Genomic DNA, 288,358 nt, shown 5'->3' with positions numbered 1-288,358 from the left:
CTCACGGGTTCTAGAGCACAGGCTCAGTAGTTGTGGCGCACGGGCTCAGTTGCTCCACGGCATGTGGTATCTTCCCGGGCCAGGGCTCGAACCCGTGTCCCCTGCATTGGCAGGAGGATTCTTAACCACTGTGCTACCAGGGAAGCTCCCCACTCCCCATTTTAAAATACAAACTTTCCGTGATAAAATAATGTCTTCCACTTATATGACACTTCTTTTTTTTTTTTGCGGTACATGGGCCTCTCACTGTTGTGGCCTCTCCCGTTGCAGAGCACAGGCTCTGGACGCGCAGGCTCAGCGGCCATGGCTCACGGGCCTAGCTGCTCCGCGGCATGTGGGATCCTCCCAGACCGGGGCACGAACCCGCATCCCCTGCATCGGCAGGCGGACTCTCAAACACTGTGCCACCAGGGAAGCCCTATGACACTTCTTTATAGAGCTTTCATAGACATTTCATTTGACCAGAAGAACAAACGTAATCAATAAAGTCAATTAAGACTATGCATTCACAAATGTGTTAAATTCAGTTAACATTTAATTATCCTTGTTAATGGGAAATGGACCCAGTATGTGTGTGCAAAATCCACACACAACTAAAAACTTAATTAGAACAAGTAGTTTCTAACTTCTCGCTCATTAAACTTTGGTGGAGGCCCTAAAAAGTATCCACAATGGGGGAAAAATGCAATGTATGTGGGTTTCCTTTCCTGCCTCATCGTGCAAGAGAGTGGTGGTGAAGAAGTGATATAAGAATCTTGGGAAAGTAGACTTTTTTAACCCCCCCACCAAAAAAATGACTTTCCAAAAACCAATTGCCAAAATTTCACATGATAAAAGCACATTTTGAAAAAGTGACTTAAAAGTCTTCCAATGGGCAAATATTAAAACATCAGCAACAGCATAGCTTAAATTTGGGCTATTACTGAGACCAAGAGGAGAGGCAGGCCACAGCTATAAGCAGAGTGGCAATTGGTCCCAGTTTGCCTGGACAGTTACAGTTAACAACTGTTGTCCTGGCATAATCGTGAATAGCTCCCTCTTTCACTTTCACAAGTGTCCTGATTTGGATGATAAACTATATGGTTATCCTAGCTATAAGGAAACAGCATGAAAGCACAAATGACCAAAATGGGAAAATTTCCTACCTTTTTTCCATTTTTCCTTCTCCCGAAGATGCTCAAACTGACATCTTGCAGAATCTAAACTGTACATATAATGAGACTTCCATTCTCTTCTATTCATTTTGACCAGTGCTTTGCAACCCTGTGTGCTCATTAGAATCACTGAAAAGCCTAAAAATACTGATGCCTGAGAAACACTTTGGAACAATTAAATCAGTGTCTCGGGAAGTGGTGCCTAGTCATCGGTACTGTCTCAAAGCCTCCAGGGTAGTTCTAATGCGTAGTCAGGGTTGAGAATCACTGATTCTGACAGTAATCAAGTAATTATTTCTATTATAAGGCACATGATATTCTGAGTGATACATGAAACTTAAAATCTCCTTGGGGAAGAATGATACCCCTGCTCCCCACCCTGAACCAAGGACCATGGCAGTATCCCTTTTGCTCCATCCTCTGGGTGGTCAAAGGTCCTGTTCATTCTTGTTATACTCTGTTCACACAAGGATAAATCATTCTACTCTTTCCTCTGAAAACTTCAATGCCTGCAGTGATAATATAACAAAGCTTGAACTATAATGTCCAAATGAAGAGCTCCTTTGTCTTGGGATAAAGGCACTTGAAGTGATAAGTGATAAAGGCATTTGAAGGGAACTTCAAGTTGGCCGCTCATTATCTGATGGAAGCTCTGACATTCTGAAAGCTTAGCAACTGAAGCTAGGTGGCAGTCCTGCTTAGGCAATTACAGGAGACACCAGAAAGACAATTATAAAGAAGATCCACACAGAAGAAAACCAAAAAGAAATTACCATTGATTTAACACCAGCATGGGATCAACAGGGGCAAAACTAACTTGTTAATGTCATGCCTTTAAATACAGTCTTCCTTATCAAAGTTGGGGAATTTCTCTAAAATTATGGGCAACTCCTGAATTTTGGGGTGCTTCTCAATATTTTCTATAGCTTCTTCGCATTCCAGGCTTCTGGAGATTGCCCCTATTACCACCCTTCAGGAGTGTCTATAAATGGACACTGGCTAGTCATTTATCTTACTTCTATAAAATGAAAGAATGTCCAGAGGTTATGGAGACTACTGAGAAGCATCTGAAACAGTAATGTGTGTTATAGTTACCCAAAACACTGACAATGTGATTCCTTCAAAAGACAAGCATCTATAAGTCTATAAGGTTGTTTATCAAAATATTAATAGCGTCTATCTCTAAGTCAGGGGATTTGTAGAGATTTTTATCTCTTCTGTTTTATTTAACTTGTTTTACAATAAGGATATGTCCTTTTATTTTAAAATTCCACTGTTTTTATGAGAGTCATAATGTCCTTCAATTCACTAATGTCCATTAGTGATTAGACAATTAGCAGATCATGCCTGTTTTCTGTCATGTTTATTCTCAGCCCAAGGCCTGCTTTACTTTAATTGATGGCTCCCATAATTAGAGCTGTTAATGGACGATGCCAGTGTGTGTTCATCCCAGACAATCAATAGACTGTGCTTGTACATACTCTAATTTGGAAAGCTAAACCAGAAGTTCATGTTTCGGTTTGCTATTGTTTGGGGGGAAAACCCAAGATGAGGCTAGGGTGTACTGAACTGTGTAAACTTCATGCATTCTGAAGTGTTTGACAAACTATTCCTTAGAGCAGATGCAATTTTAGAAATTACAAGTAAATTACTATATCAAAACTAAGAGTGCAGAAAGATACTGTGATTCTTCTAAACACATATTCATTTAGTTATCTGAGTTAAATACAGTAAATTAAGAAGTACAGTTGGGAATACAACTGACAGTTAACAGTTGAGTAGCCTAATGATTGATTAACCTTTCTCAACAACAATGCTTTGATGTATAACCAGATATTGAGTGGGTTTTTCTGTTGCCCTGGAGTTACAGTAAGGCCCAAAGTTGATAACAAAAGACTAATTACTCTAAATCTAAGTTCATCAAGGATTTAGAGTTGGGGCTAGCCAACCCCCTGCAAGGAGTATGAAGTGGAGAGCAAAAAAACAGACACTACCACATCCACCCTACGCCATCTTCTCCTAGTTAATATAAAGGGAGAACTAAGGGAGAGCCCACCGCCCTTTAGTATCTGTAAAGTGAGCAGTTTTAACCCGTCACCATTACCATACATCCTTTCTCTGATTGGGTTGAGGGAGGATGCTCCCCTTCTTCAAAGCCAAGATGGAGGTTTCAAGAGAATTACTCATAAAGTTATGGATGCCTACTAGAAAAAGTGACTGGAATTCCACTCTCTCATTGGCTGTCTCCTTAGCCAGAGACTTCCTGGAGTGTCCCTGTACTACTGGAGGAGGAGAACAAAAATTGGGAACAAATGGCAAGGTGAGGGACTACCAACTAGAGACGGTTCCAGGAACAAACCCCAATTAAGTTCGTTTCCTGAGAGGGGCAGAAGATGAATCCCACGTAAATAGAGAGAAGATGCAACTGGGAGTTCCAGTCCTGCTGCACCACTGCAGCATGGGAGGAAACAGGCTTAGCCATCAGAAGAATGTGTTGTAGCAGCAACAAGCGGGAGACCGAAAGGAACTCCCTAGAATGTAGCCCAGAAACAGGAGATAAAAACTATAAAAGAAAGATTAAATGACATGGAGGAAAGGAACTATTTAAAGAGATCACAGATGAGATTTTTCCAGAATAGGTGACAGACACTAAATCTCATTATGAAGTCTTAATGAATCCCAAACAAGATAACTAAAAAGAAATCCACACCTTCATATATCCTAGGGAAACTGTGGATTAACAAAGAGAAAATATCAAAATTAGCCACAGAGAAAAGACTAATAGTCACTTATAAGGAACGGCTATTAGATCAATGGCCACAATTGGAGCCAGAAAGCAGTGGAATAATACCTTTAATATTCTGAGATTCAGTGACTGTCAGATTAGAATTCTGTACCCACAGAAACTACATTTCCAGAATGAAAATGAAATTAAAAACTTTTTCAGAAAAACAAAAATTAAAACATCTGGATCAACAGATCCTCAGTAAAGTCAAGTCTAAAGGATTGTCATTCAAGTAGGAGAAAATAATCTCAGATGTAAGATCTGAAATGCAAGAAGGAAAGACAATGGATAAAATCAAAATTGGGTATATAAAACAGTAAAACAAGTGAATATATAGAGAGTAATTTCTAATATTTAAAATGAAAAATAAGATAGAACTAAAGTACTGGACAGGGACTTCCCTGGTGGCACAGTGGTTAAGAATCTGCCTGCCAGAAGACCTAAATAGACATTTCTCCAAAGAAGATATACAGATTGCCAACAAACACATGAAAAGATGCTCAACATCACTAATCATTAGACAAATACAAATCAAAACTACAATGAGGTATCACCTCACACTGGTCAGAATGGCCATCATGAAAAAGTCTACAAACAGTAAATGCTGGAGAGGGTGTGGAGAAAAGTGAACCCTCTTGCACTGCTGGTGGGAATGTAAATTGATACAGCCACTATGGAGGACAGTATAGAGGTTCTTTAAAAAACTAAAAGTAGAACTACCATATGACCCAGCAATCCCACTGGGCATATACCCTGAGAAAACCATAATTCAAAAAGAGTCATGTACCACTATGTTCACTGCAGCTCTATTTACAATAGCCAGGACATGGAAGCAACCTAAGTGTCCATCGACACATGAATGGATAAAGAAGATGTGGTACATGTATACAATGAAGTATTACTCAGCCATAGAAAGAAATGAAATTGAGTTATTTGTAGTGAGGTGGATGGACCCACAGTCTGTCATATAGAGTGAAGTAAGTCAGAAAGAGAAAAACAAATACTGTATGCTAACACATATATATGGAATCTAAAAAAGAAAAAATGGTTCTGATGAACCTAGGGGCAGGACAGGAATAAAGATGCAGATGTAGAGAATGGACTTGAGGACATGGGGAGGGGGAAGGGTAAGCTGTGATGAAGTGAGAGAGTAGCGTTGACATATATACACTACCATATGTAAAACAGATAGCTAGTGGGAAGCAGCCGCATAGCACAGGGAGATCAGCTCGGTGCCTTATGTCCACTTAGAGGGGCGAGATAGGGAGGGTGGGAGGGAGACACAAGAGGGAGGAGATATGGAGACATATGTATACATATAGCTGATTCACTTTCTTAAACAGTAGAAACTAACACAACACTGTAAAGCAAGTATACTCCAATAAAGATGTTAAAAAAAAAAAAAGAATCCACCTGCCAATGCAGGGGACATGGGTTCGAGCCCTGGTCCAGGAAGATCCCACATGCCATGGAGCAACTAAGCTCATGTGCCACAACTACTGAGCCTGTGCTCTAGAGCCTGCAAGCCACAACTACTGAAGCCCACACACCTAGATCCTGTGCTCCACAACAAGAGAAGCCACCGCAATGAGAAGCCCGCACACTGCAATGAAGAGTAGCCCTCCCTCGCTGCAACTAGAGAAAGCCTGTGCACAGCAACGAAGACCCAATGCAGCCAAAAATAAATTAAAAAAATACTGGACAAACATGTAAGCATGAAGAGTGGCAATCAGAGATAATATTAGGGTCCTTGTGTTGTTCAGGAGGAGGGTATCATCAAGATAGTATAAACCTTCTAAATTTATATGTGCCTAATATATGTAAGAATATGAAACAAGGTGAAGTAAAGAAATCCACTACATTGATGGGGAAATTTTAACACATCTTTCTCAGGAATTGACAAATTAAGCAGAAAAATCAGTAATGATATGGAAGATTTTAATGTGACCATCAGAAAGCTTGGTCCAGTGGACATTCATGGAACACTGCAGGCTGAAACTGGAGAAAGCACATTTTTTTCATGCACATAGAGAACACTTATAAAAACTTATTATATGGTAGACCATAAGATAAGCAGAGAAAGAGAGGATGCACCTCAACTCGTTTGATGAAGCTAGCACAACCTTAACTCCAAACACAAATCAAGGATAGTACAAGAAAGGAAAATTACAGGCTGTTTTTAGTGAAGAATATAGATATAGGAACTCCAAACACTATATTAACAGACTGAATTTAGTAAGGTTTAAAAAGATGACCATGTTTAGTTTACTCCATAAATGCAAGATTAATTTAATATTAGAAATTGATCAATGTAATTCACCACATTGACAATTTAAAGGTGAAAAACCACATGGATACAGAAAATCGGTCTGAAAATAGTTAATACATACTCATGATCATAACAGTCAGCAAATTAGAAATAAAAGGGACCTTCTCTTACCTGATAAAAGACATCTATCAATATTGATAGCAATTATTGCACTTAATGGTGACAAAAGGAAAGATTACCATTAAGATCCAAAAAAAAAAAAAAGGACAAAGGGGCCTTCTATCACCACTTCTATTCAATTGTACTGGACATCCTAGCCAGTGCAACCAAACAAGAAAAAATTTTTAACGTATAAGTATTGAAAAAAGAAAAAGCTGTCATTTTAGGAGATGATGTGATTATGTAGAAAATCTGACAAAATTTATCATTTACAAGAGTTAAAAGCTTGGAAGGTCTCCTGAATTTAAAAAAATGTATAAAAGTCTACCGCATTTCTACAAACAGTTGACAATTTGTTAGAAAATGTATCTCCTCTACTTCTTGAGTTTTGTTAGTAAATTTTTGGCTTATTGCCATATTTTACATTTGCAGTCTACATATATATATTTTTAACATGTTTATTGGAGTAAAATTGCTTTACAATGGTGTTTTAGTTTCTGAGGGATATATTTAAGAGAAGTTAATGCCTGTTGCCAGTTCATTTGTCATAGACTCTCCATCTTTTGTTTGAGAAAATTCCTTATTTTAGTTTCATCAAGAATATTTTAAAGGAATATATTTCCTGAATTCTCGCATGTCTGAAAATACTTATCTGTTGGCTCTACACTTGAACAACATTTTAATTTTTTTTGTGTGTGTGTGATACGCGGGCCTCTCACTGTTGTGTCCCCTCCCACTGCGGAGCACAGGCTCCGGATGCACAGGCTCAGCGGCCATGGCTCACGGGCCTAGTCGCTCCGCAGCATGTGGGATCTTCCCAGACCGGGGCACGAACCCGTGTCCCCTGCATCGGCAGGCGGATTCTCAACCACTGCGCCACCAGGGAAGCCCTTGAACAACATTTTAGATGGTTATAATCTTCTTAGGGCTCTTTTTTCCGTTAGAAGCTCATAGGCATTGTTGTATTTACTATCTTCTAGGGTTGAATATTACTGAGCAGAAGTCAAAAGTCAACCTTGTGGGTTTTTTTTTCCCTTGTAGGTGGTTTTATCTTTATGCTTTACTGCCCACAGGACACTTTGTTTTTGAAGTCTAGGAAATTTCCTGGGATATGATTTGTTCTTGCTCATTCTATCAGTCAGGGTCCAGTCATTAAAACAGACACCACGCTAGGTATTTCAACAGAGGGTATTTAATATAGGGAACCTTGCATGGGTGTAAGAATGCTGAAAGAACAAAAGAAGAACACTGAGGGAACCCAGAGGTTATACCCGTGGAAAACAGTGATCACTTCTAAGACTGGGAAAATAAAGGGAGGAGGTGATCAGAACCCAGAAGCTTGGAGGAGGGGACTCCAGTCCCCAAGAATGGGGTGCTGCCTGGCTGGTTGGCTGGTGTTGTTACTTCAGGAGCTTGAAGAGGCCCTGCAGAGTTGAACCTCAGACCTCTGAAGAGTGTACACTTCTGGCTGCTGCTGTTATTTCAAAGGGGCAAGACCAGTCAGTAATAGAAATACCAAAAGAAGCTGGAGACAGGAACCAATAAAGTACCTTTGCTGGTTCTATGCTGATGGGGAGTATCATACAAAGAGAAGGAAGGATGCTCCCTCCTCCTGCCTTCCAACATTGGTAGAGCCTAAGAAGAAACCATCTAGCAAATGAAAAATGTAATTTCCAGAGTCTCAGCCACAGCATCACCAAGTGGAATATAAAAGAAGGGTATATTTGGAGCTGAGAGATTAATAACTAGCATGCTCATTCAGTATCAAATTTTCCTGGGATATATCATGCCATTCCCATTTGTATATTCAAAGGCTTTTTAATTTCTGCAATGTTTTCTCAGTTTATGTGTGTGAATTTTTTTCCTGTTGCATTGTTTAGTCCTTAGGTTTTTTTCCTTATAGGCTACAGATTGGTGAAAAGAAACGACCTCATGCACATACGATATGGCTAAATTAATTCCAAGTTTTTAACCATGGCACATATAAATTTAGCAGCAGGAAAGTGACTACACAGTGCAGCATGGCTCTGCACAGCTTTCAGAGGTCACTATCACCACCACCACTACTAATCCCTTAATAGGGGAAGACAGCTGCCACTGTCACTGTATGCATGAGGCAGAGCCTTGCTTCATCTAAGAAGCTTAATTTCATGTTTGTAATTCAGGATGATACTCTGGGAAAACTGTAATAATGTCACAGAGGTAGCTTTACTTTCTTCATTCCCAGGCTCACTTTAGAACCCCAAATCCCTTCTCCTAGTATCTGAGAAAAGAAACACAAACAACAACAACAAAAATATATTGAAGATCATATAGTGACTACTTTTAAGATTCTTTCAGTTTTGATTCTATTTAGAGCCTTTGACTAATAAACGTGTCCCCAGATCTTTACCTTTAGAGTTATCTCGAGTGACTGGGCATATGAAGTTCAACTGAAGGATATTTTATCTGTGTGCTGGTGTAACCTTTAGTTAACACAGAATCCAAAAATTAGACGTGGAAATTGCATTTTGTTCTAGGGTAATTGCTCTCCTCCATAACGATGAGTGTGGTAGGTGGATTTGTGAGCTTTCACTGCTAGTCACGCATCCGCTATTCCTCACCCTGCTATAGTCATCTTTTGCAAATTACTCTCTCAAATGGCAAACTTCATCTGAAATTAGACACTTTACTAGAGACACTATATGAGTAAAAATTTGAAAGATTCGAAGTGTAAAGAGAATGAGATGGGGGCGGGGGATGACAACTATGTCAGCCACAGGAGGGTGTAATGGGTTATTTACCTGACCAGTGCTGGCAAGGCCAGCAAGAATACATATATTCTCTTGGCCTCAGTCTCTTCTGGTGATACTTTAGATCTGGCTCCATCAATCTATATTTTAATTACTCCTGTTTTGTTGTCCCTTCCCCCTTGCTTACATTTTTAGGTTTATCCTGTATGAAAAATAATTACACTTTACCTCTCACAAGCTGCCAAACTCACTGCAATTAGACTTCCTGAAAAAATTCTCATAACCTGCTCATTGCTTATCCCTTTGAAGTGTGGATTCCAAATTTGCCGCCCCACTGAAACCACTCACCAAATGTCACAGATGAACTGCTAAATGTCAATGCCACTGCTGTCTCCTTCTCCCTATTCCTCTCCATCTCTCCATTTTTTTCATGTTGTTCTCTTTGAGCCTCTCTCTTCTGACTTTTACGACACTGAAGCCTCTTCATTCTACTTCTGCATGCTCCTTCTCTGTGTTCTACACTGATTTTCTTCCTCCCCTTGCTCCTAAATGCTTTCCAAGACTGCCACTGGTCGTTATTTTTTTCTCACTTTTGAACCTTGAGTTCATCAATGTCCATGCTTTCATCTGCCAAGCCTCTATCTCTTAATTCAATTATTTCCTCAAGCTCTATCCCTATGTTCACAGCTTCCTGATGGACATCACTCCCTGCATAATCCAACAACATCTCGAACTCAACAGGCCCCAAGATAAATTCATTACGTTCTCCCACAAATTATCTCCTTTCCCAAAGGCTGGAAGCCTGTTCTTTGTTCCTCACTTTATCCAGTCAATTGCCAAATCTGTAAGCTCTCTGCCTTTGTAACATCTGCGTCTGCCCCGTTTCCATTCTCACTACCCTACTCCCAATCCTCACAATCACTCATATTGCTTTTGTAATAAGCTTCTAATTTCTCTCCCCCTATCTTTCCTTTCTTACTCTAAGCCATCACATTCAGCAAAGTCAAATTAATTTCCTAAAGTAGAGCAACGATAGCTTCCTTGTTCAAAAACCTTTAATGGCTCCTCTGTTCCTTGTCAGTTAAGTGCAAATTTATCATCCCCACATTCAAGCTTCTTTGTGATCTATCCCCAACCCATTTATGCTTGGCTTTTCCTCCCTACTCCCCCTCTATACCCTACAAGAAAACTGAATTACTCGTTCCCTAAATCTGTTCCCATATTCCCTATCTCCATGCCTTTGTTCATACCACTACCCTCATCTCTGCTTGTTAAAATTTTGATCAATATTCAATATCATTTTGGATGCCTTCTCTCCTATCTTCTCTTGTAAAAATCTGGCTGAAACTTCTGCCAAGACCCCATCTGACACTTCAATTACAGCAATGATTACATTTTGCATCTAATTACAGTTTTCTGTGAACTTGTTTTATCCCCCTGCTCAGCCTGGAACCTCCTTTTTAAAATTGGGTAACATATTGGACAATATCAGTGCTCCACCCAGATCCCTTTTTGCCATTTTCCTATTCTGTGGCCTCCCTCCACCAATGTCAGAGTTCTTTGAATTGCCAGGCCAGCACCTGTGGCAGCTCTTCTTCAGAGAGCTGCCCTCAGGCTACTGCAGCTGCTTTGCCAGTAGAGGGTCAGAGGGCTAGTGTTGGGAGTTTTCATCCCCCCACACTACCTTGGGGTGGGTGGTTGTTGACCAGTTGTTGATAACGAGCATGGGAGTATGAAAGCACAACCGCCTGACCTCAAGATGATACAACACGGAGGGCTAACTCATACTTAGAGTTCCTCTGCAGGATCAGGCTGAAGTTAACCCTTGCAGGATTTTTGCTGAGGTATCACCCTGGCTTGACTTCCTCTTCTGCCCTGCTCCCTAACCCATCGGCCTGTCTCTCAGGGTGCTGCTAGGAAACTCTGGCTGAGACAAGGAACATTTCTGAGTACATACCGCATGCCAGGCACCATGCTAAACGTGTACATAAGTAATTTCATTTAAATTTAACCCTCACAACCACTCTGAGAGCTAAGTACTGTTATTATTCTGAATTAACAGATGGGGAAACTGAAGCTTTGAGAGGTTAAGTAACTTTTTCAAGGCCAGACAGCCATGAGGTTGCAATGCCAGGAATCCAAACAAGGCTTCAGAGGCAGTTCAGTCAACCACTTTGCTATGCTGCTTCCAAAATTGCTAAATGGAAGCAACTACATCTAAGATGCCCCTCACCCCATGATCACTGTTTCTTAGTATTCACACCCGAATGTAATCCTCTCTCCTTGAGTGTGAACTGGACCTAGTGACTTGCCTCTAACAAACAGAAAATGGTGATGAGATGATATTTCCATGATAGTTCCAAGACTGTGAATTCCTTCTTGCTAGCAGACCCTCTTGCTAGCTTTGATGAAGCAAGCCGCCATGGTGGGGAGGCCGATGTGACAAGAAATTCCTGGTGGCCTCCAGTCAAGAGCCAGCAAACAACTGAGGCCCTCAGTCCAAACACTTGCAAGAAACTGAATCCTGCCAACAACCACCTGAGTGAGCTTGGAAGTGAATCCTTCCCCAGTGAGACTATAGCCACAGTCCACATCTTGACTGCAGCCTATGACAGTTCCTGGGCCAGAGGGCTCAGTTAACCTGTGCCTGAATTCCTGACTCACAGAAACTGGGAGATAATAAATGTGTGGTATTTAAAAAAAAAACCTAAACCCAACCTAACCCAAACCAAAACAACAACAAAAAACAATTGCTACCTGGAAAGCAGAGGCAGGCTTGTTATTCTGTGTAACACTTAACTACTTCTGGCTCAGTGACTTACCAATAAAAATTCTAACCAATAATCTATCACCTCTGGTGCTTTTACAGTCCAATAAACTTAGCTAGGATGGTGGCAATAAACCGCTAGAAGAGCATTAACTTTCCAGTGTGACTGGTACTTGGTGCCCTTAGAACCAAGTAAACAACAAATAAATTAGGAGTGAGGGTTGGGTAAAGAATTTTTTTAATGCATCCAAAATAAGCTTTTGGCTTTCTGCTTGTTTCAATCAATTAATCAACCAATAAAGGACAATGCAAATTGGGTACCAGCTGGCTTATTGCGTAGTGATAAGTAAAGTTATGTTTGGTGACTCCCAGTCAACATCATGTTTTCCAATGTGTGCCTCTCCCTGCCCCTGCATCCCCATCCACATATAGCACAGTTGTCATGTAAATGGACATCAGCCAAGCATGCCTTCTCCAGCTCTCTATGCCTCTTGTTGCCATGGGACGACAGATTAAAACTCAGAGAAGATAGAAGTAAAACTGAAAAACATGCAGCCCTTCAACTCCCACAGCAAGAAGTAATAATGGAATGAATGACATTGAGCCACAGTCAGCCACTATAATGGTAGGAGTAGAAAAAGTCCAGAAGACAAAAGCAAGTGCGTAATGAACCACAGGGAAAAGTGCACACCTTCTCCACCCTTTTCAAACAGCAGTTGGCAACAACTGTCCTGATTTGTCTGAGATTGTTCTTGTTTTAGCACTGAAAGTCCTGCATCCAGGGAAACAGCTCGGTCCCTGGCAACAACCATTAATTCCCAAAGGCCTCTGCTCCCATTGATGTTCGCTTTTTAATTGGAGGGGTCAATAAAAAGCTACTTTCTTAAACTTTTCTTTTTGAAAGCTATAAACATCCTATTGGCAGAGTTTATTTTTCAAGGTAGTGCCATAAATGCTATTTCTTCCACTAAAAAGTGAGAAAGACATTAGAAAGACTTTTCTAATCTTACTCGGATGATATATTTAAGCTGAAAGGTAGGGGATGAAATAGGGGAGTAAGTTTGGAAGACACTTGCTATCAAAAGCTATCAAAAATATGGACTAAAAGTACATCTAAATTCATCAGTATATTATTGATTGGGGGAATCATTTGGCTGAATATAAAGGTACAAGTTAATTATGTTGGTAGTTACTTTTCACCCCTAGAGATCTGGGCCTTATAATTTGCAAATTTTATAGCTAGAAGATACCTTGGAGGTAATCTAATCCAAGCTCCTACTGTTTACATAGCATTCAAGGAAGCTTGAGCTTGTGTTTTACTGCCTGTTACAGACCACTGGTTTGGAGAGATCTTAATAAGTGTTATACGATAAAAGGGTTCCTTGGTAACATAAGTTTTGGCAATATCAAGGTAAGTAATATCAAACAAGTTTCTTGACTGCAGGAATCTTCTAGGGATTTTATATGCTCACAGTGACTCCCACTCAAATATGTACATTCGAGTCACCTGGGGAACTTTAAAAAACTACAGATGACTGGGCCCTACCCAGATCTACGGAATAAGAGAAAAAAAATATCACTCTCTGGATAGTTCTGATATTCACCTGATTAAGAAGCACTGGCTAATGTGCACTGTGAATCTGTAAGAGTTAGAAAATATCGGAAGTATATTCCAGCCTTACTTGATCATATAAATGTTTTTTCTTCCCTCTCTCCCTCCCTCCTCCTCTTCATCCCTTCCTTCCTTCTTTACTCCTCCTTCCTTCCTTACCTTTCCTTCCTTTCCTTCCCTTTCTTTCCTTTTTGTTTCCTTTCCTTTCCTTTTGGTTTTGGGAAGTACTGATTTATATTTTTCAGGTTTTGTTTGTCTGGTCAACCACTATAAGGAGGGAAAATAGAAAATTATGATGATATCTGTAAATAGAATTTGATATATTTAAAAACAGACTACTTACACTTTTTTTATCTAACTATTTGACGTGAAAATGGTCATCTTGTTTCATCTATACCTTCAACCACTTCTCCCCTCTCCCCACCGCTAGAGTTTTTTAAAGCAAAACCCAGACAATCATATTATTTTATTCATAAATATTTCAAAATGTATTTCTAAAAGATAAGGATTCTTTTGCAATACCATTATCACATCCAAAAATTAACAATAATTCTTCAATACGATTAAATATTCAGTTAGTATGTGAACTAAGAAATTAACCTAAGGTGAATTGACATCTTAGTGATATACATTTTCCTAACCAGAATATGGTACGTCTTTTTATTTCTTCCTGTGTATTTTTGTGTATTTCAGAAGTGTGTTATAGTTTTTCTCATATAGGTTTTGGAGTTTTTAAAAATAAGTTTCCAACTAGGTATTATATTTTATTTATTTTGGTTTATTATTTGCTGTTTTAAATGGGGTCTTCTCTTCCATTATATTTTCTAACTTGTTATTGTTTCTATATATAAAGTATATTAATTTTAATCAACTTTATGAAGGTATAATTTACATGCAACAAATGCACAGATTTTATGTGTACAGTTCAATGAGTTTTGATAAAAGTATATACCCACTTAACCACCATCCCCATTATTGATTTTTATATTTATATATTGATTTTATAAATAAATAAATGGAATTGAGTAAATTCCATTTTTAATACATACTTTCACAATTCTTATTAGCTCTTGGCTAGTCACTTGAAAAGGGATCACTTTCCAATTTCTTGTTTTGATCTTAGTTCTCACTCTATCTGACCATGCCAAAAAGATTTTCCAGTCAATGCTGTTATAGAAATAGATTCAATGTCAAGGTCTGACTGCTCCTGGAGATTTAAATTGTTGTTACAGGCATAAAGAAACATGATCCTCTTTGCAACAGGTGTCATGCTAAATACAAGTTTACTGATGCAAGCCGCTAATAATAATTGGAATGTGAGCTGACTCAAGAATAGACATCCGGCTCATTAATATTTGCTTCAGAGAAATAGGCTCAAATGTTCTTCTTGAGTCTCAGCGGGTCCATGACCTTGATGTTTAGATGAATAAATTTATAGCTGATTTCAGTACTAAGGTTGTCATTACTCAGAGAATTCCGAACGACCACTGTCTGGAAAAATGTGTTTACCAAGCCCCAGCTGTTATACTTATGAATATTTAGGAAGCTACAGTGACTGGCAATGGTCTCAGTGCCCCCAAAATGTGACGATTTTATCTGAAAGTTGAAAGGCAGCCAAATCACTCGCCTAGCAGATACCCAGAATAAAAGCAGCTTTGCATGGGAGTGGGAGCTTTTCAGGCTGAGTCTCCCCAGGACCATCAACACTGTGAAGATAGACTGTTACCTACCTAGGGGCAAAGTCATGAGCAATGTATGGCACAAGGTTGTGGGGGCAGAAGGGTGAGGCACACTGTTTGGAGGATAAAGGGAGGACAGAATGGGTTCTTCCAGAAGTTCCTAGAGTCAATAGAGACTGTAACACAAAATTACTTCATCTTTGTCTTAGTTTGGGGTTTTGAAAAAGTGGACTCTCAGCAAGGATTTGGGCACAAGTAGTTTATTGGGCGAGGAGGTATGATCTCCAGAAACATGCTGAAGGAGGGAGGGAAGGAAGGAAGGAAAACCGATAAAGTGTGTATAAATGAGTGTTAACAGCTGTGGGAAACCCAGGGCTCCATCTCATTGGGCACTTTCTGAGACATTGAGTAAAACATGTCTCAGAATTGTCCTACTGACAGCTGAGGACACTGAGATATTTATACACTAATTCCCACCCCTTATCTGTTCAAGGTCACTATGAGGAAAGGGCGAAAGTTAACACGGCACTTTTGAAATCTCCCACATGCAGATCAAGCAAGCTCCTCTGCCCAGAGAGTGCCCTCTGGATAAGAGTTATATGGGAACTATTTACAAGCAATTTCCAGGGTAGAGGAAGAGGATGCGGGTGCTATAATTCTATATTGCTTGTGTTACTCTCTGGTTGTTTTTTTATGTGTGAGTTTCATTTCACCAACAGGAATGTAAACTTGTTGAATGCATGGGCCACAGCTTATAGTATTTGTAATGCTTCCCCCATAAATTCTGGCGATCTCCTCGCTACTGGGAGATTAAATCCACTAAGCCCACCATGACCTGGGCCTTCCCCAGACTCCCTCTCCAGACCTCTCTTTGCGGTCCACTCTCTCATTCCAAGCGTTCCAGTCACTCGAGTTACCTCACGTGCCTCCTCTCTGTCTAGAATACCTCTTCTTCCCCTGTCCAATTGGTCAACACTGATCGTCTTTGGAGATCAGCTAAATAACTTTTCTTTCATAAAAGTGTTTCATGTTCCACCCAAGCAGAGTAATCCTGCCTTTTTTTGCAAACCACTACCTGGCTCTTCCACCACACAATTTACATACTGTACTGAAGTTTACGTTTTTCTGTGTTAGTCTTGCCTACCAGACTGTGAGCTCATTGAGAAAGTAACCTATGTCTTAAATATTTATTTATCTGCAGCACTTAGCTCAGTGCCTGGTATAGAGTAAATGCTTAATAAATATTTTTGAATGAACAAATGAACATGACCAATAAATACTTCCTGATTAGATGAAACAAGAGGCTGAACATACCTGCTTTGGGCACTTCTAATACAACTATCAAGTATTTGTAGATTGAATGGAGAATATTCCCCAGAACAGCACGTCCTTGCCCTTCAGTCAAAGACAACCAAGAACATACCCATAGTTTAAAAAGTTGGAATTTTACTCATTGCAGACAAAGAACACACATCATAAGGGACTGTGGGGTGTCTCAGTAAGAGTATGGAGAAAGAAACTATTATAGGATTTGGGCTTTGGATAGATGATTTGGGGGAGGGACCAAGGAAGCAGAGATCTGCTCTAGATTAGATGCTGTCAGAAAGTGGGGGCAATCCTATGATTGGGTATTTTGTAAGAGGCACAGTGACTTTGATTTTGTCTGTGCTTAGACAATATTAGGAAGTAATCTGTTTTGTTTCATTTTATTATGGTCTCAGAGTAACTTTATCTGAGTTTGGTATTCTGTGAGATTGTTTATGTCCAACAGAACAAAATGGCCTGGCTGTGAATGTCTGAGCAGCTTGTAATAATACCGAGGTCTAGTTGTGAACATCAGGTCCGTTTTGAACATCAGGGAATGCATTTTTTGAGATGATGAGCAAAGAGAAAGGCCCAAAAGAAAGGTTATAGTATGTATATGTGCTGATAGCGTTCACAAGTGTGGAATGAGAGCGGAAAAGAAGGGGAATAAAAGTGAAAATCCTGCTCTATAACCTTTTCAGGTTGACAGGAGTTTTAAATTCTGAAGTGCTGCATAGTATTAAAGGCATATAATGGCTGAAAGAATTTTTTCCACCAGAAAAGCAAGTAGCACAGATTCTTCTTTGAAGATATAAAACCATACGGTCTGGAAAATTAGAATACTTAATCCAGCAGCAATATCACTTGCATAGTGATAAAGTAATAGGATTTCCTTTTTCTTCCCTCCCTGTTCTGGCTGCTCTCTTTTTTTTTTTGAAGATGTTGTTAGTAGGAGTTTATTAATTAATTAATTTTTGCTGTGTTGGGTCTTCGTTTCTGTGCGAGGGCTTTCTCTAGTTGTGGCAAGCGGCGGCCACTCTTCATCGCGGTGCACAGGCCTCTCACTATCACAGCCTCTCTTGTTGCGGAGCACAGGTTCCAGACGCGCAGGCTCTGTAGTTGTGGCTCACGGGCCTAGCTGCTCCGTGGCATGTGGGATCCTCCCAGACCAGGGCTCGAACCTGTGTCCTCTGCATTAGCAGGCAGATTCTCAACCACTGCACCACAAGGGAAGCCCCAGCTACTCTCTTTTTGAAAAAAAATTGTTGATATCCTTTATGGGGGTGAGGGTTAGATAAGAAATCTGAAAGTATATAATTTATGTTCAGGAAGAAAGAAAGAATTTGGAATTTTCTGGTAGTTAAATTGGTTATGAAGTCCTGTGACTAGAAAGCTAGGTGCACAGGGCCGTTTGAAAGCCATTACAATATTCATTCAATAAATTATTTTTGAGCACTTAGTAAAACTTAGGTACTATGCTAAATGTAGTAATTACAGGTCTAAATTATCTGGATTGACTTTTAGGGAAAACTTTTTATTTAGATATAAATTCAAACTTACAGGAAAGTTGAGGCAATAGTTTACCCTTCTTACAGATTCACCAATTGTTTTTCCTAACCATTTTTGAATAAGTTAGAGAAATTGTGCTCAGCTAAATACTTTGGTGTATGTTTTCTGAAAGCATGGACATTCTCCTACCGAACTATCATGAAATTATCCAAATCAGGAAATTTAACATTGATACAATATCATTATCTAATCCATGCTCTATATTAAAATTTTATAAATTGTCTCCATGTTCTTTATAGATTTTTACCCTTACACAGGTCCCATCCGAGATCATGAATTTAGTTGTCATGCTTTTTAGTCTTCTTTAACCTGGGACAATTCCTTAGTCTTTCTCTGCTTTTCTTTCTTTTTTTTATTAAAGCATAGTTGATTTATAATGTTGTGTTAGTTTCAGGTATACATCAAAGTGGTTCAGTGATATATATTCTTTTTCCAAAACTTTTCCATTATAGATTATTACAAGGTTATTACAAGATGTTGAACATAGATCCCTGTGCTATACAGTAGGTCCTTGTTGTTTCTTATTATCTGTTTTATATACAGTAGTGTGTATCTGTTAATCCCAAACTCCTAATTTCTTGACCTTCACACTTTTGAGAATTATAGGCTAGATATTTTGTAGCATGCCATTCAATTTGGCTCTGATGTTTTCTCATTATTAGATTCAGGGTGTGAATTTTTAGCAGGGATATGTACTTGATTTTAAATCCCAGAATAGCTGCCTCTACCCACATCTCCCATACTTTGACTTGATACCTCGTGCAGGAGAGGGCCCTTTGAGGTCTCCTGATGAAATCCAGACTTTTCTCTGCTTCCTCTTATGATCCCTAATTTAGCCATCAGAACTGAGAAAATCCTGAAGAGTATATAGGCTTCTTGGGGACTTTATACTCAGCTGAAAACTTATATTAATTCAAAACTGTTTCCTAATGTGTGCCTCCTCCCACTCCCATGAATTAGTGCCTGCTTCATTATTATTATGAAGAATAAATTATTCATCAAGGTGGATAAATGGCTTATGGGGATAAATAACATGACATAAATGCAGTAAAAATGTGGTCTTTTTCTAAATAAGTAGCATTTTTAACCTAACCCTCTAAGACTGCATATCTCTTTGGAGAGAGTCAACAACACAGTACTCCAAAAGTAAGAGCTTTAAACAGGCCCGACGGGAAGGAAGTTCAAGGCCTCAGTGACACCTGGAGTTTTGACTGTGCCTATTCAGTCCCTGCTCCCTCAAGCTAACATATCCAAGGCTACCACGAAGTGTAAGGAGGAGGATGTGTGGGTGAAAAGAGTGGGCAGAGAAGACTCCCAAGAATTGGAAACTATGCAAAGAGTAGCAGCCGGCAGCAGCTAATTAGTTTCTGAAATGACCCCTTTGTGTGGCTTGTCCTTCCTGAGAGAGAGGTTAAGATGCTGTCATGCCTGCTTTTAGCAGGATGGTAATTAACACATTTAATCCCAGGTCCTAAATAAGGTGGCTCCACTTATTTGGCTAAAGAGAGAGTGGTCCTTCTTCATTTTTTTTCCCCTCCTGCATACTGAATGTCACATCCAAGAAATGAGCAAATTCCTACGTTTCACTTCTACACATAGGGCCTGTTTAGAGGGAGGAATGATCATTAAGGAGGATTCTAGAATCTAAAGGTATCTATTTTCCTGAAACTGAGAAGCAAGCTTATTTTGAGATGTTACTATCATAGCTCTTTACTAAGCTCTACTGGGATATAAAATCAGCTGATAAAAAAAGCTAACAATTATTGTGCATTTAGCATGTGCTGGGCCATGACTTAGGTATCTTACATGGCTCACCCCTTTTAATCCTCCCGAAAAGCTAGAAGTTGGATAGTATTGCCTTTATTATGATCATGTCCACTTTTTCAGAGGAGGAAGCTGGGACCAAGAAAGGTGAAGAGACTAGACCAAATGAGTTAGAGGCAGGATCTGAACACAAGGAGCCTGGCCCAGAGCCCAGTGCTCAACCACTATGCGTTCTGCCTTTCAGACTCCAACTAAGAGAAGGAGATGAATCCATGTCAGATGACTGGTTTGGGTTGGTCAGGGAAGATTTCACAGAAGGAGGCAGATTGGAACTAGGCTGAAAAGTAGACTGAGTTTGATTTGGTGAAGAGTATGAAGGGCTTTCCAGGTGAAGGGAACCCCATGAAAATTGCTGGTACTGGGACAGCAAACTGAGCACTTTGGCTATGGCAGAGAGCTGCTGCAGTTGTTGCAGGATTCCTAGGCCTCGCACTTCTATAAAAGAGAGGAAACTTCCACTCTGGTCCCTAACAGGGGGTTACTGGAGTGAATGTGGAGAACTGTGAGAGCCTGATGGGTTTTGTTTTTTTTTTTTGGTGCACACTAGCCACAGTGCAGGGTCACTGTAATAACAAAGCAGTGGGGCCTGCCATGCCCTCCCCACTTCCCTTGGGCCACCAGCATTGTTCTAGATTCCAGTCTCCATGGGGTTAGCAGTCCAGCCAGGCTGGACTGGCTTCTGCTGTTTCAACTTCTGTTCCTGAAACTGGGTGGTTGAGTTTAATTCAGAATGTGGCAACAGGAAGCCCTAAGACATTCTCCAATTTGGTTTTACCACCAATAAAGCTATCTTGATTTCCATCTGGTTTCCTGTGTCCATTCTAATTGATCTGAACTTGGATGAAAGGAAAGCAATGGGTATTCCCCAAACTTCCACCAATAGGGAAGTAGTGGAAAATTCGATTTAAAAAGTAGATTAGACATGGCAGACCAAGGAGAGCCTTCAAGGCTGGTATAAGGAATTCAGTCATAGCCTAAAGGAATCAGTTATTATAATTCTGTGTGAGTGCACTAACACACACACACACACACACACACTCACATATATGTACAGTGGTTAGCAACAGAGAAAATCACTGTGGTATTTGTTTCCAAATTAATCTCTAGAAGTTTAATGTCATCAAATCCCCATTTTCCACAAATATAGTTGCCAAGAAACTTAGTCATTTTTAAAAGCTAAACTAATATTTTATCCATGTCTTTGAATCGTTTATTGTCTGCCCAGCCAGTTGCTGTTTTTCAGTATCTAATTGCCAAAGAATATTTTAGCCTATTTGGGAGACTTTAATAAAGCTTTCTCCTACAGCCCCATTCTTGATATTAAAAGACACCCGTAAGTAAATATGAGTAACATTACTCATAAGTAAATATGGTCTGATAAATATGTCATTGTTTGGAAACAAATGTTTGTATCCTTCTTCCCCAATAAACTACCAAATATAGTCTTTCAATTAGTCTCATAGTTATTAGGTGTTTTTTTTTCTCATTCAGATTTATGTGTCTATATGAGTGCTAATTTGAAAATAATTTTGGTTTTAAGTTTTAATCCAAAGCTGAAAATTGTTTACTGCTTCCTTATATCTCTTACTGCCAACTATCAGCAAATGGGCAAAACTCTTCTGTAGGAGTAATTTTTCCAGTATATTCTTTTTTATTATCAAAGGACTTTGCATGAAAACAGGAAGATAAGGTTTTCTCCTTAACTGAGCAAAACAGGTGTCACAATCTCTGTAAAACATTCTTCTATGCCTCTGACCCTGGTAAGATAAAAGAAATGACAGTATGCCTTTGGTCTTCCTGCTCTGGGAAGGAAAGTTGCTGTAGGAAAAGAATTGATTTTTTTCCACTTCTGTGGTTTGAGAACAAGTTATAACTCCAGCTTTTCCAAGTGCAAGGAAAATAATGCACAACTGTTAGATTGCTATTTGTGAGACACAAATACACGGATTTAGCAGGAAAACAACTCACCAGAAAAATGAAACACATTTTTTAAAAAGAATGCTATAGTTTATTGCTGCTTCTCTTTCTCTTGGTTTCTGGAATGTAACCTCCATCTGACCTACCTCCATTCTAATCATTTTGGCTCTCTTAGTGCTTCCTTAAAGTTATCTTCTCTTTCCTCTAAAATGAATACAGAGGAATTTTTAAATCTGCATTTTAAAAGTTTATTTATCTGTTTATACACAACCTTGTTCCAGAAGGGGTTTAAGGTGGCTTGAAAGAATCCATAAAGTACACTAAGCACTTAGAAGAACCAGGAACGAAGCGTATGCAAAATGCTTATACAATCTTACTCGTTTACTCTGGGTGGACCACAAATTTGGCTCTAAACTTTTCTTTTTTAAAAATTTTTATTTATTTATTAATTAATTTATTATTTTTGGCTGTGTTGGGTCTTCGTTTCTGTGCGAGGGCTTTCTCTAGTTGCGGCGAGTGGGGACCACTCTTCATCGCGGTGCGCGGGCCTCTCACTGTCGCGGCCTCTCTTGTTGTGGAGCACAGGCTCCAGACGCGCAGGCTCTGTAGTTGTGGCTCACGGGCCTAGCTGCTCCGTGGCATGTGGGATCCTCCCAGACCAGGGCTCGAACCCGTGTCCACTGCACTGGCAGGCAGATTCTCAACCACTGTGCCACCAGAGAAGCCCGGCTCTAAGCTTTTTAGCAGGCAGTCAAATGAGGAAACTTAATTAGTTACATCATTTACAGTACCCATAAAACAAAAACAAACCAAAGACCTAAGCGAAGCACCGTTATTCCTAATATTAAGACCAGAAAGAAATTGCTCTTGAGAGGCTTCATAAAGAGGTCAGTGTATGATGTTAATAAAGTGTTCTCAGTAGCAACCTAACGGGAGACACAAAGATGAATTTCACTGGGCTCTCTCTTCAATACAGGCAGATGGCATCATGCCAACATGAAAATCAGGAAAAGCAAGTTTATCACGAGTTCGGGGGGTTGAGGGGGGAACACAATGTGATACGGTCAAGGTACTTAGCTCTCTGCTCTGCTTGGAGAAACCAAAGATACATTTTAGAACAACAGAGTTGAATCCAGTACCCAGAATGACTCCAGAGAAGTCATGAACCCCCTAAAATTCTATGCAACATTTCCTGAACAGGTGTGTTTCTTCTTCTTGACAGAGAAAACATAACTTACCAGATACTCAACGTAACCAGGTGATACGCAAAAGTTAGGAACCGTTTATTTATAAACAATCTAGAGAATTAAACAGACTACAAATCTTTCATGCTATTCAGATACTTTTTTTTTTCTCACAACCTAGCTTTTTTTTTTTCCCCTCTGCAAAAAGAGTTTTTGTTTCTATCTGGTGCCTCGGCTCGGGTGAAGGTTCCAGGGTGGTTAAAGCGTTGCCTCCTGGTGGAAGAAGAGGCTGAGGCGGAGATCTCGCCGAGGGAGGCAGCGGGGTCCAGCCGAGGCCGCCGCGAGGCTCCTAGTCGCGCTGGCAGGGGAGCCTTTCGAAGAGATACTCGCCCTGCCCGGCCAGGGACCCGGCCTGGGGCCTGGCCAGCTTGCGCAGGTTCGTCAGGTGGTCGCCCATCTTCTTGAGGATCTTCATCTCCATCTCCAGGAAGTGGCTCTCCAGGAACTTGCAGAGCTGGGCGTCCGCGCTCGCAGAACCCAGGGCATGCAGATCCAAGAGGGCCTGGTTCAGGCTCTTCTCCAGGGCCATGGCAGCCTCCACGGCGTCCACGCTGGTGCTCCACTCGTCCGGTGACAGATTCTGCCCGTCCGGGACCGGGGCGCGGCCACCCCACTGCTTCTGCATCTTCAAGAGGAGCTGGGAGCCCTCGCGCTTCTCCTCAGCCAGCTCCCGGAAGAAGTGGCCCATGCCCTTCAGAGCCACCTTGTCACCTTCGAAGTAATAGCTCAGGGAGAGGCCTGCAAGTGCAGGGTGATCAGGCGGCTGATGGCAGCCTCCACCTCGGCGGAAGAACTCTGCTGGATCTGGGCATTCATGGTTAGTCAGCAGTGAAGAGGACTTCTCCACAAAGTGTCCGTTAGGCTGGTCCCAGAAGTGGAGGATAAGCCTGAGGATTCTGCCGGAAGTTGTGACTAAAGGGGCGGGGCTAGAGGGTGGTGAGAAGCATGAGGAGGGGGAGGGAGAGGGGGAGGGAGAGGGGGAGGGAGAGGGGGAGGGAGAGGGGGAGGCAAGGCAGGGGTGGGCACACCCCATTTGTTCCATCCAAATGCTGGTGAAGCAAGAGAGAGACCTGGGGGGCTGCTGGGCACACTGTCCCTCAGTCTAGCTTTTGGTAAGAGTTTAATTCTTTCTTTCCTAATTATTAGAAGGGAGTCTTTATCATTTTGCCCCATTTCTTACCATAATTCCAAGATGAGATAAGAATGTCCAAGGTAAGAAAGACAGAAGTATTGATAGTGAACCTCCTCCAATCTTCAATTGTGACTTAACACCTCGTTGTTCCTTATTTTAGAGCCTGTATGAATAGATTTTTCCCCTGCTCCTGAGCCCTTATGGAGAGGGTGACTATTGGTTCCACTTTGCCCAGAGCAGTCTTGTCCTGGTACAATTATTAATAGTGTCCCCTAGGGCTTCCCTGGTGGCGCAGTGGTTGAGAGTCTGCCTGCCGATGCAGGGGACACGGGTTCGTGCCCGGGTCTGGGAGGATCCCGCATGCCGCAGAGCGGCTGGGCTGAGCCTGCGCGTCCGGAGCCTGTGCTCCGCAACGGGAGAGGCCGCAGCAGTGAGAGGCCCGCGTACCGCAAAAAGAAAAAAAAAAAAAAAAAAAGTGTCCCCTAAATTAATTAATTAATTTAAAAAATGACACCCCCTTTCACACCCAAAAGGGTTCTTGTTTGTAATATACATTACATAGTCACCTTACTGATTGAGAAGGATAAAATCCACACTATGTAATGTGAAATGGTAGAGTTTGCAAGACACTGAACTTGGGCATAATTCCTTTCTATTTTATTAATTAATTAATCAGACCAATAAGAGTCCCATCGTAAATTTTCTACTGTTCAGCCTTCATTTTTTTCATTTGTTGATGAATTTATTCCTTCTACTAAAAGTTCTCCTAAATACTGTTTATGTGCCAGGTGTTTTCTTAGGTGGCTTCCTGTGATTACCCAGATATTCCACCATTAACTGAAACACGTCATGTGAATGGGCACTAAAGATGACAACGTACATTTATAAATCCTACCAAAATAGAAAAAACCCATACAGGATGAGTTAGTCATTCTCAGTTAGAAGATGAGGGCAGAACTAGATGTTCTCATAGGGGTTTTTCCAGCTTAGTGATTCCATGCTTAGCATTTTATTTTCCTAAATACCACTTGCCTGGGGCTGTTTCACAATTAGAATGCTTTCATGTGTTTTCTATCAAACAGGAAGGCATATTCTATTCAGGGTAAACAATATTTGAACCCCAGAGAAGAGAATTTTGCTCTAAACTTTGGATCTAGTTCTAAATAAAAATAAAGACCCACTGTTTTGCAACCACTTTCAAATTTTACTTTCTATGTTGTTGAAAACTGACACCTTAAAATTTCAAAAAGAGCTGCAGTCGCCCTTCACTGCTTAAGCTAAAATATGAACACATATCCTGTATCTAAATACAGGATATATTGTTCATTTTTTTTTTCCCATTAAAGGCTGTCATCCCAAAGTGTTCTCATATTGCATTTGAGGTTTGCAAAAACTGTTAGAATTCAGGAATAGCACCTTTTTCAGTCCTGGAGGGAATTAACTGGGTAAAACAGGAGAGTTCTGCAGCCTTTCTGGCCTTGGTTCTAGGGCCAAAAAGAGGCTGGGAGTGGAGAGGAGGGGGAAAAACAAAAGTTCAAATCCAATGACGATCCTAGCACGGCCCCAAATAGGAGAGAAATTATACCAGAGGCAATACCCTCCAAATAACTGCAAAGAAAATAATCATTTTCTACCTTGTGCATAAACCATTAATCATCATATTGACCTTGTAACAAGAAAATGCAAAGCTTAGAGAAAACCTCACCATATAACATACTCTCTGTATTGCAGCATGTCAGGCTCATTTAATATATTTCAATTTCCTATCCATTTACTTATTCTTGGAAAAGAAAACTGTCTATATAAACTTTCTCAGATGAGATAGTTTTCTGCCTTGTGCAAATGTTGATAAATCTTTCCATGATCACTTTAGAGAGAAGAGAGCCAGTGTGGGACCTGCACTCTGGTGGGTGGTTAAGCACATAGTCGTCAGAATCAGAATAACATGGCTCAAATCCCAGCTTTGCCACTTGTTACAAGTGTAACCCTTAGGCAAGGAGCATAACCTCTCTGAGCCTCCGCTTTCTTGCCTGTAAAAATGGCAATGTTAATATCTCACAAGCAGACCACAAGGATTCAATGATGTAATACATGAGAAAACACTGCCAAACAAGTAGAAAGCACTCAAAAAAATAGTGCTGTATCATCAATCAGTTTTGCAGTAAAATTGTAGAGACCCTGTCAAACCCTATTAAGTATCAGAAGCATACCCCAATATATTTTTGATCCATGTTTCCTCACTGCAGACCTGTTTTGCTGAATCACTATCTTCTGTGGCAATGTCCTTTCAGGTATGAAAGCACAGAGATACAGCTTTGGGTGTCCAAGATCTAATTCATTTAAAGCATGAGCAAAGCCAGCTTCTCTTACTTCCCTCGGCTGAGTGAGATTCATCAACACCTCCTAAGGTCCTCTGTGGCCCTGTCAGCTGTGGAGGGAGGGGAGCACTGCATAGGTGGCAGAGGTCTGTTTCTTTTCTCAGTTCTCCAGCTTGAGATCATCACTACAGCAAGAAGCATCTAATGAACGCCTACCTTATAGGAGAGGATAAGATTACAGAACGTCTCATGTGAATGGTAGAATTCACCTCCTCTCCCACTCAAATGTAGACTTTGGAATGCTTCTGTCTTGGGTCAGATTCCCCAGAAACAGACCTTGAGATGAGGATTCCTATGCAAGTGATTAATTGGGAAAGTGCTCCCAGAGAGACCAAAAGAGAGTGGTGAAAGCAGGACAGAGAAAGAAAGGAAGTCAAGAAGCAAGGTTGCAATTTTAGGAAGTCTCAGCTTCATAATCATCCCAGGGTGTAGCTTTGGAGTGTAAATTACACCTAAAGTTTACTTCAACATGAGGCAAGGGAACTGGACTTTTATATTACTGTCCATTGGCTATGGGCGTCTCTGGGTGGATATAGATTCCCAGGGTCTGTGTACAGGTTAGGCAACTCCAGTAGCCCAAAGGAAAGCTGCAAAAGGTCACAGATGCTGGTCATTAAGAGAAAAGCACACTGAAGCTGGGTGCGGAGCACATCCAATAGGATTTGGGCAAGGCACATACAGTCTCTATCATCAGCTTGCTTCCCTATTTGACCTTGGAAGGTACCAGAGTACAGTGGAAATGAGAAACCCCAATTAGTACCTTTAACCAGGAATCCAGTGGATAAAATGAAGACTTTATCATAGTTTTTAACCTATATTTATACCTCTTTGCTACTGCTGTTTACAGGGAATATAGGGGTTTGGGAACCTATATCTGCAATCTCCTTTTACCAGATCTGAAAATCTGTAACTCTCTTCAGGGGTCTCATTTGCACATATACCAGGCCAAGTCAGACCCAAAGCTCCAACTATGAAAGCATTTGCATTTTTACTGAGCCCTCTACTCTCATTGACGTCATTCTCCATGTTGGAACTGCACATTGCTTTTTTTAATAGCTGCATAAAAGTACTTAAAAGTCAAAACATTCCTAGCAACCCAGACACTGCCAGGCTGTGAAACGGCTGCTTAAGGACCTGTCATCCAAACTGAACTCACCTGAAAACTGATGGCACACAGACAGCAAAATTGTCTCCGCGTGCTTGTCATTTTTCTAAAAGGAACTGTGAAGGGCTACAACTTAGTTCTGAGCAGTTCATCTACTTTGGACAAGGGACACCCGGCACCAGGCACAGTCATGAAACAGAAAGATTTAGTTCATCATTTTCCTCTTCTAAAACACACACACAAACACACACACATGCACGCACACACGCACACACATGCACACACCCCCTATTCATCCCACCTGTACTGTCCACTAAACTCCAGGGCTCACCAAGAAGCCTATCCAACAGCGCAGCCTCACAGCTCTGCCTTGCACAGACTCCCCTCCTTGTGCTTCCTGTGGGCGCCTCGGACAAGCAGCAGTTCCCAACTGGACCTGAGTTGGTCCCCCAGATGACATCTGGCAATGTCTGGTGACATTTTTGGTTGTCATAGGTAGGGGGAGGACACTACCGGCATTTAGTGGGTGAAGGCCAAGGACGTCGCTGAACATGCCACAGTGCACAGGAAGTGCCACTCTTCTCCGCAACAAAGAATTTTCTAGCCCAAAATGTCAACAGTGCTGAGGTTGAGAAACCCCGTGCTAATGGGTAAGTAACGTTGGTATCTTCGTTTGGGTTTCCTCAAAAGCAGACCCTGAGATAAGGATTTGAGTACAACTAGTTCATTTGAGACTTGATTCCCGAAAGCACCAGTAAGCGAGAGGGTAAATGAGACAAGAAGGGGAAGAAAATCAATCAAGAGTGTGTTAAAGAGCAGGTCACTCCTATGGTCAACTGGGACTCAATCCTACTGGGGAACTCTGGGAGACTCTATGAGGCATGCCTTGGAGTTATCTCAGACAAGAACAAGGAAACGAGAATATTTCTCTTCCAAATCCCGTCTGTTATTAGCTGAAGACTACTCCCAAGGATGTTAACTGTCTGGCACTTCTGGCCTACCCTTAAAGAACCAAAAGAAAGCCCCCTCAGGTAGAGAGTTTTGGGTGCTTGTTGCATGGGTATGCATGGGAATGGTGAGTGCTGAGCAGAAATGGGTAGGGTAACAATAATGTGTGCTGGAGTTTGTCCTCCAAGCAAACATTCGTGGGACTATATCTTCAGGTACTTTCTCTGAGGATGATACCTTAGCCAAAAAAAGTAATTCTAATCATGACCACAGTAGATGTCCTAGAAGCCAAGCAACAGTGACACGTTTTAGTTAGAGAGACCTTGTTAGAACACGCAACTGGAAAGATTCTTAGAAACCACGTGCTCCAGTTCTGTACCAATGCATGAATCGCTTCTTAAGAATGTCTCTGACAAATGATCATCTAGTCTTTGCTTAAATCCACCCAGGTTACCAGGAACACATTAGCTCATGAGAGATACCCATTCCACTTTCAGAGAGTCTGATGTGGGAAAATAGAGCCCACATCTTGGAGCCTCGCAGATATGAGTTTGAACCTGACTCACTTTGCAACTTTAGGCAAATAACTTAACCTTTCTGAGTCTTACTCTCTTTAGCTCTAAAATACCAGTAGTAGTATTATCTACCTCTTAAGATTACTGTGAAGATTAAATAAGCTAATACAAGGAATTCACCACAACTTCTGACAGGTGCTTAATTAATATCAACTGCCTTCACTCCTTTTTCTTTTCCATCCTCTCAAATCTCATGTGTCAGCTCCCTGCCTCACAAAAAGTTTGGTCCTCCCATTCTGATTCCAACTTCCAGAAGAAGATAAAATAAGTGCAGCCCACCTTCCCACAGATCTAAGACTTCCCTTTCTCCACCCAAACAGGCCTGGCTGGCTTCCTTCACCACCCCTCTCCCACAGGCCTGGCTCTGTGGGCCTCTATTCTCTAGTCACTCTCCAGAAGGGAGTCAAGTTCCCCCAGGGAGACAGCTTCAACCACATCCTTACCTGGAACAAAATACAGTTGGAGATGACATCCTTTTAATTTTAATGCATGTGGATCAAAATGGGCTCTGTGTGGAATACTGTTCTCTTTTAACATAAAGGGAAAAAATGTGCAATCAGGAAATGAAGGCATAAAATGAATTTTTCTTTCCTTACCATGCTCCATTTTAACTCTTGCAAACTGGTTTCTTCCAACCTGCACTTGCCCCTTAGCCCTCCATGATGAAAAGTGCTTTCGGTTACTTTTTATAGGGAAAAAATGTAATGCTTCTTAGAAAGAAACACGATTCACGTTCTGAATAGAGGTGGCCTCACATTTCAGAAGGGCTGGCAAGTCAGCCCTTGGTGGTTGCCAAGAGGTGGGTTGGAAAGAAACAGCTTGAGCTGGAAGGAACATCCAGCCTTGAAATTTGAAGTGGCAACTTTTGCAATGCCACTCTCCCTTTCCCTGATTGAGTTCCCTGAATGTTCCTTCTGGTCATGCTGACATCTGGCTGGAGAAGAGAATCACCCAGCAAGAGACTGTGCTTTTCATTATCTATAACATGATCCCATTTGTGTGTGTGTGTGTGTGTGTGTGAAGACATAAAGGCATATCCCAAAATGTTAACAGTGGTTCTGTATCTGTCTGTGACCAACTTGTTACTTTCTACTTTTCTAGATTATCTGAATTATTTTGGCAATGGGCATGTATTTAAAATTGCTGCTGACATGAAAAGATGCTCAACATCACTAATGATTAGAGAAATGCAAATCAAAACTACAATGAGGTATCACCTCACACCAGTCAGAATGGCCATCATTAAAAAGTCTACAAATTACAAATGCTGGAGAGGGTGTGGAGAAAAGGGAACCTTCCTACACTGTTGGTGGGAGTGTAAAATTGGTGCAGCGACTATGGAAAACAGTATGGAGGTTCCTCAAAAAACTAAAAATAGAGTTGCCATATGATCCTGCAATCCCACTCCTGGGCATATAACCAGACAAAACTATAATTTGAAAAGATACATGCACCCCTATGTTCATAGCAGCACTATTTACAATAGCCAAGACATGGAAAAGACCTAAAAGTCCATCAAGAGACGAATGGATAAAGAAGATGTGGTGTATACACATACACACACACACACACACACACACACACACACACACACACACAGGAATATTACTCAGCCATAAAAAAGAGTGAAATAATGCCATTTGCAGCAACATGGATGGACCTAGAGATTATCATACTAAGTGAAGTAAGTCAGAAAAAGAAAGACAAATACCATGTGATATCATTTATACATGGAATCTAAAATACAAATCAACATATCTATGAAACAAAAACAGACTCACAGATATAGAGAACAGACTTGTGGTTGCCAAGGGGGAGGGGCATAGGGAAGGGAAGGAGTAGGAATTTGGAATTAGCAGAGGCAAACTATTATATATAGTATGGATAAACAAGGTCCTACCGTATCGCACAGGGAACTATATTCAATATTCTGTGACAAACCATAATGGAAAAGAATACGAAAAAGAATGTATATATACATATAACTGAGTCACTTGGCTGTACAGAAAAAATTAATACATTGTAAATCAACCATACTTCAATAAAATTTTTAAAAAATAAAAAAAGTAAAAAGTAAACAAAATTACTTCTGAAAACTCAGGAAAAAAAAGACCTGTTTCTATTTTCAAAGAAACGGGGAAAACTTACTCCTCCTCTTTCAAGTAGGTCATGTGATCCTGGTCCACAAAGCAATGAACAGGGCTCAGTATTTGTCTCCTGAAGCCTGAGCTGGCTTCCTCAAGCCTTGTGGGTACCAAGGTACCTTGCATTTGAGAAATTAAAATTCAGGAAAATGAGGGAGGTCTCTCTCCATGCCCCCTCTCCTACTCCCTTGGGACTTCACTGGCAGTCCTTTTACCCCCACTAGCCACCAATAACCTGAGGTTCAGTCTGGGGACTGGGAAGAAAGGAGAATCCCTCCTGGGACTGAGGTGACTTGTAGGGCAGGGGTGCTGCCTTATACTTCTTCCTTATTCCCTGCCGGGCCTGGCACTGTGATTGACACAAAGAGTCACAGATTCTCAAGGGTGATGAAAACTCAAATGTCAGCTGATCCCAGTCCTTATCCCCATTGTCAGTGCTTAGTAATTACTTCATGAACAGATTAAATGTGGCTGCTGGTCACTTTAGCTGCTCAAGGGGTTTGAGCCACGGTCAGATGCCCCAGTTCACCCAGACACCATCCCCAGCCAGTCCCTTTTGCCAATGTCCAGGAATTCAAACACGTGACTCAGCATTTATGTCTCTATGACTGGAGGCAGAAGAAGAGGCCACTGACCCATGATGGGACCAGCACCAACAAGAGGTCCCATTTACAGCTTCGGGGGCTGGGGATGACTGCACGTCTGGCATCAGTACCCCTCCCCTCCCACAGTCCCCCCGCCCCCTCCTCGGGGTGCCTGGATGTGGCTGCAGGCCAAGGCGCGGCACTGTTCCCCAGTTCAAGATAAGGAAATATCTGGGCCTGATGCTCTGTATAAGCACCAGATGGTAATGATTAAAATTAAATTAAATTAATGTTTGACAGTCCGTGAAGGGCATAAATTGCATGGTGTTTGCTTGTCCAATCTGTCATCTTGTTTCCCTTGGCTCAGGTCAACAAACAACAGCCGAAAGCTCCCTCTCCGGGTCAAACAGTAGCTTATTTCTCTGCTATGGAAATGGCTGTTCAGTTTACTCAGCTGAAGGCTCCTATGCTGCCCAAATCGTGATTAAGATGCCTTAAAAGGCAGAGAATTCTATCTTCTTGCCACAATCTCCAGCAGCCATCTCCCCAACACACTATAACAGCAATTACTAGTTAGAATTCAGAAACTGGGAAATCTGAATCTGGCCTAGGAGCAAACCATTGCTAAAATCACAAAGCAATTTCCAGCTCTAATGACAGCCTTCTTCATTCACATGGTTTCTAGAGCATGTGGGCAGTGCTGATGTGTTATCGAGTTGCAAGTACTCCCTTCCAGAGAACTTTCAGATTTAGACGTTTGCTCTTTCCCCCTGTGTTAGTCAGAGATCAGTGTTCCAATATTTACATTGTCCTTCTAGCTACTTACATCCGAAGTAACATTTCAACCTTGGTACTTCTGCACAAGAACTTCGATGAAATGTTCACAATGTTTAGCGTATATTTTTGGTGACAGAGATTCATTTTTCCAGGAGTGAGCCAAACAGTAGGACAAGCAGCTGAAGCATGAACAGGGTAATGGAGGCTGGGATGTGCCACCCAGATGGCCCTTAAGGAACGAGACACTCCCCCTGCTGCTGGGCATGCTGCTGGAAGGCGGCCTTCAGCTGTCGGCCCGCTTTGGGGGGTCACCTCCGCTGAAGACAACGGCTTTGCCCCAGATCTCATCTCCTTCTGAGGGCAGCCTAGCTCTCCCAACTCAGGACAGCTCTGAGGGGCCTGCTCCTCTCACTATTTTCTCTGCCTGGGCTTGTCTTCCAGATTACTGCCTGACTCCTTCCCTGACTCATTTGGGTCTCTGCTCAAATGTCACTTCGTCAGAAAGGCTTACCCTTTCCCCAGAGCCCCACCTCCATAGCTTCCCGTGCCTTATCCTGCTTTCATTTTCTTCATAACTCTTACCACTACCTGACACTATTTAGATATTTGTCTATCACTTAGTTTATTACCTGTCTCCCCACTAGAATATGAGCTATATGATAGCTGGGACTTTAGCTGTTTTGTTCATTGCTTTATCTCCTCTACCTAGAAAAATGCCTAGCACATATATAGAGGTACTCAGTAAATATCTGTGAATAAGTGAATGAATGAATGAATGAATGATTAATTGCCTAATATCTTAGCTACTTCCTAGTACTTAGGCTGCCTTGGTCTCTCGCTCCATATCCTGAGAATCCGAGTCCTGCCAGGGTAGCATAATAGTCAAGAGCATGGGCATGCGAGGTAGGCTGACTTATTCACTTAGTTCACACACAATTACATAGCTCTTGTTAACGCATTTGATGCTCAGAACAGCTGTAAGAGATAAGTATTATTATTATTCCCATTTTAAAGATGAAGATACCGAGCAACAGAGAGGTTAAGTAATTTGCCCCAGGCCACATATCTAGTAGGAGCCAGAATTCGAACCTAGGCAATCCGTCTCCAGAATTTCTGCCACTTACCAGCCATGTAATTTTGAGTAAGTGCCTCTCTGAACTGGTTTCTTTGCCCATAAAAATGGAAATGGAGATAATAATGCTTACCATACAGAGTTGTAAGCCGGAAGTGAGATGATGTGTGAAAGTGCTTAGCAGGGTCCCTGAGCCACAGAAGCACTTAATAAAGTAGTTGTTACCATTTCTGTCCCAGTGTCTTGCCTTCCCCTACACCCTAACGGTCTACACGGCCTTCCAAGTATTACCCCCACCTGACTTTTGTTTCATTTTGGATGTCCTATATTGACGGCTTGACCCTTGCTGAAGGCCCTGGATGATATACCCACTCACCATTCTGATGCTCCATGGGCAGCCCCTGCATGTGTCACCTCCACCCTTGACTGCACTCTACCTTGCCTCACCCCTGTGACAGACCTAGGGCCAGGCCCAGAACCCTTCCCTTCTGCCCTTCCCCGTCAAATCTCAAAAGAAAAATCATTCTTAGAGGCAGAAGCAACAAAATTCAGGCAGCATGACTTGTCTTTGACAACTGGCCTTGCAGTTCTTTGGGGTTGCCATTACCTGGTATAATCACTCAGATAAGCCACAGCCCCAATTTGACCGGGTGTGGTGGCCACGTTCATGCACTGTCCAGTTCCTCCTTCAAAGAAATCCTTGTTGTCCTAGCTGCTAGGGGTCCTGATGGTGACCACCCTCAGCTCTCAGCCTCTTCAGGGACTGCCTCAGCTGCAGAGAGCCAACTTGACCCAAAGGTGGTTTCCCTGGTACTTTCTGAGGTTGTCCATATCCAATGCTCAAGGCGGAAATATAAACTCCCAGCCATTTTGGCCCGACTGAGGACAACTCTGAAGGACCATTCTAGCTCCCGAGCTCCTTGTGGGTCGGCTGAAGCTACTGTTTGGCCTGCACCACAGCTCGGCTTCTCCTTCTGCCTATTTCTCCTTCCTTTCCCTCCTTTTCCCAAGAAGGGGATCCCAAGGGTACACCCTAATAAGCATCCTACCCTCTATGCTCTCTCTCTGAGTCAGCTTCCCAGAAAGTCCAGCCTACAATACAAGGTCTAGCCCAATTCACCCACGCTCACTGTCACGATCTCTGGATTCCTCCAGAAACTATTAAACCCAAGAGACAAAATGGCCTTCCAGAATTACAGCTCCCCGGACAACTTCCCAACTCATCCCCAATCAGTTTTTACTTTTTCTCAGAGGCATGACTAGTGTAGCTTGCCTGCTTACACAAGCACATAAATGAAGTCAGAGAAATGATCTTTCCTGATGCCTATTAATCAATTTCTTGCCTACTATACATCGCCTCAGCTCAGAGCTTCTCTTTCCTCAAGGAAGTCAGACAGATGATCACGGGTTGCCACACAACACTGGTTCTTTACTTTGACCTATTGAGTCCTAGGAGAATTTATCAGCAAACAAGAAGCTAGTCTGACTATATGTCAGAAGCAGACAAAGAGTCAGTCATTAAAGGAATATAAACAACTAGGTGCTTCATCCATTTTCTAAAGCTGATATATTTATAAACATGCCCTTGGGCAAGGGTCAGCCTCAATGATACCTCCTTTGGGAATAACAGATCCCAAACTACTTACTTGTTATGACCATACATGACATTTTGACCTGAGTAATCATTAAAATATCTGTACTTTTAATGGGCCATAAAAATCTTAACATGTTTCCTTACATGTCAGATTTTCTAAACTACAACTGGATGAACCTTCCCATTTGGTCTTCAAGAATAGAAAAAGTAACTCCCCTATTTAAGTGTGTAGTACTGTGTGTTTGATAAGCTAATAAAATCATAAAGGATGAAAGTACAGTAGAGTATAACTGCTTGTTTTTTAAGATTTTCTGTGGGAAGATACTTTATCTTATTAAGCAGATCTTCCTAAGTAAATCCTTTGCTCTCACGGTGTGCAGCCTAATTCTTACAAAGGAATTAAAGGACTACTTGATAGTCTATTGGTTTCTCATATTAGCTTTTATTTTATTATGTCCCTTTGGAAATACTGTTTCATTTTTGATCTGAGAGTCTGTCTAGATATCCAAAATGGAGCTGATATTGTTAGGCAGGCTTAGGTACTGATCAATATTCTGTCCTTTGTGTGAAAAATGCTATGACTGATGCTGACCCAAATCTTTAGGGACAATTACAACTGTAAAAACAGATGTTCTTCTCCCAGGCCCACCCCAGCCATATGTTTTAGATTCCTGGTGCTGGGCACTTGGCAGAGATGGGCATTTTGTGTCAGTCAGCCTCTGATACTCCTGGACTGTCTGAAGATTAGTTTTTAAAAGTTACGGTTCACCACTGATGAGGCTACTTGCCTTTATTGCCTTCGAGATTCTGTAACTCCTACGAGTCATGCTCTGAGATTTTGTTTTTGTGCCCCAGATACTTATAACCACTTTAGTTCAGGCTCCCATAAAGTGGTTACTTGGATCACTGGAACAGTGAGTGGAAAGGACTTTTAAAAAACATTCAGTATTAAACAAAAATATATGGGGGTTTCCCCGGTGGCGCAGCGCTTGGGAGTCCGCCTGCCGATGCAGGGGATGCGGGTTCGTGCCCCGGTCCGGGAAGATCCCATATGCTGCGGAGCGGCTGGGCCCGTGAGCCATGGCCGCTGCACCTGCGCGTCCGGAGCCTGTGCTCCACAACGGGAGAGGCCCACGTACCACAAAAAAAATTATATATATATATATATATATATATATATATATATATATATATATATATATATATGGTTGGTTGTGAACATCACTATAGGAAAAACTACTGAAGTTTAACATCTGCCCTTAGAAGCTTCAGATTTACTGGGGGAGACAAAATTAAGACAGAGTGATGTTTGCCGTCACTGAAATAGGTTGGGTTGTATGATCACTCACATGATCCCATAGTGAATCACGGAGTTCCTTGTTAAAATGTAGTTCACGCAGACCTACTGAATACAAATCTCAGCACTGGCGTTGGAATCTGCATTTTTAACAAGCTCCCCAAGTGATTCTCATGCACACTAAATGTTGACACCCATTGCCCTAGAGGCTGATTATTTCAGCCTGAGCATGGTTCCCCAATGCCACCACTAGTTAGTGGTCCTCGGTGTTTTGGAAGGAAATGGGGCATTTAGCGACTATCACCACTGAAACATATGATTAATCATTGTAATGATGGTGCTGACGCCCCACCCAGAGCTCCTTTACCACTCTAGTGCACCCGCCCCCCAGCTCCTGACTCCACCTCTCCCAGAACCAAGATCGGCTCTGTTTATTTGATATTTAGCAGCTGTGACTGTTGGCTGCTAACAGCTCACAGCTGCACTCTTCTCTGGAGAAGCGTTCTCTGCTGACAGAACCCACCTCACTGAGAGATGCCTAAGAGGTCATACACCCGTCAACATAGCCAATGACTGACTGGCAGTAAGGAGCAAAAGACCAGCCCATTTGCCTCAAGGGAGACAACTGTGTGATGCCATCTTTGCCCTGGAGTTCTCTGTGGAATCAAGGCTGATGGCTAGACCTCTGCTGAAACCACTTCTTTGCGTATTAGCTTCTTCTCCTGCTTCTTTCCTTTCCTTCCTTAGAGGTTTCTCCCAAGAACACTCCCTCAGTAAGAATCCCTGTCTCCTTCTCTGCTTCTACATTGCCTATGGCAAAATTGTTATTCAGCAGTCGAGGAAGATTTTCCAAAGAGAAAAAGTTGTAAAAATTACAAGAGAGATTCTGTGAATAAATAGAGACATATTTGTAACAAGATATTAAAGAAATAGGAGGTCGGGTTCCAAGTAAAATGGGGTAACTATACCCTGTTTATCTCACTCAATGCAGCTATAAAACCTGGACCGCATAGGGCAGCTATTTGAAGATTCTGAAAAGTAAACAGCATGCAGATTGGGAAAGAAGACACACCTGAATCTGAAGTATGACCAAACTGGTGGTGAGTTTATCATTTATTTTTCCTCTGCTATCCCTGGCCTAGAATAAAGGCAGCCCCAAGCCTAGAAGTAGATACTGGACAGGGACAGAGAGAGAGCTCCAAGGGAAGCCCTCTAGTTCTGTCTGGAAGGGCAGGAAAGAGATCTCCTGATGCTCAAAGAGAATGGGGGAAATCTCCAGGGTTTTTCCCCCTTTTCTGTTTTCTTGCACTCCAGGAAATCCTGCAGTAGCAGCAGAGACAGCAAGCAGCAACAGGGGCCTATAGGTGCCTAGAACTGAAGAAGGGGAACCGTTATGTTTTGATCAGAAGAGCTGTGTCCCAAGAGGATGTGGTGAACTCCCATAGCTATTTTTCTCTTTTCCCTCCTGCTGCTTGATCCCAGACATGGGTACAGCTGTGGGAAGTACACAGCACAGCACAATAGCTAAAGCCCCATCTTTCTGAGGTCGGAGACTAAAAGGTGAGCCCCAGGGAAGAACTGGTAATGGGGAAATTTGGGGAGAGAGTATAGCTTGGGAAAACCACCCCATAAGATTGTCTCTGAACTCCTAGGCTCACTCCCTAGCTGTACATATGTGGATCTGACCCTAAATAATATACCAAAGATTCTGAGAGCTGAATTATGGGATAGAACGCTGTCCAGGTCCCAGACTGGCCACTGCGAGGCACACACATGAGACAGATCTGAATAGCACTGCAGGGGTTTTAAAACTGAACTGAGCCCGGAGCCAAAACCCACAGAAGGCTGGCTGCAATGTGCAGCCTGAACCCAAACAAGTTGATGGCTCATTAAAAATAGCTACGTTCCCCATAGACTTTAAACAAGACCCAGAATCTCATAACTCGGAGTCTCCCAAAACATCCAAGATAGAATCTAAAATTAATCAGCATACAGAGAACCAGGAAAAAACCTTCAACTCACATCGGAAAAGACAACCAACGGACACCAATGCCATGATGACAGGTGCTGGGATTATTGAAGACTTTAAAGTAACTATTATTAAAATGTTCCAAGAAGTAAAGGAGAACACTTTGGAAATGAAGGGAAAGATAGAAAGTCTCAGCAGAGAAACAGAATATATAAAGAGGAATCAAGTTGGAAATTTTGAACGGAAAAAATGCAATAACCAAAGTAAAAAACTCACAAGATGGGCTCAAAAGGAAAATGAACATAATAAATAGTGAATTTATTGGTAGATCAATAGAAATTATTCAATCCAAACAAAAGGGTGAAAAATATTGAAAAATTAATGAACATAGTCCTGGAAGCTGTAGGAAAATACTAAAGGTTTAACATTTGTGTCATTGGAGGCCCAAAAGGAGATGAGAACGGTTATGCTGTAGAAAAGATATTTGAGGAAATAATGGCAAAAAAAAAAATCACAAATTTGGCGAAAGACATAAACTTACAGGTTTAAGGAGCTCAATGGATCTCAAATAGTATAGTATAAACCCAAAGAAATCCATGCCTAGACACATCACAATCAAACTGCTAAAAACTAAATACAAAGAAAAAATCTTGCGAGTAGCCAGAGAAAATATCACATTACTTATAGGAGAATTACAATTTGAATGTCAGCAAATTCTCTTCAGAAACTGTGGAAGCTCCTATGTTATCTTCTAGGCCATTTACAGTTTTGTGTTTTACATGTAGGTCTGTGATCAACTGATTTCTGTGATGAGTGTAATATCTGTGTCTAGATTATTATTATCATTATTTTTGCAGGTGGATGTCCAGTTTTCCAGTACCATTTGTTAAACAGACCATCTTTGCTCCATTGTGCTGCCTCTGTTCCTTTTTCAAAGATCAGTTGACTATATTTATGGGGTTCTATTTCTGAACTCCATATTCTCTTCCATCGATCTATTTGCCTATTCTTTCACCAATACACTGTCTTGATAACTGTAGCTCTATAGCAAGTCTTGAAGTCAGATACCATGAGTCCTCCAACTTTGCTCTCCTTTAATATTATGTTGGCTATTCTGGGTCTTTTGCCTCTTCATATAAACTTTAGATTCATATTGTCAATATCCATGCAATATACTTGCTGGGATTTTGAATGGCATTGCATTGAATCTAGAGATCAAATTGGGAAGAACTGATATATAGTGACAATTTTGAGTTTTCCTATCCATGAAGATGGACTAGCTGTCCATTTATTTAGTTTTCTTTGATTTTTGTTCATCAGAGTTTTGTAGTTTTCCTCATATATACCTTATACATATTTTGTTAGATTTATACATATTTCATTTTGGGGATACTACTGTAAATGGTATTGTGTTTTTTATTTCAAATTCTACTTGTTCATTGCTGGTATATAAGAAAGTGACTGACTTTTTAATATTAACCTTGTATCCTGCAACCTTGCTATGATTGCTTATTAGTTACAGGAGTTTTTTTGGTTGATTCTTTTGGATTTTCTACATAGACAATCATGTCTTCTGTGAACAAAGACAGTTTTTTCTTTCTCAATCTATATACCTTTTATTTCACTTTTTATTGCATTAGCTCAAACTTCCAGTATGATGTTGAAAACAAATGGTACAGTAGGGAGACATCCTTGCCTGGTACTTGATCTTAGTTAGAAAGCTTCGAGTTTCTTGCCATTAAGTTTGATGTTAGCTGTAGAATTTTTTGTATATGGTCAATTACAATGCAGGTTTCCCTACCCTCGCACTGGTTTCCTGCAATGTTTTCTGCTATTGAGTCTCTGCTCTGGTAAGCTACAAATCCCTTTATTTGCCTTTCTGTCTCTCCAGTATTGGGGGCAGTGGTTTGCCCTATGTTTTCTCTGTTATGGATCCAAGAAAAGTTGTTGATTTTTCAGTCTGCTCAGCTTTTTACTTGTTCGGATGGAGTGGCAGTTTCCAAGCTCCTTATATGCAGAACTGGAAACTGAAAGTCCCTCACCAGCAAACCTTTCCTGAAAGAATCGTTAAAAGAAGTGCTTCAAATAAAAAGGAAATGTTACCAGAAAGAAACCTGGAACATTAGGAATGGAAGAAGAGCAAAAAAAATGGTAAACATCTGGGTAAATAGAACAGCCTCTCCTGTTGAGTTCTTTAAAATATGTTTGATGATTAAAAGTAAAATTTATCACATTTTCTGATGAAGTTTTTGATGTATGTAGATAGACTATATAAAAAGCAACTACAATATAAAGGAGGGAGGGTAAAGGGACCTATATGATGGTAATATTTTTCCACTTAAAGTAGTAAAATATTGATTCTGAGTGGACTGTGAAAAATTGAATATGTATATTATAATCCCTAGAACCAACACTAAAAATACTATATAAAGAGAGAGTAAAAAACACAAGAGAAAAATTTAAATGTAATATTAAAACATGTCTAAATAATCCGAAAAGAGGCAGAAAAAGGGAAACAGAAATGAAAAATAGAAGGAACTAATAAAACAAATAATGAAATAGTAGGCTTAAATTAAAACATCAATAATTAAATGTAAAAGTCAGAGATTGTCAGAATAAATTAAAAAGAAATAAGACCCAATTATATGTTCTTCACAAGAGACTCACTTCAAATATAATGATATAGGTATATTAAAAGTAAAAATATATATCTTTAGGCAACTACTATCAATAATAAAAGGAGGACTTCCCTGGTGGCGTAGTGGTTAAGAATCTGCCTGCCAATGCAAGGGACACGGGTTCGAGCCCTGGTCTGGGAAGATCCCACATGCCACGGAGCAACTAAGCTCGTGCACCACAACTACTGAGCCTGCACTCTAGAGCCTGCAAACCACAACTACTGAGCCCGCGTGCCACAACTACTGAACCCCATGTGCCTGAGCCCATGCTCCACAACAAGAGAAGCCACCACAATGAGAAGCCTGCACACTGCAACAGAGAGCAGCCCCCGCTCGACGCAACTAGAGAAAGCCCGTGCGCAGCAACAAAGACCCAACGCAGCCAAAAATTTAAAGACAAATAAAAATTTATTAAAAAATAAAAGGAAAGCTGGAGTGATTATAGTTTTAAAAAAGAGAAGAATACACTATGGCAAAGTGGCACGATGCTGAATCTAAGCTACTTGTCACCATTAATTCCTTAATAAACTATTTACATTCTTAGGAAAGTTTTACTGTCTTACCTTTCACGCATCCAGATACTAAAAAGCTGCTAGCACTAGCTGGACAGCTTTTGTGAATGTTCACAGGTTTGGAATTAGAATCTTATAGACTGCTGCACTCTAATGATTTACCATAAGAACACAGGACATAACACCTAACTTTCCCAGTTATTTTCATTTTACCCCCTCCATAGTACAAAGCCTTATGCTTCAAAACTACAAGAAAACAAGGTGGCCATATAACATCACTTGCCTTGAGTCTCATTTGTCTGTTAAGAAAGTTATATGTAGCCACCACAAGTAAGGGGATACTACTCTGAAACCCTTCTTTATAAGAATAGTTCTTTAAGTAAGGAGGTCCCTTTAAAAACTAAAAATAGAACTACCACATGAACCAGCAATCCCGCTCCTGGGCATATATCCAGAGAAAACTAAAATTTGAAAAGATACATGCACCCCAATGTTCACTGCAGCACTATTTACAATAGCCAGGACATGGAAGCAACCTAAAAGTCCATTGAAATAGGAGTGGATAAAGAAGATGTGGTGTATATACATATATATATATATATATATATATATATATATATATATATATATACACACAATGGAATACTACTCAGCCACTAAAAAGAATGAACTAATGCCATTTACAGCAACATGAATGGACCTAGAGATCATACTGAGTGAAGTAAGTCAGACAAAGAGAAATATTATATGATATCCCTTATATGCAGAATCGAAAAAGAAACGATACAAGTGAACTTATTTATAAAACAGAAGTAGACTTACAGACTTAGAGAATGAACTTATGGTTACCAGGGGGAAGGATGGGGGGAAGGGATAGTCAGGGAGTTTGGGATCGACATGTACACACTGCTATATTTAAAATGGATAACCAACAGGACCTACTGTATAGCACAGGGAACTCTGCTCAGTGTTATGTGGCAGCCTGGATGGGAGGGGAGTTTGGGGGAGAATGGATACATGTATATGTACGGCTGAGTCCCTTTGCTATAACCTGAAACTATTACAACATTGTTAATCGGCTATACTCCAATACAAAATAAAAAGTTAAAAAAATTTAAAGTAAAAGTGAACATTATATACAGGGGTTTCCTCACACATAAAAAATATCAGTACAAAGCTATGTATTCTAACTTCCCATGGGAATGATAGGCAGAGAAATGACAGGGATTTGGGACCCGGTTTCCTAAAATTTGGAAATTTACAGATCCTTTATGACTTCAGTTTTCCATTATATAATGAAGATAATAACACCTATGTGATATGGTTGTTGTGATTAAGATACCTTATGAAGATGCAAACTAGTATATATAGGATGGATGAAAAACAAGGTCCTACTGTATAGCACAGGGAACTATATTCAATATCCTGTGGTAAACCATAATGGAAAAGAATATGAAAAAGAATATATGTATAACTGAATTACTTTACAGCAGAAATTAACACAACATTGTAAATCAACTACACTTCAATTAAATTTTAAAAAAAGATACCTTATGAGATGTCTTAGCATAGTGCCTGGCACACAGTGGGTACTCAATGAACATAGTTTGCTTCTTCTTCGTTTTCATTCCCTAGAGTTATTTTTGCTAAAGAAATTGAAAGTAAGAAGATATCATGTCAGCTTTGAAGCTCCAGAGTAGGCTTTATGGAGGGTATGTAATGATCTTGGCTTTGAGAGAAAGCTGAGATTTGATGGACAGTGAAAAAGAAGAAAGGCCTCCCAGGGCCTGGTAATAAGATGGGAAGAAGATAATCTTTGAAGTCTCAGGCAGCCAAAGGTAGGATTAACGAATAAAGAACACTGGATAAGTAGGAGAGATATTGACTTGGAACCTAGCCTTAAGTAAACACAATGAGAAAGTCTTGTGTGGGTATGAGAGTTGACTTCAGGTTAGCCCATGACTACATGGTGAAGTAGGCAGAACTTTCCTTTGGTGCTTTTCCAACATGACTTTTCTGCCTTTCCTTCCCTTTCAGCATCACTTCTTCCAAAGACTCCATTACACTACTTATGCTCAACTATCACCTATTTGGGAAGAGAGTGGGCTAAAAAAATATCCAATTCATACTAAAGGGGTTTTGACCTAATGGGTTAATCCTCCTAGGTCGTCGGTATTTTAAAAGAGAATCTTGGATTGTCTTATGATTAATCAAGAGAAAAGCTCTCCAGAGACTGAATTTCCACCACTTCTCCTGAGTCGGGAAGATAGTTTTGATTATAGAGGCTACCCACTCAAATCATACCACAAAGATAACGTCCCACTCCATCTATGGGTGATAAGGACCCTAATTAATAGACCTGGGCATGCACAGTCTAGACATAATCATGCTTTAATGTCAACATTCTAAATGAGGCTCTAGAAGAATCTGTCTGAATTACTCCTATGTGAATGTCAGGGTTGAATAATATATTATTATATATAGCCCTGGGGACAAAGAAATAGCCCTGGGGACAAAGAAATAGCTCTGGGGACAAAGAAATGGAGGAGCAAGCAAGGGAAAAGAGGCCAAGCCTCAAAGTAACAGTATTAAATCCAGAGGGCCAGATGTATGATTGCCAATTATCCTCCAAGCTTTGGGAGTTAGGGAGGTGGGATGCAAAATGGGAACTGGTCAGGAACAAATGTTAACTCCAAGAGGATTGCGGTGATCAGTCCATCCGTAACATCCATGGCTCATGTTTCTTATTCAGTGGCAGCGAGCTGTGACTGCCCACTGGATTAGCTTAAAAGGTTAAAGGCAGGGTGAGTATAGAAGATGCAGCGATGGACTTGTGGGGAAATTTTAAATAAATATTAGAGGAGAATTGGTAGTTATTAAAATACAGAAGCTAAGAAGCTATTAGAATACAGAGTTATGGCACACGTGTCCAGAGGAGGTAGTAAAATCACTATTTAAAGACCCATTAGACACCCATTTATTTTTAAGACAGGATTTAAGAAAAATAATGAGATCTATCTTCTGGTAGTGCTGAGATATGAGCTAAATGACCCAAAAGAGGTCTCTTCAAACCCAAGAGATTCTGTTTAAACGTTCGAATCCATCTGCCAGAATGGAAATTAAATCCGATAAGCATTCTTCTCAGAAAAACATTGCTTTATATGAGCAATGCTCTATTTGCTCTTCTCTTTCTTTCTTTTCATCCCTTCCAAATTAAAAACTGGCTCAAACCTGTCTCAAAAGTAATTTTCTTGACATTAACCCCTAAGAACAGGATTCATAACTTAATATACCAAGAATGGCAAACAGACTTCACCTTGATAAAGGTTTCCTGAACTTTGTGTTGAGAAATATTCTGAAGCTGCATTCAGAGGGCTATGTCTGATTAGCAATGCCTGTGCAGGAAGCAGGGATCAGAGCATGCTCACTGGGTGTTTGCTACTCCTGCTATATAACAACCCAAGGAATATTTATAATTAAAAGCAATAAAATGGTAATCTAATATTTTAATATTCTGAGGCATATATGATCTCACAGGTATCAATGAGATTTGGTGCATGATATAATGGACTCCTTCCAAGAATATGGAAATAAGAGGCTAGTTATTGTTCAAAAGAAAAAGATCCGGCAGAAGAGGAAAAGACATAATACTGGTGCACTAAGAATAGGTAGGCTTTTTTTCAAATCCACTGGTCTAAAGTTAGAACCCTAAGGAAAATATTTAGGTGTTATTTAAAGGAGAGAGGAAACAGAACTGATACTGTTAGGACCATATACCACATGGATTGGCCTAATGAAGGCCCAGATAATATTCTTCTAATATTGATAACAAAACCGATTTTACAAGCAGAGAGCTGAACTGCAATTGTCATCCACTTCCAGAGCCATCTTGTTAACCACAAAGCTATACTGCCTAAATCTTAGCTGGAACTCTGATCCCTCGCTGTGCTTAGTAACTTTTATTTCTTTTGATAGCCAAACTACTCAGCTGCCTAACAGCCTTTAGGGTCCAGCTCTTTCAAGGGATTCAACCCAGAATTTCACGAGCCTTGGAGTCAATTCCCACTCTACCATCTAAAGTCGTGGCGATCTGTCACATGGTCTGGTTGCTGGGGTGATGTCGAAGACCCTAGCATAGTGCATACATTCCTCCAGCCTCCTATCAGCATTCCCTGAGATGAGCCAAAGGGGTACGTGTGTGGTAGTTGGGGGTGATGTGGCAGGGGGATTTGAGGGGATATTGCCTGATATATTGTTGGAACTCAAAGATTTAACAAATGAATAAATAGTTCAACGAATGTGTGGAATTCTGGGGGCTACCTTAAACAGTGGGAGGAAAAGTGTCTTCTGGCCTTGGAAAAACAAATATAGCAAGCCAGAAAAAGAGAAGCAGGCCACTGTATATAAGGCCGTTGCTTTCCTATCCTGCTATCACCAAACATCCTCCTCCTACGACAGGAAACCTAGGATAGCTTTGCACAGAAGGCTTGTCTGTCAGTGGGAGAATCCCAAGACAGGAGGTTAAACTTCCAATTAGCAGGGGGAAGTTTATGCAGGCATGTTGACATCTGGCGGCACTTAATCTGGGAGTTCTCTAGCATGTACAGTATGAAGTAAAAGGGTCATGCACAGGATCATTAAAGTGTACAGTTTGTTCTAGTTTCAAATCTGGGCATGGACAAATAGACTTTTTCCTCTTTAACAATATACTGGTATGTTGGGAGATAAACAACATCTAAATCTCTGCAGCCTTTAAAAACTTTAATGGAGGAAACAACTATGTTTAGTTTTAGTAACCAGAGATGAACTTGAAATAGTTTCTGAATAAAAAATTGATTTTTGTTTTCAATTTAATCTTTTCTGAATTGTTCATTTTGGATGTTAAGCTGTGCTGCTATCGTCACTTTTAAAGAGGGAGAGTTTGGTGAAGTTTGATCATCAAAGAAAATTAGTGCATAAGGCTGTATGAAATTGGCTATGTTTGGACTCCATTTTAAAAGCACCTTTGCGGGCTTCCCTGGTGGCGCAGTGGTTGAGAATCCGCCTGCCGATGCAGGAGACACGGGTTCGTGCCCTGGTCCGGGAAGATCCCACATGCCGCGGAGCAACTAAGCCCGTGAGCCATGGCCGCTGAGCCTGTGCGTCCGGAGCCTGTGCTCCGCAACGGGAGAGGCCACAGCAGTGAGAGGCCCGCATACAGCAAAAAAAAAAAAGCACCTTTGCAGAGGATATACAGTCTTGGGAAACAGTAGTACCTAGAATCCAGTAGCAGAACAAGTTTTGCCTTGGCAAGAGCAAATTTTGCTTTACAGTAAATTACTTGGACAATGCTTCTGCCTTTTATGTTTCATCAATTTCAGTTATTCTATAAGCAAAATATTATTAATTATGGAATGAAATATGTAACTTAATCTCCATTTAGGTCTGGATATAATTCTAACTAAAATAACTATCTACTTGGTGAAGGTGTACAGAAGAAAAACACATTCTCAGCTCCAACTTACCCATTATCATGGATTGCTGTTGACGGAGAAAACTACTTCATACCACCAGCTCTGCTCCACAGAGGCAACATATTTTGAACCTAATGCTCGTCTATATAATTTTGACTATACAGACTGCTTAATTCAATCCATTATTGGAACATAGGTAGAAACATTTAATTTATCCTGTGCTTTTGGGCTCAAAATCGAACTGAGTTTTCTCAGGAATATAGAAAACTAGGAATTTATAAAATTAGGGAAGTACGAAATTATGGCATTTGGACTTGAGAATGAACTTTCACAGAATTCAGAATACCTAGATATTCTGCAGGGCAGGCTATAAGTGCTGGGAAATGAAAGCCCTCCAGGACCAGCCCTTGCACACTGATAGCTGGGGCTTGGTGGATAAGGATGCCAGGTCTCAAGCCTCTTGGATGGGATACCTCTGAGGTGCCCGTCTACATCATGGATAGCAAACCATTTCTGTAAAGGGCCAGAGAGTAAAGTTTTAGACTTTGACACCACATGGTTTCTACTGCAACTATTCAACTCTGCTTTTGTAGAGTGAAAGCAGCCATAAACAATTCGTAAATGAATGAGCATGGCTATGTTCCATTAAAACTTTATTTATGGACACAGAAATTTGAATTTCACATCATTTTTATGTGTCACGAAATATTTGTCTTCTTTTGATGTTTGTAACCATTAAAAAAAACCCGTAGGGGTTTCCTTGGTGGCGCAGTGTTTGAGAGTGTGCCTGCCGATGCAGGGGACACAGGTTCGTGCCCCAGTCCGGGAAGATCCCACATACGCCATGCTCGCTGAGCCTGTGCATCCGGAGCCTGTGCTCCGCAACGGGAGAGGCCACAACAGTGAGAGGCCCACGTACCGCAAAAAAAACAACAACAACAAACAAACAAACAAACAAACAAACAAAAACCCTGTAAAATCCATTCATAGCTCATGGGCTGTATAAAACCAGGTTGGATTTGGCCCACATGGGCTGTGTGTGCTAATCCGTGTTCTAACGTTATCTCTTGAAGTTTCCCTTGGGGATTCCACAGTGGTATCTTACTGGAAAATTCACCCTTTATTGCTTTCCTTATCTTCCCTGTCTCATTTCCCCATTCACTTAACAGTGTTCCCAGGAATAACCTCCAAATAAGCTACTTGCACTTGGATACTGGTCTTGAGGTCTGCTTCTTGGGGGGAAGCAAAACTAAGATAACCAGCTTGGCTGATTAATCACTGAATTGAACATTCGTTGCTTTGACTTCATGAAGATCCTGTTGAAAGACTCATGGGATCCTAAGAGTAGATTCAATAAAAGGCTCTTTTCATTATATTCGCAGACTGACAGTGCAGTAGGTTAAATGTGTAAACTTTACCATTCCAGTCTTTTGATTTGCACCCAAGGTAAAACTGAGAGTGTTAACACCGGCAATGAGCCCAAGGCAGCCACTCTGTCTCAGATCCATCGCTCTCAAACCCTCATGCTTCTTGTATCCTCAGTGAGGACATCAAGATGCTTCGCAGCAGTATGTGTGTGAGTCAGAGTCAACCGAGCCATGTAACAGCCCACAGGAACCCAGAGGCACTCGGTGTGATGATAACCACTGCAGAAATCTCTGTAGCCATGTGCATTTATGAAATGGGTTTCCTTCCCAAAGCTCCCTGACAATAACCAAAGGACTGAACGATTTCTAGATCAAGAACAGTAGGTGGGTAGATGGGGCGTTCATTTTTTTGGTCCCATCTTGTTCATTTTATGTAGTAATTTCTTTCTTTGCAAATTGAAAAAGCTTTCCTCACCCTGTTCTATGCTGTTCCAGATGGCTGTACCCTCTCAACCTGGCAGGTGCCTGCCTATTGGCAGTAAGGTTGTGAAGTTATTAAGTACAGCAATTTCTGATCTTAAGACACAAATGAAGCACAGTAGATTATTTTATTAATGACAGGCTTTTCTAATAAAAGGATAGGCCATGGCATGTGGACTACAAGGAAATTATGTAGCCGTATCTGGCTCTGAAGTGCTAGGGACTTGTGCATTGTCTAAAAGTTGATTAATAGACACTGGTTTTCCCTAGTCCTACTTGGTATGCAACATACAACAAAAATATAATTATAAACTTAAAAGGAAAAACAGCTGACATTCCAGAACTAGCGCTGGAGTGTTTACAAGTTCTAACAAAATCCTTCAAAAAATGTGTTTTAATTCGGTTTCTATTAGCAAGTCTAATCCATTGGGACTCCCTAATTACTAAGGTAAGTCTTAACTCACTTTCATCATTATTTTCTCTCTTTCAGTCCAAAGTAGAAAGGAAGAAGTTCTCTTTATTAACATGTGAATTTTAAACTGAACTTGAGTCCAGCAATGTTAGCTATCACTGGTTCTTTCTGAGCCTAACCCTCTGGAGGGCTTCATTTTAAAATTCAAATACAGGGAGATTATTTATCACTGTGGTTTTGGCAGTGACATAATTGCCCCTTGAAGAAAACAAATTGGCAGCCTTGCAAAAGAGGAAGTGATTTTTATTTATTTATTTATTTTGTATGGGAATTAAGTTCTGCAAACAAATACCTCTGACTACTGGGGCTTTAAAACATGCTATATGGTGTTCAAATGAAAAAGCAACATGAAGCCAGTAAATGCCGATGGTCATAGGGTGTGGGAAGTGTAGCCATACTAATAATAACCAAAGTGCCGGGGAGTAGTAAACCAATGCCTGGACCTATAAGCTGGCTGAAATTTCTACCCTAGGCTCCACATTCCTGCTTGAAAAACACCTTCCTCTTTTTTGAAAAAAAAATCTTATCTCAAGTTTTAGGATTACATTAAAAGGACTCAAGTAATTATTCAGATATTTGAATATATCCAGACTTAGAAATATCCAAGAAGAATTAGCAGCATTTCTTCTGATATTCCTTACCGTGTAAACATGTCCTGAGAGGTTACCTTTACAGTAAATTAACAAATTAAACAAATTAAAGGAGCACAGATATTCAAGGCATTACAATTTTAAATGGTGGTAGTAGCTAGATAGTAATGATTACTTTAAAGGTTCGCCATCAGAAATCTATCCTAAAAGATTTCAATTAAAATAAATTAATGTATCTAAAACACTGAGCATCACACCTTCTTGATGGGACACATGAAGGCCTGTGTTTCTGTGGTGTAGCAGGATGCAGCCAGGGTAGAGTAGAGAGAGAACTGGCTTCTTCCTGCCCATAGCAGCCTCTGGGTACATATGCTGCAGGCTGAGGCGGAGGAGAGAAAGGAGCTATTTCTTACCATCAACCAGCTTCCCAGCTCTGGAATTTTTTCATCAATTTGCATAACCGGGAACAGCAGGTGTATTTCAGACACATATGGACCACTGTCCCACTTCCCCATCACACACATACCTTCTCCTAGGTCTCCCTCCAGGCCCACTCTATCATATACATTGCCATCTGCTTTTTAATGCTGAAAAGTTCACATCTAGGGATCTATTCCTTGGATGTAAGGCCTGGTTTCTTAGTAACATGCACATAATCCTGGGATGTATAACACCTTTATCCCTTAGCTTTTGAATTTAAACAAACCCACAATGTTCAGTGAAATTAATTAGTTTAAAATAATCACAAAATTAAAATGAATAAGGTCTATTAATCACTTACATGCTACTGAATACAGGTAGGGGAGGATTAGGCAAAGAAGGATACAAAAAGGGGAGACTGTGTGATCTCCATAATGATCAGGTCAATGGAAATGAAAACTGCCATTATTCAACACAACCTCTCATTGCCATAAGAAAAGAAGATTCGACACAGGTGTTCATTTATTATACTTTCTAAGGTATACTCTTTTCTATGAATGAAATATCAATATATAATAAAATACATTTAAAAAATAAGATTCAGCTTAAATACCCTGTTTGGGACCTAGAAATGAAATTCATCAGAAAACTCTTCATGATTTTATCCCATTTGGCCAGTAGAGATATCATTATATGGCATTTCTCCAAGTCCCCAAGCTTATTTATATCACTTTGCTATCCTCATAACATCTGTGCTCTTAGGAGAGTAGGAATATACTTCATTGAATACTTTTCTGTGTAACCAGGAGAAGAAGCAATAAAAACGCAGAAACCTAAGAACTGTCATATTAATCAACTATATTTCAATTAAAAAATAAATTTAAAAAAGAATTGTCAGGACTTCCCTGGTGGCGCAGTGGTTAAGAATCCGCCTGCCAATGCAGGGGACATGGGTTCGAGCCCTGGTCCGGGAAGATCTCACATGCCACGGAGCAACTAAGCCCGTGCACCACAACTACTGAGCCTGCGCTCTAGAGCCCATGCGCTGCTACTGAGTCAATGCACTGCAACTACTGAAGCCCACACGCCTAGAGCCCGTGCTCTGCAACAAGAGAAGCCACCGCAATAAGAGGCCCATGCACCGCAACAAAGAGTAGCTCCCGCTTGCCGCAACTAGAGAAAGCCCACACACAGCAAAAAAGACCCAACGCAACCAAAAAAAAAATAAAGAACTGTCATACTGTGATTATGTAGGGAATGTGAAACGCTCATAAACAGTTGGTTAGAGCATAACTTGAAGGACAAATTTGACCATTCTGTCAAACTATCATGTGATATAATTTAAAGTAGTGGTATTTTTTCCAGAAAGTTATTGTATAGAAGCACCCTAACAAACAAGTGAATCAAGGTATAAAATATATGTGAGAATAAAAAATATTCATTGTAGGGCTTCCCTGGTGGTGCAGTGGTTGAGAGTCCGCCTGCCGATGCAGGGGACACGGGTTCGTGCCCCGGTCCGGGAAGATCCCACATGCCGCGGAGCGGCTGGGCCCGTGAGCCATGGCCGCTGAGCCTGCACATCCAGAGCCTGTGCTCCGCAACAGGAGAGGCCACAACAGGGAGAGGCCCATGTACCACACACACACACAAAAGTATTCATTGTAACATTGTAAATGGGGCAAATGCTGGAAACATCCTAAATGTTTGTTAGTAGGTTAAATAAACTATGGCTTATTCACACAATGGAATATTATGCAGCCACTAAAAAATTAAGTTTATATGTACTGATAGAGAAAGGTATCCAAGATATTTTAAGTAAACTGTATGTATACTATCACTTTATATATGTGTATATATATATATATATATATATATATATATATATATATTACAAGGAGAAATGGACAGGCACCTATTCATGTGGTTCCCTCTGAGGAGAAGGATGTTGGCAGGAGAAATTTTTACTTTACATTTCATAGTCTTCTGAACTGTTTGAATTTCCTTTTTGGAAGTGCCCATTCATTACTTCTCTAAAATAATAACAACAAAATAATGAAAAATTAAAAAGGGAAAAAAGGTAAAAGTGAATTATCCTTCTGGAAGCATACCTAGGTGTCATTTGGGCCTACAGTCTCTCTTTGACAGTGGCTGTAGTACTGGGTTAGAAGAGGTCAGAACTGCCTTCCCAGATGTGGCCCGAGTATTAGTGTTCCTGCATAGGTTATAGATTTGTCACCATGAAATAATATCTATCATATTTGAATCAGTATAAATTGCTCATAGCACTGCTTGGGGGTAACAATTTTCATAAACTCATCACTCCCACTTCATATTCCTATCAGAGATGCAGAAGGGAGAGGCCTCTAAATTTAGTTCTTTCAATCTTCAAGAGCTGCTTATAAGGTTTGATGAACAATTTGGTGTTCATTGCTCCATGTCTTTCAAAAGTATAGAGTTTTTGACTCTATCTCCCACTCAACCTTGCCTTTCCAGGCAGAAGAGTAAGAAATCTTTTTGTCTGCCTTCAAATAGAGAGACCTCCTGTTTTTCCAGTCATTTCAGCTGCCCTTTTCTGGGTCCTTTCCAGCTCCAATACGAATTTTTTTTTAAACATCTTTATTGGAGTATAATTGCTTTACAATGGTGTGTTAGTTTCTGCTTTACAACAAAGTGAATCAGCTATACATATACATATGTTCCCATATCTCTTCCCTCTTGCGTCACCCCCTCTCCCACCCTCCCTATCCCACCCCTCTAGGTGGTCACAAAGCACCGAGCTAATCTCCCTGTGCCATGCGGCTGCTTCCCACTAGCTATCCACTCTATGTTTGGTAGTGTATATATGTCCATGCCACTCTCTCACTTCGTCACAGCTTACCCTTCCCCCTCCCCATATCCTCAAGTGAATTTTTGAGAGGTTTCAGAATCAGAATTGCAAATGGTTTCCTCAGCATGGCTGCGCAGGGATTCTATCCAGTGTTCCCTGTATTATTCCCACTGCTTGACCAGCCTTTTGGAACAAGCTATCCAACTCCCTTTAGCCATTCTTCTCCCTCTGCAAGACACCAGACCTCTAAAATGAAAATGGAAAACATTCAGATGTTTCTAAATCATAGAATCCCAGAATAGAACTGAAACGGTCATTAGCTATAGTCTTGTCCAAACCTCCCATTTCATAAATGGGGGGAACTGAGGCCCAGAGAGGTTAAGCAAAGACTCCAACTTAAATCTCCCAACTTCCATGCCAGTCCCCTCTCCATTCCATCTGTGTGCAGGAGAAATATTAAAAAGATTTAATAGCTGTAAATACCTCAGGCACCAGACTGAAAACCCACCCAAGTGTTGGGGTATGGTCCTGAAGGCACCCTGCTGTGGTGGATGATAACTCTTTATTTGCTGGGTCAAGGAGTGGTGTGTGGGGTTCCAGAGGGTGGACAGAGGTGACAGGGGTGGCAGGTAGGGGGAGCCTGTGGAGCTCAGAGCAGCATCTCTTCACCAACCAATATGGAAGTTTTTTAATATGTTAACAACTGGGACAGTCATCCAAGTGTGTTCCACTTGCGTAGCACTTGCGTTTATATAGTTCTTTGGTCTAATTTAGATAAGACATACGTATAGTTTCTTTCTTTACTGGAATGCTTTGATGTGTGAAGACTCAGTCGCTGGCAAAGTGATATGCTTTAAATCTTTTAAAATTTAGACATCATGAAATGACTTCCAGGTATTCTGAACATTACACATAATTAACCAAATTCTAGAGGTCTCACACCTCCGGTGGCATTACAGTACTGCAGCCTTTTAATATCAGTCATAAAAATGAAATATTTAAATTGCAAAATAGATGTATCTACACAGAAATATGAGCTCTCTAAAAATGCATGAGCTGATGCTTATCTGTCTTCAAGCAAAATGAGTCACAGTAATGTTTCCCTCTGTGCAACAGATTTTAAACTGTGATTTATGCAGTTTAAAAGCAGCTAAGTATACCTTGTCAGTAACACTCTCACGAGATTGTTTGATGGAGACCACTTTGTACAAATTACCTAATCAACTCAATTCCCCTTCCTCAGAGCAGAAGAGTAAGGAATACCCAACCCCAGAAATGGGTGGGTCTCTGTGTGTGTGTGTGTGTGTGTGTGTGTGTGTGTGTGTGTGTGTGTGTGTGTAAAGAGGCTCTTCTCTTATTCTGGTTTTCTCCCTCCAGCTCCTCAGGAGGTACTGCATGAGACACAGCATACGTGAAAGCTAAACAATACGATGTACAGAAATGCTCCTCCCCTACCCCCTAACACCAAAACATCTCTCCCACAGCTTGAAATCCCAACATGCCATTTTGTCTTTAAGAGTCCCCAAATAAACAAAATTATTCCTGATGAGCCATAAATACTTCTATCTCTGGTAACCTTTTCCCCCACAAACAAATGGGATCTGGGTTCTCACAAGAATTTATTTTCTCATCTATTTATTTAACAGGTCTTTCCAAAATGTCAAAAGTCAAATTATACTTATTCATACTTTTAAAGAAATAATCTTTGTTGAATAGAAAAAGATGAGATGAATAGAGATATAGAAGAGGCTCAACAGAATATCTGTTGAATGTTGGATGAGCGAAAGTTTAATCAATATGTTTGTCAATTACACCTCAATATACTATTTAAAAGATCAATTCATAGGAACTTGCATATCTGGGGAACTTCTGATGTCAAATTCTGTATTATATAGGGTTCAATCAGAGAAGCAAAACCACTACACACACAAAAGGGATTTGTTACAGGGATTTGACCCTACACAATTGTGGAAGCTAGTTAAGCAGTCTCTGTAAGGTTGTTGTCTTTGCTTCTGATGCTGGAGTTTAAAGTCCGCAGAGCAGGCAGTGGGGGGGGGGGGGGCGGGGCGCGGTGGCAGAAGGGAAGATGGATATGAAATGAGGAAAAGCAAGAATGAGCTGGAACGCAGAAGCACCAGCCGAAGACCACAGGACAGGCTTAAACCCGTGTCAGTTCCTGTTGCCTCTGATCTTAGTAGAATGGTTGCCCTGTAGAAGCTGGGGACCCTTCATCCCAGAGCTAAACCCACACATCTAGCCCAGGAGTAGAAGCAGCTGCTGTCTCACTCCCACGAGGTAAGTGAGCAGATCGGTGACAATGTGTGTGAGCTACAAAATGGCTGCTGTTCTCTTCTCCCTCCAAATCTCAAATAAGAATCTCTCTTGTGGCCTACCATAATCAGAGACATATAGGAAAGGGATTCCTGGAATATGTAGCTCAGCCTAGTCAAGCTGACACACTGCAAAGCCACCACACTAGTCACTATACTCAGGGAGAAAAGAGAAGTGTTAACAGATTTCTGAGAACAGATTTCTGAGTGTAAAAAAAATCGGACTGAAGGTCTTTGCCTAGTAGGGCAGAGAAGAGGGCAAGGATGCTGCAAGGAGAGATAAGAAGGTATATATTTGGCTAGTTGCCCTCCTTCGTTTCATTCATTAAAAACATGTGTTGAGCATTTACCGTGTGTCAGGCCCTGTGTTCAATTTTATTTTTCTAAGATGGCCACACCAATATAACCCTTCCAGCATGTTCATCTTACACTGTGATCTTGAAACTCCTATATCAAGAGATGTGGTCTATGTTCACTCACTTTAATTCTGGGCAGGACTGTGACTATGGCTGAAGTGACACTGCATGACTTCTGAGGCTAAGTCACAAAGGTTATTGAATTTCTGGAGACTCTCATCACTGACTTAGTCCCCATGTTACAAAGAAGCTCAGCCCTCATGGAGAGGTCATGTGTAGGTGTTCCAGTTGACATTTCCAGCTAAGATCTCAGCATCAACCAGCTAGCATCAGTCACTAAATATGTGAATGAGTTTTCCAATGATTCCTGCCCCCAGTCTTCAAGTATCACCCCCCCCCCCAAATTGATGCCAAAATGGAGCAGAGAGATGAGTCTCACTCAAATTACAGATTTGAGAGCAAAATAAATGCTGTCATTATTTCAAGCCACCCAAGTCAGGGGGTAATTTGTTACACAGCCATAGTAACTGAAACAGGCTCTGTGCCAGACTGATAGGGGATAGATATAATGATTGTTATATGTTGTTATATCCTAAATCCTTCTGCTATAATATTAGATCCATTGGCTTGAAGCTAAGTTTTTAATCAGTACTTTTGTATAAATAATGGTATGTTTTATACTTTTTATCCTGAAGTAATTGTAGATTTGCATGCAATTTTAAGAAATAATACAGAGAGATCACATATACTTTTCATCTAGTTTCTCCCCATGGTGGTAACATCTTGCCTAACTAGAGTACAATATCACAACCAGGAAATTGAGATTGATGCAACTGACTGATTTTATTCAGGTTTCACCAGTTATACGTAATCATTTGTGTGTGTATATATATTTAGTTCTATGCAATATTATCACATGTGTAGTTTCATTTGACAATGGTTAGAGTCAAGATACAGAACAACTCCATCACAAGGATCTCTTATGCACCCTTTAAAGCAACAGCCACCTCCCTCCCAATACCACCACCACCCCCAATCCCTGGCAACCATTAATCTGTTCTCCATTTCTATGATTTTGTCATTTCAAGAATGTTATATAAATGAAATCATATAGTATGTAAACTTTTGAGATTATCTTTTTTCACTCAGCATAATTCCCTGGAAATCCATCCAACTTGTTATGCATATCATTAGCTTGTTCCTTTTTGTAGCTGAGTTGTATTTCATGGTATGGATGTCACATAGTTCTTTAAGCATTCGCTCATTAAAGAACAACTGGGTTGTTTCCTGTTTGGGGATATTATGAATAAAGCTCTATGAACATTTGCATACAGTTTTTTGTGTGAACGTACATTTTCATTTCTCTGGGATGAACGTACAAGAGTGAAACTGGTGGGTTGTATGGTAAGCATATGTTTAGTTTTGTAAGAGACTGTCATACTATTTTCTAGAGTGACTCTACCATACATTCCCATCAGCAATGTATGAGTCATCTAGTCTTTTGCATCCTCACTAGAATCTGGTGTTATCACTATTTTGAATTTTAGCCATTCTGATAGGTGTGATATAATAACATATTTTGTAATATGATTTGGCCACATGTCCATGAACCCTTGTCCTTTCTTGTTTTAAATAAAAATTTAAAATTTATTTAAATATTTAAATTTATTTAAATTTTAATTTAAATTTTTTAAAAAATAAATAAATTTTCTACAACAAAACGTTTTAAGTAAATGAGGAGTTAAAGAAAGATAAGCTTGGGAAAAGAGTAAATCTGGAATAAGGTTAAATATATAAAGTGCATAAGGCCTCTTGCAATTGAGTCACAGATTTGTCTGCACGTTTGTAGAGTTAAGAGGGAGATATAGGAAGTTATCTAGTTCAAAACACTCATAAATAATTAATAAACTGGTAACTCAGAAAAGGCCAGCCTGATTCTGAGACCAGAATGAAAATTCCCCCATGTTTATAGAGGCCATGTAGGTAATGTAAATGAGTGAAACAAACTGGGACTAACATGACAAGGGAGGATGGTGCTAGGGCTGTGCTAAACTGAAAAGCACAGGCACAGTCTAAGAGGGCAGCCACTACTCAGTTTTAGCTGATATTGCCAAGAGGGTAAAGTAGGCCCAATGTATCCAGCTTTTCCAGTTTCTTAAGAGAGGCTATAAAGTCAGATTTGTAGGGGTTACCTTCTGATAATATATTAACAACTATATCAGTTAAAATACTAGCTGAACAAACACTTCTGCAGTCCAGAGTTGGCCTACCACTGCCAGTTGAAAACCTCTGGCCTTGATAAGTAGACAGGAATGTCTAATGCAAGACAATCCTTATAAACATGACCTTTCTCTTTATCAAAGCTCAGCTTTGGGTAAATCGTGAATGTCACTGAGTTGGTGGTTATGCTCTCTGACATGCATACAGAATGCAGATTGTCTGTGTGGTTGGTCAAGTATGGTGTCATAGATTTTCACAGTCAGCCAACAACAATAAAGTGAACAAAAGACCTGAATAGGCCCTTCACAAAAGGTATCCAAATTGTCAACAAGCATATGAAAAGGTGCTCAACATCATTAATCACTGGGGAAATACAAATCAAAACCACAATGAGATAAAACTATATACCCACCAGAATGGAAAATATCAAAAATACCAAGTGTGGGTGAAGATGTAGAACAACTGGAACTCTCAAACATTACTGACAGAATGTACAATTGTACACCCTTGTTTCTAATAAAATTGAATATATTCCTTCCTCATGACCCAGCCATTCCACTTCCAAATATATACTAAACATAAGAAAGGAAGGCATACAAAATCCATAGAAAGACTTGTACAAGAATGTTCAGAGCAGCTTTATGCAGACTAGCCATTAACGAAGTATCCCAACAGGAAAATGAATAAGCAAAAAACTTTGTGGTATATTCATACAATTAATGAGCAATAAAAGAACTAATTAGGATGGATCCAGTAACATGGATTAATCTCAAAAACACTAGACTGCGTGAAAGGAGCCTTAAACAAATAGCATAGATTCAAATTCTGGCTCCCCCAGATACTACCTCGGTGAACTTAAATTCTTTTACTGTTCTAAGCCTTTTATTTCACATCTGTAAAATGGACATAATAACACCTTCTTGGAGGTGTTGTCATGGGGATTGTTTATAAGGGGCTTACCTAGCACAATGACACATACATAGCAAAGTATTCAATAAATGGTAGCATTTCACTCTATAGACTTATGGAAACCAAATGCCTGAACATCTACCCTTCAAGGCTTGTCTACTGCCTTCTCCCTAAAGATCCTTTCACCATTCTAAGATGACTAGGAGGAGGAACACACTAAGTCCTTAACACCTTGGTGCAAATTACCTTTAGCAAGAAATGTCTTCCTCAGAGACAAGCAGGATGGGCAGGTTACAGAGTAATTTACTTGGGGTAGATATAAGGAAAAGCACTGCTAAAGGAGGATGTGTCAGTTAGGGTCCTCTGCTGACAAGTAACCCAAACAAGCTCTGCTTAACTGAAGATAGAAGGTTGGAAAGTCAGGTTTGAGAGTCTGTAGAAACCAGGGTCACTCTATAGACCTAGGCTACCCATTCCCTAGCCACCATCTCAAAGCAAGAAGTGACTAATTAGTGCATGACCTCCAATTGTTTTTGTGTATCATTTGCTCAAGATTCAGTCTTAAGAGACAGCATCATATTAGCCAACCTCAGGTCACCTTCTCCATCCTGGCTCTTAAGGTAGGCAAGGCAAGGAAGGACTGAATGCCTTTGGCTTCCAAAGGGTGAGGCAGGAACCCCAAATTATATCACACCAAGACCTTAATTAGGGAGAGATATTCCCCAAAAGAAAATTGGGGAACTCTTGGGAAGTGGCAGTGGATGCTGGGCAGTTGAAAACAGCAAATGTCTACCAGAGAGAACACAGGGCAGAGTAGCAGAAGGCCAGAAGAGACCCCCTTTTCCATTCTTGGCAGGTTCTTAATTGACTGTATTTGGAGCTTAATGACCTTTTCAGCGATCCTGTTGTTAAATTCATCTTAACAACAGCTCTGAGCAGCAGAAAAGGACCATTAATTTATCTTCTTATTAGTGACCTGTTCAGTATCTCACTGTATTTCTTAAGAGTCCAAGTATCTTTCTGTGGAGGTTAGCAAGAAGCCTAGAACAAATGTTGAAGACTGTCATTTTGTGGTACATATCTTACACATATGAAAGTTTAAAAAATTAGGGTGACTTCTTGTAAAAATCATAGGAAAGCAACTGTACTAGTAAGATACACATTGCAGTCATCAGTAGACAGAAATACAGAGAAATTTAATTTTCAGTTCATGTACATGTAGCCAGAAAGAATATTTTACTTTCACAGAAATATCACTTTGGCGTTGCCCACTATGGCCTTCTAGGGAAGGAGGCTAAAATATAAATTTGAAAACTGTAATGCATCTAAAGTTTATTTTAATTCAAAAAAAATTCCTAGGCTTTCCTCTAAGAATTTTCCTCAGCTTGAGAGAAACCATGTACTGCCATGCTAAAATATTTTTTGTATCCAATATGAACTTAATTGCAATAGTTTTTTTTTTCCTTCGGTACGCGGGCCTCTCACTGCTGTGGCCTCTCCCGTTGCGGAGCACAGGCTCCGGACCCGCAGGCTCAGTGGCCATGGCTCACGGGCCCAGCCGCTCTGCGGTATGCGGGATCCTCCTGGACCGGGGCATGAATCCGCGTCCCCTGCATCGGCAGGCGGACTCTCAACCAATGCGCCACCAGGGAAGCCCTGCAATACTTTTTTAGTTCAGTTAATGTGTGCCTGTATAAAGTCTTTGTGAATTTTGACAACTGCCTTTAAAATTTTGATTGTTATAATATCACAGCTTTTTAGACTCAGTTTTGTATCATTTGTGCATGTCAACCAATTCCAAGTATACTTCTGCTCCCTAGGCATCTTCACTTTGTAAAAACCTTTTTATCATAACACTGAGCTTCACATAGTATTGTTTTCATATTGTATCACAAAAGAGAGCTGTATCTTCAATGCTGAACTTTTAAACTGAATTTTCAGTTGAATTAGTAATAATGCCATACTTTTCCCTTTGACAGAATGAACTTCTAAAAACTTCACTTTGATTCCATGAATTGGGTAAAAATAAGATTAAACCATCATCGAGATTAACAGATTTTCCATTTGAAACTTCCAATATTACTGATATAAAACTGACCTGACTTAATTCTTTTTTGCAGTTCTTCGAGTTAACACAATAGCATCTATCACTTCATTTTTAATATGTGCACATGAAAACCTGGAATAAAAATGAATGGCATTAATTTAGTAAAATGATTGTTTGATGTAAATGAAAAGTCATGCTTCACAGCGTGATATATAAATACACCTTCTGACGATGCACATGTTAAACTGTTGATCTCAGGCTCAGGCTTCTTAAATAAATTACCAAATTTCAGGGGCTTCCCTGGTAGCACAGTGGTCGAGAGTCCGCCTGCCGATGCAGAGTGCACGGGTTCGTGCCCCGGTCCGGGAGGATCCCACGTGCCGCGAAGCGGCTGGGCCCGTGGGCCATGGCCGCTGGGCCTGCGCGTCCAGAGCCTGTGCTCCGCAGTGGGAGAGGCCGCAGCAGTGAGAGGCCCGCGTACCGCAAATAAATAAATAAATAAATAAATTACCAAATTACAAAACAGATGTTTATGTATTCCTCACAGATTTATGTCCCAGGATCTTATACAGTCAATTATATTATTTTGGCTCCCAGGGTGGATGGTAAATGTCTCCAAAAATTTTGTGCAATTTACATGCCATGATCAACTTTCTTGAGAAGTGGAAATTCAGTAGTCCATTTGTCATTAATAATCACATACTTCATTTTCTTAGCTCATTGGAAATGAAAGGGTTTGTTGCAAAATAAAAAAGCATTGCTAAACAATAAAATAGTTGTTGATCAGCATCATAAAATAAATGACAGAACAACTGTAGTAAGAATGTTCAGGCTATTCCTCTATATCTGTGGACCAAATCCAGCCCATGACCTGTTTGTGAAATAAAGCTGTATTGGAACACAGACTTTCTTTTCCATTTATGAATATTGTCTATGGTTGAAACAGATTTTGTGATCCACAAAGCCTAAAATATTTACTACTTGGCCCATTAAAGAAAATGTTTGCCAATCTCTGCTCCATATGCAACACAGCAGGGCTGGTCAGTCTCTATTTCCTGCACATATTTTATGTATACCTAACCCAGAGTTTCTCAACCTAGGGACTATGCTATTTGTGGCTGGAAAATTCTTTGTTGGGGAAGTGGGGGTTGTCCTGTGCATTGTGGGATATTTAGCAGCATCTCTGATCTTTACTCCCTGGATGCCAGTAGCACCCTCCCATTTGCAGCAACCAAAAATGTCTACAGACATTGCCAAATATCCCCTAGTGGGCAAAATCACCTCCAACTGAGAATCACTGACCTCACCTATAATTTCCCACTGATTTCACCGATTGGGACCTGCCAGTTTCACGCATCTTGCAGGCTGCGCCTTAATACATACCACAACTTGCTGGTACTCCAAGTGGCCAGTGGGGGCAAAGCAGTGTCAAATATTTTTCCCACCACCTTCCAAGACCAGTGGGCAATAGCCATCTAGTCACTGATGAAGCACACTTCTTCAGAGTGCCCTGCAGTCTGTTCTTGGAAAGGGTGTGCTAGTTACTTTGTGTCTGGAAAGGGTCAGAAAATGAGTGCTGAGTTATTGCTAATCATTTTCCAGATTTAACTGAATGTTAAACTGAGAATATGGTTCACTTCCTATGTATCTCACACACTACTAGAGGAGAATATGGCAGAAGTTCTAAAGTACCAAACCATGTGAGCTGAATGAGTGAATAGGCAATATACAATGAATCCACTACAAAATTTCTACCTTCTTGTCTTTGGATTCCTTCATCTGTGTCATATTTAGAAACTTTTAGCATCTCAACTTCCTTTACTCTGGGCCCCCTTACTGAGTCCAACTGAACAAACCATTGGATTACCTTCCAGCATCTTAAGCTGGCACAATGAAATCAGAATTTCCTCATAAGTGCTTCCTAAATACTGAATTCAGTCTGATCTAGTGTTTTGTTCTGCTTTCCTTGGTATAGCACTCAGTGAACCTATTCTAATTTTTGCCAATACACATTAGTAAATTCACAATTTGCCAACGGGAGCCTGCCATGACTTGATTCTAGTTTAGATGTGGCAATAGTTAGAAGTAGTGGGCTAAGAAGCCAGAAGAAATTTTCTCTCCTTTTCAAGGTAACACTCTCAGCAAGGTTGTTACAGGAGTCTTCAAGGAATGAACAGCCTCATCAGCCAGGAGAGGAAGGAACGCTCTATGGGGTTGCGGGTACTGTCACCTGAGTCTTACATGTTTCCATTCCAATTCTTAGGATCCCATTCTCTCCCAATCCAAATATAACTTTTGTGTAGAATATCTGGGAAACCAATGTTTTTACACAACAGCCTAAGAATCAAAATTTGAGTTTTGTTTTAGCTATCTCAGCCCAGTGGCTGCAAGTGATATGAGATTCTTTGAATAAAATCATAGAAATTCTATAAACTTCTGCTCTTGCTTTGATACAAGCACTCATCTTTTTTTAAACTGTGAAGTTCAGCTGGAAGCAACCAGCTTACACCACAAAAATTACATTTCTTAAGCTTTTCATATTATTCTATTACAACTGCCCCTACATACCTTAGAACCTTTCCCAAAATGAGTATGCTATTCCTAGTGAGCACAGGTAATAATTAAATTAGCTATTTGATTGATGCATGTCTTGGACTGATTCAGTGCCAGTCAGGTTTTCACAGACATCAGCAACAACTGAAAGAGATAACTGACCTGAGATTTCACCCCACTTTCCTGAGGATCCACTGGCTGCAACCATTTCTGTTACCATTTTCTTGATCAAGTTGATTATTAAGCAGAAAAGTCACTCATTCATAGTTCTCACAACTGCTCAGAGGTCTGCAGAACTGGGCTGGAAACTAAACTTCCAGGAAGAGAACTTGAAACCATACCTCAAAACAGACTTGATAAACCACTGCCACTGATCACTAGAGGAAGCCCTCATTGCTGCAATCCTGATGCCAGACGTGGGGCAGGAACTCAATTTTGCAACCACAGAGAAACTACTGACATTGCCACTGCTAGAGGACAGACACATCTCCAGAAGAAATGGAAGCATCACTGACTGCTCACTTCTAAACTGGTGTCTCACATGGGTGCATCTGATTGACAGGGTCTAGGTCTCGTCTCTATACACCAGATGCAAATAGGGCTGTAAATTTGAGTTTTTTGTTTTTAACCTTTTTATTGGAGTATAATTGCTTCACAAGGGTGTGTTAGTTTCTGCTTTACAACAAAGTGAATCAGCTATACATATACATATATCCCCATATCTCTTCCTTCTTGCGTCTCCCTCCCTCCCAACCTCCCTATCCCACTCCTCTAGGTGGTCACAAAGCACCGAGCTGATCTCCCTGTGCTATGCGGCTGCTTCCCACTAGCTATCTATTTTATATTTGGTAGTGTATATATGTCCATATATACACTACAACTCTCTCACTTTGCCCCAGCTTACCCTTCCTGCTCGCTGTGTCCTCAAGTCCATTCTCTAGTAGGTGTGTGTCTTTATTCCCGTCTTGCCCCTAGGTTCTTCATGAACATTTTTTTTTAGATTCCATATATATGTGTTAGCATACGGTATTTGTTTTTCTCTTTCTGACTTACTTCACTCTGTATGACAGACTCTAGGTCCATCCACCTCACTACAAATAGCTCAATTTCGTTTCTTTTCATGGCTGAGTAATATTCCATTGTATATATGTACCACATCTTTATCCATTCATCTGTCAGTGGACATCTAGGTTACTTCCATGTCCTAGTTATTGTAAATAGAGCTGCAATGAACACTGTGGTACATGACTCTTTTTGAATTATGGTTTTCTCAGGGTATCTGCCCAGTAGTGGGACTGCGGGGTCGTATGGTAGTTCTATTTTTATTTTTTAAGGAACCTGCATACTGTTCTCCACAGTGGCTGTATCTATTTACATTCCCACTAACAGTGTATGAGGGTTCCCTTTTCTCCACACCCTCTCCAGCATTTATTGTTTGTACATTTTTTCATAATGACCATTCTGACCGGTGTGAGATGATATTGCACTGTAGTTTTGATTTGTATTTCTCTAATGATTAATGATGTTGAGCATCCTTTCACGTGTTTGTTGGCAATCTGTATATCTGCTTTGGAGTAATGTCTATTTAGGTCTTCTGCCCATTTTTGGATTGGGTTGTTTGTTTCTTTTGTTATTGAGCTGCATGAGCTCCTTGTATATTTTGGAGATGAATCCTTTGTCAGTTGCTTCATTTGCAAATATTTTCTCCCATTCTGAAGATTGTCTTTTGGTCTTGTTTATGGTTTCCTTTGCTGTGCAAAAGCTTTTAAGTTTCATTAGGTTCCATTTGTTTATTTTTGTTTTTATTTCCATTTCTCTAGGAGGTGGGTCAAAAAGGATTTTGCTGTGATTTATGTCAAAGAGTGTTCTTCCTATGTTTTCCTCTAAGAGTTTGATAGTGTCTGGCCTTACATGTAGGTCTTTAATCCATTTGGAGTTTATTTTTGTGTATGGTGTTATGCAGTGTTCCAATTGCATTCTTTTACATGTAGCTCTCCAGTTTTCCCAGCACCACTTACTGAAGAGGCTGTCTTTTCTCCATTGTATATTCTTGCCTCCTTTATCAAAAATAAGGTGACCGTATGTGCGTGGGTTTACCTCTGGGCTTTCTATCCTGTTCCATTGATCTATATTTCTGTTTTTGTACCAGTACCATACTGTCTTGATGACTGTAGCTTTGTAGTATAGTCTGAAGTCTGGGAGCCTGATTCCTCCAGCTCCATTTTTCGTTCTCAAGATTGCTTTGGCTATTTGGAGTCTTTTGTGTTTCCATACAAATTGTGAAATTTTTTGTTCTAGTGCCTGATATTTGCCATGTGGATGACAGGCTCTTGGTGCTCCAGCCAGGCGTCAGGGCTGTGCCTCTGAGGTGGGAGAGCCAAGTTCAGGACATTGGTCCACCAGAGACCTCTCAGCTCCATGTAATGTCAAATGGCGAAAAACTCCCAGAGATCTCCATCTCAACACCTAGACCCAGCTTCACTCAACAACCAGCAAGCTACAGTGCTGCACACCCTATGCAAAACAACTAGCAAGACAGGAACACAACCCCATCCATTAGCAGAGAGGCTGCCTAAAATCATAATAAGGTCACAGACACCCCAAAACACCAGACGTGGACCTGCCCACCAGAAAGACAAGATCCAGCCTCATCCACCAGAACACAGGCACGAGTCCCCTCCACCAGGAAGCCTATACAACCCACTGAACCAACCTTAGCCACTGGGGGCAGACAGCAAAAACAATGGGAACTACGAATCTGCAGCCAGCGAAAAGTAGACCCCAAATACAGAAAGTTAAGCAAAATGAGAAGACATAGAAACACACAGAAGATGAAGGAGCAAGGTAAAAACCCACCAGACCTAACAAATGAAGAGGAAATAGGCAGTCTACCTGGAAAAGAATTCAGAATAATGATAGTAAAGATGATCCAAAATCTTGGAAACAGAATGGAGAAATTACCAAGAAACTTTAACAAGGACCTAGAAGAACTAAAGAGCAAACAAACAATCATGAACAACACAATAAATGAAATTAAAAATTCTCTAGAAGTGATCAATAGCAGAATAACTGAGGTAGAAGAACGGATAACTGACCTGGAAGATAAAATAGTGGAAATAACTACCACAGAGTAGAATAGAGAAAAAAGAATGAAAAGAATTGAGGACAGTCTCAGAGACCTCTGGGATAATATTAAACGCATCAACATTCGATTATAGGGGTCTCAGAAGAAGAGAAAAAGAAAGGGACTGAGAAAGGGAAAAGATTATAGGTGAAAACTTCCCTAATATGGGTAAGGAAATAGTTAATCAAGTCCAGGAAGCACAGAGAGTCCCATACAGGATAAATCCAAGGTGAAACATGCCAAGACACATATTAATCAAAATACCAAAAATTAAATACAAAGAACAAATAGTAAAAGCAGCAAGGGAAAAACAACAAATAACATACAAGGGAATCCCCATAAGGTTAACAGTTGATCTTTCAGCAGAAACTCTGCAAGCCAGAAGGGAGTGGCAGGACATATTTAAAGCGATGAAAGGGAAAAACCTACAACCAAGATGACTCTATGCAGCAAGGATCTCATTCAGATTTGACAGTGAAATTAAAACCTTTACAGGCAAGCAAAAGCTCAGAGCATTCAGCACAACCAAACCAGCTGTACAACAAATGCTAAAGGAACTTCTCTAGACAGGAAACACAAGAGAAAGAAAAGACCTACAATAACAAACCCAGAACAATTAAGAAAATGGGAATAGGAACACACATATCGATAATTACCTTAAATGTAAATGGATTAAATGCTCCCACCAAAAGACATAGACTGGCTGAATGGATCCAAAAACAAGACCCGTATATATGCTGTCTACAAGAGACCCACTTCAGACCTAGGGACACATACAGACTGAAAGTGAGGGGATGGAAAAAGATATTCCATGCAAATGGAAATCAAAAGAAAGCTGGAGTAGCAATTCTCATATCAGACAAAATAGACTTTAAAACAAAGACTATTACAAGAGACAGAGAAGGACACTGCGTAATGATCAAGGGATCAATCCAAGAAGAAGATATAACAATTGTAAATGTTTATGCACCCAACATAGGAGCACCTCAATACATAAGGCAAATACTAGCAGCCATAAAAGGGGAAATTGACAGTAACACAATCATAGTAGGGGACTTTAACACCCCACTTTCACCAGTGGACAGATCATCCAAAATGAAAATAAATAAGGAAACACAAGCTTTAAATGATACATTAAACAAGATGGACTTAATTGATATTTATAGGACATTCCATCCAAAAGCAGCAGAATACACTTTCTTCTCAAGTGCTCATGGAACATTCTTCAGGATAGATCATATCTTGGGTCACAAGTCAAGCCTTGGTAAATTTAAGAAAATTGAAATCTTATCAAGTACATTTTGTGACCACAACGCTATGGGACTAGATATCAATTACAGGAGAAAATCTGTCAAAAATACAAACACATGGAGGCTAAACAATACAGTACTTAATAAACGAGAGATCCCTGGAGAAATCAAAGAGGAAATGAAAAAATACCTAGAAACAAATGACAGTGAAAATATGACGACCCAAAACTGATGGGATGCAGCAAAAGCAGTTCTAAGAGGGAAGTTTATAGCAATACAATCCTACCTCAAGAAACAAGAAACACCTCAAATAAACAACCTAACCTTAAACCTAAAGCAATTAGAGAAAGAAGAACAAAAAAAACCCCAAAGTTAGCAGGAGGACAGAAATCATAAAGATCATATCAGAAAAAAATGAAGGAAACAGTAGCAAAGATCAGTAAAACTAAAAACTGGTTCTTTGAGAATATAAACAAAACTGATAAACCATTAGCCAGACTCATCAAGAAAAAAAGGGAGAGGACTCAAATCAATAGAATTAGAAATGAAAAAGGGGAAGTAACAACTGACACTGCAGAAATACAAAGGATCATGAGAGATTACTACAAGCAACTCTATGCCAATCAAATGGACAACCTGGAAGAAATGGACAAATTCTTAGAAATGTACAACCTTCCAAGACTGAACCAGGAAGAAATAGAAAATATGAACAGACCAATCACAAGCACTGAAATTGAAACTGTGATTAAAAATCTTCCAACACACAAAAGCCCAGGACCAAATGGCTTCACAGGCGAATTCTGTCAAACATTTAGGGAAGAGCTAACACCTATCCTTCTCAAACTCTTCCAAAATATAGCAGAGGGAAGAACACTCCCAAACTCATTCTACGAGGCCACCATCACCCTGATACCAAAACCAGACAAAGATGTCACAAAAAAAGAAAACTACAGACCAGTGTCACTGATGAACATATATGCAAAAATGCTCAACAAAATACTAGCAAACAGAATCAAACAGCACATTAAAAGGGTCATACACCATGATCAAGTGGGGTTTATCCCAGGAATGCAAGGATTCTTCAATATCCGCAAATCAGTCAATGTGATACACCATATTAACAAATTGAAGGAGAAAAACCATATGTTCATCTCAATAGATGCAGAGAAAGCTTTTGACAAAATTCAACACCCATTTATGATAAAAACCCTCCAGATAGTAGGCATAGAGGGAACTTACCTCAACATAATAAAGCCCATATATGACAAAGCCACAGCCAACATCGTCCTCAATGGTGAAAAACTGAAACCATTTCCACTAAGATCAGGAACAAGACAAGGATGTCCACTCTCACCACTCTTATTCAACATAGTTCTGGAAGTTTTAGCCACAGCATTCAGAGAAGAAAAAGAAATAAAAGGAATCCAAATCGGAAAAGAAAAAGTAAAGCTGTCACTGTTTGCAGATGACATGATACTATGCATAGATAATCCTAAAGATGCTACCAGAAAACCACTAGAGCTAATCAATGAATTTGGTAAAGTAGCAGGATACAAAATTAATGCACAGAAATCTCTGGCGTTCCTATACACTAAGGATGAAAAATCTGACAGTGAAATTAAGAAAACACTCCCATTTACCATTGCAACAAAAAGAATAAAATAACTAGGAATAAACCTACCTAAGGAGACAAAAGACTTGTATGCAGAAAATTATAAGACACTGATGAAAGAAATTAAAGATGATACAAATAGATGGAGAGATACAGCATGTTCTTGGATTGGGAGGATCAACATTGTGAAAATGACTCTACTACCCAAAGCAATCTACAGATTCAGTGCAATCCCTATCAAACTACCAATGGCATTTCTTTTTATAGGCATGTTCAGGAAACACAGAAGTGATAAACACAGATGAATATACACTCTCTTGAGCTTTCGCACTGCCCTAGTCTCAAAGCTCCTGCCCCTGCTCCTCAGTAAATTTGAGTTTTTACTCCCATGTTGGAAAATCTGGACTCAGATATGGAAATTTCCTCATTCTGGTTATGTTATTGGTGTGTAATAAACCATCCAAAAAATTCAGCCGTTTAAAGCAACAACATTAATATTGCTCACAAATCCACAATTTGTGCAAGGTTTGGAGGGGACAGTTAGCCTGTTTGACTCAGTGTAACTGCAGGCTAGAATCCTCTGATAGCTCGCTCACTCACATGTCTAGTGACTGATCATGGTTTTCAGGCTGTGACTTTACCTGGGGCTATCGGCCAGATACCTACATGTGTCCTCTCCATAAAGAGTCATACTATTTACCGCTACACAGCTTACTTTCTACATTCATCTGAGTTTACTATTCCATTGTAATTGTTAGCATAACTTTAGTATTCCAGTAGACTGCTGCCCAGAAAGATAAAAGTTGCAAATAAAATTATTGTTCTTTATAGGAACTTCCTGAAAGACCTATCACTCTTCAACAGAAGAATTTACATACCAAGAATCTTTGAGCCTCTAACCTCAAAATACTCAGCTTATGGCCACCAAACCTAAGATTCTTACCCAAACAGAATGGATCCCCTATATTGAAAAACTCACTTTAATCCAACCTCCCAACTCTCCATATAGCACCAGATATATTGTCTTCCGTCTCTGAGACTCTCTCAGACTCCATGAGGTAGTGCTTTAAGCAATATACTCAGCTTTCTCATATCAATGTGCCATTCTGGTGATACTTGGGAAGCCAATATTTGATATCATGGGGCCTGGGCTTCTTTATAACATGATGATTAGGTTTCAAGGGTGAGCATCCCCAAAGAGGGAGCTATGTAGAAGTGGCATAGCCTTTTATAACCTAAGGTCCAAAGTCACACAGTATCATTTCTGCCACATTCTAGTCACTGAGATAATCACAAATGCTCACCTAGGTTCAAGAAAAAGGGGACTAGACTCTGTCTTTTTTTTGTGTGTGTGGTACGCGGCCCTCTCACTGTTGTGGCCTCTCCCGTTGCGGAGCACAGGCTCCAGACGCGCAGGCCCAGCGGCCATGGCCCACGGGCCCAGCCGCTCTGCGGCATGTGGGATCCTCCCGGACCGGGGCACGAACCCGTGTCCCCTGCATCGGCAGGCGGACTCTCAACCACTGTGCCACCAGGGAAGACCGACTGTCTTTTGATAGGAGGGAGGAATCAAAAATTTTCAGATGGGTTTTAAAACCATCACAGTGTCCGACTATAGAAAGACTATCCAACATGCACCCCCATGTTCACAGCACCACTATTTACAATAGCCAAGACATGGAAACAACCTAAATGTCCACTGACAGATGAATGGCTAAAGAAGATATGGTACATATATACAATGGAATACTACTCAGCCATAAAAAGAATGAAACAGGGCTTCCCTGGTGGCGCAGTGGTTAAGAATCTGCCTGCCAATGCAGGGAACACGGTTTTGAGCCCTGGTCCGGTAAGATCCCACATGCCCCGGAGCAACTAAGCCTGTGCACCACAACTACTGAGTCCGCACTCTAGAGCCCGAGAGCCACAACTACTGAGCCTGCGTGCCACAGCTACTGAAGCCTGCGCGCCTAGAGCCCGTGCTCCACAAGAGAAGCCACGCCCGCGCACCACAACGAAGACCCAACACAGCCAAAAATAAAAACATATAAATAAATAAATTTATTTTTAAAAAAAGAATGAAATAATGCCATTTGCAGCAACATGGACTAACCTAGAGATTATCATACTAAGTGAAGTCAAAAAGAGAAAGACAAATACCATATGAGATCACTTATATGTGGAATCCAAAACATGACACAAAAGAACTCATCTACAACAGAAACAGACTCACAGACATAGAAAACAAACTTTTGGTTACCAAAGGGTAAGGGGGTGTCGGAGAGGGATGGACTGGGAGTTTGGGGTTAGCAGATGCAAACTATTATATATAGAATGGATAAACAACAAGGTCCTATTGTATAGCACAGGGAACTATATTCATTATCCTCTGATAAACCATAATGGAAGTTAATATGAAAAAGAATGTGTGTGTGTTTGTGTGTGTGTGTGTGTGTGTGTATATATATATATATATATATATATATATACACACACATATATATAACTAAATCACTTTGCTGTATAGCAGAAGTTAACACATTGTAAATCAACTATATGTCAATTTAAAAAAAGAAAGACTATCCCAAAATAATGGGCAATCATGAACAGGAGGACTATGATGTATGCCCTCTACAAAAGGTATACACCCAAATATTGACAGTGTTTAGATTAAGGTGTAGAATTATAGAAGGGTTTTTCTTGTATATAGTTTCTGAATTTTCTTCAATGAACACATATTCCTTAATTAAAAATAGATATGCAAACACATCCTCAAATCTAAGTTTGATAATTAAGTAAGAAAAAAATTCAGGATAAAATGTCAAACAGAATACCTTGTAAACCAAATTAAAAATATTTTAATAGCTTTATTGAGATGTAATTTTATATCATAAAATTTAATTGTTTTAACTGTACAATTAAATACTTTTTAGTAACTTTATAGTTTGTAACCATCACCAAAATCCAATTTTAGGACATTTCTATCACCCCAAAAAGATTCCTCCTACACATTTTTAGTCAATCTCGATTCTCACTTCCAGCTCCAGGCAACCATTATGTAATTTCCATGTTTATAGATTTGCCAGTTCTCATACAACGTGTAGTCTGTGTCTGGTTTCTTTCCCTTAGCAAAGAGTTCTTGAGGGTCATCCATGTTGTAGCATGTATCAGTCCTTTGTTCCTTTTTACTGCTGAATAAAATTCCATTGTATAGATATGCCATAATTTGTTTATTTACTCTTTAAGTTGATGGGTATTTGGATTGTTTCAGTTTTTGACTGCTATAAATAATGCTGCTATAAACATCCACATATAAGAAGTTCTTTAGTGAACACTGCTTTCATTTTTCTTGGCTACATACTCAGGAGTAGAATTGCTGGGTCATGTGGTAAATGCATGTTTGCCTTTTCAAGAGACTGCCAAACTTTTTCCAAAGGTGCTGTACCATTTTACATATCTGCTAGTTCCCATTTCTCCATATCTTCCCTAACACTTTTCAATGTCTGTCTTTCTGATTGTAGCCATTCTTGTGGATGTAAGGTGGCATTTCATTTTATTTTTTATTTGAATTTCCCTAATGACTCATGATATTGAGCATCTTTTCATGTACTTCTTAGCCAGTTGTATGTCTTCTTTGGTGAAATATTTATTAAAATATTTTCCTCATTTTTAAGTTTATTATTTGCCTGGTTATTGAGCTGTAAGACTTCTTTATATATTCTGTATATAAGATTTTATCAGATATATAATTTGCAAATATTTTTTTCTAGTCTATAACCTTTCTCCCAGTCTGGAATCTAGATTTTATGCATTCAACAGTATAATTATCACCAATTGTATGATTTTGTCCATGGAATGCACCAAATTTGAAGCAAATTGAATTAATGAGAAGGTGTGCTTTGGTAGAGCTCTGTTTCTAAGGTTTGAAATTGAAAAGGCAATTGCAGTTGTCCAAGAGCTGGCAATAATTTAGTTACTTTAGAAACCTTTGTAAATTAATCTTGACCACCAACTTGGACCAGGAGAAAAAATAAAGAAACAATATACAAGAGGACTAAATATATCCTGAAAAAACAAATCAGTACATTTAATACATGTCTCTACCACTGGTTTAAATTTCAGAAGCACTGATAATCGTTTTGCCTCAATTATCTAGGGATTGGAAATCAAAGTATAAGACCATATTTTCCAAAATGATAAACTAAGGATTTTCTGAGATAAGCATTTCTTATTTCAAAAGGAAAGCCATAGTTCTGGATTTTAATTTCACAACTGAAACGTAAGTCATTTTAACATTTTATCTGCATCTGGATGATTTTATCAATGTAAAATAAAGCAGGTGGCTCAATTCAGCAAATATTTACTGAGCATCTGTTAAATAAGACCCGGTGCTAGGTGAGGCAGGGAATATTAGGACAAGAATAACTGTTCAATTGTGGTTTACTAAACAAGGTAACAGATAACCTAAGTGGTGAGATGTGCAGAATAATTTTATGAGTTGCTACTGATAAGCTCAATTCTGTATTCTGCTAGTGAAGAGTAAAACTTTATAAGAGGATATAAAAATGAAACTCTTTCTCCCTCAGTTTTGTCTGAGTCCCCAAAGGGAGAGAAAAACCAGTACATTACAAATACATCCATGTGCCCGAAGACTTGCAAAAGTAATGTTTTTCAATCTTTAGCACATCATCTCCTCATCTTTTTTGAAGACATATATATGGTTTCAAGGGGCCCACTCAGCTTCACACCTACCTCTGGGTTTGGGAGATTGATGCCTGACCATCTCGGAGACAAGTTCAAACGCTGAGAACAATTTTTTTCAATTATTAGTACATTTTCTTATGCAGAGGGAAGGACTGAACATGTGCATTTTATTATTTTATCTCTACTTTTGAGAAAGTGGGTATTTTATTTGCTTATCCTACCAGTGTTTGAACATAAATATTAATATTTCCTCCCCTTTAACATAAAAGTTAGCATATGCACTGTATTACATCTTGACATTTTTACTTAATAATATATTTTAGAGTTTGTAGCACATCAGCACAGAAAAAGCAGCCTCAATCTTTTCATAATTGCAGAGCATTTTACTGTGTGGATGTATCATAATTTCTTAAACCAATCCTAAATTGATGGACATTGGGTGGCTTCCAAATTTTTATCTATTATCAAAGTTTTAAAAAAAACTACAATGAACAACCTTGCATATACATTTTCATATATATGTGTGTGCACACATTTGGTAGATAAATGTTCATTTTGATGCCTGTAAAAGTTTTCCAAGTCTCCTTAGGTCTGCTTAGAGACCCTGTATTTATATAATCCATTCAGCTACAAAAGAAACACTTGACAGAATAAGTGACATGTACGTGCACACATGTACATGTCCAGAAGAATTCCCGGGTCCAAACTGATGTGTAATTTTGATGAATACTGCCAAATTGCCTTTCATAAGAGATATATTTACTATTTTCCACCAGAAATGTACACGGGTGCTTGTTTCTTCACAGGGAAGGCTGTAGTTTTCAATGAACTCAGTTGTTTTTTAACTAAACAACAAACAAAAAAAACCCCCAACACCAAAAACTAGTTTTACAGACCCTCAGCCAGAATCAGGCTTTATTTTTTCCCTGTGCAGGCAAATTCATTCTTCTAATTTGCAGACAGGCGAACCCAAGTGCAAATAGGTTCTTTTCTAAATATAGGCCTCAAGTTATTACATTTTAAAACATCTTTTCTTCTGGTTTCTGCTAAAATTTCTGTTTATATGATCCATTCAACTGTTTCTCCTTAAAATTTTAAAATATCTGATCCATCAGGACAGAGTTGTGGTAGCTCCAAATGGAGATATAAGCTCATGTTAATACACACTGTAAAATCACTCCACTTCTTTACTCAAAGAAGTGTCCCTGGAAGCTAAAAATTCTCAAATTCTCCCTTACTGTCAGAAATATTACCAGAGATACAAAGAACTAAAACACCTCACATATTTACAATTTATCTTTCGTATGCTTTTCCACATAACTAAAAATTACTTAAAATACAAAATCACTCATTTAGAAAAAGATTTTTCAGATAATTTTCCCATAAAGAAAAATTGATTTTTTTTCCAGAGGAAAACAAGCTTGGTGATACTATTAACGTAGTTTGTTTTAAAATAATGACGAGGTTGATCAAAAATTTATAATGCTTTGATATATAACCCTATATGAATAAGCAGAATTTGGGGTCCTATTAATGTGTAGTGTTGTAACAATTACCACAATGACTCACATATTTATGGTGCTTTATAGTTTACAAAGCACTTCCATGTACATGATAATAATTCCAGCTGCCGTTGGTTATAAAAACCAGGTATTTTGATAAACTGCACACTAGAAAGTATTAGTCTTTTTTCATCCAAGATGAGGGGAATGAAAACGCATTGTTTGCTTAAGGACAAAAAGCCAGTGAGCAGTAAATCATAGAGATGGGAAGTAGAATGGTGGTTCCCAGGGGCTACGGTGAGGGGGGATGGGGAATTATTGTTTAATGGCTATAGAGTTTTAGTTTTGCAAGATGAAGAGTTCTGTAGATGGATGGTGGTGATAGTTGCACAACAATAGGAATGTGCCTAATACCACTGAATTGTACTTAAATGGTTAAGGTGGTACATTTTCTGTTATGTGTATTTTATCACAACAAAACAAACTGGGGGTGGGGCGGGGAAAGCTAGTGAGTGGTGAAGCCTGAATTTGATTTCATTTTGATCCAACCTTTTCCTTCTACTCAGAGCAGTTATTATCCTCATGTTACAGATCAGGGGACTAAAGCCCAGAAGGACTGAATTGACTTTAGTCACACAATTATCAAGTGGCAGAGTTGAAGTTCAATCCAATGGAAGTGATTTTATAAGCAGAGGCTAAGCACAGGAAATCAAAATAAAACCAAGGACTCATCTAACCACTAAGGGTTGGGTAATATTGCGTTAATCACTTTACCTGCCTGGGCTGCAGTTTACTAAGTTGTAAAATGAAGGAATGGATATAGAGCAAACTATTTTTTAAGAAAATTCAACATTTTTAACCATGACTTACAGTAAGAAATGTTTTATATCGATCCAGTACACACACACACACACACACACACACCACCTTGCCCTAGGTTGGGTTTCCCAGAAGCAGACCTTGAGATAAGGATTTGATTGCAAATGATTTATCAAGGATGTTTTCGGGAGAAAGTGGTATGGGAATAGAGGTGGCAGAGCAGGAAAGGTGCAGAAATCAACTAAGGATCAAATTTCAGGTGAAGTCTCAGCCTCAGCCTGATCCCATGGGAAGCTCTGGAGCATAAAATACACCAGAGACTGACTCGCTTTGAGACAAGAAAGCTGGGCTTTCATATTTAATCCCTAGTCAATCACTGGTTACAGGCCACCCCAGCAGGATGTAACCTCCCAGGCGTTTAAGTTCATGGTACCTGTGGAAGCCAGTCCCCAAAGGTGGCCTCCAATGATCCCGGCCTTGTAGTACTCACACCTTCCTGCCTATGCTGTTCCATGATTGGTCACTATAACAAATGAAATACAGCAGAAGTAATGGTATGTCACTTCTGAGATTAAGATATGAAAGACTGTGGCTTCCATCTTGGAGTCTCTCTTTCTTCACTGCCTCTGTGGGAAGCAAGGTGTCATTTTATGAGCAGTCCTATAAAGAGGTCCATGACATGGACTCTCATAACAAGGACCTGAGGCGTCCAGCCAACAGCCAGCAAGGAACTGAGGCCTGCCAACAACCACAGGAGTGAGTCTGAAGGCAGATCCTCCAGCCCCAGTCAAACCTTGAGATGACTGCAGCCCCAGCTATTAGCTTTACTGAAATCTCATGATACTCTCTAAGCTAGAACCACCCAGCTAAGTTACTTCTGGATTCCTGACCCTCAGAAATTGTGTAAGATAATAAATGTTGTCATTTTAAGTCACGAGGTTTTTGAAAAATTTATTATGCGACAACAGATAAATAATACAAATACATTGGGCTACCATGTCTCCAGTAGCTGAAGGGAGGTTTTCTGAAAAACTACAGGGAAGATTCTTTAGGAAAGAAGCACAAAGACACTGAGGGATGGGCAGAACCAGCAAAAGAGACCTGAGGTGATGTGAGCAGAGCATCAATCATGTCTGCTATCTCTCCAAAACAAATGTTTCACGAAACAACACTTACCCTTATTACATGCAATGCACTTTGATAATTTCTATTTGATTATACTCTTACTTGGTTTATTAAGTGCTGGGAGTGAGCCCTTATATTGATTTCACAGTTCACTAACAAGTTGTGACCTGCAGTTGAAAAATAGTGAACTTAAACATCTTTGAGGTTCCTTTTGGATCTAAGCTTTTGTAATTAGGAGTTGGCACACTGCTATTACATTAACGACTAATATTTATTGAACACCCACTATGCCATAACTATTCCAAGCACTTCACATATATTGCTTCATGTGAAGACAATAAGGTAGTAACTACTGATATCCCCATGTTACAGATGTGAAGACTGGTAAGTGGCAGAGGCCAGGAGGAAACCCAGTCAGTCTGCCTTCAAAACCCATTGTCAAGAGTGCAGGCACCTACATGCGACTGTGTGGGTTCAAATCCTGATGCCAACAGTCGATCAATAAATGTTTCTAATTATGATCATGATATAACCCAATTATTGGCAGCCATCAGCTCATCGATGGGGATAGTTCTAACAAAAAGAAGTTTAGGATCAGGGTCATGCATATGGAGTGAATTTAGAGGTTAATTCATTGATAATCAGCTCAATGTTCCACTCTGCTTCAGCCATGCTGGCCCAGTCTTCACCTTAAATATAGCCACTTATACATTTAAATAAGATGGGGCTCTGGTCTGGGTTATTTAACATCTGCATGGTTGACTATCTAAAGTACATTTCACTGTAAATAGAAGGAATTTCAACATTCTCATTTTTATGTATTGTTTTATTAAAGTACAAAGACTCTTCTCTAATAAATGAATCTAACTAAAATACATTAGTCACCATTATGTAGATAATATTCCTACTGAAGTCAGTGAACACTAATCAATCTTTAGGTTTGAAAAATAGGGTCAATAAACATTACGATATAAATGGTTAAAGCTAAAATGGTTAAAAAACGGACTTCCCTGGTGGCGCAGTGGTTAAGAATCCACCTGCCAATGCAGGGGACATGGGTTCGAGCCCTGGTCCGGGAAGATCCCACATGCCGCGGAGCAACTAAACCCGTGTGCCACAACTACTGAGCCTGCGCTCTAGAGCCACAACTACTGAGCCCGAGTGCCCTAGAGCCCGTGCTCCACAACAAGAGAAGCCACTGCACCGCAACGTGTAGCCCCTGCTCGCCACAACTAGAGAAAACCCGTGCAGAGCAAGGAAGACCCAATGCAGCCAAAAATAAACAAATTAATTAACTAATTAAAAAAAACCTGCACAGAAACTATTACGTTGTGGCTGAATTCTTCTGAGTCACGTTTCCATCAATTATATCTTTTATGTCACAGGACAAATACAGCATTTACACAGGTAGTGAAGTCAGTATAAAAGCATAACATCCTTTTAATAGAAGATTATGAGTAATCAAAGATTTATACACCTGCTAAGTGAATTATCTAGAGCTGGACACATGTAGGGGATACATGTCAGGAAGATATTTCGGCAGCTTTGTTGTCAGGTGACTTGAAGGATTTAGAAAGTAGAAAGAAAAATAAGGTTTATGTCCCACTTCATATGCTACTGTGTGATTATGGATTACAGGGCAACAAGGGTGACTGCAACCTAGCTTGGGACACTGTTAGCAGATGCAAGACACTCTTCCTCTGTCACCTATTTTTTTAAAAAAACACAAGAAATAAAACCCACTCATTTTGTATACATTGCTAAAGAGGGAGTTACAGAAAGCATCATGGCTCCCCAAAACCAAATATCAATCTAGATATCCTGAAAAATTAACAATTTAAAATAAAATTTTTTTCTGGGCAGAAGACCTAAATTGACATGTTTCCAAAGAAGACATACAGATGGTCAACAGGCACATGAAAAGATGCTCAACATTGCTAATTATTAGAGAAATGCAAATCAAAACTACAATGAGGTAGCACCTCACACCAGTCAGAATGGCCATCATTAAAAAAAAAATCTACAAATAACAAATGCTGGAGAGGGTATGGAGAAAAGAGAACCCTCCTACACTGTTGGTGGGAATGTAAATTGGTGCAGCCACTACGGAAAACAGTATGCAGGTTCCCCAGAAAACTAAAAGTAGAGTTGCCATATGATCTAGCAATCCCACTCCTGGGCATATATCCAGACAAAACTATAATTCAAAAAGATATATGCACTCTTATGTTCACAGCAGCACTATTCACAATAGTCAAGACATGGAAACAACCTAAATATATATTTACAGACGAATGGATAAAGATGTGGTACATATATACAATGGAATATTACTCTGCCATAAAGAAGAATGAAATAATGCCATTTGCAGTAACATGGACTGACCTAGAGATTATCATACTAAATGAAGTAAGTCAGAAAGAGAAGGACAAATACCATATGACATCACTTATATGTGGAATTTAAAACATGACACAAATGAACTTATCTACAAAACAGAAACAGACTCAGAGACATAGGGAACAGACTGTGGTTGCCAAGGTTGGGGGGGTGGAGGAGGGATGGAGTGGGAGTTTGAGGTTAGCAGATGCAAACTATTATATATAGAATGGATAAACAACAACGGCCTACTGTACAGCACAGGGAACTATATTCAATATCCTGTGATAAACCATAATAGAAAAGAATATAAAAAAGAATGTGTGTGTGTGTATATATATATATATATATATATATATATATATTTTTTTTAACTGAATCACTCTGCTGTACAGCAGAAATTGACACAACATTGTAAATCAACTATACTTCAATCAAATTAAAATAAAATAAATAAATTTTTTTCTAACGATAAAGGAAATACATGTTTTCACAAAGCATTTAGTAAACGCAGAAAATGTAAAGAGTAAAGGAAAAAAATCACAAAGTTATTGGATATCAGGTCATGAGGTAATAATTATCACTATTTATGTGTGTGTGTGTATATATATCTCCAAATTGGCATACTATATGTACTTTTTATAATTTCATTTTTCACTTAAAAACATACTATGGGAATTTCCCTATGTCAAAGTTCTCTACTTGAACATTAATCTGATAGAATTCCATTCTATGGACATAGCATTTGCAACAGTCAGTATCCAGCAGGCAAACAGAAACCACTCTATACATTTAATGCAGGAACAGACTTAATGCTAGTAACTTGCTACAAAGTTATAAAACATGCTAAAAAAATAGAGAGAAAGGTATATATTAGTTAGCTATCACTATGTAACAAACCACTTCAAACTTACTTGTGTAAAACCAGAATTTACTTAACAAAAATTCTGTGGTTAACAATTTAGGCTGGATTCATCTAGGTATTTCTCTGGTCTCAGTTGAGGGCCCTCATGCATCTACAGTTGGTTGTGGGTTGGCTTTGCTGATCTTGGCTGGGCTCCTTTACATGTTTGGGGACCTCAGCTGGGACAAGAGGACTGGCTAGACTCAGACCCACACGGTTTCTCACCCTCTAGCAGGCCAGTGTGGGCTTATTCCATGGCAGTCACATGGCTCCAAGAGAATGAGCAGAAGCCCAAGAGTCCTCTTGGGACCTAGGCTTGGGCCTATCACAGTGCCATTTTCTCTACCTTCTAGTGTTCAAAGTAAGGAACAAGGCCAGCCCAGATTCCAAGAGTAGAGAAACAGATTCCACTTTTTATGTGAAAAACTGCAAAGTCACATTGCAAAAGGGCATGGAAACAGGGAGAGAAAGAATTCTTTCCAGTTCTGCAAACAATTGATCACAGTGTGTCTTACCTAGAAACCTGAAAGCTGCCACCACTCCTGGGGCTGGAGCCCATATGTGGGCCATTGCACTTGTGATATTCAATGCTGATCTGTGAGAGGTACTACTGCTGCCTCTACTACCACTGAGTAGAAACCCAGGAGTCCATAGCCTTACTAATCTCTTAAAACTGCCACAGATGTTTTGGGAACAAAAAGTTGCCTGTAGTCATTGTTGCCGCCTCTATTGCTATTGGAAGGACCCCTAGAGACAAACAAAAAGGCTACTCTCTTTTCCACCTTATAGTCTCCCCACCAGTGCCTCCCAGTAGCAAACCTCATGCAATGCAAGCTGAAAGGGAATATGGAAAATATAGTATACTGGTTTCTAACCACCTGTGATACAGAGAAGAGCATCTAAAGTATAGCTGAGAGTCAAGTGAAAAGTGACTGCACAATAACATCATTTATTTAACTAACTCCCTGTTGCTGGATATTTAGATTATTTCTCTGGAAATACAACATAAATGTAGAAAGCAAAGCCATCAATGGGATAGTTTCTGAACCCAATGGACAATGATATTTAATTGCTAAGAAAGGCATTTAAAAAGGGATGCGTCCTTGAGCTCAGCAGTAAACAAATGATACGTAAAACAGAACAGCTCTAAATAGCTCTGCTCTGTCCCTCCAAAAGTTGATGTGTGTCATCATGATGGGAACAACACTGTTCTATCCATGTGGAGCTTTAATGACATAGTTTACCTCAAAAATTATTTTCTTCACATTGCATTCCCATTTGGTTGAGGTCAAAAGGAATTAGTCTGAAGTCATAATTATAATTTTTGTACCCCCATATATACAAAAGTTTTACCTGAATTTCCCTATGTTCAACAGCCACAGGATAAATATAAAATCCCAATAACAATTTTTCAAAAAGCATTTCTAGGGTTTAGCCTCTATAGTGTTTCTTTTTAATAACTTATTTTTATTATAAATGTAATACTGCTTGTAAAAAAAAAATCAAATGAGCATTTTCAGAGGTGAAATTCCATCATTCAAAGCTTGTCATGTATCTTTCATCCTGATGTTTTCCTATGAATGATCTAATACATTTTATTATTATAGTCACAGAAGAATATTATAATTCTCTTCTGTAACTTGTTTTTATAAGTAAAAATTATATATTATATATGTATATATATATCTTGATAGACCTTGTTTTAATTCAGTATAAATATATCTAACATATACATAACATATAAATATACCTAACATATAACATATACCTACATCATAGCATTCTATAGTATGGGTACACTAAAATTTATTTTATTGTTTGTCTTCCCCAGAAGAGTGCAAGCTCCCTGAGGATAGGGACCTGGTTTGGTTTGGTCACAGCTGTATCTCCAATGCTTAGACAAGCACCTGGCAAATAGCAGGTGTTGAAAAATTTCGTAGAATGAATGACTAAATGGCAAAACACTTTTGATGAATATTTGTATTGTTTCCATCTTTCACTATTCCAATAATGAATTTTGCAATTAGTAATCTTATAAATACATGTTATACATTTATTTATTTTTGTAAGGAAAAGTCATAGAGGAGGAATTGCTGGGTCAAAAAAAAAAATTGAAGAACTTCAATCCCTCTCAAATTCCTCCCAACATGTTCAGAAAGTCCCCAGTGGGAAGGGAGGAAGCACTTGTATTTAAAAGTCTGGTCTTCCTAGCTATCACTTAGACCTGCCACTATAGTCTCACAAGTGTAGTCCTGTTACAGAGTGGCATTGGCCTTTTCCTTCTTTTTAATTTGTGCTGTCTGGGGAAGTTGTCTGAGACGCTTATGTTTCCACTCCATGTTCTGAGACATTCAGCTGTCATTCTGTTGAAATGAGAACAGTACCCTTTGTCCCTGCAATTTTTTGTTAAGCAGGCTATATTGGCTGTAAAACTGTATGCTCCCAATATCTCTATGAAATTTTTTTTTCTAATCTAGCTTTTATTTTAAACATCTGCTTTCCCCCAAGGCTCAGGGATAAATCCCTAATGAGGAAACACGAGGGCCTGCATCATTCATTCCATGTATAATATATATCAAGCTGTCCTCAGAACAACCCTAATTCTCTGATACTTATACCAAGGCTCCTTAGACCAAATCTGCAAACCTTAGTTCTCTCGTTTCTTTGGTTGAGTGCTTTCCTGAGTGGCTTTTGCAAACATACCTTTAGCGGGTCCAGTCTCAGTCCTGTAGACATTTCTGAATCCCAGGGTAAGTCACTTGCAGTGTTCAAGTAGGGATCCCTGGAAACACACAGATATATTAATAAATACAGAAATTTAGATGAATGGACATATGCTCAAAGTTCACTTAAACAAATTCTCAAAACAGTTCAAGGTTTTCCCCCTTAAGCCCTAAAAACTTTAAAACTTTAATATTTTAATCTTTTGTGTAGAGGGCTTCCTTTATAAAATACCCTCTTTTATTATAAATGTTATATATGATCATTTAGAAATTTGAGAAAATAGAGTAATATAAAAAATGGGAAATAAAATCACCTATAACCCTATCCCCACCCTTGAACTACCAGTGTGAACATTTTATACACATTTTCTTCCAATTTCTTTTCTATATGTTCTTACATAGTTCAGGTCATAGTGCATATAAAATTTTCTATTGTTTTATTTTTCCTTAATGTTATAACAAAAATGTCCTTTTGTGACTAAAAAAGTTCTTCATATACATACCCACTAATAACTGTAAACTAGTCCCTTGTTTAGATGTACCATATATTGAGATTATGCATTTTAAAAGCTGTCCTCCAAGTTTACTCAGACTAGAAGTAAGTCATATTCAATTCCTCCTTTTCCTTTATTACCCAAATCCACTTAGTCCTGAAGGCTGTCTATTCTATTTCTGAACAACTTCTTTTACCTGTCCCAGGGATTTCAATCCCAGCTAGAGCATATAGCGAGCTTTTAAAAATACTGATTGCTGGGGCCCCACCAGAGACCAAGTTAACCGGAATCTCTGGGGGATGGAGCCCAGGCATCCACAAGTCTAAATGCTCCCCAGTAGATTTTAATGCAGCCAGAGTTGAGATGCATTGCCTCAGCCCCTCCTCCAGCCCCACTTCTACTTCCCAAGGCCCAGCCCTCATCAACTCCCAATTAGGTTATTGCAGTTACCTCCTAACTCTTTTCCTGTTTCTAGTCTCTCTCTTCTGCAACCTCTAATCCTGCACACTGCTTCCCAAATTACTTTGGTAAAAACATGGGTCAGATCACATCACTCCCCTACTAAACAAGAGAGTCAAACTTGGCCTGAGTAAGGCCCTCCTCCAACCTACATTTCTGCATCCTTTCCTACTCTGGGTCTTCTAGTGCACCTCACCATTCATCTGAGTTAGCTTTCTGCTTTTGTTCATGCTGTTCCATAGTCCATAATGATCTCCTTCTCCATTGCTCAAACACCACCATTATCTTATACATATTTCAAAGTCCATTTCAAATACCACATCCTTCTTCAATCAGGCAACAATCATCTATTGAATGACTACTATGTACCATCCATCTGTTCAACATTTTTTGAGTTGCTATTGTATCTAGGTACTGGGGATACAACAGTGAACAAGACAGACAAAACTACCTGCCTGTGTGGAGAGGAGGACAACAAAAGAAGCACACAAATAAGAAAATGTTAGGTAAGTGTGATGCAGAGAATTAGAATATATAGTGACTAGGTGGCTATTTTCGACTGGGTAGCTATTTTCACCTGAAATGGCCTTTCTGAGGAGGTGACATCTATACTGAGATCTAAATGACAGGAAGTGAGGGACCAGCCATTCACAGTTTAAGGGGCAAAGCATTCTAAAGATAGGACCAGCTAATATGAAGGCTTTCAGGCAAAATGAAGTCTGATTGAAGAGCTGAAAGAAGGCCAGAGCAGCTGAAGCACAGGCATACAGGGGGAGTCATGGGAGAGGAAGTTGGAGTCAGCTCATGTATGCTTTCTAAGTCAGGGAAAAGAGTCAAAATCTGATTCTTTGGGCAATGATGGGAAGCCACTGGAGGGGTTTAAGTGAGAGGGTGACATGATATGGTTTGTGTTTGAACAAGATCACTCTGGTGATCTTGCTGTGGGAACAACAGATTGAGGGGGTGACAGTAGGAGCACGGACCACGTAGGTGCTTGGTGTCAGTCTGTACACCATCTTTGCTCCTGCTATTGAGCCTTGCTGACCTTTTGTCAGCTCCTCAAATATATCATTCCTTCAGGCCACAGGGCCTTTGGACTTGCTGTGGTCATATGTTATTTGTGTATGTGATAAAATATACATAAAATTTACTATTTTAACCATTTAGAAGTGTACAATTCAGAGGCATTAAGTGCATTCACAGTGTGGTACAACCATCATCACTCTCTAGCTGCAGAACTTTTTCATCACCTCAACAGGAAACACTGGACCTATTAAGCAGTCACTTCCCATTCCCTCCTCCCCCAGTCCCAGGCGACCATTAATCTGCTTTCTGTCTCTATGGATTTGCCTGTTCTGGATAGTTCACAAAAAGGGAATAATACAATATGTGGTATTTGTATGGCTTCTTTCATTCAGTATAAAGTTTCCAAGGTTCATCCATATGGCTTCTCCAGTGGCGCAGTGGTTAAGAATCCGCCTGCCAATGTGGGGGACACGGGTTCGAGCCCTGTTCTGGGAAGATCCCACATGCCGCAGAGCAACTCAAGCCTGTGTGCCACAACTACTGAGCCTGCACTCCAGAGCCCGGGAGCCACAACTCCTGAAGCCCAGGCACCTAGAGCCCATGCTCTGCAACAAGAGAAGCCACCACAATGAGAAGCCTGCGCACCACAACAAAGAGTAGCCCCCACTCACTGCAACTGGAGAAAGCCCACACGCAGCAACAAAGACCCAATGCAGCCAAAAATAAATTTAAAAAAAGAAAAAAAAGATTCATCCATATGGTAACATGTGTTAGTACTTCATTCCTTTTTATGACTGAATAATATTCCATTGTATGGATTTACCATAGTTTGTTTATCCATTCCTTAGTCGATAGACATTTGTTTAAGTTGTTTCCACCCTTCAGCTGTTGTGATTAGTGCTACTATGAACACTCATGTACACGTTTTTGTTAGAACACCTGCTTTCAATTTTGTCACACCTAACAGTGCTAGGTGATATGGTAGCTGTGGTCATATTTTGAGCAACTGGAGATCAGTGAATCTTAGACATGTATTAGTTTACTGTGGCTGCTGTAACAAAACACCCCCAAATGGGTGGCTTAAAATAACTGTAAAAATTTATTTTCTCACAGTTCTGAAGGTCAGAAGTCTGAAATCAAATTGTCAGTAGGGCCATGCTTCCTCTGAGACTAGGTAGAATTCTTGCTTGCCTCTTCCTAACTTCTAGTGGTGACAGTCAATCCTTGGCACTTTTGGCTTGCAGCTGCATCATTTCAATCAGTCACACGGCATTTACCCTGTTTGTCTCTGTGTCTTCACATGGCCCTCTCTGGGTCTCTTCTTCTTTTAAGGATACCAGTTATATTGGATTAAGGGCTTACCTATTCCAGGATGACCTTTTCTTAACTTAAATAATTACATCTGCAACAACACTATTTCCAAATAAGGTCACATTCTGAAGCAATGGGATTAGGACTTCAACATCTCATTTTGGAGGACACAATTCAATCCATGACAAACTGACAGACATTACTGTGCATCTGAATCCCCTGGGGATCTTAACACGGGTTTGTGGTGAGGCCTGAGGTTCTGCATTTTCAATAAACTCTCCCAGCTGATATCAGTGCTGCTAGTTCACTGATAGGGTGGCTGACTGGTTTTGGTTTTAGCAATAAAAATCCAGAGTTAAAGGAAACCCCTCAGTCCTGGGAAAACTGGCATGGTTTGTCACCCTATTATATCACAGACCACAATTTGAGTAGCAAGGATCCAGCTATGAACTATGGTAATTTACCCATTAATTACATTGCTGACTATTCATATTTATCTTTACATTTAAATAACTTATTTTTGCTAGAACAGTCCAAGTTTTCAAGAATCTGGACCCCAAGAAGCTCCAAACTGTGAAACGGTGAGTTAGTTGAGCTGATGGGCACCATCTGTGAATATCATATATTAACTCATGAAATTATCTATGATGCTCAGCAGTGTCCCTGTTGGGTTGAAAATGGAGATTTCTGACTCCTTTACAGAGTAATTATGCATGGGCAAGAACTTATTTTTGGCTAAGAGTACTCACTGGGTTTGAAATCTTCAGTACCCTTTTTTTGCTGCTGCCCAGGGACTGTAAAAATGAAGGAGAAAGCTCCTTTCTGAAGTTGGGTTTGAGCTCACTGCAGTAGGGACACCGTCCCTCCACTCTTGATTCCTATTAGGACCACCTGAAAAACTTTAAAAACTGCTGAGCCCTCACTCCAGACCAAATGACTCAGGCTACCTGGGATTGGGCACAGGCAGTCATAGTCTTGTTGTTGTTTTAAGTTTTCCAGGTGATGCAAATGAGCAACCAGAGTAGAGAATCATTGTGCAAGGTCTTCCTTTATAAGAGAAACCTTGCCAATCTGTTCCCTAATCTTCTTTTTCACCTGCAACCATATTCTTCTCTACTACTCTCTATGCCCACATACCTCTTTGTTATGGTTGATCATTATCTTAAGCAAGTTCTCCTCTTCCTCATATTTGTGTCCTGTTTATACAATGACCTCACTGACCTGGCACCATGTACAACCCATTGGCGGTAATAATTACTCCTGCAACTGACCTTGGCAGGCTTTCCTCAAGCTTTATTGACTGTTTTTCACTCTTTCACAAAAGGTATCCTTAACATCATCCACAACTGAGTTAGCCTGTGATAGTGTTCCTGTTTTGACTGCAGACTCTCTCAGAAGTCAAGTGAAATCTCCCACAGAATCTGTACCGTGTGTTCCTCTACAAACCATCCACAGGAAATCTGGGTGGAGTGTACATTACCTTTTTATTGGGATATAATTCACGTGCCATAAAATTCACCCTTTAAAAGTGTCCAATTCAGTGGTTTTTAGTACATTCACAAAATTGTGCAACCGTCACCACACTCTAATTCTACAACACTTTTGTCACTCCCCAAAGAAACCCCCTACTCACTAACAGTCACTCCTCATTCCTGCCGCCCCCTGCAACCACAAATCTATTTGTCTCTATGGATCTGTCTATTCTGGACGTTGCCTATAAATGGACAGTTCAACATGTGGTCTTTTGTGTCTGGTTTCTTTCACTTAGCATATTTTCAAGGTTCATACATGTTAAAGCATGTACCAGTACTTTATTCCTTTTTGTGGCCAAATAATCTTCCACTGTATGGATGTACTACATTATGTTCATCCATTCATAATTGATGGTCATTGGGGTTGTTTCTGCTTTCTGGCTATGGTAAATGGTGCTATGAACATTCATGGACAGGCTTTTGTGTGGACAAGTTGTTATTGCTTTTGGGTCTATACCTAGGAGTGGAATCGCTGGGTCATATGGTAACTTTATGTTTAGCTTTTTGAGCAACTTCTGAATTGTTTTTGAACTGTATTTTTTGACCTTGAAACAGTTCTCTTTTAGTGTGAGGTGGTCTGTACTTGTTAGGGTGGGAAAAATGAGTCTTGGGGACTTTAAACATTTTTTTTTCTGTTATACATTTTATGTGCAGGAAGAATGGTACCTTCATATAGAAACTTCTTGTCACTCGGCTTCATCATTTCAAAACGTGAGGAAATCTAAAACATGGAGCTCCCGCATTGGCAAGGATTGGGGGTGTCCGTCTGAGTTCCCGGGTTCCTGACCATCCCTCCAGCTGTATCTCTGGCCACCTGTCACAGTCTGTTACTGGCACTGACAAGGCCTGCTTGTTCCAAGGACATGACTACTGGGCTACTTCCATCTGAGAAGGCCTGGTGGGGCGACCAAATGCAGAAACCTGATTGCTTTCCGGGGATAGCAATAAACCAGGTGCAGACAACCCTGCAAATGTAAAGCCCCATTGTGTACAAAGCAGAAACTCACGTGCCACGGCGGCCACGAAAAGGCCCTGACCTTCGACCCAGCCTCCATCCACGCTCTCCTACTCCCTCCTGGCTGCCCTGCCCCGCTCCTCGGCTCGGGGTCTGAGCCTGCGCGGGCTCGCGGAGGCGGGCAGCCTTCTCCGCATGCGCAGTCTCTGCCGGCCTGTTCTTTCAGCGGGGGCTCTACCGAGTGCGCGCTCACGCACACGCAACGCCTCGTCTGCGCGCTCTCGGGACCTCTCGCTGCACGCGCCTCCGCCCCGCCCGGCCCCGCCCCGCCTCCTCCCCCCTCCCGCGCTCCGGCCCGCCGCACGCCGCCGCCGCCGCCGCCGCCGCCGCCGCCGGAGCTCTGTAGTATGGCATCGAGGAGAATGGAGACCAAACCTGTGATAACCTGTCTCAAAACCCTCCTCATCATCTACTCCTTCGTCTTCTGGGTGAGTGGCCACGCCTGACCGGCTGTTGGGCCGCCGTCCTTCGGTCAGTGTAGTGATGCTCCGGGAAGGGAAGGGGGAGGAAAAAACCCAAAGCAAAAATCAAATCTCGGTCCCCTCCTTCAGGAGACAGGCGCAAGGCTGGGGCTGCAGGATGGCGGGGTGCAGGCTTGGGGCTGCTCAGACCCTGGACCCCGCCCGCTGCAGGGTGTAGGGGGCTGCGTGGTGGCGGTGACTGCAGGTTGCCGACCTTTCCAAAATATTTTAATGCATTGACTTATTTTTTTAACTCGCGGGTTAGGGTCAGCCTCTGGGGAAAGTTGCGGGTTTATTCGTCTGTTTTCCACTCTGGACCCCCCTCCCCACCCTCCCTTAGCAGCCCGTTCGCGGTGTCTCTTGGAGTTAACCTGTGGCCGGCTGGGAGCAGGCGCGAGAGCGCAGGGTTTGATCCCAGATTCCCGGTTATTCCCGACCCCGCGGGGCTGCGAGAGGCAGGCGCTGGGAGCCCTGAGCTGCCTGGCTGGGCAAGGGAGACCAAAGGCCTCCAAACGCAGTGATGCGGGGCGGGCGCCGTTGCCGCGCGGAGACGCACAGAGGGGAGAGGGTCTTACATAACCCAGGGGCTTCTTTGCGCTTTCTCGGCGACCCAGGAGATGGGTCTTAGGACCCTTTTCCCACGCCCTTGCACCCTTACACTTATCTTTCTGTCATTGCGTAAACCCAATCCGCAGAGCCCTGGGGAAGGACCCCAGCCACTTGGTGACAGCAATAACGCCTCAACTCTGCTCCCCATCTAACTGGTGCTGCTACCGGTCCTTGAAGCTCAATGCAGAAGGATGACGTCAGCCCCTCAGCAGAAGCCTTGGGGGGCTGCGTCGTGCACTTCGCGGAGCTATGCGCGCTTTTGCTCGCGGGAGGAGGAGGAGCGGGGCGGGCGGTGGGGTGCGGGGGGTGCTCCAGGCTTGTGCCTTACCTCATCCTGTTTGGCAATTCGTGGAATCAGTGCAGGGCTGACACTGCAGTGATTCATTTGAAGTAGGTGGTACCTAAAGATCATTCCCCATTATTTCTCTTAACGTGTCGACGACTCCCTTCTCCCCAAGTTCTCCTTTCCTACACCAAGCCACAGCCACCCTGCAGGAGAATGAACGTCTATCACCACCCCCACCCCCAACACACACACACAAATAATCTGGGTCATTTTAGCTTTCAAGGCAGTCATTTTGAAACCTGAGGCTCTGCAGAAAAAGCCAATCCTGCCTTTGGTTGTTTTTCTCTTTGCCAATTAGCCCTAATTGGCCCTAATTTTGGTTTGAAACTGGGGCAGAGTGCTTTATGAGGTACCCAGACTCGGCTTGATGGTGAAACAGGTTGTTTGTAATGACCAGGGTAGGAAATGAGATTTATTAAGGATTTGAAAAAAAATCCCTAATGCGCCCCCGCCCCCGCGGACATTCCTTGTCACTGGCATTGGTGATTCTTCAGGTCGGGAAATTGTGGACTCTGGAGACCAGGCATACCAAGAACTCTGAAGTGAGATAAGATAGAATAACAGATATATCACACAAGGCAATCACATAAAAGTACTTTATTTGGACTGAAAACAACACAGGTTGAAAAATTTCAGCAGTGGAATTGTGAGCTCTGCACAGATCCTATATTATGTTTTTCTTGGAAAAAGCAATAATGCATGCTGGTTGCTGAAACTTCCCAGTAGCCATTCCTCGGAACTGGCTTAGCTATTTTTGTTTGTTTGTTTCATTAAATCTCTTTGTGTTTGGCCCTTTAGTATTTACTTGACTTCCTATTTGTTACTGGAGTAAATCATATGGGTGATTATTTTTAGCTTCCTGAAAAATCTTTCAGCATCACTGCAGGCTGGTAAAGAAGGGAGTCTTCTAGACGAAGCCTTTTCATATGAGCTCTTTAACTCCTCTTGGCTTACCTTCCCCCCACCTCATGAATCTAATTACTTAATGCACCCTGATACATCTTAAGCACAGAATTTTATGTCCTCTGAAGTTCCTTGATGCCTGCATTTTAATTTTTTCCTACTTCCAAGATTTCCATAGTCTTAAAGTGTTTACCTAAAGCATTTTCAGTAGTTTAAATAGCCTTTAATAATCATTTCATACTTCACAACCAAAGAATGAGGTCTCTCCAGATGCAAAGGTATTTTAAGCAAGACATTTTCACTAATAAACCATGGTCCAAATGCTGTGTTCTCCATTGTACCTTAAATGCTGTTTTTCTTTTTAAACAGCTTTATTGAGAAGTAATTCACATAACATATAATTCACCCTTTTTAAAGTGTACAATTCAGTGGGTTTAGTATATTCACAGATTTGTGCAACCATCACCCCAGTCGATTTTAGAACATTTTTACTACCTGAAAAAGAAACCCCATACCCTTTAGCTGTCATTACCCTTGTCCTCCCAATAAGCCCCACCGCCCCAAGCAATCACTAATCTTTCTTCTTTTAAAAACATAAATTTATTTATTTATTTTTGGCCACGTTGGGTCTTTGGTGCTGCATGCGGGCTTTCTCTAGTTGTGGAGAGCGGGGGCTACTCTTCGTTGCAGTGCGCGGGCGGTGGCTTCTCTTGTTGCGGAGCACCGGCTCTAGGCATTCGGGCTTAAGTAGTTGTGGCTCACGGACTCTAGAGCGCAGGCTCAGTATTTGTGGCGCACGAGCTTGGTTGTTCCGTGGCATATGGGATCTTCCCGGACCAGGGCTCGAACCCGTGTCTCATACATTGGCAGGCGGATTCTTAACTACTGAACCAGCAGGGAAGCCCTAATCTACTTTCTGTATCTATAGATTTCCCTTTTTCGGACATTTCATTTAAATGAAATCATATAGTATGTGGTCTTTTGTGAATGGCTACTTTTGCTTAGCATAACGTTCTCAAAATTCATCCATGTTTATTCCTTTTTATGGCCAAATAATACTCCACTGTATGCCTGTATCACATTTTGTTCATTCATTTGTCCACTGCTAGACATTTGGGTTGTTTCTGTCTTTTGGCTATTATGAATAACAGTGCTACAAACATTTATGTACAAGTTTTTGTGTGAACATGTCTTCATTCCTCTTGAGTATATACCTAGGCGTGGAATTGCTGGGTCATATGGTAACTGTGATGAATCATTTGAAGAACTGCTAGACTGTTTTTTCCAAAGTGACTGTACCATTTTACATTCCTGCCAGCAGTGTATGAGTATGTTGATTTCTCCACATCCTTACCAACATTTGTTATTATCTGACTTTTAAAATTCTAGCCATCCTAATGGGTATCTCATTGTGGTTTGGATTTGAATTTCCTTGATGAGTAATGATGTTGAGCATCTTTGTTTTTGCTTATTGGTCATTTGTATATCTTCCTTGAAGAAATGTCTCTTCATATCCTTTGCCCAATTTTTATTTTGTTTTTTTAAAATTATTGAGTTGTATATGTCCTTTATGTATTCTTGACTCAAGTCTCTTATCAGGTATATCATTTGAAAATATTTTCTCCTATTCTGTGTGTTGTTTATTCACTTTCTTGGTGGTGTCCTTTGAAATACAAACATTTTTATTTTTTAAAAATTTTTTTGTGGTACGCGGGCCTCTCACTGTTGTGGCCTCTCCCGTTGCGGAGCACAGGCTCTCGATGCGCAGGCTCAGCGGCCATGGCTCACGGGCCCAGCCGCTCTGCGGCACGTGGGATCCTCCCGGACCGGGGCACGAACCCGCGTCCCCCGCATCGGCAGGCGGACTCTCAACCACTGCGCCACCAGGGAAGCCCTTTTTTTTTTTTTTTTAAACATTTTTATTTTGATAAAGTCCAGTCTACCTATTTTTCTTTTGTTGCTTGTGCTTTTGGTGTCATATTTAAGAATCCTTCACCAAATGCAAGACTATGAAGAAAACACTGTCTATAAGAGTGACAACAATTCAGTAAATGCAGTTGATAAATTTATCTTTATCTGGCACCTAGAACTGTCTGGCACATAGTAGGTACTCAAATATTTGTCAAAACTTCTGGAGTTATGTTAGGTAATTAACAAAGAGGATGATCTTGGTGTTCTTTAAGTGAAAGATGCAGGGAAGATTAGGCAGAATTTTTTTCCTTCCTGTTCTCGGTGAATCATTTTAATGGGACTGCTTCTCTTCCCTTATCTCAGTTTAGATTTAGGACTAGAAGAGATTTGAGCTTAAAATGGTGGTAGACCAGTAGCATCAAGAGATTGATGTACCTACAGTTATGAAAGAGAGATCTTTGTTTTATCTGGCCTCCTCTTCTATCTATAATCACTCCCCCTCTCTGAGATGTTCCTCTAAAGCAGTGATTCTCAACAGGGGACAATTTTGCCTCCCCCCCCCAATAGTTGGCAGTGTCTGGAGACATTTTTTAGTTACTGCTGGGAGTGGGGTGCTATTGGCATCTAGTTGGTAGAGGCCACAGGTGTGGCTAAGCATACTACAAGGTACGGGACAGCCCCTCACAAGAAAGAGTTTTATGGCTCAAAATGTCAACAGTGCCTACAACCTCTGCACTAGTGAACTTTACATAGTATACTAGTAAATCCTATGTAGAAAAAGAGAGTCTTATGCAAAAATCCCAATATATACTGTTGTTTGGAACCTTCATACCCGAGCATTCTCAATACAATTGCAAGTAAGAAGAAAAACATTCTCCATGGTGTACCATAATTCTTTATTTGAAGACAAAGGTAGGTAGTTCTTTGTATAATAGTGTTGAAATGGATGGGACGATCTGTCCTCCGGTTAGATAGCATCACGTGAATGTTAGGTAAATGGCTTCTTTATTCTCTTTGATTTGTATGTTTCATTTTCAGGTTTATAGAAGAGTAGGGGAAAAAAACACACCTAGGATTAAGTTATCCTGTGCTTTAAGACTAGCAAACAGTGCCTGGCACATAACAGGTTTACTCTGGAAGTATTTACTTAATGAATGACTGAATAAATGAAATTTTATTGACTACTCTTGGGCTCATGTATTTATTTCAAGTCATCTCAATTGGGAGGCTTTTTAAAATGATATTTCCTGTCTACCTGTGGTGGTTGAAATGTGTTCCTGACAGTAATGTGTGGAAAGGTGGAGTAGAGGACTATATAAGACTTACTTATCCTAATGTTAGTTCAATTATTATATTTTTATGATCAGCTATTTTGCTGGACATTTTAGTTACCTAAAATTTTAATTGGAATTGAATTTGCTATGTTTGAATTAAAAAGATATCTATCTTACCCTAATACAAAAATATCTTTCCATGACAAATACAGTTTTTTCAACAACAAACAGGAAAACTATCAATATGATGCTTACAAGGTAAATTCCATTTAAAAATATTTTTGTTGGAGTATAGTTGATTTACAATGTTGTGTTAGTTTCAGGTGTACAGCAAAGTGAATCAGTTATACGTATACATATATTCACTCTTTTTTAGATTTTATTCCCATTTTATTCCCATATAGGCCATTATAGAGTATTGAGTAGAGTTCCCTGTGCTATACAGTAGATAAGATAAATTCTGTTTTGATTTAGAAATTTTTTAATGTATTTTAAACACTCATCTGTGTTCTGAGCTTAAATTTAAATTTAAATCCACTACAGCTACATCCACTAAATAATACTGTGAAGAGAAATATCCTTGCTTCATTCCAGTGTATATTGGATTTGGTTTCTTTGATTATCCAGGGAGGCAGTTAGCTTTATCAATAGTGCTATCAAATTCTCTTATAATGAAATATTAGTGATTTTTTAAAAATTTGGGAAGCATCACTAATCTTTTTTGGGGGAAGATTGTCACCCAGAAAGTTTAGGTACTTGGGTTAAATAGAGGGGAAAAAGTCTTAAAGAACAGCCTCTAATGTTTTACAGTGTTTGAATTTGGGCACATACTAAAGTTTATACTTATTCCTTTGCATATCACTGAAATTCAACAAACATTCATTGAATGTCTTATATGCCGGGTATTTCAGTAGAATGTTTACCAACTTTTACTAGCTGCTGCTTTTAGCATGTTACCTTCATTTCTAAGTAATGTCGTTAATCTACTACTGCTGGACTTTTCCGTATTAGATGTTATATATTGTCTTCCTACTATGGAAGATCAAGATCTAGCTCTCCTACCACCTTCTCCCTCACTCCCATCTTTCCTAAATTGGGTAGACCCCAATATATCTTTTATCAGTTTATCATTATCATATATCATTTTGCTTAGAGCAGTAGTCAGTGATCACATTAATGCAATTAGGTAAGCCTATTCACAGCTGAACCATGTAGTGTGTCTATTATGATTGCTTGCACATCTTTTTGTTTTCCCTTCAGTTAAAAATTGCCTTGTTTTATCCTTAGCTTGTTAATTTTCTTCATTTATCACTAAATTATTCCCGTATTCTCCCCAAGAACTGCATATCTTCATGTAGTGTATTGAAACATTTTGTGTATCCTATCAGTTTCCTATTCTTAGAGACATTTGTCCCAGAGCATTCTGACCTTCAATCTGGGCTAGTGTTCTCTGGGCCTTTGAAACAGCTGACATCATTATAATCTCCCTTTACCATCATCCCGGGGAATCCTGTCTCCTTTTATGTTGTATCCTTGGTTTTCTAGATGTCCAGTCTTCCTCTTTCTTGGTCGTTCATCCATTTTGGTGGAGCAAATCTAGTAACTTTCTGGAAAAGAGTGCATGGGAGGTTAATTTTTTGAGACCTTGCAGGTGTGCAGATCTTACTGTGCTCTTGCATTTAATTTGATAGTTTGGCTGAGTATAGAATTCTAGTTTGTAAATCACTTACCCTAAGAACTTTGCTGCCACTTCCTCTTTTCCCCAGGTCTCTTGCTCTTGTTACTGTTGAGAAATCAAATGTTATTTTGATTCTTCTTAAATTCTGCTGTTCTTTGAAAGCTTCTGGAATCTCTGTCTTGTTCCTAGTGTTCTGAAATTTCACAATACTACCCCTTGGCGTATGTTTATTTTTATCTCTTTCCTCTGCACCCTTTCAATCTGCAAACTCATGTCCTTCCGTTTGGGGAAATTTTCTTGAATTGTTTTTTTGTTTTGTTTTATTTTAAATTTCCCTTCATTTTCTCTGTTCTCTCTGTTTTGATGCTGGACCTCTTAGATCCTCTGTCTCCCCTTCTGTTTTCTAATTCTCTTTGTCTTTTTGTTCTACTTTCTGGGAGATCTCTCCCAGCTTACCTTGCCTGTTATTGCATTTTTCATTTGTTTTATATGTTGATATCTAGGAGCTCTCTGTTGAGGCCTAAGCGTTTCTTTTTCTAGCATCCTGCTCTTGTTTCATAAATGTAATATTTTAAAATCCTTCTGACAATATTAATTTTTTTTTAAAGTTTGCTTCTTTTTGCTTTTCTTCCAAGCTTCTCTGTTATCTGGCATACTACAGACTTACCTCAAATTTCTGGTACCCATTTGCTCTTTGTTGTTTAAGAGTGGAGCACTAAAAATGCTGATTGGAAGCTCTTAGTGGGAGTTGTTGATTATAAGTTGGGTGATTTGGCTGGGCAGTTGAGTTTTGGAACCAAGGTCAATCTCTTTAGGTCTTTTCCTTTGGTCTAATCAGATTTCCTATAGAAGAATCTTCCGGTCTTCTTTCTGGATGAAGAAGGTTAGGGATATGGATGTCCCCACATGCAGTATAAATGCACCTTTGTTTAAGCTCCTGTTTCAAGTGTAGAATCCAATGTTCACCATGCTTTGGTTCCCCAGTTCACTTCACTCTCCCTGGAAAATAAATCTCTGAACCCATGCTGGAATGGGGGAGAAGGCAGAGACTGGAAGTTGGAGGGGATCTAAGTGCTTTTCAAAAAGCTTTTCCCAGATTCTCCTTATTTTAGCCCCCATTCATCCCTACTTCCAAGAGTGCATGGAGCTGCCTTCTGGGGGTGCTTGTGTGCAAATATTTTATTCTTGACTTTTCTCACAGCTGCCATAGGATTTGGCTTTTTCTGGGCTCCCAAAATGTCATTGCGGTTGTCTCCTCTTCCATTCTCATTGTGGGTTAAAAAAAATCCTTTTAGTGTCATTTCAGTGGAGTTTTGGGAGATAGCCAAGGTAAATGGATGTGTTCAATCCATCATCTCTAACTGGAAGTCCTTTATATCTGTATCTCTACATTGCATGGTGCTAATTAAATACTAGTTGATTGTGAGTGATTGAGTAGAGTGTCTGAGATGGCAACAGTTGGGCTATTCTAATTGATATTGGTATCTACTTTACAGTTTTTAAAAAGCTTTTGGATGTCAAGAGGAATGTTCTAGGTTGGAACAGGCTTATGAAAGCACATCCTCTTTAAGGTCATCTGGTCATCAGGGTCTGGAGTTGGACAAATGGGAATGAAGCTCTGAAGGTTGCTGCTGTTTTTTCTGCTCATCGAATTTCTTCCCACCAGGTGGAGGCCCATGTGTCGTCTGACCTAATTCAGATCTTGGTGGATTAATTTAATGTGGGAGCAGCAGAGTTCAAAGTATGGTGGGGAGTGGAGTGCTTGATGTTAGACGAGTCATTGCTCTGCTATTTTTCTGTTACTACAATGATAACGCTTTGTGTTTATTACAGGACTGGTGCATTGTAATTTGAAAAGTTTTTTTTTTTCCTTATTTAAGCAACTTCCTGCATGCAACATGCAGTTAGGATATGGGTACTACCTTTTACAGCATTTGCGGAACATTAAGTGTTTTCCACTTAGTAGTTGCCTAGAAACTAGCTGACTTTTTATCCAGATAGATTGAAATACTTTTCTCAATTTTAATTATAGCTAAAGTTCTTGATTTGACCCTATCGAGAAAAGTATTGAAATACTTTTCTCAATTTTAATTATAGCTAAAGTTCTTGATTTGACCCTATTGTGAGCTACATTACTTATGATTCATTGACTGTTCAGCATTATGTCCTGTTTTAAGTAAGCACTTCAGAAGGTGCTTTGAATTGAAAGTCATCTGTGACTGTGTTTCTCTGTTTAAACATGTTAAACCTTTGACATAGATGACTAATGCACCACTAAACCAATTTGAAGAGCACTTTAGAAATATATTCTTATGTCTTTTTCTCCTTTGGATCCATTACAGCAGCTTCCAGTTTGGGTTATCTCTTCATGACAGGCAGATCATTGGATTACTGCTCTTAAATTTCCTTTTTTGGCTGTTATCCCACTTGCCTTGACTGAATGCTTTTCATTCTTGGCTGAACATTTTTGTCCCCTTTTATATAGAGCCCCAATATTTGTCAAGAAAAGGACATAGAGGGGGAAAGATAGGAGAGGACTTTTCTTGTTTTCCCTTTGGTTATTTGATCACCTGAACATGTAAGCATGTGAAATAGTTTGGTGATAGAATTAAGGATCACAATTCTACTGTGGAAGATTTTCTTTGTGCTTTCTGTAAGGTATGACAGGCTTTTTCATCATCATCTGTTTTAGGAGAAATTGCAGTTGCCTTGTACTGAAAGATGGGCTGGGTCAGGTGCAGGTACTAGGTGAGCAATCTAGATCTGTGGTCTCAACCCTGTTTGCTCATCAGGATTGCCTAAGGAGCCCTAAAATACTATATGCTTAGACCTCACCCTAAGAGATTCTGATTCAATTGGCCTGGAAGAGGATGCCAGCTTTCATAATTTTTTTATAACATCTTCATTGGAGTATAACTGTTTTACAATGGTGTGTTAGTTTCTGCTTTATAACAAAGTGAATCAGCTATACATATACATATGTGCCCAATATCTCTTCCCTCTTGCATCTCCCTCCCTCCCACCTTCCCTATCCCACCCCTCTAGGTGGTCACAAAGCACTGAGCTGATCTCCCTGTGCTATGCGGCTGCTTCCCACTAGCTATCCACCCTACGTTTATATATGTCCATGTAGCCAATCTAGTATTTTTCTCACCTACTGAACTGGTCTCTGGCAAGTGTCTGCAACTGAACTCTTGGAGTTTGGAGTAGTTTCCGTTCCTTAGGGGGAATGTATTTGTTTACAGTTGCACTGAGAAGTTAGGAAGAGAGTTGGTTTTCCCTCTTTCAAAATATTAGACTGTCATCCAATATGTAAAACAAAAACCTGAATTCATTTCTTAAATAAAGTAAGAGAGAGCAGTACTAGTCAAGCACAGTTTATGAGTGAAACAGCTTGCTGGTCTTTTTGGGAAGTGTGGTGGTGTTTGATGGTTGCTTTGGGTACAGAAGCAGATTGGTTGACCTTGGCCTTAGAACCATGGCTATTTGGGTGAGACTGTTGTTGATTGCCTCTGAGAAGCAGTCACTGCAGTGCATCTGCTGCTGATTGCTTGCTCTTGAACTGTGTGAAGCTGGCACTGTAATTAGCTTCTAGAAGTATGTTCCCTGAAAGAAGTTGAGTTTTTATTGATAATTAGACTAAGGTGAATTGCCACTGATCAAATAGGTTTAGAAGTGGGTGCTGGTAGTTACTAGTTACCATGCCTACTGAATAATCAATCTTCTTCCCCCCAGGAGTATAGAGACTTTTATTCTTGCCTCAGATTACCAATTCTCATTCCTCAGTGAAATGAGTTTGTCTCTGCACCTCAATTCCCATTCTCCAAACATCATCATGGTGATGTATAGAATTTTTCGGTGAGTTCATTGTTCTAATCATTCAGCAAACAATCATTAGGAGTTTATGATTTCCAGGGAGTATACTAGGACTCCTCTAGGGGTAGACCCCTTTGGGTTGAAAAGGAACCCAAATCTTGATAATGAAGCTGGGTGGTAAATGTTCCTAAACATCCTTTCCAAATCCACATCTCTATTTGTGTTCAATTTCTATTTCTGATGAAGCTTTTCAGGATTTTTCACCTCTTCCAATTTCCAGTGATACAGTTTCATACTAAACTGTATCACTCTCTTGCTTTTCTTTTAGCTATTGCCTTCTATTGCAGGGGATTTGAGATTAGACCTATGTGAAGTCTTGCCTTAGACACTTGCTGTGTGACCTTAGGCAATTCACATGCTCTCTCTGAGCCTCAGTTTCCTCTTCAGAATTGAAGATATCTGCCTCAGTCAAGTGGTGAAGGTTAAATGACATTCAAGTGCTTTGTAAAGTGTAACAGGTATGTTTTTGGCAACATTATTTCTTACGGTGTAGAGTATTGCTTTTTTCTTAATTTCTTGTACATGGGAAGTACTATGTCAATATTTGTTAAATGAAAAAATTGATCAGAACACCCCCTGCCCTGGAAATTAGGGATGATTAACTTTTCAGGCTTTATCGTTTGCTACCAAAGAGAGCTGGTATTCCAGGAGGGTTTGAATGGAAACCAAAAACATAATGAGGGGCACCCCTGGTGGCGCAGTGGTTGAGAGTCCGCCTGCCGATGCAGGGGACGCGGGTTCGTGCCCCTGTCTGGGAGGATCCCACATGCCGCGGAGCGGCTGGGCCCGTGAGCCCTGGCCGCTGAGCCTGTGCGTCTGGATCCTGTGCTCTGCAACGGGAGAGGCCACAACAGTGAGAGGCCCGCGTACCGCAAAAAAAAAAAAAAAAAAAAAAAAAAAAAAAAAAAAAAAAAAAAAAAAAAAAAAAAAAAAAAAAAACCAACAAAAAACATAATGAGTTTAGGTCGCTGAGTTTAGCCTTGTCATTGGGATAAGGGTATTCCTATTTTGGATAAATAAATATAAACCTGCCATTTAAAATGTATAAAATAGGGCTTCCCTGGTGGCGCAGCGGTTGAGAATCTGCCTGCCAATGCAGGGGACACGGGTTCGTGCCCCGGTCCGGGAAGATCCCACATGCCGCGGAGCGGCTGGGCCCGTGAGCCATGGCCACTGAGCCTGCGCGTCCAGAGCCTGTGCTCCGCAACGGGAGAGGCCACAACAGTGAGAGGCCCGCGTACCGCAAAAAAAATAAAAATAAAAAATAAAATGTATAAAGTAAATAAGCTACAAGGATATATTGTACAACACAGGGAATATAGCCAATATTTTATAATAACTATAAACGGAGTATGACCTTTAAAAATTGTGAATCACTATGCTGTAGAGCTGTAACATATAACATTAACTAAATAAAAAAATCAAATGAGAAATTGATGGCTTATTCTTTTTTAAATTAAACTTTTAATTTTAGAACAGAAAAATTGTAGAGATAGTACATAGAGTTCCCATATATCACACAACCAGTTTTTCCTGTTACTAACATCCTACTTTAGTATGGTACATTAGTATGTTACAATTAATGAACTAAGATTGATACATTATTAACTAAAGTCCATACCTAATTCAGAATTTTTGAGTTTTTACCTAATATCTCATTAAGGCTACCACGTTGCATTTAGTAGTCATGTCTCCTTAGACGTCATTGGACTGTGACAGTTTCTCAGACTTTCCTTGTTTTTGATGACTTTGACAGTTTTGAAGAGTACAGGTCACGTACCTTGTACAGTGTCCCTCAATTGGATTTGTCTGATGTTTTTCTCATGATTACACTAGAATTATGTGTTTTGGGGAGGAAGATCTAAGAGGTTAAGTGCCATTTTCATCACATCATATGAAGAGTACGTACTGTCAATATGACTTATCACTGTTGATACTGACCTTGATTATCTGGCTGAGATACTTCGTCAGATTTCTCACTATAAAGTTACTCGTTTTCCCCCTTTCCATACTCTACCGTTTGGAAGAAAGTCACTGTGTATCTACCATTATTTCTTTTATTAGCAGAGATGATTTCCATTCAACAGTTGTTAAAACCAACTGTAGGGGTTTACCTGGTGGTGCAGTGGTTAAGAATCCACCTGCCAATGCAGGGAACATGGGTTCGAGCCCTGGTCCGGGAAGATCCCGCGTGCTACGGAGCAACTAAGCCCGTGCGCCACAGCTACTGAGCCTGTGCTGTAGAGCCCGCGAGTCACAACTACTGAAGCCCACGTGCCTAGAGCCTGTTCTCTGCAACAAGAGAAACCACCACAATGAGAAGCCCGCGCACTGCAACAAAGAGTAGTCCCCGCTCACCACAACTAGAGAAAGCCCCTGCGCAGCAACGAAGACCCAACGCAGCCAAAAATAAATAAATAAATTTATGTTTTAAAAAACTGTAAATATTTGTTCAAATAGTAAAATACTAAAAACATTTGATTCAGTTGGGAACTAGACAGAGATTTTTGGTTACCAATATTATTTATGATTTTGGCTTATCTACAAATATAAAAAGACAAAGAATAACTCAATGTTGGAAAAAGTAGAGATAAAAATATCTCTTCACAGATGCAATTGTTGTATCCTGAGAAACCTAGTAGAGGCTAGTTTAAAGATAAACTAATATGAGAATTTGGTAAAGTGGTTAGATACAAGATAAAAATACAAAAATTAATTGCTTTTCATTATTTTAGCATAAGCCTTAGAAGAGGAGAGGGAGGAAAAAATTTCAGTCTCAGTAGCAACAGAAATCATAACTATTTCAGAATAGTTAACAAGAACATGAAGGAAACTAAGATCTTATTGAGGGTCATAAGATTTGAAGAGATTAAAGGACATTGTATTCTTGAGTGGGGAGATTTAATATTATAAAAGTCAATTTAAAAAATGTGCTTAATATAATTCCAAATAAACTCCCAATGGGATTTTTTGAGGGGGGTGGCACTTGATAAAATAATAATGTTTATATAGAAGCATAAATGCCTGAGAAGGCAAGAGAAATATGGGGCAGGGGGAAAGAAGTATGTGCCTTACCAGTGTTATCAGAATATACTATTGTATATAAGATGGCAACCATGATCCCCATTTCTGGTATCATTGTGTAATCTCCTTCACTCGGGTTCAGGCAGGACCTGTGACTTGTTTCTAACTAATAGAATACAACAAAGGTGTTTCGATGCATGTGAATACATGTGCATGATTATATTAGGTAAGATTGTAATGTCTGTCTTCCTGAGAGACCCTGTCCCTGGCTGGCTTTGAAGAAGCCAGCTTCTATGTTGTAATCTACCCTATGGAAAGGACCACATGGCAAGGAACTGAGGGCAGTCTCCCATTGACAGTCAGAAACTGAGGCCCTCAGTTTAGCAGCCTGCAAGCAACAAAATAATGCCAACAATCAAGTGATCTTGGAAGCAGATCCTTCCCCATTTAGGCCTCAGATGAGACTGCAACCACCTGACACCTTGATTGAAGCTTTAGGAGATCCTGAAACAGAAGACAGAGTTAAGTTGTACCCAGACTCCTGACCCCACAGAAACTCTGAGATAATTATTGTGTGCTGTTTTAAGTCTCTACATTTATGGTAATATTGTTATGTAGCAATGCATAAGTAGTACAACGATAAAGTCACTGATTGATTCAATATGATGTTGACTTATAAAGAGATAAATAGGTCAGTGGAATAATAGAGAATCCAGAAATAAATTCTAGTATATATGATTTAATATATGAAAAGGGATGTTCATTTTAGAGAAAGCTAGGTTTAAATGATTCTGGTACTACTGCATGTATGGAAAAAATAAAATTAGAGCCCTTACTTGAATTTTATTAAAACTTCTAGTTGTTTTAAATGCTTAGACATAAACACAAAACAAAATTCTGTAAAAGTATAGTGATCATATGAACAATACAGGAATGAGAGAAACTTCTTTATCCAAGCTGGAGACTCAGAAGCAGTTAAATTTAAAAATCAATATATTTGCCTATAAAATTTTTAAAAATTATATGGCATACCTGCAATAAAGTCAATTAAACAGTTATGGTGAGATTCAGAGCCAGTACCAGATTGTTAACTAATACACTGCTTTCTTCATTAAGAAAATCTTGTTACAAAATAAAAAATCCATTTACATTCTGATGGAAGCTCCTTCTCATTTTAGACTGATAATGGTTTGCTGACCAGCACTGGCCTACTGACCACACTTAGTATATTACTGCTCTGGGTAAGGAGTCAGCAAACTGTTTCTGCAAAGGGCCAGATAATGAATATTTTAGGCTTTGTGGGCCATATGGTGTCTGTTGCATCTACTCAACTCTGCCATTGTCCTGTGAAAGCAACATAGACAAATGTAAATGAATAAGCAAGGCTATATTAAAATAAAACTTTATTTACAAAAAAGAGTTGGCCAGCCAGATTTGATCCTTGGGCTGTAGTGTTTGCTCTAGGGGATACCAATATAAGGAAGGTATAATAGCCTCAAAAACTAAAGTTTAGAAGACATCTAGATGGCCAACAGGCACACGAAAAGGTGCTCAACATCTCTAATTATTAGAGGAATGCAAATCAAAACTATGTTGAGGTATCACCTTGCACCAGTCAGAATGGTCATCATCAAAACATCTACAAGTAATAAATGCTGGAGAAGGTGTGGTGAAAAGGGAACCCTCTTGCACTGTTGGTGGGAATGTAAATTGGTGCAGCCACTGTGGAGAACAGCATGGAAGTTCCTTAACTAAAATAGAGCTACCATATGATCCAGCAATCCCACTCCTGGGCATATATCCAGAAAAGATGAAAACTTTAATTTGAAAAGATACATGCACCCCAACGTTCATAACAGCACTATTTACAAAAGCCAAGACATGGAAGCAACCCTAAGTTTCCATCTACAGATGAATGGATAAAGAAGATGTGATGTGTGTGTTTTTATATATATATATATACACACATACATACATGCACAGTGGAATATTACTCAGCCATAAAAAAGAATGAAATAATGCCATTTGCAGCAACATGGATGACCTAGAGATTATCATACTAAATGAAGTAAGTCAGACAGAGAAAGACAAATATCATGATATCACTTATGTGTGGAATCTAAAAAAGATGATACAAATGAACTTATTTACAAAACAGAAACACACTCATAGACCTAGAAAACAAACTTATGGTTACCAAAGCGGAAAGAGGAGGAGGGATAAATTAGAAGCTTGGGATTAAAAAAAATTAAAATTTAAAGTTTTACATGGGCTTATAGGAGAGGGAATGAAGGAAGCCTTACCATTTTTAGCTTGAAAGAGTTGGTCATGCATTATCCAATAAGGCAGCCACTTGAGCACTTCAAATATGGATTATACAAATTGAGATGTGTTCTAAGTGTAAAATGCATATCAGATTTTGAAGATTTCATATGCAAAAATGTAAAGTATCTCAATTTTTATACTGATTACTACATGAAATGGTAGTATTTTCAACATGAAGAGTTCAATAAAACATTATTAAAATGAATTTCACCTGTTTCTTTCCAATTGGAATATGGCTACTAGGAAATTTAGATATGTAGCTTGTCAATACATCTCTATTGGATAGCACTGAACTAGAAGTGCTAGATGTTTAAATTAAGTGCTATGGGACCAAGGGAGAAAACTCATCTAGCTGGGGAGTTTGGAAAGGTCATGCAGACAGAATTGACTTGGAGAATGACAGGATTTTGGCAAGTGGTGCCCTGGGAGGAGAATGAAGTCTGTCAGATGGAGGAAGTGGCATAAACAGGTTTGGAGACAACAGAATGGTTTCTGTGTTGGGACAGGAGTGAGTTTAGCTGTAATAAGGGACAAAGCACGTGGTGAGTCTAGGTAAGTAGGTATAGGCCTTATTGTGGGTTGTGTGCATGGATTAGGGTTTGGACCTATTTTGGCTGGAAGCGGGGGAGGGGGAGATAACTAGGCCATAGCTTTGAGCAGGGAGTGGTAACTTTGAAAGCTGTTTATAGGTCTAATCTAGGAAGAATAAGTTGATTGGGTTGGAATAAGAAAGGCAATAAACGGTGAAACCAGGTTAACTAGGAAAGACCAAAGGTCTAATATAGGGTGACAATGGGAATGGAGAATAGAAGACAGTGGAAAGCCACTTTATATTGTGGCAAGGATATTTGTGAATGAGTGAGAACCCCAGTGTCGTGTGCTTGAAGAACCTGGATAATGGTGGAAATGCAGACCTTAGAAGTTGGTTTGAGACTAATATGATACGTTTAGTTTTAGACACCAGTAGATTTAAAAGACAGGCCAGCTCTCAGAAGCTTGCTCACTTTAGCCTTTTGCTGGCAAAAGTGGCCCTGGGCAGTTCTTTACTTTTGGTTGTCTCTGTACTTCCTGACCCTTCCCGCCAGCCACCATGGTCACGATTAATTGATCAGGGGAAAGGATCTGACTCTTGGATATTTGCTTCTTGGCTGGTCAGTGGAACTTGATGATCAGGCTTGTGAGATCTGAATGGAGCCGTTCTTTTTTAGGCATTTGAACTTGAGATACAAGAGAGAGAGCTGGCGTAGGGGCAGGAGAAAGAGGCACAGGGAGAAATCTCAGGGAAAGGGGAAAGCTAAGTCAATGGGAGTGGTGGAGAGGTGAGTGGGACCAGTGAACTCCTGGCCACTAGACTATGTAGGTTCCTGGACAGATCTACAGCGGCCCATGCTTTTCCCTTCTGGCTTGGAAGAGTGGCTTTTCTTGGTTCTGGTGAGGCATGGTCAAGTGGCCATGATTCCTTTCCTCCTTATTCTATCCTTTCTCCTAACAGTAAAGCTCCATGGCTAACCAAGAAGGGTGATTAGGTGGATGTTCGAAGTTTTACGAAAGGTAGGTTTGGAATTAAAAGAGGAGGTTGGTGTGGAGATGCAAAGTTGAGAAAAGCCCAATTTGTTCATGCAAGAGGCATGAGATTGTAAACAGTATTCTTTCCAGCTGCCCAGGAAGCCCAGCTCTAAATGCAGTTGATGCTAAATTGCTTGCTGATAATAGGTGTAATAGGTGTAGCAAAGCATTCAGCCAGCAGCACTAATGGAAGCCTGAGTTTCCAGTAAGACTTGTTTATAGAATGAAGGCTCTGCTATAGGGTAGGAGCAAGTTATTCAAGCAAGTTACTTATTAATCTCCTTAACAGCAGCTGCTCTGTTTGTAAAGTAAGGTTGGCAGTTGCTTTAGTTTATATCCTTCAGGGATGTTTTAAGGACAAACAAGTAACAGCTTTGTATGTTGTAGTTCTCATTAGATAGTCCTGGTCTACAGAGGTGGTAGCTAGCCTGACAAGTTTTATAAGCAGCTTAGAACAGGCAGCTCTGAGTGGTGACTCAATGAGGGCTTTGGGGGAGCTTCGATTTGGTCTCAATGCCACTTTGTTGGCAACTTCGATCAAAGTCTTTTAAGCTGTCAGGAGTGAACTCTGTGTATATAGCATGCAGATTATTTTGAGATAAAAATACAGGAAAAGAGAGGTGCATAAATGAGTATTCAAATAAAGCTGTTCAAATAAGCTGTCTACAAAACAATATGTATATGTGGTATACCATTTTTGTAAGTTAAAAAAATGTACATAACAAATCCTAGAGAGTGACCCACATCAGAATGTTAATAGTTATGGTTGGGTGATAGGATAATTCATGGGTTACATTTTTATTTTTGTTTGTCTTTATTTTTCAAGGTTTTTGTTCTCTCCTTACACATAGCCATGAATTACTTTGTAATTAAGAAAACAGCGGGGCTTCTCTGGTGGCGCAGTGGTTGAGAGTCTGCCTGCCGATGCAGGGGACGCGGGTTCGTGCCCCGGTCCACGAGGATCCCACATGCCTCTGAGAGGCTGGGCTTGTGAGCCATGGCCGCTGAGCCTGCGCGTCCGGAGCCTGTGCTCCGCAACGGGAGGGGCCACAACAGTGAGAGGCCTGTGTACCGCAAAAAAAAAAAATAAAAAAAAGAAAACAGCAAATGCTGTTTTAAAAACAATTTTTTCTAGGCATTTTATAATACATAGTTTTCTTTTGTTTTTCAAAGATGGAGTGCCCGTTTTTACCACCTCGTCTCATTTATAATATAGCAGTTCTTTAGCCCAGCCTATTTTAGCTATTAGATTAAATTAATGCAGAGCAAAAACATATTTAACTTGATTTTAAGCCTTGTCTCCTCAAAATAAAGGGAAACGCATGTTTCTATTGAATACTTAAAAAGAAATTTTTGAGATGTGTTTCAAATATAATACTAAGACAGGGAATAATGTGATAATTATCTGTGTATCTACCACCCAGCTTTATTAGATCTTGGCATTATGCCTTATTTGCTTTGGGTTTGGATATTTGGATTTTAAAGAAATGTAAAAAAATTACACTTGATTCTCCTACATCTTCTGTCTGTCATGAATTCAGAGTTTATCACTTGAGCCTGTTTTTATACATTTACTCATATGTACATATCCACAATTATTATAAAGTATTGCCTTCAGATTTTTAAACTTTGTGTTAATGAATCATGCCATGCATATTGTTTTGAAACTTGCATTTGGGGCTCAACATCGATCCAATTGGATCAAGTTCAGGGGTTAACAAACTATGGCCTGGGGGCCAAATCTAGCCAGCCATCTCTTTTTGTAAATAAGCTTTATGTATTTTTGATGGCCACTTTCACACCAAACAGCAGAGTTGAGTAGCTGTCACAGAGACTGTATGGCCTGGAAAGCCTAAAACATTTACCATATGGCTCTTTACAGAAAAAGTTTGCTGACCTCTGATCTAGTCCATTCTTTGTATGGATATATCATTATTTATCCATTTTCCTGCCCGTGGACACTTATTTCCTGATTACTTGTAAGAAATGATGTTTTGGTGAACATTGGTATGTATATCTCCTTACCAGAATTGAGAGGGTTTCTAGTGTAGCATATGGATCATGAAACAGCTAAGCTTTTAATATATTTTGGTGTGTTTTTCACACTTAGCAAAAAAAAAAAAATCTAAGGCAGACTTGGGCCCTGTTAGCTGATAGGTGTGTTATTTAGTAGTTTGAGATAGAGAAGATATTTTTATTCTTGATTTAAATAGTTTTTCTCAAAGTGAATTTTTATTGCTGGAAGAGAGAAAAGCGCTGAGTGGCCTTCATGGAGAAAAGCAAGAGTTACATATGGTCCTTCCAGCCATCACAGTAGAGTTCACCCGCTCCCATTTCACCCTCCCACCACCTCTCTTCCCCTCTGGTTTTCACTCATATGTGGAGTGTACAAATAAATAAATAAATAAATAAATAAACAAACCAACCAAACCAAACCAAACAAAATAAACTGTTTTTAAAAGTGGTTGTAAGTTGGTGAGAAGAGGCAGCTGAGATCCAGAGTTTAGCCCAAGGTCATGTTTAAGTGAGGCTTCAGTTTGGACCTCTCCACCTGCTCTGGCCCGATGTTCAATGTCCAGGAGCACAGTTCTAGGTGGTAGACCTCAGTAGATGGGTTAGAGAGTACTTTTTGAGACTCCGCACTGCCGTGAAGCAGAGTCCTCTTTGGTTCCAGCCTTGGCTCCTATAAGCTGGTCAAGGCTTCATACACAAAGGTTTTCCAGAACGGTCAAAGTTTACAACTTCAGTGGGAGTAATTACCCTACATGGCACTTTTGTAGAAAACAGAAACCAGGGCCATCTTTTCACATTTTTTCCTGTCCTCCCACCTTAGAACTCCAGTTTCCCAAGCAAGAGTTATACTGCTTCACAGACAGTGGATGCTCAAGACTGTCTAAGGGATCCTAATGTCAGGCTCAGCGTTGGTCCTGAATGCCTGGGCAGCTGCCCATTCACTTCCAAAGGTTTGAATCAGTAAATTTCTTTTCTCCTTTTCAGTTTGTGGCTCGTGTGGGCAAGACATAAGAAATCCTGAGAGTCTTTCCACTCTCATTTTAAAAAATCATATGCCTGAAAGTCTCCAAATCACTGGCTCAAACTGCATGGGTATTATTTCTCCTGAAGCTGTTAAATACGGTAAGGACATGAACTTGTCTCTCATGGCTATAAGCTCCCAACCACTTTGAACAAGATACAAAAGGCACTAAAAACTGTTGGAGACAAATGGGCCCTAATGAAACTTAAAAGCTTTTGCACAGCAAAGGAAACCATAAACAAGATGAAAAGACAGCCCTCAGAATGGGAGAAAATATTTGCAAATGAAGCAACTGACAAAGGATTAATCTCCAAATCATACAAGCAACACATGCAGCTCAATATCAAAAAAACAAACAACCCAATCCAAAAATGGGCAGAAGACTTAAATAGACATTTCTCCGAAGAAGATACAGATTGCCAACAAACACGTGAAAGGATGCTCAACATCACTAATCATTAGAGAAATGCAAATCAAAACTACAATGAGATATCATCTCACACCGGTCAGAATGGCCATCATCAAAAAATCTACAAACAATAAATGCTGGAGAGGGTGTGGAGAAAAGGGAACCCTCTTGCACTGTTGGTGGGAATGTAAACTGGTACAGCCACTATGGAGGACAGTATGGAGGTTCCTTAAAAAACTAAAAATAGAACTACCATACGACCCCACAATCCCACTACTGGGCATATACCCTGAGAAAACCATAATTCAAAAAGAGTCATGTACCACAATGTTCATTGCAGCTCTACTTACAATAGCCAGGACGTGGAAGCAACCTAAGTGTCCATCGACAGATGAATGGATAAAGAAGATGTGGCACGTATATACAATGGAATATTACTCAGCCATAAAAAGAAACGAAACTGAGTTACTTGTAATGAGGTGGATAGACCTGGAGTCTGCCCTACAGAGTGAAGTAAGTCAGAAAGAGAAAAACAAATAACCATATGCTAACACATATATATGGAATCTAAAAAAAACATGGTTCTGATGAACCGAAGGGCAGGACAGGAATAAAGACGCAGACCTACTAGAGAATGGACTTGAGGACACAGGGAGGTTGAAGGGTAAGCTGGGACGAAGTAAGAGAGTAGCATGGACTTATATACACTACCAGATGTAAAATAGATAGCTAGTGGGAAGCAGCCGCATAGCACAGGGAGATCAGCTTGGTGCTTTGTGACCACCTAGAGGGGTGGGATAAGGAGGGTGAGAGGGAGATGCAAGAGGGAGGGGATATACATATGCTTAAAGCTGATTCACTTTGTTGTAAAGCAGAAACTAACACAACACTGTAAAGCAATTATACTCCAATAAAGATGTTAAAAAAAATAAGCTGTTGGAGATGCAGTTTTTTCTTTGCTTTAAAGAAACAAAGCTGAAAGCAGCGGGAATCATCAAGCATTTTCCTATGGAGTTGATACTAGCTTAAATACAGTTATCTAATCCACAAGTGGACACACAGATAAAGCTCCCTGGCACAATTGCCAAGTAAAAGTTTGTCAGCTAGAGTGATCTTGCTTCCTCCCTGAGCTTGCTTTCAGACAATAATCTGACCAGTCATTTATATTCCCTATGGATGGCAAAAGGAATTCTTGTCTATATCAGGGTAATTAGCTATCTTAGCTCTGATGAAAAGAATTTTTTTTCATTTTTATTTTTATTTATTTATTTTTGGCTGCGTTGGGTCTTTGTTGCTGTGCGCAGGCTTTCTCTAGTTGTGGTGCGCGGGCTTCTCATTGTGGTGGCTTCTCGTTGCAGAGCATGGGCTCTAGGCACGCGGGCTTCAGTAATTGTGGCACATGGGCTCAGTAGTTGTGGCTCACGGCTCTAGAGCTCAGGCTCAGTAGTTGTGGTGTATGGGCCTAGTAGCTCCGCGACATGTGGGATCTTTCCGGACCAGGTATCGAATCCGTGTCCCCTGCATTGTTAGGCGGATTCTTAACCACTGCGCCACCAAGGAAGTCCCCGATGAAAAGAATTTAAGACATTGGAGTGCATTGGAAAAAGTCTAGTTTTAAAATTGAAGTCCCTTCCAGGCTGCTAAAATCACATCCAATAGATGGGCCTCCTTTTCTTCTTGTACGATCAACCATACACAAGCAATAATGATAATAATCCATCATACATTACAAATACAAAGATCATTAACATAAATTATTCCTTAAACTATATTAGTTAACGCCCATGTTTCCTACTTCTATCATCATCCAAACTGGGATACTGTTCTCCTGTCCCAGATCAGTCAGGTGGCAGAAGGAAGTGATTTGAACCTTGCAGCCTGTTGACTTGGGGCATAGCTTCAAGGGACCTGTCTTAAATCTAGTGTTCCTGTGTATCCATGGCAACATTTTGTAACCCTGCTCTGGGGCCTCTGACTTCCCTCCACATCAGGTCCCTATAATTGTAAAGTTTAATAAAGATTTTAGAGAATTTTTTTAATCTATTTGTAGATGAGGCCATTGGTCAGAGAGACAGAAAAAGCTGCATTCAGATCGAGTCCAAGTTGAGCAGAATGTACAAAGTTATGTTATCTTTTGTATGTGAGCCTCCAGCACCCACCCCCAGCAATTAATTAATGGAGTTAGTCTCTTTTTTCCCCTTTCATTCCTATTGCCCCGCACATCTCCTTTCCTCATGTATGGATTTGTTATATCCAGTTTCCTAAGTTACAAATGCTGGATTTTTGCTTGGCCTCACCTTCACTCTTATCCCATGAATCACCACGCTCTGTTGATTCTAATTCTCAGATAGCTTACATGTCACTTTCCTTTTCTCCATCTCACTGCCACGGTCTTTTCTCTCACTTCTCTCACCATTACAGCATTTTCCTAACTGTTTTTCCTACCTCCTCATTTCATCCCATCTATTCCGTTGAAGCAGTTGTTCTGAAACAAAGCAATCTGATAACAACTGGTAGTTCTTTCATGTTACCTACAAAGCTAAGTTAGATTTGTGTGTCTGTGTGCTGATGGTACTTGTATGGTAATCATTTACCTGCTTACCTGTCAGCCTGCCCTATTTATTCGTTGCATTTGCTCAAGGAATTTTCTAGGAATACGAGTGCCTGTTCTATGTCAGTTTCTGGGATTTAACAGTGAAGACAATGAACAAGATGCTCTGTTAGGAAGGGGGGGAAACAGACAGTCAAACGAAAACAAATATGACACTTTCAGTGATAAGTTCTCTGAAGAACAGAGTTCCTGGGACAGTGGCATAGGGGCTTACCTGGTACAGTGATCGCAGAAAGCCTCCCTGAGCACGTGACATTTGAGCTGAGACCGGAAGAAAAAGGAGAACCCAGAATTTTGAATTTGAATGATGCAGAATTCAGTGTGCTATTTGCTGTTTGCTGACTATTGTTAATCGGATCATTCCAGTTCTCTGTGCTGAAGTAGGTAATTTAGAAGCCCATGGACAGCAGCACCAGATTTGCCTTCCTAATTTTTCTTTTAGCATGAGAAAACACAAACCTGATTTTTTTAAATTTATTTTTTAAGGGAGGTGTATAAACCGTGCTGTAGAAATGGAAAAGGACTGTCTTGGTTAATTTCCGTAGGGGTGATTAAGAGATGGCCATGATATAAAGCACTCTGGCGTTAAATATAATTGTGACTGGAATGAGTAAATGAAATTAGGGTGGGCCATTCTGCCATTTCCTGAAACTTGCCTGATCCTTTCTTTCTCTCTCATTTTCCTTACGTCTAACCTTGAAAATTTCTCCACTCATTTCCTTGATCCAAACTGATGTGGCTTCATGGCTTATTCACACATATAATCACTCTCTTTACTTTTATGATTATATCACCACTAATTAAAAAAATACAGTACCCTGCTTTGTAATGACAATAAAAATTTTTTTTTGCCATGAAATATAATTGTCAACCAAAACATTTCCGTGGCTGATAAATATCAGTTGTAGAATCAGCCAACATCTAGACTTGGGTACACAATCCACCTTGTATGTTTGCCTTCTGAAAATGCCTATTAAACATCAATTCAGAGACTTGTGGTTATTCTAAACCCATTGTCAATTGGACCTCCTTTTGCATACTGATTTTTTGACACCACCAGCTCTAGATGTAATCTGTTGTGTGACAGAAATCAAATAGGTTTTCCTACCAGAAAAGCCCCGACGAGCATGACTTCATCTCATCACTTCCAACTAGCCTGTGGCCTTCGTTGTTGTATCTTTATATCTATGCCAGCGGTCCCCAACCTTTTTGGCACCAGGGACCAGTTTCATGGAAGACAGTTTTTCCACGGACGGTGGCGGGGGCGGTGATGGTTCAGGAGGTAATGTGAGCAATGGGGAGCGGTAGATGAAGCTTCGCTCGCTCGCCCACCACTCACCTCCTGCTGTGCCACCCCGGGGGCTGGGGGGTGTGGGGGACCCCTGATCTATACAATTGTAGTCATCTTAAACACACTCAGTCCACTTTCTCCAGTTAATGTTATTCAGATGTGGACTTGCATATGTCAAAATTGTTGTGTGTATTGCTTTCTGTTTGAAAAATAAAGCCTTTACATTGTGAGAGAAACGTAAAGGACTATGAAAATACTTATGTACAGCTTAGAGTCATTAAAAAGCAGATACTCATTGTAGTTAACCTCCCAGGTTAAGAAATAGAACATTGTCAGTATCCCCAGAAGCCTCTTGAGGGACCCTCTTTATTATTGATATGTCTTCCTCTGTCCCCCTCACCTCTGTAGGGAAACTCTATACGGACGTATTTACTACCACCTTGCTTTTCTTTCTTTCTTCCTTCCTCCCTCCCTCCCTCCCTCCCTCCCTCCCTCCTTTCTCTCTGTCTCTCTCTGTGCCAGGTCTTAGTTGCGGCATGCAGGATCTTAGTTGCTGCATGCGGGCTCTTAGTTGTGGCATGAGAGATCTAGTTCACTGAGCAGGGATTGAACCCGGGCCCCCTGCACTGGGAGTGCAGAGTCTTAACCACTGGACCACCAGGGAAGTCCCCCCTTGCTTTTCTCAATAGCTTTACCATCTGTCTTCTCTTTTGTTTTTGCCTGTCTTTAAACATTATGTAAATTGAATAATACTCTGTATTCTGTGACTTCTTTCACTTAATGTTGTATGAGATCCATCCATGTTGCTGCTTTGGGGTTACGGTTGTTCTTTTTCATTGCTGTATGGTATTTCACGGTGTGACTATACTATATATACTACTGTATGACATTTGGGTGGTCCCCACTTTGCTTTTATGAATAATGCTGCTATGAATACTCTGTTTCCTGTTGAACATTCGTGAAGATGTAGGTGCATCTTTAGCTTAAAAGATACTGCTAACTTTTAAAAAAAATTGAAGTAATGTTGGTTTATAATATTTTATATAAGTTTTATGTATATAAATTTGTATTTCAACTTCGGTATATACTACAGTGTACTCACCACTAAAAGCTTAGCTTCCAGCCATCACAGTAGAGTTCATCCGCTCCCATTTCACCCTCCCACCACCCCTCTTCCCCTCTGGTTTTCACTCATATGTGGAATGTAAAAAAATAAAATAAACCAAACCAAACCAAACAAAATAAACTGTTTTTAAAAGTGGTTGTAAGTTGGTGAGAATTCTAATTATTTCACATCTTCTCCAGCACTCGATCTAATTAAACTTCTCAATATTTTTCCAATCTGCTGGATATTTAATAATATCATGGTGCTTTAATTTGTGTTCCCTTGGTTAATAATGAGAAAGTGCATAGTTCAATATGTTTGTTGCACATTCTTATATCAATTCTGGGGCCGTATTTCATTTCCCCATGAAAAGGCATCTTATTTTTTTCCCTAACTCCTGTGATCCGAAATATTTTTTGACTAACAAATTATACTTTTAAGAATGTTTCTGTAAATGTAATTGCTCGCATTTATATACAATATATTTGTATATAGTATTTGCATACAAATAACAATTTGTATACAATACAAAAATATGTAATGGTTAACCAGGTCATTTATTCATCTGACTTTGCTTGTTTCTTTGTTTTTCTGAACCTTGCAGCTTAGCAGCACTACTTGGAGCCTTGGCCTAGGCACTTTTTTTAAAAAGTTCTGAAAATGCCCAGTGAGCCCTCTTTATTACCTTCAGGTCCCCTCAGTGCTTTGGAGAGCAGGCATTGGACTAGAAACTCAGGTTTCTTTCAACCATCACCTATGTGTCTGATAAAGCATTATGTCTATTTCTTTGCCTTAGTTTGCAGCATTGGGAGTTGTGCAATAACTGATATCAGCAATGCTTTGAATATTTGTGATCTAACTTCTTTTGGGGGTTATTTCCTTGGAATATATTTCCAAATGTGGAATTTTTAAACAGTTTATTTCTTTTAAGCTGTTATCTCGTGTTAGGAGGTGAACAGATCAAACTAGCTATTTACTCACAGTCTGTCTCACATAAGGCCATTTAATATGCATATTGTTAGTTTAATTTGTAGGCAGAGGAGGTATCAGTTTTTTAATGTGACTAAGTGTTGAATTTAAGGACTTGAGTTTTAAAACATCTATTTATTAAAAGTCTGGGGCTTATTTGCATTCTGTTCTCAGAGTGTATAATCAGTTCTTTTAATTCCTTCATGTTCCACTAGAACAAATGACCAATTTATGAAGTTATTGAGAGAGTTGGGCTATGGTGATGATTTATGGCTATGAAACCTAACACGTAAGTTTAATGACAGCTCCTGGAAAAACGTACTTGAGATGTTTCCAGATTTACCTGAGTTCATTAGCTGTGGAGGAAGGCATTGATTGTATTGATTTCCTGTATTTGAAAGTGTCCTGTATAACTGCTAAATTATCAACATTCTCCATTTTTTTTCTTTCTCTGGGATTGTTACTTTTCACCACTGGCTTTAGCTGAATTTACATAATAGATCTTGTTATAAGGACCTAATGCAGAGGTTCTCAACCAGGGGGTGGTTTTGCTCCCAGGGGACATTTGGCAATGTCTGGAAACGCTTTCGTTTGTCACAATCAAAGGGAGAAGATGCAACTGGCATCCATTAGGTGGAGGCCAGTAATGCTGTTAAACATCCTACAAAATGCCCAGGATTACTCCCCCATAACAGAGAAGCATCTGGCCCAAAATGTCAGTAGTGGTGAGGCTGAGAAATCCTGCTGTACTATAAATAAGTTTTTTTCTTTCTTTTCTTTTTTTTTTTTTCAGTACGCGGGCCTCTCACTGTTGTGGCCTCTCCCGTTGCGGAGCACAGGCTCCGGACGCGCAGGCCCAACGGCCATGGCTCATGGGCCCAGCCGCTCCACGGCATGTGGGATCTTCCCGGACCGGGGCACAAACCCGTCCCCTGCATTGGCAGGCGGACTCGCAAACCACTGCGCCACCAGGGAAGCCCTAAATAAGTTTTTTTCTTTCCCTCTTTTTCTTCCCCAGTCACTGTCATTTCCATGTTTTAGGAGTGAATTATCAGTTCACATTCATGTTCCATGGAGCTCTGATATGATTGATATTGTGATATTGTTGGAAAGATTTTATATATATATATATATATGCAATAAAATTCGCCAATTTTAAGTGTAAGACTTGGTGAATTTTGACTGATGTGTACAGTTGTACAGTTGTGACTAATATGTATAGTTGCAACCACCACTATAATCATGTTTAATATGTTTAAATTTTAATTCTGTAGCTTCAAATATACACTTATCGGGTTTCCCTGGTGGCGCAGTGGTTGAGAGTCCGCCTGCCGATGCAGGGACACGGGTTTGTGCCCCGGTCTGGGAAGATCCCACGTGCCGCGGAGCGGCTGGGCCCGTGAGCCATGGCCACTGAGCCTGCGTGTCCGGAGCCTGTGCTCCGGAACGGGAGAGGCCACAACAGTGAGAGGCCCGCGTACCGCAAAAAAAAAAAAAAAAAAAAAAAAAAAAAAAAAATATATATATATATATATATATATATATATATATATACACTTATCAAATGATATTATGCTCCAGGGCAGAAGGAGACAAAGTAATTCAAGTACTAATGGGTAGCTTATGACTGATAGGTAGAATGTATATGGTAATTCATGAAGGATAATGCCCGTGGGCTGAGTTCTGAATTTCACTGTATTTAATATGAATCTAGTGGACGCTTTATTTTTACTGGTGGCACGGTGGGGGAGCGGGTCACTTTTAGACCTCTGAAAGACTGGCTAAGAGGGTAGTTGCTGCATCGTAAAACAGAAAACCCGTGTTAGCCTCTATCATAAAGAACCGAGTTTTATTGTCTACAAATTTCTGGATTCCCTTTGCACTTTCTAGGGCATTTCTTTTGGTTCATGCAGCTTAAAATAAAACTGGGGGGCTTCCCTGGTGGTGCAGTGGTTGAGAGTCTGCCTGCCGATGCAGGGGACACGGCTTCGTGCCCCGGTTTGGGAAGATCCCACATGCCGCGGAGCAGCTGGGCCCGTGAGTCATGGCCGCTGAGCCTGCGCGTCCGGAGCCTGTGCTCCGCGATGGGAGAGGGCACAACAGTGAGAGGCCTGCGTGCCGCAAAAAATAAATAAATAAATAATAAATAAAAATAAAAAATAAATAAAACTGAGTATTTGAAAGCAGACACAGAATATGTACTTCTCTCCTAGAGGATAATTTCCAGAATGTTGGTTACTTCGGTGGTTGCATTTAACCTCGGTAAGTAGTAGCAGTTTTCTGCGGTTAAGTGAATGGAAAACCCTTGCTTATTTTGCTGAACCACATCCTTAGAGGGGGAGCTTTGCCTTGACCACTAATTGCTATAATTGGAATTTGGGAAATGATTTGAGATGCGACTTGGAGTGATAAATGAGTGTGAGTGCTTGGCTGGCTGGCGTTTTCTCTTTTCCCCTTTAGTTCCATTTCTAGTAAAGGTGGTATTCATATTCCAGGTTTCATGGGGAATTTATCAATGTGTCTCAAAGAGAAACACGGAAAAGTTAGGTGGAAAGGTGGTATAAGCAGTTACTCTTGATTTATGTTCATATTTTTGTGCTATAATGAGAATGTAACAATTCTTGTATAATAGCAAAAAATGAGGTAAGGATTGGAGCATTGCAACAATTGAACTATATTTAACTATATTTTAATACTATAGGCTATGGCTCAGAATAACCATAGGAATCTTGCTGGTTTTATGTGTGGGTTTGTTTTAGGCAAACTATCAACAGTACTGAAACGATACTCAGTGAAAAGGAAAAAAAAATGTACCCACAAATTTAGAATGCTGTGTTTGCTGGTTTTCCTTTCTTGGTCTTATGCGCCAATCAAGAATTGCTGGAGAAAGAAGTCATGTTGAATGATTCTGCCAATTCCACCATGCAATCTTGGGATCATTTGTGTCATCTCTTACGGTAACCTTAGTATTTCAGAACACTCAGGATGAAAACAGTCTTCCAACTTGAGAAAATCAGGACTCTTTGGGAACATTTCAAATGCTAAGAAAAGAAGATTTTTCTCTGGGGACGTTTGTCCTCAGTCCCTTCTTCCTCAGCCTCTTAGCCCAAGGTGCCATCTTACCCACTGGCAACTGAGTTCCAAGAGTGAGTGTCTTATCCAAAAGGTCATTTTGGAATGACCTTGTCTTTGTTTGAAAGAAGGCATTAATAGAATGGTCCCAGGTTATTCTTTTTTTTTCCTTTTTAAAATAAATTTATTTATTTGTTTTATTTTTGGCTGCGTTTGGTCTTCGTTGCTGCACGCGGGCTTTCTTTTAGTTGTGGCGAGCAGGGGCTACTCTTCATTGCGGTGCATGGGCTTCTCATTACGGTGGCTTCTTTTGCTGCGGAGCATGGGCTCTAGGCGCGCAGGCTTCAGTAGTTGTGGCTCGCAGGCTTAGTTACTCTGCGGCATTGGGATCTTCCCAGACCAGGGATCAAACCTGTGTGCCCTGCATTGGCAGGCGGATTCTTAATCATTGCGCCACCAGGGAAGTCCCCCAGATTATTCATGATAATGGACTAGAGTATGGACAAAAATCTCAAGCATTTGCATTCTCCTTGTGCCCCTACTTTTCTTCACTGCTTACTTACTCTTCTCTACCCACCAACTTTTACTGTCCTTGTTGACAGGGAGAGTGTTTTGTCAACAGATTTGTGGTTATTTAACCCCCAGGCTGACGCCAGGTTAGCATTAAAAGGATGGATTGGATTTTCTGAGTTCAGAAGTTTCGTTTGATGATGCTCAGGCCTTTAGTTGGTTAGCCATATGATTGGCAATGAGCCACTAAGAGATCACAATTTGGTGAAAGTACTTAAAGAGCAGTGCAAAACTTTCAAAATCTGGAGGCGTGAGACAGATTTGGAGTCATGCTGTTCTAGACAGATTTGTGTCCTAATATTTTTCGTTCAATCAGAATTTTCCCATGTTTTAAAAAATCCCTTAAAAATAGCATTAAATGGCCATGAATTTTTCCATCCTGAGGTTCATTTATTTAGCAATTCCCTGCTTTTGCATTTATAGGTTGTTTCTAGTTTTTCACTAATAGAAGATTGTGATTAGTAGCTTTGCATTTACATCCTTTGCTTTACATTTCATTACTTGCTGAAGCTAATTTACTTATGGTAGAATGAAGTATGAATGTTTTTAAATATTGAAAACTTTTGCTAGAAGAGCTTTCAGAAAGGATGTTTGCCAGTATCCCCCTGCTAATTGTATAAGAAAATGTCAATTACAGCACACTCTTGCCATTGACAGAGATTTTTTAAAATTTGGAATGCGTAGATTTAAAAAATGGTAAAATATATATAGATTTAATTATAAGATGGCACTTTAAAGATCTATTTGTATTTCATGAATTGTCCTTTTATCTGGCCTTTTTTCTGTTAGTGGTGTTTAATTGTTTTATAAGAGTGTTTATAGAGTAAAGCTATCCATCCATTTTGTTATTGTTGTTGCAGATTACCTAATTTGTCATTCCTTTCTAATTTATGAGGTAGGAGCCATATAAATTATGAATTTGATAAAATAAAAAATAAATTCATATATAGCTATAATGCTATAGAGTATGTTGGCATAAATGTCCATTTACTTCTCTGTGCCCCAACTGGTCGTAGTCCTAAGGCATTATGGCTGAGAACTTCTGGTCTGGTCTGGATTCTCCTTTTCTGCAGCACTTTCATGACCCCCTCACCCATTTTTTCCTAATTGTCTCACATCTCCTAAGCTGGGTTAAAATGTTACTTTATTGTATTAAGGTCATCACTGTTAATTGCATAAAGTTGTTAGTCTTTGCTACTTGAGTCATTGATCAAAGTTTCCTAATAAATACTGTCTTTTAATTTCAAAGGAAATTTCTCCTTAGTTTTACAATGTCATGGGCATTGGGAATGGTTCATGTCTGTTAGCCTGGACATGAATGTCTGCCATACTCATTGCTCTTTTTTTTTTTTTTTTTTTTTTTTTTTGTGGTACGCGGGCCTCTCACTGTTGTGGCCTCTCCCGTTGCGGGGCACAGGCTCCGGATGCGCAGGCTCAGCGGCCATGGCTCACGGGCCCAGCTGCTCCGCGGCATGTGGGATCCTCCCGGACCGGGGCACGAACCCGTATCCCCTGCATCGGCAGGCGGATTCTCAACCACTGCGCCACCAGGGAAGCCCCCATACTCATTGCTCTTAAAGGAGTTTATATTCCAGTGGTGGGTGGCATGAAATAAACATGGAAATAAAAAGTAGGATTTTGTTTGCTTGATTGTTTTTAACAGTTTTATTGAGATATAATTGACATATAGTAAACTGCACATATTTAAAGAATACAATTTAAATTTTGGCATATGCGTAAAAAGGAACGAAATTGGGTCATTTGTAGTAATGTGGATGGACCTAGAGACTGTCATACAGAGTGAAGTAAGACAGAAAGAGAAAAACAAATCTCCTATATTAACACGTATATGCGGAATCTAGAAAAATAGTACAGATGAACCTGTTTGCAAAGCAGAAATAGAGACACAGACGTAGAGAACAAACGTATGGACACCAAGGGGGGATGGGGGGTGGGATGAACTGGGAGATGGGGATTGACATATATACAGCAATATGTATAAAATAGGTAACTAATGAGAACCTGCTATATAGCACAGGGAACTCTACTCAGTGCTCTGTGGTGACCTAAATGGGAAGGAAATCCAAAAAAGAGGGGATATATGTATACATATAGCTGATTCACTTGGCTGTACAGTAGAAGCTAACACAGCATTGTGAAACAACTATACCCCAATTAAAAAAATATAAAAATAAATAAATTTTGGCATATGTATATACCTGGGAAACTATAACTGCAATTAAGAAAGTGAGCATATTTATCATGCCACTTCCCATTCCCCATTCCCAGGCACTACTGATCTGTTTTCCATTACTATAATTTGCATTTTCCAGAATTTTATATTCTTGGAACATACAGTATGTTCTTTTTTGTCTGGCTTTCTTCACTCAGCAAAATTATTTTGAGATTTATCTATATTGTAATGTGCATTTATTTCCTTTCATTTTTCATTTCATATTTCATTTCACATTTATGCATTTTTATTCCTGAGTAGTTTTTCGTTAAAAGGTTGTATCTCAGTTTGTCTACTCATTTGTTTGTTGATGGACAGATATTTGTGTTTTTTCCAATTTTTGGCAGTTAGCAGTAAAGCTGCTATGTATATTTATGTACAAGTGTTTCTGTGGACATATGCTTTCATTTCTCTTGGGTAAATACCTAGGAGTGGAATGGCTGGATCATATGGTAGGTATCTGTTTAACTTTTCTAGAAACTGCCAAACTGGTCTCCAAATTGGTTGTAGTGTTTTACATTCACACCTATAGTTCCAGTTTCTCCGTATCCTCACCAACACTTGGCATGGTAAGTTTTAAAATTTGTGTATATTTTAATAGATGTGTAGTGGCATCTCATTTCAGTTTTAATTTGTATTTCCCTAGTGATTAATAATGTTGAGCATTTTTTCATGTGCTTATTTGCATCCACATATATTCTTTGGTGAAGTGTCTATTCAAATATTTTCCCATTATTTTTTGAAGGGTTATTTTCTTAAAATTGAATGTTGCGAGCTCTTTATATTTTTTGTATGCAAGTCCTTTATTAGATAATGTGAATTACAAACATTTTCTCCCAGTCTGTGGCTTATTTTTCATTCTCTTAACAGTGTCTTTGAAAGAGCTTAAGTTTTCGATCTTGATGAAGTCCTATTTATCAGTTTATTCCTCTAAGGATCATGTGTTTGGTTTCATATCTAAGAAATCTTTGCCTAACCCAAGGTCACAAAAGTTTTCTCCTGTGTTTTCTTCCAGATGATTTATACTTTCATGTTCTATATTCAGGTCTATAATCAATTTTGATTTGATTTTTTTGTATAATACAAAGTGTGGATCCAAATTCATTTATATATATTTTTGCATATGGATATCCAACTGTTCCAACATCATTTATTGAAAAGACTCTTTTTTCTACTAAACTGACTTTGCACCCTTGTTGAAAATCAATTTTCTATATATGTATGGGTCTATGTTTATACTCTGTTGTGATCCATCTGTTGGTCTATACTTACTCCAGCTGAAGCTTTATAATAATTCTTGAAATCAAGCGGTATTAGTCCTCCTAGTTGTTCTTCCTTTTATTCCATTTTCTGTAAGTGATTGTACAGAATTGGTATTAATTCCTCCTTAAATATTTGATAGATTTAACCAGTGAGGCCATCTGGGCCTGGAGTTTTCTTTATGGGAAGGTTTTAAACTATAAATTCAATTTCTTTAAAAAATATAAATCTATTCAGGTTATGTAATTTTTCTTGAGTGAGCTGTGATGGTTTGTATCTTTCAAGGAATTAGTCCGTTTCATCTCGGTTATCAGATTTATTAGCATAAAGCTTTTAATAATATTCCCTGATTATGCTTTCAATATTTGTAGAATATGTAGTGATGTTTCCTTTTCCAGACTTCATGTTGTAATTTGTATCTACTCTCTTTTTCCAGATCAGTCTGCTAGAGGTTTATCAACTTTATTGATCTTCTCAAAGGGCAAGTTTTTTGTTTTATAGATTTTTCTCTGTTGCTTTAAAAATTGTTCTTATTTTATTGATTTTGGCTCTGATCTTATTTCTTGTCTTCTACTGGCTTTGGGTTTAATTTTTTCCCAGTTTCTTAAGGTAGAAGATGAAGTCATGGATTTGAGATCTTTCTTCCTTTCTAATATGGGCATTGAATGCTAGAACTTTTCCCCTAAATACTGTTTTAGCTGCATTCCCAAATTTTTAATATGTCGTCTTTTCATCTTCATTCAGTTCAAAATTCTTTCTAACTTCCCTTTTGATTCTTTTCTTTAACCCATGGGTGATTTAGAAGTGTGTTATTTTGTTTCCAAATAGTTGGAATTTTTCCAGAGATCTTTCTCTTATTGATTTCTAAATTAATTTCTTTGTGGGAAGAACATACTTGATATGACTTGAATCCATTTTAAATTTATTGAGAGTTGTTTATTAGCCCAGAATGTGGTCTTGGCAAATGTTCCATGTGTGCTAGAAAATAATATGTATTTTTCTCTTGTGTGGAATGTTCTATGTATGTCAACATTGATAATGGTCAAATTTATCCTTAACTAGTTTTCTCAGTATTTGTTCTATCAATTGAAGTATTCTTTTTGAAATCTCAATTCTGGATTTGTCTAATTCTTCTTGAAGGTCTATCAGTTTTGCTTCATGTATTTTGATGCTCTGTTCTTAAGTGTCCTTGTGATAAATTGAGCCCTTTTTCATTATGAGATGGACATTTTTTATCCCTAGTAATAGTCTTTGCTCTGAAATGTACTTTGTCTGATATTAATATAGCTATTCCAGTTCTCTCTTGACTAGTGTTTGTATGATATATATATTTCTATTATTTTACTTTTAACCTATTTGTGCCTTTATATGTAAAGTGTGTATCTTGTATTCAGCATGTAGTTGGGTCTTGCTTTTTTATCCAAATGGACAATCTCTCCCTTTTTATTGGGGTGTTTAGACTACTTACATTTAGTATGATTATTCATATGATTAGGTTTAAATCTATTATATTGCAGGGTGTCCTGTTTGTCCCGCCTCTTCTTTATTCCCCCATTTTGCCTTACTTTTGATTATTTCTTATGATTCTGTCTTATCTCATCTGTTGGCTTATTAGCTATAGTTCTTTGTTTTGTGATTTTATTGGCTGCTTTAGGTCTCATAGTATACATCTTTAACTTATCATGGTATACCTTCAAGTAATAGTTTACCACCTCACTTATAAGAACTTTGCAATAGTATACAGTACTTCCATTTCTAGCCTTTCTTCTATTATTTTATACATTTTATTTTATGTATGTTTTAAACACCACACTACATTATTTTTGTTTAAACAATCATGTTTTAAATAAGAAGAGAAATCTTATATTTACCCAAGTGTTTATTTCTGTTATGTTTCATTCCTTAATGTAGATCCATATTTCCCTCTGGTATCATTTTCTTTCTTCCTGAAGTACTTATTCCAACATTTTTCATGGTACAGATTTGCTGGTGATGAATTCTTTCAGCTTTTGTATGTCTGAAAAATTACTTATTTAACCTTTGTTTTTGAAAGGTATCTTCACTGGTATAGAATTCTATGTTGATAGCTTTAAAATTTCTGTATTTTTAAAGATGATGTTGCTCATCTGTTGTCCTGCTTGTATTATTTCTAATAAGAAATATATCATTCTTATCTTTGTTCCTTTATATGTAATATTTCTGTTTTCTCTGGCAGTTTTTAAGATTTTTTTCTTTATTGTTAGTTTTGAGCAATTTGATTTGGTATACTTTTCTTCATGTTTTGCTTGGGGTTTGTTGAGCTTCTTGAATATGCAGGCTTATTGTTTGCACAACACTTGGAAAATTCTGACCAATATTTCTGTAAATCTTTTTTCTGTCCCCACCCTTTCTTGTTTCCTTTTATTGCAGAATGGTATTTAGAAGTTAGGGCCTGGGCCCTAGATGTACTCCTATGGTACTGGAATGTTATTGCTTCTCGGCCCTGCCAGGGGTTAGGACATATATGTAAATATACTAACCATGCAAACACATGTGTCTGTGTCTGTCTCCTTTTGTTCTTTTGTCTGTCTATCTCTCTATATATATCTATTTATCTATCTGTCTATTATCAAATCATGAGCTCATACTCATACCTCTGATTCTAATCCATGGTTCATTCTAGCCTTCTTTCTCTGATGATGAGAAACCTGGCTCTCATTATCTATAATATATGTAAATATATTTACTGACCTCCTTAATCCTAGTATACACAAAAGTAGTTTGAGAATTTCTAACCCAAACCCTTGCAGGAAACACATTTACTAGCTAGAGTATAATTCTAGGTACCGTTCTTTTTTGTCTTAATTTACAGTTTCAAGTGAAGATACTCTTTTCCAGTTACTAAGGCTAATTATTTTTTTCCTCATCCTCTTCAGTGCGGTTACATTATTCACTTGTGATACAATTGGGTTCTATTGTTGGTGTTTGTATTCCATTTTGCTCTCTTCCCCTAAAACACACACATCCTTGTTGATTTTAATTATCGATTTATATTTTTGGTATGTTAAATATTACCATGGTTCTCAAAATCGGGGCTACACAAAAGGGTGAACTCACAAGTGTTAGTCCGTCCTCATCCCTACTATCCCCTCCCATTGCCCCCTTTTCCATCCCTTCCCATCCACCCCATTAGATAACCAATTTCTTTAATTTCTGGTTTACCCTTACTGCATTTCTTTTGCACAAATGAGAAGCTACATGAGTGTTTTCTCATATCCCTTTTTCTTACATGAAGGGTAGCATACCATATATATATATATTTTTTTGCATTTTGCCTTTTCGCTTAATAGTTTATACTGCAAACCATTCCATATCAGTTCATAGAGATCTCCTTGGTTCTTTTCTATGGTAGCATAGTACTCTGCTGCATGGCTGTATCATAGTTTATTTAACTACTCACCTGTATATTGATATTTAGGTTGTTTCCAATATGTTGTAATTGCAGCAATTTTGCAATGAGTAATCCTGTGCATAATTATTTTTGTATTGGAGATATCTCCTTCGTGTAGATTCCTAGAAGTGGGATTCATGGGACAAATAGACCTTTTTGTCCCTCTGTTTGCTTGAAGAATTTCTGGTTAATATCAGAAAATAGTAGCCTTTCTTTGCATTTCCTTCCTACCATGGTTTTGAGTGGAGCAAAAATAAATTTGTATGGGTGTCGCTGCCAGCACGACCGAGGGCTCGAATTCAGGCGGCAAGGGGATGAAGAAAAAGTTTAAGAGGAAAGAGTGAGGACGGGAGGGACACCAGGAGCCATTGCAAACAAGTGTCAATTTTATTGTTTATATGCACAGCTTTTATAAAATGCAGATACAGGGAGTTCAGGGAGTTAAAGCACACTAGGTTCTGTTTAAGTTTCTGTTATGACTGGGCATATTGTTCTTGACCTTGTGATAAACATTAGCAAAAAGGGGCTTTCATCCGTCCAGAATGGGCTTCACCTGCACCTGTCATGCACTGATCACCTCGGGGGAAAACGTGGGTGGAGAAGTCCCAAGAGCGTAGACTCAACCTTATTGAGGCATGCATGAATGCCTGCCTCTATTTTGGGAGCCTGTGCTCAATTGGTCATTTTCCTCCAGGCCGAATACCCTTAACGGGCATGGCGCGCTCCACATATGGGAATATAGATGAGGACTTTTTCTAATGCGTCTGGTATCTCAAATACACTCCTCGTAATATCTAATCTTCATCCCTTGCGCATTAGATTCCTATAGTCATTCCCCCCCCTTTCTTTAAATATCAGCTTTCATAGAACTCTTTTATGTATGTTCTGAAATGTCCTTAATTCATAGCTTGAACTGAGATTTGCTCATTGAAGTATAATTATCTGCATTTTGTCTTTGTCTTGTCAAGTTTAAAAATACAGCAAAACCGGTGTTACATTAGTGATACTTAGTTGATTGAAGACAGTAATTTTTTCTTCTTAGCTGCAAGTGTTGCCATGTGTGCTGAAAGAAACTTGTTTAAAGGAAAAGGACGACTGGATAGTTTTCAAGTGGCATGGAAAATCAGACTTGCTTAATGGTGGAGAACCCTATGCTTGGTCTCAAATGGAACTTTGAATTTTTAACTTGTTAAACACAAACTCTCAAGCTGGAATCAGTAGCCTGGAAGGATCAGTCTTGAGCCTCCCAAAGGCATTTCTTCCTCTCTGCCTTGCGCAAATATCTGCCCCTCTGAAGCACCAGTGAACACACTCTTCTTTTTATCTGCTTTGTTGTTATTTTTGCAGCTCTGCAAATCTTTGTGGGAGACGAATGTTCCTCTGAATTCTATCTTGGAAGCCAAATTTCCACTGGGGCTTTTGCATCAAACTGCTCTCCTCACAGGCTCTTTGGTGCCAGATTTCCTTCCACAATGACAGGTCACCGGATATGCACTTCTACTGCCCTTTATTTCACAAAGTCATCTTTGACTGATAGTGTGTATCTGGGGGTAAGAGCTCAAAGGCAAGGAGAAGCAAATGCCTTTATCTGCAGATAACAGCTTCCTAATAATCCTAGCCCTTATCTGCATGTTAAAATGATCAAGTGGTGCTTTGCCCACTTATGTCAGCTGCCAGCAGATGAAGCATTCTGTACCATTTAGATGATTGTTCCTTTACTTCCTTAATGCTGCTAATGGTCCATTGGAAGAAGAGAAAAATACTCCCAAATCTGAGGTCTTATTTGGAAAGCAATATTGAGATCGTAACATACTCTGTTTTAACTTCTCTACAACACTGATAGACTTAGGTAGGTAATTGAATGGCATTGTTTAGACCATTTTACATGTGGAACTGTTGATACTCTGAAAGCTTAGTTACTTTTTAGTATCTAATACATAATCTTAAACTGAAGTGCTTGTTTTTTTTTTTTTAATCTAAGTAATAATCGTCTACTGGAGGTAGGTCCATGTTGGGGCTGATGAATTTGAGTAGAAAGGAATTTTGCTGCTCAAAGTATGTGCAGCCTTGGCATAGTCTGGGAGTTGTTAGAAATGAAGAATTCAGACCTCCTGAATCAAAATTTACATTATCCACAAGAGTCCCAGGGGATTCATAAGCACAGTAAAGTTCAAGAAGCACTTACGTAGAAGATGAACAATTTGTTGAGCAATCAGGGCATCTAGAACTTATTCCTGGTTATTCTCATCTTTCTTTTTCTGAAACAAGAACATCTTTCTAAATTCTCCAAAGCTTTGATTTTTTTCTCACATTTAAAAACTGATTTATAACTGGGGTTTTCCAGGCTCACAGGAGACGAACGAAGGGGTCCTTTTGATATGATGTCTAAAGAGACACTTTTGAACTCACTGGGGGAAAGCACATAACTGAAGGTTTAGCATTGTTACTGACTCCTTCTACCTGCCTACTAAAGTACCTGTTGATGCCTTAAGGCAGAGACTGATCTCTTGGAGATACAGTCAACCCTCCGTTTTCATGGATTTGGTATTTTCGAATCTTTGCTAAAATCCATTTGTAACCCCCAAATCAATACTCGCAGTGCTTTTACAGTCATTCACAGACATGCAGAGTTGTAAAAAGTTTGAGTCACCTGACACACATATTCCCATTGAAGGCTGAAGGAACCAAAGCTCTGCCTCGTTTCAGCTCTCATAGTATAAACAAGTGTCCTGTCCGCAGTCTACTAAGTGCCACTTTTTTCTCATTTTTGTGCTTTTTGTTGGTGACTTTACTGTTTAAAAGTGGCCCCCGGGCTTCCCTGGTGGCGCAGTGGTTGAGAATCCGCCTGCCGATGCAGGGGACACAGGTTTGTGCCCCGATCCCACATGCCGCGCAGCGGCTGGGCCCGTGAGCCATGGCCACTGAGCCTGCGCGTCCGGAGCCTGTGCTCCGCAATGGGAGAGGCCACAGCAGTGAGAGGTCCGCGTACCACACACACACACACACACACACAAAAAGTGGCCCCCAAGTGTAGTGCTGAAGTGCTGACTAGAGTTGCTGAAGTGTAAGAAGGCTGTGATGTGCCTTACAGAGAAAATATGTGTGTTAGATAAGCTTCCTTCAGGCATGAGCTGTGGTGATTTTGGCCATGAGTTAATGTTAGTGTACCAACAGTATATATTAAATAAGTGTCTTTGAACAGAAACACACATAAAACAAGGTTATGTGTTGATTGGTTATTAAAATTGTTATGACCCAAAGTTCTCAGGAACTGAACTCTGTGTTTCCACTAGGAGCAGTAGGTCAGTATTTGTTAAATTCAGTGTTTGTGGAGACTTAACAGAACATTAACTGCTGAAAATAACAAGCATCAACTGTATGTTGAAAAATCAGGCTAGGCTTCCAACTGGGCATCATTTTCTCTTTTATGGTTGGTGGCAAGACTTACATGGTATAAGAAATTTTCAGTTGTGTTCTGTGAGCATAACTTCAAATAAAGATACCTGGTAATTTACAAAAACCCACTTCACTAATATTTGGAGGCTTTCTTGGGACTGAAGCAATATGATAAGGAGGTTTTTAACGTCTTCCTGTGAGTGTGGTTGCCTTCTTTTAGGCATGGCATGTGAAACAGTTGTACTACAGTTGCTTTTGGACCACCAATTTGTATGTTAAGCTCATTTTCTTCTGTGTCTTTGGTTTTTTTTTTTCTTTTCAAAATCCATGTCTTCCCTTCCTGCATCCATGATCTATGTGGCTGCCTCAGTCCAGATCCACATCATTTATTGCCTGGATCCTAGACTAATTTCCAAATGTGTTTACCTTCAGCCCAGTCTCCAATGCAGCCTACTTTTTGCTATAGTAAATCTGATCCTATCCCTCCTCTGTGTGAAATCTCTCAGTGGCTCCCAGTTACCTTGGGATAAGGCTCAAGATTCTCTGAGATTTGACCTCTGACTTCCTTGCCACTGTGCTTAAAGGTCCCTGATCACGTGATACTCTCCCACCTCTGTGCCTTTGCGTGATCTGTCCCTCTACTTCCCTTTCTTCTTCATCTACCAGGAAGTCGCCTCTGGGTCTAAGACGCTGAAAAGTACTTCTTGTATTGGGATTGTAGAATTAAAAGAAAATTTCCCCCCTCTGTTAGAGCCTTGATGGAAAAGAATGTTCAGCTTGGTGTCTCTCTTCCTTTTATAGGAGTATCTGGCCATGAGGTCCCTCGAAGTATTGAATAAATTAGAATTTAGGAGTGAGTCTGATCTGATTAGTATCATAATAGATTAGTTTTGTATCAACAGCCCTGATCTGAACCAGTTCTCATATCACTAATCTTCAAGGAAACCCAGTGTAGAATAAATACACCATGAGCATTCAATCCTGGAAAATACAAAAAAAAAAAAAAAAAAAAAAAAGAAAAAGGAAGAGAAATGAGGGTGAAGAGATTAGCTATGAAGCACAATTAAAAGAGTAGCAACTTGTTTTATATGGTCAGTTGTTTTAAAACATCTGATGCTTAGTGTAGCATTTGTTCGAGGAGTAAAGAACATAGAGTAAATTAATGCAACAGAGCATTGATACTCTAGATTTTAATTCCTCCTTTCCCTGATTCACACAATGAGTAACATACAGCAGTCAAAATGAATGAACTACTGCAATATAGAACATTGTGGATGAATCTTATAAATATAATAAATGAAAGTAAGTCCCTGAAGATTACATTATAGAAATATATCAACGTTCAACATGAGATTGCAGATAGTGGTTACCTTGTGGGGAGGGAGGCACGGGGAGGGGGCAGGGATGGCCACGTAGAAAGATATGTTATTGTCCATGTTCTAGTTTCCGTGTTAAGTAGTGGGTTTGTGTGCGTGTGTGTGTGCACGCATGCGTGCATGTTAATATAATAAACACGAATAAACAAGAAGGCCATGATGAGTGGTCAGGAACCGAGGATTTTGATTAATGACTTATCCAATTCTCTTTACCTGAGCTCTACGCCGAAAAAAAATCCCTGTTTGGAAATGTTAGGGGAGCCTCCACCTTTCTACCCTCTCTTGAAGGCGAATCAGGCACATATATAAGAATTTTAAGTATTCCATATGGGGAAGAAGGTGAATAAAATGACCAAATATAAAATGGAATATTAATGGTGAATTCAAAGACAATAAGCATTATGAAAAGGAGTAAGTAATGGGAACAAGGCACAAATAGCCTGTCTCATTTGAGTCAATCAAGTACTGGAGATGTGGAGATGAATTGCAATCAGCTTTAATGGCGTCCCTCATTTTGTGGTGCTCGTTATTAGCTTGTCCTACATTTTCTTGGAAGCAGGAAGCAAGCAAAGGGCACTCTTCAAAGAAAAGCAACTGTGTGAGGCTTGTAAGAAAAACATGCGTCGTATCTTTTCCACGTTGCATACCACAGAAAAAGAGCTTTGTCTTCCAATTTTCTGAGAAATGCCCTTCATTTGAAAATGATTTGGTTTTACATTTCTGCCACCAGCACTCGCTCTCATGCTCCATTTCTCATCAATCCTACATTCCCTTTTCTGCTAGAATCCTTGAAATCTCTTTCTAGTAGCAGTTGGTGCAAGACAATGTGCATTTATTTTGGTGGCAGCCTTCTCTAGTTTTCATGCCAGAATGTCTGCCTTCACAACGAGCTCGTTTTAAGGCTCTTTAGATTTCAGCTGATTCCCAGTATCAGATGCGAACAGGCAAATTTCTCTCTGAATTCTCTGTCTCTTTAGGCAAGAGCTTTCATTACCCTCTTGGCAGGGTCCAGAGAGAGGAACTGAGCGTTGCTTGGATTCCAAAATCATTTTAAAAACTATATCATGAGTGTCTTCCTGTCTCCTTGGTGACATGTGACCATTTTCCTCCTGGAAGAGCTATTCCGTGTATTTTTAGTAACAGCAGGAGAGGATAGATATTTGGGTGAGCTGTGTACCCAGCTGGGAAGCCTAAGCGGACAAAGGGTCTTAAGTTTCCCTTGATCTTGTTTTTCTCCCCAACCCCCTACCTTCTCTTTTTGTAAAGCACAGAAATGGAAGGCCCATTTGTGAAAAGCATCTCACTTAAGGCTTACTGGCTGCCCTTCTCTTCTTTGGCCCTTTGTTCTGTTTCTTCCCTCTTGTAAGGGAAGCTCTTAAGGTCTGCCAGCTGTTTGTCACTTCCAGATATATTATGCTCTTTCTGTCATGTCTGTCCAGCCCGGCTAAGAGTGGAATCTTTTTGCCGACCTATAAATAGGAAGCTCAAGAAAGTATAATTTAGCGATGTTTTTGTGTTTTCCAAGCCTCATTTCTCTTGTCTGTGCAGCCAGCAAGTGTCATAGATTTATTGCCTGATTGAATTTGGCTAATTTCTAACTAAAAGGGATGTTCTTCTTTTTTTTTTTTTCTAATTAGCAGGAAAGCTGCTGTGTTCTTTCTAATAACAGTAGGCATTATCTCCATATTCTCTCCCATCCTCCAGGAGGCCAGCCCAAGCTTTTTCATATCTTAGCCATAGAGTTCCCAGCAATAACGCACCTGCACTCTTCACAACTCGATCTACATAACGTTTGCCAGAGTCGCAGTAGCCACAGCAAATCACATCGCCAAGCCCAGAGGCATTGTGGGAGGAGGGGACCCTACACAAGGGAGGTGTGACTTGTTGGGGGTATGAATGTAATCGTCTCCCACAGTAGAGTTTTGAAAGCATTTTGAGCCGAATGCTTTCAGTGAAATGAAAGCAGATCTTCTGGTTGCTGGGATGAAGGATGAGAGCCGAGGAGAGAGGAAAACCAAGTTGCTTGAGTGGTTGGTGTGATGAACATGCTTTCTGAATGAGAAATGGTAGGAGGGTCTGGCAAAGGGATTTATATGAAAAGTAGCTGAAATATAAAACCTAATCACTTTTGCTTATTCTTGAGAAATAAGGCACCAAAAGCAATGAATAAATGTAAAGACTAGTAGACTGTTACATAAAAATGAAGAGCTCTTATATGGCAAACGCTGTGAATAAATAAGGAAAATACAGCTGGGAAAATTATAGACAGTAGACAAAGGGGTAATATTCCTAAAAAATGAACAAGAAAGACAAATCTGTCCATAGAAAAATCAGCAAAAGTCATGAAGAGGATGTTTACAAAAGAAGAAATATAAATATACATATGGCTGGCAATAAACGTTTAAGAAAACATTCGTGTTAACCAGTAATCAAAGAAAGGCAAACAAATACAAGGTTCTGACAAACAAATATCAATTCCTGATATATTTCATAGCACTTATATAAAGGAGGGGTAAGGGAATAGAGAGGTACGTGGGGGAGTGGCAATTTTGAGAAGGCCTCTCTGAGGTGGTCCCATTGGAGCAGAGGACTGAATGAAGTGAGGGCCCAGGCCATGTGTTCTAGAAGCATTTCAGGCTGAGGTAAGAACATGGTAAGGTCCTGAGTTGAGACCAAGCAATGGGAAAGCCGGCTGCACTACTTGAGCTGGGGAATAGTAGAGAATAAAATGATATATGTATCTAATGATGCAATCAGACACAGTGTGATAAGTAAAAAAGCAGGTTGTCATACCCCACAGAATGGGAGAAATTTTTGCAAATCATATATCTGAAAAGGGACTTGTATCAAGTATATATGAATAACTCTTACAAGTTAATAACAAAAAAGGCAAATAATACAATTTAAAAATGGGCAAGGCTCCAAAGCAGATATCCAAAAGGCCAGTAAGTACATGCAAAGGGCTTGAGATCACTAATCATTAGGAAAATGCAAATCAAAATTACACTAAGATACCACTTCACACCCACTAGAATGTCTATAATAAAAAAACAGAAATACGAAGTGTTGGCAAGTATGTGGAAAAATTGGAACTCTCATACATTGCTGGTGGGAATGTAAAATGGTGCAGTCACTTTGGACAACAGTCTGGCAGTTCCTTAAACACTAAACATAGAGTTACTGTGTGATCAGGCAATTCCACTCATATACATATACCCAGGAGAAAGGAAAACGTACTTCCACACAAAAACTTGTACACAGGAGTTCACAGCAGCATTATTCATAATGGCCAAATAGTGGAAACAACCTAAATGTCCATCAACTGATGAATGGATAAATAAAATATTACACACACACACGGGAATATTATTTGGCAGTTAAAAGGAATCCAGTACCGATTCAAGCTACAACATGGACAAACCTTGAAAACATTATGCTAAGTGGGAAAAAAAAGCCAGTAATCAAAGACCATGCATTGTATTATTCTATAAACTGTCCAGAATAGGCAAATCTATAAAGACAGAAAGTAGATTCGTATTTGCTTAGAGTTGAGGGGGAACTTGGGGACTTGGGAGCAACAGCTAAGGGGTATGGGGTTTTGATAATGTTACTTAAAAATATCAGTATCTTACTATGTGTTTAAACTTTTAAAAAAGGAAATATAGGAATGTTTTAGAAAAATCAGTAATAGAGAATGTAATTACAAAGAAGCAGCACCTAGCCCAACTGAGGAGGAGAAGGGGTAGCAGGAAAATGGGCAAGATAAAGCATCATTTGTCTTTGCTCTTGGCACCTACAAGAGCCAGAGCTACAACCTTCTTCCAGGTATTAATTCAAAGTTTTCAAGTGTAGTAGCTGATGTGTTAAAGTGAGGTCTTTGGGCCCTGGGATTCTGAATCAGAAGGTCATAATATTGGCAGTCTGCAACCTGGAAGTGATGAATGCAACAAAAGATATCTGCCCCCAACCTTTGTGCCACACCAGAAGCTACTGCTATGACTCCACCCTCAGGGGAGCCACTGTCACTAGAGAAGCTCCCTTTGTGAAGATGCACCTAAATTGGAGCTTGAAAGTTTTTTTTGTTTGTTTTGCTTTGTGGAAGCATTTTGAAATGATTAGGTTTTTTATAGTATCAGTTTTATTGTAAATCTATTGTACTTAGACATCTAAGACCATTTATAACATTGTTTGTATGAGGAAATGTGTCCAGGTTTCAAATGACTTAGAAATGATCTTTGGGGAACCCAGCTTTTTTGTGAGATAGAACCGCCTACCGTTCAGAACTCCTCTCTGAGTCTTGGTGTGGATACAGAGTAGGACAGCCTGAGAAAATAAGATAAGGAGCTGCAGTTCTTCTCATAGATTTATGCATAGTCAAATTCCTATTCTACTGTTTGCTGCTCCGATGTTCTGGGAGCTAATGTAGAAGTCGGCTCTCTAGCTTGTTAAATGTGATTTGCATGCAGTCGATATCCCCGAACTCCTGTGTAAGATGAATTTCATTAATGCAGTGATTTGTAAAAAGGGTTTGAATTAAACACTTCTTCATGCTCCAGAGACTGCATTGGGCTGCTCTGTCTTGGTTGCTGCAGTTTCTCCAAGTACAGTGATGGAAAAAGGAAAACATCGCTAGGAGTGAAAGATAATCCAGAGACCTGTGGGTACAATATTTGTAGATCTTGAAACGGGAAAATAATGTAGCTTTATTTGGATGTCTCACTTAGAACAACTGCCTTTCCCCCTCTAGTTTTGCAAAGAGAAACAATTATACCCTCACTGTGCTTCGGTTTCTTACTCTGTAATAATAGTTTTCCCCTAGGTTAGCCTTAAGTACATGGAGAGCTTGTAAACGTGCAGATACCCGGACTCCCACGCCAAAGCTTCTGGTTCAGAAGGTCCATAGTGGGGCCCAAGAATTGGTACCCAAGCAATGCTGCTGAGCTATCACACTTTCAGTAACATTTACCCGTAAAACTGAGAAGGCCACATTCAGCTCTACAATTCTGTAAGTTCATGTTCCGACACATGAGGCATGAACATTGATCATTGAACTGCTCAACAATCTTTAGGGTTCGCTTGCTGACCCTGCAGAAACCAAACCATGACCATGCTTAGTGTCTACAGACAGACTGGTTTCCGGTCTAATTTTAGCCTTGAGAGAAAAAGAGAAAGAGGAGAAGGAAAATCTGACTTGGAATTAAGATTACCATGTGAGTCTTGAATGGCTTCAAAGCTCTATCTTTTTGCTTCCCAGGCATCCCCAAATTCTGGCATTACCTGAATCTTCCCTGACTTAGCCTCCTGGTCTCTGGTGAGGAAGGATCCCAGCCTGTAGGAAAATATGGGAGAATTGGAGAAATAAAGCAAAGGGGAAGAAGATGAAGAGGGCAGAGAGTTGTAAGAAATAAGTCAAAGTTGGGGGGGACAAATTGGGAGATTGGGACTGACATATACACACTACTATGTATATAAAATAGATAACTAATAAGAACCTACTGTATAGCACAGGGGACTCTACTCAATACTCTGTAATGGCCTATATGGGAAAAGAATCTAAAAAAGAGTGGATACGTGTATATGTGTAATTGAATCACTTTGCTCTACACCTGAAACTAACACAACACTGTAAATCAACTAGACTCCAATAAAAATGAAAAAAAAAGAAATATGTCAAAGTAAGTTGAGGACACTAAGCTTTTAGTTCCTTTAAACATATGTTTCTTATAGGCAATTCACACCCCCAGGAGAGTTCTTGAGATGCCATTTAAAGAGAACAAAGGGCTTCCCTGGTGGCACAGTGGTTGAGAGTCCGCCTGCCGATGCAGGGGACACGGGTTCGTGCCCCGGTCCGGGAGGATCCCACATGCCGCGGAGCGGCTGGGCCCGTGAGCCGTGGCCGCTGAGCCTGCGCGTCTGGAGCCTGTGCTCCGCAACGGGGGAGGCCACAACAGTGAGAGGTCTGCGTACTGCAAAAAATAAAAAAATTAAAAAAAATTAAAAAAAAAAAATAAAAGAGAACAAAGCGAGGGTAACTGAATTGTTAGCATTTATCACAGTTAGGGTCTTGAGAACCTAACATTCCAGAAAAACTTGACTGCTGAGCACCCCAACAGCAGAATCCAGTGTGAGGGCCCAGGCCATGTGTTCTAGAAGCATTTCAGGCTGAGGTAAGAACATGGTAAGGTCCTGAGTTGAGACCAAGCAATGGGAAAGCCGGCTGCACTACTTGAGCTGGGGAGTAGTAGAGAATACAATGATATATGTATCTAATGATGCAATCAGGCACAGTGTGATAAGTAAAAAAGCAGGTTGTCATACCCCACAGAATGGGAGAAATTTTTGCAAATCATATATCTGAAAAGGGACCTGTTTCAAGTATATAATGTTAGAAGATAGTATTTGGTTTGAAATGTTCAGTCCAGCTGCCTTTCTTTTCTGGCCATTTCGTAGTAGATAAGAGCCACGTGATATTTTCCTTTCCTAGGTGTTTTTCCTCAGGCTTGTCATATAGAGCTCTTGTGAAATGGGGGAAAAGTTAAAAAGTGGTCTGCTCTCTTCTCTATGATATGTATTTTATTCAATATGTCTTTATTACATTTTATTTTTTCATAATCTATTCATTTATTTCATTGTAAAGCCATACATAATGAAATAATTAGAAATTACTCCCCCAAAGAAAAATTCCCACGATCCCATTAATCAGAGATAACTTCCTTCAACATTTTGGTGTGCAGCCTTTCATACTGTTTTTTTTTGAACTTGCAGAGAATTTCTTTTTTTTTTTTTTTAAATTTTATTGAAGTAAAGTTGATTTACAATGTTGTATTAATTTTTGCTGTACAGCAAAGGGACTCAGTTGTTATATATATTCTTTTCCATACTCTTTTCCATTATGGTTTATCTCAGGATATTGAATATAGTTCCCTGTGCTGTACAGTAGGACCTTGTCGTTTACCCATCCTGTATATGCTAGTTTGCATCTGCTAACCCCAAACTCCCAATCCTTCCCTCCCCCACCCACCTTACCCCTTGGCAACCACAAGTCTGTTCTCTGTGTCTGTGAGTCTGTTTCTGTTTCATAGATATGTTCATTTGTGTCATATTTTAGATTCCACATAAGTGATGTCATATGCCATTTGTCTTTCTCTTTCTGACTTACTTGGCTTAGTATGATAATCTCTAGGTACATCCATGTTTTTTTCCTATGATTTGTTTATTTTCTACAAAAATGGAGTCTTGCTACTCATAATTTAACCACCACCTTTTGCTAACTTTATTGCAGATGTTTTTCCGTTTAGCTCAATACATTTCTGTGCCCCAAGTCCATGTATGAGTAAACCATTCTGTAGATAACCAGTGCTCTATGATACTTTTGCATGCTTTTTTGCTATTAAGCAATGTGATAACCTTCCTTGCAAGTGCATTTTTGCATGTGTGTCCAGTTAATTCCCAAGGATAAATCCTTAGAAGCTGAATCCTGGGTCAGAGGATATACAGTCTGTCAATGCTTTTGATTCCCAGTGCCAAATTGCCCTGTAGAAATGTTGGCTCTGTTTACACACACTCTCAGCAGTGTCTGGTTAATAATCTGCATGTTTCAAAATGAGTTTTTATTATTTTTAAGAAGCTACTTCATGGCATTAGAGAATTTAAGTATTGGTTCTTGAATGAAAGCATTAGCGAATGTGTTTGAAGTGTTGCTGGTGAATATTATTTGGAGATTTCTCTTCACACAACCTTTCTGCAGCATTTTTGCACTGCCTTGATGAACCAGTTTTATTATTAGCGGAAGACAGTGGGCGAGACTCAGATGTTTACCATCGGGCTTCCTCTGTATTTAGGAGCTGCATGTATGAAAATATCTTTCCTCAAATACTATTTCGTATTTATTCGTGTAGTTGAAAAGCTCTTGCAGCCCAGTATCTGTTCACACATACATTTCAAGACTGTATTCAGTCTTGATCTCCTGTTTTAAATATCTTTTAGAAGTAATGGATTTCTGTGCATGGTGCTTGACATACAGCTTTTAAAAAAAATTAAAGTTAGCGGAATTCAGGGACCTCTGTTTCCTACAACAGTGCAGAGGACCCTTTGAAAAAATACTCCGTTATCTTCTGAGTGAGGCAGGGACGTATTCCTTTTGAAAAGAAAAACTTGGAATTCTAAAGCCGTTCTTGCCAATTCCTGCAAATACAGCGCTCAGATTTCACACCAGTTTATTAACAAAGACATGGGTGTCTGAAATGATGAAGAGAAGGGTGGACACGGCAAGAAAGAATGTTGCCATGTTATGTTAAAGTTCCCTCTTGGACGTCAAAAATGCCCCTTTTGCCAGAGCTGGATAAAGTTCCATTGTAAAAGTAAGAGGTAATGCAGAAAACTTGAGGAATTTTTGTCCCCTAAATGTGTAATTGGCATCCCGAGGAAAAGTTTTATCTGATTCCAAATTATTTCAGTTAACAGTTTCTTTTTCAGTTTCTCTTGGGAACTTTTTTTTTAATTTTAAAATTTTATTTTATTTATTTTTTTATACAGCAGGTTCTTATTAGTTATCCATTTTATACATGTTAGTGTATACATGTCAATCCCAATCGCCCAATTCATCACACCACCACCCCTACCCCGCCACTTTCCCCACTTGGTGTCCATACGTTTGTTCTCTACGTCTGTGTCTCTGTTTCTGTCCTGCAAACCGGTTCATCTGTACCATTTTTCTAGGTTCCACATATGTGCATTAATGTACGATATTTGTTTTTCTCTTTCTGACTTACTTCACCCTCTTGGGACCTTGCCAGATAATGGCTGGATGTTTTATTTAACCAACATTCCTAAGGCATGTTCTGTGTCATAACTAGTATCGTAAGCATTCTGTAAACGTCAACTAATTTAATACCCACCATCATGTGAGGTCTGGGTACTAATATCAGCCCCTTTCACAAATGAGGAAACTGAGGCACAGGGCAGTTATATAAATTGCCCAAGAATACTCAACCAGTAAGTGACACAGCCAATAGTCAAACCCAGGTAGCCTGACCCCTGGTCCCTTAGCTGTGCTGCCTGACAGGTAAAAGCATCCACACTTCGTTACAGCAGTGATGGGTTTTATGAAATGTTAGCTTCTATTTTTGACAGGAAGAAATTGGTCACCATTATATTCTCTAATAGACCCATAGTTCTCACCCTTGACTGCACATTACAATCACCTGTGGAGCTTTTCAAACTCAAGGAGCCCAGGCCACACCCCTGACCCGGTAGATCAGTGGGACCCAGGCCCAGTAGTTTTAAAGCTCCAGGTGATTCCAATGTGCAGCCAAGGTTGGGAAGCTGGGTCTAGGAGAAGATACATTACTGACAGCTATGACTTTATCTGAAACAGCTGATGAAAAGGGGCACTGCGGCCGCATCTCGATTCACTCTGGAGGTGAGCTTGTTCACAAAGGAGCAATCTTGTTTCAAGCGGAGGCAGGTTGAGCGTGGGAAAGGATGATTCCTTCTGAAGATTCTGGTTCTGACAATCTTTGAGACAAGTCGGAGGTGTGAATCCATTTGTGGTCGTATCATTTAGCCAGCTGTTTCACTTTATTACCTGGGCGAGTGGAATCGATGCCCTTACTTGAATCAGAGCCCGGTTGGTTTTGATCTTCTCCATCTGTACCTGCAGGTGAATCTCACAAGAAGGAACAAAATCAGTGGCAGTCGGGAAGGAAGGCCATGTCTCAGACAGATGGCTGAACAGCGAGAGGCTTGGGCTGCGGCCTCTTTTGTCCTCTGTGAAAGCTGGAGTACTCTGTTTCTTTCTTTGACTGGACAGAGAAGGGAAGGTGAGAATTTGGAAAGAGTTTTTCTGTTGGAGTAGCATTGTGAAATTGAATAGCCAAATGCCTTTCTATAATAATGACTTCTAGTCATGGCTGGGTGAGCAGGGCATCTGTAGCATTTAAGGAAATCTACCAAACCTGGGTCAGTAGTTAATGGTAAACCTCCCTGCCGTTTCATCTGAATCATGCTGGGAAAGTGAACCTGTTGGTAGGGGCATTCATTTTGGAATTGGCAGCCTGTTCAAACAAGACTGAAACATGTCGGGGAAACGGGGAGCACAGTCGCTTCTGTTAGACACTTGAGTTTGTCTCAGAAGCCCGTCAGGCGCGCGGGGATCCCACTGGTAGAGGAGCACTAGGGCATTTCTCATTATGGCTGTACATGAAAGCTCATTACAGAGGGTCCTGTTTCTGTTTGTTCCTGTTGGCAGAGTGTCTTCTAGAATTGCATTTCTGTGACTGCTGTCTCGGGGCACATGAAAGGGATGGTGATGACTGGAATAGACTCTGTCTACCGCTGTTTAGGGGGGCAGCAGAGACAAATGGTACAGATTCAGTGGGATTTGTAATATAATCTGTGACCCAAATCATTTTTTAAATGGCAAGATGTATACTAAATACAGAAGAAGGTTTAGTAGCTGGAATAGAGTACAGAGAATAATAACCGCCCACATGCCCAGCCCCCAGTTTAAGAAATGGGACAATAGCAGCTCCGTAGAGACCTCTCCCCTCCGCTCTCCCCCAGCTGCCTGGTACTCCTAGAGGGAAGGCAGCCCTGCTCTACCGCCTACATCAGCAGAGGACTCATTTCACTCCCCGGCAGCATTCTGCTTTGACCTATTCCTGCGCACTGGGGACAGGCCCCAGTGAGCTACAAAGAAGGAAATGCAGAGGTGCCTGTGCCCCTCCCCCCAACTTTCCTGCTGGGCACCTAGTACGTGGCTGTACATCACAGCACCGTCAGAGGTCCTGAGGGGGAGGACCCCCATTTCTCCTTGGATTCATTCATGGCCTTGCCCATCAACTTCCTCAGAAAAACTGCATGGAACCTAAAGCCAGACTTCTCCTGGAGACGTGGCTCAACTTACCTTCCCTTGGGACCTTCATTGACTAGAAGTGCCGTCTCCCTTTCGTTACACAGCTAGGTTTGTGCTTGCTACTTGTTTTTCAGAACCAAACAATACAGTGTATAGGGACACATACATACATACATGAGGATACTAAAAAGTAGGGGGGCTTCCCTGGTGGCGCAGTGGTTGAGAATCCACCTGCCGATGCAGGGGACGCGGGTTCGTGCCCCGGTCCGGGAAGATCCCACGTGCCGCCGAGCGGCTGGGCCCGTGAGCCGTGGCCGCTGAGCCTGCGCGTCCGGAGCCTGTGCTCCTCAACGGGAGAGGCCACAACAGTGAGAGGCCCGCGTACCGCAAAAACCAAACCAAACAAACAAACAAACAAAAAAAGTAGGAAAACAAGCAACACAAGGCAGGGCGGTGGTTATCTCTAGAGGGAAGGAGTACCAGGCAGCTGGGGGAGGGCGGAGGGGAGAGGTCTCTACAGAGAAAAGCAACACAGGAAGGATCTGGGCCCTGCTGACCTGGTCACTCTGTCCTCACGTTTAATGGCAGCAAGTGTCTAGTGATGACAGCCCTCAGTGTGCCCCTCTCCGGAGTCACCTTGCTCCCGTCTGGACTGGTTGCCCTCTTCTTTCGGTGCCCAACTATCATCCTGGGCTCATCCTTCACTCTCATCCCGGGTTCCCTTGACCTCTCCTGGGTTAGAGTTGCTTTTCCTTCCCTCTTGTCTTCCTCTTATTTTGATGATGCACATCCTCCAGTAACTTTGTGAGGAAAGGTACGTGGGAAGTAAATTTTTTGGAAGCCTGGCTTGCCTAAAAATGTCTGTTCTACCATCACACTTGATTGGCAGTTTGGGAATAGCATTCCAAGTTAGAAATCCAAGTTCTGAAGGGAAATTAACACATTGTTCCTTTGTCTTCTTTTTCTACTGTTGCTGTTACGAAGTGGGAAGCCATTCTGATTCCTGATAGGCTACTCGTGACCTGATTTTTTTCCTCTGGAAGCTTATAATGTCCTTTTGTCCCCAAGGATCTGAAATGTCGCACTAATGGGCCAAGGCATGGGTTTCTTCTTCTTCTTTTTTTTTTTTTTTTTTTTTTGCGGTTCGTGGGCCTCTCACTGTTGTGGCCCCTCCCGCTGCGGAGCACAGGCTCCGGACGCGCAGGCTCAGCGACCACGGCTCACGGGCCCAGCCGCTCCGCGGCATGTGGGATCCTCACGGACCGGGGCACGAACCCGTGTCCCCTGCATCGGCAGGCGGACTCTCAACCACTGTGCCACCAGGGAAGCCCAAGGCATGGGTTTATTTTCATCCACTGTGCTAGATGGCCCGTGACATACTATGTGCCATTTCATTCTGACACCTCAATTCCTTCAGTTTTGGAAATTTTTCTTGAATATTCTTTTTTTTAAATTGAAGTATAGTCGATTTACAATGCTGTGTTGAATATTCTTTTTGTTCTCCATTTTTCTCTTCTCATCCTGCAGGTAGGATCCAGGAGCTGGACTCTCTGTAGCTGTTATTTGATTTTTCATTTTCTCCTGTTTTCAATTTTTTTTTGTATTCAAATTTTTGGAAGATATCATCTAACACTTCTATTTTTAAATTTCTCATGATATTTTTAAATTCTGAGAAGGTTTTGACTTCTTAATTATCTGTTTTGTTGTTTATCATCTTTTTATTTCATGGATTAACGATCTTATCTCTCCAAGGATATCATTGATATACATTTGCTGATGTTTACTGCAAGCTCAGTAGTCTCTGTTCCCTCCAGCTTGCTCTGTTCTGTTTGCTTGTTTTGATCTCTGTCATCTTTGTAGAGGCTTTTCACAGGTGTCTGGTAATCCCTGGTTGCTTGGGACTAGAAAGCTGTTGTGGAGTTCTGATGAGGTGGGTGGACCTTGTCAAATTTGTTTCCCTGTAGGGTGATCCAGGGGTAATTGATGGAAAACCCCAGTGTTGGTATCTTTAGGTCTTTCCCCTTGGGTTACATAGATGTCCTAGAGAAGCCTTGCAGTCTCCCACTGGGAGGGGTCCATCTGGAGTTCAGCCTGGCAGCTCCTGGGGGAAGAGGCCTGGGGTGGGGGCTGTCTCTGTATTCAGGGTTCAGTGTGCCATCTGTCTGGTCACTTAACGCCCCTGTTTTCACCAGAGTACCCATGGCCCAGTGACGCCTCCCAGGCCAGATTTCCCTCTTCAGGAAATAAACATCTCTGGATGTTTGCCTGGGTGGAGAAGGGGCAGTCACTCAGTGGAACAGAACAAGAAGCTAGAAATAACAGCTGCTAAAACAGCTTTTTTTTCCCCAGCCTTTTGCACTTTTGCTATCCTCTGTATCCCCAGTTCCAAAGCCTGGTGCCCATTTTCAGCTTTTCTCCCTGATGGCTTGAGATCATTTTCTCCCCTCGCCTCCTGAATTGGTTACCCCTCATCTCAGCTTTTCAGATTCCAAAACTTTGTTGCTGTTTACCCCTCTTTTCTCCTAGGCTTGTATTTAAAAAAAAACAGTTCCTTTATGTGGTCTTAATGGGGTTACAAGAGAGTGAAATTAGATGCGTGTGTTTACCAACTTAACCTGGAGGCTGGAACTTCTTGTCTTTTTTTTTACATCATTGGATCTAGTGTACATCTTACTATTTGAAGCCAAACGCCAAGTCCATTAACAAGGTTTCTGACCATTCATCCAACAGCTTTGTGCCAGGTGCTCTCCAGCCCTTGGCCTGTGTAGACATGCAAGTAGGAATGGATGTCATCCTTAGTTTACAAGACAAAATTGATAGCTTCAGCCGTGCACCCAAGATCCCTGCTAAAAAGTGGCAGTGTTGGGATCTGAATCCAGTCCAAGATCTGCGTTTTGAAACCCTGTGAAAGTTTTTAACAAGCCCAGTGCTTTCCTTATCCAAGGAGCTGATTTGAACGGATGCCTGTGAATTCTATGAGGATCTCTGAGTTAATTGGACTTTGAAGGAGCAAAAGATTCTGACATGTATGGGGTTGAGTAAGCTTGCCTGGGCTTTTGAAAAGTGAATGGGGTACCCACAAAGCGTGAGAAGCACCTGCCTTCCACAGCTGCAGCGCCCCGCGCCTCCCGGGTAGCTTGGTGTGTGACTGAAGGTCATTCGTCGGCACTGTTGTGCCGTCTGTCTGTAGAACAAAGCACGCATGGTTTTCTGGCCCACCCAGTAGAATGTGTGTCCTACTGGTGAGACTGTGCTGTGATGAAGGGCTTATTTGCTGTCTGGCCACACGGCTGGGTAACTCATTGCCCATTCACTGTCCTAAGCACCAGCATCTCATTTCCCTATTGACAGATTTGCTTCTGCTCTGCAACAGTTTGAAGGCACGGATTTGCCAAAAGTAATGCAGCCAGAAATGGGAGCTTTAGAGTCTTTACAGATTTAATTATTTATTATGGTTTTTTGCAAACCTTTTTGCAAGCAAAATTTTCAGACCAAATTTTGTGTCCCCAAAAAGTGTACTTCAGAGCTAAAATGTTGCCTTAGCTTTAAGGAGAGACTAGATAGGTTTGAATATTAGAGTATTAGAAATATTGGTAAACACTGAGACCATTTTTTCCAAATGTTGAGAACGTTATCGTTCTTATAACAGGTTTCAGCTTCCGTGAGCTCTCTAAACACGGCTGCTTGCTTGTTAAGAATAAGATTCTGTTTGTATTCTTTCCCATAACTATAGCTAGTGCTTTGCCTAGAAGAATGTAATATAAAACACTTAAAATAGTTGGAAATAGGTTTTCGAAAAAATACAAAGTACTATTAACCTGCCTCTGCCTATGAACCCTTGAAATTAGCCGGGGTTCCATTTGAATACAGCGTTTCAAGCCAAATTATTTTTAGTCTCTGTGGAGAGAACCCTTTTCATTTAAAGGGATTAAAGGAGTGCTGGACCAATTTCAGCTGCTTTAAAATGCACATTTGGGGCCTTTTTATGTTCCCGCAAGTTCTAAAGAAAAGAACATTTAGGGCACTCAGTAAACTGCTTCACAGTATTGGCTTTCAAATTTAAGTAGATCTTTACCTAGGAGAGAAATGATAGATAACATAGGCCTTGAGTATTTTCTTTGGGAGTAATAAAGTGTTTTACCTTTATATTTTAATTTATTTTTTAACAGTTTTCATCATGAGGATATCATCTCCTCTGTTCTTATTACCCAAAGGAAAATATCTAGGTGTCTCACATCAGAAAAATCTGCTATACCAAAGCCAAATTTTGAATCAGAAGAGAAATTTAGAAGACCTTGTCAACACAGACCTGCAATCCTGAGGTCACTGTCCCTTTAGACCTTGCACGAGGGGACTTATACTGGAAAACGCCTGGACTTTGGAATTGGATGAAGGTTTCACTTCTGCCCACACCTTGCATTCTGGGAAATGTTATCTGACCTCTCTGGGCTTGTTTCTGCAGCAGTAAAATAATTCGCAACTTGCATGGTTTTTGTACGGTTTAGAGAGAATGCACGTGGGGGGTCTACTTATAGCAGCTGGTGTGTAATTGGGGGCTCTAATTATAACAGCACTAATTGACAGCATTTACTGCCTATTAGCCTCTGTTCTAAGGGTTTCATGTGTAACTCATTGAAGCCTCATGAGACCCTTTTACGGTAGGTACTGTATTAATATCCCCATTTCACAGATGAGAAAACCAAGGCACAGAGTGTTTAGTGTGCTCTGGGTTATACAGCTAGTAACTGGTAGAGCCAGACTTTAAACCCAGTCAGTCTGACTCCAGAGATTTCATCTTAACCCCTATGTCTTAACTGCTCCACAGTAGTGGCTGATGATGCTATGTTGGGTTGTGGTCATCTGTAGGGCAGAGTTCCTGCTTTTCGCCTGCACGGCACATAGTGCATGCTGTTCCCAGTAGTAGGTACTCCATAAGTGCTTGCTGAATGAATATGTGAAGGAATTTCCGTAACTTACCGAGATGGGAAGTTTTTGTGGAGGCCCACTCTTCCTCCACAAAATGTGTTTTTCTTCAGAGCCCCCCTAACTCAATTTCCCTGAGCCCCTATGCACCTCCTTTCACCTTAGAGCGCTGGTGCCAGACCCTGTGTCAGTATTTCTACTGAGCTTTCTGTAGCATGGTTGATCCCCTTAGCTGACCTGACTCTAATTGCATCAAAGGGACTCTGAAAGATTCGCTTGGTAAATACAGATCTTTGAAAGCTATTCCCCTAGAGCGGGAGTTGGCACAGCATTTCTCTAAAGGGCCAGACAGTAAAGATTTTAGACTTTGCAGGCGATAGGGTCTCTGTCACAACTTCCCTATTGTAGCTTGAAAGCAGCCATAGACAATAAATAGATGGATGGGTGCGGCTGTGTTCCAAGAAGACTTTATTTACAGAAAGACGCTGGCGGGCCACGTTTGGCGGGAGAGCTGTCTTTTGTCAACCCTGCCACACAGCGCTGCTTTTCCCACTTTGCAGTGCTGAAGAATTACCTAGTACATTATTATTTCCTTCACGCAGATATAAAAATGAGCACGCGTTAACAATTCTATTTTACTCATATTAGGGAACCTAGCAGATGCTATAAGCAGTTCAAAGGGAAAAAGTCAAAAAGCATACATTTATATTGAGTGATGGGGTTGAATTGCATATGGTGGCACAACTAATTTTTTGCCTGCAGAGGGGGAGGGAAGTCAATCAAAACTGGACAATGACCATTGTAATGTCTACCAGTCACCTATAATTTAAAGAGTTGCAGAAGAGCTCAAGGGCAGTGAAAGCTTGGAACCTGATGACCTGGAGGGATGTGCCAATATGTAGACAATGCAGAGCTTTCCTTTGAAACACATATTTCATACGCCCCCGAGGGACTGGTCCTGTAGGTCCGATGTTATGCTCAGAAATCTGCATTTGGAACAGATCTCCAAAGCTTTGGTCCAGCGGGAAGGCTTCATACCACACTTTGAGGAACATCATATGAAGGTTAATTGTTTGCCTGCCCTTCTTTTTCCTCCTTTCTGCTCTGCGCTCCTCTCCCCTGATTTAGGGAAATCAACCCCATCTTGTGAGGTTCACCCGTACATTTGACCAGACAGGTCACAGATAGTTTCTTTGTTGTCGGGTGCAGTGGGGACAGGGGAAGTTTGGATATTGGGCAACGCTCGTCCTCATCTTCTCTCTTTGCTATTTGTTTGCTCATGTCAGGGAGAAGGACCAAAAGGATGGAGGGGAGGCTTAACCTGAATTAATGATAAAAATAGTTTAGAGGAACTAAGGAAAGGATGCTTGCAACAGAGGATGCGTGAACCTTGAAAGCTCTTGGTGCAGTTGTAGGAAGGTGGAGGGAGACTGGGAGAATTAGGCCAGTGCTGGGAGGGGCTGTAGGGTGGGCACAGACCGGGAAAGCAGGAAGCATGAATTTTAAACAATCAGGAGTACAAAGACTTCAATAAACACAATAGGGAACTCAGAACTCATTAAGTTGGCAATCCATTATACATTTACCTTCCTGCACATCTTTAACTGCCAGCCCCTGTCCTGGTCCATCAGATGCTGTTCCTCTTTGGACAGAACAGCAAACCTGTCGTGTGCATTTCCAGAGGATGGGGAAGTTCAGAAAAACCCCAGACTGTCAGCAAGCTGACTTCCTTTTTGCTAAGTTTTCTCTCTGTCTGAAAAAGCAAAGGGAGGGATGGGTGGGTGTCCTTGATACAGAGTATCTGGAAATTATCTTCAAGTCAGGGTGGCTGAGATGGAATTTCCCTCTGATTTGCTTTCCAGTGGGAGCAGTCCTTTGTATCTGAGACTGAGGGTGGGAGAGTGAAGAGAGTTCATTCCTCCATAAGTCTTTCATCCAAATAGTTCCAGCTTCTCAGACTGGACCCCTACTCGCAGAGCTACCTTGAAAATGGTACCATTTCATGCTAGCGGGAGAGCCTTCATGTGAATTCCCTAGCTCAGTGAGTTCAGCATTTAAAGGGCAGACATGTTTCCATCACCTAATTCTCTGAAAGATGCTATGCCTATGCAGTGGCTTTCAGGGAAAATGGATGCAGGGACACCAGGGGAAACAAGGGAAAATGGCTGTGTGGAAATGGGAGTGGGTGGTGGTAGGTGGGAGGTACGCCTGATGGCAGAGACTGTGGACAAGGAGTTGGTGATACTGAAAGCTGGATGGCTTTGCTTCCTGGCATTGAAATGTTGGCTTTGAGCACCTTGTGCTCCTTGGACACCTGCATCTTACTAAGGATTCCACCCGTATCTTGTCTTTTCCTTGAGAGTGTGTCTCAGAACCTGCCTGTTTTGCTGGCAATGTCAAGTTACCACTCATTCTGAAGTCTTAGGCAGAAATGCTAGTGTCAAGAGCCTAAATGATGAGAATGCCCCGGCAGTTGGCACTGCTGCCCCTGGGCTCTCCCAGGCCTCCTGCTTGAGCAGGAGGCAGAGGTGGCAGCAGCCACGGCAGCTGTTTGGGCCCCACTTTCACTAGAAATGTAACACCAGTGCCTGCCATGCTGGGATCGGGGACGCCCACGCGTGCACCTCAGGCTGCTGCCCAGCCCCTGCTGTGTTCACTCTGCTTGGAGCGCTTGGTGCCTCCTGAAAGAACCCAGCAAGCGTGCTGTTCTCTTTTTGCAGGAGGTATTCTTCCTGCCCTCACCTTGTTTATACTCCAGAGGGCACCTGGGATGGGGAAGGTGATCGGTGTTAATCAGCTCAGTAAGGCGTGCCCTCAGCCTTGAGTCCCTCTCGGGAAGCTACCCAAAAGGTCTCTGGGTTGTTTCTGAAATGATCCTTTGCTGCTTAATTTTAGAGTTCACCACAAAAGCCTTGAGGGAGCTGATAGCTGTGTGAAAGGCAGGAGCCTGTTTCCAGCCAGGACAGGTTGTCCTTTGAGACTCATAACCCTTAGTTCCTAGTTTGGACTGGAAATCCGAGCAGCTCTGTGACTTCTGCAGTGTTGACATTGTTTTGTATTCATGGATTGCCAGCTCAGCATACTGAGACTCAACTGCAAAGTGTATACAGTTGAAGAATGGAGTTTTAGGATTGTTTGGGGTTCTCCTGCATTATATACGTCATCTTTTTATTGCAGGGTTGTAGATATCAATAGATACAGAGGCTTTAAAAAAACCTACAGTGGGAGATGTAACAAAAAAGAAAAATAACTCGAGCAGTGAGCCACCCAAACCCAAAATGAAGCTAGTCAGATTTTCCTAATTTAAAGCTAGTATATCTTCCCGTCCTTTTCTCTAAGACAGTGGTATCTTCTGTGTGAGGGAAATGAGTGTGATGTATTTATTGCTATGCAGACCCATTTGGAGGTTTCTGGGGGAAGCGGTAAGGGTAGGCGAACTTGTCTGCCTGCGTGCAAGGCAGAGTCTGTGTTTTAGGACAGAAATGATGAGGCGTGGAGGAGAAGCAGGTAGGGGAGCCGTGAGAGGGGTAGGCTCACTTCTGCAAGAACACAATTCTGACATTCTCCTTGCCTTTCAGTTGCAGCTGTAACCCATCAGTGATGACAGGCCACCCGGAAAATCCCCTTCCTGGGTTTCAGTACCCTGACCACCGCCAAGTAAAGAATTCCCCTTCTTATGGAATCAGATGGGACGGCAGACCTAACTCCTGTCTCTTGTTGTCAAGCAAGGCCCTGCCTTGGTCTTTGCCTCCTTTCCTGGGTGACAGGCCCTGAATCTGCCACACAGGAGAACACTTGGCATTTGAAAGCCCCTCTCTTAGAGTCCTTGGTTTGGAAATTGCTTGCCTTTTCTGTTTGCGATCGACAGCCAGATTTTTAAAAATTCTGTGTCCCAGTTGAAGCAAGGACATTGTCACCATGGACCTACAGCGTCTGTCTAGAGAAAAGTTATGAAAGCAGTCAGAAGCCTCCCTGCCCAGCTCTGGCAGCGGCCTGGCCTGTGGGGACTTGGCTGTGAGGTGCAGACAGTTCCTCTTGCTGTTCACCATCAACCTTCCAGGGGACAACCCCAGCTCAGAAATCCACAATCTCTCAGGGCAGTGAAGAGACCTACCATCAGGCAGAGCACTGGACCTAGGGCAGGTGTGGGCTGAGCATGTCTTGGCATGCCATTTGGTAAGGAATAAGGAGTGTGGGAAAACTTGTGACTGGCCTCTGCCCCTTGGTGTCCTGAAATTGCTGACTCATGGAGGGGGACAAGACCTAGGTTTTTATTGCTCTATTCCTGACATTTAGCAGGATGCCTGGCACCCAGAAGCCCAGTCGATGTGTACTTAGAGCCTGCCATTATGAGGGATGCTTTTCCTTCTGGATAGATTGGGACAGCCTATTGGATCCGGGAGGCATGATATGGACAGCTAAGGGTGTTGGTGTCTGTGGCAGTTAAGTACCAAAAAGTTACTGTCTGTATTCCAAGAAACAGACAGGTCTGATGTGAGAAGGATTAAGATAGGAGGACTGAATATCAGCAAGGATAGTGTCGGTTGAGACAGACATTTAGACATTTTAATTTACCCTTAGAACAGACTACTTTGCTGGTTTTTCCCACAGCTTCCTGATGGGACAGAGGGGATAATTGTTTTGTCACTCATCTCTCAGGCACGTAGCATCCAAACTCTGATGGTGATTGTTTTGACCCATCCTGCTTGGTTTTGCTGATGTAATTACTTTTCCAACAAGGCTTACTTCACAAACAAATGTGGATGCAGAATTTTAATGCAGGGTATGCTGTATAGATAAGTAACTTCTGCATTTACAATCAACCACTTGGCTTTTTATAGCCAGTAGTCCATAAACATCTCATTTTTATAAAGCCAACAAGAACCGATTTAATGTAGTACTCTGCTTCTGGATCCCTGAAGCAAGTCCCAAAATTTTCAGGCTGCCAGGCCTTGGCCAGACCACAGTATATTGATTATCGGTCTTGAAATTTGTTCTTTAAAAGAATTTGAAATTTTTCATGCTTAGTTCTGGGATCTAAGCATTCTTTGATTTGCCTGGGATTGAAAGGCTCCAAGTAACAGAATTTCCTTGGCACTAAATAAAAAGCTGTAACTTCGGTTAAGACTCTGACTGGTACGTGATATCTTGCATTAGATCAGGATTAAGTTCTACTTGGAAATACAGAGGAATTGATTAATCATGTTGGCAATTCACCTTCAGTAGAGTGTAATGGAAGACGGTGGTAAGGCAAAGAAAAATATGCCTATTTCTTATGCCTGTGTTTAATTTTGGTTTCAATAACTCATTTCAAAGTTGGTTCTTTTCTTTCTTTCCCTTGTGATGAGCATGTGATAGTGTGATCCACAAAGCAGTATGCAGATATTAGTTGTGCACTTATTTCTCTTGTTTGGGAGAGCCTTGCCAGCTGAGGATTAGGAGAAGCTGGGTTTTTCCTCATTTACATAACAAGCAATATGATGTCAGAGACAGAATCAAAGATCTGAGGTCAGAAGAGCCAAATTCTCATCTAGCTTTTCTACATCCTTAGATGGCTGGCTTTGAACAAGTCTCAATTGAGCTGAAATTTGTTTTTTTTTAATTTCAATCTGCACATTTGGGGACAACCCCTCCTCATGTCACAGGGAGGTTGTAGAGTTCTATTGAGAGCCCGTGTGTGAGGCAATGCTTTTGTAAACACTGAAGTGTGATCGTGGTCAGTTTTGTTTTGTTTTTTTGATTTTATTTTTTAAAATTAATTTTCAGTTGCAGTATGGTACAAGTTTCAGGTGTCCAACACAGTGTTTCACAGTTTCTAAAGGTTATATTCCATTTATCATCATTATAAAATATTGGCTAAATTCCCTGTGTTGTACAAGATCATGGTCAGTTTTATTTATTCCCCTTCGTAAGTGTGACTGGCAGACCCTATGATTTCTGAGAAGCTTGGCTTTCGTTGGAATGACGAGATAAGCTACTGAAGCTAAGGCCATGTGGTAAGATCAAAGGGCTTCCTGGAGCTCAGCTTCCGTTCCTCCAATTAAGCAAGAAGAGGATTGAACTTGAATCGCTGAGAATTTTAAAGCTCACCATACATTCTAAGCATTTCTCTTGACTTGGCTTCCAAAGCACCCCATTCTCTTGGTTTTCCTGATAACTCACTGGTTTGCTCTGCTTCCTTTACTAGGTCTTCTCCTCAATCTCTTAATATAGGCGGGCCCCAGGTCTCAGTCTGTGCCTCTTTTCTCCAAAGTAGCTCCCTCGGTGACCCCATTCCATCTCACGACTTTTTAAGTACCAACTAAATCCTGAAAACTCCCAGACTTTCTCCTGAAATCCAAACTCATATCCCGCTGCCTTCTCTACTTTGATATCTCCAACTCAACGTTTCCCAATCTGAATTGATCCTCTGCTTTAAAAAAAAATCCCACCAAGAACCAGTTCTACCTGAAGCTGTACCTTTCCTTAAGCTCCCACTTTTTTCTCTCCCAAATTATGTTCTAGGTATTTCTCCAGGCTCTTCCCCCTCCTCACCAAGTGCCCGTGGTAGGGTCCCATGAAGGAGAAATAAGTCTCCCAGTGTTAGAACTGAAACATGTTGTCATCGACTTATTTGAAGGCTGAGGCCACAGGTCCACGGTCTCCCAGCCAGGTGTCATGGCTTCTTGTTTTCTTGGCAAACAGCTGCGTGAACTTTTGGGTGGTACTTTTCAGAGCCATCCCGGTGGAATCATTTATAAAGTCGGAATAGCCCAGGCTGGCTCCAGGCAAGAGGTGCAACCAAATAATATATTAGCCATACTTTTCCATTCAGCATTTCCATTTTCTACCCAGTCAGCCACAATCCTCGGCCCTCAAGAGTGCTGTTATTTAAAACTGTGAATCATAAAGCTGTATCAAGCCTACCAGCTAGAGGAAATGTTGCTGCCGGATTGTTTCTGACCACGTACATCTCTTGAGACCCTTAAAACCAGATTCATGATGAAAGGTGCTTTGGAAAGGCAAATTATTGTATTTATTTTCAGGCTATTAAATTATTTATGTATGCTAGCAGTGGAGGAACTTCTCTGCTTTTCGACTAATAAATATTGACTGCTCTTCGTAGGGTCTTAATAGGGCTGAGTCAGCTCACAGGCCCTTAGAAATAGGTTTCAGTATTAATGGCCTCTAAACTAAGAAACATCACCTAGAAATATTTTCTAGAGCCTAAAAGAGTAAGGTGGGAAGAAACAAATGATCAAGGCAGAATCTGGCCTGATTATAAGTAGTATATTTAATCTTTCTGTAGCTTGCTCACTGGAATTTAAAAGCAAAAAATATATAATATTGAGCATCCGGTCATCGAAGGTGATGGTTCTCAACCTTGGCTGCACACTGGCGTCACCTGGGTGCTTAAGGAACCCTGCTGCCTAGGTTCCACCCCACAGAGAGTCTAATTTACTTGGTTTTGGGTGGGGCCCAGGCGTCAGGAATTTTGAAAGCTCCCCCATGTGATTCTAATGTGCAACCAAGGGTTGAGAATTCTCATAACAGGGACTTGAAAATACTTTGTGGGCTTCTGTTCTAATTTTTTGGAAGAGACCAGAACCTCCTTGGAATTTTCCATATCTTTTATTTATTTGTGGGAGATATGAAAATGAAAACCAGTTCCCCTTCGCCTTTAAACATTATACTTTTGTAGAATCTGGAGCACTAGGCTATATGTACATAGCCAGTTCCCAGGGAATGGAGCAGATACATTTCACGCCCTGTTCAGTGTAGGAGATTCTTATTAACGTCTCCCTTAAAGTGTGTAAGCCTCGAGACCAGCTCAACATCGCCTAGCCAGTAAGTTGCAGGACTGACATTTGAACCCAGATCATCTTCCATTCTTTTCCCATCTGCTGGCTACAAGGGAGGACTGTCTTTGGATGGCTACCTGCCAAATACCCACAGTATAATTCTACATGAATGAGAAAAATAATGTTAAAGGGAGATTTGGGGGAGTGGGTTGACTGAGCAGCTAGGCCTACATGAAGATAACTGCTGTGCGTGAATGACTCAGTGGAGGGTGAAAGGCTGAAGATTAAGTGGAGAGGGGGAAAGAGTGGAGTAGAGATCCTGGGACGCGGGACCCAGAGCACAGGTGGAAGTGTTAGTCTTGAACAGGTGGAAGGACACATCTTTGATTGGGAGGGAGGAAGGAGCAGTGTGGATACAGGTACATTTGGAGGTCTGGCAGGAAGTTAAGGTGAGCTTTTTTCCCTATGGCTTCCATTTTCTTTGCGATGTATTAAGAAATAAGTCATCTATGGGAACTTCATGAGGCAGGGTAGGTGGTTTGAGGGGATAATGTTTGAAAAAGCCCTTGTGGAGAGTGGGAAAGAGATACCAGGGAGATAGTAGCACTCAGTGTCAGGAATTCATGAAGGATGGGAATCATGTGAATTTGTCACTGCAAAGACTATGTTTCTTGTTTGTTGCCATTTTTTATTTCAGTGCTCAGCATTGTGCCTGAGACATGGCAGGTTTTGAATAAATGGATGACTTATCAAAGAATAAATATAGTAACACTAAGAAAGTGAGAGCTGGAAAAATGGAAGGGTATGGGCACAGAGTGGGATTTTTTTTTTTTTTTTTTTGTGGCCAAGCCATGCGGTTTGCAGGATCATAGTTCCCCAACCAGGGATTGAACCCGGGCCCTGGCAGTGAAGGCGCTGAGTCCTAACCACTGGACTGCCAGGGAATTCCCCACAGAGTGGGATTTTTAATTTACTATTCTGGAGGTAGAGTGTTAGGTGCTGACAAATTTTGGGTTGTGGCCCCGGGAGTAGATGGCAGCAGTGGAATGGAGGTGAAGACCATTGCCATTGGGGAATACCTCAGGACTATGATGCTAAAGACAAGAAGTCACCATGGATGATAGAACATGGAGTAGAGAATAAAACTATCAACCACCTGTCAATCTTTAAAAACATAAATGGATTAGTACTTTAGTAGGAAGAAGTAGAGTATGGTATATGCTATAGCCAGATGGTCTGAGCATCAGGGGAGAAAGGATAGATGTTTAAGAGTGGAAGGACAATGACCTGGAAGTGGCATTGGGTCATAAGAAAAATTCTAGCATGCTTCGTGGCCATGAGTGGGTTGGGCACAGGAGCAAAGGCCACAGAAGACATGGTATCCTCAGAGGAGAGCTGGGTTCTGCAGAGGACCAGGAGTGGAAAGGGACATTCCAAGGAGAGGAGCTTATTCCTCAACAAAGGAACTGAGTTTCAATGGGAAGACTTTGGAGGGAGTTTGCAGTGTGTTTCAGTTATCTCTGCCATATTAATGCTGCTTAACGGTCAACCACAAAACCTCAGGGGGCATACAACAGTAAGTATTTATTTCACATGTTTCTAGACTCAGATGGGAATCACCTCGGTGGCTCTAATGATCTTGGTTGGGTTTATGTCTGGGGGTTAGCTAGCTGTCAGCTGATCTAGGCTGGGGTAACTTGGCTTTGTTCCGTGTATCTCTCATCTTCTTCCTGGGACCAGTAGGTTAGCCTGGGCGTAGCCTTATCATAGTGATAACAGTGGCTAAGAACGCAAGCAAGCACAATTGCTCAGGTGCTTTCCAAGTCTCTTCTTGGGTCATATTTGCTAACATGCTGTTGGTCCAAGCAAGTCACATAGCTAAGCTCAGAATAAGTCATAAAAGTGTATGGCAAGGGGTATGGATGTAAGGAGGGATTAAAAATTGGAGCCATTTTTGTAATCTGCCACACTTTGGGAAAATGGATAAGGAGAGGGATTGAAGAGGCTGTGACTGGAAGGGTGTACATCTAGGGGTGAGCAAGGATGACTTGTAGGCAAAGCACATATGGTATATGGCTGGTAGAAGCATTAGTTCCAGTAGACCTCTGATGGATTGGGGGTGGGCAATCTGAGCCCTCTCAGGAAAAGTATGATCCACTTACCTTCCTAGCCTTAGTTTCCCCAACTATAAATGTGAATGTTAACATTTTCAGATTGTTAAAATCACAATGAGGTCATACAGTTGAAGACATCTTGTGAATGATGAACTTACGACGTGGGGATAGGGACACGTAGGTCAGCTGACAGCCAGCTAACCCCCTGCATGTGAGTAAACCCAGCCAAGATCATCAGAGCCATATCGAGGAATGTCAGGGCCAGATTATCATGTAAAGTCTGTACAGATGTCTCAAACCCCTACCAGTGCTTCGGTGAGTCCAACTGAAGGCCTCCTGGGGAAAAAAAGTATTCTTCCTTTGTCATTAGGAGACTATCAAACTGAGTAGCTTTTGCCCCTGGTGGATGGCATGGATGACTCTCCAGTATCAGATAGCACAGAGGAATACAGACCCTGAATCAGGAATAATGCACGGCTCCTCTAGAGGGCAGTGTCCTCTACCCGGGCCCTGCTAAGTCCTCTGGTGGTCACAGTAGGACTTCATAGCTCTTTGAGAGAACCTGCTCAGAGCCCTCCAGACTGGAATCTGGGAAGCAAACTTGCTTGACTCCAAGAGTGGCTTCCTCTGACCTCCCCTTGGCTAAAGGTTAACTTCCCTACTGATTAGGGGAGGCTTCTCAGATGCAGGGGTCTAGCCCCTGTTGCCCCCTCCTGGACTGGGTCCAGAAAGAGGGGTCTATTGGCATTAATCCCAAGTCCTCTTCCCATGCCCTGCCTCAATGCCCACCATGGGGCAAGGGGGCCTGTATTGGTAAATGGACTCTCAAGAGTGACCTGCGAGTCCCAAGCCAGGTATGCAAGTGACTCCTGGAGTGATCCTGATCACATCTATGAGGACCCATTTGTGACTCTGAGCGTGGCTTCAGAGGGATCGCACCAAACATGGCCTTTTCATCCTGGGGGCACTTGCAGTGGAAATTCTGTTTTGTTTGTTTCTAATTTGCAGTCCTCTTTTACTGAACAAGGGAACAGCCCTTCTCTGTATGTGGTGTGGCCAGGTGCATAGTGCCTGTCTGTGGAGGCTTCCAGATGGATGTCACGAATCTTAAGTTGCACAGTAAAAATCTCTGCATGCAAGGTTTTATAATCGGTCTTATTCCTCTTTGCTTCATCGCAAGTCAGTATTAGAGCTGAATGTCAAAGCTTCTTGTTTTATATTCAGCTATCAGCTAACTGTTCTCATTGTTTTTAACACCTCTGCTCTCTTGACCATTCCTTGGTGAATTTGGAAAGCTGGGCTCTTCTAAGCACTTACATTTATCCATTTATTGACTTGATTCTCATTTCACATGTAATGAATATTTGTTTTTTGTTTTGTTTCTGTATTTGATGGCATCATCATCAAAAGTAACTCCTTCACTAGGGTATATTTAGGTTCGTTTTCTAAAACTGACACATGGGATATGTCTAAAAACTGAGATCGGTATTGAGAAATTACTGCCCATTTATTTTAGGAATCATTGATGGAGCCTTGGATTGGCCCAGCGTTGACAACGTGGATTCCTACCATGAGGTTTTAAATCTTGACCGGAGGCCAACTTGTTTACAAACTTACTTGAACACAGATATATTACAGAAACTTGGCACACAGTTGCAGAAGCTCAAAAATTATAACCAGCTTGTTCTCTGCCCACTTAAGGAAAATGCCTCTGCCGCCAAGCACTGGTGCTTGGTGCAGGATTTATCAGAATCCAGGCGAGGACTGTCATTTTAGTGCTCTGAGGGGTTGCGAACAATGATCACAGCTCTGGTGAGACACTGAAGCCTTGTCCCTGGCTCCTCTGCTTGGGGCTTTTCTAGCTCAAAATAGGGAGTCAGTCCTCTTGTCTCCTGCCAGCGTCCTCTGCTGAGATTGATAACTCTGACCTAGCTTGACTTGGACCCAGGGTGGTTTCTTCTTCCTAAATTCTGTACCCCATTGCTTGCCCCTCCCTGCTTTTCTAGACCACCTGCCTAAGTGGCTTTCTTGGGAGGCAGGGCTTGCAGCAGGGAGAGGGGAGTTCTAATAGTCATAAAGAGTGAGATCCAGAGCACCTGTTGTATGTTGCCTAATAAAAATGAGAACCTCTGACCTAAGGAAATTAGTGGAATGCAGGATGTTTTGCATTTTTATAGCTATTTTAAATGGCTATTACGTTTTAGGAATTAGATAATCTTTGGCTTGGGCTAAGTAGCACAAATATAGACAAGAACTATCCCATGTATTTCAAATGCTTTTTCTCCTTTAATATTCTTGTCTTATTAAAGTTTACAACAGTTTTGTTCAATAGAAATATAACGTGAAAATAGATAAGCAACAAGGGCCTACTGTATAGCCCGGGGAACTATACTCAATATTTTCTAATAACCTATAAGGGAAAAGGATCTGGAAAAGATATATATATATACAGATAGTTAGGCAGAGATATATATGAATCACTGCTGTATACCTGAAACTAACACAACATTGTAAATCAACTATACTTCAGTTTTAAAGAAGTCAAAAAAAAAAGAAATATAACATGAGCCTCATATGTAATTTAAAATTTTCTGGTGCCCACATTGAAAAGTAAAACGAAGGAGGTAAAATGCATGAAATATTTTTCATTCTTATTTTGCAGGCTAAGTCTTTGAAACCCAGTGTGTAGCTTACACTTATGGCACATCTCAGTTTGCACTAGCTACGTTTCAAGTGCCCAATGGCCACTGTGGCTGGTGGTTCCTATAATGGATAGCACAGACCTGACAGCATTAAGAGGGGTGGTGTGATGTGGTGTGGAGAACTTTTCGCCACAGTTCTCACATTTTGTTGTTGTTAGTTGCATCATTTTGATTAAATTTGGGGCGATACATTTGCAGTGTCTAAATTGCATCCGTAATCATCACACTGTTCACTTGATTATCCTTCAGCACCTTGCTCCTTTTTGAATAGGCCTGGGGGAGACCTTGTGGAGAACCACGGCTGTTTCTGAAAGAGCCTGAGGGTTGGTAAAGCTAAGCAGAAATAATTCAGCCTGACTGTGATGCAACACTGAGTTCATGTGGCCGCGTATACATGATTAAAGACTCAAGGCTACAGTCACTCCTCTTAGGAAACTGGATGAGAGGTGTGATACTCAGCATGAAAATATCTAAGAGCATTAGAGCTTGCTCAATTTAGTATTTGTTGTTCTACAGTGATAGAGTGCCTTTATAGCTGGAAACCAGGCCATTCTCATCTAAATGGCATTGGCCGGGGAAGGAATAAATGAGGAGTTTGGGATTAACGTATACACACTACTACATATAAAATAAACAACAGAGACCTGTTGGATAGCACAGGGAACTATAAACAAAAAATAAATGGCCTGGGCTTTTTTTCTTTTGCTCAGGAAGGGGCGGGGCATAGGGACTCAAGAATTGGCCTAATCATGTAGTTATGGCCAAATGAGTCTGGCTTCCAGCTTTTACAGTATTGTACTGTGGTAGGTTTAGGATTCTTGTGGTGCTTGAGAAGGAGAATGAGACATTTTCAAAATTTGGAATGTTACAAAGGAGAAAAGAACAAACCATGATCATTTTAATTTAGTTATTTTATGCTTAGTTACAATCCAAAGTGTCCAAGTCAATTTAGAAAATGGTTGTCCTTCATGTGGTTTAAGAAGTGTTGCCATGCGTTGTTACATTTATGATTTTGATTTATTGCCAAACGTGTACTCATTTCTATGAGAAAATAGGTAATGGATATACCTCTCTGGTCTATGGCTGTCTTTATATTAATGATTTTTGAAAATCAATAAGCCTTGGGTTTAAAGGGTGGTAAATGCACAGGCCTCCCCTAACAAATATTATTATAAATGGGTTTGGATCTTTTTATTTTTTTAGCTTATGTTTCCAGTTCCCATGGTAGGACTGGATTTGCTCCCATTTAGACTCAAAGTTGGGCCCAATGATGAGGATTATGCCACAGTGGTATGCCCGGGTAAAGACTGTTTCTGGATATAGCAATATACTTAATATAACATGATTTAAAATCCAAACATGTCTACAAATGGTGGCCCAATATATGTAGGGCAGTTTTTGTGCATAGCTCAACTATTCTGATTTAATAATTATCTTATGTTTATCATATACCTTTAGACCATTTAGGGGGCCAGCATTTCTTCCTTTATTGATTCATTCATCCCCTTTATTATTATTTTATTTTTTTTTGCGGTACACGGGCCTCTCACTGTTGTGGCCTCTCCCGTTGCGGAGCACAGGCTCCGGACGCGCAGGCTCAGCAGCCATGGCTCACGGGCCCAGCCGCTCCGCGGCACGTGGAATCTTCCCGGACTGGGACACGAACCCGTGTCCCCTGCACCGGCAGGCGGACTCTCAACCACTGCGCCACCAGGGAAGACCCGTCCCCTTTATTTTTTTCTTCTACTTTTACAGCTTTCTTTTTGGTGTTGTCTAGGATAGATTCAGATGATCTCTTTTTATTCCCGAGTCATCTGGAGAAGACCCCTACAGTACAGCACCACAGTCGTGCAGAAATGCCCCATCTGTGACAAGTGAGCACTGCTCCTGTCCACATCTACACGGTGCAAGAGCAGGAGAACAAAGAACTGGATACATCTTTAATACTAGCCTTTTAGCCTGTGCTGCTGCCCATTTACACATTTCTTTGGGGCAGAGTAAGATGGGTAGATTTCCCCCCACACTTTTTTTTTGCTTCTGAATTTTAAGATTTTTTTCCATTTAAATCAGACAATAAGTGATCGGTTTGCTAGAATTCTTCATTATTCATAGGTGTAATAGCTTTTTGAACATGAACTGCTTTAAATTTTCTTATTTTTTTTAAATCTACCAACCTTGAAAGCAAATATCTTCCATCTGAATCTTTAAACATTGTTTATGAGTTTATTTATTTATTTTTTTTGTGGTACGCGAGCCTCTCACTGTTGTGGCCTCTCCCGTTGCGGAGCACAGGCTCCGGATGTGCAGGCCCAGCGGCCATGGCTCACGGGCCTAGCCGCTCCGCGGCATGTGGGATCCTCCCAGACCGGGGCACGAACCCGTGTCCCCTGCATTGGCAGGCGGACTCTCAACCGCTGCGCCACCAGGGAAGCCCCTATGAGTTTATTTTTTATTCTGGCCTCCTAGTGGTGGTGGTCTCAGTGCATTTTATGGCAGGAAGTTTGGGGAGAACTTAAAGGAGAACTGGTAAGGATCAGCAGGGATGTGTCTTTAAATTGCCTCAGTCCTTTTGGGAATTTCATTTCCCCACCTATTTGCATAGAGACCGTTTGCATAAGCATTGTCTCACTCTTAGTATTGAAGGTTCTCCAGAATCCCAAGTTTGAAATGGAGAAATTGCTATAGTTTCAAGATATCGCCTCTATTGCTCCCCTAACTTGGGAGGTGTGGATTGAAGAAAGAACAGTTACTTCTTGGCTGTATGATCTCCTATACCTTAGTGTAAAGTTGAATGTATTTACATAAACTCTCAGCTTTGAACGGTGTTGTGACATTACTTCTCCAGGACAGTGCTTTCAACAAGTATTAAGCTTCCACAGGCTTATTCAGCTCTGGTAAATCTTTGCTATACCTTAAGCAATGATATCTGTAGGTCTTATGACTGTAGAGAAGACACATCATTTAGAGAAGATTCTCTAGTAAATTGGTTCTAAAATTACAACTGCCTTAATTGGAGTAAACTGCTTGCCTTCTAATTGTGCTAATGCCGTTAAGGTTTCAACAGTCTGGCATTGTGAAGTCACCCCAGACAACTGATCTTCATTTTGTACCTGTAGCAATAATGATGCTAATTGGTAAAATTCCACTGCAGAGAGTTGTAGGATTCCAGGTTAGTATTTCTTTGGTCGGTTTGTGTAAAACTCTCCTTTTGCACCCAACTGCTCCCGAATCAGTGGCTATTAACCCTTTTTAGACCGTTTTATTTCTGAGCAACCCTGTTATAAGATAATCTGAAGAGTAGAATCATTAAAATATTAAGTTTGAGTTGGGGGCAAAGAAAATTGTGTTCACAAGCAGAGCCAAAGTTAATTTCAGCTACTAATTCTGTTGAGCTACTGTAGTTTGAAGAGTTCACTTCCATTTGCCCGCTGGCAGCCAGAAGGAAGGTTTGAAATGGTTGGCCTTCTGGCATTTAACTAATCTTGGAAAAGGTTGAAGTCTAGTTTGATTTCATGACTTAATGCCATAATATCCATTGACTGTCATTTGTCAGCATTACACTGTCAGGAAGGTATCTCTACTAAGTGTGACACGTGAATATCTACAAAATGGTTCTTATCAGAGAGGGAGCACTTTAAAGACTTGAATATTGAGTGATGATTTCATTATTGTTATCACTAGTAATAAGAAAAAAATTTGCTCTACTATTCAAGAATATAAACCAGATCATTAACTGATAAAGAAGAAGAAAGATAATTTGTAGGAGGGCAAACCTTATATGCAGCCTCATAAGGAAAGAAGACTAGAGGTCATTTGGTCTAGATTTTCTTTTAACTGCAGAAGTCTCTTCCGCTGTTTCCTGGATCAAAGAGCATCCAACCTCCAGAGATGGGGCACATACAACCCCACCAAATAGTCTAAGGCAATGTGGTATAGGTTTATGTACAAAGGCATTTTCTTTTTTAAAAAAATTTTATTTAAGTATATAGTTGATTTACAGTGTTGTGTTAATTTCTGCTGTGTGGCAAAGTGATTCAGTTATACACATATACTTTTTTAAATTTTTTAACATTTTTAAAAATTAATTTTATTTATTTATTGGGCTGCGTTGGGTTTTCGTTGTGCACGGGCTTTCTCTAGTTGCAGTGGCGAGCAGGGGCTACTCTTCGTTGCAGTGTGCAGGCTTCTCATTGCAGTGGCTTCTCTGGTTGCAGAGCATGGGCTCTAGGCATGTGGGCTTCCAGTAGTTATGGCACATGGGCTCAGTAGTTGTGGCACATGGGCTCAGTAGTTGTGGCTCGCAGGCTCTAGAGCGCAGGCTCAGTAGTTGCGCACAGGCTTAGTTGCTCCATGGCATGTGGGATCTTCCCGGACCAGGGCTCGAACCCATGTCCCCTGCATTGGCAGGCGGATTCTTAACCACTGTGCTACCAGGGAAGTCCTATATATTGTTTTTCATATTCTTTTCCATTATGGATTATCACAGGATATTGAATATAGTTCCCTGTGCTATACAGTAGGACCTTGTTGCTTATCCATCCTATATATAATAGCTTGCATCTGCTAATCCCAAACTCCCAATCCTTCCTCCCCCATCTCCTTGGCAACCACAAGTCTGTTCTCTGTATCTGTGAGTCTGTTTCTGTTTCATAGATATGTTCATTTGTGTCATATTTTAGATTCTACATATAAGTGATATCATATGGAATTTGTCTTTCTCTTTCTGACTTAGTATTCTCTAGATCCATCCATGTTGTTGCAAATGGCATCATTTCATTCTTTTTTATGGCTGAGTAATATTCCATTGTATATATGTACCACGTCTTCTATATCCACTCCTCTGTTGATGGACATTTAGGTTGTTTCCATGTCTTGGCTATTGTAAATAGTGCTGCTATGAACATAGGGGTGCGTGTATCTTTTCAAATTAGAGTTTTGCAAAGACTTTTTCAAAATACACCTTCTTGAAACATTTATCCTTTTGGTCTTGGTTTTGCTTTGGGGAGCAAAGCAGAATAAGTCCACTTGTACTTGCAGGTGATAAACCTTAAATTTAAAAAAATAGATCCTTAATGCTTTCCTGATGCTAAAGCCAACTCAGTTTCAACTGTTTGTCAGGGAGAAGATTTACTTTAGTTTTTCTAAGAAGCCAGTCATCCTCATTCATTCAACCATCAGATCGTTATTGAGTACATACTTTGTAGGCCTTACTACAAAATTAGGTAATGCCTGAATTTGGCCTTAAGGGCAGCAGTGCAATAATAGAAGCTATGTATGCAAATGATAGTTACAAAGTGGACCAGCACTACTTATAGATGGTAATAAATTTAAATTTTAAACGTACTTCTAATTTTTTTCAGCAAAATAACTGTTATATCAGAAAACTTTTTTTGTTAACTGGTTAGTATAGAATTTACAGTGTTGGCTGAGGCAGAGATATAGCTACTTCTCCAGGTAAATCTAGCTGGTCAATTTCATCATGAGAAATTTCTTAAACATATGCGTTCACAAAGAAAGTACTTTCTCTGACTTTTAAAAAAAATTTTCTCTTTTTATCCATTTGTTATGGAATTTGAAGTTTTGATATTTTGTTTGTGTCAATGTGAACTAATTATTGGGTCATATAGCTAATTGAGCATTTCTTATTTATGGGTTAGTGCCATTTGGTTTCTTAGTTTTTATTTTCCTTTTACATTTCCAGATCCTTTCTCAATTTGGATAAAGTAGACCACAGAAAGCCTAATATTTGTAATACCTATAGATTGTATTGCTGTTCTGTTTTTTAAATGCTTATCATTTTAATGATCTTTTATACTGGGTTTTTAGGTGATATCCACCACTTTGCTAATTTACTTTTCTTTAAAATTTTGTTACCTAACTCCTGCCCTCAAATTTTATTTTATTTGAGATGACTTCTAGATGCCTATGTCAGAACTCGTTCATTCATATTAGGAAGAGATTGATGTAGAGAGCACTATTATGCTAGTTCATGGTGGTTAATACTTGAAAGTATGCAAATCAAAATATTTAGAAGCAGTCATTCTCACTTTTAATTAAAATTGATTTGCATATTAAATATGTATGCAGATGTTCTTAATGCAAAGAAGTAACTGGCAGAAAGGTCCTTGAATTGAGTAGCTGATAGCAAAGGCTACTGGGGTATCCAGATATTTGGGAGAGAGGAAAAGGCAAATTGGCACACATTCTTAGCACCTAAAAGCTCAGCGAGACCTGTGTAAGCCTTTAGAAAATAAACACCATCCAGCACTCCTCTGTCATTCCACAACTCATGTCCATATGTGAATAATTGTAGGATTTGGTAGAAGGTTTGTCCATATCATTTTAAAGATGATTTAAAACAGAACCAGTGTTTCTGGGACTTGGTGTTTGCCTTGTTCTGACGTTTGGGCTGTGACTCTCCTAGTCTGTGTTTTACCCTGCAAGTTTCCATCCAGTGAATCTGATCTAGCCCCTGGCTCTATCCCATCTCTCTCTCAGATTGGCTGTGTTATAGAAGTGGGCAGGAGAGAGTCGCCATGGTAGCAGCATTCCTGATTCCTCCGTCTACTTAGGGACTTTATTCTCAGCATCCAGACTTTTTTCCTTCTTTCCCCCTTTCCTTCATGAGAGGACTCACATATATTGACACAGCTCTTTGCAGCATCCAGAGGGTCCTTGTAAAACTTCTTTCCAGGCTCTTGGTGCCTTGTGAAATAGGCCAGGGACATGACAAAATTGAGACTCAGAGGTGTAAGAACTAGCACTTGAACCTCAGCCGCCTGATTCTGCTAAACCTCGGCTGCCTGTGTGCACAGGCCGATAAGAAGCCATGGTCAGGAGGGGTCTGGGAAGTTAGCCCTTCCGCCATGAACAAATGTGAGGACACTTATCTAGGACAAAGGCCACAAGAGAAGCAGGATGTGGCCCAACAGGCAGGGCTATCGCCCTGGTTCTGACTCCACCGTGAACTTCCAGGCAGTGAACCCTGCCTGGTCCTGGAACTTCAGTATCTGCTGACTAGATTCCATGCAGACTCTATTACTGCCCTCTCAGATTCTCCTTGTTTGATAGCAGCCTTCCACAGACGTCTATTTGGGGTACTTCTATGATTTATGACTTCCCACCGCAAAAATAAATGACAAAAATCTTTACCCTGAACTCTGAAGGTTGGAATAGAAAAGAGCTAATTAATCGAGTCAATGAAATCACTTTTAAATTAATTTTATAGGAAACGTGCCCCAAGACCTAGTTTGAATTTTGTACTTAACCTTGGGTAGGGTTTTCTAGCAGAGGCTGAGATGCCTTTGAAGGAAGAAAACTGTTATAGAATGTCTCTTCCATATGTCTGTTACATTTTGGCAAAACTTTGGGGGGCTGTTCAGTCAAATGTCTTAACGCTCAGGATCAGTGAGGCCACCAAGCAAATCTCCAAGGTAATTTTTGGATGAGAATTAACACAAAGAGTAGAACATCATGGAAAAGTTGGAACTCTAGCCCCAAGGCCATTGTGTGGAGCAGAAGTGAAAGATGACACCAACAGTAAATACAGTGCTGAGGCACCTGCTGGGATGGGCCAGGCTGGGGAACCATAGGCCTGTGCTCCTTGTGACTAACAGGATGAGGGCCAGGCAGGGATGTTTTCCCCGTGCCTTCTCTCGTAAGGCACGTAAGTCTTATTGAAGAAACATCACAGGGCAAATTGCCAAGCTGTCACAAAGCATGTGGCTGTAAGAAGTTACCCCTTTATAATTCAGGTTCATTGTTGCATCCTGACTTTCCGAGAGGTTTTTCCTTAGCTGGCCACACTGGAAGTTCCTGTGTCCTGGTTAGGATCTCAGCTTACTGCTGCTTTTGGTATCTGGCAAATTGGCCTTCGGGTATTCTAACGAACGGACAGAATTCCTTCCTGTCAAATTCCAAAAGTGCTTATAAGTCTATTTATACTTCAACTAAAAAAAAAAAAATCAAAAAGTGCAGTTTTTAATTCCTATGACCCAAGAGTTCCCATGAAAACTGTTCTTCTGATGTTGCTTTAACCTTGTACACTATGGCACATATTTGCTTCCTCTAAGACTTCCTCAGTTGGCTTCCGTTTTACATGCTCAAGGCCATGTCTGTATCTAAGAGATATGTAACCTTGCATCTTTGGTCCTAGACTTAGAAATGTCATGGCAGTCATTGCTTTGGTTCCCTACCAGGTCCCTAGGGTGACCCAGTTCAGTAGAGCTTGTTTTCCTTCCCGCACTGCTTAGTTATGGTTGGGGAGGCTGAACTCAGTTTTTCCTTCCCAGTTGACTCTTGAAACACAGCCATCTTTCCCTGCAGGAGAGCAAGCCCCTGCTGATAGGAAATCTCTCCGTGTGCACACGGCAGTTTGCCAGCATGGATGGCTGCCAACGGTTTGCTCTAGTTGCAAGGAGTTGATTTTCCATGGACGGCGGTGCTGGGCTGCACAGGTGGCCCGCGGCACAGTAGGCTCTTCGTTGATAGAAGTTTCTTTGTGGAGAAGTGCCTCTGGTGTGCTTGGGGTTCCCACAGACATTTGTGACAGTTGAGTGATGAAAAAAAAAAAAGTTTTCACGTTGCTGTGATTTGGGGCTTATTGAGAGGCAGAGGATGTGTCAAGATTAGGGTATGCTGCAGGCCCCTCAAGAGGTAATGGGTTGCCCCAGCCCCAGGTGGGCCAGCTGGCTGTTACATCAGACCTGGAGCCCCTCAGGAAACCCCCTCACTCTCTGTTGGCCCGTTGAAGGAAAGTATTAAGGATTCCCCACTCTGTGACCCGACTTGGTAGGACATGGCATGGGGCCTTGGCTAATAACTCTGTGAGCGTGAAGAAAGGCCAGCTCCCTGGAACTGCACCTTCGGGAGATGGACCTCCCTCCCCCCTAACTCCCCAATTCTTGCAAAATACTGCAGCCTCTGATCTTCTGTTTTAATTGAAATCGTATTGACTTATCGCCTTAACTCTATGTGGCACTTTCTCCAAAAACACAGGGCAGGAGGCCCTCTAGGGTACAATCTAGTGCTACCTATAAAAAGGTTTTTCAGTAGGGTAGAAAACACTAGAATGCATGCTCGGAGTGAGGGAAAGTATTGCTTCAAGAAATCCTCATTTAGGGGCTTCCCTGGTGGCGCAGTGGTTGAGAGTCCGCCTGCCGATGCAGGGGACACGCGTTCGTGCCCCGGTCCGGGAAGATCCCACGTGCCGCGGAGCGGCTGGGCCCGTGAGCCATGGCCGCTGAGCCTCCGCGTCCGGAGCCTGTGCTCCGCAACGGGAGAGGCCACAACAGTGAGAGGCCAACCTACCGAAAAAAAAAGAAATCCTCATTTAAATTGTGTATATGAGGCTTCAGTATAAATCTTATTTCTGACGTAGATTGATGGTGCTCAAGTCTGAAACCCTTGACTTTGAGGCTAGTCTCAAAGTTTGTCCCACTCCCATCAACATGCTTTTCCAATTGGCCCAGCTTCTGCCCTGCAAAGCTTCTGTTGTGCAGAACCATCCTTAAGTATATGGGCCTGGGGCACTGCTAGGTCTTAAATCATCAAAGACAGATTAAATTATGGCCACACTGCACTCTCTGAGGCAAAGGATATACTCATGGACTTAAGATTTTTTTTTTTATGAGTTAAAACAAATCACTTTTCTATTAATTCTCAGTTAATAAGAAAACTCACTGAGCCCCAGCACGATACTGTAAGCACTTTGGTTAATTGGCGCTTCTCCCTTGAATCCAGAAGGAGGGTAAAGCGGACAGCAGGCAGGGACCTTTTCTGGGGAAAGAGCAGGCTTTGGTGCCTTTGGTTTTCATGCTGTAATAGGTGGGCCTGACTAGTGGGTGTGGAGAATGCATTTAGCTATCTGTACAATACCCTTGGCCTCTGACCCACAGCATGGGTAAGGAATTGTTCTAGCAAGCTCCTCTGAGCCGAGCCTAGAAAGTATCCTCTAAGATGTATTTATTTAGTCTTTAGAAGGAGAATGAAATGAGAACAGAGGCAGCCGCAGTTGATTGGGCGTTGATTGTTAGGCATGGGCCTAAGTGATTTAGTTTACATCATCTTATCTGATCCGCTTAACAATCCTCCCAGGTGGCTATCATCATCCCCGTTTGAGGAAAAAGAAAACTGGGTCTTATGGAAATTAAGTAACTTATCCAAGGTTGCGAGTCTGAGTGGCAGAGAAGGGATACCTGTGAGCCCAGCACTCATATGCCATGGGGGGTGGGGGGTGGCCTCTTTACACTGATTGTGTAGTTCCTCCTGCCTGGAATGTTCTCTCCTGCCCATCCCCAGCCATCAGAATCTATTACATTTGGCAGGGCCCTAGTCGGAATGTTAAGTGTCGTGAAATGATTTCCTGTTCTCTACCCACATGGCACGTGGTTGTCCCTCTTGTGGCATGTCACATTCTGCTGTGTATTGGCTTATAGTTGTCAGATGTGAGTATTACCCGCTCTTAGGGTGCAGTTCTCAGTGGATGGTTCTATTGCTTCTTCTTTGGTTTCAGTAAGGAAGTACCCACTGTCTTCATCAGTGGGGTCTGCTTTGGCAGTTTCAAGTTTAGGCTCCACCTTTCCTTCTGTGCACAATGATTCTTGTTCTTGAGGGATGAGAATATTTCCCTTCACAGGAATCACTATGAAGTAATTTTACATGACAATCATTGATTTTCTGATTGTGACTGTATTTGTCAGAGCGATTCTTTTAGGAACTTCAGCCGTAATGGGATAGGCTTTTTGAAAATATATACACAAGCAAAAATGGACAGCCTTTATGCTACAACAGATCTGTTCCATTTTTTGCTGTTACACACCTTCATGAGTTTTGAAAGGGGATGGGGAGGAAGCCAGGAAAAACAGAAGTAGGTTTAAAATATGCCAGCATCTTCAAAAGCTGGAGAAAACCAAAATTTCCATTAACAGATGAATGGATGAACAAATTGTGGTATATCCATACAATGGAATTCTATTCAGCAGTAAATAATAAGAAACTAAAATAAAATATGCTAGTATCAAAATTGGATTTTCTTTGCATTTCGAAAGTCTGAAGGTAATTGAAACTCGGTTTATGAGGATTGGATGTCTAGAGAGCTTTCCTTGTAGGGGAAGGAAAACTATCATTTCTTGAGCCCCTGCTCTGTGCTGGGCTCCACATTCGTGTTTCTGCTCCCCCTGGCTTCCTCCCTGCCCCCTTTGAAAACTCATAAGTAGCATAACAGCAGAATATGGGAACAAATGGGCAATTCCCAAGATTGCATCTTATCACTGTCTTTTTTTTTTTTGTAGAGATGGAAGCAGGCCCGGTGGGGTGGTGCTCAAGGATACAACAGTCCTGATCTGATAAAGCCAGAATTGACCCCAGGCCCAGCTTACCCCAAATCTTTTTGCCCACAGCATTTACTGTTCAAGGAGAAGCCCTGGAATTTTCGCTGTGCCATAAGAGAGAGACTCTTTCAGTGAGTGTCTCCTGAACAAGTTCTCCCCACCCCCTTGCCAAGGCCAACTTGATCAAATCACTTACACTTTGAGATGAATTGCTATTTTATTGCCTGTTAAGGGTATTTTTTTTCTCTCTTAATGCCAAAATTTAACTATGAAATATGCGTTTTAAAGTGACATTTCAGGGACTCTGACATTTATATGAGAAGGAAAGATTAGAGCAAGATCCCACCTCATGCTTCTCAAATAGGAGACATTTGCCCAGGAGTCGAGCCTGACTCTGCTTTGAAGGTTAGGTCACAACAGCGAGCAATACATTTCTTGAGCACTTTCTAGGTTTTAGGCAGGATCCTAAGCTCGTGAGCTGTATTTCACATAATCCTGCCTATATCCCTCCACGAGGGAAGTCTGTGATCCCCATTTGACACATGAGAGAAGGGGGGCTTTGCCCAAGGCCACACATTAGGGAATCACGGGAGCTGAGCTTTATGTCTGGTCAGATGCAAGGCAAAGCCCGTGCTCAGTCTTCATGTTCCAGGATTTGTGTGTCAATTCTCGGCCTTGGAGACCAGTGCACAAGCTCCCAGGGAGAGGACCCAGATTTGTTGGCAGCACAACTGCTGCTCAGGGGACAGCCCCCCTCTGTGAGCACTTTCTCTGCCTGCCGTTCTGAAGACAGGCTTTGAACTTTCTCAGGCGAAGGTTTGTTCTTTCCAGACGTTTGTTTGGAGTTGAAGAACAAAGAAAATTGGACGAACCTAGGGAGGCAAGTGCCCTTGTGAAGGCCTGTACTTCATTCTTAACTTGCTTTATCCAGCTTCCGGCTTCTTTTTACCTTCAGGGTGACATTGACAGAGTTAACTATGAGGAAAGGAGTCCCAAAACCTTCTCTGAAGGAGGCAGCAACCCTCTGGCCAGCTCAGTCCAACAGCAGAGCTCTCTCTGTGACGCCATCTCCTTGGTGGACTTTTCCATTTTGTTTCAGAGCGTTTCCCCATGGGGCAGATATTATCTCCATTTTATAGGCCCAAAATGGCAGAGAGAGGATGTGAAAGGAGAGGTTAAAAAGGGAACGGAAGAGAAAAGAAGAAATGCCTTTCCCCTGGATCATCTCCTGTAGACTTTGGGAAAGTCCTGTTACCATTTTATCTTGGGATTTGTGAGCTGCTACCTCATGCTGCTACTGCCCCTTAATTTTCATTACAAACTATAAGATACTGATTTCCACTGGGTATGAACAGTCCTCCTCCTATTACGGTAGAGATTTGTCCTATTTTGTTTTCTGAAAGCCATCAGCAGTTTCTTTTGTTCTGTCTCTGGCATGCTCTGGTGTGTGCATTTGTTTTGCAAGAGTGAATTTGTAACTTGTCCTCAACCGTGTCTGCAGTGATGCCTGGGGATGAAAGGGAACACATCTCAGGGTTATATAGGACCATTAAATTGGGCAGCTGTGGCAAGGACAGCTCAAGACTAGACTTAGGATTCATGGCAACTGATTAAAGAAGTCGGCAGAATGATGTTGAGTAACAGCAAGTGGACAATCCCGTCATGGGGGGAAAAAGCCACCCAGTCTCTGTGAATATTTACAGGACAATTAAGCTTTGCTCATCACTGTGCTGAGTACTGTGGTGGACTCAGGAAAAGCTGGGAGGTTGTCTGTATTTTCTAGCTATCATCTATTTGGAGAGCTAGGACCTAAAACACAAAACAGATGAAGAAAGAAGGATCATCTCACTGTAAGTGCAACCAGAGTGGTCTTTGTGATCTAGGGTGTTGGCTTCAGTGCAGCAAACATTGAGAGTATAAGCGGTTCAATAACATACCACCTCTAAGCTAAGGAAGCCTTCCTCTACTGAGAAGGTGCACCTGCAGATGCTTAAATTGTAGTGTAATCATGTAATGGAAACAGATACAAGAGTAGGCAGCTGGAGGGAAGCCATGAAAGCTTAAACTGGAACGATGCTGCTTGGGCTCAAATCTTGACTCTGCCACTTACTGATCAGGCGATCTTGGGAAGCGTATTTAACCTCGTTGTACCTCCATTTCCTCATCTGTAACATGAGTAGTAGTATCTACCTCATAGGAAGTGGGGTTGTTATCAGGATTAACCAAGCTGATACACATGCACGCGTGTGTGTGCGCGCACGCACACACACACACACACACACACACACACACAAATAAGAGTTCCTGGTACATGGCAATGCTATGTGAGTGATGCTGAAGAGCAGTACAGAAGGGGAAGAGAACCTCTTCTAGAAAAGGGTAGAGTGCAGGTCGGGGAAAGTTGTACGATGTGGTCCTTACCACAGGGTCTTTAAAACGTCCAGGGGATGTCTAGACAGAAAATGAGCAAAGACGCAAAATGGCATGATGGGTTGTAGGGAGCTGCAGTTGGTTGCGTATTTTTTTGAAAGATCAGATTTAAATGTAGGGGATTTAAATCCTAGGAGAAAACATGACCCAAGTTGGGCTTCAAAGGATGGGTAGAATATTGATAGGTGGGAAGGACTGCTTTTCAGGTTGGAGAGAATGTACGAGCAAAGGTATAGAGTTGAGGCTGTTTGCTCAAACAGTTACAGAAGAACATGCAAAAAAGATCACGGGGGCTTCCCTGGTGGCGCAGTGGTTGAGAATCCGCCTGCCGATGCAGGAGACACGGGTTCGTGCCCTGGTCCGGGAAGATCCCACATGCCGCGGAGCAACTAAGCCCGTGAGCCATGGCCGCTGGGCCTGTGCGTCCGGAGCCTGTGCTCCGCAACGGGAGAGGCCACAACAGTGAGAGGCCCGCATACCGCAAAAAAAAAAAAAAAGATCACGGGATGGGGGCATTTTCAGCAATGCGCTTGATTGCTAAGACTCAGGAGAAAGGACTTCATACTAAAATGTGGGGTTGAGATTTAGCCCATACTAAACTAGAGTTTCCCCGGTTTTACTAAGGAAAGCAAAATTGTCAGGATGGAAGCCGTGTGTGAGAGGAAAGAACTTGGTGACAAGGGGACAAAGCGTAGGTTAAGGAGGGAAAATTGGGAATTTAAACCAGCTTTGCTTTGTGGTAATGAATGAAAGATTAGAAGTAAGGGCAGAAAGGCTGGTATCTTTGCTGTGAGAGACCAATGAGGTAACTCGCCAGAGTTCATAGCACCCCAGGAATGCTCTGTGCTTCTCTCACTCCAGTGGTATGAGTTTTGCTCTCAGTGTAGGATGTATGGCTCCAGTGAGTGTGATAAAATTAGTGGAGCCCCGACTCACCCCCTTCTTCCAAAACTGTGCTGACCTCAGTAAACTATGGACACGAGAGAGATTTTGATTCAGTAGGGTGATGTATAGGTTTAAATTATTCTGAGTCACCTGTTTGGGGGATCATTTTGCTGAGAAGTGCTAATGCTTCTGACCTTGAGTTTAAGAAACAGCGGCACTGTTATTCTGGTGGTGTTCTGTGATGTATAATCTCTTTTTGCAAACCTTCTGTGACTGCTCGACAGTGATTGGGAATGGGGAAAAGTCACACTAACATCAAAAGAAGTCTTCATACAGTATGCCGTAGCTTGGTTTTTCAGTAATTTGACAAGTGGCCTTTTAGATTATGTCTTTTGCAATCTCTTAATGATTTTTGAGTTTCAGAGTAAATTAATTATTATCACTAGAAACAGTCCTGATAAATCTACCCATGTTCTCCAGAAACTTTTACACCTCCCCCCCTCCCCCCTCCCTCCGTAGAAGAAATTGTTTAGAGGCCATTAGAGGGGTCACTTTGAAGGTGTCTGTATGGATGAATGAATGATTTGGATTCTAGTCATGGCTCTGTCTCTAACTAGCTGTGTGATCTTGGGCAAATAATTTGCTTCTCTGGGCCTCATTCTTCTCGTCTGTAAAATTGTGGGAGTTGCAGTAGGTGATGATGTCGATGAAGATAATGGCTAACATCGATTGAATGCTTTTGATGCACCAGGTAGTATGCCAAGTACTTTACACATCTTAACTCACTGAATCCTCCCATCAGCCCCTGCCAAGGAGGTACTATCATCCCTGACCCCACAGGTAACTTGCCACCCACTTGGGTAACTTGCGAAAGATCTCTCAGATGGTAAGTGGTGTAGACACGATTATTCTAACCCGGGAAGGCTGCCCCTGAGCCTGTTCTCGTGGCCACTGCTCCCTCCTGCCTCTCACTCTTTCCCTGCTGACAGTAGGTGACTTCTTTTTTTTTTAAAAAAAATATTTATTTATTTATTTATTTGGCTGCTTCGTGTCTTAGCTGTGGCACGTGGGATCTTCTTTGTGGCATGCGGGATCTTTAGTTGCGGCATGTGGGATCTAGTTCCCTGACCAGGGCTCAAACCCGGGCCCCCTGCATTGGGAAGCGTGGAGTCTTAGCCACTGGACCACTAGGGAAATCCCAGTAGGTGATTTCTAATGTGGTACCCAGTGGGGGTTTAGGAAACGTCACGACCTCACTGCTGTGTAGTGAACTCACCCCACTCATCTGCACTCATCCTCTGACAATCCCAGGTTGAACCCAGTCAGGCAGCTCATTGCTCCTGTGATGTGTGGAATCTCCTGAGGTGGCTGGGGGTGAGGAGGCGACAACCTTGGAGCCCTTGCTGGTTCCCATGGTTCCCAGGAGCTTTTAGTCCTGCTGCCCTAGAAGCCCCCTGCCGCCTGGCTGGGCCTCACCCCCTTGACCAGGGTCCCCACCGACGAATCCCAAGGCACACCTGCAGGTGAAGGAGCTGCCAGGCTTCATGCCTCTTCCAAGAGCACAGGTTAGAACAACTCGTTAGCACAGGTTAGAAAATGAATGAAAACAAGCCTTTTGCACAGAAATGGCTGTGCAGAAAGTGAGGAGATGGGTATTCTCCAGCTGCAAAACCATATGGTTTATTTTTCCTAAAAGCCAGAGCAGGCTTCTGGATTCATAACTGTCTAGATGCTTAACAGAATGAAAGACTCTTCCAAGAGGCAGTTCAGAACATAAAAGGATTCTAGGCAGTACAGGTTCTCGGTAGCATTTGTGGCTACGGAAATATTTGGAAGAGCTTAATAATATCAATATTAATAATAGAATAACAATGGGATAACCATGATTTTTGTCTAACATTTCCTGCTTATCAGGCCTGAATGGCTGCTGAGTACATCAGACATATTATCTATTTCAACCACTCATCAACCTTACAAAATAGTAGAGTAGAGCCATTGTACACATGAAGAACTTGGAAGCATAGGGTTGTATTTTTTGGTGTCTGCCCAATTTTTGTTCAAGTTAGAGTACTATGTGTCAGTCACCTGGCAGTGAGTTACTGGCCTGAGAAGTTCCAGACTTTTATTGGTCAGACAGACTTAAAACTATGGTCTTTTAAAAAAATTTTGTTTTATTTTATTTTATTTTAACTTTTTATTTTATACTGGAGTATAGTTGATTAACAATGTTGTATTAGTCTCAGGTGTACAGTAAAGTGATTCAGTTATACATATACATGTATCTATTCTTTTTCAAATTCTTTTGTCATTTAGGTTGTTACATAACATTGAGCAGAGTTCCTTGTGCTGTGGAGTAGGTCATTGTTGGTTATCTATTTTAAATATAGCAGTGTGTACATGTCAATCCCAAACTCCCTAACTATCCCTTCCCGCCATCCTTCCCCTCCCCGTAACCGTAAGTTCATTTTTTAAGTCCGTGAGTCTGTTTCTGTTTTGTAAATAAGTTCATTTGATTATTTATTTTAGATTCCACATATAAGCGATATCATACGATATTTCTCTTTGTCTGTCTGACTTCACTCAGTATGACAATCTCTAGGTCCATCTATGCTGGTGCACATGGCAGTATTTCCTTCTTTTTTATGGCTGAGTAATATTCCAGTGTGTACATGTACCACGTGTTGGCAGAACACTCTCTGACATAAATTGCAGCAATATCTTTTACGATCGCCTCCCAGAGCAATGGAAATAAAACCAAAAATAAACAAATGGAACATAATTAAACTCAAAAGCTTTTGCACAGCAAAGGATACCATAAACAAAACAAAAAGACAACCCACAGAACGGAAAAAAGTATTTGCAAATGATGTGACCGACAAGGGATTAGTCTCCAAAATTTACAAACAGCTCATGCTGTTTAAAACTATGATCTTTAATCTAGCGTAGATGGTGCATTTCAAATGAGGCCTGTAAGGGTATTAAAACTTTGGGGAAAGTCTTCTGGCAAAAAATATAGATACAGAACCGCGGAGCTTTTGCTATAATATCATTTGTATTGCATGTTCACTAAACAAAGGAAAAGCTGCAGGATTTGCGGCCAGTAGGATGTGGCTCTGGATTTCACTAGTAAATTGTTTGGCCGTTTGGCTCATACAAATGAACACGTAGAGCTGTGGGATTTTGTGAAGATGGCATTTGTTTTTACTCTTTCCCCGAGGTGGCAGTGGATTAGAGTGGAAGGTTTGGGAGGGATAGGTGTGTGTAAAACGGGAGTCCTCAACAGGAGATGTCTGAAACTGGATGAGAGAGACAGGTGGAGCTGGAGAAAAGGAGTTCACACTTACCATTGCTTGGAAGAGATTTTGAAATTCCAGATCGTCTTAAAGGAGGGCATGAGCTTTTCCGTGCCTGCCAAAAGGAGTACAAGTTTAAAGGGTAAGAAGCTCCAGTGGCTTCACAGTTCGAGCACATAATGATGTGATTTATATGCTGTAATTATATACATTTCTGTGGCGTGAAATATCCCTAAATTTAAAAAATTGCATGGAAGTGAGTTGGGGTGTTACTTGATTTTTGAAATTCCACCTTTCAGAGAGCAGGCACCCACACTCATTGCTTTCATCTTTACATCTGGGATATTTGTATCTTCAGGTTGCTAGAGATGGGTACCCATGGGAGAGCAGGTTATTGCAGCTTAAGAGTCCTTCACTGAGGTCACTGACATTCCCCTGCGCTCCAGTTAGAAAGAACAGCACTGATGTGTATCTTAAAAATAACTCAGCCTGAGAGCCATCTGACCTTCAGAGAGAATTAAGGGTGCTCCAGGGGAGAAGATAGGCATCGAAGTTTGGAAAGAACTGTCCTGACTAGAGATTTTCTTCTAATGACACTCAGTTGGAAATGCAAACATTAGAAAAATTATCCTCACTGCTGTTATAACATAAGAGTTTCAACAGGTTGGTTTTGCTAGCTAGGGTCCTTTGGTTACGCTGTGTAAATTATTCCCCCACTTGGGTGAAAGGGATAGAACACATGCAGTCAATACACAAACCATCATAGTAAATTTGTCCTGAGTTTTACTGAAGTACATTCCTGTGATACAGAACTTTGTGTCTCAGGATTCTGTTTTTAACACTATTAAATCCCAGAAGGTACCAAATCTACTGAGAAGACAAGCATTCCTTCAATGGGTGCTGTAAGTAGGGCACCATACCGGGGGCTACTGGAAATGTAAAACACAGTGGCTCAGTTCCTGACCTCCACTGCTTTCATGCTATTAAGATGACAAGACGTTGGGATTGACATATACACACTACTATATATAAAATAGATAACCGACAGGGACCTACTCTGTAGCACAGGGAACTCTACTCGATATTTTGGAATGGCCTACAAGGGAAAAGAATCTGAAAAGGAATATATATTTATATAATATATATACACACACATACATATACATATAACTGAATCACTGTACTGTACACCTGAAACTAACATGATATTGTAAATCGACTATACTTCAATATAAAAAAAGGAAAGAAAAATTATGAGGAATGACAAAAGGAAAAATGACAAGGTAGACACATAAAGTTTCAAGGCAGATCAAAACCAGAGTCTGTGAAGTGACATAACTGTAGCAGTGTTCACTGAATAGGTTTTCTTTTAACCCTTTGATTTGGGGTCTTTATTCTCAGGGTTTGATTACTGAAGAGCCCTATAGACACTGGATTTCAGGCTCAGATGGAGTCCTGAGGTTTGTGGCAGATTGTCAACCTTGATTCCTGTACATTTGGATGATGTTAATAAACTCACTTTTCAGGGGCACTTAAAGTTTGGAGAAGCAGGTCAGGCACAAGTCGGATACACAGAATAAAATGAATTAAACTAAGTATCAGGCAAGCTAGTTTATCAAAGTTCCTAATGTGGTATAATCCAAAGGACTCGGCCTGTGAGCCAGGGCATTAGCCTTCAGTTCTGTCTTGGTCACTTACAGAATGTGGGCCTTCGGTTAACACTTAATATTCTCTGAACCTGCTTCTTCATCTTGCAAATGGGCATGTGGACTGTGTGGACTTCACGGGGTTATTGTGAGTATTAAATGGAATTTTCTGAATGAAAATACTTTATAAACTCTAAAGCACATTACAGATGTGAGATGATATTTTAATGTTACTTGTTACATAAAATCCAAGAGCCATTTTCTTCCTCCTGTTGTCTCTAATGATTATATAATAACATTCCTTCACTCATTCTTTTTCTGCTTGTGTTTTCTGGTTCTCTCTCAGAACACACCTCAATCCGGATGAAGATCATCTCCATCACCCCCTTGTGCCCCCTCCTGTCAGCCTGTCATCCATTATCCCCTCCATGGGCAATCATTCTTATGATTACTATCACTGTAGGTTATTTTAGGCTCCGGCAATTTAAATGACTGAAGAACCAACAGATGTCAATATTATGTTATCCCCATGGTGTAACGAGGGCCTCTGGTGCAATCAAAAAAAATGCCTTTTTTTTTAAACTATATCATCCCCTGCTTCTTAGCCCCCTGGAGCAGTGGAAACCAACCCTTCCAGAACAGCACCCAGACTGCATCACGGGCAGAACCCAGGGGCTCCCTGAGTCCTTGCCCTGACCCTCCTGGGACACTCAGGCAGCAGCCACAGAGGGCACGAGGCCCCTGTCCCTGTGGGCTCTTGTGGCCTGCACCCCCCTCACCCCCCAAATGGCCACAAGGGCCAGAATAAACAAGTGCTGAACTACCAAAAAAAGAAAAAAGAGAGATTATATCATTAAATTTTTTTTACTGTATTATTAAACTTTTAAAAATTAATACCCTCTAGCATTTTGGAAGGTGTTTGTTTCATATGTACGTGGTCCTCAGGCTCTTGCCTCTCCCCAAATGGTTAACAGATGTGACACAGTGGGACACCTCTTCTGTACTGTATTGTCCATAATTTACCCATTTCTCTCCCAAGCCCTCATCCTCGTGTCGGTGGCATCCCTGCTGCAGCAGTAGAAGCCACTGTCCGCTGAGCTGGCAAGTCAGAAGAGGGCTGGTGTTTAACCCGATGTGGCCAAAGGCACAGTGTGGAGCGTGTTCATTTATTTGAGGTCTCTTGGCACAGGGCCTCAGATGTGTTCAAGGGCCTGAGCCGCATTTTGGGGGAGGAGCTGAGGAAGGATCTGACCTCCTGGGAGTTGCCAGTGCCTCACCCTGCCCCCCAGGCGCCCTAGTTAGGGGGCCAGGACTTCTGCTCCTGTAAGCTGCGTCTGGCTGCCTGCCTGGGGTTCCCCCAGCGCCTCTTCTGGACAAAGGCTTGTGCTGGTGATGGCGCTCTCTCAAGAGGCAGTGACTTGGTCTTCACCCAGAATGTTCTCGTGCTACACAGACTGTAGAGCGTTTAAAGTGAGGCTGAGCAGGTAGCCCGCTTCACAACCCCTCTCCTTTGTTCCAGGAGGAAAGGGAGGGCCAAGCCGATCAGCACGTTGCCCTGCTTACAGCTTTTTCTGAGCTGTTCTCCTAGCTCTTGCGGATAGGATGAGGCATAGGGACATGGTGCTTCCCCCATCACAGCCGATCGTATCAGAGAGGTCACCTGACCTGACATGGGCCCCGCAGATCCTCTCCTCCGTGAATTTGAAATCAGCATCAGGCTGTCTGTCAGTCTCTGTTGGATGTTTGAATTGGCAGGTGCTCTCATGGGGGGGCTTTTGTCACTGTGTAGAGAGATCCAGACTGCGGCAAGTGTGCAAGGAAGGCACATCCCAGAGCCCTTGCTTCTAGGGGAGGGAAAGGGTGCCCCCCCGGCACCTGTCCCTGGAGCTGCCAGCTGCTTGTGCTGCCCCCCTGCAAGGTGCCCGTGACCCTCAGGAAACCCCCCTTTTGCTCCAGGTGGCTGATATGGCTTTTCCCTGCAGCCAGGCAGTCCAGGGTCACAATACTTTCTGGTTGAACAACCCAAGACCAAATGAGTTGAAAGAAGAGTTTAGCAAAAATAACGATAGCCGTTGATTTCAGAGATCAGAATGTACCCGTGATGCCTGCTGGGTCCACCCTGGCAGCAAGTCAGTCACTCACAGTGTGTGCCAGGACTTCGATGACTCTTGCCGTTGAGTGCAAACATATGAGAAGGTCTGGTGGCTTCCCCCGTGCCCAGGAAAGCATGTTCTTGGTCATTGGCTTGTGTGGAGTACGGGGGCGCTCAGCTCTTCTGGCCCCTTCATGCTCCTTGCAGGTCACTTTCCACCAATGCTGTCATCAGTGGGGAAGAATTTCCGCTTTTTGCTGGGAAGACTATTTTTAAAAATAAGTAGATGATGACTGTCAGGGAAGGAGGAGAATTACATTAGTGGCCCCTGAGTTGGAGGTGCCTGGTGACCAAGTTGTACTTTTCTGAACTTCTAATTTGCCAGAGCCCACAGCAGTCATATTTGTTTCTAAGCACAACATGGAAGCAATGCAACAGCCTTTAATGCAGGTGCCACACCTGATTGTTGGTGTGTCTCCAGTCTGTCAAGCTCCCCCACCCATGTCGCCTATCCCAGGCCCTCTCAGCAACCTCAGGGGCCAAGGCCGGGTGCCTATTGATGTGTCCTCCATGAGGCTTATGCTATCAAAGCACTCTCTCTGATCGTGTTTAGTCATCAAAAGCAAGCACTAGATGCCACAGGATTCATATAGCTAATAACAGAGTCCCACGAGGGACTCATCTATGGTTGGGCTAGAAACGGGGCTCCCTCAAGAGCCAGTGACTTGGTCTGCCAGCAGAATATTCCGGTGCTGCACAGTCCGCAGTGTTTACAGTGAGGCTGACCAGCTAGGCGGCTCACAGCCCCTCCCCTTCAGCGGGAGGGGGTCCCCGGGGATGCAGTAAGGTGTTCACAAGGCTTAGGGCGCGAGGTAAAATGCCATTCATAAGGCATAGGTGGCAAATCCTAAGCACGCTAAGGAAATGATTACTGTCTTGGAGCGTCAGGGAAGGCCTCTTGGTGGAAAGGGCAATTCAGTTGTGTTTGGAGGGCACGTAGGACCTGGCTGGACAGCAATGGGGCAGGAGGCCTAGCAGATAGAGCTATAGCCGTGCAGGGGCGAGCTCAGCTGTGACAGCTGTGTCACCCCGGGGGTAAAAAGTGGAGCTGTATTTGTCCCCATAACCAAGTCCTAATCGCACAGCTCTTCTGAGGAGCTATGTACTTGTTTTAGAACCGATTTCCGGTGCAATATACCGTTACTAATAGCACCTTATTAGACACTTTCTTTTTTTAGTTTCAGTGTATGTCAGGTTTTCAAAAGAATCTTTGTCTCTATGTGAAGAATATGAAGGTTGCCTCTGTAGCTTTTGTACATTTATCTTTTTTAGAATTTTTTTTAAAGATGTTTTTTTTAAGCATTTAAAAAAATTTTTATTTATTTATTTTGGCTGCATTGGGTCTTTGTTGTTGCACGCGGGCTTTCTCTAGTTGCGGCGAGCGGGGGCTACTCTTCGTTGCGGTGAGAGGGCTTCTCATTGCGGTGGCTTCTCTTGTTGCAGAGCACGGGCTCTAGGCACGTGGGCTTCAGTAGTTGTGGCTCGAGGGCTCTAGAGCGCATGCTCAGTAGTTGTGGCGCACGGGCTTAGTTGCTCCGCGTCATGTGGGATCTTCCCAGACCAGGGCTTGAACCCATGTCCCCTGCATTGGCAGGCGGATTCTTAACCACTGCGCCACCGGGGAAGCCCTGTACGTTTATCTTTAACCAGGTTCACTGATGCTGAAAGCCAGCCTTACTTTCTGAGTCTAGCTGAGAAATGGTGGAGAGTGTACACATTTGCCTGGGGAAAATGGAGGGATTAGAATAATAGAGCAAACATTCCTTCAAGTGCCATTTCCTCCTTTTAAAGAACACAGCTTATTTTAGTTGTGATGTCATTTCACTGAGCAAGTATTTCTCTTGCTCTTCGTGTGACAAAATTATGTGACCTAGCATTTCCTTTTGGAGATCAAAGGAAATGTTGCTTGGAGTCTGGGAAAATGGTTGCCCTGGTTCCTGCATTGCTGAAGGTCCTATTCATTCATGTATGAAAATCCAGGGAGCTAACTGGCCAGGAAAAGCACGAGGCTTCCAGGGTACTAGTCAGGCTCAGAATGACTTTTCAGGCAATTCTGCTTTTCCTGCTGGATTCCCATCTGTAGGACTTCTGTCTCATGCTTGCCTCCAGAGACCCTGCGGGAATGCCCAGAAAGCTGTTTACCTTCTGTTGTCACACGTTCATTTTGGGCATTGCCTACTATTAGAAAGTTCTTCCTTGTATTGAGACAACAATCTGTTTCCCTGTAACTTTCCCCATCACTGGCTTAAATGTAGACCTTTGAGGACTGGCCTAGAAACAAAGGCACCATGTCTAACACTGTTTCTAAAAGAAAATGCATTCTGAGTTCCACACCAGTGGTGTATCAGTAATCTTCTGGAGTGCAACCCCATTCATCCACTGGAGCGTGCCCAGTAGGGGACACGGGGGAAGGGGGGAGGGCCAGGGACTGGGTAATATTGGGCAAAGAGGACCCCAGCTCCAAGAGCTGCCCCACTTTGCTCACACTGCCACAGGAAGCAGAGATCATGATGGTGGGGAAACGGCCTTGGGGTAGGACAGAGATGAATTTATCTCTGGGCTGCACCATTTATTAGCTTTGTGGCTTTGAGCACATTGCGGAACCTTTCAAAGCCTCAGTTTTCAATGCCTGTTTTTCATCTGCAAAACAGATGAAGAATAAATGTGACAAAGCGTATGGAGAGCCCAGTACTGCTCAGCAAATGCCGTGTATCACAGGCCCGTACACACAGTTAACTGTGTTTCCGGACTGTGCCCTTAGTTGGCGAAGGACTGATTGCATCCCCCTTCTGGGCTGTGGGGCAGGCAGATACGATGCCCCTGCCTCAGCTGGTGACTCAGCCCATTGCTTTGGGTCAGACCTACTTTGAAAGTCAGATGACTCCACAGCTTCAGGGTGGGTTCTCCTCATATGTATCAGCCATGACCTCTCCTTCCCCTTCTCAGGGCCAAACCCAGAGTTCCTTAGTTGCTTAAACTTTCTCCAGAACATGCTACAGTTTTCTGTTTGCATGTCAGGCTTTACTGATTCTTCAGATTGGTCCTCTTGTAGACTTGTGTCGGAGGTTTGTGATAGTTAACACTTCTGGCCCATCCCAGTATATACATCAGAATATTTATTCTCATTCCCAGTTCTTAAAGTATCAAGCTGTTGCTTGGAGCAGAACATGTGTCCATTTCTATAGATTTTCATGCTGGAAATGGAAGAAATAATGGATAGCGTTTTTAGATAAATAAATTAGAGACCATGCCTGCAGATTTTAGTTTTTAATTGCGGCAGCCAGCTTCTCAGGGTTGAGAATCCAGCTGGCATCCATGCCAGAAACCAAGGCGGTGGTTGAGGGCTAGGGCTTTGAGCACCTATTCTGCCGCTTAGTGGTGATGACCTCAGGCATGTTTCATAGGCCGATTAGGAGGATTGAGCTAGACAAAGCATTAAAGCACTTAGCATCGTGCCTAGCACATAGTAAGCGCCCTCTGCCCCCGCCCCCTGCCGTAGTACATTTTTTAGAAGAGAGAAAAATCTTGCTGGTGTAAGCACTGCTCATTCTCTCAACTCCTAACCATCAATTATAGACCTCATGGAGTTACAGGATGTTAGAGCTTCGAATTACGTTTCCATTAGTGGTGATGGATTAGACGCAACTATTCCATCCTTTCGCATTTAGTCCCCCTTGTGGTCAAAAGCAGACACTTTATGAAGCAATGTGCTGGATAAGAAGCGAATTGGCCAAAGACTAGCTTTTTATCTCAGTGCAACTGCCTGGGCCTTGTAAGAGTCAAGTCTACCATTTGGCTTCCTTAGTGCAGCGCTGCTGCTGATGGATCTCATGGCCTCTGAAGCTCACCCTTGCTCACCTGCCTGTCATCTGGTACTCAGTCACTTAACAACTATTTACTGAGCACCTACTATGAGTGGGCATTTGTCTTGGCTCTGGGGCTACATCAGTAAAACAGGCCAAAGTCTCCACCTCGCAGAGTTCACATTCATTTTGGGGAGACAGACTAAGAAAGTAAATTAAGGGACTTCCCTGGAGGTCCAACAGTTAAGACTCTGTGCTTCCACTGCAGGGGGACATGGGTTTGATCCCTGGTCAGGGAACTAAGATCCCACATGCCACATGTTGCAGCCAAAAAAAAAAAAAAAAAGGAAAGTAAACTAAACAGTGTTTGAAGGTAATAAGTACAGTGGAGGAAAATAAAGCAGGGAAGGGAGGGAGTAAGGAATGCTGGAGGGGCAGGGTTCAAGTTTTAAAGAGGGTCGTCAGGGAAGGGCCCATGGAGGAGCAGAGACTTGAAGAAATGAGAGATCTTTGAAGTCCAGGCAAAGGGAAGAGCAAATGCAAAGTCCCTTAGGCAGAAACCAGACGGAGCGTGGTTGCGGGCCTGCAAAGAGGCCTGTGAAGCTGGAGCCTGGTAAGCACGAGGGGAGCCAGTGGAGGGCCCATCAGAGGAACTAGCAAGGGATGCAGGTCAAGTAGGGCCTTGCAGGCCAGCGTGAGAACATTGGCTTTGGTCTGAAAGAGGGAATGTGTGGAAGAGTTTTGAGCAAAGGAGTACTCTTATTGGACATGTTTGAACAGATCGCCCTGACTGCTGGGTTGAGAAGAGAGCATGGGGTCAAAGGTGGAGGCAGAGAGAGATGACAGAGATGGCGGCTTAGCCTGAGTAATAGTGGTAGAGATGGCAAAGTGTCTTCTTTGTGCTTTTCTGAAATGACTTTTGTTTTTGTTTATTTGGCCAAGAACATGTGTTTACCTAAAGTTAATTTTTTTCCCCACAATACCCTGCTAATATTAGACTTCTGAAGTTTCCCTGTGTGTCTTATTTGGTGGCAGTATCACATATGTGTGCAGTGTAGATATTTGAATGTTGAAAGTTAATTACATCGCTAATAGAAGTGGGTTTTCTCCCACATAAATCATCTCAGGAGAAAGTTAGGACCACTGAAAGGACAATACCATCTCACTGTTCATGTAAGAATCTTGTTATTGAATACCGCATGCATGTTTCTTCCACAGATTATTTTGTCACTCATTTAATAATAGGTCCTCTGGCATGATGTCTTATCAGCTCCAATTTCACCTGCAAAGAGGCATGAGTTCCTCCAAACACCCCACCCCCTCATCCCCCATCAACACATAGCCAGACAGAGCACTGGCTTTCAGGGATTTCTTCACCGTCTGAGTTCCAGCTTCTGTTTCCTTTACACATGTATGTATAAGGTATATGTATATATGTAGGTGTTTTGAAGATGATGATCCCATATAGAAATTATGCAAAGAATATTTTCCCTTTTGAAAATAATGGAATTCCCAGAAAGCTAAATCTGTTCAACAGCATAATCCTGAGAGAGACATGTGCTGCTCTGTCAGATTGGCATTCCAGGTCATGTTTATGGAGTCATTGTTAGGACTAGTTTATCCAGGTTCATTCCCATCCAGTAACTCCCAAGGCCACGGCCACTGTAAGGGAGCTGGCTTTAAAGAAGCGATCACCACTCAGGTCCATTGTGCGTCTACTGAGCTCCCACTGTGTGCTCACCCTAGGCACAGTGACTGGCTTTCAAATTAAAAGTTGGGGCTCATAGTCAGACAAGCGCTGATTCTACTTAAACGGGTGTCAGGACAGAATGTCTGAATGACATGTTGCCTGGGAAAATCAGGCACAGGATGTGGGTGAGGCTTTGGTGGAGACAAAGGAAGTAAAGGACCTTATTTCCTCCCACAAGACCCTTCAAATCTTGATGGACACACAATTAACAATACAGGGCAAGATAAATGCATGGTCAGCACAAACTGTCTGTCAACATGCATCAGTAATAGAGTCGTAGCTCTTGTTTATAAGCTTACCCTGACTTGAACTTCTCTTAAAATATCTTTTCTTATTAGCTTGGAATTTGATCCATCTTTTCAGAGTGCTGATCCAGTCTTAGGTCATCTGAGGAATGGAAGTAAGGGAAGTGGTTTCTCCCTACAACTCTTCCTAGTCAGCCCCTGTTAGGAAGCTAAGGCTTGGGGCTCCTGCCACTCATCCGCCTTTGTGTGTGTGAACTGGTCCAGTGGATTTTAAATATGAGTGAGATCAACTTGGGAGTTCCATGGAAGAGGTGTGCCGTAGGGGGAATCCCCCAAACATTGAACTTCTCTCACTTTAGCCACTACGGCCGATCCTGATTTCTAAGTACATAAATCTCCTTGTAAGTGGCTTTGCTGGCCCCAGTTCCTAATAGGTGTTCACCTTTATGCCGTCTATTTAAATATCTGGGTCATCAGTGAAACCAGAGGTGTGAACTACATCCAGACAGTCTTAACCTCTGGTTTGCTCACTTCTTCCTTTTACACGCTCCTGGAGACCAGAAGTCAGAGTAAGACGCTTTCTACCAGTGTAAATCAAAACCTAAGTCCTGTTTCAACCATTTTCAAGGAGAACTCAACAATACTTAAAAATGAAAAGCAATGCCAAGAGGCTCAGGAAAAGCTGCCCTTAAAATTTCTCCCTGATATAATAGAATGTTTCTCAACGTGCTAATAAACATGGAGGGATTTTTTTTTTTTTTTAATTCCGGGGCCTTTCTTTAGGGATTTGTTTAAGAGGGAGGAGACCTACAGAGCAGAATCTTTTAGAATAATATCCAGGAAATGTGAAACTAATTCAGGGCTGCCCATTCTTTCTCATTTCCTAGTGGAATAGTCAGAGGCCCTAATAACATGTTTGGAAATTTCCTGTGACCCTTTGTTGAATAATGGAATTAAGTATAAGGTGGAACTGCTTAGGCTGCATTTGAAGGGGTTGAGTTTTTCAAGTAGTAAAAGGCTATATTTTGATAAAGTGGTCTTTATTATGATTTTGGCAGCTGCACAGCCCTGATTTTCTGTGATAGGCCTATTTCAGATGTCTCTACCGTGTTCAGACCCAGTTTTTAATTCAGAAAGTACTGTCACCATATTGCTCCATTTCCATCACTTCCTGGGCCTCTAGGACATTAGAGATGATTTGGTCTCCAGCCAGCCACCTGCACGAGCCACTCCCCAGCTCGACTCCCCCAGGCTGAGCACAAAGCCCAGCCAGCACTGGCCCCTGGTAAAAGCTCTTGACCAGTGTGGTCTGCACCCTAGCTAACAGCTGGGCTTGATCTTGGCCCCTCTGAGGACCTCTGGGCAACTCAAAGAAACATGTAAAACTTTAGCTGGGAAGGACTCCTGTAGACATCACTGGGGTCAGTCCAGTCATTTCACAGATGAAGAACTAAGGCAACATGACTGGTTCAAGATGGTGGAGGCCTATTTAAGACATCTGGGAGAAGGAAGCATTGTTTGCTAGACTGACAACATTCCCGCAGCCATTTCCTATGAAATGATCAGCTGCTTCACTACACAAGTGAAGGAAGAGCCTTTGATGAGTCCACAGCCAGAGCTGGAATTCCTGACATTTAATGTCGCTGTTCAAATCCCTTTTCATATCTCACAGGCATCTCTGATCTGTAAGACAATCTGCACTTCAGACCCTGGCTATATGGTCACTGATAAAATCCAAATAGAACCTAGCATTTGTGACACATCACTCCAGGCTCATGACCTAGCTCCTGGAACTTGAATTCTATGAATTGGCTGTAGGATGAAATGATATTTAAACACAAAATCTCAGCAGGCTTTACTGGGTACATAAATAAAGAGCGCCATGTCTGCTCATGGGCGCACCGGGGGTCAGGGAACTGTGCTGGTGTTTTGTTTCCCTTTGTTTTCTCTTTAGAGGAGAAAAAAGTATCTTTCTTCCATGCCTTCCACTTCTTCTATTGGCTGCTACCTTCACAGATGTGGCCACTCTGTTCTGTGTCTCCTCACTGTTCCCGTCTTCCAGCATTGTCCTCCCACACTATAGTGACCACCTGCCTCAAGCTTTAGCCCTCATTCTTCCCACTGTTCTCTGCTTCTGCTTCCTGAGACACGGTCCTCCCTTGTTATCATTCCCGGCCTCAGCCCTCGCCTGCAGCTCAGACTTGCTCCTGAACTCCAGTCCCACATCCACAACTGCCTTCTGAACCTGTTACCTCTGTGGCTTTTTCTTGCCTCAAACACAACAGAAAACAGAACCTGGACCAGATGGTCTTTGGGTTTCCTGTTGGTTCTCAAACTCAGTTTTAAGATGTCAGCATTTAAGAGCATCTCAATACTCTCCCTTCCTGTTCTCAACTTCCCTAAATCTTTTTAATGATACCACTAACCTCCCCGCCATGGAATGTGTGTCCTCTTCTGCACGTATACACATGCACCCACGCACATATAGACATGAAAATGACAGAGCAAAAGGGTTGACTTGGCTAACACACTTGCCTAGAAAGAAACAGCACAAAGCATATGTCTCACTGCTCTTAAGATGACAGTGTCATCTTCATATAAAAAGTACAGCTTGTTGATATGCCAATGAGCTTATGTATTTTTAGATGTCTGGGTACAAGTACAATGCATGACCCCCTTTCTCTTTCCCAGCAACCACTTGTCACCTTGGAAAGCTGGCAGAACAGTGGTCTCGAGTCCAGAAATGAGCTGACTTTCCTATTCCCACTGCTGACAGTTTGTCAGTCACAGGGAGGACCTAATAAACTTCCCGGTGCTTATTTGCCCAATGGCACATCTATAAATATATTTCAGAGGGGATAAGCATGTCAAGTTTGAAATTCAGATTTGTTCTATCAGAATGTCGTTGCTGGAGGAAACACTGGAAATCAGGTTTTTCCACCTCCCGATCTTACTGAAGGGGGAACTGAAGCCCAGAAAGGTTAGGTGATCTGCCCAAAGTCACACAGCTTATTAATAACAAAAGTACAACTGAAACGCTGGTATTCTAGCCCCCAGCCCTGAGCTCTTCCATTCACCTGCCTTTTAAATATGCTGAATCCCTTTCTGCCACTCATCTGGAGTGAGTTCTCAAGCCCACTGTAAAACCCCAATAAATCCTGGTTCTTAGTCTATTTTAAAACATTAAGCATTTACACAAACAATTCAGAATAAAATCTTAAGTTGTAAATATGACAGATTCATACTGTTACTTCTTCAAGTTTAAAGAGAAGACCATGAGATTATGGAAGCTGCTGATTTCTCTGCCTTCTGGTTGCTTTATCCATCTCTCTAAAATCAGGTCAGAACACTGCAAAGACTGGCGCTCCCCTGCCGTCACCTCAGCACACACGCTCATGTAAGAACGAGCTGAAAGCATAGTCTGTCGGCTGCTTTTCCTCTTAAAATCTAACTTCCAAGGGCCCGTGTTTTAATTATTGATGATGTGTATAGAGTTTCTGTGTCAGGCATTTTTCTCCTGAGTTATAGAATCATGTGGAATGGGGGAAGAACATTTCTCAATATCTCAGTGTAGTTGCTGAGAGTGAATTAACCTGTAAACCTCTAGGATAATTGAATTGTAGCTTTCACCTAAAATGGCTGTCTAGCTGAGATTTCTGCCTACGGTTTTTTCTGCATGTTCCTTTCAGCTGGTTTTAGATCCTGTGTTTTCTATCCCATATAGCTTCCTAGGGAAGAGTGCATCTTCTAGATAGCTTGTGCTTCTATAATTCAATTTTCTGTTATCTTTTTTTTCCTTAGTTTCATAATACATGGCTCATGAGCCCCCACTTTCTACATGAAAGTCTGCACATTATCCTAATGATGCCACAGATTCCTATTTAGTATATTATGTAGTTAAAGAAGAAAAATAGGGCTTCCCTGGTGGCGCAGTGGTTGAGAATCCGCCTGCGATGCAGGGGACATGGGTTCGTGCCCCAGTCCGGGAAGATCCCACATGCCGCAGAGCGGCTGGGCCCGTGAGCCATGGCCGCTGAGCCTGCGCGTCCCGAGCCTGTGCTCCGCAACGGGAGAGGCCACAACAGTGAGAGGCCCGCGTATCGCAAAAAAAAAAAAAAAAAAAAAGAAGAAGAAGAAGAAGAAAAAAAATATATGTGGGCTTTACTCTGTCAGACCCAAACCAAACCTGGCACAGCCTTTCATGGGTACAAGAGGAGCAGCTAACAGTTTAATCAGAAGGCCTGTGGTCTGAGTGCAGAAAGTCTGTGGTCTGAGTGCACTCCCACATTTTCTTGTGGGCTCAAGAAAATGCCTCTGGGGAATGGATAATGAAGATGTGGTACATATATACAATGGAATATTACTGAGCTATAAAAAGGAATGAAATAATGCCACTTGCAGCAACATGGATGGACTGAGAGATTGTCATACTGAGTCAAGTCAGAAAGAGAAAGACAAATATCATATGATATTATTTATATGTGGAATCTTAAAAAAGGCTACAGAGTCAGAGGTTTATCCTACAATCAGATAAGCTGCTGTTTATTAACAAATTTTCAAGTCTTCAGACTAAGAGATTGGTTCAAGATGGAGTAGAAGTACGTGGTCTCACTCCCTCTTGCGAGAGCACTGGAATCACAACTAACTGCTGAATAGTCATTGACGGGAAGACACTGGAACTCACCAAAAAAGATACCCCACATCCAAAGACAAAGGAGAAGCCACAATGAGATGGTAGGAGGGGCACAATCACAATAAAATCAAATCCCATAACCTCTGGGTGGGTGACTCACAAACTGGAGAACACTTACACCACAGAGGTCCACCCACTGGAGTGAAGGTTCTGAGCCCCACGTCAGGCATCCCAACCTGGGGGTCTGGCAATGGGAGGAGGAATTCCCAGAGAATCAGACTTTGAAGGCTAGCGGGATTTGATGCAGGACTTCGACAGGACTTGGGGAAACAGAGACTCCACGCTTGGAGGGCACACACAAAGTAGTGTGCTCATCGGGACCCAGGGGGAGGGAGCAGTGACCCCATAGGAGACTGAACCAGACCTACCTGCTAGTGTTGGAGGGTTTTCTGCAGAGGCGGTGTGTGGCTGTGGCTCACCGTGGGGACAAGGACACTGGCAGCAGAAGTTCTGGGAAGTACTCCTTGGCATGAGCCCTCCCAGAGTCCACCATTAGCCCCACCAAAGGGCCTGTAGGCTCCAGTGCTGGGTCTCCTCAGGCCAAACAACCAACAGGGAGGGAACTCAGCCCCACCCATCAGCAGACAAGCAGATTAAAGTTTTACTGAGCTCTGCCCACCAAAGCAACAGCCAGCTCTACCCACCACCAGTCCCTTCCATTAGGGAGCTTGCACAAGCCTCTTAGATAGCCTCATCTACCAGAGGGCAGACAGCAGAAGCAAGAACTCCAGTCCTGCAGCCTGTGGAATGAAAACCACATTCACAGAAAGACAGACAAAATGAAAAAGCAGAGGACTATGTACCAGATGAAGGAACAAGATAAAACCCCAGAAAAACAACTAAATGAAGTGGAGATAGGCAACCTTCCAGAAAAAGAATTCAGAATAATGATAGTAAAGATGATCCAGGACCTCGGAAAAAGAATGGAGGCAAAGATTGAGAAGATGCAAGAAATGTTTAACAAAGACCTAGAAGAATTAAAGAATAAACAAACAGAGATGAACAATACAATAACTGAAACAAAAAACACTAGAAGGAATCGGTAGCAGAATAAATGAGGCAGAAGAATGGGTAAGTGACCTGGAAGACAGAATGGTGGAATTCACTGCCATGGAACAGAATAAAGAAAAAAGAATGAAGAGAAATGAAGACAGCCTAAGAGACCTCTGGGGCAACATTAAACGCACCAGCATTCACATTATAGGGGTCCCAGAAGGAGAAGAGAGAGCGAAAGGACCCGAGAAAATATTTGAAGAGATTATAGTCAAAAACTTCCCTAACATGGGAAAGGAAATAGCCACCCAAGTCCAGGAACTGCAGAGAGTCCCAGGCAGGATAAACCCAAGGAGAAACATGCCGAGACACATAGTAATCAAACTGACAAAAATTAAAGACAAATTATTAAAAGCAACAAGGGAAGAACGACAAATAACATGCAAGGGAACTCCCATAATGTTAACAGCTGATCTTTCAGCAGAAACTCTACAAGCCAGAAGGGAGTAGCACGATATATTTAAAGTGATGAAAGGGAAGAACCTACAACCAAGATTACTCTACCTGGCAAAGACCTCATTTAGATTCAACAGAGAAATTAAAAGCTTTACAGGCAAGCAAAAGCTAGGAGAATTCAGCACCACCAAACCAGCTCTACAACAAATGCTAAAGGAACTTCTCTAAGTGGGAGACACAAGAGAAGAAAAGGACCTACAAAAAAACCCTGAAACAATTAAGAAAATGGTAATAGGAACATACATATCAATAATTACCTTAAATGTGAATGGATTAAATGCTCCAGCCAAAACACAGGTTCTCTGAATGGATACAAAAGCAAGACCCATATATATGCTGTCTACAAGAGACCCACTTCAGACCTAGGGACACATACAGATTGAAAGTGAGGGGATGGAAAAAGATATTCCATGCAAATGGAAATCAAAAGAAAGCTGGAGTAGCAATACTCATATCAGATAAAATAGACTTTAAAATAAAGAATGTTACAAGAGACAAGGACACTACATAATGATCAAGGGATCAATCCAAGAAGAAGATATAACAATTATAAATATATATGCACCCAACATAGGAGCACCTCAATACATAAGGCAAATGCTAACAGCTATAAAAGAGGAAATCAACAGTAACACAATCATAGTGGGAGACTTTAACACCTCACTTACACCAATGGACAGATCATCCAGACAGAAAATTAATAAGGAAACACAAGCTTTAAATGACACAATAGACTAGATAGATTTAATTGATATTTATAGGACATTCTGTCTGAAAACCACAGATTACACTTTCTTCTCAAGTGCACACAGAACACTGTCCAGGATAGATCACATTTTGGGTCACAAATCAAGCCTTGGTAAATTTAAGAAAGTTGAAATCATATCAAGCATCTTTTCTGTCCACCGCACTATGTGATTAGAAATAAATTACAAGGGAAAAAAAACTGTAAAAAACACGAACACATGGAGGCCAAACAATACGTTACTAAATAACCAAGAGATCACTGAAGAAATCAAAGAGGAAATCAAAGAATACCTAGAGACAAGTGGCAACGAAAACACGACAATCCAAAACCTATGGGATGCAACAAAAACAGTTCTAAGAGGGAAGTTTATAACAATAAAATCCTACCACAAGAAATAAGAAAAATCTCAAACAGTCTAACCTTACACCTAAAGGAACTAGAGAAAGAAGAACAAACAAAACCCAAAGTTAGTAGAAGGAAAGAAATAGTAAAGATCAGAGCAGGAATAAATGAAATAGAAACAAAACAAAGATCAATAAAAAGAGTGATAAATCAATCTTATTGATAAGTCAATCTTTTATTGATAAATCAATACAACTAAAAGCTGGTTCTTTGAGTAGATAAACAAAATTGATAAACCTTTATCTAGACTCATCAAGACAAAGAAGGAGAGGACTCAGATCAATAAAATTAGAAATGAAAAAGGAGAAGTTACAACAGACACCACAGAAATACAAAGCATCCTAAGAGACTACTACAAGCAACTCTACGCCAATAAAATGGACAACCTGGAAGAAATGGACAAATTCTTAGAAAGGTGTAACCTTCCAAGACTGAACCAGGAAGAAACAGAAAATATGAACAGACCAATCACAAGTAATGAAATTGAAACTGTGATTAAAGATCTTCCAACAAACAAAAGTCCAGGACCAGAGGGCTTCCCAGGTGAATTCTATCAAGCATTTAGAGAAGAGCTAACACCCATCCTTCTCAAACTCTTCCAAAAAATTGCAGAGGAAGGAACATTCCCAAACTCATTCCATGAGGCCACCATCACCCTGGTACCAAAACCAGACAAAGATACTACAAAAAAAGAAAATTATAGACCAGTATCACTGATGAATATAGATGCAAAAATCCTCAACAAAATACTAGCAAGCAGAATCCAACAACTCATTAAAAGGTCATACACCATGATCAAGTGGGATTTATCCCAGGGATGCAAGGATTCTTCAGTATACACAAGTCAACCAATGTGATACACCATATTAACAAATTGAAGAATAAAACCATATGATCATCTCAGTAGATGCAGAAAAAGCTTTTGACAAAATTCAACACCTATCTATGTATGATAAAAGCTCTACAGAAAGTGAGCATACAGGGAACCTACCTCAACATAATAAAGGCCATATATGACAAACCCACAGCAAACATCATTCTCAATGGTGAAAAACTGAAAGAATTTCGTCTAAGATCTGGCACAAGACAAGGATGTCCACTGTCACCACTATTATTCAACATAGTTTTGAAAGTCCTAGCCATGGCAATCAGAGAAGAAAAAGAAATAAATGGAATAAAAATTGGAAAAGAAGAAGTGAAACTATCACTGCTTGCAGATGACATGATACTATATATAGATGATCCGAAAGATGCCACCAGAAAACTACTAGAGCTAATCAATGAATTTGGTAAACTTGCAGGATACAAAATTAATGCACAGAAGTCTCTTGTATTCTTCCTGAATTTTTTTTTTTTTTTTTTTCGGTACGCGGGCCTCTCACTGCCATGGCCTCTCCCGTTGCGGGGCACAGGCTCCGGACGCGCAGGCTCAGCGGCCATGGCTCACGGGCCCAGCCGCTCCACGGCATGTGGGATCTTCCCGGACCGGGGCACGAACCCATGTCCCCTGCATCGGCAGGCGGACTCTCAACCACTGCACCACCAGGGAAGCCCCTCTTGTATTCTTATATACTAACAACAAAAGATCAGAAAGAGAAATTAAGGAAACCATTCCATTCACCATTGCAACAAAAAGAATAAAACACCTAGTAATTAACCTACCTAAGGAGGTAAAAGACCTGTACTCAGAAAACTGTGAGATACTGATGAAATAAATCAAAGATGACACAAACAGATGGGGAGATACACCATGTTCTTGGATTGGAAGAATCAATAGTATGAAAATGACTATACTCCCCAAAGCAATCTACAGATTCAGTGCAATCCCTATCAAATTACCAATGGCACTGTTTACAGAACTAGAACAAAAAATCTTAAAATTTGTATGGAGACACAAAAGACCCTGAATAGACAAAGCCATCTTGAGGGGAAAAAATGGAGCTGGAGGAATCAAGCTCCCTGACTTCAAACTATATTACAAAGCTGCAGTCATCAAGATAGTATGGTACTGGCACAAAAACAGAAATATAGATCAGTGGACCAGCACAGAAAGCCCAGAGATAAACCCACGTACCTATGGTCAACTAATCTATGACAAAGGAGGCAAGGATACACAATGGAGAAAAGACAGTCTCTTCAGTAAGTGGTGCTGGGAAAACTGGAGAGCTACATGTAAAAGAATGAAATTAGAACACTCCCTAACACCATACACAAAAATAAACTCAAAATGGATTAAAGACCTAAATGTAACACTGGACATTGTAAAACTCTTAGAGGAAAACATAGGCAGAACAGTCTGTGACATAAATCACAGCAAGATCGTTTTTGACTCACCTGCTAGAGAAATGGAAATAAAAACAAAAATAAACAAATGGGACTTAATGAAACTTAAAAGCTTTTGCACAGCAAAGGAAACCATAAAGAAGACAAAAAGACAACCCTCAGAACGGAAGAACATATTTGCAAAGGAAGCAACTGACGAAGGATTAATCTCCAGAATATACAAGCAGCTCATGCAGCTCAATATCAAAAAAACAAACAACCCAATCCAAAAATGGGCAGAAGACCTAAATAGACATTTCTCCAAGAAGATATATAGATTGCCAACAAACACATGAAAGGATGCTCAACATCACTAATCATTAGAGAAAAGCAAATCAAAACTACAATGAGGTATCACCTCACACCTGTTAGAATGGGCATCATCAGAAAATCTACAAACAACAAATGCTGGAGAGGGTGTGGAGAAAAGGGAACCCTCTTGCACTGTTGGTGGGAATTTAAAGTGATACAGCCACTATGGAGAACAGTATTGCGGTTTCTTAAAAAACTACAAATAGAACTACCATACGACCCTGCAGTCCCACTACTGGGCATACACCCTGAGAAAACCATCATTCAAAAAGAGTCATGAACCACAATGTTTATTCCAGCACTGTTTACAATAGCCAGGACATGGGAGCAATCTAAGTGTCCATCGACAGATGAATGGATAAAGGAGATATGGCACATATATACAATGGAATATTACTCAGCCATTAAAAAGGAACAAAATTGGGTCATTTGTTGAGTCTGTCATACAGAGTGAAGTAAGTCAGAAAGAGAAAAACGAATATTGTATATTAACGCATATATGTGGAATCTGGAAAAATGGTACAGATGAACCGGTTTGCAGTGCAGAAATAGAGACACAGGTGTAGAGAACAAATGTATGGACACCAAGAGTGGAAAGCGGCAGGGTGGTGGTGGTGGGATGAATTGGGCGATTGGGATTGACATGTATACACTGATGTGTATAAAATGGATAATAAGAACCTGCTGTATAAAAAAAATAAAATTAGCTTTTAAGAAAAGGCTACAAATGAACTTAGTGTACAAAAGAGAAATAGAGTTACAGATGTAGCAAACAAACTTATGGTTATGGAGGCGGGGTAAGGGGTGGGGGTGTTGTATAAATTGGGAGATGGGGATTGACACACACTACTATATAGAAAATAGATAACTAATAAGGACCTACTGTGTAGCACAGGGAACTCTCCTCATACTCTGTAATGGCCTATATGGGAAAAGAATCTTAAAAAAGAGTGGCTATATGTATATGTATAAGTGATTCACTTTGCTGTACTCCTGAAACTAACACAACATTGGAAATCAACTATACCTCAATAAAGATTTTATAAATAAATAAACAAAGGAACAAGAAAACGCCTCTGGGCGTGTGAGAAGGACGGAAGTGCTATATCCCTGGCTCCTCTCCGGGGATCAGGAAGCTGTAAGGACAGTAGGGAGACTTCCCAGCATTTGTGGTGCTGACCTGGCAGGAGCAAGGGGACTCATTTCTCTTTGCTACCTGCTCCTCCTGTATCTACTTCAGGATGAACATAAACCTCACTGAGTCTCTTCCAGAGCGTTTCAGACACACCTTGGTACAGTGGCAACCCCACCTGTAGTTTTCTTTTAGTGTGATTTTCAAGTAATGTGAACAATCAATCACACCAAACCTTTTCTAGCTCTGATTCTAGTTTTTTCAGCCTCCTCACCAAGCCTAAATTAGTAGTAGCCAGAGGTACTTTGCTCTCCATATATTTCGAGCTGTGTTGCAAGCATGCAGAAAATGTCAAGCCACCATGGGATGCTGGGAGTTAAAAGAGGCCAAGAGACTTAGCCTGGCTGCTGCTGGTGGGCGCCAGGCCTGCCCTCCTGGCTTGTGGTTGAGGCGGGAGCCTGTAAGGTGGCAGGGCCTTCACCAGGCCACTTGCGTGGTTTATCTACGGGCTCTGATCTCTCCCCTCCTTGGCCCATTATTGGCTGCTTGCTAATTGGTTCTTCTGAGAAGGAAGCAAAACTTCCATGAGAAAGCCAAAATCGGTGACACACTGCTTGATTTTGGAATTTGAGGTCTCTGAAGATCTGAGATGCAAAATTGCTTTGGCGAGCTCTGAACCCACTCATTCATTGCACCCCAGAGCAGAAGAGAAAGGTCAAGAGAACCTGTCCTTTACTTTGCACTCTGTGGGTGCTCATCAAGGCACATGTAGGGGTGAGTGTTGCTGTGTGTGTTAACAGGAACCAAGAAAAAAAAAATCCTGCAGACCACAATGACTTTTGTCTTTGGCTTGTCTTTGTATGTTTCTTATCCTTGGTAAGAAGCATTATTATAGTGAGAAAAATGTTAATAAGTACTTGTTTATTGTGTTTTGTGGCTCTTTAGCCCTTTGCTTGTAATTTTTTTCCTCCAACTGCCTGGCAATTTCTTCCAAGACTCACCCCAAGTCCACCACCAGTACCATCACGAAATAATGGTTTTCCTCACTTCAGGGTGCACTGTGGCCCAACCTTTTCCTCCATTGTCTGTTTATTTTCTTCTTCTTTCTCCTTAGCACTGTTATTTCCCCCAGATTATGATGCCTGCTCAGATGGGCATTCTGCCATTTCCTCAGAGATGTCGAGAGGGTATAGCAGGTGGAAGGCTAACATGAAACTTCTCCCCCTTTAACTCTACAATCAGATGCTGGTTCATTCATGCAGCAGACTTGTACTGGGCATTGACTGTACACAAAGCCCAGAGCTCCTCCTTTTGAGGGGCTCACAGTCCTGGACATGCATGGGAGGGGGATGGGGTGCAGCATGATGATGGCATATTTCCAAGTAAGTTCTGTTTAAGGAGGCTGGGAGGAGGGCGTCCAGGGTACCCTAAGAGTTTAGGATGTAGACAGGTAGTGATAGGAAGGGTAAGGGTTCTAGGTCAGAGGATCATCACAAGCAAAGGTTGAGAAGCAGTAAAGTACAGGAAGCACACAGAGGACGACTCCGTTTTCCTGGAAGTACATAGAGTTGACAAAGGCTAGTGAGGAAGATGAGGCTAAAGAGGTGGGTCTGGGCTGTGCAGAAGGACCTGCCTCTGTGGAGTTCAGGCTTCCACACACAGAGCTGGCCCATCGGGAATGTTTGAGTAAAAGAAGAGGGACATTGGAGAAGGACTTTCCTCTCTGGCTGGTTTTTAGATTCCTGGCACACAGGCGCAGGAAGGGGCTGGTCTATCCCAGTCTCTACCTCATTCAGAGGAGGAGTCCCTTAGAGGATGTCTGAGTTGGTCAAGATCAAAATATTGGGTGGCTTTTTTCCCAAGCAATATGGTGCCCACAATGTTGTATTTGTTTGCACCCACTGGCAATCTTTAAGAGGCACCCTTGGAGGTCTGCAAAAATAGTCTTTTTGCAAAAAAAAAAAAAAAAATTTGCGTAACTTACATTGCATGAACGTTCTAACAAGTTGATATCATAGGCTTTGTACTTTCCATGAGGAGAGGTTTTGTACACAAAGCAACGACTGCATTTGCAGAAATTAGTTTTTGAAAGAAAAGGAATAAAAACGTTAATATTGTTTGCCTTAAAAGCAGGATTTGTGTTAACTTTGGCAAACTGCACATGATCTTTGTTAGGGTAGTAAATGAACTTCATGAAATCACTGGTGACAGAAATATAATATCAAACTCTTATAATTGGTGAGTAATAGACACTTTAATTAAAGCCATTGTGTTCCAATGACTGACAGAGTATAGAGAGTATACAGAGTATAGAATATAGAATGCAGCTACTCAGTGTATGTCTGAAGGGTTACTGAATCTTTGCGGGCAATCATATGAAATTGAAAGTGTCTGGATGAGACATATTCGGCCTAAACAATGAGTAGTTGAAATTTTTTGGTTTTGTTCAGTACACTTACATTGTAATATTTACAGCTTTAGGCAGTAAGTTAATGCTAGAGAGGGAAGTAGGGGAGAAAGATTCTCTTTGGTTTCATGTTAAGTTACCTCTCAGTATTTACCTGATGGAGAAGTTTTGTAAGTATTTGGCATGTGAAAGACCCTGTTTTATAAAATAGAGGTCTGAGACGCAGAGGAATGAAATGTATTTTGTTTCCATTTGGAGGAGTATGGCAGAGGTGTTCAAGGAAGGTACTTTCTTTAGCAACCACCAGGTGTCAGTACAGGACTTGGAACTCTTGGCAACAAATGCATTCTTGGTTTTCCTAACTCACTAAGGCCATGCCCATTGTGACTTTTCAAAGGCGGTAGACCTCCACTGGGCCACTTTCTCCCAAGTATTAGTGTCAAACACTTTCTCCTCAAGATTGCGTCACATTCCTTCACCTTTGCCTTATAAAAGTACCACAAGTTCCTCGACCTTTTTCTACTTTAAAGCTTTGAATTCTGTCTTTCACAGTGATGGTTCTACAAAGTAGGGAGGCTATCGGGATGGGGTTAGGGGAGTTTCACGAAGCTCTTGTTGCGTCCACTGATCCCATCCCCCAAACCAGTGGAGTCCACTCTCGGCTGGTATGGGTAAAGGTGGAGGGTCTGTTCTTTTTCCCGCACAGAGAAACAATCTGATGGTGGAGCTTGATGGCTCCAAACTGCAGAAGGAAGTGTACAGAGAGAAGCTCCTAGGCATCTCCACTGGCCCAGCCATTTGCTTCCTGGTGTAGCGGTATGTGCTCACGTAGGGACATTAATGAACAGTGTGTTTGTTGACTGACAGGAGAAACCTTGGAGAGGCGGATATTGATTTGTGTCATACAGGTTTTCACCAGTTTCTCATCTTGCCTCCTCACTTTTTTGTTTACGTATATATAAATAAATAAATCATTTTCTTACATTCTCTTCCCTTATTGGTTATTACAAGATAATTGAATATAGTTCCCTGTGTTATACAGTAGGTCCTTGTTGTTTATTTTATATATAGTGGTATGTATCTGTTAATCCCAAACTCCTAATTTATCCCCCATTTTCCCCTTTGGTATCATAAGTTTGCTTTCTATATCTGTCAGTCTGTTTCTGTTTTGTAAATAAGTTCATTTGTATCATCTTTAGATTCCACATATAAGTGATATCATATGGTATTTGTCTTTCTCTCTCTGATTTACTTCACTCAGTATGGTCATCTCTAGGTCCATCCATGTGGCTGCAAATGGCATTATTTCCTTCTTTTTTATTTTCCTCCTCACTCGAATGGGCAGGCTGCACAGGGAGCTGAGGCATTTGGTGTGGGGCATCTGGGGATAGGGTGGGAGAAACTGGGGAAGGGCGTCCTTGTACATCCAAGCTTTTTTCGAGCCTCGTAAGATGTCAGAAGTGGTGGCAGCTGGAGGGATGTCAGTTCTAATGAGCTGCTCAGCTGTTGGTAAACTGAGGGAGAGACGGGCTGGGGAGCTAGAGACACAAAGTCAGCCACTGGCTTCAGCAGCTAAGGCTCCTGGGGTGTGTGGCCTGCGGGGGATGGAGAGTCAGGCGTGGCGTGCAGCCCCAAGTCTATGCCCTGAAGTAAGGGCCGAGTGATGCAAGGCTCTATGGTGCAGACACACTGTGGGGATTTCCTTGGGCCGATCAGCGTGACTTGACAAATTGTAGTACAGCGAATTCCGGGCACTATTCAGATTCTTCTGTTGTTTTATAGTGTATAAAATATTGTAAATAAGGCAGCACAACAATAGGGATGCGAAAATAGTTTCAGTATTTTGCTTTTGTAGAGATTTTTGTCATGATAGTCAAAGAAGATCACCTTGTTCTTGAAAACATCACGTAGGATATCCTTAAAATATTCCATATACACACATGCCATTGAAGAGGGCGACTGACGTTCTTACTGGAGTCATGCCCAGCTCTGCGTTGAGCAGCAGCTCCCAGACCAGATCTGGGAAGGCTCTCAGACCTGTATTAGGATTGATTGATTGATTGGTTGGTTGATTTAATTTATTTATTTTTATGGCTGCGTTGGGTCTTTGTTGCTGTGCGCAGGCTTTCTGTAGTTGCCGCGAGCGGGGGCTACTCTTCGTTGCAGTGCGTGGGCTTCTCATTGCGGTGGCTTCTCTTGTTGTGGCGCACAGGCTCTAGGCGCACGGGCTTAGTTGCTCTGCAGCATGTGGGATCTTCCCGGACCAGGGCTCGAACCCGTGTCCCCTGCATTAGTAGGAGGATTCTTAACCACTGCGCCACCAGGCAAGTCCCTAGGATGTACTTTTTAAGCAGCTTTTTTTTTAAAGTTATTTTATGTTGGCTCGACTTACAGTTGATATGGTACCTGCATATGGGATTGTGTAAGGGACAGATCTAGTTGTCCAAAATCAAAGTGTCTTTACTGTGTGGTGGCTTTAGTTCATGGGCTCTGGCATCTCCCACTGCTTCAGGGAATCCTACAGCAAGTGCCTGCTTGCTCCTGGAAACTGGAGTCTTCAGATTCCAGCCACATTGCTCTGCGTTGATTCTCACCTCTCTCAGCAGCAGTCTCACACTTCTCACTCCTGCTTCTTTTCAGATCACTGGGGTGATCCTGCTGGCCGTTGGAGTCTGGGGCAAACTCACTCTGGGCACCTATATTTCCCTTATTGCCGAGAACTCCACAAATGCTCCCTATGTGCTCATCGGAACTGGCACCACTATTGTCGTGTTTGGCCTGTTTGGATGCTTTGCCACATGCCGTGGTAGCCCATGGATGCTGAAACTGGTGAGTAGGTCACAATATAAAACTGCTTTCTGATTCTGTTTTGTAAAAATATAAATCACGTGAAAGCAAAGTGGCCCTTCTTGAAGCCACAGATGAGTCCTTAATAGTCATTGACTCTAATTTTAGTCCAGGCTTTTACCTAACCCACCCTTTAATCCCCTAGAGGGAGAAACAACCCCAGATATAGCCTGACACAAAAAAATCCTGGTCCCTCAAGGTAGATGATGACAAAGCAGTGGCCAGCGGTTCTAATAAGCCATTTATAGCCTGTGGCAAGACGCCCTGTTCCAGTTTTGAATTCTGTCTTAGAAATCTCTTCAAGCATGTGATGTGCAGCCCTGGTGGGTGAGGCAGTACCCCGAACATAAGCAGCCTTTCATTTCCAAGTTCCCAGTGGAGAAATACTTTTCTGCCTCCTTGAGCTGGGCTGTGCTGGGATGCATGGGCACGCTCTCCTCTACGCCTGCACAGCCTGGCTCCGTGCAGTGGGAGTTGAGCTAAGCCAGAGCTTCCCCACTCAACAGACACAGCAGTGATGTTTCCCAAAGGATAAGGATAGGCTGTTGAAAGGCTGCTGCTGCAAGTCTTAACTTTCTGGTAGACCAGTTGCCTAATTCTCTAGTCTCTTGCCCATGCTTGTCATTAATAAGAGTTTATGTGGAAGGCTTTCACAGATAAAAGGCAGCAAGAGCCTCTCCTCAAAAGAAAATTTTGTTTAAAAGGATTGCTTTCAGACGTCTTGTTCTCTGAAAGGGGAGAGTAGAGATTCCCTCGGTGCAGGGTGGCCTGTCCTTTCTTGTTTAGCCCTAGACTGCAGTAACCCATAATACCATCTAGTGACAGATACGGGTGTGAGGGTGATTCACTCCAAAGGAAGCACCTTCCAAATGGGCACTGGTCAGTCTCTTTGTTGGCAACCTGATGGAGGTCGTGCTTGATTTGGCCATTCTCTGTCCTGAAGACCATGTGGGAAGCTGATACCCTGGCCACAGCTAATCCTTGCAGGTTGGTAGAAAAGCCGTAGTGAGACCATATGGAGGCACTTCTGCTGCTGTCACCTCCACTAGCACTGTGAGTCTACCTTCTAGTACTTCTTATAGGCGCTAGTGTTTCCTTTGGTCTAGTGTTGTAGTTTTCAACTTTGATCTGTGCCTGAGTCACCTGGGCAGCTTTTTAAAAAACACCTCTGCCAGAGGCCAACCCCCAGCCAGTGGAACCAGAAGGTATGGTGGTCAGGATCTGGCTTCACATTTTCTGAAAGCTCTCCAGGGGTGCTATTGCACAGCTAGTGCTGAGACCCTCTTCTTCAGTACAGTGAGTAGCAAGGGAAGAATTAACTCCAGAGGCATGGAAAACACAGACTGCTAAAAATCCATCTGTCCAAACAAGAAGGGAGGAGACCTAGAGACCTGACTGACCCTGATGCTAACTGGCTTAAGTCTTGAGGGGCAAGGATGTAACCTCTTTGGGCCTTTGTCCCCATTTATGAAAGAACAGTATTGGACTAACCCACCAAGGTTTCTTCCAGCCCAAAGACTATGACTGAAGCAGGCAGAAGTGGGCATGCAACAATGGAACAGTCATCTCTGGCTTCTTCTGAAGGTTTCATACCATGCTGCCATTTTCTCCTGACACTTGTGAGCTTACTAGCAAGTGACCCTTTTGGCAAGTAGAGAAGTTTGGGGGGCTTGGTGTTGGTTTTGGTCTTCTACAAGCTATCATTTAGTTCCTTTTACCTGCTCGATGTTGCCCTGTGTGCATACTCAATTTTATTTATTCCTCACCACCTCCATAAAATTCAGGTTGTGTTTTCATGTTATGTGATAAAGACTTGGAGGTGAAATACCTTGTCCAAGTTCACACAACTAATGTGCAGAGAGCTGGGACGGGAAACCAGATAGGTTTCTTTCTAAAGCCAGGACTATTTCTACTACCGTATTTTCATTTGGAGAAAACTCAAACCCTGCCACCTGGATTTAATACAGGCTCTCCGCAGCAGGCCTTCTGAAGGAGCAGCAGCTCTCCTCTGGAAGCTTCTAGAAGCAGAGAACCTCCTAGGGACGTGAAATTGCTGATCTAGCTGAACAGAGCAGAAGTCACTTGATTAGCTGTCCATCTAAAATTTTACAGTCCTCATTTAACCTCATTAATTGCAAAACAATTGAAAATAACTATTTTCACTCTATGGAGGCCCAGAACCGTGGCCTCTTTGCTAAGAGCTACACCACAGAGTCAAAAGTTCTTTCTCCCACCTGCCTCCTGATGGTTACTTTCTCACAGGACTTTCTGGTGGAGTCTAGGCCTGGGGTGAGAGTCTCCCTAGAGTAAATTGCGCTTCTAATTGCATTTTGTACCACGTTGAGAGAGAGAAGTCGTGTACATGGAGCCTTCTATTCATAACTGTGTGTTTGATACTTTAGTGTCTGTGCTTTCAGTGTGCGGAGACACTTTTATTAATATTTTGAACGAAACCAGCATTTTAAGGCAGTATTTCCTCTTTTGAATATATGTGCCCCTGGCTGAGAAAAATAATTTATGATCCCATGCACACATATATACTTTACAAGACATATGTACACTTTACAAGTAAGCAGTATGGCCACATGCAGTGTACTCAAGTTCCAGGGCATCACCAAGGGCAATTCCCAACATTCGAGAGCGTTGTATTTCATTTTGAGATGAGAAGAAGCAGATTCTAAGACATATGCCTTGTAGGAGAGGAATCAATTCTCTTTCCTTTTATCTGCTTTTCAGTCACAAAAATGGAAACCCTTAATGTCTCAGAAGTACCATATAATATCCCTGAACTTAGGCACTTTCATGCACGCATGTGCGTGCGTGCGCGCGTGCGCGCGCGCACACACACACACACACACACACACACACACACACACAATCGACTTGGAAAGTACAGGAAGCATGAAATGTGTAAGAAGCACTGGGGGTTTTAGATGCTTGCAAACATTGTTGGTCAGCAGCGGAGCTGATTTGCTTTCAAAAGGCTATCAACTCCGCAGGCAGAACAAGAGAGGTAAGCGACCCACTGCTGCGGGTGCCGCATTCAGGCCATAGTGAGGAAGGGTATTACGTGGGCCTGTGCACATCTGGGCCGCTCTGTCAGAATGGGAGGGATACAACTCTAAAGGAAGGGGGTTTGAAGCCACTTCATAGGATATGTGCTTAAGGAAACAGGAGGGGTTGCCCGAACTGAGAGAAGCAGCCGGGTACCTCCATGGCTGTATTCACACAGACGAAGGGCCGTGGCGTGGAAGAGAGGTCACACTGGTTCTGGCATCTCCTGAAAGCAGATCCAACACCAGTAAGTGGAATTTACAAGTAGGCAGACTGTGGCCAAGCAGAAGGCGGCTTTCTGGCAATCGGAACAGTTTAAAACCTGAATGAGCTGCAAGGGATGGGCGCGTGGAGGGAGTGGTCTCAGCTTGCAGACGCCAGGTGACCCTGGTGAGGAAAGTGGTCTAAAGGACTCACAGACAGGGTGGAACTGTGTCCTGTGCCCTCCAGAGTACTTTCTACCTCAAGGAGCCTAACATTAAGAATAGTGGATACTTAGTTGTAAAAAGCCCTTCCAGATTTCTCCTGGTTGAGCTGAGCTGACAGGCATGATGCGGGTCCCTGGATGCACTGTCCTCAGCCCGTGTGTCCCCAAGTGCTTACGCATGTTAAAGACACATGCTTATATGGAGGCTCGTATGGGAACATCAGGAGAAGAGGATTTTTCCACTTTTCCTTCTAGGGAATATGACTTGTCTAATTCCCCCTGACAAGAAGGGACCTAGCCCAAAGAAGCACTCTTCTTCCCCCCGCCATATCTGACTGTGTCCTTGTCCACTTGCTTTGCAGTATGCCATGTTTCTGTCTCTGGTGTTCCTGGCTGAACTCGTGGCTGGCATTTCCGGGTTTGTGTTTCGTCACGAGGTGAGTATACACCAAGTGGAGAACTCAGTTCAAGGGTCTTTGGGAGGACGATTTTTGAAACATCTTGGAATGGGTAAAGGATGCAGAGAAGCTAGCTGGTATCTCCAGTGGTGTTTGCTAGTTTCCAAATGCCATGGGCTATGAGCTGAAATGCCCAGAAAATTCTACAGGTGGGAATTTCGCCAAACCTGAAATCTTAGTTGTTGACCCTCACTCTATTTCTTTATATAGATGTCGTATGAAAGGATTCTCCGCCTTGTTGGCTTTTTAAAAAAATTTATTTATTTATTTTTGGCTGCGTTGGGTCTTTGTTGCCGCATGCGGGCTTTCTCTAGTCGCGGCGAGCGGGGGCTACACCTCGTTGTGGTGCACGGGCGTCTCACTGTGGTGGCTTCTCTTGTTGCAGAGCACGGGCTCTAGGCGTGTGGGCTTCAGTAGTTGTGACACATGGGCTCAGTAGTTGTGGCTTGCGGGCTCTAGAGCGCAGGCCTAGTAGTTGTGGCACATGGGCTTGGTTGCTTCGCGGCACGTGGGATCTTCCCGGACCAGGGCTTGAACCCGTGTCCCCTGCATTGGCAGGTGGATTCTTAACCACTGTGCCACCAGGGAAGTCGTTCCTCCTTCTTTTAAAAAAGTGACCTTCCATATAGATTAAATACTTTAAAAGTAGCCACTTCAGCAAGGCACAAGTGTATATCTGTATATCAAGATTTCTCAGAGGCCAGAGGCAAGCCAAACAAGTCGTTGGCCAAAGGCAAAGTGCTACATTTCCCCTAAGCAGCCTGTGCTCTACTGTCTCCTCCCCAGAGCCCCTGCGGGGCGCCCCCTGTCGCCGGGGGGTAAAATCCACACCCCAGCGGTGAGGAGCCCTGTGGCTTCGCTTGGTGGTGTGGGAAAAGGAGAGAAGACAGTCGTGATCAAAAACCCCTACAAAGCTGTGCTTTGTTTTTTATTTACATGTAAAATTTGAGATTTCTACAGCTGTGGAGAATTATTTTGAATCCGGTTTTGCGATCAAAACTGCTAGTTTCAAGGACACTCCCAGTTGTCCTTTGTCACATGTGGCCATCCTTCCATGTCCTGTCACTGAGGCTGCTCTATTTGGACAACGTATAGATGCTAATGCAGGGATGAGCTGCTCTCATGCTGTCTGTAGCTGCCGTGGTATCACTTTTCAGATGTGTATACTGATGATAGGTCAGAAAGTGTATACGCTACTACAATACAGTTCTGGTTCTAACTCCCCACTCCCCAAATTCATTATCGTTCCCTGTAAATGACAGTAAAGATAGAAGCAGCTACACGTGTTAGAATGGAAATAAATAGCAAGATGGAGGTAGGAAAGTCAGTGAGGTCGAGTGTGGTAACTGTGCCTCTAGAAGTCTGGCATCACCTGTTCCCAGGCCCTGCCTTTGTGCTTGGCCAAGTCAAGTTCCCAGTGAGCCTGCCTTAGGCGCTTTCTCCCCCCTCTTCTCCTTTACCACATGTGGCCTCTCAGATGCCAAGACGGACTTGTAGGACCATTTCATGTGGGCACTGCATCCAGAGTTAGATCCCCCATTCTTATTCTCAGCTGAGGTAAAAACCTGATAAAGTCACGGCCTAGAGGTGCCCCCGATGCATGTGTGAACCCCAGGCCCAGCCTGGCTCGCTCCAACCTGAGCCCTTGCCTACTTCCTTTCCATGTGCTGCTGGGACCGGGCTCCACGTAGGGGTTTTCTCTTCATGGTTCCTGATCCCTAGGACCTGAACATCCTCACCTGCCTAACCTCTTTTCACTGAAAAACCGTTTAGGGAAGTGGTGGCTGGGGGTTGCAGTCCCACTCTTCGGCCACCAGTAGTGGTCTTGAGTTTGGCTAAAGAGTCAAACACACATGATGAGAATAGGTCACAGCCTAGCAGCATTGACTGAGGATACAGTAAAGGAAACACAGCTTGCAGGCAGGGCAGCAATGGGCTTGTTTCTTCAGTGGGCGTCCTCCAAGTGGTCCAGGCTCTAGTCTGTGTAGACCTGCCCATGCCTAAGAGACGATGCACGTGCAATGAAACGAGAGGACACAGCTGGATGTGGCAACCACCTTGGCTTAGAAGCTCCATGTACATAGTGTCTCTTTATCTCTTGTAACTGTCCAGTGGGCATAGCGTCCAGTATCTCAGCAAGGAATGTGCCTAGTTAGAAGAGTCACCATATTTAGCCCTAAGCTTCCCACCAGGTAATTATTGTCATTTGCTGAAGTCCAGGCCAGAGTCATTTCACCAATCGGGGCACTTTTTACCATTAGCCGGGTTGCCTGGTAACACACCTGAGGCTCCGCCTTCAGCAGGTTTCCAGGGAAACAGAACTTGAAAGATAACCCAAGGTCAAATGTGTTCACAGAGAAGGAGAAAGGGTTTTGCTAACCGTTTATTAACAAGTAAAGTCCATGTCCTTTAGCCTCTTTTTCTCATCTCAATAAAGACAGGTAAGTGAAAGCTGGTTTTGCCCCACTCCTGCATGGTAGACTAGGGATCTGATTCTGGTCAAAGCATCGGTCTTCCTGCCCGCCCCCCACACAAAGGCCTGTCCTTTGTCATTCTTCTGAGTAAGGGCAGAAAAAGTTATAGAAAGAAAGGCAGTAACCAATTCCAAGAAAATAACTAGAAAACCATCACAGCCCTTTCCGAATCTGACTAGCCACCTGAGTGGCTCATTTAACTAGGCAGGGTTCCTCCGGGTTGGGGGTAAGGGAACATTTATTCAAACTCCTGAGCTAACAAACCCCTTGGCCGATCTTCTGAGCTCTTTTGTGTCAGAAAACAGGGCATCCCCTCCCTGGCCTACATTTATTCGGAGACTTTCAGAAGAGGCTATTTTGGGGTGGAAGTTGGTACGAACCTGTGTCCATCTGGGCTGCCGTGGACCAGAACCACATCGCTCCTTGTCTTCCCTAGATCAAGGACACCTTCCTGAGGACTTACACTGATGCCATGCAGAATTACAATGGCAACGACGAGAGGAGCCGGGCGGTGGATCACGTGCAGCGCAGCGTAAGTTCCAGGAAGGAGATGGGGCTGGCAATGGCCTGCGAGGTCGGGCCTTGGACTTGTGGGCTGCTGGTGACGCTGGACTGGCAGTGTTTGCTCTTGGCCCAGTTCCCTTTCCAACAGTGGACATCCAGTACTTCTTCAGGGTCCAGGGATCCAGGTAATTAGTGTCAAGAAGGACCACTCCCTCCGGTTTGCTTTTCATCCGTAAGGATGTGGGCATCCCAAGGAGAGCTAGTTTGCCCTTAAAATCTGAAGCCTTGGAACAGTGAGTGTAGGACAGCCTGACTTCGAGTTGGCTCCCTAAGACCAGCCTTCTGGAAATGCTGTCTTGAGTCTGGGTGGAGAGCTCAGGTGAGCTGTGTTCACCGGCTTGGGCGGTGCAGTGGGGTTGGAGAGCCGATCTCAGAGCAACTGAGGATCCTGCAGGCGTGTGAATGGCTTAGGCTGCCTGCTGCTTCGCAGAGGATATGAGGAAAGTAGTTTCCTGCCTGGAGGTGCTCAAGCCTGACTGCCCATCAGGATCATCTGAGGAGGTTTTTGATTGAGGAGTGTCTTTTATTGTTGTGTTGTTTTGTTTTTACTTCAGAAGCAGTATTTTTATTTTTATGTTTTTGGTAATTTATTTTGGTAGAATCTCGAAGTTACCTAGAAAAACTGCAGGAATAGTACAAGCAGATGTACCCCTTTTACCCAGATTCACCAATTAATGATATGTTTTGCCCCATCTGCTTCAATATCCTCTATGTCAGCAGTTGGCACATGTTTGCTGTAAAGGGTCAAGTAGTAACTATTTGAGGCTTTGAAGGCCATGCAGTCTCTGTCACAACTACTCAACTCTGCCTTTGTAGCACAAAATCTGCCCTAGACAACACGTAACGCGGAGGCACAGCTGTGTCCCAGTAAAACTTGATTTACAAAACCAGGTAGCTGGTAGGCTGTAGTTTACCAACAGCAACTCTCTCTCTTCCTCCATGTGCATCTTTTTCTCCCCCTAAACCATTTATGTACGTATTAGTACAGATCTTGGGGAGAGCTTTCTAAAACCATTTTGGCCTCAGCTCCCCATCGACAGTCCTGATTCAGTAGATCTCTACATCTGTCTCTTTAGCAGCACCTAATCACGCAAGTGATTTTGATGCTTAGCCAGGCCAGAGAGCAGCTGCTTGGCTTTGGGAGGTGGAAACCAACGCGATATGGTGTCTAGGACTCTCACTTTGTTCGCCGAGTTCACGTGGGTATGCCAGGGAGCAGAATTGTTAGTGGAGCTTCGGCTCATCTTGACTCACCAAAGCTGTGCCTGTCGACTTAGGGCCTGGGCCCCTCTTTTAAAAGCTGCAAGGCGCTGAGTGCAGAGACCACAGTGCCTTTGATCTGCCACACTTAATTCTTTTCCTTTCCCTGTTAACAGCTGAGCTGCTGTGGGGTGCAGAACTACACCAACTGGAGCACCAGCCCCTACTTTCTGGAGCATGGCATCCCCCCAAGTTGCTGCATGAACGACACCGATTGTAATCCCCAGGATCTGCACAACCTGACCGTGGCCGCCACTAAAGTGAACCAGAAGGTACTCGCTCCCTCTTGGCCCTGATGGGACTCAGTGGTGAATGCTTGGGGAGGGCTTTTTTGTCTCTGTGAAATTATGACAAATAGGTTAGAAATGGTAGCCTTGGAGAGAGTCAGGAATCTTCCTTTGTGGTTCTTTCTGGCCAGGGAGAGGCACTGGGCTGCCCACTTCTGAAGGAGAAAGCCGTGCCTCAGCGAGACTCTACGAGGCACAGTTAGGAAGGGTTAGCAAGTGGTTCCTGTTAACCCTGATGCTGATGTCAAGAAATGTGGCCTTTCTTCTTTCTGGGTGTCTGTCTTCTGCTTAATGTACCTTCGAAACATGAAATTATTCCCAGCTGGGTGCCAGTCCTCAGCGGAAAGAGGGAGTTGAGTTGACAGACAGCGTCTGCTTCTGCGAGGAGGGTGGCCTTGATTTTAGGGACTTCACTGCATTGGGAAAAGAAATCAACAACTTCAACTCACTCTCAACATCCTGACTCCCAAAGAAATTGGAGGAAAAAAAAAAAACTGGCCAAGAGAAATTTGAAAGTTAGTACATAGTAGAAATGAGGGAAATGAAACTTAGGTAGAGAAAAGGAAAATCAATTCTGTGTTCCACTCTGCAGAGAATCTGATGAAGACATGATACAGCTGTGTGTGAGGGCTATCTATTCTTAAACATTTAGGGAAATGCCAGATAGAAACTATGTCTTGCTGAAACAACAGGGAGAAAAAAACCCTACTCTTGAGTTTACCTGTGGTTATGCCGCCATCAGGTAAATTTTCTTTTCTTACTAAGGTAAATTTATAGTTTTCTTTTCTTTTCTTTTCTTTTTTTCTTGGGGGGGCCACGCTGCACAGCATGTGGGATCTTAGTTCCCTGACCAGGGATCGAACCCGTGCCCCCTGCAGTGGAAGCTTGGAGTCTTAACCAGGGAAATCCCAAAGTGCTAGTTTTCTAAGGTCTTCAAAATCCTATGGGATCCGGGCCAACTACTGAATAATTCACAGAAGATAGCCATCCTTTCAAGATAAGAATGTTAAGAGATGGTTTTTGTATTTTACCCATGTAATGTTGGTATTTGTAGCAGAACTGCTGCAAGGCATTGTTGCCATATTCTGGAAGCTCATTTTGTCATTCTGGGTTTATTACTTGGCTGTTGGTGTGGTGAGAGGAGATGTTCAGTACAGACAGCTTCTTGTGTGAGCTAAGAGAACATCTGTTTCAACTGGAGTCTTTTATGAACCCAAAGTTTTGAGGCCTCCTTCGCCTCTCATCAGCAAGGTTACTTCTGGTTTCTTCATGGACACCTCCACTGAGCATCCGTATATGTCATTATGCTGCCATTTTATGAAGTGCTGAGCAGACCTGGCACTCAGTGGGTGCTCCGATGTATAAAAGGCAAGACGTGCTTTATGGAGTGAGATATTGGTACAGCAGAGCCTCAGGAGGTCCTTTGTAGAGGCAGCAATCATCAACCTTGATAAAAGCCTTCTTTCTAAAAAAAAACTTGCACCCAAACTACTTCTTTTGTGAAAGTTGAGGGCTTCAAAGTCAGGACCACAGGGTCTGGAGTCAGACTGCAGTTTAAATTCTGGCTCAGCCACTTGCTGGTTGTGGGATCTTGATCAAGTTACTTAACTTTTCTCAGCCTTGTTTTTCTCATCTGTAAAATGGAGAGAATAACAGTTCTTGCCCCTTAGGATTGATGGGAGAATTGAATGAGATAAAGTATCTAAAGCGCAGTGCATGGCAGAGTAAGGACAAGATGAATGTTACCTGTAATGTTAAATGGTAGCTGTGGTGTAAATGTCACGACAATAACGGCGATGTTTGTCTTCTACCCTACCACACTGTGCCTTTTATTAGAAATGATGCAGCACATCCTTGTAGGGAGGGTCTTTTGTTTGTATTCAAAAGCAGGCTTAGAGGCAGATCCTATAGTGCATCTCTAGAATCCTTACAGTGACTTCCAGAAAGATAGGGGAGCATTTTTTCACTTCACTGATAACCTACAAATTGGCCTCACTCCCAGCCTCCCCCCCCCCCGACAATCCTACTCTACATTTTCCTGGGTGCCTCAAATACCTGGAAGAGATACTTCTCTCGTGGAGAGAAAGTGAATGAAAACCGAAACTTGCCTAGGAAGTTTCATTAGATATTCTCATTTAATGCCCACATGAACTTCTCAGACAAATTATTTCCCAGGCCTGAGTCTGTGACACCTCATCTATAAAAGGTAAGCAATGCCGATGGGGTGGAGATGTGTAGTGATAATAGATGCTCATAAAGGTTAGTCTCCCCAAACTGACTCCCTCCTCCCCCAGGAAGATTAACTCCCACCATGTCCTAGTTCTGTGGAATCCTTTTATATAAAATACATGTATTTCTAAATCCCCATAGATCTTCTAGTGTCTTGAACCCTGTGCCTGAGAAACCTACCTTGTACAAATCACTGGCAGAGAGCAGGAAGGTGAGAGCGGTTAAGCAGGATATTTATCGTTTTGTTTTGAGGACAGCTTTGATTTTGGTTTTGCTAAGCACGATGATCAAACGTCCACAGGTTCAGTTAGCTAATAGCATTGACTGACCCCTACCCTCTAGGAATTCCTTGCCTTTTTTTAAAGAGCCAGGGCAAGAGGAAGGGAGTTATTCTGGTTGGCAGCTCCAGAGGTACCTCCTCCCAGTACCTGCCTGGAAGCAGCCGTGCTACTCCCGCTACTGAAAAGCCTGCCACTTGCAGGTGTTTCCCATCCGAGGCCCTGTTGATTTAGACTTGCTGAGAGGGTGAGCAAATTACCTGTTCTGTTTCTGGGTGTTTCCTAGGACATTTAGCAGGCCTCTGTAGATTGATCTCACACCTGACAATCGGGCTTTCATTTTAGGAAATTAAAAGAGATCGTTGTGGGTAGATAAGAGAATTTTCGGGGAGAATTTGAGGTGGGAGGCAAACGTGCACTGGGGTTGTAGGATCAAAGCAGTTCGGGCAGTCTGCATAGCTAGGCCGAGACCTGGAAAATGGGCTTGTGGGTCCATAGAGTGACTAACAGAGAAAAAGCTGGAGAAGGAAAACATTTATTGCAACCTGGGTCTTGTATCGTTTACACAACAATGAAGAAGCTAAATCACTTTCATCTTCTCATCTTACGTAACTCTCTTATTGCTATAATTTATTAATTTGCTCTTTGTTGAGAGTGAAAAAGAGTGGAGGAACTTTTCTTAGTGAAAAGTGCTTCTCAAGCTTTAATGGGCACGTGAAACATCTGGAGATATTGTTAACATTTATTAAAAACTCATTAAAAATGAGTAACCCCGGGATCTGGCAGATTCTGATTCGGTAGGTCTGGAGTGAGGCCTCAGATTCTGCATTTCTAACAAAATCCCCAGTAATGCTGCTGCCGCCCCTTTTAGCAAAACCTCACTGCGAGGAGCAAGGTTTAGAGAATGATTTTGCCACAGTTGTACTAATGCCAGGCCCTTACTTCATTTTTGTTTTCTCTTACTGGTTGGAGTGGGCTTTTCAAAAATAATGTGACTGACTCTGATTTCTACTCCATTGTAGGACATTTCATACTTTAGAAAAACATATTCACCTTATATGTAGAATTAAAGTTCACAGCAAAAACAAAAAAATAGAAGAAAAAAAAAAACACCCTATTCCCCCAAAAAAACAAACCAGAAACACCTATCCCAAACTATTTTGCAGAGTAAGAAAATAGCCCACCTCACTTCTCTCTGGTTTTTATTACTGGGTTTGTGTTTCCATATTTTGAGTTGATGTAACACTGGTGGTGGTCTGCACTTCATTCCCTGGCCCGAGCATCGCTGTGGGGAGGAGTTACAGCAATGAACGATGACCAGCACAGAAAAACTCTATCTTAGCTGCTGCCATTTGGGAAAGTGCTAGAATATCCACCTCTCTTCTGGCTTTGACTTCTTCCTACCAGAACTGCTTTCTTTCCACTACCTTTTGGAAAATAGTGTGATATATAGTTTCACTAGTAGAAATGAAATCCGTGAGCAAGCTTCTCCTGTAAAGAGAATCAAATTGCAAAACTTTCCATGAGCAATAATGCATTTCCTTTCCCACCCCTGCCCTGGCCTTCAATTTTGCATCAGGTAACTAAGGAGCATAGTTTGTCCATTGCATCAAAAACATGTGTCAAAGCACTGCTGCTAAATTAATGCATCTTTGTCCTTGCAGACAGACTGTGAATATATAAAATATCATTAGAAGATACAGCATTGGCAGAATTTTCACAAGCTCTATGAGAAATGTTAAATCATTAAACTTTGAATTTAAAAATGGGAGACATGTTTTTGGTTGTTCTTGTTCTTCAGATGTTACTACAAGGGCCTTTCTTGATAAACAATAATCCTCTTTACCCTGTTTATGAAATTGTTTTGATTTTTCAGACTTCATACATTCAAGTTGAGGCCCTTTTTCAGAAAGCTGGAAAAAGACCATGTCTTCCAAAGCTGAATATGTCACTTCAGAAGTCTAGGTTGATTTGGCCCAGTTCCAAACTATAGAAATACACCCACACCCTGACACACCTATATGTTCGCTAATTCCTGCTGTTTGAGCTGTCAGGCGTTTTAACAGGAAGAGTCAGCTTTTGCCTTTGCATTACGAGTGACGCACAAAATTTGGTGTCCTACCTGGACCGGGTTGATCAAATGTAATCCAGGATAACAACAAAACTAGTTTAGCAACATTGTCGAACTCCAACCAGACCATTTCTTTTAAAGAAATTAAACTTTATCGATATTAAACTAACATTGAAATTGGTAAAATTGGTGTTGCTTTTCATCACAACATGTGGAGATTTCACAGGATGTTAAAGGGAAACTTACTTCATTTTACGAATGAGGTCATTGACATCATAATAGAGAGAGGGGAAGTGACTTCTTCAAGGTCCCATAGTAAATCTGTGGAAAATATGACTCTAGAACATGGGTTTTCCCTACTAAAAGAAAACTTAATGGTCTCTGTAGGAAGAACCCTAAAATGCCATAAAGTTGGCAGGTATTCAAACACCTCCTTCTAACCAGAGGATTTCACTTTATTTATCTAAGATTCTGTCATTTGTTGTCATAATGCTAGTAACTATGTTTATGATTCTGAGTTTCCCTGATCAAGGATGCAGAATGCCTTTTCACGTGTTTAAGTCTGCTTCTGTATCCCTACAGCATTCGCCTCATGGATCTTACAGACTTCTTGCTCAATTTCATCATACAACAGAAACGTTTGTGGATGAAAGTGTATATCTGGGATTTACTTTAAAATAATCCAGCCAGGGGATGAGTGTTGAAGAAATTTAAATGAAACAAGATTGGCCATATGTTCACTGTGATTTTAGAGGAAGGGTCACTTGGGGGTTCTGTACCATTTGTATGTTTGAGATTTTTCATTCTGTTTGCGGAATGAAGGTTGGGGTGTATGTGTGAGTGTCGCGAGGTAACCCAGCCGGTCTGGTCTGGGTGAAACATGTCTCTGAGACCGTGTCTCTGGGTTTTCAGGGTTGTTACGATCTGGTGACCAGTTTCATGGAGACCAACATGGGGATCATCGCTGGAGTGGCTTTTGGGATCGCATTCTCCCAGGTAATCTTGCGGTCGGACCTAGCCTTTTCCTCTGTCTCCTGCTTTCCTTTCCCTCCCTGGTCTCCAGATTCTCTGGCGGCCTCCCCGTGCCTGGGGAAAGGTTGATGGATGGGGTCAGAACTCCTTGCTCATTAGTCCTCAGGTCATCTGTTTATTGATTTTCCTTTTTCAACTTAAGTGAAGTTTTGCCATCAAGGGAATATTGGTTACAGTTCAACTAATGACTAGCTCCAGAAAAACAACTCCCTTCTTCTGTAGGTCAACTGGAGGTTAGCTGAACAAAATGCTGCCTTAATTGGAGGCTAAACAACTCCAAACATCAAATGGCTGATTTGGATTCGGGGAGGGGGGTAGGGCTCTTTTCCTGGTTGACCTGTCCCTTTTTGGTTCTTAGTTACCGGGGACTGTAGATCGCTCCCTTTTAAAGAAAGCCGAAATGTAGCAAATTTCATGCTGTCATCATTATTTGATCTCGAGGTTTGATTATTGTTTCTTAAGAGGAAACTGGGGCTTCCCTGGTGGCGCAGTGGTTGAGAATCCGCCTGCCGATGCAGGGGTCACGGGTTCGTGCCCTGGTCCGGGAAGATCCCACATGCCGCGGAGCAACTAAGCCCGTGAGCCATGGCCGCTAGGCCTGCGCGTCCGGAGCCTGTGCTCCGCAACGGGAGAGGCCACAGCAGTGAGAGGCCCGCATACCGCAAAAAAAAAAAAAAAGAGGAAACTGAATTTGTATATATGAAATGTTATATGCCTTTATCTCCACCCAGCCTCTAAAAAAGAATGGGAGAAGCCATTATGCAAACTAAGCAAGACCCACATACTTGAGGATATGGAACATGATTTTATTTTGCCCACCTGCACCAGGCAGTGTGTTTTCCCACGGGCTTCTGATCTCCCGGCCAGTTGCTATAATATTGCTGTGGGTGGCAGGATCGGCATATATACCTAACAACCAAAAAAAACCTTGATTTATCTTTAACACAGGACTTTTCTCAGACCAACAGATCATTTTTCCAACAAAGCCCAATCAGTGTTACCTCAGTAATGTTGCCATGGCTCTGGTTTTATCTGCCTGAATTCTGTATCAGCTCTCCCAGACTCTAATTACCCCTCCCTCCATGGCCCCTATACCGCTTTCCTTCTTGCTGAGCAATGCATATGCACTTTAATCTTATTTAAGTTTGTTCCTAAAACATCTTTATTGAAATATGGCATATAAAGACAAGCGCACACATTGTAAGTATACAGCTTAATAAGTTATCACAAAATGAGCTCACCTGTGTACTGACCATCACTTAGATCAAGGCATAGCACGTTAGCCTGGTAGTTTTTGCACATGGAGGGCTTGGCCTCAGATAAGTCTAAAAAGCTTTTCTTCCCAAGCAGTTACCAAACCGTGTGTGACATTTCGTCTCACAAGGGCATGTGGGCCCAGCCAGCACGAGTGTGTATTTCTTGTGGCAGTTTTAAAAAATCTTTTCCCACGTTTTGTGATTTTGCAACTGGGGAAGGGCTCAAACCCTCAACACACACAAACCAGGTTGGTGCCACAGACAGTACTGATTAACTCGGTCTCGAGAGACACATCCAAAGAAGTTGCAGCCCTGAACTTTCTTCTGGTTGCTATCCTGTTTCAGTAATAATACTTCAGTGACATATCAGTAATGGCCAGCGGACATTTTAGAGGATTCCGGACCGCGTGTCCGATGCAGTGTGCAGGAGGCATCTGTCAGGTGCACATATGGTCTACTTTACACAGTATGTGCAGTGTTGGGTTAACCACCTACAGGACAGGCTTGTGCTTGCGTTTGAGGAGGACCGTCCCCTTGGAGGAAGGAATATGGCTGCAGTCGGCCCTAATGGCTACCCTAGGCCCATGAAGGGACACGAAGCCGGTACTCTCCCTGGGGGCAAGAGAGCCTCAGAGAGCCAGGACTCTCGTGGATGAAACATGGTTTCATCCAAGAATCTTTCCATGTGGCCACGAGGGGTTGGGAAGACAGTCCTACTTTCATGAGTGAGGTGAACTAGGTCATAAAGAATCTGATTAATACCTCTCGCACTTCTCACATCCCCGTGGAGGGATTTAGGTGTAGACCAGTGGTTATCTGGCCCGATGAGCACTCGTCTCTGTGTGCTACGTGGAAGAAACCCCTGACGTGGGGCTCGCTGGGTTTGCTCTGTGGCCCTCTGGGGCAATGAGAAAGGGGCTTTGGCCCCAAGGAAGCCCCAGACAGACTCTGCACAGAGTTTAGGTTTCTTCAAGGTACTACAGAGTCGTTGGGGTAAGAAAACAAAACCCAAAGCCCAGGAGCACTGCAGAGGCAGTACCATTCACCCGCGTGGCCGGTCAGCCACAGTGGGGCAGAGACTTGAGATCTGCTGTGCTCAGCTTGGGGCAGGGAAACGAAGGGCCACGGCCAGCTGATTAGCCAGACGCACTAGGAACTGCAGCTTTTAATGGTGCCAGCAGCCTCAGGGTACCTGGAAGCTGAAGCTGGCTTCCAGTTGTCAGTAGATCCAGGGCCTCTCTTGACCATGGTGGCCACTTACCAGATGCCCATTCAAGAACCAGCCCTACTCACCTGCCACCAAAGCTTTAGCTACAGGTGTTCAAAAATTCTAGAACAAGTGTTATAGTAAAACTTACCAGATGTTGGCTGATACCGATAAATCAGTCACAGTGGCCGATGTGGCAGCCTTCCTATAATAAAGCAAGCCGTACCGAGTAGAGGCCAAAGCGGATAGGAAAGAAAGAACAGTGCACCCTGCCCCCACTCCTCACCTGCCCTCCACCTTCTCCTCTTCCTCACCTGCTCTCATGACGTCCACGCTATCCTCTGTTGGAACAAACCGGCCTTGCACATCTGTTGTCTTAGAAATTAAAGGTGGTATAAAGTACAAGGAGAACTAAGCTGAGTCTAGCCTTTTAATAGACTGTGCGAGAACTCTGTCCTGTTACCTAACTTAGCTAACGTAAAGCTCGTGAGTGCTGTTTTTGGATAGCAGGGCTTTGGCAGGTGTTTAATATTTCTCTCCACAAAGTCCCTGTGCCTTTGCCCTCTCAACGAAAAGGCCATTTGTCTGGACTTGATGGGCAGGTCCTGCTGCCCTATGAATTTATAGCAGGTGGTTGAGTGTGTTTATAGGGTACCTCCTCCCTGCATCTTTGGCAGCTACTCTTTTATTCGAGGGGTCTTGGGAACACACACACAGAGAAATATCCTCACCTCCCTCGTCCCTAACATGACCTGGAAGCCAAGCGTCCGACTCTGGACGCTTGTATTGCTCAGTTTGTGACACTGCTTCCCGCCTTGGTTGGCCTTCTGCTATGGATCTCTGTATTTAGCACTTCTGTTTCCAACATATGTAGCTTCGCTAGACTCGGAGACTATTAGGCTGGATTAATCCCCCAAAGCACAGAATGTTACAGTCCTGAGTAAGGACAGTGGAGCTGTTTTCCAGAAGGGAGAGTTGAGTGGTTTGTTTGAGGTTGGGTGGCTACTGTAGATCCAGGATTACAATTCTGATGATCTCATCTGGCCTGCTGTATTCAACATTTAGGCCAGAGATGAATGACCCTTGTTCTTGCTTCAACGTAGCACCTAAATGGAACTCAGTTTGTGCCTTTATAACGAAAGGATTTGAGTCTGTGGAATTGCAGAGACAAAGGTACTCATCAAAAAATACAGATCCTGGGCTTCCCTGGTGGCGCAGTGGTTAAGAATCTGCCTGCCAATGCAGGGGGACACAGGTTCAAGCCCTGGTCCAGGAAGATCCCACATGCCGCGGAGCAACTAAGCCCGTGCGCCACAACTACTGAGCCTGTGCTCTAGAGCCCGCGTGCCACAGGTGCTGAAGCCCTGGCCCCTAGAGCCCGTGCTCCACAGCAAGAGAAGCCCACACACCGCAATAAAGAGTAGGCCCGCTCGCCGCAACTAGAGAAAGCCCACGCCCAGCAACAAAGACCCAACACAGCCAAAAATAAATACATAAAAAAAATACAGATCCTCTTCCTACCCATGCATCCCCTGACCCTCACCCCTGCAGGGCCTCCTTCAGGGCCCACAGGCTACTGAGATGATTCCTTATGGACCAAGGATTCTTTTCTGGGACTTGTTTACCTTTCCTGTATAGAGGGCAGGGACAAAGCTGTCAATAGCCTTGATGAGACATGGCCGAATGAGGCTAAGGGAACTTTTACTTATTCCCCTAGTATTTTCAGGACCTGAAACGGTCCCTAAAAGCATTTATACAGTTTTACTTCAAACCAGATACCTTGGCACGTTCCCAGTTAAGTCATCAACATAAAATCTCCACAGGCATTGTAAGGATCGAAATTTTCGACCTACTGCTTGCCACTTTCTTGTTAAGAAAGTTGCCTTTTACAGCTTTGTTTGCTGGCCTCTCTCTGCCTCTCAGGAACCAGGGACCGGGCCACGTTTACCTCCCATGGTGATCGCAGGGGAAGACAGCCTTGCCCTGTCGCCTCTGCTGACCTGGACCCCACCCCTCTCTCAGCCCCTCTCCTACCTCTTGGAGTCCATCCTGTTCCTGGTAATTAGCAGAGCCCCAGCGACATGATCCCTGTTACTGGCGTTCTCCTTGTGGGGATGCTTCGAGAAGGTTAGAGTAGAACTTTTGTAAGTCTCTTCTTCCCTCCCTGGCTTCTCAGTTCTCGAAGGGCCTCCCGGAGGTTTTCGTGACCCAAAAGAAAGCAGAATATATAGTACGGACAAGGCCAAGAGTGGTAAAAATAAAGTGTTACTTCCAACGATTAGATGAAGGCTAATGACAAAGTCTCAGACTCCCTAGGCTGTACGGCATTTGACACTTCGCCAGCCACAGGGAGAGGGAGAGGTGACTCTGGGGTCTCCGTCCTGAGGGCTGTTCAGCATAAGAGGCAAGCTCTCCTTTTCCTGTCTTCCTCTGGGGTTTAAAGCAGAAGTTTGTTCCGGTGCTCACAGACTCCAGCCTTAAGACACATCAGCAGTGTGCTTCTGAGGGGCAGCCTGGAATCCCGCAGAGCATACCTCTGTTCTTTGAGGTGCTATTTACATATATTTAACCTAAAACAAAAAAGGGTTTTATCTAAATAAAGTTGGATTTTTCTGTGTACAGATTAATTGGGTCTAGTGGCAAGCGAGCGTTTGGTCCTGACTGAGGAAGAGGCTATGTCTTTAACAGGCTTTCAGTTATGTACCTAGAAATAATCTGGTAGTAAATGGTATTAAGTATAGATGTCTCCCCCCTCCCCGCTTTCCCTTAACTTGGTGCTTAGGGAAATGAGAGATCAAAGTTTTCTCTTAAATATGATGAGACACTAGCAAATTTGACATCAGTAATCCTGCCAACAATTCAAAACACCCACCATATCCCAAATCCTAGTTTTTCTTGCACTAGAATTAACTAAAATAAAAGCCAATATATGTAAACTGCTGTTTTCACAAAACGTGTATGTGCCTCAGCTCAGGACTGTTTTTTGGAACAATTTCTGAGTAGATGTTAACATTATTGACTGGGGGATTTTTGCAGAAACTAACGCCTGTGGCCAGCGATTTGTTCTGTAAGTGAATATTGAAACACCCGCGTTTGAGTAAATATCAACAACTTTTTCTGCACTTAATGTATTTACCTGAAACTTTGTTCACGTCTTACTGAAGCATTCTAATGTTTCGTTAGAGCGTGATAGGCGGTATAGCAGGCACCTCTGTGCAGGGGAGCACAACATCTATTACAAATACACCGTGTTTCACTGTGCTTTTCCCTGGAAGAGCAGACTCTAGACTTTCTGGCAGCATTTTTTATTCTAGTCCTGTGGGTATCATTTCCTCTAGAAGATGTTCGTTTATTTTACCTGTTGGTCGACAAGGTGAGTCTTTGCAGGGGGCTCTTTCAGAAACGCCACAAGAAGGACCAGGTGCGGGACTACCCCTACATTCACCAGAATGGTCAGTTACCCATTCTCCAGCTACTGCTAACAAAAAGTGCTTGTAAGACATTTTATTCTGTGCACTAAGGCTACGATAAATTTTAAACGCGTTGAATACACCACAATCAATCAAATAGAAACCCACTTTCTTATACCATTTTCGAGTTTTCCAGAGGATATTGAAGTTTGCCAGATATTGATCAGATCGATCAACCCCTTTCACATATTTATTATACTCTAATATACAAGTGGGCTTAGTTACCTGATGGCCAGTCCTCCTGTCTTCCTTTCCTGTAGATGCTGTGGAGGTGTCATGAATAGTGTCGCCATGCGGACTAACCTCTTGTCTTTCCATATAAGAAGAATCACTTCTCCCTTCTGTAAGAGTGTCATTTCTCCCCTCTGTAGATTTCTAGCTTTCTCCTTTAATTGGTTTGGTAGACCACGACTCTCTCTTATAGTCCCACAAACTCTGGTTTTATTTTTCAACAATATTTTAGATGTGGACACACTGTTGTAATAATTGTCTTGATAAATGTGGTGCCATGAACCAAGATGAGGTTGTAAGACCGATAATATTGTTTCTTGCAGTTTCTCAAGGTTGCATGTAAGTCTCAAGGTTGCAAATCTCAAGGTTGTGTATATATCCAGTTTCACTTTCGCTAACCAGCCTGACCAAAATTCCGTATCTTGTAAGTTTTCTGGGATTATAGATTTTGAACCTGAGTCGTCCTCTCCGCTTTATCTTTGCCTCCTCAAGTGATAGCTCTTGTTTAGGTATATACATCAGTTGAAATTTTGGTAGAAAATAATCCAGAAGAGGTTTAACTTTTGAAATTCTGTCCGCAGGAAGTGGAGTTTCTGAGTTATCGTTAAAGTGAAGAAATGTCATTATTTGTTTGAACCTTATTCTCGTCATAATCTTTGGAAAGATAGGTGTTTCAAGTAAGGGATCAGTCGACCAATATTCTTTCTAGTGTGACTTTATTTGTCCCATCAAAATTATTAATCCAAGAAACTTCTTCATGTCACTATTGGTTACATCCGTCCATTTTAAAGCCTTATACTTTTTATACGATTTTTCATTCTGTTGGTGATACAGGTTCGTTTGAGAAGTGACCAACTCGAAAAAGTCGTTACCAAAGATTAATTCTGTTATTTCACTAACACTTTGTGCGTTATTAACAGTCAATAGTTACACCTGACACTCCTATAAAGTCTAATTTCCATGAAATGCTATCTTCAGTCCACTCTTCTGTAGAAGCAAAGGAGCATTCTCCAGCACCATCAGTTTCATTTTCACTTTCCATATCAGAATCAATCGCTAAGGCTTTTTGTCTTTTTGTTGGTCTAATATTCACATCGTCTGAATCCGAACTATATTTTGAAGAACTGTCATCTTCTGAGACACTAGTATATATATCGCTTGGACAATCAGAGAAAGTATCTGCATAAAATTCACCGAAAAATTCTTCTTCACTCAAAATTTCATGTGTCATTTTAAAAAATTTCACGGTAATAAATTGTGTTTATAGTATACATAAGGTTGGAACAAAAACCTAACGGATCAAAATGTGAGTGATAACGACAATCATAAGTTGTATAATGAACTCTTGATCAATTTTAAGCTCTAACAACTTCACACGGTAATGTTAAAAAATAATTTTAAAAAAAATCTGTCTTCTCCCACCGGCAAACAGAAGGTACATTCTTGCCCTAGAAATACAAAAGGTAGTTTGAAAGCAAATAGCTTTTATTCTTACTTACATTTTTAAAAATTATTTCTGTGAGAAAGTTTGTCTGGTGCTTAAGGATGATGCTGTTTCTGTTTGAGAAAAAAAAGGTGGAGGGACATGCTATATTCCCTTGAAAGCAGACATCTCAGATGCAAGAAGTATTGAAGGGTACTGCAGAATTTTCTGGCTGTGTGGCTCATGAATTGCCATGAGGGCCAGGAGCATTGCAAACTGTGAAATGGAATGCTGGCTACTGTTACGTGCTAAAGCACATGAGGTCAACGAGAAGAACCTAAAGCGCTAAGCTTTACAAAGAAAGGAGGGTCTAGGAACTTGAGATCAAATAAAGAGATGCCCACTGACAGTCCTCTCCCTGAATTCTGCAATGTAAGGCAGGAAGGAACCCTTGGTGGCATGAGGCAGAGGAGTTATTCTGGAGAGGAAAGGGGTCTAGGCCCCAGGGTGGGAGCGTGGGCTGGAAAAGGGGCTATCCTTGGCTAGAAGAGGGTGAAGCCTTAAACTCTGTGTGGGTTACCTGTATGGTTTGGGGGAGATTCTTTAAGCTCTCTTGAACCTATTTTCTTCTGTGGACAGTTGGGACGGTAATACTGCCCAGGCATGTAGTAAGGATTAAATAACTTGATATTCCTGATTGTGCTATGTGCCTCTAATACTTGGGTTTTGGCTGGCATCTGAATTTTGAGTGTATCAAGTGTGATCTGGTGTATGTTGGTCCTAAAAAATGGTAGTTCTAATGAAAAGAGACAAGCTATAAGGGTCAAAGTCCTTGCACTCACGGAGGGGATTTTAGTTTCTCATTTGGCACAATATTCTGGAGGTTACAGCCATGGTTCCTCTGGCCACTTGGTGGTACGTGCATGATACTGCGTATTTTGTGGCACAAAATGGTGGTGGCCAGAGCCTTGGTGGGAGATAGGGTAAGTCCAATAGGGTGATTTTCCTTACCTGACAGAAGTTATAGTTTGCAGATTTCACAGCACAATTTCCATTTGAAAAAGACTCGTATTTCACCAAGAAAGGGAGGCAGGTTGGAACCTGCAGGATTGAGCGGAGAGCTAGAACAGAGTTGAGGTGTTGCCTTGACCAACGGTGGGACCCAACGTGTCACCTATAAGATAAGGGTGACCAGATGGACTGGATGAGTGGTTCTCTCACCTGGAAGGCTTGTTAAACCACCAATTGCTGGACCCCATCCCCAAGAGTACCAATTGCTGGACCCCATCCCCAAGAGTGTCTGATTCAGCAGGTTTGGGGTGGGGCCTGAGAATGTGTTTCTAACAAGGTCCCAGATGATGCTGATTCTGCTGGTCCTGGGGCCACATTTGACACCGTACTAGATTATCTCTAAAGGTCATCGCCACCTCTGAACCAATAAAACATGGCCAATTGCTTAAGGAGAAGGGGTCATGGCCAAGAGAAGCTGCAGCGCTCTACACTCCAGTGCACAATCAGGGTCCTGCCCAAAGAGTGCTGATCCTCCAGCAGGAATGGGAATTTTGGTTTCCTATGAGCAGATCCTTAAGCATCTGCACTTAAGGATGTCTTGCTAGTGTTACAACAGATTTTTATCAGATCCACCTGTGTTACAGGTTAAGTCAAGGCACAAAGTGGCCAGAAGACTGAGGTCTTCTGAGGAGGCGGAGGTACCCAGATATTGGTTGTGCTGGGGCCCCTGAAAAACCAAGGGGTAGACCTTGGGTGTAGATGGGCCCATTTGGGCCTAAAATATCTACATGGTTTAGAGACAAAGAGAAATTAAAGCCCCCCTCCGCCCCACTTCTCACAAGCCATGACTTACTTCACTGGCAAACTCACCCAGTCCAGGATTAGCGTCCAGTTGTCTCAAGGAAAGAACTAGTATCCTGTCGGCCGGGTATGGCTGGGGTATCATCCAATGTTGAGATAGCTTCCCAATGCATGCGCTTATGGTTTTGAATTCTGGCATTTTATTACTATCTTGCTAATTCTGCGGTACTTCATCTTTTTCATTACTCAGAACACACGAACACATTTTACAACTACTTACATGTCAAAAGTTGTTTTTAATGGCCAGTGAGCTAGACTTGGAATCTTATGGTCAGTTGGAGAACCTCCAGCTGACCTCCACCAGCACTTAGACTCCCTGAGTCTTAGATCCCACTACTGAAATCAGGTTTGATTGTTTTCCCTAGCGCCCTTTCCCCATTCATGTACAAAAGCCCTCAGTTGTTAAAAATTACATCGGAGGGGGCTGTGTTAGAAATGTGTTAGCTTAGTGACTTCAGAGCCTCGTTCTCTTTTTCCTTCTGCCAACAGCTGATTGGCATGCTGCTCGCCTGCTGTCTGTCCCGGTTCATCACAGCCAACCAGTATGAGATGGTGTAAGAAGGTAAGTGATGGTGGGGGGAGGTTAAATCTCCCTTTGGGGCACATACTCCCCTTCAAAGGGACAAGAGTTCTGCCTGGCCACTTCACTCTTTGATCTCGGTGGCACTTGGCCACATGCCGAAGCCTCATTTCTGTGGTGCTGGGGAGATGTGATCACTGCTCTGGAAAACGTCGAAATGCTCTCTTCAGCTTGTTACCTTATTTTAAGGCCTTGTTAAGGGTGAGTCACTCACATGTTTTAATTTCTCTTAGTCTTTCAAGAATGATGGAAGAAGAGACCTGTTTTCGAAAGGAACTACAGCAATCTTTGAAAGACTGGCAAAGAATGTTAGAGCACAGTACATAATACACCTGTCCTAACACCCTCACCCCGTGCAGCTGACACTCCCACACAGTTTCTGCTCCACCTTTGAGCCTGCATCATGCGTAGCATTCCATCTTGTGAAGCCCTGTTGTGCCAGTGTAGCCAGGTTCCCTGCATCTAGTCCTAGGGGACCCCACCCAAGGCTGTGTGTGTGTGTGTGCCACCTCCTCCATCTGTACTTGGTCCAACTGCAGCTCATTGTAGGTGACTGGTTCTCCATACCATCACTGGCCCTGCAGGGCCCTGCATGTAGTGTGGGAGGCTCCTGTTAGCCCTTGATCATGATTGATAAATGCCGCACCCCCCTAGATGTAGATAAGCAGATAGCTATCTGTTCTTTTGGCTTAATCTCCTTTGGTTGGGTTTTCCCTTTTACTAAGGCTCTTTCCTACCTTCTTCAGGCTGCCTAGGACATGTAAAGAGATACATTGGTAATTGTCCATGAGGAGAAAAAGGCACGTGTCATGCACGAAGGAAATTGTCAAGCTTTGGGTGGCATCCTTGCTCCTTACCGTTACATGCCTGGGAACTTAGAGACAGTTTAGTGCACCTGTATAATCCTGTTACAAAGCTGTATTGTTGCTTCCTGTGAAGGAAATATTACTTCTGTTTTTCCCCAATTAACTGTTATTGTTATTTTACTTCTATATTTTTTCTTTGCATTGACATTACAGACATCGAGGACCTCATCAAATCAATTTAAAATTGAGTGTGAAGGGGGAACAAAAGTCAAAATATTTTTAAAAGATCCTAAAAAACAATTCCTCTGTCTCGCATGCCAATAAGAATGCATTGATATTGTGAACATTTGTGATACATGTGTTAATAAATAGTCATTACAAATTGCTGTGTTCTGGTTTTGTTCGTTGGTTAAGTTTTTAAACACATTTCTATATTCCATCTTGTTCCACAGGGGATTGGAGGTGACCACCTTACACAATGACACATCCCCCCATACAAGCTCCCACTCCACTGAAATAGCATGGGGCAGTGTAAAAATTGAAGGGTTAGATTTTTTTAAATGGACATTCCAGGAACTTGAATCACTTATCATAAACAGTATGTACTGTTGGCTGCAAAAAGAGACCCTTCATATTTCAGGCTAGAGGAAGATTTCAGAGTTTTTTTTTTTTTTTTTTTTAAGTCTGGATGTCATTTTAAAAAAAGGAAATGAGCATGTAGTCTTCCTTTTATTGTTCCTAACGAGCATGTATTCTACCCTTCCTTCCTTCTTCTCTGGATTGAATAAACTGTCTAGAGAAGAGATGACATCATACCATTCAGTTGTCCCAATGCCCTGGCTTGTACTAAAGTATGAAATCCTTATGCTTGATTTAAAGAGCATTTTAGCAATAGGTGCAGTATATTATCTCCAATCTGTTTTTTCCTTCTTAATGAACCATTCTTAAAAACTAGTAAAAGCATTTATTGATCTGTTCCCAAATAAGTGGATTAAAAAGCTCCCTCTTCACTGTAATTAGGATGGAGATGGTGTTTTAAACTATATGCATTTATTAGCCTGAACTCTGCATGAGGTAAACCCTAAAAGGTTTATGAAGGCCACTGACCCACACCTTCAGATACTGCCCCGTCAAAAGGTCAGCATTTTCAGAGAGTTTTAAGTAGATCTCTTCTGTGGAAACATATGTAGCCCAAAGCTTTTCAAAGTTTCATTTAAATTTCTATTATATAATAAAATGAGGCTTTTCTGTAAAATCCCACATAGAACCCCACCCATGGTTCACCTTTTTGCAAACTATGCATTCACTAGTATACTGATACTAATTATTGTTATACTTTGGTAAACAAGAAATCTATACACTTTCTAAATTGAATTCAGATGTCACCATTATATAATTTCAATGTGAAACATTTTGACTAAGGTTGATTTGACTTTAAAACTATAAAATATGGACATTTCAACCTTGCTCAGAAATAAGGTATATTTAGCTTTAGACGGTACTGCCGAACATTATTCCAAAGTCGTATACTAATTCATACTCCCACCACAGTGTAGAAAAGTTCTGGTTGTTCCATATCCTCATCAACACTTGTTATTCGCAGACTTAAGTTTTAGCCATTCGGTGTGCATGGTGGTATCTCAATTTGCCTTCACATTACAATTAGTGATACCAGACACTCAGTTTGTCATTGACCACCTTGATGTCCTCCTTTTTTTTTTGTTTTGCCTGCACCACGAGGAATGTGGGATCTTAGTTCCCCGACCCCATGGATCGAACCTGTGCCCCCTGCAGTGGAAGCATGGAGTCTTAACTATTGGACTGCCAGGGAAGTCCCAATAGACTCTTTTATGAGGTGTTCAAGTCTTGTGTGTTTTTAAAAATTCAGTTATCTTAATTGATTTGTAGGAATCCTTTATGTATTTGTGATGCAAATCCTTACTTGGATGTATTTATTACAAATATTTTCTCTCAGCCTGTCATTTGACTTTTCACATACAGTCAATTATTTTTTCCAGCTTTACCAAGATATATTTGATATAATATTGTGTAGGCTTGAGGTGTACAAGGTGATGACTTGATCCACTGATACATTGCAAAATGATTACCACAGTAGGATTAGTTAACACCTCCATCACCTCACTCAATTACCATTTCTTTTTTGTGGTGAGAATATTTAAGATCTACTCTCTTAGCAACTCTCAAGTATATAATGCAGTATTGTTAACTATAGTCATCATGCTAAACTATAGTTCTGATCCCCAGAACTTGTGCATCTTATAACTGGATGTTGGTAACCCTTTCATATCTCCCCATTTTCCCCACCTCCCAGCCACTGGTAACCACCATTCTACTCTGTTTCTCTGAGTTTGTTTTTTTTATATTCTACATATATGTGGGATCATACAGTTTATCTTTCTCTGACATATTTTACATAGCATAGTGCACTCAGGTCTATCCATGTTGTTACAAATGGCAGGATTTTTTTTCTCATGGCTGAATAATATTCCATTGTATATATGGACCACATCTTCTTTAATCATTCATCTGATGATGGACACTTAGGTTGCTTCCATACCTTAGCAATTAAGTAATGCTGCTATGAACATTGGGGTGCATGTATCTTTTTGAATGTGTTTTATGTTTCTTTCAGATATATACCCAGGAGTGGGATTGCTGGATCATATGGTAACTCTATTTTTAGTTTTTTGAGGAACCTTCATACTGTTTTCCATAGTGGCTGCACCAATTTACGTTCCCACCAACAGTGCACACGGGTTCCCTCTTCTCCACATCCTTGTGTGTGTTCTCTCGTTTCTTTGAAAATAGCTGTTCTAACAGGTGTGAAGTGATAACTCATTGTGGTTTTGATATGCATTTCCCTAATAATTGGTGATGGTAAGCACTCTCTCAAGTACCTGTTGGCCATTTTTACGTCTTTGGAAAAATGCCTATTCAGATCCTCTACCCTTTTTTTAATTGGATTTTATTTGCTAGAGTTGTAGGAGTTCCTTATACATCAATATTTTGCATATTAATGCCTTACATGTAGTTTGCAAATATTTTCTCCCACTCTGTAGGCTGCCGTCTCATTTTGGTGACTGTATCTGTTGCTGTGCAGAAGCTGTTTATTTTATTTATTTATTTTTTTAAGAAGCTGTTTATTTTAATGTAGTCTTACTTGTTTATTTTTGTTTTGTGTGCTTTGGGTTTCATATCTAAAAATTCGTTGCTAAGACCAATGTAAAGGACCTTTTTGTTTTTTCTGGACTCTATTATTTTAATTCCCATATGTTACATTCTCCGTGGTTCCCAAGTTGCTTTAACAGAACAAGTGGAGCTGAGTTAGCTGAAGGTGTGTGTGAAGTTCTGCTTCCTTGCTCAAGAAGTAGGCTACACTGAGCTTTTGGACAAGCATGCCTGCTCATAATAACGAGCAAGAAATCAAAGCCAGTACCTTCAGAGGGTAGGGATTCTTTTCATTTAATAGATGAAGGTACTAAGACTTCTAAGAGCCGTCATCTTCCAAACCCAGTGTCCACGACAGCTGAAATGCCAGAATGTGCTTACATTGCACAGCTAGAATTTCTACTCCATATATGAGTACCATTTCACACAAATTAATCATGGAAATACCCATTGCTTGTCTACCAGTGCACATGTGATCAATGGGTAAACGTAGAGTAGCCAATCCACTTGGAGATAATTACAAGGGATTCTATAACTACCCACTGGCTTTAACATAATAGCATTTCATTTCAAAAGATCATATAAATAGTAAAATTTCAAGCTGCCTTAAATTTTTTTTTACACTTTATGTATTTTAAATCTCAATAGAACTTTTGAAATAAAAGGTGAAAACGTATCATGAGAACTTCTAGTTCCCAAATTAAATTCCTGTGAAATATTCCAAACTCATTTTTCACAAGTTACTACTTGGTGAAAGTAGTTTTCTAACACTACTCTGCCTTGGTATCAGGAAGTGCCTCATTCTTCTACTTTCAGACTGAACATACCCATCCCAGTCCCTGAAGTTTAAATTGCTAATAAGCAAGAAGTAGGGTGACATTAAGAAGTAGGGTAGGGGCTTCCCTGGTGGCACAGTGGTTGAGAGTCTGCCTGCCGATGGTTCGGGCCCCGGTCCGGGAGGATCCCACATGCCGCGGAGCGGCTGGGCCCGTGAGCCATGGCCGCTGAGCCTGTGCGTCCGGAGCCTGTGCTCCGCAACGGGAGAGGCCACAACAGTGAGAGGCCCACGTACCGCAAAAAAAAAAAAAAAAAAAGAAGAAGGGTAAATTAGAGAAATGCAAATCAAAACTACAATGAGGTATCACCTCACACCAGTCAGAATGGCCATCATCAAAATATCGACAAACAATAAATGCTGGAGAGAGTGTGGAGAAAAGGAAACCCTCCTACACTGTTGGTGGTAATGTAAATTGGTACAGCCACTCTGGAGAACAGTATGGAGGTTCCTTATACTAAAAATAGAACTACCATATGACCCAGCAATCCTACTCCTGGGCATATATCTGGAGAAAACCATACTTCAAAAAGATACATGCACCCCAACGTTCATTGCAGCAGTACTTACAATAGCTAAGACATGGAAGCAACCCAAATGTCCTTCAATGGATGAATGGATAAAGAAGATGTGGCACATACAGACAGTGGAATATTACTCAGCCACAAAAAGAAATGAAACTGAGTTATTTGTAATGAGGTGGATAGACCTGGAGTCTGTCCTACAGAGTGAAGTAAGTCAGAAGGAGAAAAACAAATGCTATATGCTAACACGTATATATGGAATCTAAGGGAAAAAAATGTCACGAAGAGCCTAGGGGGTAGGACGGGAATAAAACACAAACCTACTAGAGCATGGACCTGAGGATATGGGGGGGGGGAGAAAAACAAAGGTAGCAGAAGGAAAGAAATCATAAATATCAGAGCAGAAATAAATGCAGCAGATTTTTTTAAAAAATAGAAAAGATGGGCTTCCCGGGTGGCGCGGTGGTTGAAGAGTCCGCCTGCCGATGCAGGGGACGCGGGTTCCTGCCCCGGTCCGGGAGGATCCCACGTGCCGCGGAGCGGCTGGGCCCGTGAGCCATGGCCGCTGAGCCTGTGCTCCGCCAACGGGAGAGGCCACGGCGGGGAGAGGCCCGCGTACCACAAATAATAATAATAATAATAATAATTAATGATAATAATAATGATAAATACATAAATAAATAGAAAAGATCAATGAAACTAAAATATGGTTCTTTGAGAAGATAAACAAAATTGATAAACCACTAGCTAGACTCATCAAGAAAAAAAGGGAGAAGACTCAAAATCAATAGAATTAGAAATGAAAAAGGAGATGTAACCACTGACACCGCAGAAATAAAAAAGATTATTAGAGATTACTACAAGTAACCGTATGCCAATAAAATGGACGACGTGGAGGAAATGGACAAATTCTTAGAAAGGCACACTCTCCCAGGGCTGAACCAGGAAGACACAGAAAATATGAACAGACCAATCACCAGCACTGAAATCGAACATTTGATTAAAAAACTCCCAACCAACCAAAGTCCCGGACCAGATGGCTTCACAGGCAAATTCTACCAAACATTTAGAGAAGAGTTAACACCTATCCTTCTGCAACTATTCCAAAACACTGCAGAGGAAGGAACACTCCCAAACTCATTTTATGAGGACACAATCACCGCGATACCAAAACCAGACAAAGATACCACAAATCCAGAAAACTACAGGCCAATATCACTGATGAACAGAGATGCAAAATTCCTCAACAAAAGACTAGCAAACCAAATCCAATAATACAGTAAAAGGATCATTCACCGTGATGGAGTGGGATTGATCCCGGGGATGCAAGGATTTTTTTCACTATCTGCAAATCAATCAGTGTGATACCTCACATCAACAAATTGAAGGATAAACACGGTATCATCATCTCAATAGATGCAGAAAAAGCTTTTGACAAAATTCAACGCCCATTTACGACGCAAATGCTCCAGAAAGTGGGCATAGAGAGAACATACCTCAACATTATAAGGGCCATATACGGCAAACCTACAGCCAACATCATACTCAACAACGAAAAGCTGAAAGCATTTCCACTAAGATCAGGAACAAGACAAGGTTGCCCACTCTCGCCACTCTTACTCAACATACTTTTGGAAGTCCTAGCCACGGCAATCAGAGAAGAAAGAGAAATAAAAGGAATCCAAATCGGAAAAGAAGAAGGAAAGCTACCACCGTTTGCAGATGACATGATACTATACATAGAGAATCCTAAAGATGCTACCAGAAAACTACTGGAGCTAATCAATGAATTTGGAAAAGTAGCAGGATACAAAATTAATGCACAGAAATCTCTGGCGTTCCTATACACTAAGGATGAAAAATCTGAAGGTGAAATTAAGAAAACACTCCCATTTACCACTGCAACAAAAAGAATAAAATACCTAGGAATAAACCTACCTAAGGAGACAAAAGACCTGCATGCAGAAAACTATAAGACACTGATGAAAGAAATTAAAGATGATACAAATAGATGGAGAGATACAGCATGTTCTTGGATGGGAAGAATCAACATTGTGAAAATGACTCTACTACCCAAAGCAATCTACAGATTCAATGCAATCCCTGTCAAACTACCACTGGCACTTTTTTTTTTTTTTTTTTTTTTTTTACAGAACTAGAACAAAAAATTTCACAATTTGTATGGAAACACCAAAGACCCCGAATAGCCAGAGCAATCTTGAGAATGAAAAATGGAGCTGGAGGAATCAGGCTCCCTGACTTCAGATTATACTAGAAAGCGACAGTAATCAAGGCAGTACCGTACTGGCACAAAAACAGAAATATAGATCAATGGAACAGGATAGAAGGCCCAGAGATAAACCCACGCACATATGGTCACCTCATCTTTGACAAAGGAGGGAAGGCTATACAGTGGAGAAAAGACAGCCCCTTCAATAAGTGGCGCCGGGAAAACTGGACAGCCACCTGTAAAAGTATGAAATTAGAACGCTCCCTAACACCAAACACAAAAATAAACTCAAAATGGGTTAAAGACCTAAATGTAAGGCCAGACACTATCAAACTCTTAGAGGGAAAACATAGGCACAACCCTCTATGACATACATCACAGCAAGATCCTTTTTGACCCACCTCCTAGAGAAACGGAAATAAAAACAAAAATAAACAAATGGAACCTACTGAACCTTAAAAGCTTTTGCACAGCAAAGGATACCATAAACAAGACCAAAAGGCAACCCTCAGAATGGGAGAAAATAGTTGCAAATGAAGCAACTGACAAAGGATTAATCTCCAAAATTCATAAGCAACTCATGCAGCTCAATAACAAAAAAACCCCAAACAACCCAATCCAAAAATGGGCAGACGACCTAAATAGACATTTCTCCAAAGAAGATATACAGATTTGCCAACCAACACATGAAAAGAATGCTCAACATCATTAATCATGAGAGAAACGCAGATCAAAACTACCCTGAGATATCATCTCACACCGCTCAGAATGGCCATCATCAAAACCTCTAGAAACGATAAATGCTGGAGAGGGTGTGGAGGAAAGGGAACACTCTTGCACTGTTGGTGGGAGTGTAAATTGATAGAGCCACTACGGAGAACAGTGTGGAGGTTCCTTAAAAAACTACAAACGGAACTGCCATATGACCCCGCAATCCCACTACTGGGCATATACCCCGAGAAAACCATAATCCAAAAAGAGTCACGTACCAAAATGTTCCTTGCAGCTCTATTTACGATAGCCAGGACACGGAAGCAACCTAAGTGTCCATCAACAGATGAATGGATAAAGAAGATGTGGCACATACAGACAGTGGAATATTACTCAGCCACAAAAAGAAATGAAACTGAGTTATTTGTAATGAGGTGGATAGACCTGGAGTCTGTCCTACAGAGTGAAGTAAGTCAGAAGGAGAAAAACAAATGCTATATGCTAACACGTATATATGGAATCTAAGGGAAAAAAATGTCACGAAGAGCCTAGGGGGTAGGACGGGAATAAAACACAGACCTACTAGAGCATGGACCTGAGGATATGGGGGGGGGAGAAAAACAAAGGTAGCAGAAGGAAAGAAATCATAAATATCAGAGCAGAAATAAATGCAGCAGATTGTTTTAAAAAATAGAAAAGATGGGCTTCCCGGGTGGCGCGGTGGTTGAAGAGTCCGCCTGCCGATGCAGGGGACGCGGGTTCGTGCCCCGGTCCGGGAGGATCCCACGTGCCGCGGAGCGGCTGGGCCCGTGAGCCATGGCCGCTGAGCCTGTGCTCCGCCAACGGGAGAGGCCACGGCGGGGAGAGGCCCGCGTACCACAAATAATAATAATAATTAATGATAATAATAATGATAAATACATAAATAAATAAATAGAAAAGATCAATGAAACTAAAATATGGTTCTTTGAGAAGATAAACAAAATTGATAAACCATTAGCTAGACTCATCAAGAAAAAAAGGGAGAAGACTCAAAATCAATAGAATTAGAAATGAAAAAGGAGATGTAACCACTGACACCGCAGAAATAAAAAAGATTATTAGAGATTACTACAAGTAACCGTATGCCAATAAAATGGACGACGTGGAAGAAATGGACAAATTCCTAGAAAGGCACACTCTCCCAGGGCTGAACCAGGAAGACACAGAAAATATGAACAGACCAATCACCAGCACTGAAATCGAACATTTGATTAAACAACTCCCAACCAACCAAAGTCCCGGACCAGATGGCTTCACAGGCAAATTCTACCAAACATTTAGAGAAGAGTTAACACCTATCCTTCTGCAACTATTCCAAAACACTGCAGAGGAAGGAACACTCCCAAACTCATTTTATGAGGACACAATCACCGCGATACCAAAACCAGACAAAGATACCACAAATCCAGAAAACTACAGGCCAATATCACTGATGAACAGAGATGCAAAATTCCTCAACAAAAGACTAGCAAACCAAATCCAATAATACAGTAAAAGGATCATTCACCGTGATGGAGTGGGATTGATCCCGGGGATGCAAGGATTTTTTTCACTATCTGCAAATCAATCAGTGTGATACCTCACATCAACAAATTGAAGGATAAACACGGTATCATCATCTCAATAGATGCAGAAAAAGCTTTTGACAAAATTCAACGCCCATTTACGACGCAAATGCTCCAGAAAGTGGGCATAGAGAGAACATACCTCAACATTATAAGGGCCATATACGGCAAACCTACAGCCAACATCATACTCAACAACGAAAAGCTGAAAGCATTTCCACTAAGATCAGGAACAAGACAAGGTTGCCCACTCTCGCCACTCTTACTCAACATACTTTTGGAAGTCCTAGCCACGGCAATCAGAGAAGAAAGAGAAATAAAAGGAATCCAAATCGGAAAAGAAGAAGGAAAGCTACCACCGTTTGCAGATGACATGATACTATACATAGAGAATCCTAAAGATGCTACCAGAAAACTACTGGAGCTAATCAATGAATTTGGAAAAGTAGCAGGATACAAAATTAATGCACAGAAATCTCTGGCGTTCCTATACACTAAGGATGAAAAATCTGAAGGTGAAATTAAGAAAACACTCCCATTTACCACTGCAACAAAAAGAATAAAATACCTAGGAATAAACCTACCTAAGGAGACAAAAGACCTGCATGCAGAAAACTATAAGACACTGATGAAAGAAATTAAAGATGATACAAATAGATGGAGAGATACAGCATGTTCTTGGATGGGAAGAATCAACATTGTGAAAATGACTCTACTACCCAAAGCAATCTACAGATTCAATGCAATCCCTGTCAAACTACCACTGGCACTTTTTTTTTTTTTTTTTTTTTTTTTTTTTTTTTTTTTTACAGAACTAGAACAAAAAATTTCACAATTTGTATGGAAACACCAAAGACCCCGAATAGCCAGAGCAATCTTGAGAATGAAAAATGGAGCTGGAGGAATCAGGCTCCCTGACTTCAGATTATACTAGAAAGCTACAGTAATCAAGGCAGTATGGTACTGGCACAAAAACAGAAATATAGATCAATGGAACAGGATAGAAGGCCCAGAGATAAACCCACGCACATATGGTCACCTCATCTTTGACAAAGGAGGGAAGGCTATACAGTGGAGAAAAGACAGCCCCTTCAATAAGTGGCGCCGGGAAAACTGGACAGCCACCTGTAAAAGTATGAAATTAGAACGCTCCCTAACACCACACACAAAAATAAACTCAAAATGGGTTAAAGACCTAAATGTAAGGCCAGACACTATCAAACTCTTAGAGGGAAAACATAGGCACAACCCTCTATGACATACATCACAGCAAGATCCTTTTTGACCCACCTCCTAGAGAAACGGAAATAAAAACAAAAATAAACAAATGGAACCTACTGAACCTTAAAAGCTTTTGCACAGCAAAGGATACCATAAACAAGACCAAAAGGCAACCCTCAGAATGGGAGAAAATAGTTGCAAATGAAGCAACTGACAAAGGATTCATCTGCAAAATTCATAAGCAACTCATGCAGCTCAATAACAGAAAAACCCAAACAACCCAATCCAAAAATGGGCAGACGACCTAAATAGACATTTCTCCAAAGAAGATATACAGATTTGCCAACCAACACATGAAAAGAATGCTCAACATCATTAATCATGAGAGAAACGCAAATCAAAACTACCCTGAGATATCATCTCACACCGCTCAGAATGGCCATCATCAAAAACTCTAGAAACGATAAATGCTGGAGAGGGTGTGGAGGAAAGGGAACACTCTTGCACTGTTGGTGGGAGTGTAAATTGATAGAGCCACTACGGAGAACAGTGTGGAGGTTCCTTAAAAAACTACAAACGGAACTGCCATATGACCCCGCAATCCCACTACTGGGCATATACCCCGAGAAAACCATAATCCAAAAAGAGTCACGTACCAAAATGTTCCTTGCAGCTCTATTTACGATAGCCAGGACACGGAAGCAACCTAAGTGTCCATCAACAGATGAATGGATAAAGAAGATGTGGCACATACAGACAGTGGAATATTACTCAGCCACAAAAAGAAATGAAACTGAGTTATTTGTAATGAGGTGGATAGACCTGGAGTCTGTTCTACAGAGTGAAGTAAGTCAGAAGGAGAAAAACAAATGCTATATGCTAACACGTATATATGGAATCTAAGGGAAAAAAATGTCACGAAGAGCCTAGGGTGTAGGAGGGGAATAAAACACAGACCTACTAGAGCATGGACCTGAGGATATGGGGGGGGGAGAAAAACAAAGGTAGCAGAAGGAAAGAAATCATAAATATCAGAGCAGAAATAAATGCAGATTTTTTTTAAAAATAGAAAAGATGGGCTTCCCGGGTGGCGTGGTGGTTGAAGAGTCCGCCTGCCGATGCAGGGGACGCGGGTTCCTGCCCCGGTCCGGGAGGATCCCACGTGCCGCGGAGCGGCTGGGCCCGTGAGCCATGGCCGCTGAGCCTGTGCTCCGCCAACGGGAGAGGCCACGGCGGGGAGAGGCCCGCGTACCACAAATAATAATAATAATTAATGATAATAATAATGATAAATACATAAATAAATAAATAGAAAAGATCAATGAAACTAAAATATGGTTCTTTGAGAAGATAAACAAAATTGATAAACCATTAGCTAGACTCATCAAGAAAAAAAGGGAGAAGACTCAAAATCAATAGAATTAGAAATGAAAAAGGAGATGTAACCACTGACACCGCAGAAATAAAAAAGATTATTAGAGATTACTACAAGTAACCGTATGCCAATAAAATGGACGACGTGGAAGAAATGGACAAATTCCTAGAAAGGCACACTCTCCCAGGGCTGAACCAGGAAGACACAGAAAATATGAACAGACCAATCACCAGCACTGAAATCGAACATTTGATTAAACAACTCCCAACCAACCAAAGTCCCGGACCAGATGGCTTCACAGGCAAATTCTACCAAACATTTAGAGAAGAGTTAACACCTATCCTTCTGCAACTATTCCAAAACACTGCAGAGGAAGGAACACTCCCAAACTCATTTTATGAGGACACAATCACCGCGATACCAAAACCAGACAAAGATACCACAAATCCAGAAAACTACAGGCCAATATCACTGATGAACAGAGATGCAAAATTCCTCAACAAAAGACTAGCAAACCAAATCCAATAATACAGTAAAAGGATCATTCACCGTGATGGAGTGGGATTGATCCCGGGGATGCAAGGATTTTTTTCACTATCTGCAAATCAATCAGTGTGATACCTCACATCAACAAATTGAAGGATAAACACGGTATCATCATCTCAATAGATGCAGAAAAAGCTTTTGACAAAATTCAACGCCCATTTACGACGCAAATGCTCCAGAAAGTGGGCATAGAGAGAACATACCTCAACATTATAAGGGCCATATACGGCAAACCTACAGCCAACATCATACTCAACAACGAAAAGCTGAAAGCATTTCCACTAAGATCAGGAACAAGACAAGGTTGCCCACTCTCGCCACACTTACTCAACATACTTTTGGAAGTCCTAGCCACGGCAATCAGAGAAGAAAGAGAAATAAAAGGAATCCAAATCGGAAAAGAAGAAGGAAAGCTACCACCGTTTGCAGATGACATGATATTATACATAGAGAATCCTAAAGATGCTACCAGAAAACTACTGGAGCTAATCAATGAATTTGGAAAAGTAGCAGGATACAAAATTAATGCACAGAAATCTCTGGCGTTCCTATACACTAAGGATGAAAAATCTGAAGGTGAAATTAAGAAAACACTCCCATTTACCACTGCAACAAAAAGAATAAAATACCTAGGAATAAACCTACCTAAGGAGACAAAAGACCTGCATGCAGAAAACTGTAAGACACTGATGAAAGAAATTAAAGATGATACAAATAGATGGAGAGATACAGCATGTTCTTGGATGGGAAGAATCAACATTGTGAAAATGACTCTACTACCCAAAGCAATCTACAGATTCAATGCAATCCCTGTCAAACTACCACTGGCACTTTTTTTTTTTTTTTTTTTTTTTTTTTTTTTTTTTTTTTTTTACAGAACTAGAACAAAAAATTTCACAATTTGTATGGAAACACCAAAGACCCCGAATAGCCAGAGCAATCTTGAGAATGAAAAATGGAGCTGGAGGAATCAGGCTCCCTGACTTCAGATTATACTAGAAAGCTACAGTAATCAAGGCAGTATGGTACTGGCACAAAAACAGAAATATAGATCAATGGAACAGGATAGAAGGCCCAGAGATAAACCCACGCACATATGGTCACCTCATCTTTGACAAAGGAGGGAAGGCTATACAGTGGAGAAAAGACAGCCCCTTCAATAAGTGGCGCCGGGAAAACTGGACAGCCACCTGTAAAAGTATGAAATTAGAACGCTCCCTAACACCAAACACAAAAATAAACTCAAAATGGGTTAAAGACCTAAATGTAAGGCCAGACACTATCAAACTCTTAGAGGGAAAACATAGGCACAACCCTCTATGACATACATCACAGCAAGATCCTTTTTGACCCACCTCCTAGAGAAACGGAAATAAAAACAAAAATAAACAAATGGAACCTACTGAACCTTAAAAGCTTTTGCACAGCAAAGGATACCATAAACAAGACCAAAAGGCAACCCTCAGAATGGGAGAAAATAGTTGCAAATGAAGCAAATGACAAAGGATTCATCTGCAAAATTCATAAGCAACTCATGCCCCTCAATAACAGAAAAACCCAAACAACCCAATCCAAAAATGGGCAGACGACCTAAATAGACATTTCTCCAAAGAAGATATACAGATTTGCCAACCAACACATGAAAAGAATGCTCAACATCATTAATCATGAGAGAAACGCAAATCAAAACTACCCTGAGATATCATCTCACACCGCTCAGAATGGCCATCATCAAAAACTCTAGAAACGATAAATGCTGGAGAGGGTGTGGAGGAAAGGGAACACTCTTGCACTGTTGGTGGGAGTGTAAATTGATAGAGCCACTACGGAGAACAGTGTGGAGGTTCCTTAAAAAACTACAAACGGAACTGCCATATGACCCCGCAATCCCACTACTGGGCATATACCCCGAGAAAACCATAATCCAAAAAGAGTCACGTACCAAAATGTTCCTTGCAGCTCTATTTACGATAGCCAGGACACGGAAGCAACCTAAGTGTCCATCAACAGATGAATGGATAAAGAAGATGTGGCACATACAGACAGTGGAATATTACTCAGCCACAAAAAGAAATGAAACTGAGTTATTTGTAATGAGGTGGATAGACCTGGAGTCTGTTCTACAGAGTGAAGTAAGTCAGAAGGAGAAAAACAAATGCTATATGCTAACACGTATATATGGAATCTAAGGGAAAAAAATGTCACGAAGAGCCTAGGGTGTAGGAGGGGAATAAAACACAGACCTACTAGAGCATGGACCTGAGGATATGGGGGGGGGAGAAAAACAAAGGTAGCAGAAGGAAAGAAATCATAAATATCAGAGCAGAAATAAATGCAGATTTTTTTTAAAAATAGAAAAGATGGGCTTCCCGGGTGGCGCGGTGGTTGAAGAGTCCGCCTGCCGATGCAGGGGACGCGGGTTCCTGCCCCGGTCCGGGAGGATCCCACGTGCCGCGGAGCGGCTGGGCCCGTGAGCCATGGCCGCTGAGCCTGTGCTCCGCCAACGGGAGAGGCCACGGCGGGGAGAGGCCCGCGTATCACAAATAATAATAATAATTAATGATAATAATAATGATAAATACATAAATAAATAAATAGAAAAGATCAATGAAACTAAAATATGGTTCTTTGAGAAGATAAACAAAATTGATAAACCATTAGCTAGACTCATCAAGAAAAAAAGGGAGAAGACTCAAAATCAATAGAATTAGAAATGAAAAAGGAGATGTAACCACTGACACCGCAGAAATAAAAAAGATTATTAGAGATTACTACAAGTAACCGTATGCCAATAAAATGGACGACGTGGAAGAAATGGACAAATTCCTAGAAAGGCACACTCTCCCAGGGCTGAACCAGGAAGACACAGAAAATATGAACAGACCAATCACCAGCACTGAAATCGAACATTTGATTAAACAACTCCCAACCAACCAAAGTCCCGGACCAGATGGCTTCACAGGCAAATTCTACCAAACATTTAGAGAAGAGTTAACACCTATCCTTCTGCAACTATTCCAAAACACTGCAGAGGAAGGAACACTCCCAAACTCATTTTATGAGGACACAATCACCGCGATACCAAAACCAGACAAAGATACCACAAATCCAGAAAACTACAGGCCAATATCACTGATGAACAGAGATGCAAAATTCCTCAACAAAAGACTAGCAAACCAAATCCAATAATACAGTAAAAGGATCATTCACCGTGATGGAGTGGGATTGATCCCGGGGATGCAAGGATTTTTTTCACTATCTGCAAATCAATCAGTGTGATACCTCACATCAACAAATTGAAGGATAAACACGGTATCATCATCTCAATAGATGCAGAAAAAGCTTTTGACAAAATTCAACGCCCATTTACGACGCAAATGCTCCAGAAAGTGGGCATAGAGAGAACATACCTCAACATTATAAGGGCCATATACGGCAAACCTACAGCCAACATCATACTCAACAACGAAAAGCTGAAAGCATTTCCACTAAGATCAGGAACAAGACAAGGTTGCCCACTCTCGCCACTCTTACTCAACATACTTTTGGAAGTCCTAGCCACGGCAATCAGAGAAGAAAGAGAAATAAAAGGAATCCAAATCGGAAAAGAAGAAGGAAAGCTACCACCGTTTGCAGATGACATGATACTATACATAGAGAATCCTAAAGATGCTACCAGAAAACTACTGGAGCTAATCAATGAATTTGGAAAAGTAGCAGGATACAAAATTAATGCACAGAAATCTCTGGCGTTCCTATACACTAAGGATGAAAAATCTGAAGGTGAAATTAAGAAAACACTCCCATTTACCACTGCAACAAAAAGAATAAAATACCTAGGAATAAACCTACCTAAGGAGACAAAAGACCTGCATGCAGAAAACTATAAGACACTGATGAAAGAAATTAAAGATGATACAAATAGATGGAGAGATACAGCATGTTCTTGGATGGGAAGAATCAACATTGTGAAAATGACTCTACTACCCAAAGCAATCTACAGATTCAATGCAATCCCTGTCAAACTACCACTGGCACTTTTTTTTTTTTTTTTTTTTTTTTTTTTTTTTTTTTTTTTACAGAACTAGAACAAAAAATTTCACAATTTGTATGGAAACACCAAAGACCCCGAATAGCCAGAGCAATCTTGAGAATGAAAAATGGAGCTGGAGGAATCAGGCTCCCTGACTTCAGATTATACTAGAAAGCTACAGTAATCAAGGCAGTATGGTACTGGCACAAAAACAGAAATATAGATCAATGGAACAGGATAGAAGGCCCAGAGATAAACCCACGCACATATGGTCACCTCATCTTTGACAAAGGAGGGAAGGCTATACAGTGGAGAAAAGACAGCCCCTTCAATAAGTGGCGCCGGGAAAACTGGACAGCCACCTGTAAAAGTATGAAATTAGAACGCTCCCTAACACCAAACACAAAAATAAACTCAAAATGGGTTAAAGACCTAAATGTAAGGCCAGACACTATCAAACTCTTAGAGGGAAAACATAGGCACAACCCTCTATGACATACATCACAGCAAGATCCTTTTTGACCCACCTCCTAGAGAAACGGAAATAAAAACAAAAATAAACAAATGGAACCTACTGAACCTTAAAAGCTTTTGCACAGCAAAGGATACCATAAACAAGACCAAAAGGCAACCCTCAGAATGGGAGAAAATAGTTGCAAATGAAGCAACTGACAAAGGATTCATCTGCAAAATTCATAAGCAACTCATGCAGCTCAATAACAGAAAAACCCAAACAACCCAATCCAAAAATGGGCAGACGACCTAAATAGACATTTCTCCAAAGAAGATATACAGATTTGCCAACCAACACATGAAAAGAATGCTCAACATCATTAATCATGAGAGAAACGCAAATCAAAACTACCCTGAGATATCATCTCACACCGCTCAGAATGGCCATCATCAAAAACTCTAGAAACGATAAATGCTGGAGAGGGTGTGGAGGAAAGGGAACACTCTTGCACTGTTGGTGGGAGTGTAAATTGATAGAGCCACTACGGAGAACAGTGTGGAGGTTCCTTAAAAAACTACAAACGGAACTGCCATATGACCCCGCAATCCCACTACTGGGCATATACCCCGAGAAAACCATAATCCAAAAAGAGTCACGTACCAAAATGTTCCTTGCAGCTCTATTTACGATAGCCAGGACACGGAAGCAACCTAAGTGTCCATCAACAGATGAATGGATAAAGAAGATGTGGCACATACAGACAGTGGAATATTACTCAGCCACAAAAAGAAATGAAACTGAGTTATTTGTAATGAGGTGGATAGACCTGGAGTCTGTTCTACAGAGTGAAGTAAGTCAGAAGGAGAAAAACAAATGCTATATGCTAACACGTATATATGGAATCTAAGGGAAAAAAATGTCACGAAGAGCCTAGGGTGTAGGAGGGGAATAAAACACAGACCTACTAGAGCATGGACCTGAGGATATGGGGGGGGGGAGAAAAACAAAGGTAGCAGAAGGAAAGAAATCATAAATATCAGAGCAGAAATAAATGCAGATTTTTTTTAAAAATAGAAAAGATGGGCTTCCCGGGTGGCGCGGTGGTTGAAGAGTCCGCCTGCCGATGCAGGGGACGCGGGTTCCTGCCCCGGTCCGGGAGGATCCCACGTGCCGCGGAGCGGCTGGGCCCGTGAGCCATGGCCGCTGAGCCTGTGCTCCGCCAACGGGAGAGGCCACGGCGGGGAGAGGCCCGCGTACCACAAATAATAATAATAATTAATGATAATAATAATGATAAATACATAAATAAATAAATAGAAAAGATCAATGAAACTAAAATATGGTTCTTTGAGAAGATAAACAAAATTGATAAACCATTAGCTAGACTCATCAAGAAAAAAAGGGAGAAGACTCAAAATCAATAGAATTAGAAATGAAAAAGGAGATGTAACCACTGACACCGCAGAAATAAAAAAGATTATTAGAGATTACTACAAGTAACCGTATGCCAATAAAATGGACGACGTGGAAGAAATGGACAAATTCCTAGAAAGGCACACTCTCCCAGGGCTGAACCAGGAAGACACAGAAAATATGAACAGACCAATCACCAGCACTGAAATCGAACATTTGATTAAACAACTCCCAACCAACCAAAGTCCCGGACCAGATGGCTTCACAGGCAAATTCTACCAAACATTTAGAGAAGAGTTAACACCTATCCTTCTGCAACTATTCCAAAACACTGCAGAGGAAGGAACACTCCCAAACTCATTTTATGAGGACACAATCACCGCGATACCAAAACCAGACAAAGATACCACAAATCCAGAAAACTACAGGCCAATATCACTGATGAACAGAGATGCAAAATTCCTCAACAAAAGACTAGCAAACCAAATCCAATAATACAGTAAAAGGATCATTCACCGTGATGGAGTGGGATTGATCCCGGGGATGCAAGGATTTTTTTCACTATCTGCAAATCAATCAGTGTGATACCTCACGTCAACAAATTGAAGGATAAACACGGTATCATCATCTCAATAGATGCAGAAAAAGCTTTTGACAAAATTCAACGCCCATTTACGACGCAAATGCTCCAGAAAGTGGGCATAGAGAGAACATACCTCAACATTATAAGGGCCATATACGGCAAACCTACAGCCAACATCATACTCAACAACGAAAAGCTGAAAGCATTTCCACTAAGATCAGGAACAAGACAAGGTTGCCCACTCTCGCCACACTTACTCAACATACTTTTGGAAGTCCTAGCCACGGCAATCAGAGAAGAAAGAGAAATAAAAGGAATCCAAATCGGAAAAGAAGAAGGAAAGCTACCACCGTTTGCAGATGACATGATACTATACATAGAGAATCCTAAAGATGCTACCAGAAAACTACTGGAGCTAATCAATGAATTTGGAAAAGTAGCAGGATACAAAATTAATGCACAGAAATCTCTGGCGTTCCTATACACTAAGGATGAAAAATCTGAAGGTGAAATTAAGAAAACACTCCCATTTACCACTGCAACAAAAAGAATAAAATACCTAGGAATAAACCTACCTAAGGAGACAAAAGACCTGCATGCAGAAAACTATAAGACACTGATGAAAGAAATTAAAGATGATACAAATAGATGGAGAGATACAGCATGTTCTTGGATGGGAAGAATCAACATTGTGAAAATGACTCTACTACCCAAAGCAATCTACAGATTCAATGCAATCCCTGTCAAACTACCACTGGCACTTTTTTTTTTTTTTTTTTTTTTTTTTTTTTTTTTTTTTTTACAGAACTAGAACAAAAAATTTCACAATTTGTATGGAAACACCAAAGACCCCGAATAGCCAGAGCAATCTTGAGAATGAAAAATGGAGCTGGAGGAATCAGGCTCCCTGACTTCAGATTATACTAGAAAGCTACAGTAATCAAGGCAGTATGGTACTGGCACAAAAACAGAAATATAGATCAATGGAACAGGATAGAAGGCCCAGAGATAAACCCACGCACATATGGTCACCTCATCTTTGACAAAGGAGGGAAGGCTATACAGTGGAGAAAAGACAGCCCCTTCAATAAGTGGCGCCGGGAAAACTGGACAGCCACCTGTAAAAGTATGAAATTAGAACGCTCCCTAACACCAAACACAAAAATAAACTCAAAATGGGTTAAAGACCTAAATGTAAGGCCAGACACTATCAAACTCTTAGAGGGAAAACATAGGCACAACCCTCTATGACATACATCACAGCAAGATCCTTTTTGACCCACCTCCTAGAGAAACGGAAATAAAAACAAAAATAAACAAATGGAACCTACTGAACCTTAAAAGCTTTTGCACAGCAAAGGATACCATAAACAAGACCAAAAGGCAACCCTCAGAATGGGAGAAAATAGTTGCAAATGAAGCAAATGACAAAGGATTCATCTGCAAAATTCATAAGCAACTCATGCCCCTCAATAACAGAAAAACCCAAACAACCCAATCCAAAAATGGGCAGACGACCTAAATAGACATTTCTCCAAAGAAGATATACAGATTTGCCAACCAACACATGAAAAGAATGCTCAACATCATTAATCATGAGAGAAACGCAAATCAAAACTACCCTGAGATATCATCTCACACCGCTCAGAATGGCCATCATCAAAAACTCTAGAAACGATAAATGCTGGAGAGGGTGTGGAGGAAAGGGAACACTCTTGCACTGTTGGTGGGAGTGTAAATTGATAGAGCCACTACGGAGAACAGTGTGGAGGTTCCTTAAAAAACTACAAACGGAACTGCCATATGACCCCGCAATCCCACTACTGGGCATATACCCCGAGAAAACCATAATCCAAAAAGAGTCACGTACCAAAATGTTCCTTGCAGCTCTATTTACGATAGCCAGGACACGGAAGCAACCTAAGTGTCCATCAACAGATGAATGGATAAAGAAGATGTGGCACATACAGACAGTGGAATATTACTCAGCCACAAAAAGAAATGAAACTGAGTTATTTGTAATGAGGTGGATAGACCTGGAGTCTGTTCTACAGAGTGAAGTAAGTCAGAAGGAGAAAAACAAATGCTATATGCTAACACGTATATATGGAATCTAAGGGAAAAAAATGTCACGAAGAGCCTAGGGTGTAGGAGGGGAATAAAACACAGACCTACTAGAGCATGGACCTGAGGATATGGGGGGGGGAGAAAAACAAAGGTAGCAGAAGGAAAGAAATCATAAATATCAGAGCAGAAATAAATGCAGCAGATTTTTTTACAAAATAGAAAAGATGGGCTTCCCGGGTGGCGCGGTGGTTGAAGAGTCCGCCTGCCGATGCAGGGGACGCGGGTTCCTGCCCCGGTCCGGGAGGATCCCACGTGCCGCGGAGCGGCTAGGCCCGTGAGCCATGGCCGCTGAGCCTGTGCTCCGCCAACGGGAGAGGCCACGGCGGGGACAGGCCCGCGTACCACAAATAATAATAATAATAATAATAATTAATGATAATAATAATGATAAATACATAAATAAATAGAAAAGATCAATGAAACTAAAATATGGTTCTTTGAGAAGATAAACAAAATTGATAAACCATTAGCTAGACTCATCAAGAAAAAAAGGGAGAAGACTCAAAATCAATAGAATTAGAAATGAAAAAGGAGATGTAACCACTGACACCGCAGAAATAAAAAAGATTATTAGAGATTACTACAAGTAACCGTATGCCAATAAAATGGACGACGTGGAAGAAATGGACAAATTCCTAGAAAGGCACACTCTCCCAGGGCTGAACCAGGAAGACACAGAAAATATGAACAGACCAATCACCAGCACTGAAATCGAACATTTGATTAAACAACTCCCAACCAACCAAAGTCCCGGACCAGATGGCTTCACAGGCAAATTCTACCAAACATTTAGAGAAGAGTTAACACCTATCCTTCTGCAACTATTCCAAAACACTGCAGAGGAAGGAACACTCCCAAACTCATTTTATGAGGACACAATCACCGCGATACCAAAACCAGACAAAGATACCACAAATCCAGAAAACTACAGGCCAATATCACTGATGAACAGAGATGCAAAATTCCTCAACAAAAGACTAGCAAACCAAATCCAATAATACAGTAAAAGGATCATTCACCGTGATGGAGTGGGATTGATCCCGGGGATGCAAGGATTTTTTTCACTATCTGCAAATCAATCAGTGTGATACCTCACATCAACAAATTGAAGGATAAACACGGTATCATCATCTCAATAGATGCAGAAAAAGCTTTTGACAAAATTCAACGCCCATTTACGACGCAAATGCTCCAGAAAGTGGGCATAGAGAGAACATACCTCAACATTATAAGGGCCATATACGGCAAACCTACAGCCAACATCATACTCAACAACGAAAAGCTGAAAGCATTTCCACTAAGATCAGGAACAAGACAAGGTTGCCCACTCTCGCCACACTTACTCAACATACTTTTGGAAGTCCTAGCCACGGCAATCAGAGAAGAAAGAGAAATAAAAGGAATCCAAATCGGAAAAGAAGAAGGAAAGCTACCACCGTTTGCAGATGACATGATACTATACATAGAGAATCCTAAAGATGCTACCAGAAAACTACTGGAGCTAATCAATGAATTTGGAAAAGTAGCAGGATACAAAATTAATGCACAGAAATCTCTGGCGTTCCTATACACTAAGGATGAAAAATCTGAAGGTGAAATTAAGAAAACACTCCCATTTACCACTGCAACAAAAAGAATAAAATACCTAGGAATAAACCTACCTAAGGAGACAAAAGACCTGCATGCAGAAAACTATAAGACACTGATGAAAGAAATTAAAGATGATACAAATAGATGGAGAGATACAGCATGTTCTTGGATGGGAAGAATCAACATTGTGAAAATGACTCTACTACCCAAAGCAATCTACAGATTCAATGCAATCCCTGTCAAACTACCACTGGCACTTTTTTTTTTTTTTTTTTTTTTTTTTTTACAGAACTAGAACAAAAAATTTCACAATTTGTATGGAAACACCAAAGACCCCGAATAGCCAGAGCAATCTTGAGAATGAAAAATGGAGCTGGAGGAATCAGGCTCCCTGACTTCAGATTATACTAGAAAGCTACAGTAATCAAGGCAGTATGGTACTGGCACAAAAACAGAAATATAGATCAATGGAACAGGATAGAAGGCCCAGAGATAAACCCACGCACATATGGTCACCTCATCTTTGACAAAGGAGGGAAGGCTATACAGTGGAGAAAAGACAGCCCCTTCAATAAGTGGCGCCGGGAAAACTGGACAGCCACCTGTAAAAGTATGAAATTAGAACGCTCCCTAACACCACACACAAAAATAAACTCAAAATGGGTTAAAGACCTAAATGTAAGGCCAGACACTATCAAACTCTTAGAGGGAAAACATAGGCACAACCCTCTATGACATACATCACAGCAAGATCCTTTTTGACCCACCTCCTAGAGAAACGGAAATAAAAACAAAAATAAACAAATGGAACCTACTGAACCTTAAAAGCTTTTGCACAGCAAAGGATACCATAAACAAGACCAAAAGGCAACCCTCAGAATGGGAGAAAATAGTTGCAAATGAAGCAACTGACAAAGGATTCATCTGCAAAATTCATAAGCAACTCATGCAGCTCAATAACAGAAAAACCCAAACAACCCAATCCAAAAATGGGCAGACGACCTAAATAGACATTTCTCCAAAGAAGATATACAGATTTGCCAACCAACACATGAAAAGAATGCTCAACATCATTAATCATGAGAGAAACGCAAATCAAAACTACCCTGAGATATCATCTCACACCGCTCAGAATGGCCATCATCAAAAACTCTAGAAACGATAAATGCTGGAGAGGGTGTGGAGGAAAGGGAACACTCTTGCACTGTTGGTGGGAGTGTAAATTGATAGAGCCACTACGGAGAACAGTGTGGAGGTTCCTTAAAAAACTACAAACGGAACTGCCATATGACCCCGCAATCCCACTACTGGGCATATACCCCGAGAAAACCATAATCCAAAAAGAGTCACGTACCAAAATGTTCCTTGCAGCTCTATTTACGATAGCCAGGACACGGAAGCAACCTAAGTGTCCATCAACAGATGAATGGATAAAGAAGATGTGGCACATACAGACAGTGGAATATTACTCAGCCACAAAAAGAAATGAAACTGAGTTATTTGTAATGAGGTGGATAGACCTGGAGTCTGTTCTACAGAGTGAAGTAAGTCAGAAGGAGAAAAACAAATGCTATATGCTAACACGTATATATGGAATCTAAGGGAAAAAAATGTCACGAAGAGCCTAGGGTGTAGGAGGGGAATAAAACACAGACCTACTAGAGCATGGACCTGAGGATATGGGGGGGGGGAGAAAAACAAAGGTAGCAGAAGGAAAGAAATCATAAATATCAGAGCAGAAATAAATGCAGATTTTTTTAAAAAATAGAAAAGATGGGCTTCCCGGGTGGCGCGGTGGTTGAAGAGTCCGCCTGCCGATGCAGGGGACACGGGTTCGTGCCCCGGTCCGGGAGGATCCCACGTGCCGCGGAGCGGCTGGGCCCGTGAGCCATGGCCGCTGAGCCTGTGCTCCGCCAACGGGAGAGGCCACGGCGGGGAGAGGCCCGCGTACCACAAATAATAATAATAATTAATGATAATAATAATGATAAATACATAAATAAATAAATAGAAAAGATCAATGAAACTAAAATATGGTTCTTTGAGAAGATAAACAAAATTGATAAACCATTAGCTAGACTCATCAAGAAAAAAAGGGAGAAGACTCAAAATCAATAGAATTAGAAATGAAAAAGGAGATGTAACCACTGACACCGCAGAAATAAAAAAGATTATTAGAGATTACTACAAGTAACCGTATGCCAATAAAATGGACGATGTGGAAGAAATGGACAAATTCCTAGAAAGGCACACTCTCCCAGGGCTGAACCAGGAAGACACAGAAAATATGAACAGACCAATCACCAGCACTGAAATCGAACATTTGATTAAACAACTCCCAACCAACCAAAGTCCCGGACCAGATGGCTTCACAGGCAAATTCTACCAAACATTTAGAGAAGAGTTAACACCTATCCTTCTGCAACTATTCCAAAACACTGCAGAGGAAGGAACACTCCCAAACTCATTTTATGAGGACACAATCACCGCGATACCAAAACCAGACAAAGATACCACAAATCCAGAAAACTACAGGCCAATATCACTGATGAACAGAGATGCAAAATTCCTCAACAAAAGACTAGCAAACCAAATCCAATAATACAGTAAAAGGATCATTCACCGTGATGGAGTGGGATTGATCCCGGGGATGCAAGGATTTTTTTCACTATCTGCAAATCAATCAGTGTGATACCTCACATCAACAAATTGAAGGATAAACACGGTATCATCATCTCAATAGATGCAGAAAAAGCTTTTGACAAAATTCAACGCCCATTTACGACGCAAATGCTCCAGAAAGTGGGCATAGAGAGAACATACCTCAACATTATAAGGGCCATATACGGCAAACCTACAGCCAACATCATACTCAACAACGAAAAGCTGAAAGCATTTCCACTAAGATCAGGAACAAGACAAGGTTGCCCACTCTCGCCACACTTACTCAACATACTTTTGGAAGTCCTAGCCACGGCAATCAGAGAAGAAAGAGAAATAAAAGGAATCCAAATCGGAAAAGAAGAAGGAAAGCTACCACCGTTTGCAGATGACATGATACTATACATAGAGAATCCTAAAGATGCTACCAGAAAACTACTGGAGCTAATCAATGAATTTGGAAAAGTAGCAGGATACAAAATTAATGCACAGAAATCTCTGGCATTCCTATACACTAAGGATGAAAAATCTGAAGGTGAAATTAAGAAAACACTCCCATTTACCACTGCAACAAAAAGAATAAAATACCTAGGAATAAACCTACCTAAGGAGACAAAAGACCTGCATGCAGAAAACTATAAGACACTGATGAAAGAAATTAAAGATGATACAAATAGATGGAGAGATACAGCATGTTCTTGGATGGGAAGAATCAACATTGTGAAAATGACTCTACTACCCAAAGCAATCTACAGATTCAATGCAATCCCTGTCAAACTACCACTGGCACTTTTTTTTTTTTTTTTTTTTTTTTTTTACAGAACTAGAACAAAAAATTTCACAATTTGTATGGAAACACCAAAGACCCCGAATAGCCAGAGCAATCTTGAGAATGAAAAATGGAGCTGGAGGAATCAGGCTCCCTGACTTCAGATTATACTAGAAAGCTACAGTAATCAAGGCAGTATGGTACTGGCACAAAAACAGAAATATAGATCAATGGAACAGGATAGAAGGCCCAGAGATAAACCCACGCACATATGGTCACCTCATCTTTGACAAAGGAGGGAAGGCTATACAGTGGAGAAAAGACAGCCCCTTCAATAAGTGGCGCCGGGAAAACTGGACAGCCACCTGTAAAAGTATGAAATTAGAACGCTCCCTAACACCACACACAAAAATAAACTCAAAATGGGTTAAAGACCTAAATGTAAGGCCAGACACTATCAAACTCTTAGAGGGAAAACATAGGCACAACCCTCTATGACATACATCACAGCAAGATCCTTTTTGACCCACCTCCTAGAGAAACGGAAATAAAAACAAAAATAAACAAATGGAACCTACTGAACCTTAAAAGCTTTTGCACAGCAAAGGATACCATAAACAAGACCAAAAGGCAACCCTCAGAATGGGAGAAAATAGTTGCAAATGAAGCAACTGACAAAGGATTCATCTGCAAAATTCATAAGCAACTCATGCAGCTCAATAACAGAAAAACCCAAACAACCCAATCCAAAAATGGGCAGACGACCTAAATAGACATTTCTCCAAAGAAGATATACAGATTTGCCAACCAACACATGAAAAGAATGCTCAACATCATTAATCATGAGAGAAATGCAAATCAAAACTACCCTGAGATATCATCTCACACCGCTCAGAATGGCCATCATCAAAAACTCTAGAAACGATAAATGCTGGAGAGGGTGTGGAGGAAAGGGAACACTCTTGCACTGTTGGTGGGAGTGTAAATTGATAGAGCCACTACGGAGAACAGTGTGGAGGTTCCTTAAAAAACTACAAACGGAACTGCCATATGACCCCGCAATCCCACTACTGGGCATATACCCCGAGAAAACCATAATCCAAAAAGAGTCACGTACCAAAATGTTCCTTGCAGCTCTATTTACGATAGCCAGGACACGGAAGCAACCTAAGTGTCCATCAACAGATGAATGGATAAAGAAGATGTGGCACATACAGACAGTGGAATATTACTCAGCCACAAAAAGAAATGAAACTGAGTTATTTGTAATGAGGTGGATAGACCTGGAGTCTGTTCTACAGAGTGAAGTAAGTCAGAAGGAGAAAAACAAATGCTATATGCTAACACGTATATATGGAATCTAAGGGAAAAAAATGTCACGAAGAGCCTAGGGTGTAGGAGGGGAATAAAACACAGACCTACTAGAGCATGGACCTGAGGATATGGGGGGGGGGAGAAAAACAAAGGTAGCAGAAGGAAAGAAATCATAAATATCAGAGCAGAAATAAATGCAGATTTTTTTAAAAAATAGAAAAGATGGGCTTCCCGGGTGGCGCGGTGGTTGAAGAGTCCGCCTGCCGATGCAGGGGACACGGGTTCGTGCCCCGGTCCGGGAGGATCCCACGTGCCGCGGAGCGGCTGGGCCCGTGAGCCATGGCCGCTGAGCCTGTGCTCCGCCAACGGGAGAGGCCATGGCGGGGAGAGGCCCGCGTACCACAAATAATAATAATAATTAATGATAATAATAATGATAAATACATAAATAAATAAATAGAAAAGATCAATGAAACTAAAATATGGTTCTTTGAGAAGATAAACAAAATTGATAAACCATTAGCTAGACTCATCAAGAAAAAAAGGGAGAAGACTCAAAATCAATAGAATTAGAAATGAAAAAGGAGATGTAACCACTGACACCGCAGAAATAAAAAAGATTATTAGAGATTACTACAAGTAACCGTATGCCAATAAAATGGACGATGTGGAAGAAATGGACAAATTCCTAGAAAGGCACACTCTCCCAGGGCTGAACCAGGAAGACACAGAAAATATGAACAGACCAATCACCAGCACTGAAATCGAACATTTGATTAAACAACTCCCAACCAACCAAAGTCCCGGACCAGATGGCTTCACAGGCAAATTCTACCAAACATTTAGAGAAGAGTTAACACCTATCCTTCTGCAACTATTCCAAAACACTGCAGAGGAAGGAACACTCCCAAACTCATTTTATGAGGACACAATCACCGCGATACCAAAACCAGACAAAGATACCACAAATCCAGAAAACTACAGGCCAATATCACTGATGAACAGAGATGCAAAATTCCTCAACAAAAGACTAGCAAACCAAATCCAATAATACAGTAAAAGGATCATTCACCGTGATGGAGTGGGATTGATCCCGGGGATGCAAGGATTTTTTTCACTATCTGCAAATCAATCAGTGTGATACCTCACATCAACAAATTGAAGGATAAACACGGTATCATCATCTCAATAGATGCAGAAAAAGCTTTTGACAAAATTCAACGCCCATTTACGACGCAAATGCTCCAGAAAGTGGGCATAGAGAGAACATACCTCAACATTATAAGGGCCATATACGGCAAACCTACAGCCAACATCATACTCAACAACGAAAAGCTGAAAGCATTTCCACTAAGATCAGGAACAAGACAAGGTTGCCCACTCTCGCCACTCTTACTCAACATACTTTTGGAAGTCCTAGCCACGGCAATCAGAGAAGAAAGAGAAATAAAAGGAATCCAAATCGGAAAAGAAGAAGGAAAGCTACCACCGTTTGCAGATGACATGATACTATACATAGAGAATCCTAAAGATGCTACCAGAAAACTACTGGAGCTAATCAATGAATTTGGAAAAGTAGCAGGATACAAAATTAATGCACAGAAATCTCTGGCGTTCCTATACACTAAGGATGAAAAATCTGAAGGTGAAATTAAGAAAACACTCCCATTTACCACTGCAACAAAAAGAATAAAATACCTAGGAATAAACCTACCTAAGGAGACAAAAGACCTGCATGCAGAAAACTATAAGACACTGATGAAAGAAATTAAAGATGATACAAATAGATGGAGAGATACAGCATGTTCTTGGATGGGAAGAATCAACATTGTGAAAGTGACTCTACTACCCAAAGCAATCTACAGATTCAATGCAATCCCTGTCAAACTACCACTGGCACTTTTTTTTTTTTTTTTTTTTTTTTTTTTTTTTTTTTTTTTTTTACAGAACTAGAACAAAAAATTTCACAATTTGTATGGAAACACCAAAGACCCCGAATAGCCAGAGCAATCTTGAGAATGAAAAATGGAGCTGGAGGAATCAGGCTCCCTGACTTCAGATTATACTAGAAAGCTACAGTAATCAAGGCAGTATGGTACTGACAAAAACAGAAATATAGATCAATGGAACAGGATAGAAGGCCCAGAGATAAACCCACGCACATATGGTCACCTCATCTTTGACAAAGGAGGGAAGGCTATACAGTGGAGAAAAGACAGCCCCTTCAATAAGTGGCGCCGGGAAAACTGGACAGCCACCTGTAAAAGTATGAAATTAGAACGCTCCCTAACACCAAACACAAAAATAAACTCAAAATGGGTTAAAGACCTAAATGTAAGGCCAGACACTATCAAACTCTTAGAGGGAAAACATAGGCACAACCCTCTATGACATACATCACAGCAAGATCCTTTTTGACCCACCTCCTAGAGAAACGGAAATAAAAACAAAACTAAACAAATGGAACCTACTGAACCTTAAAAGCTTTTGCACAGCAAAGGATACCATAAACAAGACCAAAAGGCAACCCTCAGAATGGGAGAAAATAGTTGCAAATGAAGCAACTGACAAAGGATTCATCTGCAAAATTCATAAGCAACTCATGCAGCTCAATAACAGAAAAACCCAAACAACCCAATCCAAAAATGGGCAGACGACCTAAATAGACATTTCTCCAAAGAAGATATACAGATTTGCCAACCAACACATGAAAAGAATGCTCAACATCATTAATCATGAGAGAAACGCAAATCAAAACTACCCTGAGATATCATCTCACACCGCTCAGAATGGCCATCATCAAAAACTCTAGAAACGATAAATGCTGGAGAGGGTGTGGAGGAAAGGGAACACTCTTGCACTGTTGGTGGGAGTGTAAATTGATAGAGCCACTACGGAGAACAGTGTGGAGGTTCCTTAAAAAACTACAAACGGAACTGCCATATGACCCCGCAATCCCACTACTGGGCATATACCCCGAGAAAACCATAATCCAAAAAGAGTCACGTACCAAAATGTTCCTTGCAGCTCTATTTACGATAGCCAGGACACGGAAGCAACCTAAGTGTCCATCAACAGATGAATGGATAAAGAAGATGTGGCACATACAGACAGTGGAATATTACTCAGCCACAAAAAGAAATGAAACTGAGTTATTTGTAATGAGGTGGATAGACCTGGAGTCTGTTCTACAGAGTGAAGTAAGTCAGAAGGAGAAAAACAAATGCTATATGCTAACACGTATATATGGAATCTAAGGGAAAAAAATGTCACGAAGAGCCTAGGGTGTAGGAGGGGAATAAAACACAGACCTACTAGAGCATGGACCTGAGGATATGGGGGGGGGGAGAAAAACAAAGGTAGCAGAAGGAAAGAAATCATAAATATCAGAGCAGAAATAAATGCAGATTTTTTTAAAAAATAGAAAAGATGGGCTTCCCGGGTGGCGCGGTGGTTGAAGAGTCCGCCTGCCGATGCAGGGGACGCGGGTTCCTGCCCCGGTCCGGGAGGATCCCACGTGCCGCGGAGCGGCTGGGCCCGTGAGCCATGGCCGCTGAGCCTGTGCTCCGCCAACGGGAGAGGCCACGGCGGGGAGAGGCCCGCGTACCACAAATAATAATAATAATTAATGATAATAATAATGATAAATACATAAATAAATAAATAGAAAAGATCAATGAAACTAAAATATGGTTCTTTGAGAAGATAAACAAAATTGATAAACCATTAGCTAGACTCATCAAGAAAAAAAGGGAGAAGACTCAAAATCAATAGAATTAGAAATGAAAAAGGAGATGTAACCACTGACACCGCAGAAATAAAAAAGATTATTAGAGATTACTACAAGTAACCGTATGCCAATAAAATGGACGACGTGGAGGAAATGGACAAATTCTTAGAAAGGCACACTCTCCCAGGGCTGAACCAGGAAGACACAGAAAATATGAACAGACCAATCACCAGCACTGAAATCGAACATTTGATTAAAAAACTCCCAACCAACCAAAGTCCCGGACCAGATGGCTTCACAGGCAAATTCTACCAAACATTTAGAGAAGAGTTAACACCTATCCTTCTGCAACTATTCCAAAACACTGCAGAGGAAGGAACACTCCCAAACTCATTTTATGAGGACACAATCACCGCGATACCAAAACCAGACAAAGATACCACAAATCCAGAAAACTACAGGCCAATATCACTGATGAACAGAGATGCAAAATTCCTCAACAAAAGACTAGCAAACCAAATCCAATAATACAGTAAAAGGATCATTCACCGTGATGGAGTGGGATTGATCCCGGGGATGCAAGGATTTTTTTCACTATCTGCAAATCAATCAGTGTGATACCTCACATCAACAAATTGAAGGATAAACACGGTATCATCATCTCAATAGATGCAGAAAAAGCTTTTGACAAAATTCAACGCCCATTTACGACGCAAATGCTCCAGAAAGTGGGCATAGAGAGAACATACCTCAACATTATAAGGGCCATATACGGCAAACCTACAGCCAACATCATACTCAACAACGAAAAGCTGAAAGCATTTCCACTAAGATCAGGAACAAGACAAGGTTGCCCACTCTCGCCACTCTTACTCAACATACTTTTGGAAGTCCTAGCCACGGCAATCAGAGAAGAAAGAGAAATAAAAGGAATCCAAATCGGAAAAGAAGAAGGAAAGCTACCACCGTTTGCAGATGACATGATACTATACATAGAGAATCCTAAAGATGCTACCAGAAAACTGCTGGAGCTAATCAATGAATTTGGAAAAGTAGCAGGATACAAAATTAATGCACAGAAATCTCTGGCGTTCCTATACACTAAGGATGAAAAATCTGAAGGTGAAATTAAGAAAACACTCCCATTTACCACTGCAACAAAAAGAATAAAATACCTAGGAATAAACCTACCTAAGGAGACAAAAGACCTGCATGCAGAAAACTATAAGACACTGATGAAAGAAATTAAAGATGATACAAATAGATGGAGAGATACAGCATGTTCTTGGATGGGAAGAATCAACATTGTGAAAGTGACTCTACTACCCAAAGCAATCTACAGATTCAATGCAATCCCTGTCAAACTACCACTGGCACTTTTTTTTTTTTTTTTTTTTTTTTTTTTTTTTTTTTTTTTTACAGAACTAGAACAAAAAATTTCACAATTTGTATGGAAACACCAAAGACCCCGAATAGCCAGAGCAATCTTGAGAATGAAAAATGGAGCTGGAGGAATCAGGCTCCCTGACTTCAGATTATACTAGAAAGCTACAGTAATCAAGGCAGTATGGTACTGACAAAAACAGAAATATAGATCAATGGAACAGGATAGAAGGCCCAGAGATAAACCCACGCACATATGGTCACCTCATCTTTGACAAAGGAGGGAAGGCTATACAGTGGAGAAAAGACAGCCCCTTCAATAAGTGGCGCCGGGAAAACTGGACAGCCACCTGTAAAAGTATGAAATTAGAACGCTCCCTAACACCAAACACAAAAATAAACTCAAAATGGGTTAAAGACCTAAATGTAAGGCCAGACACTATCAAACTCTTAGAGGGAAAACATAGGCACAACCCTCTATGACATACATCACAGCAAGATCCTTTTTGACCCACCTCCTAGAGAAACGGAAATAAAAACAAAACTAAACAAATGGAACCTACTGAACCTTAAAAGCTTTTGCACAGCAAAGGATACCATAAACAAGACCAAAAGGCAACCCTCAGAATGGGAGAAAATAGTTGCAAATGAAGCAACTGACAAAGGATTCATCTGCAAAATTCATAAGCAACTCATGCAGCTCAATAACAGAAAAACCCAAACAACCCAATCCAAAAATGGGCAGACGACCTAAATAGACATTTCTCCAAAGAAGATATACAGATTTGCCAACCAACACATGAAAAGAATGCTCAACATCATTAATCATGAGAGAAACGCAAATCAAAACTACCCTGAGATATCATCTCACACCGCTCAGAATGGCCATCATCAAAAACTCTAGAAACGATAAATGCTGGAGAGGGTGTGGAGGAAAGGGAACACTCTTGCACTGTTGGTGGGAGTGTAAATTGATAGAGCCACTACGGAGAACAGTGTGGAGGTTCCTTAAAAAACTACAAACGGAACTGCCATATGACCCCGCAATCCCACTACTGGGCATATACCCCGAGAAAACCATAATCCAAAAAGAGTCACGTACCAAAATGTTCCTTGCAGCTCTATTTACGATAGCCAGGACACGGAAGCAACCTAAGTGTCCATCAACAGATGAATGGATAAAGAAGATGTGGCACATACAGACAGTGGAATATTACTCAGCCACAAAAAGAAATGAAACTGAGTTATTTGTAATGAGGTGGATAGACCTGGAGTCTGTTCTACAGAGTGAAGTAAGTCAGAAGGAGAAAAACAAATGCTATATGCTAACACGTATATATGGAATCTAAGGGAAAAAAATGTCACGAAGAGCCTAGGGTGTAGGAGGGGAATAAAACACAGACCTACTAGAGCATGGACCTGAGGATATGGGGGGGGGGAGAAAAACAAAGGTAGCAGAAGGAAAGAAATCATAAATATCAGAGCAGAAATAAATGCAGATTTTTTTAAAAAATAGAAAAGATGGGCTTCCCGGGTGGCGCGGTGGTTGAAGAGTCCGCCTGCCGATGCAGGGGACGCGGGTTCCTGCCCCGGTCCGGGAGGATCCCACGTGCCGCGGAGCGGCTGGGCCCGTGAGCCATGGCCGCTGAGCCTGTGCTCCGCCAACGGGAGAGGCCACGGCGGGGAGAGGCCCGCGTACCACAAATAATAATAATAATTAATGATAATAATAATGATAAATACATAAATAAATAAATAGAAAAGATCAATGAAACTAAAATATGGTTCTTTGAGAAGATAAACAAAATTGATAAACCATTAGCTAGACTCATCAAGAAAAAAAGGGAGAAGACTCAAAATCAATAGAATTAGAAATGAAAAAGGAGATGTAACCACTGACACCGCAGAAATAAAAAAGATTATTAGAGATTACTACAAGTAACCGTATGCCAATAAAATGGACGACGTGGAAGAAATGGACAAATTCCTAGAAAGGCACACTCTCCCAGGGCTGAACCAGGAAGACACAGAAAATATGAACAGACCAATCACCAGCACTGAAATCGAACATTTGATTAAACAACTCCCAACCAACCAAAGTCCCGGACCAGATGGCTTCACAGGCAAATTCTACCAAACATTTAGAGAAGAGTTAACACCTATCCTTCTGCAACTATTCCAAAACACTGCAGAGGAAGGAACACTCCCAAACTCATTTTATGAGGACACAATCACCGCGATACCAAAACCAGACAAAGATACCACAAATCCAGAAAACTACAGGCCAATATCACTGATGAACAGAGATGCAAAATTCCTCAACAAAAGACTAGCAAACCAAATCCAATAATACAGTAAAAGGATCATTCACCGTGATGGAGTGGGATTGATCCCGGGGATGCAAGGATTTTTTTCACTATCTGCAAATCAATCAGTGTGATACCTCACATCAACAAATTGAAGGATAAACACGGTATCATCATCTCAATAGATGCAGAAAAAGCTTTTGACAAAATTCAACGCCCATTTACGACGCAAATGCTCCAGAAAGTGGGCATAGAGAGAACATACCTCAACATTATAAGGGCCATATACGGCAAACCTACAGCCAACATCATACTCAACAACGAAAAGCTGAAAGCATTTCCACTAAGATCAGGAACAAGACAAGGTTGCCCACTCTCGCCACACTTACTCAACATACTTTTGGAAGTCCTAGCCACGGCAATCAGAGAAGAAAGAGAAATAAAAGGAATCCAAATCGGAAAAGAAGAAGGAAAGCTACCACCGTTTGCAGATGACATGATACTATACATAGAGAATCCTAAAGATGCTACCAGAAAACTACTGGAGCTAATCAATGAATTTGGAAAAGTAGCAGGATACAAAATTAATGCACAGAAATCTCTGGCGTTCCTATACACTAAGGATGAAAAATCTGAAGGTGAAATTAAGAAAACACTCCCATTTACCACTGCAACAAAAAGAATAAAATACCTAGGAATAAACCTACCTAAGGAGACAAAAGACCTGCATGCAGAAAACTATAAGACACTGATGAAAGAAATTAAAGATGATACAAATAGATGGAGAGATACAGCATGTTCTTGGATGGGAAGAATCAACATTGTGAAAATGACTCTACTACCCAAAGCAATCTACAGATTCAATGCAATCCCTGTCAAACTACCACTGGCACTTTTTTTTTTTTTTTTTTTTTTTTTTTTACAGAACTAGAACAAAAAATTTCACAATTTGTATGGAAACACCAAAGACCCCGAATAGCCAGAGCAATCTTGAGAATGAAAAATGGAGCTGGAGGAATCAGGCTCCCTGACTTCAGATTATACTAGAAAGCTACAGTAATCAAGGCAGTATGGTACTGGCACAAAAACAGAAATATAGATCAATGGAACAGGATAGAAGGCCCAGAGATAAACCCACGCACATATGGTCACCTCATCTTTGACAAAGGAGGGAAGGCTATACAGTGGAGAAAAGACAGCCCCTTCAATAAGTGGCGCCGGGAAAACTGGACAGCCACCTGTAAAAGTATGAAATTAGAACGCTCCCTAACACCACACACAAAAATAAACTCAAAATGGGTTAAAGACCTAAATGTAAGGCCAGACACTATCAAACTCTTAGAGGGAAAACATAGGCACAACCCTCTATGACATACATCACAGCAAGATCCTTTTTGACCCACCTCCTAGAGAAACGGAAATAAAAACAAAAATAAACAAATGGAACCTACTGAACCTTAAAAGCTTTTGCACAGCAAAGGATACCATAAACAAGACCAAAAGGCAACCCTCAGAATGGGAGAAAATAGTTGCAAATGAAGCAACTGACAAAGGATTCATCTGCAAAATTCATAAGCAACTCATGCAGCTCAATAACAGAAAAACCCAAACAACCCAATCCAAAAATGGGCAGACGACCTAAATAGACATTTCTCCAAAGAAGATATACAGATTTGCCAACCAACACATGAAAAGAATGCTCAACATCATTAATCATGAGAGAAACGCAAATCAAAACTACCCTGAGATATCATCTCACACCGCTCAGAATGGCCATCATCAAAAACTCTAGAAACGATAAATGCTGGAGAGGGTGTGGAGGAAAGGGAACACTCTTGCACTGTTGGTGGGAGTGTAAATTGATAGAGCCACTACGGAGAACAGTGTGGAGGTTCCTTAAAAAACTACAAACGGAACTGCCATATGACCCCGCAATCCCACTACTGGGCATATACCCCGAGAAAACCATAATCCAAAAAGAGTCACGTACCAAAATGTTCCTTGCAGCTCTATTTACGATAGCCAGGACACGGAAGCAACCTAAGTGTCCATCAACAGATGAATGGATAAAGAAGATGTGGCACATACAGACAGTGGAATATTACTCAGCCACAAAAAGAAATGAAACTGAGTTATTTGTAATGAGGTGGATAGACCTGGAGTCTGTTCTACAGAGTGAAGTAAGTCAGAAGGAGAAAAACAAATGCTATATGCTAACACGTATATATGGAATATAAGGGAAAAAAATGTCACGAAGAGCCTAGGGTGTAGGAGGGGAATAAAACACAGACCTACTAGAGCATGGACCTGAGGATATGGGGGGGGGGAGAAAAACAAAGGTAGCAGAAGGAAAGAAATCATAAATATCAGAGCAGAAATAAATGCAGATTTTTTTAAAAAATAGAAAAGATGGGCTTCCCGGGTGGCGCGGTGGTTGAAGAGTCCGCCTGCCGATGCAGGGGACACGGGTTCGTGCCCCGGTCCGGGAGGATCCCACGTGCCGCGGAGCGGCTGGGCCCGTGAGCCATGGCCGCTGAGCCTGTGCTCCGCCAACGGGAGAGGCCATGGCGGGGAGAGGCCCGCGTACCACAAATAATAATAATAATTAATGATAATAATAATGATAAATACATAAATAAATAAATAGAAAAGATCAATGAAACTAAAATATGGTTCTTTGAGAAGATAAACAAAATTGATAAACCATTAGCTAGACTCATCAAGAAAAAAAGGGAGAAGACTCAAAATCAATAGAATTAGAAATGAAAAAGGAGATGTAACCACTGACACCGCAGAAATAAAAAAGATTATTAGAGATTACTACAAGTAACCGTATGCCAATAAAATGGACGATGTGGAAGAAATGGACAAATTCCTAGAAAGGCACACTCTCCCAGGGCTGAACCAGGAAGACACAGAAAATATGAACAGACCAATCACCAGCACTGAAATCGAACATTTGATTAAACAACTCCCAACCAACCAAAGTCCCGGACCAGATGGCTTCACAGGCAAATTCTACCAAACATTTAGAGAAGAGTTAACACCTATCCTTCTGCAACTATTCCAAAACACTGCAGAGGAAGGAACACTCCCAAACTCATTTTATGAGGACACAATCACCGCGATACCAAAACCAGACAAAGATACCACAAATCCAGAAAACTACAGGCCAATATCACTGATGAACAGAGATGCAAAATTCCTCAACAAAAGACTAGCAAACCAAATCCAATAATACAGTAAAAGGATCATTCACCGTGATGGAGTGGGATTGATCCCGGGGATGCAAGGATTTTTTTCACTATCTGCAAATCAATCAGTGTGATACCTCACATCAACAAATTGAAGGATAAACACGGTATCATCATCTCAATAGATGCAGAAAAAGCTTTTGACAAAATTCAACGCCCATTTACGACGCAAATGCTCCAGAAAGTGGGCATAGAGAGAACATACCTCAACATTATAAGGGCCATATACGGCAAACCTACAGCCAACATCATACTCAACAACGAAAAGCTGAAAGCATTTCCACTAAGATCAGGAACAAGACAAGGTTGCCCACTCTCGCCACTCTTACTCAACATACTTTTGGAAGTCCTAGCCACGGCAATCAGAGAAGAAAGAGAAATAAAAGGAATCCAAATCGGAAAAGAAGAAGGAAAGCTACCACCGTTTGCAGATGACATGATACTATACATAGAGAATCCTAAAGATGCTACCAGAAAACTACTGGAGCTAATCAATGAATTTGGAAAAGTAGCAGGATACAAAATTAATGCACAGAAATCTCTGGCGTTCCTATACACTAAGGATGAAAAATCTGAAGGTGAAATTAAGAAAACACTCCCATTTACCACTGCAACAAAAAGAATAAAATACCTAGGAATAAACCTACCTAAGGAGACAAAAGACCTGCATGCAGAAAACTATAAGACACTGATGAAAGAAATTAAAGATGATACAAATAGATGGAGAGATACAGCATGTTCTTGGATGGGAAGAATCAACATTGTGAAAGTGACTCTACTACCCAAAGCAATCTACAGATTCAATGCAATCCCTGTCAAACTACCACTGGCACTTTTTTTTTTTTTTTTTTTTTTTTTTTTTTTTTTTTTTACAGAACTAGAACAAAAAATTTCACAATTTGTATGGAAACACCAAAGACCCCGAATAGCCAGAGCAATCTTGAGAATGAAAAATGGAGCTGGAGGAATCAGGCTCCCTGACTTCAGATTATACTAGAAAGCTACAGTAATCAAGGCAGTATGGTACTGGCACAAAAACAGAAATATAGATCAATGGAACAGGATAGAAGGCCCAGAGATAAACCCACGCACATATGGTCACCTCATCTTTGACAAAGGAGGGAAGGCTATACAGTGGAGAAAAGACAGCCCCTTCAATAAGTGGCGCCGGGAAAACTGGACAGCCACCTGTAAAAGTATGAAATTAGAACGCTCCCTAACACCACACACAAAAATAAACTCAAAATGGGTTAAAGACCTAAATGTAAGGCCAGACACTATCAAACTCTTAGAGGGAAAACATAGGCACAACCCTCTATGACATACATCACAGCAAGATCCTTTTTGACCCACCTCCTAGAGAAACGGAAATAAAAACAAAAATAAACAAATGGAACCTACTGAACCTTAAAAGCTTTTGCACAGCAAAGGATACCATAAACAAGACCAAAAGGCAACCCTCAGAATGGGAGAAAATAGTTGCAAATGAAGCAACTGACAAAGGATTCATCTGCAAAATTCATAAGCAACTCATGCAGCTCAATAACAGAAAAACCCAAACAACCCAATCCAAAAATGGGCAGACGACCTAAATAGACATTTCTCCAAAGAAGATATACAGATTTGCCAACCAACACATGAAAAGAATGCTCAACATCATTAATCATGAGAGAAACGCAAATCAAAACTACCCTGAGATATCATCTCACACCGCTCAGAATGGCCATCATCAAAAACTCTAGAAACGATAAATGCTGGAGAGGGTGTGGAGGAAAGGGAACACTCTTGCACTGTTGGTGGGAGTGTAAATTGATAGAGCCACTACGGAGAACAGTGTGGAGGTTCCTTAAAAAACTACAAACGGAACTGCCATATGACCCCGCAATCCCACTACTGGGCATATACCCCGAGAAAACCATAATCCAAAAAGAGTCACGTACCAAAATGTTCCTTGCAGCTCTATTTACGATAGCCAGGACACGGAAGCAACCTAAGTGTCCATCAACAGATGAATGGATAAAGAAGATGTGGCACATACAGACAGTGGAATATTACTCAGCCACAAAAAGAAATGAAACTGAGTTATTTGTAATGAGGTGGATAGACCTGGAGTCTGTTCTACAGAGTGAAGTAAGTCAGAAGGAGAAAAACAAATGCTATATGCTAACACGTATATATGGAATCTAAGGGAAAAAAATGTCACGAAGAGCCTAGGGTGTAGGAGGGGAATAAAACACAGACCTACTAGAGCATGGACCTGAGGATATGGGGGGGGGAGAAAAACAAAGGTAGCAGAAGGAAAGAAATCATAAATATCAGAGCAGAAATAAATGCAGATTTTTTTAAAAAATAGAAAAGATGGGCTTCCCGGGTGGCGCGGTGGTTGAAGAGTCCGCCTGCCGATGCAGGGGACGCGGGTTCCTGCCCCGGTCCGGGAGGATCCCACGTGCCGCGGAGCGGCTGGGCCCGTGAGCCATGGCCGCTGAGCCTGTGCTCCGCCAACGGGAGAGGCCATGGCGGGGAGAGGCCCGCGTACCACAAATAATAATAATAATTAATGATAATAATAATGATAAATACATAAATAAATAAATAGAAAAGATCAATGAAACTAAAATATGGTTCTTTGAGAAGATAAACAAAATTGATAAACCATTAGCTAGACTCATCAAGAAAAAAAGGGAGAAGACTCAAAATCAATAGAATTAGAAATGAAAAAGGAGATGTAACCACTGACACCGCAGAAATAAAAAAGATTATTAGAGATTACTACAAGTAACCGTATGCCAATAAAATGGACGATGTGGAAGAAATGGACAAATTCCTAGAAAGGCACACTCTCCCAGGGCTGAACCAGGAAGACACAGAAAATATGAACAGACCAATCACCAGCACTGAAATCGAACATTTGATTAAACAACTCCCAACCAACCAAAGTCCCGGACCAGATGGCTTCACAGGCAAATTCTACCAAACATTTAGAGAAGAGTTAACACCTATCCTTCTGCAACTATTCCAAAACACTGCAGAGGAAGGAACACTCCCAAACTCATTTTATGAGGACACAATCACCGCGATACCAAAACCAGACAAAGATACCACAAATCCAGAAAACTACAGGCCAATATCACTGATGAACAGAGATGCAAAATTCCTCAACAAAAGACTAGCAAACCAAATCCAATAATACAGTAAAAGGATCATTCACCGTGATGGAGTGGGATTGATCCCGGGGATGCAAGGATTTTTTTCACTATCTGCAAATCAATCAGTGTGATACCTCACATCAACAAATTGAAGGATAAACACGGTATCATCATCTCAATAGATGCAGAAAAAGCTTTTGACAAAATTCAACGCCCATTTACGACGCAAATGCTCCAGAAAGTGGGCATAGAGAGAACATACCTCAACATTATAAGGGCCATATACGGCAAACCTACAGCCAACATCATACTCAACAACGAAAAGCTGAAAGCATTTCCACTAAGATCAGGAACAAGACAAGGTTGCCCACTCTCGCCACTCTTACTCAACATACTTTTGGAAGTCCTAGCCACGGCAATCAGAGAAGAAAGAGAAATAAAAGGAATCCAAATCGGAAAAGAAGAAGGAAAGCTACCACCGTTTGCAGATGACATGATACTATACATAGAGAATCCTAAAGATGCTACCAGAAAACTACTGGAGCTAATCAATGAATTTGGAAAAGTAGCAGGATACAAAATTAATGCACAGAAATCTCTGGCGTTCCTATACACTAAGGATGAAAAATCTGAAGGTGAAATTAAGAAAACACTCCCATTTACCACTGCAACAAAAAGAATAAAATACCTAGGAATAAACCTACCTAAGGAGACAAAAGACCTGCATGCAGAAAACTATAAGACACTGATGAAAGAAATTAAAGATGATACAAATAGATGGAGAGATACAGCATGTTCTTGGATGGGAAGAATCAACATTGTGAAAGTGACTCTACTACCCAAAGCAATCTACAGATTCAATGCAATCCCTGTCAAACTACCACTGGCACTTTTTTTTTTTTTTTTTTTTTTTTTTTTTTACAGAACTAGAACAAAAAATTTCACAATTTGTATGGAAACACCAAAGACCCCGAATAGCCAGAGCAATCTTGAGAATGAAAAATGGAGCTGGAGGAATCAGGCTCCCTGACTTCAGATTATACTAGAAAGCTACAGTAATCAAGGCAGTATGGTACTGGCACAAAAACAGAAATATAGATCAATGGAACAGGATAGAAGGCCCAGAGATAAACCCACGCACATATGGTCACCTCATCTTTGACAAAGGAGGGAAGGCTATACAGTGGAGAAAAGACAGCCCCTTCAATAAGTGGCGCCGGGAAAACTGGACAGCCACCTGTAAAAGTATGAAATTAGAACGCTCCCTAACACCACACACAAAAATAAACTCAAAATGGGTTAAAGACCTAAATGTAAGGCCAGACACTATCAAACTCTTAGAGGGAAAACATAGGCACAACCCTCTATGACATACATCACAGCAAGATCCTTTTTGACCCACCTCCTAGAGAAACGGAAATAAAAACAAAAATAAACAAATGGAACCTACTGAACCTTAAAAGCTTTTGCACAGCAAAGGATACCATAAACAAGACCAAAAGGCAACCCTCAGAATGGGAGAAAATAGTTGCAAATGAAGCAACTGACAAAGGATTCATCTGCAAAATTCATAAGCAACTCATGCAGCTCAATAACAGAAAAACCCAAACAACCCAATCCAAAAATGGGCAGACGACCTAAATAGACATTTCTCCAAAGAAGATATACAGATTTGCCAACCAACACATGAAAAGAATGCTCAACATCATTAATCATGAGAGAAACGCAAATCAAAACTACCCTGAGATATCATCTCACACCGCTCAGAATGGCCATCATCAAAAACTCTAGAAACGATAAATGCTGGAGAGGGTGTGGAGGAAAGGGAACACTCTTGCACTGTTGGTGGGAGTGTAAATTGATAGAGCCACTACGGAGAACAGTGTGGAGGTTCCTTAAAAAACTACAAACGGAACTGCCATATGACCCCGCAATCCCACTACTGGGCATATACCCCGAGAAAACCATAATCCAAAAAGAGTCACGTACCAAAATGTTCCTTGCAGCTCTATTTACGATAGCCAGGACACGGAAGCAACCTAAGTGTCCATCAACAGATGAATGGATAAAGAAGATGTGGCACATACAGACAGTGGAATATTACTCAGCCACAAAAAGAAATGAAACTGAGTTATTTGTAATGAGGTGGATAGACCTGGAGTCTGTTCTACAGAGTGAAGTAAGTCAGAAGGAGAAAAACAAATGCTATATGCTAACACGTATATATGGAATCTAAGGGAAAAAAATGTCACGAAGAGCCTAGGGTGTAGGAGGGGAATAAAACACAGACCTACTAGAGCATGGACCTGAGGATATGGGGGGGGGAGAAAAACAAAGGTAGCAGAAGGAAAGAAATCATAAATATCAGAGCAGAAATAAATGCAGATTTTTTTTAAAAATAGAAAAGATGGGCTTCCCGGGTGGCGCGGTGGTTGAAGAGTCCGCCTGCCGATGCAGGGGACGCGGGTTCCTGCCCCGGTCCGGGAGGATCCCACGTGCCGCGGAGCGGCTGGGCCCGTGAGCCATGGCCGCTGAGCCTGTGCTCCGCCAACGGGAGAGGCCACGGCGGGGAGAGGCCCGCGTACCACAAATAATAATAATAATTAATGATAATAATAATGATAAATACATAAATAAATAAATAGAAAAGATCAATGAAACTAAAATATGGTTCTTTGAGAAGATAAACAAAATTGATAAACCATTAGCTAGACTCATCAAGAAAAAAAGGGAGAAGACTCAAAATCAATAGAATTAGAAATGAAAAAGGAGATGTAACCACTGACACCGCAGAAATAAAAAAGATTATTAGAGATTACTACAAGTAACCGTATGCCAATAAAATGGACGACGTGGAAGAAATGGACAAATTCCTAGAAAGGCACACTCTCCCAGGGCTGAACCAGGAAGACACAGAAAATATGAACAGACCAATCACCAGCACTGAAATCGAACATTTGATTAAACAACTCCCAACCAACCAAAGTCCCGGACCAGATGGCTTCACAGGCAAATTCTACCAAACATTTAGAGAAGAGTTAACACCTATCCTTCTGCAACTATTCCAAAACACTGCAGAGGAAGGAACACTCCCAAACTCATTTTATGAGGACACAATCACCGCGATACCAAAACCAGACAAAGATACCACAAATCCAGAAAACTACAGGCCAATATCACTGATGAACAGAGATGCAAAATTCCTCAACAAAAGACTAGCAAACCAAATCCAATAATACAGTAAAAGGATCATTCACCGTGATGGAGTGGGATTGATCCCGGGGATGCAAGGATTTTTTTCACTATCTGCAAATCAATCAGTGTGATACCTCACATCAACAAATTGAAGGATAAACACGGTATCATCATCTCAATAGATGCAGAAAAAGCTTTTGACAAAATTCAACGCCCATTTACGACGCAAATGCTCCAGAAAGTGGGCATAGAGAGAACATACCTCAACATTATAAGGGCCATATACGGCAAACCTACAGCCAACATCATACTCAACAACGAAAAGCTGAAAGCATTTCCACTAAGATCAGGAACAAGACAAGGTTGCCCACTCTCGCCACACTTACTCAACATACTTTTGGAAGTCCTAGCCACGGCAATCAGAGAAGAAAGAGAAATAAAAGGAATCCAAATCGGAAAAGAAGAAGGAAAGCTACCACCGTTTGCAGATGACATGATACTATACATAGAGAATCCTAAAGATGCTACCAGAAAACTACTGGAGCTAATCAATGAATTTGGAAAAGTAGCAGGATACAAAATTAATGCACAGAAATCTCTGGCGTTCCTATACACTAAGGATGAAAAATCTGAAGGTGAAATTAAGAAAACACTCCCATTTACCACTGCAACAAAAAGAATAAAATACCTAGGAATAAACCTACCTAAGGAGACAAAAGACCTGCATGCAGAAAACTATAAGACACTGATGAAAGAAATTAAAGATGATACAAATAGATGGAGAGATACAGCATGTTCTTGGATGGGAAGAATCAACATTGTGAAAATGACTCTACTACCCAAAGCAATCTACAGATTCAATGCAATCCCTGTCAAACTACCACTGGCACTTTTTTTTTTTTTTTTTTTTTTTTTTTTTTTTTTTTTTACAGAACTAGAACAAAAAATTTCACAATTTGTATGGAAACACCAAAGACCCCGAATAGCCAGAGCAATCTTGAGAATGAAAAATGGAGCTGGAGGAATCAGGCTCCCTGACTTCAGATTATACTAGAAAGCTACAGTAATCAAGGCAGTATGGTACTGGCACAAAAACAGAAATATAGATCAATGGAACAGGATAGAAGGCCCAGAGATAAACCCACGCACATATGGTCACCTCATCTTTGACAAAGGAGGGAAGGCTATACAGTGGAGAAAAGACAGCCCCTTCAATAAGTGGCGCCGGGAAAACTGGACAGCCACCTGTAAAAGTATGAAATTAGAACGCTCCCTAACACCACACACAAAAATAAACTCAAAATGGGTTAAAGACCTAAATGTAAGGCCAGACACTATCAAACTCTTAGAGGGAAAACATAGGCACAACCCTCTATGACATACATCACAGCAAGATCCTTTTTGACCCACCTCCTAGAGAAACGGAAATAAAAACAAAAATAAACAAATGGAACCTACTGAACCTTAAAAGCTTTTGCACAGCAAAGGATACCATAAACAAGACCAAAAGGCAACCCTCAGAATGGGAGAAAATAGTTGCAAATGAAGCAACTGACAAAGGATTCATCTGCAAAATTCATAAGCAACTCATGCAGCTCAATAACAGAAAAACCCAAACAACCCAATCCAAAAATGGGCAGACGACCTAAATAGACATTTCTCCAAAGAAGATATACAGATTTGCCAACCAACACATGAAAAGAATGCTCAACATCATTAATCATGAGAGAAACGCAAATCAAAACTACCCTGAGATATCATCTCACACCGCTCAGAATGGCCATCATCAAAAACTCTAGAAACGATAAATGCTGGAGAGGGTGTGGAGGAAAGGGAACACTCTTGCACTGTTGGTGGGAGTGTAAATTGATAGAGCCACTACGGAGAACAGTGTGGAGGTTCCTTAAAAAACTACAAACGGAACTGCCATATGACCCCGCAATCCCACTACTGGGCATATACCCCGAGAAAACCATAATCCAAAAAGAGTCACGTACCAAAATGTTCCTTGCAGCTCTATTTACGATAGCCAGGACACGGAAGCAACCTAAGTGTCCATCAACAGATGAATGGATAAAGAAGATGTGGCACATACAGACAGTGGAATATTACTCAGCCACAAAAAGAAATGAAACTGAGTTATTTGTAATGAGGTGGATAGACCTGGAGTCTGTTCTACAGAGTGAAGTAAGTCAGAAGGAGAAAAACAAATGCTATATGCTAACACGTATATATGGAATATAAGGGAAAAAAATGTCACGAAGAGCCTAGGGTGTAGGAGGGGAATAAAACACAGACCTACTAGAGCATGGACCTGAGGATATGGGGGGGGGGAGAAAAACAAAGGTAGCAGAAGGAAAGAAATCATAAATATCAGAGCAGAAATAAATGCAGATTTTTTTAAAAAATAGAAAAGATGGGCTTCCCGGGTGGCGCGGTGGTTGAAGAGTCCGTCTGCCGATGCAGGGGACACGGGTTCGTGCCCCGGTCCGGGAGGATCCCACGTGCCGCGGAGCGGCTGGGCCCGTGAGCCATGGCCGCTGAGCCTGTGCTCCGCCAACGGGAGAGGCCATGGCGGGGAGAGGCCCGCGTACCACAAATAATAATAATAATTAATGATAATAATAATGATAAATACATAAATAAATAAATAGAAAAGATCAATGAAACTAAAATATGGTTCTTTGAGAAGATAAACAAAATTGATAAACCATTAGCTAGACTCATCAAGAAAAAAAGGGAGAAGACTCAAAATCAATAGAATTAGAAATGAAAAAGGAGATGTAACCACTGACACCGCAGAAATAAAAAAGATTATTAGAGATTACTACAAGTAACCGTATGCCAATAAAATGGACGATGTGGAAGAAATGGACAAATTCCTAGAAAGGCACACTCTCCCAGGGCTGAACCAGGAAGACACAGAAAATATGAACAGACCAATCACCAGCACTGAAATCGAACATTTGATTAAACAACTCCCAACCAACCAAAGTCCCGGACCAGATGGCTTCACAGGCAAATTCTACCAAACATTTAGAGAAGAGTTAACACCTATCCTTCTGCAACTATTCCAAAACACTGCAGAGGAAGGAACACTCCCAAACTCATTTTATGAGGACACAATCACCGCGATACCAAAACCAGACAAAGATACCACAAATCCAGAAAACTACAGGCCAATATCACTGATGAACAGAGATGCAAAATTCCTCAACAAAAGACTAGCAAACCAAATCCAATAATACAGTAAAAGGATCATTCACCGTGATGGAGTGGGATTGATCCCGGGGATGCAAGGATTTTTTTCACTATCTGCAAATCAATCAGTGTGATACCTCACATCAACAAATTGAAGGATAAACACGGTATCATCATCTCAATAGATGCAGAAAAAGCTTTTGACAAAATTCAACGCCGATTTACGACGCAAATGCTCCAGAAAGTGGGCATAGAGAGAACATACCTCAACATTATAAGGGCCATATACGGCAAACCTACAGCCAACATCATACTCAACAACGAAAAGCTGAAAGCATTTCCACTAAGATCAGGAACAAGACAAGGTTGCCCACTCTCGCCACTCTTACTCAACATACTTTTGGAAGTCCTAGCCACGGCAATCAGAGAAGAAAGAGAAATAAAAGGAATCCAAATCGGAAAAGAAGAAGGAAAGCTACCACCGTTTGCAGATGACATGATACTATACATAGAGAATCCTAAAGATGCTACCAGAAAACTACTGGAGCTAATCAATGAATTTGGAAAAGTAGCAGGATACAAAATTAATGCACAGAAATCTCTGGCGTTCCTATACACTAAGGATGAAAAATCTGAAGGTGAAATTAAGAAAACACTCCCATTTACCACTGCAACAAAAAGAATAAAATACCTAGGAATAAACCTACCTAAGGAGACAAAAGACCTGCATGCAGAAAACTATAAGACACTGATGAAAGAAATTAAAGATGATACAAATAGATGGAGAGATACAGCATGTTCTTGGATGGGAAGAATCAACATTGTGAAAGTGACTCTACTACCCAAAGCAATCTACAGATTCAATGCAATCCCTGTCAAACTACCACTGGCACTTTTTTTTTTTTTTTTTTTTTTTTTTTTTTTTTTTACAGAACTAGAACAAAAAATTTCACAATTTGTATGGAAACACCAAAGACCCCGAATAGCCAGAGCAATCTTGAGAATGAAAAATGGAGCTGGAGGAATCAGGCTCCCTGACTTCAGATTATACTAGAAAGCTACAGTAATCAAGGCAGTATGGTACTGGCACAAAAACAGAAATATAGATCAATGGAACAGGATAGAAGGCCCAGAGATAAACCCACGCACATATGGTCACCTCATCTTTGACAAAGGAGGGAAGGCTATACAGTGGAGAAAAGACAGCCCCTTCAATAAGTGGCGCCGGGAAAACTGGACAGCCACCTGTAAAAGTATGAAATTAGAACGCTCCCTAACACCACACACAAAAATAAACTCAAAATGGGTTAAAGACCTAAATGTAAGGCCAGACACTATCAAACTCTTAGAGGGAAAACATAGGCACAACCCTCTATGACATACATCACAGCAAGATCCTTTTTGACCCACCTCCTAGAGAAACGGAAATAAAAACAAAAATAAACAAATGGAACCTACTGAACCTTAAAAGCTTTTGCACAGCAAAGGATACCATAAACAAGACCAAAAGGCAACCCTCAGAATGGGAGAAAATAGTTGCAAATGAAGCAACTGACAAAGGATTCATCTGCAAAATTCATAAGCAACTCATGCAGCTCAATAACAGAAAAACCCAAACAACCCAATCCAAAAATGGGCAGACGACCTAAATAGACATTTCTCCAAAGAAGATATACAGATTTGCCAACCAACACATGAAAAGAATGCTCAACATCATTAATCATGAGAGAAACGCAAATCAAAACTACCCTGAGATATCATCTCACACCGCTCAGAATGGCCATCATCAAAAACTCTAGAAACGATAAATGCTGGAGAGGGTGTGGAGGAAAGGGAACACTCTTGCACTGTTGGTGGGAGTGTAAATTGATAGAGCCACTACGGAGAACAGTGTGGAGGTTCCTTAAAAAACTACAAACGGAACTGCCATATGACCCCGCAATCCCACTACTGGGCATATACCCCGAGAAAACCATAATCCAAAAAGAGTCACGTACCAAAATGTTCCTTGCAGCTCTATTTACGATAGCCAGGACACGGAAGCAACCTAAGTGTCCATCAACAGATGAATGGATAAAGAAGATGTGGCACATACAGACAGTGGAATATTACTCAGCCACAAAAAGAAATGAAACTGAGTTATTTGTAATGAGGTGGATAGACCTGGAGTCTGTTCTACAGAGTGAAGTAAGTCAGAAGGAGAAAAACAAATGCTATATGCTAACACGTATATATGGAATCTAAGGGAAAAAAATGTCACGAAGAGCCTAGGGTGTAGGAGGGGAATAAAACACAGACCTACTAGAGCATGGACCTGAGGATATGGGGGGGGGAGAAAAACAAAGGTAGCAGAAGGAAAGAAATCATAAATATCAGAGCAGAAATAAATGCAGATTTTTTTAAAAAATAGAAAAGATGGGCTTCCCGGGTGGCGCGGTGGTTGAAGAGTCCGCCTGCCGATGCAGGGGACGCGGGTTCCTGCCCCGGTCCGGGAGGATCCCACGTGCCGCGGAGCGGCTGGGCCCGTGAGCCATGGCTGCTGAGCCTGTGCTCCGCCAACGGGAGAGGCCACGGCGGGGAGAGGCCCGCGTACCACAAATAATAATAATAATTAATGATAATAATAATGATAAATACATAAATAAATAAATAGAAAAGATCAATGAAACTAAAATATGGTTCTTTGAGAAGATAAACAAAATTGATAAACCATTAGCTAGACTCATCAAGAAAAAAAGGGAGAAGACTCAAAATCAATAGAATTAGAAATGAAAAAGGAGATGTAACCACTGACACCGCAGAAATAAAAAAGATTATTAGAGATTACTACAAGTAACCGTATGCCAATAAAATGGACGACGTGGAAGAAATGGACAAATTCCTAGAAAGGCACACTCTCCCAGGGCTGAACCAGGAAGACACAGAAAATATGAACAGACCAATCACCAGCACTGAAATCGAACATTTGATTAAACAACTCCCAACCAACCAAAGTCCCGGACCAGATGGCTTCACAGGCAAATTCTACCAAACATTTAGAGAAGAGTTAACACCTATCCTTCTGCAACTATTCCAAAACACTGCAGAGGAAGGAACACTCCCAAACTCATTTTATGAGGACACAATCACCGCGATACCAAAACCAGACAAAGATACCACAAATCCAGAAAACTACAGGCCAATATCACTGATGAACAGAGATGCAAAATTCCTCAACAAAAGACTAGCAAACCAAATCCAATAATACAGTAAAAGGATCATTCACCGTGATGGAGTGGGATTGATCCCGGGGATGCAAGGATTTTTTTCACTATCTGCAAATCAATCAGTGTGATACCTCACGTCAACAAATTGAAGGATAAACACGGTATCATCATCTCAATAGATGCAGAAAAAGCTTTTGACAAAATTCAACGCCCATTTACGACGCAAATGCTCCAGAAAGTGGGCATAGAGAGAACATACCTCAACATTATAAGGGCCATATACGGCAAACCTACAGCCAACATCATACTCAACAACGAAAAGCTGAAAGCATTTCCACTAAGATCAGGAACAAGACAAGGTTGCCCACTCTCGCCACACTTACTCAACATACTTTTGGAAGTCCTAGCCACGGCAATCAGAGAAGAAAGAGAAATAAAAGGAATCCAAATCGGAAAAGAAGAAGGAAAGCTACCACCGTTTGCAGATGACATGATACTATACACAGAGAATCCTAAAGATGCTACCAGAAAACTACTGGAGCTAATCAATGAATTTGGAAAAGTAGCAGGATACAAAATTAATGCACAGAAATCTCTGGCGTTCCTATACACTAAGGATGAAAAATCTGAAGGTGAAATTAAGAAAACACTCCCATTTACCACTGCAACAAAAAGAATAAAATACCTAGGAATAAACCTACCTAAGGAGACAAAAGACCTGCATGCAGAAAACTATAAGACACTGATGAAAGAAATTAAAGATGATACAAATAGATGGAGAGATACAGCATGTTCTTGGATGGGAAGAATCAACATTGTGAAAATGACTCTACTACCCAAAGCAATCTACAGATTCAATGCAATCCCTGTCAAACTACCACTGGCACTTTTTTTTTTTTTTTTTTTTTTTTTTTTTTTTTTTTACAGAACTAGAACAAAAAATTTCACAATTTGTATGGAAACACCAAAGACCCCGAATAGCCAGAGCAATCTTGAGAATGAAAAATGGAGCTGGAGGAATCAGGCTCCCTGACTTCAGATTATACTAGAAAGCTACAGTAATCAAGGCAGTATGGTACTGGCACAAAAACAGAAATATAGATCAATGGAACAGGATAGAAGGCCCAGAGATAAACCCACGCACATATGGTCACCTCATCTTTGACAAAGGAGGGAAGGCTATACAGTGGAGAAAAGACAGCCCCTTCAATAAGTGGCGCCGGGAAAACTGGACAGCCACCTGTAAAAGTATGAAATTAGAACGCTCCCTAACACCACACACAAAAATAAACTCAAAATGGGTTAAAGACCTAAATGTAAGGCCAGACACTATCAAACTCTTAGAGGGAAAACATAGGCACAACCCTCTATGACATACATCACAGCAAGATCCTTTTTGACCCACCTCCTAGAGAAACGGAAATAAAAACAAAAATAAACAAATGGAACCTACTGAACCTTAAAAGCTTTTGCACAGCAAAGGATACCATAAACAAGACCAAAAGGCAACCCTCAGAATGGGAGAAAATAGTTGCAAATGAAGCAACTGACAAAGGATTCATCTGCAAAATTCATAAGCAACTCATGCCCCTCAATAACAGAAAAACCCAAACAACCCAATCCAAAAATGGGCAGACGACCTAAATAGACATTTCTCCAAAGAAGATATACAGATTTGCCAACCAACACATGAAAAGAATGCTCAACATCATTAATCATGAGAGAAATGCAAATCAAAACTACCCTGAGATATCATCTCACACCGCTCAGAATGGCCATCATCAAAAACTCTAGAAACGATAAATGCTGGAGAGGGTGTGGAGGAAAGGGAACACTCTTGCACTGTTGGTGGGAGTGTAAATTGATAGAGCCACTACGGAGAACAGTGTGGAGGTTCCTTAAAAAACTACAAACGGAACTGCCATATGACCCCGCAATCCCACTACTGGGCATATACCCCGAGAAAACCATAATCCAAAAAGAGTCACGTACCAAAATGTTCCTTGCAGCTCTATTTACGATAGCCAGGACACGGAAGCAACCTAAGTGTCCATCAACAGATGAATGGATAAAGAAGATGTGGCACATACAGACAGTGGAATATTACTCAGCCACAAAAAGAAATGAAACTGAGTTATTTGTAATGAGGTGGATAGACCTGGAGTCTGTTCTACAGAGTGAAGTAAGTCAGAAGGAGAAAAACAAATGCTATATGCTAACACGTATATATGGAATCTAAGGGAAAAAAATGTCACGAAGAGCCTAGGGTGTAGGAGGGGAATAAAACACAGACCTACTAGAGCATGGACCTGAGGATATGGGGGGGGGGGAGAAAAACAAAGGTAGCAGAAGGAAAGAAATCATAAATATCAGAGCAGAAATAAATGCAGATTTTTTTAAAAAATAGAAAAGATGGGCTTCCCGGGTGGCGCGGTGGTTGAAGAGTCCGCCTGCCGATGCAGGGGACACGGGTTCGTGCCCCGGTCCGGGAGGATCCCACGTGCCGCGGAGCGGCTGGGCCCGTGAGCCATGGCCGCTGAGCCTGTGCTCCGCCAACGGGAGAGGCCATGGCGGGGAGAGGCCCGCGTACCACAAATAATAATAATAATTAATGATAATAATAATGATAAATACATAAATAAATAAATAGAAAAGATCAATGAAACTAAAATATGGTTCTTTGAGAAGATAAACAAAATTGATAAACCATTAGCTAGACTCATCAAGAAAAAAAGGGAGAAGACTCAAAATCAATAGAATTAGAAATGAAAAAGGAGATGTAACCACTGACACCGCAGAAATAAAAAAGATTATTAGAGATTACTACAAGTAACCGTATGCCAATAAAATGGACGATGTGGAAGAAATGGACAAATTCCTAGAAAGGCACACTCTCCCAGGGCTGAACCAGGAAGACACAGAAAATATGAACAGACCAATCACCAGCACTGAAATCGAACATTTGATTAAACAACTCCCAACCAACCAAAGTCCCGGACCAGATGGCTTCACAGGCAAATTCTACCATACATTTAGAGAAGAGTTAACACCTATCCTTCTGCAACTATTCCAAAACACTGCAGAGGAAGGAACACTCCCAAACTCATTTTATGAGGACACAATCACCGCGATACCAAAACCAGACAAAGATACCACAAATCCAGAAAACTACAGGCCAATATCACTGATGAACAGAGATGCAAAATTCCTCAACAAAAGACTAGCAAACCAAATCCAATAATACAGTAAAAGGATCATTCACCGTGATGGAGTGGGATTGATCCCGGGGATGCAAGGATTTTTTTCACTATCTGCAAATCAATCAGTGTGATACCTCACATCAACAAATTGAAGGATAAACACGGTATCATCATCTCAATAGATGCAGAAAAAGCTTTTGACAAAATTCAACGCCCATTTACGACGCAAATGCTCCAGAAAGTGGGCATAGAGAGAACATACCTCAACATTATAAGGGCCATATACGGCAAACCTACAGCCAACATCATACTCAACAACGAAAAGCTGAAAGCATTTCCACTAAGATCAGGAACAAGACAAGGTTGCCCACTCTCGCCACTCTTACTCAACATACTTTTGGAAGTCCTAGCCACGGCAATCAGAGAAGAAAGAGAAATAAAAGGAATCCAAATCGGAAAAGAAGAAGGAAAGCTACCACCGTTTGCAGATGACATGATACTATACATAGAGAATCCTAAAGATGCTACCAGAAAACTACTGGAGCTAATCAATGAATTTGGAAAAGTAGCAGGATACAAAATTAATGCACAGAAATCTCTGGCGTTCCTATACACTAAGGATGAAAAATCTGAAGGTGAAATTAAGAAAACACTCCCATTTACCACTGCAACAAAAAGAATAAAATACCTAGGAATAAACCTACCTAAGGAGACAAAAGACCTGCATGCAGAAAACTATAAGACACTGATGAAAGAAATTAAAGATGATACAAATAGATGGAGAGATACAGCATGTTCTTGGATGGGAAGAATCAACATTGTGAAAGTGACTCTACTACCCAAAGCAATCTACAGATTCAATGCAATCCCTGTCAAACTACCACTGGCACTTTTTTTTTTTTTTTTTTTTTTTTTTTTTTTTTTTTTTTTACAGAACTAGAACAAAAAATTTCACAATTTGTATGGAAACACCAAAGACCCCGAATAGCCAGAGCAATCTTGAGAATGAAAAATGGAGCTGGAGGAATCAGGCTCCCTGACTTCAGATTATACTAGAAAGCTACAGTAATCAAGGCAGTATGGTACTGGCACAAAAACAGAAATATAGATCAATGGAACAGGATAGAAGGCCCAGAGATAAACCCACGCACATATGGTCACCTCATCTTTGACAAAGGAGGGAAGGCTATACAGTGGAGAAAAGACAGCCCCTTCAATAAGTGGCGCCGGGAAAACTGGACAGCCACCTGTAAAAGTATGAAATTAGAACGCTCCCTAACACCACACACAAAAATAAACTCAAAATGGGTTAAAGACCTAAATGTAAGGCCAGACACTATCAAACTCTTAGAGGGAAAACATAGGCACAACCCTCTATGACATACATCACAGCAAGATCCTTTTTGACCCACCTCCTAGAGAAACGGAAATAAAAACAAAAATAAACAAATGGAACCTACTGAACCTTAAAAGCTTTTGCACAGCAAAGGATACCATAAACAAGACCAAAAGGCAACCCTCAGAATGGGAGAAAATAGTTGCAAATGAAGCAACTGACAAAGGATTCATCTGCAAAATTCATAAGCAACTCATGCAGCTCAATAACAGAAAAACCCAAACAACCCAATCCAAAAATGGGCAGACGACCTAAATAGACATTTCTCCAAAGAAGATATACAGATTTGCCAACCAACACATGAAAAGAATGCTCAACATCATTAATCATGAGAGAAACGCAAATCAAAACTACCCTGAGATATCATCTCACACCGCTCAGAATGGCCATCATCAAAAACTCTAGAAACGATAAATGCTGGAGAGGGTGTGGAGGAAAGGGAACACTCTTGCACTGTTGGTGGGAGTGTAAATTGATAGAGCCACTACGGAGAACAGTGTGGAGGTTCCTTAAAAAACTACAAACGGAACTGCCATATGACCCCGCAATCCCACTACTGGGCATATACCCCGAGAAAACCATAATCCAAAAAGAGTCACGTACCAAAATGTTCCTTGCAGCTCTATTTACGATAGCCAGGACACGGAAGCAACCTAAGTGTCCATCAACAGATGAATGGATAAAGAAGATGTGGCACATACAGACAGTGGAATATTACTCAGCCACAAAAAGAAATGAAACTGAGTTATTTGTAATGAGGTGGATAGACCTGGAGTCTGTTCTACAGAGTGAAGTAAGTCAGAAGGAGAAAAACAAATGCTATATGCTAACACGTATATATGGAATCTAAGGGAAAAAAATGTCACGAAGAGCCTAGGGTGTAGGAGGGGAATAAAACACAGACCTACTAGAGCATGGACCTGAGGATATGGGGGGGGGGAGAAAAACAAAGGTAGCAGAAGGAAAGAAATCATAAATATCAGAGCAGAAATAAATGCAGATTTTTTTAAAAAATAGAAAAGATGGGCTTCCCGGGTGGCGCGGTGGTTGAAGAGTCCGCCTGCCGATGCAGGGGACGCGGGTTCCTGCCCCGGTCCGGGAGGATCCCACGTGCCGCGGAGCGGCTGGGCCTGTGAGCCATGGCCGCTGAGCCTGTGCTCCGCCAACGGGAGAGGCCACGGCGGGGAGAGGCCCGCGTACCACAAATAATAATAATAATTAATGATAATAATAATGATAAATACATAAATAAATAAATAGAAAAGATCAATGAAACTAAAATATGGTTCTTTGAGAAGATAAACAAAATTGATAAACCATTAGCTAGACTCATCAAGAAAAAAAGGGAGAAGACTCAAAATCAATAGAATTAGAAATGAAAAAGGAGATGTAACCACTGACACCGCAGAAATAAAAAAGATTATTAGAGATTACTACAAGTAACCGTATGCCAATAAAATGGACGACGTGGAAGAAATGGACAAATTCCTAGAAAGGCACACTCTCCCAGGGCTGAACCAGGAAGACACAGAAAATATGAACAGACCAATCACCAGCACTGAAATCGAACATTTGATTAAACAACTCCCAACCAACCAAAGTCCCGGACCAGATGGCTTCACAGGCAAATTCTACCAAACATTTAGAGAAGAGTTAACACCTATCCTTCTGCAACTATTCCAAAACACTGCAGAGGAAGGAACACTCCCAAACTCATTTTATGAGGACACAATCACCGCGATACCAAAACCAGACAAAGATACCACAAATCCAGAAAACTACAGGCCAATATCACTGATGAACAGAGATGCAAAATTCCTCAACAAAAGACTAGCAAACCAAATCCAATAATACAGTAAAAGGATCATTCACCGTGATGGAGTGGGATTGATCCCGGGGATGCAAGGATTTTTTTCACTATCTGCAAATCAATCAGTGTGATACCTCACGTCAACAAATTGAAGGATAAACACGGTATCATCATCTCAATAGATGCAGAAAAAGCTTTTGACAAAATTCAACGCCCATTTACGACGCAAATGCTCCAGAAAGTGGGCATAGAGAGAACATACCTCAACATTATAAGGGCCATATACGGCAAACCTACAGCCAACATCATACTCAACAACGAAAAGCTGAAAGCATTTCCACTAAGATCAGGAACAAGACAAGGTTGCCCACTCTCGCCACACTTACTCAACATACTTTTGGAAGTCCTAGCCACGGCAATCAGAGAAGAAAGAGAAATAAAAGGAATCCAAATCGGAAAAGAAGAAGGAAAGCTACCACCGTTTGCAGATGACATGATACTATACATAGAGAATCCTAAAGATGCTACCAGAAAACTACTGGAGCTAATCAATGAATTTGGAAAAGTAGCAGGATACAAAATTAATGCACAGAAATCTCTGGCGTTCCTATACACTAAGGATGAAAAATCTGAAGGTGAAATTAAGAAAACACTCCCATTTACCACTGCAACAAAAAGAATAAAATACCTAGGAATAAACCTACCTAAGGAGACAAAAGACCTGCATGCAGAAAACTATAAGACACTGATGAAAGAAATTAAAGATGATACAAATAGATGGAGAGATACAGCATGTTCTTGGATGGGAAGAATCAACATTGTGAAAGTGACTCTACTACCCAAAGCAATCTACAGATTCAATGCAATCCCTGTCAAACTACCACTGGCACTTTTTTTTTTTTTTTTTTTTTTTTTTTTTTTACAGAACTAGAACAAAAAATTTCACAATTTGTATGGAAACACCAAAGACCCCGAATAGCCAGAGCAATCTTGAGAATGAAAAATGGAGCTGGAGGAATCAGGCTCCCTGACTTCAGATTATACTAGAAAGCTACAGTAATCAAGGCAGTATGGTACTGGCACAAAAACAGAAATATAGATCAATGGAACAGGATAGAAGGCCCAGAGATAAACCCACGCACATATGGTCACCTCATCTTTGACAAAGGAGGGAAGGCTATACAGTGGAGAAAAGACAGCCCCTTCAATAAGTGGCGCCGGGAAAACTGGACAGCCACCTGTAAAAGTATGAAATTAGAACGCTCCCTAACACCACACACAAAAATAAACTCAAAATGGGTTAAAGACCTAAATGTAAGGCCAGACACTATCAAACTCTTAGAGGGAAAACATAGGCACAACCCTCTATGACATACATCACAGCAAGATCCTTTTTGACCCACCTCCTAGAGAAACGGAAATAAAAACAAAAATAAACAAATGGAACCTACTGAACCTTAAAAGCTTTTGCACAGCAAAGGATACCATAAACAAGACCAAAAGGCAACCCTCAGAATGGGAGAAAATAGTTGCAAATGAAGCAACTGACAAAGGATTCATCTGCAAAATTCATAAG

At 41.3% G+C, this 288,358-nt stretch overlaps 1 protein-coding gene and 1 pseudogene across 1 annotated transcript; one reads left to right on the top strand and one right to left on the bottom strand.

Moving 5' to 3' along the window:
* Positions 1–23,305: 23,305 nt before the first annotated feature.
* Positions 23,306–23,832, bottom strand: LOC131747835 (ferritin light chain pseudogene; annotated as a pseudogene).
* A 66,158-nt stretch (positions 23,833–89,990) lies between these two features.
* On the top strand, positions 89,991–230,155 carry TSPAN7 (tetraspanin 7). Its single transcript, XM_059049888.2, has 8 exons — positions 89,991–90,212; positions 204,588–204,776; positions 208,638–208,712; positions 211,644–211,739; positions 213,148–213,303; positions 218,809–218,892; positions 228,877–228,949; positions 229,201–230,155. Exons 1-7 carry the CDS (start codon positions 90,132–90,134, stop codon positions 228,943–228,945), a joined length of 750 nt encoding a protein of 249 aa, XP_058905871.1. The 5' UTR covers positions 89,991–90,131; the 3' UTR covers positions 228,946–228,949; positions 229,201–230,155.
* The last annotated feature ends 58,203 nt before the right edge of the window (positions 230,156–288,358 follow it).

This window comes from Kogia breviceps, chromosome X (assembly GCF_026419965.1).
Source record: "Kogia breviceps isolate mKogBre1 chromosome X, mKogBre1 haplotype 1, whole genome shotgun sequence".
NCBI classification, from domain to species: domain Eukaryota; kingdom Metazoa; phylum Chordata; class Mammalia; order Artiodactyla; family Physeteridae; genus Kogia; species Kogia breviceps.
Note: the sequence above shows the minus strand (reverse complement) of the source record. Positions and strands in the feature narration are given on the sequence as shown.

Excerpts from the sequence above, each read along its gene's own strand:
- TSPAN7 (XM_059049888.2), top strand. The coding sequence starts at position 90,132 with ATGGCATCGAGGAGAATGGAGACCAAACCTGTGATAACCTGTCTCAAA. Across the intron at positions 204,777-208,637 it reads GCCCATGGATGCTGAAACTG|TATGCCATGTTTCTGTCTCT; the intron begins GTGAGTAGGTCA and ends CTTGCTTTGCAG. Across the intron at positions 208,713-211,643 it reads GGTTTGTGTTTCGTCACGAG|ATCAAGGACACCTTCCTGAG; the intron begins GTGAGTATACAC and ends TGTCTTCCCTAG.